This window comes from Salvelinus fontinalis, chromosome 10 (assembly GCF_029448725.1).
Source record: "Salvelinus fontinalis isolate EN_2023a chromosome 10, ASM2944872v1, whole genome shotgun sequence".
Taxonomy (NCBI): Eukaryota; Metazoa; Chordata; class Actinopteri; order Salmoniformes; family Salmonidae; genus Salvelinus; species Salvelinus fontinalis.
The window spans coordinates 11698655-11904190 of NC_074674.1; the positions used below are offsets into that span (position 1 = coordinate 11698655).

Below are 205536 nucleotides of genomic sequence, written 5' to 3' on the forward strand. Positions count from 1 at the left end.
CTGGACTTCCTGACGGTCCACCCCCAGGTGGTAAGGATAGGTAACAACACATCCGCCACGCTGATCCTCAACATGGGGGGCCCCTTAGGGGTGAGTGCTCAGTCCCCTCCTGTACTCCCTGTTCACTAATGACTGCACTGCCAGGCACGACTCCAACACCATCATTAAGTTTGCCGATGACACAACAGTGGTAGGCCTGATCACCTACAACGATGAGACAGCCTATAGGGAGGAGGTCAGAGACCTGACCTGGTGCAAGGACAACAACCTCTCCCTCAACGTGATCAAGACAAAGGAGATGATTGTAGACTACAGGAAAAGGAGGACCGAGCACGCCCCCATTCTAATCGACAGGGCTGTAGTGGAGCAGGTTCAGAGCTTCAAGTTCCTCAGCGTCCACATCACCAACAAACTAACATGGTCCAAGCACACCAAGACAGTCGTGAAGAGGGCACGACAAAACCTATTCCCCCTCAGGAGACTGAAAAGATTTGGCATAGGTTCTCAGATCCTCAAAATGTTTTACAGCTGCACCATTGAGAGCATCCTTACGGGTTGCATCACTGCCTGGTATGGCAACTGCTCGGCCTCGGACCGCAAGGCACTACAGAGGGTAGTGCGTGCGGCCCAGTACATCACCGGGGCCAAGCTTCCTGCCATCCAGGACCTCTATACAAGGCGGTGTCAGAGGAAGGCCCTAAAAATTGCCAAAGACAGCGGTGCCCCCACACATTGACTCTGTACCGGTACCCCCTGTATATAGCCTCCACATTGACTCTGTACCGGTATCCCCTGTATATAGCCTCCACATTGACTCTGTACCGGTACCCCCTGTATATAGCCTCCACATTCACTCTGTACCAGTACCCCCTGTATATAGCCTCCACATTGACTCTGTACCGGTACCCCCTGTATATAGCCTCCACATTGACTCTGTACCGGTACCCCCTGTATATAGCCTCCACATTGACTCTGTACCGGTATCCCCTGTATATAGCCTCCACATTGACTCTGTACCGGTACCCCCTGTATATAGCCTCCACATTCACTCTGTACCAGTACCCCCTGTATATAGCCTCCACATTGACTCTGTACCGGTACCCCCTGTATATAGCCTCCACATTGACTCTGTACCGGTACCCCCTGTATATAGCCTCCACATTGACTCTGTACCGGTACCCCCTGTATATAGCCTCCACATTGACTCTGTACCGGTACCCCCTGTATATAGCCCCACTATTGTTATTTTACTACTGCTCTTTAATAGTTATTTTTATCTATTACTTTTTTGTTGGTCTTTTCTTAAAACTACATTGTTGGTTAAGGGCTTGTAAGTAAGCATTCCACTGTAAGGTATACACCTGTTGTATTTGGCGCATGTGACAAATAAAATGTTATTTGATTTTGAAATTGTATGCCATCAAGGCCTTGAAGAAAGGAGACGTGACACGCGATGAAATGGCCAGGTGAGAGCGAACAGTGAGTGAATTTAGACATAACACAGGTTGAGGGAACTGGTTTTGAAAGATGCTAGCAGTTGCATTCCACCTGAAACATACTAGTATTGTTATTTGTAGTGTGTTTTTTATTTTTTTCATGTGTGTGTGTGTGTTTGTTCTGTCGTGTGTGTTTGTTCGTGTGCATTTCTGTGATTCTAGTTTGAGTCGATCAACTCCTCCCACCATCCCTTCCTGGTGAATACGCATGGCTGCTTCCAGACGGCGGACCATGTGTGCTTTGTGATGGAGTACTCCCCCGGGGGAGACCTCATGACCCACATACACATCAACATCTTCGCTGAGAGACAGAGCTCAGTAAGCCTTACACAACACACACAGGCTCCATTATGACAGCGTGAGAGCAAACTTAGCGTGAAGCATTGCAATTCCAGGCTTTAAGGCAACAAAATATGCAAATAATGCAAGGGTTGTGTATACTATCTACAGGCACCTTAAACATGTACCAGTGAGTGACTACAAATGGTTAATGGAGGCTTGTCTAATTCTCCTTCAAGCTTTAGAGTTGGTGATACATCAAAACTCACCATTATATGTGTGCCATTTTGTGCCCTGTTTAGGTTCTGCTGGGTGCCATTTTGTGCCCTGTTTAGGTTCTATTCCTCGTGCATGCTGCTGGGACTAGAGTTTCTGCACCAGAACAAGATAGTTTACCGGTAAGTAAGATATCTCAGTACTGCTTTCCAGCGCTCTGCCTTCGCACACCTAATAACCTGCCTGTCAGTCATTCTTTTTCTAATTTCATCCTGTCTCTTTTTTTCTCTTTCTCTCTCTCAGGGATCTGAAGCTAGACAGCCTGTTGATGGAAGCAGATGGCTATGTGAGGATAGCAGACTTTGGATTGTGCAAGAAAGGTACGGTACATTATGGTTATGGCTTCTGGGACATTGCCTTTGAGACCCACTGTCCCACCCACTCACTTGGTTTATTAAATGAACATTCAGTGTTATTAATCAAGGATTTATGTTGCTCTTTAATTTAAAGTTATTCACTTTTAGCCCTGGGCTAAGGAACGCCTCATTATTGAAAGTGGGACAACAGTGTCAAGCTTGCTGCACGAAGTAAGGTCTTGATACCAAAAGAGGGGCTTAGGTGATGGGCGTGGCAGGGGGTGCGGTCGGTCCGGCTGAATATGAGAACATTTTAGAGAATCCCATCTTGGCGTGTAGTTTTTAAGCTGATTTCCTGCAATTCTACATATTCTGCCATGGAGCTGAGAGAAAATATTGCAGTTTTATAGATTTTTTTGTGATTGTTAGTTCTCAATTATTTTATTGGACTTAGGCAACCCCCCCCAAAAAAAGCTTAGGTGGCCCACCCAAGGATTTCAATGGCAGAAAAATCCCTGGGTACACACTTCCATCTGTCTAAAAAGTTATATTTCCCCCTCCTGTGTGTGTATCTGCAGGTATGGGTCACGGAGATCTCACCTCCACATTTTGTGGCACACCAGAGTTCCTGGCCCCAGAGGTGCTGACGGACAACAACTACACCCGCTGTGTGGACTGGCGGGGCCTGGGTGTCCTCATCTACGAGATGCTGGTGGGAGAGGTTGGTAGCACAGAGATGAATAAAATAACCTATAGCAGAGATCTCAAACTGGTGGTGCGTGGGCCATATGTGTCCTGTCTTAGCTCTGTGGTGCATCGTCTCTTCTATGAGATGCTGGGAGGTCAGTAGAATAGAAATACCTAGAGGATGTCTCCAATTAGTAGGCTCACAAGGTCCACTCCTATGGTGAACCCATTACGTTTTATTCGTATGTTTGTTCTTGGTTGAATAAGGATTTTTGGTCTTGTATAAATTAAGATGTTTTCGGCTGGTATCATGATAGGAATGAGGTTGTTTGGACTTTCATGACAATGAAAACTCTCTCTCTTCTCATCTGTGGCAGTCTCCCTTCCCTGGTGACGATGAGGAGGAGGTGTTTGACAGCATAGTAAATGATGAAGTGCGCTATCCGAAGTTCCTGTCCCCAGAGTCTGTCTCCATCATCCAAAAGGTATGTGGGCAAAAAAGGTATGTGGGCCATCCTCTCGGTATACTGCCTTGTACAGAATACTGCCTTCTCCTTACACAGTCGGAATCAACAACAAGCTGCATTGCAAATACACAAAATGAAAACTGTGGGGAAAAAATATACAAAGATAGATAGTGGGATGAATACTGAGCCATACTTTCCTATTGTGCTGCAGCTACTACAGAAAAACCCTGAAAGGAGGCTGGGATCAGGAGACTGGACCCAACGAGGTCAAGAAACACAGCTTCTTCCAGGTAAAAACTTGCCTTATTTGTGGCCTGTGGGTAATTTTCATTTCACTTGAGCATGACCAAGATTTTTGTTGTAGCGCCTTTGCCAACTTTCCTACAATGTTGAAATGAAGGCAATCATCCAATGAAATGTATAATCATTTGATGTATACTTTCGTTCATCCCAGGGACTGGAAGGCTTTGCTTCACAAAAACGTGGTACCCCCGTTCTTCCCACGGATCAGTAACTTTGACGAGGAGTTCACAAAGCTCAAGCCAGTCCTCACCCCCCCACAGACACCCTACTTCCTCACTGCCAACCAACAGATCTCTGCCGACTGACTTATCCTCGCTGCCCTGACCTTAAACATGAGTATACAATGACGGCCAGATAGACGAACGGACGGACAGGATTAAAATCCAAAATGGTTGCTGCTCCACTGAAGCTGGTTCCTTTCCTTCACTGTGGCAAACAGCTACCTGTTGGCTGGATAAGTACTGACCAGATAGGCCACTGTGACGTCCTCTTGGGCATGTCATCTCTCCTCTGGGCCATTAATGTTCTGTGGGTGATGATGAGCACTCCACCTGAACCTCTACAGCCTATCAGAACTCGGAGCTCGGCCTGCCGATGATGAGACCCCAGTCAGTTACACTGAGCTGTAGAAAGGGGACTCCTCATCCATGGGAGTGTCAGCCACTCTATAAACGGTCTTCTGTTTCTCTCTGCCTTGTTCAAATCTGTATTTGTATGTCAGTGTCTGTATTTGTATGTTGGTGGTCAATATTGACTATTTTACTTTTGTCTTGTTTTTGTGTATTTGTCAACTCCATATTGATAGTATATCAACTAACATTGATATTGCCAAATTAATACTTGACATGCCACTGTTTTGTTACTGTGACAACACGAATTAGGTCATTTGCTGCACTTTCTTATTCATTTGTGAAACTAAGAGTGCTTTGAAACTAAGACGTAGGACGTAGACGGCGGACGTAAAGGTAATGGCGGACTGAGCGAAGTTATGTAGAGCACCTCAAGATAAAACATAATATTCGAAATATCTGCTAAATTAGACTAAAATATTAGCACTAAATAATCTGGTGGGGGATAACCTTCAATCTGGATAATAACACAAAACAAATCCTAAGACTAGAGACATTTATCGACAAATATTACGAAAACAAGCAACACCCAAACATGACGGAGAATAAGACAGGGGAACCGAATCAAAAACGAAAACGTGACTCCTCAACCGACACGGATGATCTAATATTCTCAACACCAGCAATGGTAAAGGTCGAAACCGATCTGTTAAAATCAATAAATGACAAACTGGGTATACTTGAATTAGTTAGTAAAGATATAAAAGACTTGAAGGCAAGCCTAGAGATGAGTGATGAAAAAGCTGCGACATTGGAGAAGGAAACACACGTGCTAAAAGTGACGGTCAATAAGATTGAAACCGAAATGAATGAATTTAAAAAGGAGAACAACGTTCTGAAAGAATGCTTACTGGACATACAAACTAGATCCATGAGAGAGAATTTGGTACTTACAGGTATCCAAGAGAAAGAAGGAGAGGTTCCTGAATCTGTAGTTAGGAGAGTTCCTTTTTGCAGCGCTTCAGATTCCACGCGAAGTTATCGATAAGATCCAACTTGAACGTGTACACCGCCTCGGACAGAGAGGGCAGAGGTACGAACGCCCAATCGTTGCCAAATGTGCTTAATTTAAAGATAAAATAATGGTTAAAAGCCTGGGTAAAAGACTTGCTGGGACCAAAATTGGCATGAATGATCAGTTTCCGAAAGAAATTGCAGAACGTTCTGTATCCAAGTTCTGTATCCAATTTTCAAAGAAAATAGATTAAAAGCGAAACGAGTAGCTCTCGTCGTGGATAAACTATATATTGATAACCAGTTGTTCAGAGACACAAAGATTACTCCATGGTTATTTTAAAAATTACAAAGTTCTCATAGATGAGGAAAATAAACACAATTCAAGCCCGGTTACTGATTGTAACAATACAATACAAAATATAGCTTTTCTATAAATCTTCACATATAACTAATTGAACACAAGCACTATTTCTACATAGTGAAGATAAAAACTAAGTAAACAGAAGGCACAGTATGTGTGGATGGTGTGGTGTGTGTTTATTTTTATTTGTTATGTTTGGAAAGTTGAGTGAGTGAGTAATGAAATAGTTGCATATCCCAGAGCCAGTGTATTGCTGTGGGCCGGGTATGAGAGGGCTTTCAATGTTGTTCAAATGATGGATATACTTTTATAATGAATTATACGTCTTATTTATTTATTGTCCTATCATGGGGAACTACATTTTTAAAATAAATTATATCTAATTATTTATTATCCTATTTTAATGGTACGGTCCATGGCCCTATACCCTAGACACCCACATGAATGGCCCAGATACTAAGGAGAAGTCCCTAACTGTTTTATGTGCATGCTGTAAACGGTCTGTATGCAGCCAAAATGAGGACAGGGACCATGAGCAGCACTGCCCCCTCAAGATTCTGAGCCTGCTTGGCAGGGTTGGTCCTGCAAAGCCAAAGCCCCCTAAAGGGAGAGCATAATAAACAAGGAAATTCTCAAAGCTGCTAATGAGAACCTTGACGACCTTGTACCTAGCCGGTGGGGATTCCGGTGGGGTGCCCCCACCCAGGCAGTGGCAGTGCTGGCAACACTAGCTGCAGTAACCCATGGGGAGGGGGTCACACTCGGACATTCAGAGAGGGGGTATATTATTGTGGCCCTGGTGGCACGAAACCAATCGGACTGCATGGAGATGCTTGGGAACATGTTCAAAATGGATGACCGTATTGTGGGTGTTTCAGGAAGAAGGTGTACATTTGACCTCCATCATCTAGGATGTGACAATGGTAAATAAATCTCTACATTTATGCTCATTTTTTGCGCGGTCTTGCAGGCCTTCTCATGCAGCTGCAACTGCAAGTACATTTGTAAATCATGACCCATCTTGAGTTGGGCTCTGGGATGGTGCAATTGTTGAGAGGGTGAGCTTATGGTTGTGTGGGGGTAAGGGCTGAATGTGTGTGGGTGTATGTGTGTATCCCACAACTGTTGCGAAGGAAGAAGTAAAAGATGTTAGGGACTATAGAGGATGATTCACAGCAATATGTAATAAAAATCGAGGTGAGGGCGATGGAAATGCATTTGGCAATGGATCTGCTTCGGTTCGGTGGATGGTGCTGTGTGCACTTTTTGAAGGATGGATCCCAGTCGGTCCGGGGCTGTGCGATGCGGGGGGTCGGGGGTGGTCTGCCGGGCATTGGGATGACAACCCAACTCGAGATGGGGGCTTTTGGCGGGTGGAATAGTGGGGACCAATTGGAGGTTTGCTTAGTGGAGATGCAAATGTCATGGTACAACTATATAGACACTCAATCATTATGTTACTTTTTAATAGGACGTTTACAAACATATATTTTGATAAAAAGAATTGAAAGGTGTGTCTCATTATGGTAAGTGGTGAAATAAGTATAGCCAGTTACAATTGTAATGGCTTAGCAGATAATAAGAAAAGACGATCAGTATTTACCTGGCTAAAAGAGAAGGATTATAATATCTACTGTTTACAGGAAACCAAAATTCAAAAGGGGTGATGGTTTTAATTAATAATAACTTTGATCCAAATGTGCAACTTGTCCAAACAGATCCTCAAGGTAGATGGATTATTTTAAATATGTTATTGGACAATAAACATATATGGCTTATTAACCTATACGGTCCGATTAATGATGATCCAAGCTTCTTTGACAATATATATTTATTTATTTTATTTATTTAACCGTTATTTTACCAGGTAAGTTGACTGAGAACACGTTCTCATTTGCAGCAACGACCTGGGGAATAGTTACAGGGGAGAGGAGGGGGATGAATGAGCCAATTGTAAACTGTAAACTGGGGATTATTAGGTGACCATGATGGTTTGAGGGCCAGATTGGGAATTTAGCCAGGACACCGGGGTTAACACCCCTACTCTTACGATAAGTGCCATGGGATCTTTAATGACCTCAGAGAGTCAGGACACCCGTTTAACGTCCCATCCGAAAGACGGCACCCTACACAGGGCAGTGTCCCCAATCACTGCCCTGGGGCATTGGGATATTTTTTAGACCAGAGGAAAGAGTGCTTCCTACTGGCCCTCCAACACCACTTCCAGCAGCATCTGGTCTCCCATCCTGGGACTGACCAGGACCAACCCTGCTTAGCTTCAGAAGCAAGCCAGTAGTGGTATGCAGGGTGGTATGCTGCTGGCATATATAAGAATGTATCAACTCTACAAGCAACACTAGACTCTATTATTATAGTGGGAGATTTTAATACGGTCTTAAATACCTCTATGGACCGGAAAGGAAATCACACTACAAACTATCACCCTCAGGCACTTAAGGAAATCAGGAATGTCATGGATGTATTGGAATTAGTGGATATATGGAGACTTAAATACCCTGACCTAGTGAGATATACATGGCGGAGGCTTAATCAAGCTAGTCGCCTTGACTACTTTCTTATATCATTCTCTCTGGCACCAAAAGTTAAAAAGTGTTTGATAGGGGACAGAATGCGGTCGGACCATCACATAATTGGCATATATATTACTCTTACAGAATTTCCACGTGGGCGAGGATATTGGAAATTTAATCAAAGCCTACTAGATGATAAATTGTTTAGAACTAGGACAGAAGAATTTATAACTGACTTTTTTAGACATAACATAGGTACAGCAGATCCCCATATTGTATGGGACACTTTTAAGTGTGCCTTTAGAGGCCATGCAATTCAGTACTCATCTATAAAACAAAAGCAATTTCGATCAAAAGAGTCCATATTAACAAAGGAAATTGAAGGACTAACAGTACAGTTAGATAACAATAAAAACGGTACCATAGAGGCACAGAATAAGTTAGAGGAAAAACAAAAAGAAATGGAGGAACTTATTCAAGAAAGATCCAGTGTAATATATTACAAAAATAAAGCGAACTGGATGGAATATGGGGAAAAATGCACCAAATTCTTTTTCAATCGTCAATATAGAAATGCTACCAAAAAAAACGTATTAAAACTTGTTACAAATGATGGAGTCACGCATGATTCACCAAATGATATTTTGAAAGAGGAAGTAAAGTACTTTAAGAATATATTTTCGTTTCAGGCTCCTCCATCTCCACTAACTGAAACTAATTGTATGGATTTTTTCCCTAATAATAATGTAAAATTAACATCTGTACAGAAAGACTCATGTGAAGGCCTAATTACAGAGGAGGAAGTACTTGATGCAATTGGGGCCTTTAAGGATGGGAAAACTCCAGGACTGGATGGCATACCAGTGGAAGTATACAAACATTTTTTTGATATACTCAAAGGACCATTATTAGCTTGTTTTAACCACTCCTATATAAATGATAGATTATCAGACACGCAACAAGAAGGTGTGATATCATTATTACTGAAACAGGACCCAAGTGGTATATATAAAGATCCAGTCCATTTAAAAAATTGGAGACCTCTTACACTTCAGTGTTGTGATGCAAAAATCCTAGCAAAATGCTTGGCGCATAGAATAAAAAAAGTTTTGTCAGATATTATTCATCCTAATCAGACAGGTTTTTTACATGGACGATACATTGGAGATAATATAAGGCAAGTACTGGAAACAATGGAACACTATGAAATATCGGGGACACCAGGCCTGGTTTTCATAGCTGATTTTGAAAAGGCTTTTGATAAAGTACGACTGGAGTTTATATATAAATGCCTAGAATATTTCAATTTTGGGGAATCTCTTATAAAATGGGTAAAAATTATGTATAGTAACCCTAGGTGTAAAATAGGTGTAAAATAGTAAATAATGGCTACATCTCCACCTTCCGGAGACACCTGAAACCCCACCTCTTTAAGGAATACCTAGGATAGGATAAAGCAATCCTCCTGACCCCCCCCCCCCCTTAAAAGATCTTGATGCACTATTGTAAAGTGGCTGTTCCACTGGATGTCATAAGGTGAATGCACCAATTTGTAAGTCGCTCTGGACAAGAGCGTCTGCTAAATGACTTAAATGTAAATGTAAATGTAATCTCAGAAAGTTTTAAACTATCTAGAGGAGGAAAACAAGGTTGTCCACTATCGGCATATCTATTTATTATTGCCATCGAAATGTTAGCTGTTAAAATTAGATCAAACATTAATATTAAGGGATTAGAAATCCAGGGCCTAAAAACTAAGGTGTCATTGTACGCTGATGATTCATGTTTTCTTTTAAAACCACAACTAGAAACTCTCCACGGCCTCTTAGAGGATCTAGATACATTTGCTATCCTCTCTGGATTAAAACCAAATTATGATAAATGTACCATATTACGTATTGGATCACTAAAAAATACACATTTTACATTGCCATGTAGTTTACCAATTAAATGGTCTGACGGTGATGTGGACATACTCGGTATACAAATCCCAAAAGAAAGAAATGATCTCACTCCAATAAATTTTTATAGAAAGTTAGCAAAAATAGATAAGATCTTGCTACCATGGAAAGGAAAATACCTGTCTATTTGTGGGAAAATCACCCTGATTAACTCTTTAATCATATCACAGTTTACCTATTTGCTTATGGTTTTGCCTACACCTAGTGACCTGCTTTTTAAATTATATGAACAAAAAATATTCAATTTTATTTGGAACGGCAAGCCAGATAAAATTAAAAGGGCCTATTTATATAACGAATATGAATTCGGAGGGCAGAAATTATTAAATATTAAAGCATTAGACCTCTCACTAAAGGCATCAGTCATACAAAAGTTATACTTAAATCCAAACTGGTTCTCTAGTAGATTGGTACGAATGTCTCATCCTATGTTCAAGAAGGGCCTTTTTCCCTTTATTCAGATTACACCTGCTCACTTTCGGTTGCTTGAAAAGGAAATCATTTCCAATATCTTTATTTTTTAAACAAGCCTTAGAAAGTTGGTTGCAATTTCAGTTTAATCCACCTGAAAGGACAGAACAAATAGTACAACAAATCTTGTGGTTAAATTCAAATATAGTAATTGATAAAAAAACTGTATTTATCGAAGAAATGTTTAAAAAAGGTATAATTTTTGTGAATGATATCATAAATAGGACTGGTGGAGTAATGTCACACATGCAGCTAACACAGACATATGGAAATGTCTGCTCTACCCAAAATTACAACCAATTAATTGCGGCATTACCACAAAAATGGAAGAGGCAGGTGGAAGGGGATAAAAGTAAGGAACTTGTATGTCGGTCTTATATTAAAGAACATAAATGGTTAAAGAAAAGTGTGATAAATAAAAACATATACCAATTTCATTTAAGGACCAAAAAACTTACAGCTGTGCCATATAAATTGCAAAATAGTTGGGAAGAGATTTTCGATGTACCCATTCCATGGCACATGGTTTATGAATTGATACGCAAAACAACGCCGGATTCAAAACTTCGAATTTTTCAATTTAAATTATTGTACAAAATTCTTGCAACTAATAGAATGTTATATATATATGGGGGATACAATCTTCCCAGCTCTGTAGATTCTGCTGTGAGGAGGCAGAGTCATTAGACCATTTATTTTGGTATTGTTCGCATGTAGCTCGTTTTTGGTCACAGGTCCAGGAATGGTTGAAGAATTGCAACATTTGCGTAGAACTAACGCTACAGATAGCAATACTGGGGGATTTGAAAAGCCATAGTCAATCAATCAATAATATAATTATTTTAGCAAAAATGTTTATTTTTAATTTACAATCCGTGGAAGCTATGAGAATAGGAAGATTCAAATCTTTTGTGAAGCATCACAGCACAGTTGAAAAATATATGGCAAATAAAAATCCGAAATGGATGATGTTGGAAGATAGATGGGAAAGGTTGAGTGGAGCTGAAGGGTGGGACTAATAACAAGATAAACAATGTAGGGCATACGGGATCTGTGAAATGTGTATAGGTGCGGAGCTATTGTGAAATAGCACAGTTACAAGTGGAAATCAAACTGGATGGACAACAGAAATAGAGGAAGGACTAAGAACAAACAAGAGAGAACTATTATAAAGTAGACTGTGTCTGTAAAATGTGTATAAGATGTATAAATTGAAGGTAAAAACAGAAATGTTTATCAGTTTACTCCAATTGGGGGATCGGTGGTAGGGTTTGCGGGGAATAATAATAAAGGTATACTCTTTAAAAAAGTATGTATGTCTATGTAGGTATGTGTATGTATATATGTGTATATGTATGCATACGTGAATGGATATATATATTTACCCCAAAAAATATGGGGGATTGGAAATGATGCAGACAATTACATTGGAAGCAACATTCTTTCCGCAATATTAAGCTGATCCACCCAACCCCCCCAAAAAAAAAAAAAAAAAAAAGTGCTTTGTTTCAAACATTGGCACCAGTGCAATAATGAGCTTTTAAATTAGTTCTAATCCAAAGGATATTGAACAGACCAGCGCTTCATAACACTACACTTCCAATCATAAAGAACCTTTGCTGTAAATTATGTTTTTACATTTATTGTAACCCTATTACGGTCTTGGATCTATCCAATTACTAACACAGATTATAGCTACTGATGTTTGTATATTTAGCCTGGGAATCCAAATTCCCATACACTAGCCTAGGAATACAGGAATTTCATCTTCATGGAGGAAACAGTCCCTGAAGATATTTTAAAACCCTTTGATGTGCATTGTGCTACTGTGTAATCAACGTATTCCACGGGTCCATCTTGGGCTGCTTTGGGCTACTTAAACATTTGAATGTAATGTTGAAACTGACATGTTCCTGAAGTACCTTTTCTAAAAGACTAGAAATTGTAAGTAAACTTTAAGAATTAGACAGTATGTAAGTTTTCCTAGGGAGTCCTTTTCATCCCATTCCAGTCATGAATATGTTGCCATCTATATATTGTATGTAATATGAATGTACATGCTTTGCTACTAAAATAAATATGCTGTGAAATACAATAGGGAAAAAATACTATTGTTTCTAGAGATGAGACATGCATCTTTTTCTTGACACAACATGAAGGAAATGTAAATTAAATATATCTACTGGACTCATGAAGCATTTTTCTGAAATAAACATTTCAATTTATTGATAGGTCTACTGCATTTCAAACAATTTCTTACAAAATTAAATATTGCATAAATGACTTTGTTCATAAACAGTTCACACTGAAATCAGCACTTACAAGACCAAACATAAATGTATATAAAATCACATCACTTATCTTTAAATTCTACTGGAAGAGCCAGAAAGATTTTCCGATACTATAAAAAGATGACAATATTACCATTATTGCTAATTTCTGTCATGTTTTTCTATGCTCTCCTATTGCACAGAGAATAAGCTAACGATTACGTTAGGGAACACACACAACATTGCACTCTTTTAAATAAGTTCTCTACGATTATTCCTAAAGTTACAAAAAACTAGATGTAAAAATCTCATGCAAACGTTTTACGTTCCAAAATGGACGTTCAAAAAGGTTGATTTGCATCAGGAGCGATAAACCTTGTTTACAAAAATAGTATGACATTCTGTCAATTGAAAAAGTGAGATGATAAATGATTTAAGTAAATGATTAAACAAGTATGGAGTTTCACCCAAGATCAGATCATTTTTCAAACCACCTCTGGTGATGGTGCAAATTGTGTGCTTCTCACATTTACTATACTTTGTAGTAATAGATAATACAATCGCAAATAAACGCAGTACTACCATTTTATAAGAGGTGCAATAATTTGTCGATGGATCATGGTACTACCAAAAATATATTGATATAACTGAATTACCATTTTAGTTACTTATTAATTTGCCAACACATGGCTGACCTTTGCTTTCATATTAACCCTGTTGCCAGGAAGCTTTGAGCTGTATTGCAGCCTTAAAACCTGACATGCCTTTTTGTACAGATTCAATAAAACGTAACTATTACAGTAAACCAGGCATTGAAAATGTGATATTCGTAACAATATTTCAATATGCAAAAATACTCAAATGGTTAAGAGGAATGTGCTTCTGGAAATCTAAGGCTGTGTAAAACACAGGTAGCCCAATTCTGATCTTTTGCCAATAATTGGTATTCTGCCCTATCAGATTATATCATTGGTCCATAATTGGGCAACAGATCAGAATTAGACTGCATGTGTAAACACAGCCTAAAGACTTGATTAACTGAGTCAATCAGCCACTTGGTGGCTACAGAGCCTCTGTCAATGCTGAGTCGATATTGGGGAAAATACACCAACAAGGAATCAAATCATGCTCTCAAGTATAGACAGTTTTACATCAACAACAGTATATGAAAGTACCTTTATCCTGTATATAACAACAGTTAGCTTATAGCTTGTTATAGCTTAGTAAACTCAGGGAATAGAAAAACAGGCCATACGTGAATTGCCTTTCTGTTAATCTATCTGTCAAGGAATTATGTGATATATTGATCTATTCTGTAAATGTCTTTCAACACATAAGAGTTCCCTTAGCTCAAATTCCTAATACTTCAGTGATATGTTTTACTCTTCACTCTTGGAAATTATTCTTTGGACAGAAGAAGGTATTGGAGTGGGTGGGAGTGTAGTGGTTGTCAAAGGCAATGGTAAGTTGGAAGGATAGGAAATAAACATAACACTAAGAATAGCACTACTATTCACAGGCTCACTGCAATGACCTTTCTTACCAAGATTGAATATCTGACCTATTTGTTTCAGTAAAACCTTTCCTGTCTTCCTGGCAAATATGTTTTTTTTTATTATGTCACTAGTCAACTGAAATAAATACCAGGTTTGCGCTAAATTCCATTGAAATCCACATATATACTAAACTTGCAAAGTTCAGTGACCAACTGAAGTAATGAGAGGAGTTCATAGTTCATTTGGATGTCTGTCTCATATAAAGATACTTCTAGAAAGGAGGATGTAAACACAATTGGAGGAATTCTAGGGAAGGAATGAAGTACTTGAGTAGACGGCGAGTTAGCTTGTTTGCTAATCAGATGGGGTCGTTGCCCTCTCTGAAGTACACTTGCTCCCACACTATGGCGTCCCCCTCGCAGAAGAAGCCCCAGAGGTTGCGCAGCGCACCGCGGTCAAACGGGTTCTCGTCGGCGCCGCAGTGCTTGAGGTAGGAGATGCGGTGGCGCGACATGAACTCCCAGGTGGTGGTGTTGAGGGAGACCAGGTAGAGGTGGGAGCCCAGGAGCAGGAGCACGGTGAGGGAGAGCACCGCCACCACCGCCGCTGTACCCAGCAGCACGCCATTGCCGCGCAGCCACAGCTGCCAGGTGGGTGCCGTGGTGAAGCCTGACCTGCGCCACAGAAAACAAGTGAGATTGGCCACACTTCTGAAACAACAGTGATAATACAGATGATTTTTGCTTCAATTTATCAAGATCTTCGATCCTGGTTGTGGTGCCCCACAGGGTGTGCAAATGTTTTTGTAAACCCTGCATTGCATACCCTGTGGGTCACCACAACAATGTATGAATGGGCTCTGCAGACCCATCTCCACTTACCAGGCCATGTGGAGGCCCCACAGCAGCACCAACAGCTGGACAGCCAGGTAGAGCACGAACCAGCGGTGGTTCCTCTCGCCCACGCAGTTCTCGATCCAGGGGCAGTGGTGGTCGTAGCGACGCACGCAGTGCTGACAGGTCTGACAGTGCTTGGATCTCATTGGCTGCTGCTTGGGCACATGAATGGGAAAGGGGGGAAGGAGGAGTTACAGAAAGCTCTTTCTGGTCATAAACTAGTCCACTGACCAGTACTCATATCATATGCCAGCAGCTTATCTTGCCATGACCATAATTGAGTGAGAGAATCTCTTAACAGTGTGAGAGCAGATGGTGTGTCTGTCAGCATCCTTGGATTACACCATCCCTCTTAATGTCACCTCAGGAATACATACACAGTAAATATACATGTAAACAGGTGTACAAGGCTCACTACTAGGCCCTTTACTGTTCACTATTTACATGAATAATGTTGGTTTGTCTCTGAATAATAATAACTGGGGCCTAAGTATATCTATGCAGAAGACACAGTTATTTATTCCTGTGCCCCCTCAGTGCAGCAGGCCATTAACAACCGTCAGCTTGGCTTTGATAAAATTCAAGAATCGCTCACCAATATTAAATTAGTGCTAAATGTAGGAGAACATCTGCACCTTGAAGGGATGCCAAATTGAACAAGTCCCTCATTATAAGTATTTAAGTATTTGGATTGATGATAAAGCTGTCTTTTAAAACACACATTGAAAAACTAACAAAGAAGCTGAGAATTACAATCAGTTTCCTTTATAGAAAGAAATGCTGCCTTACTTTTGAAAACAGGAGGAAAATTGTTCAAGCATCACTCCTGCCAGTACTTGACTATGGTGATGTAATCTACATGCATGCAGCAGCCTGTTTTAAAAAACCTTTAGAGTCAGCCTGCATTTTATCACTGGAGACAACTTTAGTACACATCATTGCCTTTTATGTAATTATGTCAGCTGGGAGTCTGTGACTACCAGAAGGGCCCAACATCAGCTACTATTTGTATATAAAGCAGCTCTCCAGAAACTCCCATACTACCTCACTTCTTAATTGGAAAGCAAGCCACCATCAGACTTGCTCTCAAGTTTCTAGAGGTTCCGCGGGTCTCCAGAGTCCAGGAAGATTGCTTTTAGTTATTGTGCCCCTAGCGCATATACATGTTATCTGTCGCTTTTGAATTTGATTTGTTGTAATGTGCAATTGTACATTTATAGTATTGTATTGCGACTGATCATGTTAATGTATTGGTCCCAGGGCACCCTTGTAAATGAGAAGCTGGTCTCAACGGTTTCCACTGGATAAATAAAGGTTAAAGACAAAAAAAAAATACTACAGTAGCCCACTCCATACCTGGAGCAGACAATGACCACAGCGCCGCTGTCGCAGAGACTTGGTTGTTGGTGGAATCATGTCCTGCGTCTCCTCAGTGATGCCAAGGGTGAACTAAAAACGCAGTACAAGTGCATAGTTGTTTAGCTGTAATGCATTTCCTGAGCATTGATATGCATTACTGTGTTCATATGTTGTGAAGTAAGCAAAACTTGGTTTGACGCACCTGTAAGTCACTACCGTCAGATAGGACAAAGCCAGGATCCATCAGTGAGACAGCAAAGTACAGCAACACCGACACAAGGACCAGCAAGACAAAGAGCACAGGTTGGATGAGCTCTCCCCTCTCCTCTTGCTTCCTCAGGTCTGCAAAACAAGAATAAATTAGCAATGTTTACTAACTAGTCGCTACTACTAAAATGTTGGATAATGAAATACGATCAAATAAATGGCCACCAAAAGGATAATAATGGAGCCTATGCATCCCATGACATTTTCACTTGCAAATAGCAATTGCTTTCTGTGACACTGCATGAAGTGCTCTAGGAATGACATACCAAGCTATACACGATCACGCAAAGGCTTACTAAGTCTATGCCAGCAGAGAGTAATAGGTCCTAAGATATGATAAGGCAGTTGTATTTATCTAAAAGTAATAAGACTATTCTTTCAAATCAATGTAACCAAAAGGTCGCAAGATCAAATCGCCGAGCTGACAAGGTAAAAATCTGTCGTTCTGCCCCTGAACATGGCCGTTAACCCACTGTTCCTAGGCCGTCATTGAATATAAGACTTTGTTCTTAACAGACTTGCCTAATTAAATAAAGGTAAAAATAAAAAAAATGAGTATATTACCCTAATTGGAGTATAGCCTTATCTTACACAGACTGTGGCTTATGAGATTAATCCAACTGTTTTGACCAATAAGGACCTTAGCTACTTTTATCAGCTACCTAATTGGCTGCTTTGTTGATCATGTTGGTGGCACTGGGATCAAAGACACTGGTAAATAACTAACCTAAGATTTATCATAATCTTTTCCAAAGGGAGCAAATAAAGCACAGCGGGCAAAACAAGCAAGGAGTTGGGCAGAGCCACGCACAAGCTAGCAAGATCCAATTGGCGCATTTTAGCATGTACTTAGGAAACAGATACTCTGAAAAGTGCGCTTGTGCAATAACTAATTTCGCTCTCGCACTCCTTCTACGCAACGCAAATTTGGCAAAGGGTTAAGTCTACAAAACTTAGCGCGCACTCTGTTCGTAACTGCCCTTTCCCACGTGGACAAAAGGAACACCTATGTGAGAATACTTTTCATTGACTACAGCTCAGCGTTCAACAGCATAGTGCCCTCAAAGCTCATCACTAAGCTAAGGACCCTGGGACTAAACACCTCCCTCTGCAACTGGATCCTGAACTTCCTGTCAGGCCGCCCCCTGGTGGTAAGGGTAGGTAACAACACATTCGCCACACTGATCCCCAACACGGGGGCCCCTCAGTGGTGCGTGCTCAGCCCCCTCCTGTACTCCCTGTTCACTCATGACTGCATGGCCAGGCACGACTCCAACACCATCATTAAGTTTGCTGATGACACACAGTGGTAGAAATTGTCAAAAAGACTCCAGTCACCCTAGTCATAGACTGTTCTCTCTACTACTACAAGGCAAGCGGTACCGGAGCACCAAGTCTAGGTCCAAAAGTCTTAACAGATTCCAACCCCAAGCCATAAGACTACCGAACAGCTTATCAAATGGCTACCCAGACTCCCCCCCCCCATGCATAGTCACTTTAACTCTACCTGCATGTACATATTACCTCGACTAATCGGTTCCCCCGCACATTGATTGACTCTACCGGTACCTTTAATTATTTGTTACATGTATTTCTTATTTATGCATTTTTTACTTAACACTTATTTTTCTTACAACTGATTTGTTGGTTAAGGGCTTGTTGTATTTGGCGCATGTGACAAATCACATTTGATTTGATTTAACAGATTCTAGTTTTGGGAACAGAAAACTGTACTGAAATCAAATTTCATTGATGAGAAAATATAGCAGATTGTCAGCCAAGTTTCATCTAGCTCCATCTTCTCCCACTTTCCTCCACGCAATGGCACTGGACTTCCTCACAAGACCATATTTGGTGATAAGTGGAAGTGTGGTTTGATGGTATGCATTACAGTGTAATAATGCATATGTCATCTATGCATTACAGCCGTGCAACGGTTACTGGCATCTGAAAATGAATTTAAATTAAGTTCACTTACCTGTATCATGTAGGAAGAGTATCAGTGTTATTACCCATGTCAGGATAACGTGCGCGGTTCTTACAATAAATCCTGACCCGAACACATTTTTGAACATCCTAGCATTTTTCAACACGGAGCAATAGACTGGTACCGGTATGCATCAGGTTACGAGAACTGGCCTACTATAGTTAGCTAACAAAAATGCATTTAGCTAACTAGCCTTTATCACCATCGTCCCACATAACCGTAGCTAACGGTCAGCGTTACTGTATCCAGTTATCTTGCCAACTAGCTCGAGGTTTCTCTCCAAATGGCGACTGGAATGGTCTAACATGAACTAAACTCCGAAATTAACATACCAAGCTTGCTGGTTAGACACATACAACCTTAAAACGAATGTGCTAGCTACATTTATTCCTAGTCACCAAAATAGCATTCAATCATTTTCGCTCTAATAATTATCATCAGAACGTCTCTGAAGGGCTGCAATATTATTGTCCAGGGTTGCTGGCGTTCCTTCGGATACGTTAATTCTATTGGTCATTGCATTCACGTGGTACATGTAATGTATGACATCATTGTGTACATATTTTTGCTGTGTTCATGTGCTCTCAGAATTTCAGAACACTGACCGGGAAAGTCGTTCAGCATTTATGGGCTATCTAAAATAGCTACAATGCTGTTTATTATAAAACTTCCAAAGTTTTATAATAAAACTCAGAAATATGAGTTGAACATACCAACAACAATAAAGTGTAACAGTAGGCTACTGTACTGGAAACTGAATCATGTTACCAGAGACGAAGCCACGCCATGGCAGGGCAAGGCTGGGCAGATGCCCCACCCAATCAGACTGGCTTAAAATATATATACAACAAATATATATATACACTGCTCAAAAAAATAAAGGGAACACTTAAACAACACCATGTAACTCCAAGTCAATCACACTTCTGTGAAATCAAACTGTCCACTTAGGAAGCAACACTGATTGACAATAAATTTCACATGCTGTTGTGCAAATGGAATAGACAAAAGGTGAAAATTATAGGCAATTAGCAAGACACCCCCAAAACAGGAGTGATTCTGCAGGTGGTGACTACAGACCACTTCTCAGTTCCTATGCTTCCTGGCTGATGTTTTGGTCACTTTTGAATGCTGGCGGTGCTTTCACTCTAGTGGTAGCATGAGACGGAGTCTACAACCCACACAAGTGGCTCAGGTAGTGCAGTTCATCCAGGATGGCACATCAATGCGAACTGTGGCAAAAATGTTTGCTGTGTCTGTCAGCGTAGTGTCCAGAGCATGGAGGCCCTACCAGGAGACAGGCCAGTACATCAGGAGACGTGGAGGAGGCCGTAGGAGGGCAACAACCCAGCAGCAGGACCGGTACCTCCGCCTTAGTGCAAGGAGGTGCACTGCCAGAGCCCTGCAAAATGACCTCCAGCAGGCCACAAATGTGCATGTGTCTGCTCAAACGGTCAGAAACAGACTCCATGAGGGTGGTATGAGGTCCCGACGTCCACAGGTGGGGGTTGTGCTTACAGCCCATCACCGTGCAGGACGTTTTGCATTTGCCAGAGAACACCAAGATTGGCAAATTCGCCACTGGCGCCCTGTGCTCTTCACAGATGAAAGCAGGTTCACACTGAGCACATGAGCACATGTGACAGACGTGACAGAGTCTGGAGACGCCGTGGAGAACGTTCTGCTGCCTGCAACATCCTCCAGCATGACCGGTTTGGCGATGGGTCAGTCATGGTGTGGGGTGGCATTTCTTTGTGGGGCCGCACAGCCCTCCATGTGCTCGCCAGAGGTAGCCTGACTGCCATTAGGTACCGAGATGAGATCCTCAGACCCCTTGTGAGACCATATGCTGACACATGCACATTTGTGGCCTGCTGGAGGTCATTTTGCAGGGCTCTGGCAGTGCACCTCCTTGCACTAAGGCGGAGGTACCGGTCCTGCTGCTGGGTTGTTGCCCTCCTACGGCCTCCTCCACGTCTCCCGATGTACTGGCCTGGCTCCTGGTAGCGCCTGCATGCTCTGGACACTACGCTGACAGACACAGCAAACCTTTTTGCCACAGTTCGCATTGATGTGCCATCCTGGATGAACTGCACTACCTGAGCCACTTGTGTGGGTTGTAGACTCCGTCTCATGCTACCACTAGAGTGAAAGCACCGCCAGCATTCAAAAGTGACCAAAACATCAGCCAGGAAGCATAGGAACTGAGAAGTGGTCTGTGGTCACCACCTGCAGAATCACTCCTGTTTTGGGGGGTGTCTTGCTAATTGCCTATAATTTCCACCTTTTGTCTATTCCATTTGCACAACAGCATGTGAAATTTATTGTCAATCAGTGTTGCTTCCTAAGTGGACAGTTTGATTTCACAGAAGTGTGATTGATTTGGAGTTACATTGTGTTGTTTAAGTGTTCCCTTTATTTTTTTGAGCAGTGTATTTGATTTGTCTCTTGACTAATCAAACATTTTGAAAAATGCAGTAGAAGGTTCCTGGGATCTAATTGGTTATATCACAATCATATGGTACCACTACCCTTAACCACACCGCTAACCTTATGCCTAATATACATTGAATTAAAATGGAACCATTTCCACTTACCATATTTGACCTTAGAACATCTTAAAATTCAAATGTATGCAAATGTCACTTAAATATGAAAAAATATGAATCATTGTTCATGTTTAGACAACATGTTTTCCTATATCATGAATAAATTCAAGTTACTGAGACTTTTTGCTATTAGTGGGGGACTTTTATTTAGAACATTTCCGAAATTCCGTGACACGGAAGTACTTTTCTCCCCCCAATGAAGAGACGTACTTTCCGGAGCAAAGTCAAATTTGCTGCAAATTGACCTCCCTAGCCTTCTCATCTGAAAGAACGGCCTCTTTACAAAATCATCATGCCGTTCATTGATTTAGAAAGTAATTTACCTGAGAGTACGTTTTCTGAGGATTTCTTGAAAAAACTATGCTCCAAAACAGCCGCTGTTCTAGGGAAACCCGAAGAGGTGAGTAGGCTACTGCATCAAGAATTTTACTGAGTGAAGTTAAGTTTAGCCTCACTCCATATGTCTGCCTTTGATACATTGCATTGTTTAGATTACTGTTAGCTAGCTGTAGCCTAGTTGTCGAACTCAAGCCTTGCCGTCTACAGTATTGAATGGGCTAGCTGTAGCCTTACTCACGAGAACTTAAGGCATTCTACCGTATCCCAAGGGTTCTCAGCTATAAGCACCGCTTACCAGTGGGACCATGTGAACTACAATCCCGACGCTCTGTTTTAACATTTGGAAACGTAAATAATAATTGCGTGCAATACTTTCCTCGAAACATGGAACTTGTCTTTCATATAAGCGAGAAAGAATCTTAAAAAAACACTTACTGTGTAGCAGGTTTGCACAGATCCATACGGCTGTGTGCATCGAGCTGATGAACAAGGATTCTGCTACACTTCTTCCATAGTTACACTTACACACAGCTGTTCGATCATGCAAGATAGCTTATTAGCACAGGTGGTCGCCTCTGTCTTGTCAGTCTTCCGTCAACAAGCGCTGTAAAATAGATGTCCGTGTGCGAACACTAACTCTATAAAGGTGTGCATTTGAACCTTTTATTTTTTTTTTGAAAGTTATTTCTCGCCTATATGTTCCTTATATTGCCAAAACCGTATCGCAAGCAATGCGTGTTAACTTTCAGCCTGAGCGTTGGCAATGTTGCCAACTCCTCAATAAAGAAAGTAGCTATTGGCTGTCCTAAATGACGTCATCGCCCAATTTGCATAATTAGCCATGTGCATGTAATTGTGATGGGCGCTGTAGGAGAGAGAAATAACGTCGTGGGAGAGACAAAAAGTGAGTAAAAACACCCTAAATATGTTTAGAACTACCAATGAACTTTCTTCTGTTGATTCTTGTTTTTTTTATGTCACAATTCCAACCCTCCTCCTTTATCCGGGCTTGGGACCTGCAAAAGTGACCCAAAAGAGACACTGGCGGAGTTACTTTGTTTTTTATTTTATTTTTCTAAATTTGGTTTGGTTTTTAACCATATGGTCCACTTAGGAGCCTACAACAAGTCACAGTAAAACATGAAAATTTTTAACCATAACATTTTTTTGTATACAATCTAAATGGACCAAAAAGAGACAATAGAAAAAACTGTCAATGGCAATGTGAGAAAATTATGGTAACTAGTCTGGCCCTAATTCAGGTTGTTGGCACACACCTTGATTATCTGTAATGGTTTCTCCCCACAGTTGGTCTCATAAATGGCCTTGTAGGCCTCCCTGCGCTTTGGAGACACTGAAAACCAGTTATAAGTCTCTCGTACCAAGTACTCCACACTACAGGGTATGGTGTCATTGGAAGCATGACTTACAGCAAGCTGCAGAGAGTGGCACACACAGCGAATAAGAACCAGATATTTGAGGCCATACTCCTCCTTCAGCACTTTATGGACCCCATTGTTAATCCCCGTCATAACAGAGGCATTGTCAGTCCCTATCCCCAGGAGTTTCTCTTTTTTAAAACAACACTTCTCGAGGAAAGCCACAACAGCACGGGCTATAGATTTGGCATCTCCTCCCTCCAACTCTTCAAGCCCCAGAAATGTTGATACAATTGTCTGCTTGGTGTCACTAAAGTACCTTATCACAACCCCCAGGTATTTGGAAACACTTACATCCGTGGACTCATCGAGGAGAAGGCTGAAACGCTGGTCACCCACATCTGCAACCAACTTTTTCAGAAAGTATGGTGCTAGAACACCATTAATAATTTCTGTGCACTTTGTCCTGTGCATTTTGAAGTGGGTAGCAGCAGTGGAGTCTGAAAAGCAGCTCTACATGCTTCTCCAATGTGATCACATGCCAGCATGGAACAGTGTTCAGCGATAGCTAATGCCATGGTGACCTCAGCCTTTTTTGCAGTCAATTTTTTTAAACCATAAATGGCAGCTTGTTTTGGGTGGAACTGTTATAAGGCTTTGCCTTTTGAGTATGTTTTTGAGTTGTCATTTTTTTACATCACTGTTTGGTGTAGAAATCAGCCTTACAATACAGGCAGTATGCCCGTGAATCATCTCCAATAAACGGCTTCAACCAGCCTTTGAATTCAGGGTTTGATTCCCACTCCTTTCTGTATTTTTGAGTGTACAGTTTAGACTGAGACATGATGAGCTAGCCAGCTAGATGTTTAGCTTATGTCACAGATAGGCACACACACAGTGGACAAGGTGAGTGACTGAGGCTGTGTGAGTCAAATGCAGTGATTTATTTTAGACAAAGAACATTTTACATTTACATGGGTGGGATCAGCCAGCGGCGGCTTCCCGCATGCGCGATTCAGTTGCAGTCTGGACGTGGAGGGGTGAACATCTCCTGCTCTGACTGCAGCTGGGAGGGACTGGTGGGGCCCACGGCAGCACCTGCTGCTCGTTGAGAAGAATAAGAACGATACGTGCTTTCACGTCAGAGTCTCCAAAAGTCTCCAATAACACCAGAAAAAGTTGCTAGATTTGTCGCTAGTCGATATTTTAGAAAATGTGTTGCTAGAGGGATCTGAATACTCGCTAAATATAGCGACAAAGTCCCTAAGTTGGCAACACTGAGCGTCGGGACTCTTAAATAATCACACCCCCTTGACATAACACATTGTATTGTGTTACAAGGTGGGATTCAAATTGTTTTAATTTAAGAAGAAAAAATATCTAAACGATATACTCGAATTCAAACATTCGTCAAATAATTATGAAAAATAACACTCATGTTTACATAAGTATTCATCCCCTGAGTCAATGTGACAAGTTAGAATCACCTTTTGAGTCTTTCTGGGTAAGTCTCTAAGAGCTCGCACATCTGGGTTTTACAATATTTGCACATTATTCTTTAAAAAATTCTTCAAGCCCTGTCAAGTTGGTTTTTCATCATTGCTCGACAGCCATTTTAAGTCTTGCCATAGATTTTCAAGCTGATTTAAGTCCAAACTGTAACTAGGCCACTCAGGAACATTCAAAGTCATCTTGGTAACCAACTGTATATTTGACCTTGTATTTTCGGTAATTGTCCTGCTGAAAGGTGGATGTCTCCCAGTGTCTGTTGGAAAGATGACTGAACCAAGTTTTCCTCTAGGATTTTGCCTGTGCTTAGCTCTTTTCCATTTATTTTTATCCTAAAAAACTCCCTAGTCCTTGCTGATGACAAGCATACCCATAACATGAAGCAGCCACCCGCATGCTTGAAAATATGAAGAGTGGTAGTCATTGTGTTGGATTTTCCCCAAACACGTGTTGTATTGAGGACATGAAGTTAATTTGTTTTCCCAATTTATTGTAGTTTTTCTTTAGTTCCTTTTAGTGCTGACACCAATTCGTCGATAGGCTGTTGGTCAACCAAGATATTTTGTTAATTGAGCAGTAGCATATATACTACATTAACAAAAGTATGTGGACATCTGCTCTTCAAACATCTCATTCTAAAATCATTGGCATTAATATGGAATTGGTCCCCCTATTTTCTGCTATAACAGCCTCTACTCTTCTGGGAAGGCTTTCCACTAATGTTGGAACATTGCTGCAGGGACTTGCTTCCATTCAGCCACGAGCATTAGTAAGGTCGGGCACTGATGTTGGGCGATTACGCCTGGCTCGCAGTTGGCGTTCCAATTCATCCCAAAGGTGTTCGATAGGGTTGAGGTCAGGGCTCTGTGCAGGCCAGTCAAGTTCTTCCACACTGATCTTGACAAACCATTTCTGTATGGACCTCGCTATGTGCACGGGGGCATTGTCATGCTGAAACAGGAAAAGATCCCCCCCCATGTTGCCACAAAGTTGTAAGCACAGAATCGTCTAGACCCGCCTTTCTTAAAGTATGGGACCCGTTAATGGTGGGTCGCGACGTGTCAGTGTACATTTTATAATTGTTTCATTAATTACTGGAATTGATTTGGCCATGTGCATCTGTGCTCTCTCTCTTTCTGCTTAACACAGAATTTCTCATTTGGATCCCATGATAAAAAAGTTAAGAACCCCTGGTCTAGACTGTCATGGTACCATGACAGTCAATGTGCCCGAACCATGAAAAACAGCTCAAGACCATTATTCCTCCTCCAACAAACTTTATAGTTGGCACTATGCATTCAGGCACATTGAAAGTCACTGAGCTCTTCAGTAAGGCCATTCTAATGACAATGTTTGTCTATAGGGATTGCATGGCTGTGTGCGCAATTTTTTTTTTTTTTTTTATTTTTTTTTTTACACCTGTCAGCAACAAGTGTGGCTGAAGTAGCAGAATCCACTCATTTGAAGGGGTGTCCACATACAAAAGTATATGTAAAATATACAGCACCAGTCAAAAGTTGACACCTACTCATTCCAGGGTTTTTCTTTATTTTTACTATTTTCTACATTGTTGTGTTACAAAAAATATATATAACTCACACACACACATACAGTTGAAGTCGGAAGTTTACATACACTTAGGTTGGAGTCATTAAAACACATTTTTCAACCACTCCACAAATTTCTTGTTAACAAACTATAGTTTGGGCATTTTGTTTAGGACATCTACTTTATGCATGACACAGGTAATTTTTCCAACAATTGTTTACTGACAGATTATTTCACTTATAATTCACTGTATCACAATTCCAGTGGGTCAGATGTTTTACACTAAGTTGACTGTGCCTTTAAACAGCTTGGAAAATTCCAGAAAATGATTTCATGGCATTAGAGGCTCCTGATAGGCTAATTGACATAATTTGAGTAAATTGGAGGTGTACCTGTGGATGTATTTCAAGGCCTACCTTCAAACCCAGTGCCTCTTTCCTTGACATCATGGGAAAATCAAAATAAATCAACCAAGACCTCAGCAAAAAAATTGTAGACCTCCACAAGTCTGGTTCATCCTTGGGAGCAATTTCCAAATGCCTGAAGGTACCACGTTTATCTGTACAAACAAGCAAGTTTAAACACCATGGGACCACGCAGCCGTCATACCGCTCAGGAAGGAGATGTGTTCGGTCTCCTAGAGATGAACATACTTTGGTGCGAAAAGTGCAAATCAATCCCAGAACAACAGCAAAGGACCTTGTGAAGATGCTGGAGGAAACGGGTACAAAAGTATCTATATCCACAGTAAAGCAAGTCCTATATCGACATAACCTGAAAGGCCGCTCAGCAAGGAAGAAGCTACTGCTCCAAAACCACCATAAAAAAGCGAGACTACGGTTTGAAACTGCACATGGGAACAAAGATCGTACTTTTTGGAGAAATGTCCTCTGGTCTGATGAAACAAGAATAGAACTGTTTGGCCATAATGACCATTGTTATGTTTGGAGGAAAAAGGGGGAGGCTTGCAAGCCGAAGAACACCATCTCAATCGTGAAGCACGGGGGTGGCAGCATCATGTTGTGGGGGTGCTTTGCTGCAGGAGGGACTGGTGCACTTCACAAAATAGATGGCATCATGAGGGAGTAAAATGATGTGGATATATTGAAGCAACATCTCAAGACATCAGTCAGGAAGTTAAAGCTTGGTTGCAAATGGGTCTTCCAAATGGACAATGACCCTAAGCATAGTTCCAAAGTTGTGGCAAAATGGCTTCAGGACAACAAAGTCAAGGTATTGGGGTGGCCATCACAAAGCCCTGACCTCAATCCTAACGAAAATGTGTGGCTAGAACTGAAAAGGCGTGTGCGAGCAAGGAGTTCTAGAAACCTGACTCAGATACACCAGCTCTGTCAGGAGGAATGGGCCAAAATATCACCCAACTTATTGTGGGAAGCTTGTGGAAGGCTACCTGAAATGTTTGACCCAAGTTAAACAATTTAAAAGGCAATGTTAACATACACTCAATTAGTAGTTGGTAACTTCTGACCCACTGGAAATGTGATGAAAGAAAAAAGCTTAAATAAGTAATTCTCTACTATTATTCTGACATTTCACATTCTTAAAATAAAGTGGTGGTCCTAACTGAACTAAGACTGGATTAAATGTCAGGAATTGTGAAAAACTGAGTTTTTAAATGTGTTTGGCTAAGGTGTATGTAAACTTCCGACTTCAACTGAATATTGTTCTTCAAAGTAGCCACCCTTAGCCTTGATGACAGTTTTTCACACGCTTGGCATTCTCTCAATCAGCTTCATGAGGTAGTCACCTGGAATGCATTTCAATTAACAGGTGTGCCTTGTTAAATTGTGGAATTTCCTTAATGCGTTTGAGCCAATCAGTTGTGTTACGACAAGGTAGGGTGGTATACAGAAGATAGCCCTATTTGGTTAAAGACCAAGTCTGTATTATGGAACAGCTCAAATAAGCAAAGAGAAATGACAGTCCATCATTACTTTCAGACATTAAGGTGAGTCTATCTGGAAAATTTCAAGAACTTTGAACGTTTCTTCAAGTGCAGTCGCAAAAACCATCAAGCGCTATGATTAATCTGGCTCTCATGAGGACCGCCATAGGAAAGGAAGACCCAGAGTTACCTCTGCTGCAGAGGATAAGTTCAGTAGAGTTACCAGCCTCAGAAATTGTAGCCCAAATAAATTCTTCAGAGTTCAGTCTTGGAGTTCCCACAAATGCTGAGCACTTGTTGGCTGCTTTTCCTCCACTCTGTGGTCTAACTGATGGCTTTATAGGCTATTTTTACATAGTTGGCAATAGAAGTAACTTTTTCGGTTTGTCATTTAGCTTTGGATAGAATTTTGATTAACCACAGGCTACTTCATTTCTTAAAGTCTTCGTATTACAGGCAACTGCAGGAGACTAACGGTAGAATCTGAGAAAGCCGGAGGAGGATTGTAGGGACAGGTTTTCTTGGTCTCTGGCTCTATTGATTCATTTGTGTCTTATTTCATCAGAAAAAGAAGAAACCCGCACACTGCTCTTGATAGTATCACTGCTCTTTAGTAAGCTTTACGTATCGGTCTCACAGCCTTTGTCAGAGAGTTTGTTTTATTTCATCAAACAGTGCACTCATTAAAGCATCAGACAAGCTCCATGATTTATATAGTTGATTTTATTCAAATACAGGGTGTGTGTATATGTGGAAAAATACACGTTTTAAAATTTCAACCAATTAATTGGTCGACTAAGATTTTTTTTTTTTGTCAGACAGCCCTAGTGCCTTATTGCAAACAGGATGCAAGTTTTGGAATATTTGTATTCTGTACAGGCTTTGTTCTTTTCACACTGTCATTTAGGTTAGTATTGTGGAGTAACTACAATGTTGTTGATCCATCCTCAGTTTTCTCCTATCACAGCCATTAAACTCTAACTGTTTTAAAGTCACCATTGGCCTCATGGTGAAATCTCCGAGCGGTTTCCTTCCTCTCCGGCAAGTGAGTTAGGAAGGACGCATGTATCTTTGTATGTGACTGGGTGTATTGATACACCATCCAACGTGTAATTAATAGCTTCACCGTGGCCTTCTTTGCGAGCCATTGGAAAAACTCCCTGGTCTTTGTGGTTGAAACTGTGTTTGAAATTCACTGCCCGACTGAGGGACCTTAGATAATTGTGGGGTACAGAGATAAGGTAGTCATTCAAAAATTATTTTTAACACTTACTGCACACAGTGCAAGTTATTATATGACTTGTTAAACACATTTTTACTCCTGTACTTATTTAGGCATGCCTTAACAAAGGGGTTGAATAGTTATTTTTTTTTTTTCACCTTTATTTAACCAGGTAGGCAAGTTGAGAACAAGTTCTCATTTACAATTGCGACCTGGCAATTGACTCAAGACATTTCAGTGTTCCATTTGGAAACATTTCTAAAAACATAACTCCACTTTGACATCATGGGGTATTGTGTGAAGGCCAGTGGCACAAAATCTCAACTTAATCCATTTTAATTTCAGGCTGTAACACCACACAATGTGGAAAAAGTCAAGGGTGTTAATACTTTCTGAAGGCACTGTAGTTGGCGACTATGAAGGTTTTAACTCCAGTGTCCATATTTAAATACTTAGATATAGCCTAGCTAGATAATTCTATTCAAAAATGGTGCTTGTGTGTATTTTATGTTGTCTGTTTCCCATGCAGAGAATGATGTTGGTGGTGAAACCAGGACTGCCAATGCTCATGGGTGGAACTTGTGCTCCTTGCGTGATACTGTCCGTGTCCGCCATCGATGTCACTGACACTGCTGAGAAGAACAAGAAACACAGTGCCAATATCTTCCCTTTCCTTACAGGAGAACTTGGACTTACTGAAGACCGGTTAGAAGCTGATTATGCTACAAATCATTCATTTATTTTTTAGCTTAGTACTATCCTCTACTGCAGAGCTTTGGCTCTGTTCTAATGACAGAAAAATATGTTTTATGCATAAGTTAAGAGGATTTTGCATTTCTGCATTGGTGCGGATAAAGGGCAGTATGTCATGATGCCTTATCTCAGATTGAAAGATGGAGTGTCTCTGTATGTCAGTTCCTGTACACTGCAAGTTCCTGTACCCAGCTTGCCTGCAGACTCTTTAGAGCCCAACTCAACTTTGACTCAAACAGATGAAAAATTGCAGTTATCTATTATGCCATGGTGTGTCTGGATTTATGGACAGTTCATATGTCTAGGTTATTATTACCATGAGGTATTGATTATAGCCTAACTACCTATGCCTGTAAGGGGTTGCACAGGAGATCTTGCAACACCATATAGCATTCAAAGTATGTATTGACTTTATATTGCATAAATAGAATATTGCATTTAGTAGATTTAAATTATAGCCACATGGCCTTCTGTATATGGTTTTCAATACACTAATCTAATTGTAGGTGAACTTGTATTCCACAGGGTCATGATCAGGTTCTACGCACTGGAGCCACATCAGGTTGGAAAGAAAGGAACTGTTATGAGTTACCTGTAGGAGGAACTTTCTGCGCCAGAATGACTTCACACATCTGTTCCACAACAGATACCATCGGAGAGAACAAACCCTGGCAGTAGGTTTCCACCACTCATTTGGACATGACATACCATATGACAAAGACCTGTATTGAATTGTATCACTTTGGTATTTGACCCCATGAATCCATGCCCTGGAAATGCATGAATTTATATTTACATAGGGCCACACATTTGACAAGCTAGATGATATAAGAATATATTCATGTTTGATTAGAGGAAATGTAAACCAATGGACCTTTATTCAAAGCTATTACTATGTAATTTCACCTATTCATTTCATATCTCAACCATCTGATAATGTGGTTGAGATTTTTTTCCTGCTATGTTTTGTTAGTAAGAACCACAATGACTAGCATAGATGATAGACTAGTATTAACAGTAAATCTTTTTTTTTATTTTTTATTTAAAGTACGTACTGTGCAATGGAATTCAGGTAAATGTCAATGGCAGCTGTGAAACACCATTCTATGCATTTGTTAAGAGTATAGAAGTAGATAAGGACATACGTGTTGCATTGGACTAACATGCACTCTGTATTTGTGAAGGACTGTGCTTAGTAAATGTACATATAATGTATTCCTTTCAATTTCAGTCCTGTTAATATATAAGTATCAAGTAAATGTTGTGAAGGCTTTGCTGTACAATTAGTCATACTAGAAGTAAAAGTACTTAAAATCCTGTGTCCCGCATGACTAAATTATTTACTGGATTTAATGTCTTGCCAATATTTCTTTACACTCAACAGGAAGAGTGGAAGGGTTTTAAAATAATACAAGGTGCAGTAAAATGTGACATTGAACAGCTAGATATTTAGGAAAAGTGGACTGTAAATATGTATATAGCGTTATTTTATTGTTGCTCTTATTTATTTAGTAAATATTTTCTTAAGTCTTATTCTTAACTCTGCATTGTTGGTTAAGGCCTTGTAAGTAAGCAATTCACGGTAAGGTCTACACCTGCGGTATTCGGCGCGTTTGAAAAATAAAATGTGATTTGATTTGATTTGGAGGAACCCGTTGCTACCGACAACGTGGAACAGAACTCCACCAAACGTCAGCCCTTTGCTCCATTCACAGACCAGCAAAGTTTTGAATGAGCCAATCACCTACCGGAACGCTAGTCTACCGGAAGAATGGTGTTTTGGAGGACGCTTTGCCCACTGTCTTTGCTTTACCTTTTGAATGAAATGGTAGCTAGCTACGTAAAATAAATGTCACGATATCCATAAACCACAATTTCGACGAATATTTGGATTGTCACATGGTGAGTTACTTCTGGTGTTCTTAAAGGTACTTAAACAATTGGTTATTTAGCTAATAAATGCGTACACATCGCAGTCTCCTTAGCGTAAACTCTGTTTAGCCAAAGCCCGTGGTTTAGCTTGCCATCTAACGTTAGCTAGTTACCACACATTACTGCATTTCTTTAGCTATTTATATCTGTCTAGCTTACTAGATAGGGGCTATCTTACTAACTACTTATATTTTGATTGGCAGTTACAAGCGCCTGCTCAACAAGTTGCAGCTTCAGTCTGACAAATTGGATTGTATTGGGAAGGAAGAGGTGGAACTGCAGTAACTTTAGCACACTGGCTTCAGTTTACGCTGAAGCCAAAATCAAACGAAAAGTGTTTATTTTTACGAGCGTGTACACGCTGGAATTAGAATGTACCGAACTGAATGAGAGAGAACAGACGGTCCGCGAGCGTCAACACCGCCATGTAACGTTACTTCAAATTAGAAAGCAAGTCTATTTCTCTCGCGTCAACGTTAAGTAATGCAGGCAGAGTGAGCGGATAAATGGTCAGAAAATGTACATTGTGCATTGTTATGTCTGGAATTGTGACATGTATATTTAAGAAGTGTATATTTAGTGTTGATAAGTTTAGCTGCCAGTCCCAATAATACATATTTTAAAGCAATAAATGTATGCCTATGTCGATATCGAACACAGGCATATGGCCTATGCAGGCTAGGGCAGGGAAACTCGAGGAACTCCGTTTAAGAGAGAATACTGTTATGTAGAAAGAACAAGACTATCTACATTCTTTATAAACTGCTAGGTTGTATTAGCTATAACTCTCCTCACCTTCTTGGGTCAACATAACAGGAGACGGGTACAGTGGCGGTCAGGGGCGTTTAAGATGAGGGAGAACAAAACATATTTTATGAGCTTGGCCTTATTTAGATTACAGCATATTGGATGACTGTCATTCATATCCCATTCACCCAGTTCAATGTAAAAGGTTTGGGCTACTACATGATACTGAAATGATCCCTTTACCCATCAAGGGGTTGCTACAACCTAGCCTATGAATGAAAGTTTACAACGTAGGTAAACAAAGGTTGAGAGAAACATTTGCGTTGACAGACAGTGACACATTCAATACTGCCTTGCACACTCTTGCCTTCATCTAACTGATCTAGGGTGTAATCATTAGTCCAACAGTTGCAAACGAGTTTCCATTGGACAAATTCAGGTATGTTTATCTCAGTTTCGTTCCATTTGCATTCATTTAAGAAATGTTTTTCAACAGAATCGGAAGGAATGAATACTCCCCTGATAACGCGTAAACACAGTGCACTTTCATAGAAGCCACATTGTGTTCCTTCTCTCATCTATGCGCTCTCCTCTCACCTTTTCCATTCACTTCTGGACTTCAATGCACAACACATCAGCTGCATTTGACCAGGCAAAAAAACCTTTCCAAGCCATATCATAACTGCTACAGACAGCCTACATTGTTGTCACCATATTAGCTAAAGTAACATCAATCAACATAGCTAATAGAACTAACAGGTTAGTAAACCTGCTACAATAATGCAGTAATGTTAGTGTACAGTCAGTAAGCAGTTTATCACTTAAACCAGGAGGCCCCGGTGGCAATTAGTCAAACCAAAAGCTTACCTTGAATTGGAATAGTTCCAGTGTTGTGTTGGATAGTCATAACCAGCTAGCTAACATAGCATCCCTCTGTTTGAATAGGCAAAACTAGCTAGCTGCATTTACTAGCTAAATAATTGAAACGGAAAGTTTAAAAAGAAGACAATCTCTCTTCATTTTGGAAGAGGTGAATTTGTTCAAAACTGTTCAACTATTGTCTTTCTCTCTCTTTGAGTCAACTACTCACCACATTTTATGTACTGCTGTGCTAGCTAGCTGTAGCTTATGCTTTCAGTACTAGATTCTAGACGTCGACTGATTATGATTTTTCAACGCCGATACCGATTATTGGAGGACCAAAAAAAGCTGATACCAATTAATCGGGCGATTTTCATATATATATATTGTATATATATATATATTTGTAATAATGACAATTACAATACTGAATGAACACTTTTATTTCAACATAATACATAAATAAAAATCTATTTAGTCTCAAATAAATAAACATGTTCAATTTGGTTTAAATAATGCAAGAACAGTGTTGGAGAAGAAAGTAAAAATGTGCCATGTAAAAAGGCTAACGTTTAAGTTCCTTGCTCAGAACATGAGAACATATGAAAGTTGGTGGTTCCTTTTAACATGAGTCTTCAATATTCCCAGTTAAGAAGTTTTAGGTTGTAGGCGTCAACTATTTCTCTCTATACCATTTGTATTTCATATACCTTTGACTATTGGATGTTCTTATAGGCACTTTAGTATTGCCAGCCTAATCTCGGGAGTTGATAGGCTTGAAGTCATAAACAGCGTTGTGCCTACAGCATTGCTAAGAGCTGCTGGCAAACGCAGTAAAATGCTGTTTGAATGAATGCTTACGAGCCTGCTCCTGCCTACCACCGCTCAGTCAGGCTGCTCTATCAAATATCAAATCATAGACTTAATTATAATAAATACACAGAAATACGAGCCTTTGGTCATTAATATGGTCAAATCCGGAAACCTTCATTTCGAAAACAAAACGTTTACTCTTTCAGTGAAATACGGAACCGTTTTCTTTTTTATCGAACGGGTGGCAACCCTAAGTCTAAATGTTGCTGTTACATTGCACAACCTTCAATGTTATGTCATAATTATGTAATATTCTGGCAAATTAATTGCGGTCTTTGTTAGGAAATGGTCTTCACACAGTTCGCAACGAGCCAGGTGGCCCAAACTGCTGCACATACCCTGACTTTGTTTGCACTGAACACAAGAGAAGTGGCACAATTTCCGTTGTTAATATTGCCTGCTAACATGCATTTATTTTAACTAAATATGCAGGTTTAAAAAAATATACTAATATACTAAAATATACTAATAATAAACGTTTAAACCCCCCAGTGGGTCAGACGTTTACATACGCTCAATTAGTATTTGGGAGCATTGCCTTTTAAATTGTTTAACTCAAACATTTCGGGTTGCCTTCCATAAGCTTTCCACAATAAGTTGGGTGAATTTTGGACCATTCCTACTGACAGCTGGTGTAACGGAGTCAGGCCTCCTTTCTCGCACACGCTTTTTCAGTTCTGCCCACAAATTTTCTATGGGATTGAGGTCAGGACTTTGTGATGGCCACTCCAATACCTTGACTTTGTTGTCCTGAACCCATTTTGCCACAACTTTGGAAGTATGCTTAGGGTCATTGTCCATTTTGCAAACAAGCTTTAACTTTCTGACTGATGTCTTGAGATGTTGCTTCAATATATCCACATAATTTTACACCCCCATGATGCCATCTATTTTATGAAGTGCACCAGTCCCTCCTGCAGCAAAGCACCCCCACAACATGATGCTGCCACCCCCGTGCTTCACGGTTGGGATGGTGTTCTTTGGCTTGCAAGCCTCCCCCGTTTTCCTCCAAACATAACGATGGCCATTATTTCTATTTATTTTATTTCACCAGGTAGGCTAGTTGAGAACAAGTTCTCATTTACAATTGCGACCTGGCCAAGATAAAGCAAAGCAGTTCGACACATACAACAACACAGAGTTACACATGGAGTAAAACAAACATACAGTCAATAATACAGTAGAAAAATAAGTCTATATACAATGTGAGCAAATGAGGTGAGATAATGGAGGTAAAGGCAAAACAAGGCCATGGTGGTGAAGTAAATACAATATAGCAAGTAAAACACTGGAATGATAGGATGTGCAGAAGATGAATGTGCAAGTTGAGATACTGGGGTGCAAAGGAGCAAGATAAATACAGTATGGGGATGAGGTAGATTGGATGCGCTATTTACAGATGAGCTATGTACAGGTGCAGTGATCTGTGAGCTGCTCTGGCAGCTGGTGCTTAAAGCTAGTGAGGGAGGTAAGAGTCTCCCGTTTCAGAGATTTTTGTAGTTCATTCCAGTCATTGGCAGCAGAGAACTGGAAGGAAAGGCGGCCAAAGGAGGAATTGGCTTTGGGGGTGACCAGAGAGACATACCTGCTGGAGCGAGTGCTACAGGTGGGTGCTGCTATGGTGACCAGAAAGCTAAGATAAGGCTGGGCTTTACCTAGCAGAGACTTGTAGATGACCTGGAGCCAGTGGGTGTGGCGATGAGTATGAAGCGAGGGCCAGCCAACGAGAATATACAGGTCGCAGTGGTGGGTAGTATATGGGGCTTTAGTGACAAAACGGATGGCACTGTGGTAGACTGCATCCAATTTGTTGAGTAGAGTGTTGGAGGCTATTTTGTAAATGACATCGTCAAGGATTAGTAGAATGGTCAGTTTTACGAGGGTATGTTTGGCAGCATGAGTGAATGATGCTTTGTTGCGAAATAGGAAATACATTTTGGATTGGAGATGTCTGGAAGGAGAGTTTTACAGTCTAACCAGACTAAGTATTTGTAGTTGTCCACATATTCTAAGTCAGAACCGTCCAGAGTAGTGATGCTGGATGGGCGGGCAGGTGCGGGCAGCGATCGGTTGAAGAGCATGCATTTAGTTTTACTTGCATTTAAGAGCAGTTGGAGGCCACGGAAGGAGAGTTGTTTGGCATTGAAGCTCGTTTGGAGGTTAGTTAACACAGTGTCCAACGAAGGGCCAGAGGTATACCAAATGGTGTCGTCTGCGTAGAGGTGGATCAAAGAATCACCAGCAGCGAGAGCGACATCATTGATGTATACAGAGAAGAGAGTTGGCCCGAGAATTGAACCCTGTGGCACCCCCATAGTGACTGCCAGAGGTCCGGACAACAGGCCCTCCGATTTGACATACTGAACTCTATCGGAGAAGTAGTTGGTGAACCAAGTGAGGCAATTGTTTGAGAAACCAAGGCTGTTGAGTCTGCCAATAAGAATGTTGTGATTGACAGAGTCGAAAGCATTAGCCAGGTCGATGAATACGGCTGCACAGTAATGTCCCTTATCGATGGCGGTTATGACATCGTTTAGGACCTTGAGCGTGGCTGAGGTGCATCCATGATCAGCTCTGAAACCAGATTGCATAGCGGAGAAGGTATGGTGAGATTCGAAATGGTCAGTAATCCGTTTGTTAACTTGGCTTTCAAAGACCTTAGAAAGGCAGGGTAGGATAGATATAGGTCTGTAGCAGTTTGGGTCTAGAGTGTCTCCCTCTTTGAAGATGGGGATGACCGCGGAAGCTTTCCAATCTATGGGAATCTCAGACGATACGAAAGAGAGGTTGAACAGGTTAGTGATAGGGGTTGCAATAATTTTGGCAGATCATTTTAGAAGGAGAGAGTCCAGATTGTCTAGCCCGGCTGATTTGTAGGGGTCCAGGTTTTGCCGCTCTTTCAGAACATCAGCTATCTGGATTTGGGTGAAGGAGAAGTGGGGGAGGTTTGGGCGAGTTGCTGTGGGGAGCGCAGGGCTGTTGACCGGGGTAGGGGTAGCCAGGTGGAAAGCATGGCCAGCCGTAGAAAAATGCTTATTGAAATTCTCAATTATTGTGGATTTATCGGTAGTGACAGTGTTTCCTAGCCTCAGTGCAGTGGGCAGCTGGGAGGAGGTGCTCTTATTCTCCATGGACTTTACAGTGTCCCAGAAGTTTTTGGAGTTTGTGCTACAGGATCCAAATTTCTTTTTGAAAAAGCTAGCCTTAACTTTCCTAACTGCCTGTGTATATTGGTTCCTAAATTCCCTAAAAAGTTGCATATCACGGCGGCTATTCGATGCTAGTGCAGAACGCCACAGGATGTTTTTGTGCTGGTCAAGGGCAGACAGGTCTGGAGTGAACCAAGGGCTATATCTATTCCTAGTTCTAAATTTTTTTGAATGGGGCGTGCTTATATAAGAGGGTGAGGAAGGCACTTTTAAAGAATAACCAGGCATCCTCTACTGATGAGATTTACATTTACATTTAAGTCATTTAGCAGACGCTCTTATCCAGAGCGACTTACAAATGAGGTCAATGTCATTCCAGGATACCCCGGCCAGGTCAATTTGAAAGGCCGTTTGGCAGAATTTCTTTAGGGAGCGTTTGACAGTGATGAGGGGTGGTCGTTTGACCGCAGACCCATTACGGATGCAGGCAATGAGGCAGTGATCGCTGAGATATTGGTTGAAAACAGCAGAGGTGTATTTGGAGGGCGGGTTAGTTAGGATAACATCTATGAGGGTGCCCGTGTTTACGGATTTGGGGTTGAACCTGGTAGGTTCATTGATAATTTGTGTGTTAAGCATGTCCCAGTTTAGGTCACCTAGCCGCACGAGCTCAGAAGATAAATGGGGAGCAATCAATTCACATATGGTGTCCAGGGCACAGCTGGGGGCAGAGGGTGGTCTATAGCAAGTGGCAACGGTGAGAGACTTGTTTCTCGAAAGGTGAATTTTTAGAAGTAGAAGCTCGAATTGTTTTGGTACAGACCTGGATAGTAAGACAGAACTCTTCAGGCTATCTCTGCAGTAGATTGCAACTCCGCCCCCTTTGGCAGTTCTTTCTTGGCGGAAAATGTTATATGTCAGCGTTTTTGGTGGTTTTCATAAGCCAGGATTCAGACACGGCTAAGACATCCGACCTCAGTATGGAGGTCCTGGATAGCAGGGAGCTCGGTTCTAGTGATGTAATTGGCCGTACAAACTACCCTCTGTAGCTTTTGGATGCCAAGCAGTTGCCATACCAAACAGTGATACAGCCATCGAAGATGCTGACAATGGTGCAGCTGTAGAACTTTTTGAGGATCTAAGGGCCCATGCCAAATACTTTCAGCCTCCTGAGGGGGTAGAGCTGTTGTCGTGCCCTCTTCAAGACTGTTGGTGTGTGTGGACCATGATTGATCCTTAGTGATATCCACCGATGAACTTGAAGCTCTCGACCCACTCCACTCCAGCCTCATCTATGTGAGTGGGGGTGTGCTCGGGCCCTACATTTTCTGTCGTCCACAATCAGCTCCTTTGTCTTGCTGACGTTGAAGGAGAGGTTGTTGTTCTTGCACCACACTTCCAGGTCTCTGACCTCCTCCCTATAGGCTGTCTCGTCGTCTCAGTTTCACCACGCTCGCCACTGGGTCTGTGGGTGTCACAGACACAGGGAATCTTACCTTTCAGTTGCTCCACCTCAACACTTAATGCCACTACAGTAATCACTCTTTACAAAGGCACTCTGCTCCGGAGAGCAAAGCAAGTTACAGGTCTTGTCCCGAGGCGTGTGACGTGAAGTGTCAACTCCCGCTGGGCGGAAGAAGAACAGAAAATCACAATTCCACTTCGAGCTACCTTGACCGATTTAACAGTACCCAAATTATATGGGTCAGCCAAAAGTAAGGGATCCACTTTCTATAAAAATGTCACTCCCACTGTGCCAGAATCATCCTTTGCATGATCATCAGGGCACGGTTCAGAGGTCTTCCCCACACGCAATTCACTCTCGTCAAGTTCAATTTCTGAGCCATCAGAGTATGGTTTGTACTTGGCGCCATTCTTCCTCAACACACATCTTCCCTCTGCTCTTCTCCTTCCTCGCCACTCTCCGTTCACCACACTAATTTTACCAGGTAAGTTGACTGAGAAGAACACATTCTCATTTACAGCAACGACCTGGGGAATAGTTACAGGGGAGAGAAATTAGCCAATTGGAAGCTGGGGATGATTAGGTGGACATGAAGATATGAGGCCCAGATTAGGAATTTAGCCAGGACACCGGGGTTAACAACCCTACAATAAGTGCCATGGGATATTTAGTGACCACCGTGAGTCAGGACACCCGTTTAATGTCTAATCCGAAAGATTGCACCCTACACAGGGCAATGTCCCCAATCACTGCATTGGGATATTTTTTTATTTGACCAGAGGAAGGAGTGCCTCCTACTGGCCCCCCACCACTTCCAGTAACATCTGGTCTCCTATCCAGGGACCAACCCTTTTTAACTTGAGAAGGTATGCTCCTGCCGTGCCTTCATTCGCTAAAAGTCGTTATATATTTTTTGCTACTGCTCTGACATATGATCCTAGTCAGGGGCAGACTGGGACCAGAAATAATCTCTGGTGTTTATTTATTTGTATTTTTTACCCCTTTCCCCAAATTTCCAATTGGTATCCAATTGGTAGTCGTTACAGTCTTGTCTCATCGCTGCAACTCCCGTATGGACTCGGAAGAGGCGAAGGTGGAGAGCCATGCGTCCTCCGAAACACAACCCAACCTAGCCGCACTGCTTCTTGACACAACGCACATCCAACCCGGAAGCCAGCCGCACCAATGTGTCGGAGGAAACACTGTACACCTGGCGACCTGGTCAGCATGCACTGCGCCCGGCCCGCCACAGGAGTCGCTAGTGCGCGATGAGACAAGGATATCCCTGCCGGCCAAACACTCCCTAACCCAGGCGACACTGAGCCAATTGTGCGTCACCCAGAATCTCTGGTGGCACAGCTAGCACTGCGATGCAGTGCCTTAGACCACTGCGCCACCTGTCTCTGGTATTTCTAACACATCAGCCCATTTTCTTCCTTAAGGCCCCCACACAGGCCCATTTTCCCACCGGCCCGCACTATTAGCCTAATAATTATAATTCTGCGCAAAATTAACAAGTTAGACAGGCCCATTAGGCAAACAATTTAACCAGCCAGTCCGCCCTTGATCTAGAAATTGTACATCACCCAGGTAAAATGATACACCAGCCATGTGTTGTCTACACTGTAAACAAGGACTGACTTGAATGATCACTACATATCAGCTGCCAGTTCACATCTGACAGTCAACCAACCTGTTTGTTGACACTTCCTCCGCCTTTCACGTCTATGTTTGTGTTGATGATCGAACCATGAAATCTGTCCCTGTCAAGTCCTGCTTTGCACCCTTTACTCTGTTCCTAACTGTGCATATGATTCAGACTCCCTTTGAAAAAGTCTCCTTTGATATAACTTTGGTCGAGTTTGTTTGACGGTGTGGTAGTGATGGGCAACAGTATAAAGGCTAATATGATAAGGGAGAAAAGGGGGCCTATATTGTGGCTTTTGCCTAGTTGACTCACTGCTGTTTTACAGAAAAAAGCAATGAGGACCCGGTCAATCTCACCGCCCCTACATGTGCATGTGAATGAGACTACGCCTGTGCACGTGCACGTGAAGAAGAGCAGGAGCCCTTCCAGGACACCACAGGTTGGAAAACCCTTTTCAGGGAAACACATTTGAAACGGTTAATTAAATGTTAATTACATTTCATATCAATGCAGTTCTGATTCAGGGTCTAAGGTGCTGAACTGATACAAAAAGAGCGGAGAATACCTTCCAAAGGTTTCTGAATGTGTACTCCTTTTTCTTATGCTATCTAATACTGTATACCCTGCTTGTGTGAAAACTGCTGGATTTACCTGCACATGAATGCAATGCATGTAGGCCTAAATGTGTCTCCCGTGAGTTTCATGCTGTCTGCTTTGCAGGGTAAGACCAAGGGTGATGGAGGGAACCTGCGACCTACTGCAAAGGTGAAGACACGGGTGCCATGGATACCGCCTGGGAAGGCCTCAGTGCGGGATGCCTCTTACAAATGGGAGGTCTGACATGCTATTCATTCCTTTTATCTCATCTCCACTAATGCAATGTATTCATACTGCACCTATTGAAGCAGTATCTTATGGAAGCACTCATATCAATACTTTCCTATTAACACTTTCATTAATATGGTATAAAATGGATCAAAAGAAGCCATATAGTCTGTGGTCACTGAACCTGTCCATGTCTTAGGGGCCGACTCATCGCCTGGAGATCACACCATTACCTGAGCCCGAGACCTCCCACTCTCCCCTGCGATTGGCCGACCTGTCGTCGTCAGAGGAGGAAGTGCTGCACGGACGAATCAACCAGTACGAGAGGAAGATTGACAGCCTGATGACTGAGGTCAGCTCGTTGAAGAGTGAGGTCTGTCCCTCCCATTTAATTATCCTTAGGACCGGTTCCACATGTTCCCATAGTCCCTCACCCATTGATAAATGTATTTCTCTTCTAAATGTGTGCGTTTGTGCGTGTGTGTATGTACATGCCTGTGTATGTGTGCAGGTGGAGCTGCGGAGGAAGGAGCAGCTGTTGGAGCGCCAGTCGGAGAAGCTGAGCGCCTCCCAGCGGGTCATCGAGGAACAGGAGGAGGAGCTAGCCGAGGTGTCCAAGGAGCTAGAGGTCACGGAGAGGGAAAACTCCCGCCTGCGCCACTCCATGGAGAAGATGTTGGAGGAGACAGACTGCACCAGCAGGTATGGCCCAGACAGACACACTTGAAGCCATAGTTCATTCAAATTGTATTTAATTGTCTTAGTCAGAAAGTAGAGAGGGCGACAGATACAGAGTGGCAGACAGAAAGGAAGGGCCTAGGTGGGATTCATAACCCCGTCGCCAGCAGGTAAGTGTAGTCAGCAGTCTGCAGCGCTACCACTAGACCAGACTCCAGTAAAACTTCTCATGACTGTAATGAGCCTTGATTCTCAGATGTCTTTAACCCAACAACAGTCCTAGCAGGCTATCACACTATGGCCTATTTGGTAGTTTTTCATCAAATCTGATTGTCAGAAGTTGCAAAATACAAGTTGTCAACAGGCCCCAGTGACTCACGCAAAATAATATAATTGTGCTACTTAATAATATACAGCGGTGCTAAATAAATGTGAAACTATAAAACATTATCTTTCCTGTACCCCTTAATCAAAATCTTCCGTCCCTTTGCCTCTCTCCTGTTGTGTCTGCCATAACCCCCCCTGTATGTACAGAGTGGAGAGGTCCATGGAGTCGATGCAGCTGGAGAAGGACACCCTGCTCAGGAAGCTGATGGAGGCAGAGATAGATGGGATGGCCGCTGCCAGGCAGGTGTCAGCCCTGAGAGAGACCGTCACCAAGATGAGGAGCTCCAGCACCAGTGTGAGTGTCAGCAGAGACATGGTTGGGGTCAATACCATTTCTATTCAGGGCATGGATTAAAATGCCAAATCACAGACCATTTACCAATTAACTTCCTGAGTTGACTGAATTGAACTGGAATTTACCCCAACCATGCAAAGATACCAATATAGGCTTTCAAAATACATATGGTAGGTGTAACCTCAAGGATATAGAGTAGGTGTTGATATCTGAAATGCTTTATTTTGATTGGAAAAGAGAATGTCGGGGTCTGAGTCTTCATTCCTGGCGCGTCAGAAGGAGCTGCTGCTCCAAAAACTGGAAACATTTGAGTCCACCAACCTCACTCTCCGCCACCTACTGAGGGAACAGCATGGACGTGAGGTACCGGTACACCCTCCATGCCAGTAGAGGGCAGACTTAACCTACAGCAGAGTAGAGCAACTCACTTTAATCCATAACACCGGCCTTGATTTGGGGCCACAACATGATTAGCGAAGTAAGCGAATTTCCTTATCTTGAACCCATAAGTTTCAAAAACTTCCAGCATGGTGAAAGTGCTGACATGATGAATAACCATGGCCGTTCGGAAGTAGGATGAGGCAGCAAGCCAATTAGAACTCACAATCTAATCATGTTGTGGGCCTGAAATACGGGCCTCTTATAGCTACACTTTTACCTGTTGTGGTGGTGGCAGTTTTTTTGTTATTTTTGAACAGATGGAATCCATGAGGATTTCAGAGCAGAAAGATGTACTTCTGAAGAGGCTGACGAACACAGACGCAGAAAACTCGGTGTGTTTCTTTAAATAAGCCACTGTCGGTCAACAAAATATTCGGTGAATCATGAATCCCCTAAATGTCCTCTTCAAAATGGTTTGTGCTTATTGGACGGCTGATGAATAGAAGAAGGTTGTACTGAAGTACATTTCTGTGTCATTCCTCACACAGCATCTTGTTTTGAAACTTCAAGAGAAAGAGAGGGAGGTTAATCAACTGACTACACTTATGGACACTGAGAAGGTGAACTATAGTATTTTACATCCCACACTCTAACAGCGTGTTCAACAAATGTATCATTATTTGAATGATTCAAATCATTTATTTGCTTTCTGTTGTTGTTCCAGGAGAATGCTAAGACCACAGGAGAGCTGTCTAAAGTACTGGAGTCTACTCGGGCCCATTTGCAGAGCCAGTTACGCAGCAAAGAAGCTGACAACAACCGCCTTGCTGTGCAAATCAAGGTAAAGTGACATGTTATATGGCTTCCATTTGGACACAATTCAACTTGCAGCTTAATGTCGCTATACTTATGTACTTTGCCTGTGCCTTATAGTAAAATAGTTATTAGATCATTCCTGCTATAAATATTATGACAAATATAGGTAAGGGGGAGCTACGGTTGAGGTGGCATGCATTGACACGTGTGGCCTTTTCGTGCCTTTCTTTTGCAAATGACTATGAAGTAAAATACTTATTTTCCTAAAACTTTTCAATACCGATCCTTAATATTAAGATGTGAGACATTCATTGTGTGACAATAAATAATTAGTTGCTTTATTACGCTCCAGCTGCTAGAATTTGTCCTTCCACAATTGAACTGTGGGAACATGGCGGCTGTCAACACCAGACAACAGAAAGAGCTGGCCGCTACTATACGAGAGATTGTTCATGAGGAGATTACTTCTGCCCTTGATTTACAATTAAAACCGGTAAATGAATAATTGACAGGGCTCGCTGCTAAAATGGATACATATTCAACCGAAGTGGAAAGTCTGGAGAAGACAGCCAATGCGACAGAGGTGTGACTCCATGGCCTGGAAACAGCACGAGCTAAGTTGGAAGGGATAATCAAACTCCTAAAAGATCAAACGGAATCACTGGAAAATCATTCCCGTAAATTCAATGTGTGAGTCATAGGACTTGAAACTGGTGTGGAAGTGGGAAATCCAACTTCCTCCATGAGCAATCTTTTGTATGAACTGTTTGGGCAGGAGAAGCTGGGTCCCATTCTGCTGATTAACTTTGCACACCGCCCGGGCCAACTCCCACAAACGCACACTACAGCTCTCGCTGTAGGATTGTACAGATCCACAGCTTTGAAGTCAAGTAGCGAATTGTTCGCCTTGCAGCGGAATCCGGGGGTGTAACCTATGCAGGGAATTGGATCAGCATCTACCTAGATCTGAGTGCCCAACTGCTAAAACAGAGGTAGACATACAACGAAGTGAGAACCCAGCTATGCAAGCTAAACCTGAGATGCGGCTTCATCCACCCGTAAAAACGAATCTTGATCTTCCAGAATACAACACATCCAGAATGCAACACATCCACTACCAAGGAAGCTCAAGACTTATTGCAGAAGCACATCAAACCAAACACACAAGGGGACAAGCTGACAGATGGAACCCCCATAACTGGCTCATTATTCAGGTATGCTATCAATAGCCTATGGCTATGATGCTGCCCTCAGCATGAGACAGTGAGGACACCCCTCATCTTTGGGTACAAGAAGCAATATTACTATTATTGCTGAGCATTGAACTTGTTATAATTATATTACCTATGGTCCAGGACATTTACACAGTGATGACAACATGCCAATTAAGGAATAATGGGCAATAATTGGATCCTACAGCTATCCTCTAATTAACAGTTAAGTGGGGGGAAGGGGGAACAATTTATAGAGAGGGTCTTTTGAATGGGGAAGGACCAATGGGGTTGGTTTCGCTGTGGGAACCTGCTTTTTATTTGGCATCCTTGGGCTTCAACAATAAAGATAACAATTACATTTTAGAAAAACAATGGCAACTAGCTATTCTCTCGTGAAATTTAAAAGGCCTTAATATTCCTGTCAAGCGTTCCAGCTGCCTAGATATTCTAGCAAGAAACCATATTGATATAAAGGACACACATAGAATAGAGAACCATTTGTACAAACTGGCAGATTTTTCATCAGCCCCAAACAAATCTAAGGGTGTAATCGTAATGATACATAAGAAACTCAATCACCATCTTTGGTAAAGGCGAAGACCAAGAAGGCAGAAACACTTTCCTTAAACGTATCCATAATGGAAAGAAAATTGCCATTATTAATGTTTATGCTCCAAATTCATATGATCGTAAGTAGGGATGCACGATATATCGGTGAACATATCGTAATCTGACGATATTAGCGAAAAATGCCAACATCGGCATTGGCCCGATGTCTAGTTTAACGCCGATGTCAATGCTTCCGTGCATACCTACATAACGCAGGTACATGACGTAATGATGCCACATAAAATATAGCGCTACACGTGCAACACAGCATTCCTAACCTAGCCCACAATGTCTGCTGTGTGGATCAAGCAGTCGATAAGTCGAGCAGTCATTTGAAAGAGTAACGAAATTTTAGCAAGACAACTCAAAGGCGAAATCCATTAACGCAAAGATAATGGAATTCATTGCCCTTGATAATCAACCGTTCTCTGTCGTGGGTGATGTTGGCTTTCGCCGACTGGTCGAGCACCGGTTAACATTACCAAGTGCGCTGTTTTTCAGAGTTGCACAGTAATAGCGTCACTGCTATTAGCTTCACGACTGACATGTGGACCAGCAATATCAGCCCCATGAGCATGCTGATTCTGATAGCACAGGGGGATGTCGTAGTGAGGAAAGTCGTATTGCGTGCTCATGAATGTGCTGGTTCTCATACCGCTGCTGCCATTTCAATGGCATTTGAGAACATGTTTGAAATTTGGAAACATGAACACACCAGCCAGCTCCATTCGAACAACTGACTCGAGAAATAAGCTCATCAACTGCGCCTGCAGCAGACGTGATACCCCTCTGTCATGGCATTGAAACACCTGCTCAACAAAACTGCCGACACAGGCTGTGAACAAGCGATTCGGTGGTATTCTCTCTTTACTGTTTCACCACCATGCTCAATGCTATGTACAAGGACCGCTACTTCGATGCAGACAAGAAACAGGGTTTACGTGAAATGTTAGACACAGCTGGACAAGATGGAAACGGACACAGTGACAGTGCGCACCGAGGAAGAGAGGCCACGGACAGACAGCTTGAACTTCACTGCTTGACATGTATGATGAAATCCTGGTTGAGAATGAACAAATTAACAACACAACCAGTAAGTGAAAGAAATAGGTTTTGATTATGTTTTACTGGTAATGGGGACATACGTAAATGCCAACAAAATAACTTTTGTGTGTGTGTGTAACCTTTATTTAACTTGGCAAGTCAGTTAAGTACAAATTCTTATTTACAATGACGGCCAAACCCAGACGACGCTGGGCCAATTGTGTGCCGCCCTATGGGACTCCCAATCAGGGCCGGATGTGATACAGCCTAGATTCGAACCAGGGACTGTATTGACGCCTCGTGCACTGAGATGCAGTGCCTTAGACCGCTGCGTCCATGTGTGTGTGTGTGTGTGGGTTAACTATTTAACTGTAGTAGAATGCTTAAAAAGCTGGATTTTTATTTTAAATCGGTAAAGGTTTTTTTGGCAAAGAAAATATTGGGTCAAAATGTCAAATTGGTGCATTACTAATCGTACGTTTTTTGATTCTCTGGACAGCATATTGTTAGAATTAACTGAATTCCAACTGGTTATTGGGACACACATGCAGGACAAATCTAATAAGACCAACTACAGTCCACAGGCTACCAAGACTGCAACATATTCTCCATGATTACAACCTCATTGATGCCTGGCAAGCTCATAACCCTAAAGCTAAAGAGTACACTTTCTATTAAAACGGGCACAAAACATTCTCCTGAATCGATTTCGTAGTATTATCTACTCTATTTTCTTTAATCAAGAAAAGAGAAATTTGACATATAAGCCTATCTGATCATCGTGCTTATTACTGCCAGATGCAAATGTCTGAATCTCAATATCCACAAGATGGCGCTTTGTTTCCTTACTACAAAATCCTACTTTATGTGAACGATTTGAAACTGAATTGAATTAATTCATAATGATTAACAAAAATGCAGTCGATGATGCCATCAAAGGTTTTATTCAAATCAATGCAACTGCATTTGCATCTGGGCTGAATAAATTACAATTAAAGAAGATATCAGAATTGGAAAATTTGTTAACAACATTAGAGCGCTCCCAACAAACACTGTTTTCAGACCAGGTAATGACTACTCTCTTCAAAGTCAAGATAGAACAAAATGTATTAATACGACAGAGAGCAGAATTTGCCATCCATCCAGTTGGACTCAACCATTACTTCCATGGTAATCGACCCAGTTGTCTACTGGCCAACAAGCTTCGCAGTAATGATCAATTAGTGACTATTGAATCTGAATCAGGTCATGAACCAAAGATTCTCCCGTTTCTATAAAGAATTGTACACCTCTGATTGTAAATCCACAGAAAGCCAGATTGAGTCCTTTTTAAACTCCTTCTCTTGCAACTGAGGAAGCCGGCTTGCTGGGAGCCCAAATCTCTCTCCATGAACTCAAAAGGTCATTGGATAACATGAAGAAAGGCTAATTAATTGGTTGTGACGGTATTCCTCCTGAGGTCTATTTAAAATGTTGGAACCAATTAGGGCCACTGTTACTTTAAATGATTAACACATCCATTCACAAAGGTCAATTTGGAAGGGATGCAAGTAAATACAGCACTGTTAACATTTTTATTTAAAAAAGGTAACAGATATTAAACAATTTTCTAAGATTCTGTCATACAGTCTCGAAACTTACTTAGGGTTGTTGGGTTGTATTGGAGTCTCAGTCTTAAATCATTTCCCACACACAGTCTGTGCCTGTATTTAGTTCTCATGCTAGTGAGGGCCGAGAATCCACTCTCACATAGGTACGTGGTTGCAAAGGGCATTAGTGTCTTAACAGCGCGATTTGTCAAGGCAGGATACTCTGAGCGCAGCCCAATCCAGAAATCTGATAGTGGCTTCTGATTTAAATTCAATTTTCACAGAACCGATAGTTGCAATTTCAATGAGTCTCTCTTGTTCAGATATTGGTAAGTGGACTGGAGGCAGGGCATGAAAGAGATAATGAATCCAGTTGTTTGTTTCATCCGTTTTTGGGAAAGTATCTGCGTAATTGCACACCCAACTCACTCCGGTGCTTTGCTGTATCACATTTGACATTGTTCGTAAGCTTGAGTTCATTTGCACACAAAAAAATCATACAATGGTGGAAAGACCTGTGTTGTCCTTGTTAATGCAGACCGAGAAGAGCTCCAACTTCTTAATCATAGCCTCAATTTTGTCCCGCACTTTGAATATAGTTGCAGAGTCCCTGTAAACTCTCTTTCCAGACTCATATCAAACATCTCCAATCCAAAATCAAATCTAGGATCGGCTTTCTATTTCGCAACAAAGCCTCCTTCACTCACGCCACCAAACTTACCCTAGTAAAACTGACTATCCTACCGATCCTCAACTTCGGCGATGTCATCTACAAAGTAGCTTCCAATACTCTACTCAGCAAATTGGATGCAGTTTATCACAGTGCCATCCGTTTTGTTACCAAAGCACCTTATACCACCCACCACTGCGACCTGTATGCTCTAGTCGGCTGGCCCTCGCTACATATTTGTCGCCAGGTCATCTACAAGTCTATGCTAGGTAAAGCTCTGCCTTATCTCAGCTCACTGGTCACGATAACAACACCCACCCGTAGCACGCGCTCCAGCAGGTATATCTCACTGGTCATCCCCAAAGCCAACACCTCCTTTTGCCGCCTTTCCTTCGAGTTCTCTGCTGCCAGTGACTGGAACGAATTGCAAAAATCGCTGAAGCTGGAGACTTACATTTCCCTCACTAACTTTAAACATCAGTTATTCTTAGCAGCTAACCGATCGCTGCAGCTGTACATAGTCCATCTGTAAATAGCCCACCCAATCTACCTACCTCATCCCCATATTGTTTTTATTTACTTTGCTGCTCTTTTGCACACCAGTAGCACTACTTACACACCATCATAAGCTCATCTATCACTCCAGTGTTAATCTCCTAAATTGTAATTACTTTGCTACTATGGCCTATTTATTGCCATACCTTCTCATGCCATTTGCACACACTATATTTAGACATTTTTTTCTCTTTCTATTGTGTTGATTGTACACGCTTGTTTATTCCATGTAACTCTGTGTTGTTTGTGTCGCACTGCTTTGTTTTATCTTGGCCAGGTCGCAGTTGTAAATGAGAACTTGTTCTCAACTAGCTTACCTGGTTAAATAAAAGTGGGAGAGAAAAACATTCCTAGATTCAGATCAGTCAGGCGAGAGAAAACATCACCCAGATAGGCCAGTCGTGTGAGAAACTCATCATCGTGCAAGCAGTCAGACAAGTAAAAATGATGGTCAGTAAAGGAAACTTTAAGCTTGTGTTAATACTTTGCACCTTGATAACCAGGGCACTTCTTTATGTTTTAAAAGCGTTACATGGTCGTTGCCCATATCATTGCATAGTGCAGAATTGGGTTGAGGTCGGGTGATTGTGGAGGCCAGGTCATCTGATGCAGCACTCCGTCACTCTCTTTCTTGTGTTGGGTCATTGTTCTGTTGATAAACAAATGATAGTCCCACTGAGCGCAAACCAAATGGGATGGCGTATCGCTGCAGAATGCTGTGGTAGCCATGCTGGTTAAGTGTGCCTTGAATTCTAAATAAATCCCCAACAGTGTCACCAGCAAAGCACTATCACAACTCGTCCTCCATGCTTCACGGTGGGAAACACTCATGCAGAGATAGTCCGTTCACCTACTCTTTGTAACAAAGTTGGCCCAAGCAAGTCTCTTCATCTTGGTGTCCTTTAGTAGTGGTTTCTTTGCAGCAATTCGATCATGAAAGCCTGATTCACGCAGTCTCTGAGCAGTTGATGTTGAGATGTGTCTGGTTACTTGAACTCTGTGAAGCATTTATTTGGGCTGCAATTTCTGAGGCTGGTAACTCTAATGAACTCATGTCCAAACTTTTGACTGGTACTGTAAGTATTCAGACCCTTTGCTATGAGTCTCAAAATTGAGCTCCGGTGCATCCTGTTTCATATGATGTAGGAGTGCCCTTCAGTTAAATGCTTCTGGGACAATTAATTTAGAAGTGCATGAATGTAAATATTCAATTCTTTGCATCTACTATGTTACTTAACGATGATAGCTCCTTGAATCTCACAATAAATCAGAGAGACGATTACTGCTGCCAGGTAGCACTGCCGCAAAAAAATATGTTGGCTCTTAGATGGCGATCATCTCACTCTCTCCCAATTCGCCAGTGAATACAGTTACTATTAGAAGTTATAACTTTAGAATTATCGATAGCGAGAATGAATGTCAAAAAAGAATTGAGGCCTGAAAAAGTACACTTGACTATGTAAAGAATAATCTCAGCTAAAGCCCAACACATACAAATAAACAATCTATAAAGCCCAAACATATAAACAAAATATACAGTATTTACCTATTTTCATTATTATATATATTTTTGCTTTCAGACCCAAGGGTAAGGGGTACTGGGGGGATGGGAAGGAGTTGAAAACATGGTTTCCAAGAGGGGGGCAGGAGGTAGGTGGTTGTAGGGAGACGTGGGGTTGGGGGAATGGGGAAGGAGATTGGTGGTGGAGGCTCACTTATTTTTTTTCTCTTTCTTTGCATACAAAATGTATTGTTAGTTTTAGGCTCTGCAAAAAAAAGATATTCCTGTTTGTTATCCACTCCTTTCTGATTGGTCCAGAACTTGGAGCGTGCGGCTAACCAGCAGCAGGGAGAGATGGATCACCTGCTGGAGCAGCTGCGGGGTCTGAAACTTCAGGCAGAGTCCAACAAAGAGGCCCTGAAGAGGGCTACGCGGGCCCAGAAACACCGGGCAGAGCGCAGTGAAGACACCGCCGGTCAGCTCAGAGCTCAGCTACTGGACATGGTAGGTGGAAGAAGGGAGATGGTCCCCTACCTCTTAGAACAGGTCTAGGACCAGTTCTGTCTAATCCTCGTTTCAACTCAAAAAGGACAAGAAAGAGAATTTTGACACCCAGCATCTCAGATTATTCTGAAATCTTTTCTATTGCTAGAAAGAGATAAGATTAGCATTCTTGCAACATTATTTTGTTGAAATATAATTTATCTCTGAGAAATTAAGATAATTGATTGCATCCAAATTGGCAATTTAATGTATAGGATTCATATAATATTCAATACATTTGCAGTGCATTTGGTATTCAGACCTCGACTTTTTCCACATTTTGTTATGTTACAGCCTTATTCTAAAATGGATTAAATTGTTTTTCATCAATCTACACACAATAACCCATAATGACAAAACAAAAACAGGTTTTATTACAACGTTTACATAAGTATTCGAACCCTTTATTCAACCCTGGTACCAGGTTTTGTCCAGATCTGATGCTTGACATTCAGGCCAAAGAGTGCAAACTTGTTTTCATCAGAAGAGAGAATCTTGTTTCTCATGGTCTGAGAGTCCTTTAGGTCGCTTTTGGCTAAATCCAAGCCGGCTGTCATGTGCCTTTTACTGAGGAGTGTCGTTGTTTGACCACTCTACCATAAAGGCCTGATTGGTGGAGTGCTACAGAGATGGTTGTCCATCTGGAAAGTTTCCCCATCTCCACAGAGGAACTCTGGACCTCTGTCAGAGTGACCATCGGGTTCTTGGTCACCTCCCTGACCAAGGCCCTTCTCCCCCGATTGCTGAGTTTGGCTGGTCGGCCAGCTCTAGGAAAAGTCTTGGTGGTTCCAAACTTCTTCCATTTAAGAATGAGGGAGGCCACTATGTTTTTGGGGACCTTCAATCAACCTCATGGCTTAGTTTTTGCTCTTAACATGCACTGTCAACTGTGGGACCTTATATAGACAGGTGGGTGCCTTTCCAAATCATGTCTAAGCAATTGAATTTACCACATGTGGACTCCAGTCAAGTTCTAGAAACATCTCAAGGGTGGTCAATGGAAACAGGATGCACCTGAGCTCAGTTTCAAGTATCATAGCAAAGGGTCTGAATACTTATGTAAATAAGGTATTTCTGTTTTAATTTTTTATACATTTGCAAAAAAAAATGTTTTCACGTATTTTGCTTTGTCATTATGTGGTATTGTGTGTAGATTGATGAGGAAAATTTTATTTGGATAAAGTTTAGAAATAGGCTGTAACGTAACAAAATGTGGAAAAAGGGAAGGGGTCTGAATACTTTCCGATTTTTTTATTTATTTATTTATTTTACCGTTATTTTACCAGGTAAGTTGACGGAGAACACGTTCTCATTTGCAGCAACGACCTGGGGAATAGTTACAGGGGAGAGGAGGGGGATGAATGAGCCAATTGTAAACTGGGGATTATTAGGTGACCATGATGGTTTGAGGGCCAGATTGGGAATTTAGCCAGGACACCGGGGTTAACACCCCTACTCTTACAATAAGTGCCATGGAATCTTTAATGACCTCAGAGAGTCAGGACACCCGTTTAACGTCCCATCCGAAAGACGGCACCCTACACAGGGCAGTGTCCCCAATCACTGCCCTGGGGCATTGGGATATTTTGGGATATTCTTTAGACCAGAGGAAAGAGTGCCTCCTACTGGCCCTCCAACACCACTTCCAGCAGCATCTGGTCTCCCATCCAGGGACTGACCAGGACCAACCCTGCTTAGCTTCAGAAGCAAGCTGTATAGTACTGTATAGTATCAGTTCTCTATGTTTGACATGTACTATGGCATTGCGGCTTGAAAATATTGATTCTTCATCCTTTGTATTGTATTGCCAGTGAATTTGGTGATGGTGTTTTCCTTGTTCAGAGAAATTAGTCATTGAAGTTGTTAGCTCCATACCTCATCCTGCATTCTGATATTACCAGGTTCTTCATTTTCAAATCATCTTAAATTATCAAAAAATGTATTGTTTAACTCAATGTTACTTGTGAATGATTTGGAAATGAAGCGCAAAAATGGTAATATAGGTACCATTGACTTGAATTGGATTTGCATGGGTTGCTGTCATCTTGTCCATAGACTATTTACAGAGTACTTTTGTAATTTGAGTGAATTATCCTTTTAACTGGTTTATTTAATTAAAATGTGTATATTTAACCAAGCAAGTCAGATAAGAAGAAATTCTCATTTACAATGACGGCCTAGGAACAGTGGGTTACTGCCTTGTTCAGGGGCAGAACGACAGATTTTTACCTTGTCAGCTCGGGGATTCGATCTAGCAACCTTTCGGTTACTGGCCCAACGCTGTAATCACTAGGCTACCTGCCGCCCCCGATCAACTCAAATGTAATTGGTCACATACACATATTTAGAAGATGTTATTGCGGTTGTAGCGAAATGCTTGTAATGCTTGGGGGAAGGTGGGGGATTATATATTTTTATCACTTAATGGCAGGAACAACACCATGAAGTGGTCAGAATCTGGTAATATCAGGATGTCGGCTGGGACATCAACTTGAATGACTAATTTCACTGAACAGAGGAAAGAAATCACTAAATGAACTGAGAATTCATTACATAGGATGAAGAAACAATACTCCAAACCGCAGCTCCATACTACTTGTCAGACATAGAGAACTGATACTGTATACTCGTTGTTAGGTTTGGATTGGCGTGGAGGTTCCGTGGGTGGCTTTTTACAATTTCTTTGGTCCAAAATTGGATGTTGGGTATTATATTTATTGAATGTTATCCTATATATTAATATGGCCAATTTGGATGCAAATCAATTAGCTTAATTTAGCTTGGATCAAATTATATTTAAACAAAATAATGTTGCAGGAATGCTAATCTTATCTGTTTTTACACTGAACAAAAATATAAATGCAACATGTAAAGTGTTGGTCCCATGTTTCATGAGCTGAAATAAAAGAGCCCATGTTCCAAAAGCTTATTTCTTTCAAATTTTGTGCACAATTTTATTTTTTACATCCCTGGTAGTGAGCATTTCTTTTTTGCCAAGATAATCCATCCACCTGACAGGTGTGGCATAGAAAGAAGCTGATTAAACAGCATGATCATTACACAGGAGCACCTTGTGCTGGGGACAATAAAAAGCCACTCTAAAATCTGCAGTTTTGTCACACAACACAATGCCACAGATGTCTCAAGTTTTGAGGGAGCGTGCAATTGACATGCTGACTGAAGAAATGCCCACCAGAGCTGTTGCCAGAGAATTTAATGTAAATCTTTCTTCCATAAGCCACCTCCAACGTCGTTTAGTGAATTTGGCAGTACGTGCAACCGGCCTCACTACCGCAGGCCACGTGTAACCACGCCAGCCCAGGCCCTCCACATCTAGCTTCTTCACCTGCGGGATCGTCTGAGACCAACCACCCGGACAGCTGATGAAACTGTGGGTTTGCACAACCAAAGAATTTCCGCTAAAACCGTCAGAAACCATCTCAGGGAAGCTCATCTGCGTGTTCATCGTCCTTACCAGAGTCTTGATCTGACTGCAGTTCGGTGTTGTAAATGACTTCACTGGGTAAATGCTCACCTTTGATGGCCACTGGCAGGCTGGAGAAGTGTGCTCTTCACGGATGAATTCCGGTTTCAACTGTACCGGGCAGATGGCAGACGTCGTGTGGGCGACGAACACAATTGCCATTTTTCAGTGGCAATTTAAATGCACAAAGATACTGTGACGAGATCCTGAGACCCATTGTCGTGCCATTCATCCGCCACCATTACCTCATGTGTCAGCATGATAATGCATAGCCCCATGTCACAAGGATCTGTACACAATTCCTGGAAACTGAAAATGTCCTTGTTCGTCAGTGGCCTGCATTCTCAGACATGTCACCCATTGAGCATGTTTGGGATGCTCTGGATTGAACAGCGTGTTCCAGTTCCCGCCAATGTCCAGCAACTTTGCACAGCCATTGAAGAGGAGTGGGACAACATTCCACAATCAACAGCCTGATCAACTCTATTCGAAGGAGATGTGTCGCGCTGCATGAGGCAAATGGTGGTCACACCAGATACTGTCTGGTTTTCTGATCCACACCCCTACCTTTTGTTTAAAGTATCTGTGACCAACAGATGCATATCTGTATGCCCAGTCATGTGAAATCCATAGATTAGGGACTAATGCATTTATTTAAATTGACTGATAACCTTATGAACTGTAACTCAGTAAACATTTTGAAATTGTTGCATTTATATTTTTGTTCAGTCTAACTACAGAAACAATTTCAGAACAATCTGAGATGGTGGTTGTCATGGCTTGCTGAAATGACATGGAACATCTCATCAATGCTTAGGAACAAGATGTTCCAATGAAGAACTTCTTGAATGCTTAGTCGAATTACGTTTGTTAGTAATGGGCTAGAACAATAGCCAGATGTACCATGTAGCTCACCAGGACCAGGTTTAAATACTTTTCACATCTATTGGATGATGTTGCTACCTACACAGGAGAACCAGATGGCTGAGGCCCTATCAGCAGCAGAAAATTGGCGTAGTCGCCACGCCCAGGAAATGAAGGACAAGACTCAGCTAGATATGGAGGTCTCAGTCCTCAACAGGTGAGAGAGTTGCTTCAGTTTTTCTCAGAATAATAGGGAACACAGCATCATGAGCAATCATGAATATGGTCAAGTTGTACATTTATGGTCTAACATAAAGCCCAGCTGACCTAAAAACCTTTATAATCCTGACCATACCCCGTGCGTGCAGCCGAGTGTCAGACCTGACAGAGAAACTCCGTGGGACAGAGGACAAGGCCCGGGCCGAGAGAGAGGGGCTCCTGGACCGCCTGCACAGCCTCACCACAGAGGGCACCCACGCCAAGCTAGAGAACCAGAGCCTCAAGGTCAGTGATGACAATGGACTAACTCTTGGAATTATTAGGCCAGTTTTCCCAGACAGATTAATTTTAGTTGGACAAAAAAAATCACTTTGAATGGATATTCTTCATTGAGCATACTTTTTAAACCATGCAGTAGGCTTAATCTGTGCCTGGGAAATAATCCAATTATGTGGTCTTTTGTCATTTACAAGAATTACGTCTGTACCCAGTACCAAATAGTAGGTGGTTCTGGTTCTAGTACCTTACAAAGATTTGAAAGTAATTCAATATACATAGATTTAGCCGACCAGATATTGGATTGCTTTATTGCATCATAACATGGACTTGTGGTCAGATTATTCTGGACACAGTTCTGTACTGTAGGCTGACAGGCATACGTTCCCCTCTTTCAGGTCATGTTGTCTGCAGTGGAGGAGAAGCTGACTCTGTCCCAGTCAGAGGTACAACAGGTCAAAGCCTCTGTGAAGCAATACGAGAGCCTAGTGGACAGCTACAAGACCCAGGTAAATACACACACACACACACACACACACAGGTATACACACACAGGTATGCACACACGCTGTACCCACATACAGACTCTTAAGGTGCGGAAAGCAAACATGCAATAATAGGCTAAATGAAAAGGAGAATTATAGTCCATAAATTACAATGTGTGTGTATGTTGTTCGTGCGTGCCTCATGTGTTTTCTGTGCTTCTGTGTAACGCTACCCACCACCCAGGTGGTGAAGACACGGGCGGAGGCAGACGAGTACTGTGCCAGGCTGGGACAAGCAGAGCGAGAGGCGCGGGAGGTCCGGGACCAGCTGGAGAGCGAAGTGGAGGTGGTGCGCAGGGAGCTGCTGGGCCGGCTGACGGAGCTGGAGCCTCTTCCTGAGGCACTGCGGCGCTCTGAGGTCCTACTGGAAGAAGCTCAGGACAGAGAACACGCCCAGGAGAGACGTAGCACTGAGCTGAGTACCGTCCTGGCTGACCTGCGCATGAAGGTGTGGGGGTTGGGGGGGGGAGTTTGTGTGGGGTGGAACGTGCTTGTGTGTGGTGGGGAGGGTGGTGTATGTGTGCTGTACACAATGTGATGATATGCACATCTTCCAAACTGTGGCTTTATCAGTTTAATAATATGATAATAATAGTATAATTGTTAATGTTTTGTGTCTAGGTGGAGCAGCAGGGCAGCCAGGTGGAGCTGCTGAGACAGAAAAGGTCTGTCCTGTTGGAGGAGAACAAACAGCTGCAGCACCGTGTGGAGAGTCTGGAGAGGTCAGACGGTCACGGCCAATCCAGAGCCAATATCATAACGCGCTGAACAGAGAGTGTGTGTGTGTGTGTGTACGTGCGTAGTATGATACATAATATATACCGACGCTTTTATCCAACTTTTACTACGTTGTTAGTTTGTGACCTGGCAGATACATGTGACCCCCTGTGTGTGTGTGTGTTTATGTATACCGTGTTTGTATGGTGTGTGTATATGTGTGAACATACCTGGGTTTGAGAGCCCATCCATCTTTCCCATCCCATCTCTCCCTTACAGGAAGCTAGAGGAGGCCACTTGTCAGAACAGAGACCTGGTGGGGGTGATCGCCAAGCGGGAGGAGACCATCCATGGCAATCAGCTCCGGCTGGAGGAGAAGTCCCGCGAGTGCACGCACCTGACCTGCCAGCTGGAGGAGGCCTTGGATGATGCCCGACGCCAGGTCTGTCTGGGGCACCTGGGCATAGGCTACTTGGGGAATAACTGGGTAGGGGAATAGGTGGTGGGAGGGAGCATTGCAGCTTGAGATCAATATGTGCATCAGATTATGTTCACTGGTGTTAGGTTCTAAATTAACCTATTAAAACTCACGGATGATTAGTAAAGCTTAAACCAAGTGTATTCCCCCATTGGGTCATACAGCTGCATAAGACAAATACATGGTTCCACAAGTGGTAGTATATATACACCCCAATTTGGGGTGGAATCTCCTCCTTCTCTCTAAACATTACATCTTTGTTGCTAGGCAGGAAATTAAGTGACGCGGGCAATAAACTGTTCCTTCTCCCTTAACATGACCTGACCTGACCTCGGCCCCCTTCCTCACTAAACCACTTCTCTCCACCCTTATCAGTGCCTGCCAAGATGTGATCGTCTTTCCTTCACTCAGTACATTCCAAGCTTAAATGCCTCCACCATATACATTCCTCCTACAGATACCCATTAACTCCTGGTTTAAAAACCAGACTATGGCACTCCTCATGTCTCTAGTATAACTGATGATCAACAATATTTAAAGTTTAGAAATCTGAACCAATCACTGGTCATTTAAAAGTCGCAAAAATGATTACTGTTTTTTGCATGGACATTGTAAAATTGAGATGCAAGTATTGAATTGAGTGATTTGGTTGTTTTACATTTTAGCATTGTGAATACTCACAGACCAACATTAGTTTACACTGACTTTGTAATTTTCTTCCCTGGGGTGCACAGCCATTTTGATTTGTGGTTATTGTAACAAGTCAGTTGCTCTGTCTGATGGAGTATCACGGTCCTGGTGTATAGGTGGTCCTCTGTAGCTCAGTTGGTAGAGCATGGCGCTTGCAACTCCTGGATAGTGGGATCAATTCCCTGGACCACCCATACATAAAATGTATGCACGCATGACTGTAAGTCACTTTGGATAAAAGTGTCTGCTAAATGGCATATATTATTATTATATTAGGTGTCCCAGACCCGGGAACGTGCGATCACCAAAGAGCGCTCCACCCAGTCCAAGGTGGTGGACCTGGAGACCCAGCTAAGCAGGACCACCACAGAACTCACCACCCTCCGCCGCAGCAAAGAGGAGGTGAGGGAGAGTGTTTTAGAAATACACATCTCTAGCGTCAACTCTGATTATAAATCTCTCATCATCTCTAAAACTATTGCGGTCAAAGACATAGTGAATCATAACAATACACATCTTGGCACACACACTTTAGAAATCAAAGAATATTTCATTTTAATAAGAGAATTGCTGTGGTGTGTGTCTATCTGTCTGCGTGTGTGCACCTCCGCCACCCTCAGGCGGAGCGGCGGTACCAGTCCCGTCTTCAGGATGTGAAGGATCGTCTGGAGCAGTCGGACAGCACCAACAGGAGTCTGCAGAACTACGTCCAGTTCCTCAAAGCCTCTTATGCCAACGTGTTCGGAGACTCCGCCCTCACCAGCACTCTGCGGGCCCCTTCTCCCATCTGAGGGGACTCTCCCCAAAGATTCTCTCAGAAAACACACACCTACAATTATGCACGCATGCGCACATACACACACACACACACAAATACACACACCCCATTTGAGGGAAGTCTTCCCTAAAGATTCTCTCTGATCACACACATCATTATCCAGGTCTATACTCAGTGCTCTTTTCATCTATATTCAATGTTGATTTTGTGGGTGTATATGTTCCAATTATACATTATATCAATATGGTTCCAATTATACAATATCAATAAGGTTACAATATAAGACATCAATAGTTTACACAGACTTTACTTCAGGCTTGTCTGCATTAATTACAGTTGTCCTATAGTTGTTCACGTCCTTCTGACTTCATTATGTTTTCAGTTCTACTGTTAATGATGTCTCGGCATACTGTATCATTCTGTACCTTACTGTACAACAGCATGTAGCCACCACCTAAAAAATGTAATCTACCAAAACATAGCTGTCCAACAGATCTGGGACTTATCATATTAGTGTTATCTTGTCTATTTTTCATCTTATCATATTACGGGAATTGTTCCAATGGTGCTATGATTGGTTAGCCTAGTCCCAGATCTGTTTGCGCTATCATGTCAACTCCTGTTTGGAATGACAAGGAGTGGCATGATGGCACAAACAGACTGGTACCCAGGCTACTGATTGGTGCTGTCTGCTAAACAAAGCCATATCAATGAATCCAATTATTTCGTTTGGGTTGTTTGCTGTTTATTTGTGTCAGTATTTGTCTAAAATGTGATACCCATGAGAAGAATCAACAGTGAAGGAGTTGTGCTCTTGTCAATAATTTAAATATTTCTGCTTTAATTATGAAATAGGAGATATATATTTGTAATGGCCATTTTATATACCTTGAATGTGTATTGAGTTGCAATAAAGCAATTTCATCAAGAATATGTCTTTCTTTCTGGTTATAGCCTACACTCTTGTAGTATCATCATCCACTTGAATATTGATAAAAAGGCAAAGAAATTGATCATTTATGAAATATTGTCCAAAAAAATCTGACTACTATTGTATAGAAGAGTACTTTGCATGGTATTTGTTATGCATGGAATTGAATAAATATTTTCAGTATGACAGACGCTTGTCATAAGACTGTGGACCTGTTCAACATCGACTGCATAGCAGTCAACTACAAATCACCTGGCATAAAATAACTACCCTTTTCTTGCCACACACTAGTCCCAACATCACATCCTCCAGTTTCAGACCCAAATCAAGTAGCTGAGGTCACACAGCATTTGGTTCTTCTGGATTGCCGAGATTACGGTAACTCCGATGTCTCTTATTAAGGATCATTTATTCTTGATCTGAAAATGTGATGCAATTGCGGAGCCTACGGGGGCATGCAGAGGCCAAATCAAGCCCTGAACAGTATCGCCGAGCGCCTCTCAAATTATGTCATAATGCGGAGGACTCGGTATGGCTCCGCATTGACATGATTGGTTGACGGTAGGTGGGGGCGGGAGGTCATGTATAAACACAAACTCACTTCCTTGACAACTCCCTTAACAACAGCTCTGCGTTGCTCCGCCAAGCGAAAGTAGTATAAATGCCCTGCCTTCTACAGAGGCAGTATCACTCTAAATGCTGCACGGCCAATGCCGTAGCTTTGTCTTTTCTCGCTTTGTTCTTGTACTTGTCACGTTGCTGTGTTATCGTGGATGCATTAAAAGGGGTTCTTCAAAGAATTTATAGGGGTTCCCCTGCAGTTTCAATTTGAAGAACCCCTAATGGATACTCCAGGAACCTTTGATTTTTTAGAGTGTGTTGGGGAACCTCTATAAGTTCTTCAAAGAACCCCCTTTAATGGTTCCTCAAATATCTTTTCGGGGTTAATCTTTAATTATTATTATTATAATTATTAATAATCAGCATAAAAATAACAACAACACAATATTTTTGTTGTCAGTGTTTATTAGTAGCAAATCAGAATTCAATGTAAGCTTTTTTACAGAATAGTGTAGGTTAACGGGAAGAATAAACCAAAACCACAATATACCTTGCTCGTATCAATATCAAACGGTATCGATATCATATCAAATGATCAATATTGGTGCCCACCACTACATTAAATGAATAACACATTTACAGTACCAGTCAAAAGTTTGGACACACCTACTCATTCAAGGGTTTTTCTTTATTTTTTTACTATTTTCTACATTGTAGAATAATAGTGAAGACATCAAAACTATGAAATAACACATGGAATCATTTAAGATTCTTCAAAGTAGACACCCTTTGCCTTAATGACAGCTTTGCAAACTCTTGGCATTCTCTCAACCAGCTTCATGAGGTAGTCACTTGGAATACATTTCAATTAACAGGTGTGCCTTGTTAAAAATGTATTTATGGAATTTCTTTCCTTCTTAATGCATTTGAGCTAATCAGTTGTGTTGTGACAAGGTGGGGGTTGTATACAGAAGATAGCCCTATTTGGTAAAAGACCAAGTCCATATTATGGCAAGAACAGCGCAAATAAACAAAAAGAAATGACAATCCATCATTACTTTAAGACAGTGGTCACCAACCTTTTCTGAGTTAAGATCAGTCAAAAAGCAAGCTGAGATCTACTGCTCAGATTTTTTTTTTTACATGAATTACCCTCACACAAACAGTTTTGTAGGAATGAGGTTTGGCCAGTACATTATCACAGCATATTGGCTATATGATTGGCCTGCCAATATTGTTAATCAGACCATATCATATTTCAAAACTCGAGCTTTGATAACTAAATAGATCAGTTGGTTTAGTACTTTGCGACACTGTGGAGAATGAATTTAAATAATTAGCATTTTTATTTTACTGGACTGATGGTACCTGCATCTGATGGTCAACGAGGTCAATTGACGACGTCAGTGATCTTCAGGTCGAAAAGTCGGAGCTCTAGAAGATGCCAGTTTCCGACTTGGAATTCCGAGTTGGATGACCGTTCAAAACAATTTTTCCCAACCGCCTCTCACGGTCCCTGCTCTCTCCTTCCTTTTCTCCGGTAAGACTGACCAGAGAGGGGACACCGTCTTCCACCTGACGGCGAAACTCGAGCATCTGCCTCATGCACAAATTCATGTTGTTCCTATGACCAGATAAAGTTAAATATTCCTTCATATTAAAATCGACACGACGAGCTGCTAATAATAATAAAAAACGCAGGGCTATCGATACTTGGCTACTCATTCATTGCAGCATCAGCCCGAGCAGAAGTAACGTTACGAAGAAGCACGTTTTGTAATAGTGTTGAATACAAACAGTGAGTGCTGAATATAAACATGAACTCACTCATAATAACAGCATCTATTTGCTGTATTCGTTGACAGTCACTCTGTGGTCATGGTTTTAAAAGTCATTCAATCTTACGTAGCCTATTAAACTTGGCTGTGGCCAGGGTCATCGAAGCTCTGTAGCCACGGTGATTTGAGCTATCCGATTGGGCAGCGCAGTAGGTGCTCTCGATTTAGTCACAGATTTGCCTTGTCTGCAGGGTAGGCGGAGTTTGTTTCATGAGAACACTTTGCTTACCCGGTGCGCAGGACTTTTGAATCAAGTGCACCTACCGGCAACAGCTCAACGCGATTTTAAAAAAGGAGCGTAAAGCTTTATCGTTCGTTGGCTTTTCTACAGAAATATTTGGTGATCGACTAGGAATGCCTTGACGATCGCGATCGACTGGTTGGCGACCACTGCTTTAAGACATGAAAGTCAGTCAATCCGGAAAATTTCAAGAACTTTAAAAGTGTCTTCAAGTGAGTCCCAAAAACCATGAAGCACTATGATGAAACTGGCTCTCATGAGGACCACAAAAGGAAAGGAAGACCCAGAGTTTCCTCTGCTGCAGAGGATAAGTTCATTACAGTTACCAGCCTCAGAAATTGCAGCCCAAATAAATGTTACAGAGTTCAAGTAACAGACACATCTCAACATCAACTGTTAAGACAAGACTGCGTGAATTAGGCCTGGTCAAATTGCTGCAAAGAAAGAAACCACTACTAAAGGACACCAATAATAAGAAGAGACTGGCTTGGGTCAAGAAACACGATTAATGGACATTAGACCGGTGGAAATCTGTACTTTGGTCCGATGAGTCCAAATTTTAGATTTTTGGTTCCAACCGCTGTGTCTTTGTGAGACACAGAGTAGGTGAACGGATGATCTCCGGATGTGTTGTTCCTACCGTGAAGCAGGAGTAGGTGTGATGGTGTGGGGGTGCTTTGCTGGTGACACTGTTGGTGAGTTATTTAGAATTCAAGGCACACTTAACCAGCATGGCCGCCACAGCATTCTGCAGTGATACGCCATCCCATTTGGTTTGCACTTAGTGGGACTATCATTTGTTTTTCAACAGGACAATGACCCAAACACACCTCCAGGCTGTGTAAGGGCTATTTGACCAAGGAGAGTCAAGAGTGTGCAAGAGTGTGCAAGAGTGTGCAAAGTGGTCATCAAGGCAAAGTGTGGCTACTTTGAAGAATCTAAATTCTGAAATACATTTTGATTTGTTTAACACTTTTTTGGTTACTACAGGATTCCATATGTGTTATTTCATAGTTTTGATGTCTTCACTATTATTCTACAATGTAGAAAATAGTAAAAATAAAGAAGAATCCTTGAATGAGTAGGTGTGTCCAAACCTTTGACTGGCGCTGTTTATTTAAATATAATTTAACTATTAAGCATATAGCCTAATTTCATCAATCTGCTGTATCATTCAAGCTTAAAACCTTAACTTCTTTCAACTAAGTAATTTCCTCTTTGATAACTCATGTCAAACATAGTCTTGCATGCCATTGTAATTTTAATTTTAACCCCTTTTCTCCCCAATTTTCGTGGTATCCAATCGCTAGTAATTACTATCTTGTCTCATCGCTACAACTACCGTACGGGCTCGGGAGAGACGAAGGTTCGAAAGCCATGCGTCCTCCGAGGCACAACCCAACCAAGCCGCACTGCTTCTTTAACACAGCGCGCCTCCAACCCGGAAGCCAGCCACAACAATGTGTAGGAGGAAACACCGTGCACCTGGCCCCCTTGGTTAGCGCGCACTGCGCCCAGCCCGCCACAGGAGTCGCTGGAGCGCGATGAGACAAGGAAATCCCTACCGGCCAAACCCTCCCTATCCCGGACGACGCTAGCCCAATTGTGCGTCGCCCCACGGACCTCCCGGTCGCGGCCGGCTGCGACAGAGCCTGGGGGCGAACCCAGAGACTCTGGTGGCGCAGTTAGCACTGCGATGCAGTGCCCTAGACCACTGCGCCACCCGGGAGGCGTAGAGAGCCTTTTTAAGTCTCTATTTGGTTTGGTCAGGGTGTGATTTGGGGTGGGCATTCTATGTTTTGTTTTCTAAGATTTTGTGTTTCTATGTTTTGGCCGGGTATGGTTCTCAATCAGGGACAGCTGTCTATCGTTGTCTCTGATTGGGAACCATACTTAGGTAGCCCTTTTTCCCTCCTTTCGTTGTGGGTAGTTGTCTTTGTTTGTGGCGCTATAGCCCTTAAGCTTCACGGTAGGTTGTTTTTCGTTTGTTGTTTTGTTGGTGACATTTTGAAATAAAAAGTCATGTACGCTTACCACGCTGCGCTTTGGTCCAGTTCTTCCTTCAACGACGACCGTGACAGTCGTGTCCCATGTATAAATCGTGTATATATCTTTTTTCTTCGCATGTATTTTTCTTAACCCCAACTTCAACATACTCTCCTGCAATTCGTCTCACCCAATGTGGTATGGATCTGCTATTTTATTTACTTTGAACCGGAACCTCCAACAGAAGCTAGCCAGCTAACAAGCTAGTAGTCAGCTAGCCACTGCTAGTGGTCATCTTTAGCCCGGACAACTCTCGCCAGTTTGCACAGCGCGACTCAAACCAGAGCAAATCGGCTGATTTTTCTCCATATCTCCGGATTCCTACCGCAACCTCAACCTTTTCACCTGGATCATTGCAGCTAGCTAGCTGCTATCCGAGTGGCCACTCCTGGCTAATGTCTCAGTGCCGAAGCAAGAACCAATTAGCCTGGAGCTAGCCTTTGCGAGGCCCATCTCCCGGCTACCCGAAGAGGTCCATCAGCCACTCCTTGGGCTACAATACCCATTTTGCCAATTGGACTGGACCCCCCACCGACCCATCATGACTGAACCACCGACGTAATTCGACCGAGGGTTTTTTCAACTGGCTCCTCCGTTGCAACGTCCCCTGAATGCCCATCTGCTAGCCTGCTGGCCGCGGCCCGCTAGCTGTCTAGAGCATTAGCTTAAGAGGCCCATCGCACAAATTCTTTGGCCACTATATCTATTTTTTTCAATTGGCCTGGACCCTTTCACCACACGGAGCACAGCTGATCCACAACGACTGGTCTGCCGACGTTACAGCACGAGGGGGCTACTACTGACCTCTTCCATCGCGACGTCCCTCTAAGGCCTTTCTGCTAGCTTTCTATCCCCGGCCCGCTAGCTGCCTGAATCACCGTGTCTCCGGCCCGCCTGAGCCACTCACTGGACCCCTATGATCACTCGGCCACGCATGCCTCTCCCTAATGTCAATATGCCTTGTCCATTGCTGTTTTGGTTAGTAATTATTGCCTTATTTCACTGTAGCGCATCTAGCCCTGCTAAATACGCCTTAGATAACCCTTTAGTTCCACCTCCCACACATGCAGTGACCTCACCTGGTTTAAATTATGTTTCTAGAGACAATATCTCTTTCATCGTCACTCAATGCATAGGTTTACTTCAACTGTATTCCCATCATACCGTACCTTTGTCTGTACATTATGCCTTGAATCTATTCTACCGTGCCCAGAAACCTGCTCCTTTTACTCTCTGTTCCGAACGTACTAGACGACCAGTTCTTATAGCCTTTAACCGTACCCTTATCCTACTCCTCCCCTGTTCCTCTGGTGATGTAGAGGTTAATCCAGGCCCTGTAGTGCCTAGCTCCACTCCCACTCGCCAGGCACTCTCATTTGTTGACTTCTGTAACCGTAAAAGTCTTGGTTTAATGCACGTTAACATTAGAAGCCCCCTCCCTAAGTTTGTTTTATTCACTGCCTTAGCACACTCTGCCAATCCGGATGTCCTAGCCGTGTCTGAATCCTGGCTTAGGAAGATCACCAAAAACCCAGAAATTTCCATCCCTAACTATAACATTTTCGGACAAGATAGAACTACCAAAGGGGGCGGAGTTGCAATCAACTGTAGAGATAGCCTGCAGAGTTCTGTATTACTATCCAGGTCTGTGCCCAAACAATTTGAGCTTCTACTTTTAAAAATCCACCTTTCCAGAAACAAGTCTCTCACCTTTACCGCTTGCTATAGACCACCTTCTGCCACCAGCTGTGCCCTGGACAGCATATGTGAATTGATTGCCCCCCGTCTATTTTCAGAGCTTGTGCTGTTAAGTGACCTAAACTGGGACATGCTTAACACCCCGGCTGTCCTACAATCTAAGCTAGATGCCCTCAATCTCACACAAATTATCAATGAACCTACCAGGTACAACCCCAAATCCGTAAACACTGGCACCCTCATAGATATCATCTTAACCAACCTGCCCTCCAAATACACCTCTGCTGTCTTCAACCAGGATCTCAGCGATCACTGCCTCATTGCCTGCGACCGTAATGGGTCTGCGGTCAAATGACCACCCCTCATCACTGTCAAACGCTCCCTAAAACACTTCAGCGAGCAGGCCTTTCTAATCGACAGGAAGGATATTGGCCTCATTCCGTCAGTAGAGGATGCCTGGTTATTCTTTAAAAGTGCTTTCCTCACAATTTTAAATAAGCATGCCCCATTCAAAAAATGTAATCCAGTAACAGATATAGCCCTTGGTTCACTCCAGACCTGACTGCCCTTGACCAGCACAAAAACATCCTGTGGCGTACTGCATTAGCATCGAATAGCCCCCGTGATATACAACTTTTTAGGGAAGTTAGGAACCAATATACACAGGCAGTTAGGAAAGCAATGGCTAGCTTTTTCAAACAGAAATTTGCATCCTGTAGCACAAGCTTCAAAAAGTTCTGGGATACTGTAAAGTCCATGAAGAATAAGAGCACCTCCTCCCAGCTGCCCACTGCACTGAGACTAGGAAACACTGTCACCACCGATAAATCCGCGATAATTGAGAATTTCAATAAGCAATTTTCTACGGCTGACCATGTTTTCCACCTGGCTACACCTACCCCGGTCAACAGCCCTGCACCCCCCACAGCAACTTGCCCAAGCTTCCCCCATTTCTCCTTCACCCATATCCAGATAGCTGATGTTCTGAAAGAACTGCAAAATCTGGACCCCTACAAATCAGCCTGGCTAGACAATCTGGACCCTCTCTTTCTAAAATTATCCGCCGAAATTGTTGCAACCCCTATTACTAGCCTGTTCATCCTCTCTTTCATATCGTCTGAGATCCCCAAAGAATGGAAAGATGCCGCGGTCATCCCCCTCTTCAAAGGGGGAGACACTCTAGACTCAAACTGCTACAGACCTATATCTATCCTACCCTGCCTTTCTAAGGTCTTTGAAAGTCAAGTTAACAAACAGATCACTGACCATTTCGAATCCCACCATACCTTCTCCGCGATGCAATCTGGTTTCCGAGGTGGTCATGGGTGCACCTCAGCCACGCTCAAGGTCCTAAACGATATCATAACCACCATCGACAAGAGACAATACTGTGCAGCTGTATTCATCGACCTGGCCAAGGCTTTCGACTCTGTCAATGACCACATTCTTATTGGCAGACTCAACAGCCTTGCTTTCTCAAATGACTGCCTCGCCTGGTTCACTAACTACTTCTCAGAGTTCAGTATGTCAAATCAGTTTGCCTGTTGTCCGGACCTCTGGCAGTCTCTATGGGGGAGCCACAGGGTTCAAATCTCGGGCCAACTCTTTTCTCTGTATACTTCAATGATGTCGCTCTTGCTGCTGGTGATTCTCTGATCCACCTCTACGCAGACGACACCATTCTGTACACTTCTGGTCCTTCTTTGGACACTGTGTTAACTAACCTCCAGGCGAGCTTCAATGCCATACAACTCTCCTTCCGTGGCGTCCAACTGCACTTAAATGCAAGTAAAACTAAATGCATGCTCTTCAACCGATCGCTGCCCGCACCTGCCCGCCCGTCTAGCATCACTACTCTGGGTGGTTCTGACTTAAAATATGTGGACAACTACAAATACCTAGGTGTCTGGTTAGACTGTAAACTCTCCTTCCAGACTCACATTAAGCATCTCCAATCCAAAATTAAATCTAGAATCGGCTTCCTATTTCGCAACAAAGCATCCTTCACTCATGCTGCCAAACATACCCTCGTAAAACTGATTATCCTGCCAATCCTTGACTTTGGCGATGTCATTTACAAAATAGCCACCAACACTCTACTCAGCAAATTGGATGCAGTCTATCACAGTGCCACCCGTTTTGTCACCAAAACCCCATATACTACCCACCACTGCGACCTGTATGCTCTCGTTGGTTGGCCCTCGCTTCATATTCGACGCCAAACCCACCAGGTCATCTGTAAGTCTTTGCTAGGTAAAGCCCCGCTTTATGGCCACCCCTCATAGCCTGTTTCCTCTCTAGGTTTCTTCCTAGGTTTTGGCCTTTCTAGGGAGTTTTTGCTAGCCACCGTGCTTCTACATCTGCATTGCTTGCTGTTTGGGGTTTTAGGCTGGGTTTCTGTACAGCACTTTGAGATATCAGCTGATGTAAGAAGGGCTATATAAATACATTTTATTTTATTTTATTTATCTCAGCGCACTGGTCACCATAGCAGCACCCACCCGTAGCACGCTCTCCAGCAGGTCTATTTCACTGGTCACCCCCAAAGCCAATTCCTCCTTCGGCCGCCTTTCCTTCCAGTTCTCTGCTGCCAATGAGCTGGAACGAACTGCAAAAATCACTAAAGCTGGAGACTCATATCTCCCTCACTAGCTTTAAGCACCAGCTGTCAGAGCAGCTCACAGATCACTGCACCTGTACATAGATCATCTGTAAATAGCCCATCCAACTACCTCATCCCCATACTGTTATTGCACCCCAGTATCTCTACTTGCACACTCATCTTCTGCACATCTATCACTCCAGTGTTTAATTGCTATATTTGTAATTATTTCACCACTATGGCCTTTACCTCCCTTATCCTACCTCATTTGCACACATTGTATATTTACTTTTTTCTTATATTGTATTATTGACTGTATGTTTGTTTATTCCATGTGCAACTCTGTGTTGTTGTTTGTGTCGCACTGCTTTGCTTTATCTTGGCCAGGTCGCAGTTGTAAATGAGAACTTGTTCTCAACTAGCCTACCTGGTTAAATAACGGTAAACTAAAAATAAAAAGACTGCATCAGAGAACAAGCACACATAAACACCACAACTGCTACCTGTTTTCTAAAAGGCAGAGGCTGTGGATCCAACTTTTCTGGACCCCTCTTCTCGGAGGTGCAAATAGGCCGACCCATGAGAACGTTTTTTAAATATCTACCACTTCTTTCTGAATGGACCCTCTCCCATTCGTCATGAGACAACGTAAACGCCCTAATTGCCTCATCTGACTAAACACACTTCAGTGTATCCTTGCGAATTTTGATGTCAACCTCTCCAGTTACATGCTGTTCATCTGATTCAGTTTTCATAGAGATTACGAATTCCTCGTCTGATAAACCTCTACACACAACTTTCTGTCTCTAAGTGGTAGTATTAATTCCCAATATCTTGGGTGTCTGAGATTTGATTGGGCTGCACCATCGACACTTCCTCCGACACATTGGTGCGGCTGGCTTCCGGGTTGGAGGCGCGCTGTGTTAAGAAGCAGTGCGGCTTGGTGGGTTGTGCTTCGGAGGACGCATGGCTTTCGACCTTCGTCTCTCCCGAGCCCGTACGGGAGTTGTAGCGATGAGACAAGATAGTAATTACTAGCGATTGGATACCACGAAAATTGGGGAGAAAAGGGGCTAACATTTTTTTTTTTAAAGAAGAATTTTTTTTTTTTGTACGTTTATCAAATTAAGTTGGCAGTCTGAAGGTCTTCTCTGAGCAGTTGACATTCCCTCATTTAAACACTCCACAGGCAATAGGTTTTGTACCTGAGCCTCATTTACATTCTCTGTTTGTACCATTTTGTTTCATTTAACCATGTTGTCACTAGCAGTAGAATGTACTGTATCAATGTGTCAAAGTCCTCTTTTAAGACTAAATCAGTTTTGCAATGGCTGTACTTGAACTCAACATAATTCTGCGTTGCATAGAAACATAGCATATTCTACATCCGTTTGACTATCTGGAGATAGGCCAACACAATGAAAGTGATACCATTTTGCACAGATATCACATGCTAGCATTGCTTGTTCAATGTTATTTGGTCATTTACAGAAAGGAAAGAGTGTTTCGGGTTTCTTGGGCTGTGTGACCCATTCCTCACCATTTACGTTTCACTGCATTTCCCCTACCCACTCTGTCTTTGATTGGTGAATTTGTTTACATTTGTTTATTGACTGTGTTGCACTGATTTAAGTTTGTGGTGTCATCCTCATCTCCCATCCCATTGCATATGGGTTGGGGGCTGGTTAACTCAACCTGTTCCTCAAGCTGATTAACAAGACTTTGAATGTTATCTCTATTCTTGTCCCTCATATTCATAAGATTTTGGACACTACGTTTAGTGACAATGGGTTTTCCAATTGGCCATTGCAAAGTTTTGTCAACTTCCTCCCAAAATTGGAAATAAAAATGTTCGTTATGCTGCATAACGGAATGTATTGTCATTAAAATAGCATGATTTATCCCCATTATTCCCGCCACTCCCATCCAATTTATGCTTCAGATTTGGTTGTTCAGCAGCATTATTTTTCATTTATCAGCGGTTGTGTGAAATTATTGTGTTCTATGCATTTATTAGTAGGTCAACACCACAGTTAACTCTATCACCACAGACAACTCCCACCATAGCACTAGGTCCACCCTTTACAAGTCCCTCCACCAACACCAGACCTCTGTGACCAACTCCCTTCCCTAATTGATTCTATTTTATTCCATTATATTGTTGTTAAATCATTACTATATAGGCTATAATGAAATAACACCATATATAGATTCTACAGACCGTAGTGAGTAATCCCAACCCCAACTTTTACTTCGACACCTGGAATAGTTTTCTCTCTGTAAACCAATATGTACACTGAGTATACAAAACATTAAGAACACCTGCTCTTTCCATGACATTGCTACACGGACTTGACCTTGTATCTTTATTGACCTTTTATTTCAGTATTTGCACTGTCTCTATGCACACTCACACACACACTGTCACTCCAACACACACTCACTCCATAAATTGCTCACTCACAAATAATATGCACACACATTTACACTGACTCTACACACCCACACACCCACGCACATGCAAGCTGCTGCTACTCTGTTTATCTTATATCCTGTTGCCTAGTCACCTTACCCCTATACATATCTACCTTCATCACTCCAGTATCCTTGCACATGTAGATATGGTATTGGAACGGACTTTTTCAATATTTGCTGTATATAGTATGCTTACTTACTGTAAATACTTTATTGTGTATTTCATATTTCTTATTCTTATTTCTCATTTTTTTCCTAGTAATACATTGTTATAGATTATTGCATTGTTGGGCTTTGAGTTTGCAAGAAAGGCATTTCACTGTACATGTGCATTTGACATAAAAAATGGAAACTTTAAATACAGACTAACCAGGTGAATCTAGTGAAAGCTATGATCCCTTATTGATGTCACTTGTTACATCCACTTCAATCAGTATAGATGAAGGGGAGGAGACAATTGAGACATAGTTTGTGTGCCATTCAGAAGGTGAAAGGGCAAGACAAAATATTTAAGAGCCTTTGAACAGGGTATGGCACCGGTTTGTGTCAAGAACTCCAATGCTGCTGGGTTTTTCACACTCAACAGTTTCCTGTGTGTATCAAGAATATGGCAAGGTATGGCAACTGCTTGGCATCCGACCGCAAAGTGCTACAGAGGGTAGTGCATGCGGCCCAGTACACGGTAAAGTCTACATTGGTTGTATTCAGTGCATGTCAAAATCAAATAAAATAACATTTTATTAGTCACATGCGCCGAATACAACAGGTGTAGACCTTAGTGAAATTCTTACTTACGAGCCCCTAATCGACAGTGCAGTTTCAAAATTACAGATAAGAATAAGAGATAAAAGTAACAAGTAATTAAAGAGGAGCAGAAAAAAAAAATATATATATATATACAGGGGCGTGCCGGTACAGAGTCAATGTGCGGGGGTACCGGTTAGTTGAGGTAGTAAACTCAGCTCTCACTGTCAACTGCGTTTATTTTCAGCAAACTTAACATGTGTAAATATTTGTATGAACATAAGATTCAACAACTGAGACATAAACTGAACAAGTTCCACAGACATGTGACTAACAGAAATGGAATAATGTGTCCCTGAACAAAGGGGGTCAAAATCAAAAGTAACAGTGAGTATCTGGTGTGGCCACCAGCTCCATTAAGTAATGCAGTGCATCTCCTCCTCATGGACTGCACCAGATTTGCCAGTTCTTGCTGTGAGATGTTACCCCACTCTTCCACCAAGGCACCTGCAAGTTTCCGGACAGTTCTGGGGGGAATGGCCCTAGCCCTCACCCTCCGATCCAACAGGTCCCAGACGGGCTCAATGGGATTGAGATCCGGGCTCTTCGCTGGCCATGGCAGAACACTGACATTCCTGTCTCGCAGGAAATCACACACAGAACAAGCAGTATGGCTGGTGGCATTGTCATGCTGGAGGGTCATGTCAGGATGAGCCTGCAGGAAGGGTACCACATGAGGGAGGAGGATGTCTCCCCTGTAACGCACAGCGTTGAGATTGCCTGCAATGACAAGAAGCTCAGTCTGATGATGCTGTGACACACCGTCCCAGACCATGACGGACCCTCCACCTCCAAATTGATCTCGCTCCAGAGTACAGGCCTCAGTGTAACGCTCATTCCTTCTACGAAAAATGTGAATCCGACCATCGTCCCTGGTGAGACAAAACCGTAACTCGTCAGTGAAGAGCACTTTTTGCCAGTCCTGTCTGGTCCAGCGATGGTGGGTTTGTGCCCATAGGAGACGTTGTTGCCAGTGATGTCTGGTGAGGACCTGCCTTACAACAGGCCTACAAGCACTCAGTCCAGCCTCTCTCAGCCTATTGTGGACAGTCTGAGCACTGATGTGTGCATTCCTGGTGTAATTCGGGCGGTTGTTGTTGCCATCCTGTACCTGTCCCGCAGGTGTGATGTTCGGATGTACCGATCCTGTGCAGGTGTTGTTACACATGGTCTGCCACTGCGAGGACGATCAGCTGTCCGTCCTGTCTCCCTGTAGCGCTGTCTTAGGCGTCTCACAGTACGGACATAGTATTTTATTGCCCTGGCCACATCTGCAGTCCTCATGCCTCCTTGCAGCATACCGAAGGCACGTTCTGGCAGATGAGCAGGGACCCTGTGCATCTTTCTTTTGGTATTTTTCAGAGTCAGTAGAAAGGCCTCTTTAGTGTCCTAAGTTTTCATACACTGTGACCTTAATTGCCTACCGTCTGTAAGCTGTTAGTGCCTAACGAGCCTTCCATAGGTTCATGTTCATTAATTGTTTATGGTTCATTGAACATGCATTGGAAGCAGTGTTTAAACCCTATACAATGAAGATCTATGAAGTTATTTGGATTTTTACTAATTATATTTGACATTTTCTATACGGCTCCCCTTTTCCCGAGGGAGCCGTATATCCTCCACAACCGGCTCGTCAGAGTCGTGAAAGAAGAAAAAAGATTCTGCTCGTCCGTGGTGAATCAAATCAAATTTGATTTCAATGGTCCATCACCCCAAGGACATCCAACCAACTTGAGACAGCTGTTGGAAGCATAGAGCAACTCAATATTATGAAGGTGTTTTTCATATAGAGTGTATTGTATTGCGGGCATATATTTTACCTTGGAACATGTTTTAAAACCCACATTTAATGTAAATGTAAATTAGATAAAATATAAATTAATTAATAAATTAAATAAATTAAGTAAATGTAAATTAAATATGAACAAATATGAATCATTGTTAATGTTTACACAATTTTCCATATCATGAATAAATACAGCTAATGATACTTCTACTATTACGTGGGAAACTTTTATTTTTTTAAACATTTTCGAAATTCCGTGATCTGTCTTAGTGTTGCTGACGAGACGATGGTTGAAAAAGCGCGACAGCTATTTCATTCCGGGAGGTTGGCCCCGTTTTCGATCCAGTTCTAGAAAGCTACCCAAGCTCACCGCACAGTAGAGGTAAGCGTGCTATTTAGAACAGTTATTTTGCACATGGTGGGTTTGAATAAAAACGGCTTTACTAACTTGCACTTTCTGCTTTTAAAGTAACTTGTGTAGGGTCTACTAGCTAGCATTTCGTCACTCACAGCTAGCCTCACCATCCCCCTGCTAACTAGCAAGCTACTTGCATCGTAGCTACTTGCATCGACAACATAACTGTCAGGGCACCGTCATCTCATCCCCGTTTGAAAACAAGCTTGCATATCTTATTGAGCCAAAACCTTATTATTGGAGGAGGCTAGTTAACTAGCTACATTCGCTGAGCCATAAACCATCTCTGGCTGTCTTTTTATTTTTTTTCATCAATGATTGCATCCAGGACTTATTTAATTATTTTTGCAAGTAGCAAGGCTAATATCTTATAGTCATTATTAAGAAGACAAGTTGGACGCCAGTTATCGATGAGCAGCACTTATTTTTTTAGGCTTAGGTATCAGTGTTATTAACCCCTGACTCATTGTAGCATCTCTGGCTAAGTCAACAAGCTTTCTTGCGCTGACATTGACAGCGTGAGGTCACACAACCACCCATTCAACAGCAAAATGTGCAGCTATTAAATCTTTATAAATCAATGGCACATTTTAATACATGGTAGTATATTCTGTCGACGCCAGCCATATGTTGTCGGCCATAGCCGAAGGACCCGCCCGGCATCACGGCAATATGATAGTGGGATCACAGACAGAACTGGTAAGAAGGGTTAGTTATTGAATCAATAGTACCCCTGAGGTGGTGTGGTATATGGCCAATAAACCACGGCTAAGGGCTTTTCTTAAGCACGAGGCAACGGTGAGTATATTGGCCATTTACCCCTCCAAGGTCCCGTATTGATATTATAAACTGGATACCAACTTAATTAGAGCACTAAAAATACATGTTTTGTCATACCCGTGATATACCACAACTGTCAGCCAATCAGCATTCAAGGCTCGAACCACCATTATAAACTGGGAGGGTTGAGCCCTGAATGCTGATTGGCTGACAGCCGTGGTATATCAGACCATATACCATGGGTATGCCAAACCATTTATTTTTACGGCACTAATTATGTTGGTAACCAGTTTATAATAGCAATAAGACACCTCGGGGTTTGTGATATATGGTCGATATACCACGGCTATGGGCTGTGTCCAGGCATTACGAGTTGCTTCGTGCATAAGAACAGCCTTTTGCCATCTTGGGCCTTATTGCTTAAATATATTTTGGTGGAATGCCATTGAACAAATTACCAGTGTGTTGTGAACAACATTAGCAACAATAGTGAACTGATGGTTCGCCTTCAAAATAAGGGTCCCCATTGAAACTGATGCTAATGGAAAACGTGCCACAATTGGACTAGATAATGTGTAGGGCTGACTCCATTTAGTCAACTGGTCGATTGTTTGGTCGATAGGCTGTTGGTCGGCCGAGATTTCTTTAGTTGAGCAGCCGTATTTATTTATTTTTCATGGTGTACAAGACACCTGTCTGTTTCGTGACAGTCTCAGTGGACTAATCCATTGCGTAGGCCACGGGGATGGCACAGTCCATCACTCTAAGACATGTGATACTGAAATTGTATATGGTTATATTACGGGAAAATAATTGTGCAACACTAATAAATCAAATATTATTTTATAACAAATGCACTTTCTCCCGCGTTGGATATGGTTGCTGTCCATGGTTCTGAAACAATCTTCGGTGCGCCGTAGAATTGGCGCCTTTCCCTATGTTGCAATGTGCATAATAGCAAAATTAACCAGCACATTGGGATTGAGAACAATGCGGCGGATGTCTTCTTCAATATAAGACGTTTTAGGTTGTAGTTATTATCGGAATTATAGGACTATTTCTCTCTATACCATTTGTATTTCATATACCTTTGACTATAGGATGTTCTTATAGGCACTTTAGTATTTCCAGCCTAATCTCGGGAGTTGATAGGCTTGAAGTCATAAACAGAGCTGCGCATCAAGCAATTGCTAAGAGCTGCTGGCAAACGCAGTAAAGTGCTGTTTGAATGAATGCTTACGAGCCTGCTGCTGCCTACCACCGCTCAGTCAGACTGCTCTATCAAATATCAAATACTAAATTATAATATAATAAACACAGAAATACGAGCCTTTGGTCATTAATATGGTCAAATCTGGAAACTATAATTTCGAAAACAAAACATTTATTCTTTCCGGGAAATACGGAAACGTTCCGTATTTTATAGAACGGGTGGCAACCCTAAGTCTAAATATTGCTGTTACATTGCACAACCTTCAATGTTATGTCATAATTATGTAAAATTCTGGCAAATTAGTTCACAGTTCACAACGAGCCAGGCGGTCCAAACTGTAGCATATTCCCTGACTCTGCTTGCACTGAACGCAAGAGAAGTGACACAATTACCCTAGTTAATATTGCCTGCTAACATGAATTTCTTTTAACTAAATATGCAGGTTGAAAAAATATATAATTCTGTGTATTGATTTAAAAAAAAATGCATTAATGTTTATGGTTAGGTGCATTTGTGCAAAGATTGTGCTTTTTCCGGCAATGCGCTTTTGTTAAATCATCATCCGTTTGGCAAAGTTGAAGTAGGATGTGATTCGATGATAAATTAACAGGCACCGCGTTGATTATATGGAACGCATGAAAAGCTAGTTAACTACACATGGTTGATGATATTAAAGGTACAACAAAAAAATATTGCTAGGTGACTATGTGAAGATTGATTGTTTTTTATAAGATAAATCGCAAGCTAGCATTAAACTTATCTTGGCTCCTTGCAGCCACAAGGTCCTTTTGACGCTGCGCTCGCATAACAGGTGGTCAGCCTGCCACGCAGTTTCCTCGTGGATTGCAATGTAATCGGCTATAATCGGCATCCAAAAAGGCGATTTAACGATTATGAAAACTTAAAGTCGGCCCTAAATAATCGGCCATGCCGATTGACGACCTCTAAGCCAAGCTCGAGTTATCAGTGTAGCCCTGTTATCGCCTGGACTTGTTTTTTTCTAGGCGTGGAGATATTTCAACATCCAGGCTTCCGTCATAGCTGTTCATTTATTGTAAAAAAATGAAGTATGACGGGGCAGTTAAAAAAAATAAAAAATACTCCCGTCTGAATCATCCTCTGGAATAATGGACATTCTGGGGTAATAATTACATAACCAACGTTCTCTAGTAATCCTAGTCCCATGCGAATAGAGCTTAGCCAAATTGTCAAACCTCAACTTAATTAGATCTATAATCCATAGCCTAACTGTTACATGTGCCTGGCTTTATAAATCATCCATATGTCTACAGAAACAAAACAGATCTTGCTTCTGTTGCCTGTTTGAGTGTTTGTTTAAAACCTCTTAAGGATCGGACCGTTTTTTTCAATTTTCGCCTAAAATGACATGCCCAAATCTAACTGCCTGTAGCTCAGGACCTGAAGCAAGGATATGCATATTCTTCATACCATTTGAAAGGAAATGGAAATGTGAAATTAATGTAGGAGAATATAAAACATTAAATCTGCTAAAAGATAATACAAAGAAGAAACATGCGTTTTTTTTGTTCTATCTTTGAAATGCAAGAGAAAGGCCACACTGTATTGTACAGTTTAGGCGCAATTTAGATTTTGACCATTAGATGGCAGCAGTGTATGTGCAAAGTTTTAGACTGATCCAATGAACCATTGTGTTTCTATTCAAAATGTTGTATCAAGTCTGCCCAAATGTGCCTAATTGGTTTATTAGTAGCCTACTGATTCCGTGAGCACCAAGCCTCATGCAACGGCAAAATGTCAGATAAAGCAATTTCACAGATTTGGCTGTTTTTAATCTTTGCTATGCTGTAATAAAGGCTTTACAATTGTTTTTCGTTAGAACAGACAGTTATTACTTATCATTAATTTAATGTTGTTTACACTGTTCCAAACAGGCAAAGCAGTAAAATAATATTGTAATCTAACAGCACCTGTTTGTCTCACACAGCCTAATATGCGCGCAGCTCTCGCTCCTATTCCCTCCTTTGTCTTGATCTCCTTCTTGTTATTATTATGATTATCGTTATAATAAGTGATGTCGTTATCATTAGGAGGCTTTGTATAGTATCCTTGTATAACCACCATCGAGCTGTAGGCCTAAGAGCACATCCTGTTTAGTCTTAATACCGTAACTTATTTGGGTTTATATTTGAATATATAGGCTACTGTATCAATCAAGCAGTCATGCATTCGTTCATGCCATCACACAGCATACGAGACATTCATGCTTTGAAATGTAATCAAGCATTTTAGTTGTCAAATTACATAAAAGGGAGCTTTGAACAATTAGCCTAAACAATAAATAAACTGCAATTCACGAACAGTTTTTAATCTGCTGTAATTTCTTTTAACGGGAAAAACCAATGAAAAAAAAAAAGCAGTTTAAACGTTAAGCAAAATTGTCAACTTGTCACATCCCTTACTGTATAGCATAACCTATGGATTGTGCACCCATGAAATGGGGCATCAGCCTACTCCGTGACACTCACAGAACACAACTGCGAATAGTTTACACAAATATTAGTGTCTTATAACGTGTACACAGAATCCATAGGTTAGGCTGTACATTGCAATATGAATGTTCAATACACAGGTTGACTGGTGAGCTTAATGTTGCAACTCTTTGCTTTATAAATGTGCAATAACCATAAACCACAATTTAAATAAGGAATTGGCAACTCGTTCTCATTCTGAGAAATAAGCTAGTCCACTTGATTTCAACGTGTGGACAGGCTGGCATGTTGTTCAAACAGTTGGAGACTAGAGTTGGGCAGTATCCAGATTTCCAGACAATCAACCTGGCATATACAGTATTAATAAAGAAATTGCAAAGACAGGCAATTCAGCTCATAAAAGTTATACATATATAGATAGAAGCTTCCGAATTTTATTTTGGATGAGTTTAGACATTTACAAGCGAATGTGAATCAGACACGTGCAAATGAACAAAGTTTTGACACATTCTGCTGAAGGAAGAACAGTACAGGCTCTGAAGCACGCTGTGTCTGTGGAGTCTGGAGTTGCTAGGGCAGGGTTCTCCAACCTTTTCTAGCATGAGAGCTATTTAAAAAAATAAAATAACATGTCGTGAGCTACTAATTTTTTCCCTAGCTTTCAAATAGGCACATTCTCTTCGCCTGCAACTCTTCCCCAGGTCCTTCGTGCACTACTTTCTCTTTTACACAAGGTTTCTGCCAATATACCTGGTAAAATAATGGTTAATAAACAACTCTAAGGGGAGCCTTATAAAATCAGATGTTTTTTCTCTCCAAAATTACATGTGTTTTTCAGTTAAGTATCACGGTATGCAAAAAAGTTATTTGACGGTATTTTGGGTTTTTGAATAAGAAATGTTCTAAATTTGCTTTATCCATTCTGTTGTATACTGTTCTATTCAACTTCAATGGGCAAACAATCTAGGCCTTATTTTTAACCAAATGTTGCAATTGCGATTTGACTTGCGATTTAGAGCAAAACACTTGGGTGATTTGTTGGAATCATGGAAATAGAATGATTATTCAATTTTTTTAGTTAGAATATGATAGTGGGCACTTTGAATACAGTGTTTGACATGACAACAAATTAAAAATGTCAGGGAGGAGTTATTGTGAGAGGGTAGGAAACGAGGCCGCATTAGCGGCTAACAAGATTTAGGCCCAACTTGCTAATAAAATACCAACTAGCTGTTTGCAGATGTAAGAAACACAAACTAATAGTGTAGTTATAGAACGCTAGTGGATTTATATTAAGAGGCAAAGTGAAAATCAACATTGTTGCATGTGCATTGTTGCATTTGGGCTCCCGAGTGGCGCAGCGGTCTAAGGCACTGCATCTCAGTGCTAGAGGCATCACTACAGACCCTGGTTTGATCCCGGGCTGTATCACAACTGGCCGTGATTGGGAGTCCCATAGGGCGGCGCACAATTGGCCCAGTGTCGTTAGGGTTTGGCCGGGGTAGGCTGTCATTGTAAAATAAGAATTTGTTCTTAACTGACTTGCATAGTTAAATTAAGGTTAAATAAATGAATAAAAACGTAGCTACAAAGCGCTACTTTTTAACCTGCTATTTTTTTTATGTCTCTGAAAACATTTGAATGACAGAGGTTGAGGAATAGACTTCGCAAAGAGCAAATTTAACACACCAGATTTTGCGGGCTTCACTAATGGGCTGTAACGTTAACGTAACCACAGAGTTGAATGCCACTTGCTTTACATTTGGGCATAGCATCCATTGTTTGAGCTGGCAAGCTTTTATCTACTCAACACTCCCCGTAGAAGCAGTAACACTTTAGTTCATAGTAGTTCTTTCCTCTCCGACTGGTGTAGTTGCATTGGGCGATCGTGTCCAGTCTTGCTATAGCGCCAAGGCAAAATAGGCTAATAGCCATGTAAAGAGCGCCCTCTTCAGACAAATAATGAAATGCCCCAAAAAATGTCAAATTCATTGAACACATTTTTTTCAGAGCGTTTTCCCCGCATCTTATATTGGTCCTTTTCGGTGGATTAAATGATGACGCAAATACATTCTTAAAAGGCTAATATCTGGCGAATTATTTTTTAAATGTATTTAGTTTTTTCAATTTATTTTTAGTATTTTTTTTATTTATTTTTTAACTATATATATTTTTAATATCGGTCAACTGATAAATCGGTTGGGCTTTAATGCACAGAAATTTGTATTTTCTAAGCCCATCGACCCACCACCACCCACTTCCCTTCATAGCTGTTGCACATTGCGTTTCTACTGATGGTTGACAGTTTGGGTGTGGCTCGACATCAAACTGCTCCAACCATAAGACTTTTAAACACCGACGTTCCTCCTGGCATGTCTGTGTTTTACATTATTGCTGGTGTGTGTGTTTATGTTTTGCATTCTTGATGGGATCAAAAACAAGGTTGAGGTCATCACTGGTGTCACCAGAGGGAAAGAGTAGGGCTGTTGCGGTGACTGTATTACCACCACGCCGGCAGTCATGAGTCATGACCTCAGTAAAACTCCACGTGACCGTTGAGTCATGGTAATCTCCTTTTATGCACTCTGGACATGCTTTGGTAGTACCCAACTTGCTAATGACCATCAGGCCCTTAATGGCCTGGTACTCACAGGACTCTATTGTCCCTCTAACCACTCTAACGTCAATGCAAATGAAATAGATAATTACATGAAACACTTATCATCGAAACAGTATCCTGCTTTTAAAACTCACCTCAATGTGATGCTCAATTTGAAGAAAGACGTTCAACAGCAGGTTGAAACTGAGTGTAAAACATGGTCATTGTGGATGTTTCAAAGCCTAACACAACGGAGAGCGATTTCTAAGGTGGTGATTAGTTCAAAACACCATACACATATTAGAGCTAATGCATATGCATAGGCTTATGAGCCTTACCCTGGGGGGGGGGGGGGATAAATGTAATTATGACTCTGCCTTGTACAATATAATCGTGGCCAAAAGTTTTGAGAATGACACAAATATTAATTTCCACAAAGTTTGCTGCTTCAGTGTCTTTAGATATTTTTGTCAGATGTTACTATGGAATTCTGAAATATAATTACAAGCATTTCATAAGTGTCAAAGGCTTTTATTGACAATTACATGACGTTGATGCAAAGAGTCAATCTTTGCAGTGTTGACCCTTCTTTTTCAAGACCTCTGCAATCCACCCTGGCATGCTGTCAATTAACTTCTGAGCAACATCCTGACTGATGGCAGCTCATTCTTGCATAATCAATGCTTGGAGTTTGTCATAATTTGTGTGTTTTTGTTTGTCCACCCGCCTCTTGAGGATTGACCACAAGTTCTCAATGGGATTAAGGTCTGGGGAGTTTCCTGGCCATGGACCCAAAATATCGATGTTTTGTTCCCAGAGCCACTTAGTTATCACTTTCACCTTATGGCAAGGGGCTCCATCATGCTGGAAAAGGCATTGTTCATCACCAAACTGTTCCTGGATGGTTGGGAGAAGTTGCTCTCAGGGGATGTGTTGGTACCATTCTTTATTCATGGCTGTGTTCTTAGGCAAAATTGTGAGTGAGCCCACTTCCTTGGCTGAGAAGCAACCCCACACATGAATGGTCTCAGGATGCTTTACTGTTGGCATGACACAGGACTGATGGTAGCGCTCACCTTGTCTTCTCCGGACAAGCTTTTTTCCGGATGCCCCAAACGATCGGAAAGGGGATTCATCAGAGAAAATGACTTTACCCCAGTCCTCAGCAGTCCAATTCCTGTACCTTTTGCAGAATATCAGTCTGTTCCTGATGTTTTTCCTGGAGAGAAGTGGCTTCTTTACTGCCCTTCTTGACACCAGGCCATCCTCCAGAAGTCTTCACCTCACTGTGCGTGCAGATGCACTCACACCTACCTGCTGCTATTCCTGAGCAAGCTCTGTACTGGTGGTTCTCCGATCCTGCAGCTGAATCAACTTTAGGAGATGGTCCTGGCGCTTGCTGGACTTTCTTGGGCGCCCTGAAGCCGCCTTCACAACAAATATCACCGCTCTCCTTGAAGTTCTTGATCCGATAAATGGTTGATTTAGGTGCAATCTTACTGGCAGCAATATCCTTGCCTGTGAAGCCCTTTTTGTGCAAAGCAATGATGACGGCATGTGTTTCCTTGCAGGTAACCATGATTGACAGAGGAAGAACAATAGTCTGATGCGTGAAAATATGATCACTTGATGAGAGAACAGCTGTGCAGCCTGAGGCGAGCTTTTATTACGACTTTTTCAACTCCTCAATAGCATATAGTCGCATCATTTAGCCCATTATATGTTTTGATTTCTAAGACATTCTAAGGTTTGTATCATTCACAACTAAAGTTGCCAAATAACTCTTAAATATAGTAAATGGGACCCGTTTCAAATGATACATATTATGCTCAGCGTAGCCACTTCATATGCGCACTAAGGTAAAAATATCCTTTCTATTTCATTCAGCAAAGTTTAGTTCTATTCTTCTAACTATGAAATGTATATAAAATAATGGCACAGGACTTATAAGCATATCTTGTCTGCTAAATGAACAAGCCTACAGCCTATGGCATGGAACATAGCTAGATAACATACGGTAGGCCAACACATTCTGTTATTCGGAAATACATTTTCTTCATATCATGTTTCTTTAGACCTGACATAAATAAATAATGGATGTCTTGTGATGTATATTACATTGATTTATTAGACTGTTAAATGTAGATGTTCCAAAGGTGCGCATCAGTGGCTTGTATGCATGGAGGCCTGGAGATGTTAATTAAAGGTCGACACACTGAGGAGTCTCCCTTTTCTGGTTGTCATGACAATGCTGTTACCCTGGCCTCTGTCCTGTCAGGCTGCTGGCTGACTGTCCTAACTCACCTTACACTTTGGGCATGCACACTCGACACAAAGCAAATAACGGACACTTTGTCATGTGACTGAATTTATATTCTTCTAATGCATCACAATTGTCTTTTATCATAATGTCAAGTTATGTTAATTGAATGATCTATTTTTGAATGATTTGAAAGTAACCCATTGATCTGACATGAAACTGTGGTGTATGCTCACTGTTGTGTACTTTAGCACAGACACCTGTCATGTCCCAGTTTATTAAAACAAAACTGAAGTTAACGTGTGTCACTGCTATGTGTGTGTGCGTGGTGTGCGCAGTGCTGTTTGTTTTCCTATCAGAAGGGTGTGCTGGGGTGTTCATCGAAGTTTCTAGAATGCTGAGAGTAGTCAGGGGGACTGTTTGAGAGAAAGGAGGCCATGAGGAGCGAGGGCGGGAGGGAGAGGGAAAGACGCAAGGGCTGGGCGTTATCTTGGCTTGCTCCCGACACGGCCGAGCCACTGCAGGGGCAATGCGTCTGTCTGCTCTGCAGAGAGCGGAAGAGTGAGTGAGAGAGAGAGAGAGAGAGAGAGAGAGAGAATAAGAGGCGGTCAGTTTCTCATTCTTCCTTTATCAGTTGAGATTTGTATCTGGAGCCTAGACCGCAGTGACTGCTGCTGGCTTCATGGCCACCATGGAAATCCAAGACCTAGGGCAACAGCGTCTGCCTAGGGAGACGATGGCCACCACCTCTCCTCAGGTACTGATAGGACATAGCAAAGACAGTTGGACAGAACAAGGCTCTGGATAAGGAGCCTAGAATACCTTGACTCGCTGATTATAACTAACGTTGGGTTTCAGTTTGCTGGTTAGCCTATGTCCTGTCATTTTGAGAGTTTCTAGTTGAGTAGCTGGATATGGTGGACTGTTAATCTAACTCTGGTTAGTTGATTGGTTTTAGTTTATTTTCATGGTAATTAGTCACTGAATTCCGGCATGCGTTTACTGCATGCGTTGTTTGTGTTTAAGAAAATGTTTTCTTGTCTTGAAGGACTGGGTTAATTTGGTAATTTGATTGGTTTTAACTGGACTCCGTGGTAATTGAATCACTGAATTCAGGCCTGTGTACTGCTTGCGTTGTGCGACTGGATTTGTGTGTGGTTGCGTTCATGAAACCGAGGGTTTGTGTTACTTGAACTGAGCTGGATTAAATGAATGTCACTGACCGTTATTTATGAAAAATAATACATGCAAGAGAATCAGGTTTGCATTTGGCATGGTAAACCTCCACAGATGTCAAATTTTTTGACACAGGCTTTCCAATGCGTCATTGACTGGATGACAGCCATTTTGATTTAGCCGTAATCCAGACATGATTGTTTTGGTAATGTTCCAGAGTAGGATTTGGGACTTGTATGACTGTTGTGTGATGATTTGTGAAAAAAAGATTAACAATAGAGCTCAATATTTTGTCATGTAGCCTAATCTCAGTCTTGTAGATAGTTTTAACAGTGGATGGTTGGTTTGCGAATGAACTCGAATCGCCCCTTGGGCATGCTGTCGATCGGCCAGGACTCCGAGGGAGCTGTAAGAGGTCAAGGTTCACTCAAGAGGGAAGGGAACTGAAGCATTGTTGGGCCCATATCCTTTTCCTTTCTGCTGCGCTGCTTTTCCTCTTTGCACCCGCAGCTGGAATGTGTATCGTTCTATATGATTTCAATCACTTTCTGACTGCACCCCTTTTGATTTGAATAACACCTTTCAAACATGTTTGCCCATAGTAAAAGTGGTCACGGAGTTACATTTCATGAAGCATTCAGGAGATAGAGGTGCTCAAAGTTGACCAATTTTGCGTACCCCACCCTTCCATGAGACTTCCAATGTGTTCATCACTGAGAAAGATAAACGGTTGAGTTTGATATCATTTGAAAGCTTACAAACATGGTTGTCAAACTATTCTATAATTTCTTGAAAAGTTCATGAAGAAATTGACATTAAGTTTTAATGTCTATCTAAAAATGCAGGGTGTCATTTAAATCATAGAAATATAATTCGTACAATGGACTTAACCCTTCAGAACCCTGCAATGTAGCTGGTTACACCATTTTGACGTTTACATTTAGTTGAATCGTCAACATGCAATTACTACCAGTAAAATGGCCGCCGGTCCACCCACCCTCGAATGTCAACTTGAATGGGTATGTCTATTCTATTATCTGTATTTCTATGATTCAATAGGTTTCCTATTTGACAGTTCCCTTTATAACAGTGGATATTCCCACTCAAGTCAACATTGTTTGTGTGGACCTCCAACCATCTTTTTGGTACCATTTTGAAAGTTGAAATTTCAACTTTATTCACATTTTGCTACAGTGGTGGAACAAACTTTCCCCTTAAAGTTAAAGTCAGGACAGCGGAGTCCCTGCCCATCTTTCGAAAACGTCTGAAACCTTACCGATTTGATTAACTTAAATAACTCTCACGGCGCCTCCAACGAAATAAAATGTACATATGATTGTGACGTTATCTCACCTAGCGATCTTAAGATAAATGCACTAATTGTAAGTCGCTCTGGATAACATTGCTGAATGACTAAAATGAAAATATTTATCAGCCAAAACATGACACCCTGTATTGAAGTATCCGGTGTCTCAACCAATGGCAGGCACAACACAAACACCTCAGATGATGTAAAATAGGGTCTAAGCAAAAAATATTTTTCAAGCAAACATCAGTTTGACAACCTTTTGTAAGCTTTCAAATTACATTTAAACTCAACCGTTTTATCTTTTTCAGTGATGAAGACATGGCTGTCTCGTGTTAGGCTGCGGTATGCAAAATGGGTTTACTTTGAGCACCTTGTTTTGGCATTCAGGTCCAAAAAGTCCCTTCTGACCACTTCTAACATGGGCAAACATGTATGCAAGGTTTCGTTCAAATTTAAGAGGGGTGCAGTTAATTGACTACATATGGAACGACCTATGTACCAAAGATGACACAGTATGAAGATGGGCAGAATCTGCTTCTCCGATCGAAATCCCTGATCACGCTTGTAGGTGATGTCATGGCAATGTTAGCTCATTCGCAGAAACATGTTATCAGATCTAACGACCGTGTCATGCTGAACTCCGCATTTGAAAGCCTTCAAATCAAAGGCACTCCTTTGACATAAAGTTGTTTTTGATGAAAACGTGTTGGTCACTTTCACAAGGTTGTAGTAATGACAGTTTCAGCTACTTAAGACATTGGTTCCAATTTTTAGTTAACTTTCTCAACATCTAAATACAAAACCTAAGGACACATTTTTCACTTCTCCCATTGGCTTGCAAAACCCCAAGTCTGCCGAGTCTGCTTTGCAAGCATTCCTGGAAGTCTCGCGATGTTGCACCTCTGGGTTTAGAAACTCTGCCTGTACTGTGGGAGCGCCCTACCGTTTCCTGTAAATTCTTCCGGCCAGCATCCTCCCAGTTTGGCATATGTTAGTGAGAAGCTATGTTTCCATGGGAACCAGGAAGGGGCTGTTATGTGACTTCATCGGTTTTCCACTGTCTCTCAGAATTCCCTTGGAATGAGACTGGGCCTTTAGGATAGAGTGCTCTACTACTCTACCGAATGGTGCTTTTCTGAGTTCATTTGGCAAGGGTTCTTGTGTTGGACTGTTTATTCTCAACGTTACACCCAAGCTTAACTTCATTCCTCATTCTGTAATCAAATCATTTGGACAAGTCAGGCCTACATTGTCAAGAATTAAGAAAAAAAAAGATTTTCCATAACCTGGACCTCAAGTGGAAATTCGAATATATAAGGTAGGGATGTCAAAGTGAAACTGTGAAAAAAAAAAATTCTCCTCGGTAGAATTCTTATTTGTTCTCCATCAAAATTAATACATTTATGCCAGGAAGCCAGCGAGGACTTCGCAGCGCTCAAATTCATTATCTAGGTCGTGGTACTATGCGTGGCAGTAATTCTAATGGAGCAAATCGATACACCTCGCCTCCCCTCCTTCTCATTCACTCACTTTTTTGCATTCTCTCTCCGTAGAGCGATTTCTCTCTGCATACTTGGGCAGCGATGGGAGCCACACAGGGCTCTAAAAATATCTCTGGCCTCCTCAAATGGAATCTGTGGCATGTCTCTTATGAGGAAGATCTGATTTTAAAATGTTGAGAGGGTGGGAATAGATACTGTATTGTCAAAGCATCGCTGCCGTGGTGGGAATATGAGACTCAAATTTTTTTTTTTTCTCCCCAATTTTGTGATATCCAATTAGTAGTTAGACTTGTCTAATCGCTGCAACTCTCGTACAGATTCGGGAGAGGAGAAGGTCGAGAGTCATGCATCATCCGAAACACTGCTTCTTGACACATTGCTCGCTTAACCCGGAAGCCAGCCGCACCAATGTCTCGGAGGAAACACCGTACATCCTAGCGACCGAAGTCAGTGTGCATGCGCCCGGCCCGCCACAAGGATTTGCTAGAGCGCGATGGGACAAGGACATCTCGGCCGGCCAAACCCTCCCCGGACCCGGACGATGCTGGGCCAATTGTGCGCCGCCTCATGGGTCTCCTGGCCGCGGCCGGCTGCGACAAAGTCTGGGATCAAACCCGGGTCTGTAGTGACGCCTCTAGCACTGCAATGCAGTGCCTTAGACCGCTGCGCCACTCGAGAGGCTCAGACATCTCTATAATACAGAGATAATAGCCAAACCTCATTTGGAGACTTGCTCCTTCCTTGTCTCCTGTCCTCCATTACTAGGAGAAAGATCATATCACTCTAGACCAGATATAGCCCATTCCACCATCTTGTCCTCACCCCAACCCCTTTTCAGCAAGCTGTTTAAGCCTGCCCGATCATATCTTTTATATAATATGCCTTCATAACATTAGCTATGTCTGAAAAGGTAGTGTGTGTGGTGGTTACTTCAGTGACGAAGAGCTATGGCAGACAGTAACTATGTGAAAATATTTGCTTTTGAGTTAATGTTATGAGGAATAGCAAAATAATAGGCTATTCGTTTAGGATAATGCTGATTCCCTTCATTCAGGCGCCGGAGTGAATGGCTGCCGTTTCACGGGCTCCTAACCAATTGTGCTATTTTTATATATTTTTTCCGTATTCTTTAACTTATTTTGTGTTTCTGCTACCGTCTCTTATGACTGAAAATAGCTTCTGGATATCAGAACAGCAATTACTCACCTCGAACTGGACAAAGCTTTCTTTCTTTAATAAGTCTGACGTGAAGGATATACTGTTGCTCCCGGACCAGGCACAAATCCCCGTCATTTGCATTAAGAAAAGACGGAGATACAGGGGCCGCAATGTGCAATCAGTGGAGAATAAACTGGATGAGCTCTGTTTGAGACTATCCTACCAACGGGACATTAAAAACTGTGTTTCACCGAGTCGTGGCTGAAGGACGACACGGATAATATGCAGTTGGTTGGGTTTTTCGTGTATCAGCAAGACAGAACGGCAACCTCCGTTAAAACTTATTCCACACACAGAGACGCATACAAAGCTCTCCCTAGCCCTCCATTTGGCATATCTGACCATAATTCTATCCTCCTGATTCCTGCTTACAAGCAAAAACTAAAGCAGGACGTACCAGTGACTCCCTCAATACGGAAGTGGTCAGATGACGCTGATGCTACGCTACAGAACTGTTTTGCTTGCACAGACTGGAATATGTTCCGGGATTCATCCAATTGCATTGAGGAGTATACCACCTCAGTCACCGGCTTCATCAAGAAGTACATTGACGACGATGTCCCCACGGTGACCATATGTACACATCCCAACTAGAAGCCATGGATTACAGGCAACATCTGCACTGAGCTAAAGGCTAGAGCTGCCTCTCAAGGAGTGGGGGACTAATCCGGACACTTATAAGAAATCCCGCTATGCCCTCAAATGAACCACCAAACAGGCAAAGCATCAATACAGGACTAAGATTGAATCCTACTACACCGGCTCTGATGCTCGTCGGATGTGGCAGGACTTGCAAACTATTACTGACTACAAAGGGAAACCCAGCCGCGAGCTGCTCAGTGACACGAGCCTACCAGACAGGGTAAATACCTTTTTTTTATGCTCGCTTCGAGGCAAGCAACACTAAAGCATGCATGAGAGCACCAGCTGTTCCGGATGACTGTGATCATGCTCTCCGTAGCCGATGTGAGCAAGACCTTTAAACAGGTCAACAAGGCAGCGGGGCCAGACGGATTACCAGGACGTGTACTCAGAGCATGCACGGACCAACTGGCAAGTGTCTTCACTGACATTTTCAACCTCTACCTGACCAAGTCTGTAATACCTACATGTTTCAAGCAGACCACCATAGTCCCTGTTCCCAAGAACGCCTAACCTGCTTAAATGACTACTGCCCCGAAGCACTCAGGTCGGTAGCCATAAAGTGCTTTGAAGGCTGTTCATGGCTCACAACACCATAATGCCGGAAACCCTAGACCCACTCCAATTCGCATACTGCCCCAACAGATCGACAGATGACTCAATTTCAATCGCACTCCACACTGCCCTTTCCCACCTGGATAAAAGGAACTCCTACGTGAGAATGCTGTTCATTGACTACAGCTCAGCGTTCAACACGATAGTGCCTACAAAGCTAATCACTAATCTAAGGACCCTGGGCCTAAACACCTCCCTCTGCACTGGATCCTGGACTTCCTGACGGGCTGCCCCCAGGTGGTAAGGGTAGGCAACAACACATCCACCACGCTGATCCTCAACATGGGGGCCCCTCAGGTGTGCGTGCTCAGTCCCCTCCTGTACTCCCTGTTCACCCATGACTGCGTGACCAAGCACGACTCCAACACCGTCAAGTTTGCTGACGACACAACGGTGGTAGGCCTGATCACCGTCAACGATAAGACGGCCTATAGGGAGGAGGTCAGAGACCTGGCAGTGTGGTGCCTGGACAACAACCTCTCCCTCAACGTGAGCAAAACGAAGGAGTTGATCGTGGACTACAGGAAAAGGAGGGCCGGACACGCTCCCATTCACATTGACGGGGCTGTAGTGGAGCGGGTCGAGAGTTTCAAGTTCCTTGGTGTCCAACAAACTATCATGGTCCAAACACACCAAGACAGTCATTTAGAGGGCACGAGGAGACGGAAAAGATTTGGCATGGGTCCCAAGATCCTCAAAGTGCTACAGCTGCACCATCGAGAGCATTCTGACTGGTTGCATCACCGCTTGGTATGGCAACTGTTTGGCATCCGACCGTAATGCGCTGTGTAGGGTAGTGTGTACATCCCAGTACATCACTGGGGCTAAGCTTCCTCCCAGTAAGATCTCTATACTAGGAGGTGTCAATGGAAGGCCAAAAAAATTGTCAAAGACTCCAGTCACCCAAGTCAGACTTTTCTCTCTGCTACCGCTCGGCAAGCGGTACCGGAGCGCCAAGTCTAGGTCCAAAAGGCTCCTTAACAGCTTCTACCCACCCCAAGTCATAAGACTGCTGGACAATTAATCAAATTGCCATCTGAAGTATTTGTATTGTTTTTACGCTGCTTCTCACTGTTAATATCTATGCATAGTCACTTTACCCCTACCTAAATGTACAAATTACCTCGACTAATCTGTACCCCTGCATATTTACTCGGTACCGGTACCCCCTGTATATAGCCTCGTTATTGTTATTTCATTGTAACTTTAAAAAAAACTTAATTTAGTAAATGTTTTCTTAACTCTATTTTCTTAACTGCATTGGGCTTGTAAGCATTTCACTCTAAGGTCTACCTACACCTGTTGTATTCAGCGCATGTGACAAATAAAATTTGATTTGCAATGAAAAACACAGCTAAATGACTGAAGGGGAGGACTGAGGAAACGAAGAGGCTTCTAGAGAACCTTGAAACGGCTAAGATTACATAACGCTTCAAGTGTGCCGGCCTGTGCTTGAGTACTGAGTACTTGAGTACTTGTTTTTCAAAAGAGGTCTTATGAACTTGGTACTGAAGTGGCAATTTAGCCTAGCTACCAGTGTCAGTATTTAACCCATACATCTCTCCTGGTATCTAGGCCTATAGTTAGCAAGACGATCCGTCCTTCATGTGGTCTAGTACTGTGTGTTTAGTGGCCTCACCACAACAGGATGTGGGTCCACCACCTCAATAAACAACCTCTCTATGTGTACAGTAGGCCAGTCCTAAACACTGTTAGTTTGAAGTCTTAACCACCATGGAGCCTTTTTAAAAGAAATTGCTGCTTGCACGGTTTAGAAATCAGGTGGTTGGACTTTGACTAACCTATCGCCATGCGGATGGAATTTGTGCAAGGCGTTTCTCATAGTCTCCTTCTCTTAACACTAAAATTGAAGGTGCTTGTTGGAGAGAGAGCAAGGGTTACATAAACAGTGAGCTTCTAGGAAGTCTTCCGCTCTGCTGTTTTAGTAGTGGTGTGTGGGAGGTGGTTGAGGGAGTGGAGGAGGGAAAGTGTCATAGAGAGGGTGGTGGTAGATGGAGGTGGTTGGTGTTGGTGTTATCTACCATTCGCACCATTTGGAATCGAGTGCTATCTGCTATTGCAGAAGCACTGTGCTAGAGGGCCTTCTGGCGGTCGAAGATTCAACCTGTACTATGAAATGGCCTCCTCCCTCCGCAAGTTAATTCATGTAAAATGATAAATACTACCAAATGTATTTTTGGTCTGTAATGTAACCATTTACTTGACACCTGGAACTGCACACAGATTCATTTGACTTTTAAGCCACTCGTCGAGAGGCCAAACTCTTTGCGGGTTGTGTGTTTTCAAGTTTACACCAAAGCAGCGAATTTGACAGGTATTGTTTTGCGTCACTCCTTCTACAATAACGTTGGCGCATTGTGTCAAAGAGCAGCACAGTCTCTCCCAGGAGAGGCCGGTGCCCCAAAGACACATGTTCCAAAGGCTGTTTTCTCATTGGTCCAGAGAGCTGTCCCTCAGCACAGTTAGCAGACTAGTCAAGAAGTGTGTGCATTTATACTCTCGGGCAGATATCAGAGCAGAACGGGTCGCGGTTAGCTAATTTCTGGGATGATTTAAGCCATCAGTGAATTGGGACTGGTGTTAGGGGATGTGGGGGGGGGGGATATTAACTAGTCGGTTGCTTTTTACAGAAAATGGGCCAGTGTAGAGAGGCTAGTAATAAGCTTAGTCAGACAGCCTGACTCCTGTTGTTTTTCACAATCTAGTCAGTTATTTCTGCCATTTCTATCTCTATGTAGCTGTATTTGTTTCGATGGCATTGGCCATGTACTCCCAAGAGCTATTCAGAACAATGACCAGTTTCCTATGTTAGCGCTGGTGGTGTCTCCTCCGTGGGTTAGCTTAATGGTGTGATGGAGGTTGTTTTGGGAGAAATGGAATCGGGCAACAAACTGGTCTGTTGCGTGTTGAGGAGAGCCAGCCAGCCCAGAAGCCCCTTTGTGGACCAGACCAGGCAGTTTTTCCTGGATCTGCTGAATGGAAAGCCACCATACTGCTGACACCACTAATCCTACTGTCAGATATGGACCATTTCACTCTTTCACCTTCCATCTATTTCTCATCACTCTTTATCTCGGTCTGAATGGGAGCTGTGCTGGCTGTGCTCTAACAGTGGGCCACTCATCTGGTCTAGCAGTCGTCCCCCGTCCCCATTTGAGTGATTGACTGTCAGTGATATTTTGTCTTTGTCTCTCTGGGTGTTCCCCTTTGCTCATGGTGTTCACTGACAGATCAATGTTCTGTCCCTCCTTAATGTGATATGTTGACAATAAACAGAATTCAGTGAAACGTGAATCGTAATTACTTTCATTGTCTTATTCATGTCTGTTGTGAGACACCATATCTGTATCTTTAATTATGGAAGCAGTTGAGAACAAGCTGGAAGTAAAATGGTTAAGACTATTTATTTTCAGAATGTCTTAAGCCAGTGTATGAAAGCGGTATGAGATGGTCTATTGGAACTGGGTGAGAGACTCATGCTCACACAGTCCTGACCTGAGATGAAGGGGGCTGTGAGTTTTCTAGCTATGGTGTTCAGCTGGCCTGGCCTCCCTCCACCATGGCCTGGTCAGGGTGTATCAGAGGTCACAGTGACCTGATAAGCCACAGTGTAGGTAACGCCGCCCTGAGAAAGACTCCAGATGTAGGGCTGGGGCGACATAGAATTAATTTGAATTTACAGTACCAGTCAAAAGTTTAGAGACACCTACTTATTCAAGGGTTTTCCTTAAATATTCAACATTTCTACATTGTAGAATAGTGATGACGTAAAAAAAGTGTTACCTGTTAGTGATCCCTTCGCGCGCCAATCCCTTTAGCGGGATCGATTTGACAACATCCAGTGAAATTGCAGAGCGCCAAATTCAAACTACAGAAATATCAATATTCAAGATTCACGAAAATATAAGTGTAATACATCAAAATAAAGCTTCACTTCTTGTTAATCCAGCCGCAGTGTCAGATTTCAAAAAGGCTTTATGGCGAAAGCAGACCATGCGATTATCTGACAACAGCGCCCCGCATACAAACACATGAAAATAATTTTCAACCAGGCAGGTGGCGACACAAGTCAGAAATAACGATATAATAAATGCCTTACCTTTGAAGATCTTCTGTTGGCACTCCAAAATGTCCCAGAAACATCACAAATGGTCCTTTTGTTCGATAATGTCCTTCTTTATATCCCCAAAATATCCGTTTATTTGGCACGTTTGATTCAGAAATAAACCGGTTCCAACTCGCCCAACATGACTACAAAGTATCTAATAAGTTACTTGTAAACTTGGTCCAAACATTTCAAACAACGTTCCTAATCCAACCTCGGGTATCCTAAAACAAAAATAATCGATACAATTTAAGACGGGGTAAACTGTTTCCAATACCGGATAAAAACAACGTGAAGCGCGTTCCAGTTCACGCGCACCAAACAGTAGAGTCCACATGGAGTGACACTTACAAAGAACAGCCATGCTTCTTCATTTCTCAAAAGAAAAACATCAACCAATTACTAACTACTGTTGATATCTAGTGGAAGCCATAGGAACTGCAACCAGGTTCCTATTAAATAGGGCTTCTTATAGAAAACCATTAGGAAATACTATGACCTCAATTTCTTTCCCCCCTGGATGGTTTGTCCTCGGGGTTTTGCCTGCCAATCAGTACTGTTATACTCGCAGACATTATTGTAACAGTTTTAGAAACTTCAGAGTGTTTTCTATCCAATGCTACCTTGCTATAATTATATGCATATCCTAGCTTCTGGGCCTGAGTAACAGGCAGTTTACTTTGGGCACGCTTTTCATCCGGACGTAAAAATACTGCCCCCTATCCCTAAGAAGTAATTTTTTTTTTTTTAAATCTAAATATATTTGAGATTCTTCAAAGTAGCCACTCTTTGCCTTTGACAGCTTTGCACACTCTTGGCATTCTCTCAACCAGCTTCATGACATAGTCACCTGAAATGCGTTTCAATTAACAGGTGTGCCTTCTTAAAAGTTAATTTGTAGATTTTTTTCCTTAATGCGTTTGATCCAATCAGTTGTGTTGTGACAAGGTAGGGTTGGTATACAGAAGATAGTCCTATTTGGTAAAAGACCAAGTCCATATTATGCAAAAAAAAAAGCTCAAAAAAGCAGAAATGACAGTCCATCATTACTTTAAGACATGAAGGTCAGTCAATCTGGAAAATGTCAAGAACGTCAAGAAGTTTCTTCAAGTGCAGTCACAAAAACCATCAAGCACTATGATGAAACTGGCTCTCATGAGGACCGCCACAGGAAAGGAAGACCCAGAGTTACTTCTGCTGCTGAGGATAAGTTCATTAGAGTTGCCAGCCTCAGAAATTGCAGCCCAAATAAATGCTTCGCAGGGATCAAGTAACAGACACATCTCAACGTCAACTGTTCAGAGGAGACTGCGTGAATCAGGCCTTCATGGTCGAATTGCTGCAAAGAAGCCACTACTAAAGGACATCAAGAAGAAGAGACTTCCTTGGGCCAAGAAACACGAGCAATGGACATTAGACCGGTGGAAATCTGTCCTTTGGTCCAAATGTAAGATTTTAGGTTCCAACCGCCGTGTCTTTGTGAGACGCAGAGAAGGTGAACGGATGATCTCCGCATGTGTGGTTCCCACTGAAGCATGGAGGAAGAGCTGTGGGGGTGCTTTGCTGGTGACACTGTCAGTGATTTATTTAGAATTCAAGGCGCACTTAACCAGCATGGCTACCACAGCATTCTGCAGTGATACGCCATCCCATCTGGTTTGGGCTTAGTAGGACTATCATTTATTTTTCAACAAGACAATGACCCAACACACCTCCAGGCTGTGTAAGGGCTATTTGACCAAGAAGGAGAGTGATGGAGTGCTGCATCAGATGATCTGGCCTCCACAATCACCTGACCTCAACCCAATTGAGATGGGTTGAATGAGTTGAACCGCATAGTGAAGGAATAGCAGATGCAAATGCTCAGCATATGTGGGAACTTCTTCAAGATTGTTGGAAAAGCCTTTCAGGTGACTGTCATGAAGCTGGTTGAGAGAATGCCAAGAGTGTGCAAAGCAAAGGGTAGCTACTTTAAATAACTATTTTGTTTACTACATGATTCCATGTGTTATTTCATTGTTTTGATGTCTTCGCTATTATTCTACAATGTAGAGAATAGTTTAAAAAAAAGAAGACCTTGAATTAGAAAGTGTGTCAACTTTTGACTGGTACTGTATATTTTTGCTTCTCATGCTTCTCGTTCTCATGGTTTGAGGCCTCACGTGCTAAAACAAAATGTTGTCTATTTAAAATATTCAGTGATGGAAAATGGTCCAACTTGCCATTTTGAATGCAATGTAGCTGATACAGTTCACTGTTACATCAGCCTCAAAGGCCTACATCGTTGGATGGTAATAATTTGTGGTGTTACACACACACACTCCTTTAAATAGCACCACATGTGTAGCCCACCCCCCACATTCCCATTAATGTGTGAGAGGAAGCATTTGGGGTGTGCCTGCCTTGCAGCGACTGAGTAACAGCCACCCAGAGTGTGGTCCTCTAACAGCCCCTCTGCTATCCAGGCTGGGGGACAAGAATACAGGGTGGGTGACACTGACCTTGTCTGTTGACCTCACCCTCCTCATCTCCCTACAGGCCTCCACTCTCCCCTGGTGTATGGTTGGATGGGTGGGGTTTGGGGTGTATAGGCAGGGTGTGAGAGGGGGTGAGGGCCACGGTGTGGGCTGACAGCCACAGTTCTATTGTGCATGGGGGCCTGGTTACTGTTTGTTCAGAGCTGTGTGAAATGTCTGCCTATTTCCCCTCCCCCCCATTACATTCTTGCCATCTTAGCTGCTTGACTGGAGAGGAGCTGGCTACTTCCCTGGGGCGTTTTTGTCACTTCATAGCATAGTTACCCTTGTCTGGTTCTCTTCCACAAAGTTACGTGGCATTTCCTCTAGATCCGTTCTTGTGTGGTGAGTAGCGATCCATTAAGTGCTGCACTGTGTTCAAATGCCCCCAGGGAAAGAGAAAAGAATGAGCTGCACTGTGTGATATTTGGAACTCCTTTTGGAAGTCCCCCACAGCTATTGTGTTTCTACGATCTCTTGTGTTTTTAAAAGCCTAAAGATGAGAGAAATCAGGCAAGTAGAAATACTCAATGTGGGCCTCCTGAGTGGCGTAGTGCTAGCTGTGCCACTAGAGATCCTGGTTCGGGTCCAGTCTCTGTTGCAGCCGGCCGCGACCGGGAGACCCATGGGGCGGCGCACAATTGGCCCAGCGTCGTCTGGGTTAGGGGAGGGTTTGCTGGCAGGGATGTTCTTGTCCCATCGCGCTCTAGCGACTCCTGTGGCGGGCCGGGCACAGTGCATGCTGACTTCGGTTGCCGGTGTTTCCTCTGACACATTGGTGCAGCTGGCTTCCGGGTTAAGCGGGCATTGTGTTAAGAAGCAGGCTGGGTTGAGTTTCTGAGGACGCACGGCTCTCGACCTTCGCCTCTCCTGAGTCCGTTCAGTAGTTGCAGAGATGGGACGACTGTAACTACCAATTGGATACCACAAAATTGGGGTGGAAAAGGGGGTAAATAAAATAACTAATACTCAATGTGATCATGCTAGCGTAACCATGGCAGGCTCAGTTGGACCATTTTATTTTTGTTCTATTCAAAGGGATGGACAAATGGTGGCAGCTATCTTAACATTCTCATCCACTCATCCCAATTGTAGGAACTATTAATGTTGACAACTAGAAAACAAAAGTTGCAGCTGAAACATTGTTGCAAATAGAAAGTAGTATTAATGATTAGCCTACAACGGAAATATAATTACTAGAACAGGCAAAGCCCATCAGTAATTCTATTTTATATGGATAACAATGGGCTACTCCTGTAATATTATAAAAAGTTCTAAATCCTAATTTCCCCCTGTATTTCTGTGTCATCAGAGAATGGATACCAGTGGTGGGAAAGTGCTGGAGTCTGCCGATGACATCCAGGAGCGTCGGCAGCAGGTGTTAGACCGCTACCGGCGCTTCAAGGAGCTGTCGGGTGTGCGCCGGCAGAAGCTGGAGGACTCCTACCGTTTCCAGTTCTTCCGCCGCGATGCCGATGAGCTGGAGAAGTGGATCCAGGAGAAGCTGCAGATCGCCTCCGATGAGAACTACAAGGACCCCACCAACCTCCAGGTCAGTGCTGATGGATAGGAAGCCAGTTGAGGCTAATAAAATAAATTATGACTTGGACTTGGGTGGAGCTGTAAACAGGGCATAGAAAAAAAGTGAATACTGAAGTTAAGATCCTGATTTGATTGACCTTTATGATGCACAAGCCACTTGTTGTGAATTTACTGGCTTTAAGGCTTGCCAGTGGCCATTCAAAACGAAACAGCGTGGCCATAAAACCACACACACAGAATTATCAGTACGTCATAAAACCCTCTTTGCTGTGACCCTTGGCCAGGTATGTCTGTCCTGTCCACTAGTCTTTGTGCCACGCTAACTTGCCTCCTCCCCCACAGGGCAAGCTCCAGAAACACCAGGCCTTCGAGGCGGAGGTGCAGGCCAACGCTGGGGCCATCATCAAGCTTGACGAGACTGGCAACCTCATGATCTCCGAGGGTCACTTTGCCTCTGAAACCATCCGCGTAAGACACACACATACACACAGTCCGCTGAGCTATATGCTTAACCAAGATGGAACTACACAATCTACCCTTTTTAACCCAATCATGTCTGGTTCAGTCCTTCACGCCCTACCGGACTTTCCAGAGACCCATAGTCTCAAGTTTCAATATGGCGGAGTATATAAAAGTAGGTGCTTGAGTGCTGTCGACCTCCTGGCTCTTCTGTTTCTCTCACTTTTAGGTTCCACTCCACTTCTGTCAGATCCATTGTTCTGTTCTGTTTGTTGTGTGGTTATGCGATATTTAAGAATACCTAATGAAAAGTGCATGATTTGTGTGACCTAAAAGGAACATTTTGTTCCATTGATAAGCACTTATCTTGGTCTCAAACTACAACCTCAGCAAGTACTGGGCCCATATTCATAAAGAGTGTAGGAGTGCTGATTTAGGATCAGTTTGAACTTTTGGATCATATTGAACAAGATCACTTTGACAGGGTGGCCTGATCCTAGGTCAGCACTCCTTCCGTGAGATGCGTTATGAACACAGGCCCTGATTTCCCATAATGTATAAGGCTATATTGACAGAGGGGACCTGATCCTAGATCAGCACGGCCTACTCTGAGAGGCTGATTATTGGTCTTGGATCAGCTTCCATTCCATGGTGCAAATTGTCTCCCTTTCTGCCCAAACAGACTCGTCTGGAGGAGCTGCACCGTCTTTGGGACCTGCTGCTGCAGAAGACCAAGGAGAAAGGTGTTCGTCTGCTGCAGGCCCAGAAGCTGGTGCAGTACCTGCGCGAGTGTGAGGATGCCCTGGACTGGATTTGTGACAAGGTCAGTGTCTCAACCTGTAGTCACACACACACACATATCTACTGGAGGCCATGGCCTAAACCATGTCTACAGGACCCTAATAGACAACATGGCCTTACCCTAAATCATGTCCAACAGGAGACCATTGCCATAGGACCCTAAAGACAACCTATCCTAAACATTAGCCTCCCTAAACCATGTGTACAGGATCCTACTAGATAACCTATCCTAATCCAAAGCCGTGTTTAACAGGAGGCCATGGCCACCTCGGAGGAGCTGGGCCAGGACTTGGAGCATGTGGAGGTGCTCCAGAAGAAGTTTGAGGAGTTCCAGACGGACCTGGCGGCTCACGAGGAGCGTGTGAACGAGGTGAACCAGCTAGCGGGCAAGCTGAGCCAGGAGTCTCACCCCGAGGCGGAGCTCATCGTCCGCAAGCAGGAGGAGGTGAACGCCGCCTGGCAGAGGCTCAAGGGCCTGGCGCAGCAGAGGCAGGGCAGGCTGTTTGGAGCCGCCGAGGTGCAGCGCTTCAACAGGTATGTCCAGGACTGACTGTTGTGTGAGTTTTTTGGAGTGTGGGTGTCTGTGATAGAGAAGCCACAAAAGACCTGAGAGAATCAAGAAATTTTGATTTCTGACTGGGTGTATGTGTTATGTGGCCTCCAGGGATGTGGACGAGACCATCAGCTGGATCAAGGAGAAGGAGCAGCTCATGGCGTCCGATGACTTTGGCCGGGACCTGGCCAGCGTTCAGGCCCTGCTGCGCAAGCACGAGGGCCTGGAGAGAGACCTGGCTGCCCTGGAGGACAAGGTCAACACTCTGGGGGGAGAGGCTGAACGTCTGCAGCAGACCCACCCCCAGAACGCTTCCCAGATCCACCTGAAGAGGGACGAGCTCATCACCAACTGGGAGCAGATCCGCACGCTGGCCGCTGAGCGCCACGCCCACCTCAACGACTCCTACAGGTTGGTACCACTCTGGCTGCCCTAACAGTGAACACTGTAGCTTTACTGTGTCAACACCGTAACGTTACTATGTCACTACCATACCGTTATTGTAACACCACTGTGCTCTACACAGCGACCACCCAACAATAGCATGGTCAAACAACTCCTATATCAGCCATTTGGGCCCTGTTTAGTTGAAAGTATGTAGAACCCTCTCTGACTGTCTGTGTGTTTGGCCCCCTGCAGGCTGCAGCGCTACACTGCAGACTTCCGTGACCTGACCAGCTGGGTGACGGAGATGAAGGCCCTGATCAATGCTGACGAGCTGGCCAATGACGTGGCCGGAGCCGAGGCTCTCCTCGACCGCCACCAGGAGCACAAGGTACAGAAACACACTGAAATTAATTAACTTTATTTTAGCAGTTGAAAAGTACATTTTCTTAGATCTTCAATCGGTGATGCTCGTTTTTCCTCCAGTGTTGCTGATGTTTACTGTGTGTGGTCCTTAGGGTGAGATTGATGCCCATGAGGACAGCTTCAAAGCCACGGACGAAGCCGGTCAGGCCCTGCTCAACACCGGACACTACGCCTTAGAGGAGGTCAAGGAGAAGGTAGGACTGGTCTTTCTGTCTCCCGTTGTTTCTGTCCTTGGTTTTGGCTTCATACTTTTAACATGGATTTCCACACAGATTCATTGATCCTCCTTTTACCTTGTTTATTTTTATGTGTAGCTGGGTGTCCTGACTGAAGAGAAGGAGTCTCTGCTGGAGCTGTGGGAGGTGCGCAGGCAGCAGTACGAGCAGTGCATGGACCTGCAGCTCTTCTACAGGGACACAGAGCAGGTCGACAACTGGATGAGCAAGCAAGAGGTATATCCATCGTCACACAATAATAATAAACAATATACTCACCCCCAAAAAATTCTCAAATGGTGGGGTGTGTGATCCTAATAAGTAAGTATGCTTTTTCGTGTATGTCCAGGCTTTCCTTCTGAACGAGGACCTTGGTGACTCTCTGGACAGCGTGGAGGCCTTGCTTAAGAAACACGAGGACTTTGAGAAGTCCCTCAGCGCCCAGGAGGAAAAGATCACTGTGAGTACCTGTCCTAGCCATAACCATAGATCTAGAATCTGCTTTCATTCCTCAAATCTTGAACTTAACCACTGACCTCTTTCTCTTTAGGCCCTGGATGAATTTGCCACCAAACTGATCCAGAACAACCACTATGCCAAGGAGGATGTTGCTACTCGTAGAGATGCTGTAAGTACAGACAGGAAACATTCTGCACATACACATGAATACGATAAGGACCGTAATGTGTCCTATGTTTGCAGCACTTTGAACTCTCTGTCTGTTTATATCATATTCTGGGTGTTAGGGATGACATTTTATACACATCTGTGTTCCCCCCTGTAGCTGCTGAGCCGCCGCAACGCCCTGCACGAGCGTGCTCAGTCACGCCGCGCCGCTCTGGAGGACTCGTTCCACCTGCAGCAGTTCTTCCGTGACTCGGACGAACTCAAGAGCTGGATCAATGAGAAGATGAAGACGGCCACCGACGAAGCCTACAAGGTACGGATGGAACCAATGTTTCTTAGCTAGCTACTTTAGCTAGCTACTTTACAGTGGTATACTTTAGCTAGCTACTTTTGTAATGGGGTTTCAGTGCTCAACATGGCTTTCTCCTAGACTGCTACGAGATCCCATTAGGATGCAGTACCACCGTGAACCACATAGATTCTTATTCACAGTACGCTGGCCAAATAGCAACACGTTCCTTACACCATCTCTCTGCTCTTTCTGTTGTCCCCAGGACCCGTCCAACCTGCAGGGCAAGGTCCAGAAGCACCAGGCCTTCGAGGCGGAGCTGTCAGCCAACCAGAGCCGCATCGATGCTCTGCAGAAGTCTGGCCAGGAGCTCCTAGACGGGAAGCACTACGCCGCCGACGAGGTGTCTGTACGCATGGACGAGGTCAGCTCCCAGTGGAAGAAGCTGCTGGAGGCCACCGAACTCAAAGGTGAGACGACGAGAGTGGAGGAGAGGTGAAGTTCGGATGAAGTGTGTGGCTATTATTATAGCGATCGCCATTTTGTGTTTCCCTCAAGTGGAAGTAGTACAAAATGGCGGCAATGCTAGTGAATAGACGCGGCAAAAAGGTCAATGGAATGCAGATCGTGGAGGATATATGAAGGACGCCAGATTGGTGCACATTCAACAAGTCTGATCTAACAAAGTGGTTATTCGTCAAATCCGTCGTGATTGATGCCTTGTAACACGCCCACAATGTGGTTACTAAAATCTGGTTTGGATATATTTGGCTGGTTTTTCTGCATAACATTTTAGAAGTAGTCACTTTTCAGGTTTAGAAGAAGTGACTGCTAAATGCTAACACTCGTTCGTGTAGCTGGTAGCGTAGGTAGCTAAGCTCTTAAGAGTGTTCGGCCAGTAACCGAACGTTTGCTGGTTCGAATCCCCGAGCTGGCAAGGTGGAAAAATCTGCCATTCTTCCCTTGAGCAAGGCAGTTAACCTCCATTAACAACTGCTCCCCGGGTGCCGGTGACGTGGATGTCGATTTAAGGCAGCCCCCCGCACCTCTCTGATTCAGAGCGGTTGGGTTAAATGCAGGAGACCCATTTTTGGTTGAATGCATTCAGTTGTGCAACTAGCTAGCTTAGAGAAATCGGTGGTGGTAAGTCGCTTTTAACTAATGCAGTTGATTGGTGACGATGACATGAACATGTATTGGGGTTGACATCCATACAAGCATTATACTCCGATTGTTACCTCATAGTGTGAAATACACATATTAACAATAGCCTATATGTAGGCTCATTTTTCTGTGGGGGCAATGAGGAGATTTGAGATCTTTCCCACACACATTTCCATGGCATTTACATTATTTTGGATGAGCTTCATTGACTTCTACCGCATCTATTGGAGAGTAACGTTTCAAAGTGAAGGTGCTTTTGTTATCTTGTAATTTGACTAGCTGTTAGTTACTAGACAAGGTAATTTTGGCGCCCCAAGATTTGAAACAAAACCTTTGAACCTTTTTTTAAGGAGGAAGGGTATTTCTATCTTAATTTCAACCACTCCTAAACTGCTCCTCACCATGCTTTCCTCTTCCCCAGGCATCAAGCTGCGCGAGGCCAACCAGCAGCAGCAGTTCAACAGAAACGTGGAGGACATTGAGCTGTGGCTGTATGAGGTCGAGGGCCACCTGGCGTCAGATGACTACGGCAAGGATCTGACCAGCGTCCAGAACCTGCAGAAGAAGCACGCCCTGCTGGAGGCTGACGTGGCTGCCCACCAGGTAAAGGGCTTGTTTGACATTGCAGTCGACAGTGCAGGCAACTGTTGACTGATCTAGACGTCGCCTTGCATCATATATAGCTACTTATTATAATTTCTGGGTCAGTAAGTCACAATTTACCCACGATGCACCACAGTTTTGATCTGCTCGAACGCGCTCAGTGACTTCCATATCACCACAAGATAACTGACTGAAAGCTACCAGGTAACTGGAGAACAACATCACCAGCAGCCTCCAGGTCAGATGTTTTCAGACCCAAAAAGTGAACTACTTAGACACTGTTGCATTTACCCACTGGGACTAGCTGCTAGACATTGTATCTCCTCATAAGAATCCCATCCATGCCTGGTGGTTTCAAGCGACAGCTGATCTGTGTGTCTTTTGATTGTCAGGCACAAATAAACTCAGATTCTATGCATGGGAGCTGCCACTCCAAGTAGCCTCCATAGCCTGGTTGCAGTGACATCATTATGGTCTATAATATTCAGGCATTCAAATAGTTGTGTTGACTTAAGCGGTCTGGCTGCGCACAAGGTAAGACTGGCTGACTGACTTAAGGCGTCGGCATGATTTGGTTCGGCTGACACCTAGGCGGACTGAACTAGTGTGCTCGCAAACTCCCTTAAAATTACCTTCCCTTTAAAAACGCGAAAAAGCGTCAATAGTACTGTTTCTTCGTCTTGAGACGCCACAGCGTCTCATTCATTGACGTTTTTGGAGAGAAGATCTTTGTCGCACAATTTTACACCTATGATGGGTATAGTATTTCTCAATTGAAAACGGTTGCATGAGAACGATTAGTCTATCGTTGAATGTCAACACGCTTCATTGAAGTATCCCTACTGTTGACCAATCACCGACGAAGGGATGTAGACTTCTGCTACATACTTCGGCATCCCTCAAGAAAAAAATGTAGTGTGCGAGAACAGCTGAGAAAACCCTTGCCGAAGACCAAAACGAACAAAAAAGTCACAATGTCGTCATACTATATGCATGAACTGTTTCAGATCCGAAGCCTTAACTGCCACCAGGTAGTTAGTTGGCTGACTGACTGACTTTCCCTCTCTCTCCAGGACCGCATCGACGGCATCACCATTCAGGCGCGTCAGTTCCAGGAAGCCGGTCACTTTGACGGCGACAACATCAAGCGCAAGCAGGAGGCGCTGGTGGCGCGCTACGATGCCCTCCGCGACCCCATGGCCGCCCGCAAGCAGAAGCTGTCAGACTCCCTGCGGTTGCAGCAGCTCTTCAGGGACGTGGAGGACGAGGAGACCTGGGTCCGGGAGAAGGAGCCAATCGCCGCCTCCACCAACCGGGGAAAAGACCTGATCGGCGTCCAGAACTTGCTGAAGAAGCACCAGGCCCTGCAGGCGGAGATCGCCGGCCATGAGCCCCGCATCAAGGCCGTCACCCAGAAAGGAGAGGCTATGGTGGAGGAAGGTGAGTTGTTTCGTAGAAACGTGAATAGGTCCTACTGTCACCTTTTTTCAACTGTTCACCTTTTCACTATCTAGCAGGTTTGGGTCAATTTCAATTCAGTTAATTATAGTTTACTTCCTGAATTGACTGAATTGAAATTAATTGTCCAAGCCCTTTCACCATGATGCCAATGGTGACTTTAAAACAGTTAGAGTTTAATGGCTGTGATAGGAGAAAACAGGATGGTTGAACATTGTAGTTACTCCACAATACTAACCGAATTGACAGAGTGAAAAGAAGGAAGCCTGTCCAAAAAAATGTGTCCTGTTTGCAACAAGGCACTAAAGTAATACAGCCAAACATTTGTTAGGTTTGTGGAAAATCCAATACAAAACATTACTGAGTACCACTGTTCATATTTTTAAGCATAGTGGTGGCAGTATAATGTTATGGGTATGCTTGTAATTGTTAAGGACTGAGGAGTTTTTCAGGATAAAAAAGAAACTGAACAGAACAAAGCACTGGCGAAATCCTGGAGGAGAACCTGGTTCAGTCTGCTTTCATGGAGACACTGGGAGAGGAATTTGCCTTTTAGCAGGACAAAACCCTAAAACACAATGGTAAATCTACACTGTTGCTTACCAAGAAGACAGTGAATGTTCCTGAGTGACCGAGTTACAGTTTTGACTTAAATCTGCTTGAAAATCTATGGCAAGCAGTGGCAATTTTAGCATGTAAATCTTGGTGGGGCAAACGTAAAAAAACATTTTTTAGATGCATGCCAGCAAAGCCACTAAACAATACATTAATTGCACTATAACGGTGACAAACGGTGCCCACAATATGTTAAGGCCTACATAAAGCTGTCCCAACAGCAGAGCTTTCTTTTCAGCACCATGCAGTGAATCCTTACCACTGCTACACCTGGCTATCAGCGAAGCCTTTCATTCAACCTCATTTATTGCCTTTAAAAAAAACATAGCTTATGCCTGACTTAAACAAATGTGGTTTCTACTGACAATTGAGATGTACAAGCTATGGCATAAGGGAACAATGAGCTGATAAGAGGGAGTCCCTAATTTTGATTAAGACATATTAATGAGTGTGCTAGGACAAACAGTCTATATAACTACAGTAGCAGTCAGAAGTTTGGACACACCTACTCATTAAAGGGTTTTTCTTTTCTTTTTACTATATATATAATAACCAAAAAAGTGTTAAACAAATCAAAATATATTTTAGATTCTTCAAATTAGCCACCCTTTGCATGGACAACAGCTTTGCTCACTCTTCGCATTCTCTCAATCAGCTTCCTGAGGTAGTCAACTGGAATGCCTTTCAATTAATATGGCTGCAAGCCCGGTGTCGGTACACATATGACAACAGCCAGTTCAAGTGCAGGACGCGAAATTCAAAAGATCTTTTTTTGAAATATTTAACTTTCACACATTAACAAGTCCAATACAGCAAATGAAAGATAAACATCTTGTGAATCCAGCCAACATGTCCGATTTTTAAAAATGTTTTACAGCGAAAACACCACGTATATTTATGTTAGCTCACCACTAAATACAAAAAAGCACAGACATTTTTCACAGCACAGGTAGCTTGCACAAAACCAACCAAACTAACCAAGAACCAACCAAACTAACCAAGAACCAACCAAACTAACCAAGAACCAACCAAACTAACCAAGAAACAACTTCATCAGATGACAGTCTTATAACATGTTATACAATAAATCTGTTTTGTTCGAAACATTTGCATATTTGAGGTATAAATCATAGTTTTACATTGCAGCTACAATCGGAAATAGCACCGAAGCAGCTAGAACAATTACAGAGACCAAATTAAAATACCGAAATACTCATCATAAAACATTTATGAAAAATACATGGTGTACAGCAAATGAAAGACAAACATCTTGTGAATCCAGCCAATATTTCCGATTCTTTAAGTGTTTTACAGCAAAAACACAATATAGCATTATATTAGCTTACTACAATAGCCAACCACACAACTACATTGATTCAAGGCAACAGTAGCGATAGCGACAAATCCAGCAAAAGATATTAATTATTTCACTAACCTTCATAAACTTCATCAGATGACAGTCCTATAACATCATATTACACAATACATATATGTTTTGTTCGAAAATGTGCATATTTAGAGCTGAAATCCGTGGTTATACATTGTGAAAACGTAGCAAATATTTTCCAGAATCTCTGGGTATATTTCTGACACTCACCTATTCTGACCAAATAACTAATCATAAATGTTACTAAAAAATACTTGTTGTACAGCAAATGATAGATACACTAGTTCTTAACCTGTTGAGGATGGGGGCGCTGTTGTGACTATTTATGCTAATCGTGTAATTTTTTAAACGGCTTCCCACAAAATTCTTGATCGTACAATATGCATATTATTATTATTATTATTGGATAGAAAACAGTCTATAGTTTCTATAGGAGTTGAAATTTTGTCTCTAAGTGGAACAGAGCCCATTCTACAGCAATTTCCCTGACATGAGTCAGATTTCAGAAATGTTGGCCCCTGATCTGGAGTCAGTTAAAAGGGCACTGTTATTGCTATGAGTATACGGACACTGCTTACGTCTTCCCCTGGATGCCTTTACGTGATGACGATTTGAATGGGGTCGATTGCGCGTTCACAGGCACTATAAATTAAAAAAACCTGTAGCTAGCAAGTCTTTTCTTGCTGCGTAATGCGCCTGGAGGACATCGACCCGCACTTGTTCCAAGCATTAGTGGAGGGAGTAATATTACTCTGGTCATGTTTCTACTCGTTATGGGAGTTAAAAACATCATAAGGTAGTTAATTTAAAGCGTTTTATAGCTATTTATATCCGTTTAGTGCGATTTTGGGACATTTATTTCTGAAACGCTGTGAATTGCTGGGCACGCTTCCAGTTCATCCCGAACGCAGTTGGCATTTCCACATGGCAAGAGGACAGCTTTCCACCAAAAGACGATTGGACCCAAGAAAGGATCCTTTGCCCAAGATACTGATGGAAGAACAGCTCAAAGTAGGACATTTTTATTATGATAAATCGTGTTTCTGTCGAAAAATGTTAGTGGCTTAGGACGCCATGTTTTTTGACGTAGCTTCGCTTGGCGCAAACTGTATTGAAAAGTAAGGATAATTTAAAAAATGTAATTCCGCGATTGTATTAAGAATTAAATTGTCTATCAATCCCTGTCCACCCTATATTTTTTAGTCACGTTTATGTGTATTTATGTATAAGAGTAGATCACTGTCTAATATGGCGCACGGACATTTTCTCACCAGCTGGGCTACATTTCACATTGTCTAACCATGATTTTGGTGGCTAAATATAAACATTTTCGATCAAACTCTATATGGATTGTGTAATATGTTACAGGAGTGTCATCTGAAGAATTCTGAGAAGGTTAGTGAAAAAATTAATATATTTTGGCGATGTTGACTTTTATCGCTCACTTTGGCTAGAATCAATGCTGGGCTGCTATGTGCTATGTGCTATGCTAATATAACGATTTATTGTGTTTTCGCTGTAAGACACTTAGAAAATCTGAAATATTGTCTGTATTCACAGGATCTGTGTCTTTCGATTAGTGTATGCTGTGTATTTTTACGAAATGTTTGATGATTAGTAAGTAGGTAAACACGTTGCTCTATGTAGTTTTTCTAGTCCATTTGTGACGGTGGGTGCAATTGTAACCTATGCCATCTACCTGAAATATGCACTTTTTTCTAACAAAACCTATCCCATACCATAAATATGTTATCAGACTGTCATCTGATGAGTCTTTTTCTTGGTTAGGGGCTATAAATATCTTAGTTTAGCCGAATTGGTGATAGCTACTGGTGTTGGTGGACAAATAAAAGATGGTGGATTATGCTAATGTGTTTTTAGGTAATAGATGTACATCTTTACATATTGTGTCTTCCCTGTAAAACATTTTAAAAATCGGACATGTTGGCTGGATTCACAAGATCTGTGTCTTTCATTAGCTGTATTGGACTTTAATGTGTGAAAGTTAAATATTTAAAAAAAATATTTTTTTTGAATTTCGCGGCACTGGTTTTTCAGTGGGGGTGGGGGGGGAGTGCCGCTAGCGGCACCCTCATCCTAGACAGGTTAAAGCAATCGCCGTGTTAGAATTCTAAAAATAACTTTAGTACGACATGCAGCTTACGTTATAGTGAGACAGCGCCAAAAATCAAGGCGGAAAACACAACAACACATTTTCGACAGAAATAGGAAATAACATCAAATGGGTCCTACTTTTGTTGAGCTTCCATCAGAATCTTGCACAAGGGGTCCTTCGTCCAGAACAATCGTTGTTTGGTTTGAGAATGTCCTTTTTCCCTCTCGAATTAGCAAGCAAAACTTGCCAAGTGGCGCGAAGCTGTCCACCGTGAACAAACGCAGAGAACTGAACACGCCAAAACTCCCGAAAAAATTTCAATAATCTGATTAAACTATATTGAAAAAACATACTTTACGATGATATTGTCACATTTATCAAATAAAATCAAAGCCGGAGATATTAGCCGTCTAAAACAAAAGCTTTTCAGAAGCCAATGCTGATGTACTTCCTGCGCCTTCCTGAACAAAGGAATTTGGGGTTCCAAGCTCTCTCTTTTGACCATAGAAATAGCTATACACTCCATTTCACCTCTCACAGCCTATTGACATCTAGTGGAAGGCGTATGAAGTGCATGTATACTAATAGATTTCAAGCAAATGATTAGGGAGGCCCTGGAACAGAGCTTCGATTTCAGATTTTTCACTTTCTGACAGGAAGTTTGCTGCAAAATGAGTTCTGTTTTACTCACAGATATAATTCAAACTGTTTTAGACACTTGAGAGTGTTTTCTATCCAATAGTAATAATAATATGCATATTGTACGAGCGAGAATTGAGTACGAGGCCGTTTGAAATGGGTACCTTTCATCCAAGCTACTCAATACTGCCCCTGCAGCCATAAAAAGTTAACAGTTGTGCCTTGTTAAACGTTAATTTGTGATATTTCTTTCCTTAATGCGTTTGAGCCAATCAATTGTGTTGTGACAAGGTAGGGGTGGTATACAGAAGATAGCCCTATTTGGTAAAATACTAAGTCCATATTATGGCAAGAAAAGCTCTAAAAAGCAGAAACGACAGTACATCAATACTTTAAGACATGAAGGTCAGTCAATCTGGAAAATGTCAAGAACGTCAAGAAGTTTTCAAGTGCAGTCGCAAAAAGCATCAAACGCTATGATGAAACTGGCTGTCATGAGGACTGCCACAGGAAAGGAAGACCCAGAGTTACCTCTGCTGCAGAGGATAAGTTCATTAGAGTTACCTGCCTCAGAAATTGCAGCCCAAATAAATGCTTCAGAGTTCAAGTAACAGACACATCTCAACATCAACTGTTCAGAGGAGACTGTGTGAATCAGGCCTTCATGGTTGAATTGCTGCAAAGAAACCACTACTAAAGGACAACAACAAGAAGAGACTTGCTTGGGCCAAGAAACACGAGCAGTAGACATTAGACGAGTGAAAATCTGTCCTTTTGGTCTGATGAGAACAAATTTTGAGATTTTTGGTTCCAACCGCTGTGTCTTTGTGAGACGCAGAGAAGGTGAACGTATTATCTCCGCCTGTGTGGCTCCCACCGTGAAGCATGGAGGAGGAGGTGTGGGGGTGCTTTGCTGGTGACACTGTTAGTGTTTTATTTAGAATTCAAGGCACACTTAACCAGCATGGCTATCACAGCATTCTTCAGCGATACGTCATCCCGTCTGGTTTGGGCTTAGTCCCACTATCATTTGTTTTTCAACATGACAATGACCTAACACTCCTCCAGGCTGTGTAAGGGCTATTTGACCAAGGAGAGTGATGGAGTGCTGCATCAGATGGCATGGCATCCACAATCACCTGACCTCAACCCAATTGAGATAGTTTGGGATGAGTTGGACCGCAGAGTGAAGGAAAAGTAGCCAACAAGTGCTCAGCATATGTGGTAACTCCTTCAAGACTGTTGGAAAAGCATTCCAGGTGAAGCTGGTTGAGCGAATGCCTAGAGTGTGCAACGCTGTCATCAAGGCAAAGGGTGGCTACTTTGAAGAACCTAAAATATATTTTGATTTATTTAACACTTTTTTGGTTACTACATGATCCCATATGTGTTATTTCAGATTGTTGATGTCTAAACTATTATTCTACAATGTAGGAAATAGTACAAATAAAGAAAAACCCTTGAATGAGTAGGTGTGTCCGAACTTTTGACTGGTACTGTATTTGTTTAGCACTTTTGAAATGTACAGCGACAGAATTCAGAACATGGGCCGTTCTTACAGTATTCTCCCGTTCAACTGTAGGATAAAAGGGGCCATATAACCAGACAATGAAAGCTCTTACAATATTCAATGATTTCTCTAAAACAGGCTATAGGCTACATGTGCACCACCAAGTCAGAACAGAAGTCTAAGTTTTGAGGGGGAAAGGGACAAAATCCTAATAGTGAGGCACATGGGCAACTAACAGCTTACTGCACAACGTACGCTTAGTATTACTTTCTTAGCTACAGTATACATATCTCCCTGGTATATTACATCATTTATGCTGCACCATACAATACATTTTTGGACTCCCCTTGTTGTGCTGTGCTCACTTGAACAGGAAGGTGGTGTGGTGGTCCTTCACATTTTGTCATCATGGTCTGGCATTCTGTGGATTTATGGTGCTTTCAAGACAACTGGGAACTCCGGGAAAAAAACAAGGTTGAATCATGACATCAGTGATCTTCAGGTCAGAGCTCTAGAAAGAGGCCCGAGTTCCCGAATTCTGAGTTGGATGAAACTTTTTTTTTTTCCAGTCGGAGCTCCGAGTTTCCAGTTGTTTTGAACACGGCAGAAGTCATGTTGGATTGACAGCACGGCCAATGTATTCAACCTTTCTGGCCTATGGTGTTGCATGTGAATGTTTATCCTTTTAAAGCTTGGAATAGATACCCTTAAACCCAGAATTGGACCACAGACCCACTCCGTTGAATAGCAGGCTAGTGATTGCTTTGCACTGCTTCCAGTTAGCCACTGATTCCTTCCAAACCACTCACTGTTGAATTTGCGATTTTCAACTTATTGTGTAATGTTTATGTATACTGGCTGATGAGCACCGATACGTTTTATGTAATATTACAGCGATTCAAAAGAATTTGCCAGAAGATTGCCAACTTGATTCATGATGACTGCGTGTCTAGCTTGCTAGCTAAGATTTTGAAAGTATGACGTTCACATGATCAGTCCAATCAAAGCTACGGTAGATATAACATGACTTGACGTCCATTTGATCTGTGGCCAATGACCTTAAGCCTTCCTGGATGGGCACTTCTTTAAAAAAAAATTTTTAAATACATTTTATCCCATTTTCTCCCCAATTTTTGTGGTATCCAATCGCTAGTAATTACAATCTTGTCTCATCGCTACAACTCCCGTACGGGCTCGGGAGAGACGAAGGTCGAAAGCCATGCGTTCTCCGAAGCACAACCCAACCAAGCCGCACTGCTTCTTAACACAGCCTCCAACCCGTAAGCCAGCCGCACCAATGTGTCGGAGGAAACACCGTGTACCTGGCCCCCTTGGTTAGCGCGCACTGCGCCCGGCCCGCCACAGGAGTCGCTGGAGCGCGATGAGACAAGGATATCCCTACCGGCCAAACCCTCCCTAACCCGGACGACGCTATGCCAATTGTGCGTCGCCCCACGGACCTCCCGGTCGCGGCCGGCTGCGACAGAGCCTGAGCGCGAACCCAGAGACTCTGGTGGCGCAGCTAGCACTGCGATGCAGTGCCCTAGACCAATGCGCCACCCGGGAGGCCCTGGATGGGCACTTCTAATGTAAATATATGGCAGGCAGCACCCAGGTGGCTTGAATTTTCAAGCTCTCCCAGTAGACTTTGTGGTGATGTAGTGTCCTCATGAGTGGCACAACTGGAGAACATGACCAATCCCTACACTCCGTATATTCCACTGGCTGCCCCACCACCACAGAAAGCCCTGAGCTAGGCTGAAACACTTGCATTTTGGAGCTGCCTTACTCAAGAAAGCAAAAAAGAGACCATGTTTGTATGCGTCTCTATTGACTCAAAGATGTATTTATTTATTATTATTTGTTTGCTAAACAGGTGGGGCTTAAAACAGGTGGGTTGCCACCAATGGCAAGACCTGGAAAGGGTTGTCTAACAATGATCAACAACCAATTTAACCGAGCTTGAAGAATTTTGAAAAGATTCATGGGCAAATGTTGTACAATCCAGGTGTGAAAAGCTCTTTTGGAAATGTACCCAGAAAGACTCACGGCTATAAACGCTGCCAAAGGTATTGACTCAGGGCTGTGAATACTTATCTAACAAAGATGTTTTATTTTTCATAAATGTTTTACAAATGTTAGTTGTTGACCAAAAAAATGACCAATCCATTTTAATCCCACTTTGTAACACAACAAAATGTGGAAAAGATCTAGGGGTGTGAATACTTTCTTAAGTCGCTGCAAATAAACAACCCCCCCCCTCTCCCTGTGGTCCTCACCAGGCCACTTTGCTGGGGAGGAGGTTAAGGTGAAGCTGGGGGAGCTGAACGGCCGCTGGGACACCCTTAAAGGCAAGGCCGGGCAGCGCAGGCAGGACCTGGAGGACTCACTGCAGGCACAGCAGTACTTCGCCGACGCCAACGAGGCAGAGTCCTGGATGAGGGAGAAAGAGCCCATCGTGAGCAGTCCCGACTACGGCAAGGATGAGGATTCGGCTGAGGCCCTGCTGAAGAAGCACGAAGCCCTGATGTCTGACCTGAGTGCTTATGGCAGCAGCATCCAGGCTTTGAAGGAGCAGGCCCAATCCTGCAGGGTAAGTCTCGAACCCACATTGCATCTTTAGTCTTATCGTGAAATGAATGTGCACCATTTTACAATATTTATAAATGCCTAAACTAGCTAGCTAACATTCTATGAACAATTCAACTATTTTCCCGTCTTTGCAAACATCTGAGAACCAGAGTACCAACAAATTAGTCATTTCTTTATTACTCCTGGTCTATTATAGACACAAATGGATATTTTCATGTTGCTATTGTCTAGATTGCATCTTTTTAAGACTTTTTTTCCTTTCCACCTGCAGCAACAAGTTGCGCCCACCGATGATGAGACTGGCAAGGAGCTGGTGCTGGCCCTCTATGACTACCAGGAGAAGAGCCCCCGTGAGGTCACCATGAAGAAGGGAGACATCCTCACCCTGCTCAACAGCACCAACAAGGTGTGTGTGTGTGTGTGTGCACACATTGTATAACAAAAGAAAGTTACCATCTTAGCGAGATGAACAAAAGCCTTGCTCCAAGCAGGGCCAGGTCCACAAATAACTGCTGCTAGCCCATACCCATGATCAGGCACCTGATGTAGAACGGAAATAATTTGATAGGTTTAAGCAAGATAGTATGAACTGAATGGGATGCATGTTCATCCCTTATGGGGGACAAAAATAACATGTTTGTCTTGTGTGTCTTCTCTCCTGACCTCTCTTGCCTGCTGAAGGACTGGTGGAAGGTGGAGGTGAATGACCGCCAGGGCTTTGTGCCCGCAGCCTACGTCAAGAAGCTAGACCCCACCCAGTCCTCCTCCAGGGAGAACCTGCTGGACGACCAGGGCAGCATCGGCCTCCGCCAGGACCAGATCGAGAACCAGTAAGGGCCTCCTTCTACCTAACCCACTTTCTACCTAACCCACTTCCAAATGACCATCCCTTTCCCACTGTAATTTCTGACTTCTGCTCTTACATGCCCCAGTACTCATCTTCAGTACACTCCTGTAGTTCTTTACCACCTTTTTACCTCTAACTTAGAACTTAACCTGTTAACCCGACTGGTTTGATTAACTGTTTTTTAAAAACAAATGTACGTTCCTATCTTAGCCTAGCTAATTAGCAATTAACCTCTTCAATGTCTCTCTCTCTCCCCCTCCCTCAAATTTTCAGTCTGTTTTTCTTAGTCTCCCTTTAGTCTCTTCCTTATCATAACAGTCCAGTGAGCCAGTAGCACTTCAACTTTTCTGTCACTAACGGCCTTGCCTTTGTCTCTCTCTCTGTCTGTTTCTCTCTATTTCCCTCCCTAACTGCTAATGCCTGCCTGCGCATGTCATGTTTGTGACTGAGTAGGCCGGGGGCAAAGGAGACGTGCAGTGTGTCTGTACGCATGAAGCAGGTGGAGGAACTGTGAGTAGGACCAGAGTGTCCCTCTAGGTGTCGTGTTTGTGAAGCCACCACGCATTCCCACGAGCAACGCAGCCATTGCCATTCCTGCCACTCCCTCAATCAGTACCCATTTCAATGTCGTGGTCCTTGTGACTGGTTCCAGTGCTCTCTCTCTCTCTCTCAACACAAAGGGGATTCTAAAATCTCCATCCTGTAATTTTAGGTACGGCACTCTCCTGGAGCTGGGCGAGAAGCGCAAGGACATGCTAGGAAAGAGCTGCAAGAAGTTCATGCTGTTCCGCGAGGCTAACGAACTGCAGCAGTGGATCAACGAGAAGGAGGGCGCCCTCACCAACGAGGAGGTGGGCTCCGACCTGGAGCAGGTGGAGGTGCTGCAGAAGAAGTTTGACGACTTCCAGAAGGTACGCCGCACACAACGTGGCTGCCGGGGAGTAGGAGAGGGCACTAGCTGACTTACTGTACGTCATCCTTTTAGGCATTAGTAGTGATGAGGGGAAAAATCGATACAGTAGAGTATCAGAATATATCGTCAAAAATATTATTGCAAGTATCGATTCTCTGCTAGATGGGTAATATCAGCTTGCGCTAGTCGGCTGTCAAAACTCTGGTATTTCTGTGGCTTGGCCTCAATCTTGGTGAGCCGACATGTTTTCATTATGACTGATCAAAACTCGTTTTGTCATGGCTCTTTCTTTCCCCTTTGTAGCAGTATCGAAATCGCAATAAATATAGAATTGTGATAAATCGTGATGCATACAGAATCACAATACATATCGTATCGGGACCTATAGTTGAAGTTCGGAAGAGTCATTAAAAGTCGTTTTTCAACCACTCCACAAATTTCTTGTTAACAAATTATAGTTTTGGCAAGTCGGTTAGGACATCTACTTTGAGCATGACACAATTTTTCCAACAATTGTTTACAGACAGATTGTCACTTATAATTCATTGTATCACAATTCCAGTGGGTCAGAAGTTTACATACACTAAGTTGACTGTGCCTTTAAACAGCTGACAGGCTAATTGACATCATTTGAGTCAATTGGAGGTGTACCTGTGGATGTATTTCAAGGCCTACCTTCAAACTCAGTGCCTCTTTGCTTGACATCATGGGAAAATCTAAATAAATCAGCAAAGACCTCAGAAAAAAATTTGTAAACCTCCACAAGACTGGTTCATCCTTAGGAGCAATTTCCAAACGCCTGAAGGTACCACGTTCATCTGTACAAACAATAGTATGCAACACCATGGGACCATGCAGCCGCCATACCGCCCAGGAAGGAGACACGTTCTGTCTCCTAGAGATGAACGTACTTTGGTGTGAAAAGTGCAATCAATCCCAGAACAACAGCAAATGCCCTCGTGAAGATGCTGGAGGAAACGGGTACAAAAGTATCTATATCCACAGTAAAACGAGTCCTATATCAAATCAAATGTATTTATATAGCCCTTAGATCAGCTGATAGCTCAGTGCTGTACAGAAACCCAGCCTAAATCCCCAAACGCAGGTGTAGAAGCACGGTGGCTAGGAAAAACTCCCTAGAAAGGCCAGAACCTAGGAAGAAACATAGGAACCACAACCTTTCTGGCTGTGCTTTGTGTAGATTATAACAGAACATGGCCAAGATATTCAAATGTTCATAGATGACCAGCATGGTCAAATAATAATAACCACAGTAGTTGTTGAGGGTGCAACATGTCAGCACCTCAAGAGTAAATGTCAGTTGGCTTTTCATAGCCGATCATTGAGAGTATCTCTACCGCTCCTGCTGTCTCTAGAGAGTTGAAAACAGCAGGTCTGGGACAGGTAGCACGTCCGGTGAACAGTTCAGGGTTCCATAGCCGCAAGCAGAACAGTTGAAACTGGAGCAGCAGCACGGCAAATAAGTCTTCAATAAAGACTTAGTTGAGACCGAGTCTGCGTCTCTCACATGGGTAGGCAGACCATTCCATAAAAATGGAGCTCTATAGGAGAAAGCCCTGCCTCCAACTTTTTGCTTCGAAATTCTAGGGACAATTAGGAGGCCTGCGTCTTGTGACCGTAGCGTACGTGTAGGTATGTACGGCAGGACCACATTGGAAAGATGGGTAGGAGCAAGCCCAACAAGCATCTCTGTTTTGTCTGAGTTTAAAAGTAGAACGTTTGCAGCCATCCACCTCCTTATGTTTGAAAAACATGCTTCCATTCCAGCGAGGGCAATTTTGTGCTTCACCATGTTTCATTGAAATACACAGCTGTGTGTCATCCGCATAGCAGTGAAAGTTAACATTGTTTTCGAATTACATCCCCAAAAGGTAAAATATATATATATATATATATATATATATATATATATATATATATATATATATATATATATATATATATATATATATATATATATATATATATATATATAGTGAAAACAATAGTGGTCCTAAAACGGAACCTTGAGGAACACCGAAATGTACAGTTGATTTGTCAGAGGACAAACCATCCACAGAGACAAACTGATATCTTTCCGACAGATAAGATCTAAACCAGGCCAGAACTTGTCCGTGTAGACCAATTTAAATTATAAGGTCATTTACCACCTTCACAAGTGCAGTCTCAGTGCTATGATGGGCTCTAAAACCAGACTGAAGCATTTCGTATACATTGTTTGTCTTCAGGAAGGCAGTGAGTTGCTGCAGCTTTTTCATTTTTTTTTTAGAGGAATGGGAGATTCGATATAGGCTGATAGTTTTTTTTATTTTCTGGGTCAAGGTTTTCTGGGTCAAGGTTTGGCTTATTCAAGAGAGGCTTTATTACTGCCACTTTTAGTGAGTTTGGTACACATTTGGTGGATAGAGAGCAGTTTTATTATGTTCAACATAGGAGGGTCAAGCACAGGAAGCAGCTCTTTCAGTAGTTTAGTTGGATTAGGGTCCAGTATGCAGCTTGAAGGTTTAGAGGCCATGATTATTTTCATCATTGTGTCAAGAGATATAGTACTAAAACACTTGAGTGTCTCCCTTGATCCTAGGTCCTGGCAGAGCTGTGCAGACTCAGGACAACTGAGCTTTGGAGGAATACGCAGATTTAAATAAGAGTCCGTAATTTGCTTTCAAATGATCATGGTCTTTTCCTCAAAGAAGTTGATGAATTTATCACTGCTGAAGTGAAAGCCATCCTCTCTTGAGGAATGCTGCTTTTTAGTTAACTTGGCGACAGTATCAAAAATAAATTTTGGATTGTTCTTATTTTCCTCAATTAAGTTGGAAAATAGGATGATCGAGCAGCAGTGAGGGCTCTTTGATACTGCTCGGTACTGTCTTTCCAAGCTAGTCGGAAGACTTCCAGTTTGGTGTGGCGCCATTTCCGTTCCAATTTTCTGGAAGCTTACTTCAGAGCTCGGGTATTTTCTCTATACCAGGGAGCTAGTTTCTTATGACAAATGTTTTTAGGGGTGCGACTGCATCTAGGGCATTGCGCAAGATAAATTTAGTTCCTCAGTTAGGTGGTTAAAACCTCTACCGCTTCTCTCTCCCGGATCCGGGATCCTCCTCATCAAAAAAGCTGACTAGCATAGCCTAGCCTAACGTGACAGGGATATGATATAATATAATTTTCATGAAATCACAAGTCCAATACAGCAAATGAAAGATAAACATCTTGTGAATCCAGCCATCATTTCCAATTTTTAAAATATTTTACAGCAAAAACACTATGTAGTTCTATTAGCTAACCACAATAGCAACAGACTCAACCGCATATTTTCACAATTTTTCTACCGCATAGGTAGCTATCACAAAACCGACCAAATAGAGATATAATTAGTCACTAACCAAGAAACAACTCCATCAGATGACAGTCTTATAACATGTTATAACATGAAAATGTAACATGAAAATTATAACATGAAAATGTGCATATTTAGAGCTGAAAACCGTGGTTATACATTGTGAATATGTAGCATCGATTCACCAGAATGTCCGGAGCTAGTTTGGACACTCACCTAATCTGATCAAAGAACTCATCATAAACTTTACTAAAAAATACATGTTGGACAGAAAATGAAAGATACACTGGTTCTTAATGCAACCGCCGTGTTAGATTTTTAAAAATAACTTTACCATAACAAACAGCTTACGTTATAGCGAGACAGTCCCGCCAAAACGGCGGATAATAGGACTCAACATTTTCCACAGAAATACGAAATGACATCATAAATCGTTCTTACTTTTGCTGAGCTTCCATTAGAATCTTGTACAAGGAGTCCTTGGTCAAGAATAAATCGTTGTTTGGTTTTAGAATGTCCTTCTCTCCTGTCGAATTCGCTCCACAAGGCTAGCCAATGTTGATGACGTTCCCAATTTCTCTTGACGCAGAGAACGGAAAACTCCAAGTCCCATTTAAACGTTAAATAAACTGATGAAAAAACCTACTTTATGATGTTTTTCTAATATGTATCAAATAAAAACAAAGCCGGAGATATTAGCCGTGTATACCGCACGCTTATCATAAGACAATATGGAGGTACTTCCCGCGCCTTGGTAGAGAAATTTGTAAGTCGCTCTGGATAAGAGCGTCTGCTAAATGACTTAAATGTAATGTACATGTAGAAAGGAAATTCTGGACACGTCATTCCAAGAGCTCTTGTTCGACCTCAGATCAAGCTAGACACCCCATTCCACCTTCCACTGCCTGTTGACATCTAGTGGAAGGCGTATGAAGTGCATGCATATCGATAAATATTAGGCAATTGAATAGGCAGGCCTTGGAACAGAGCATCGTTTTCAGATTTTTCACTTCCTGTCTGGAAGTTTGCTGCAAAATGAGTTCTGTTTTACTCACAGATATAATTCAAAAAGTTTTAGTTTTCTATCCAATAGTAGTAATAATATGCATTTTGTACGATCTAGAATAGAGTACGAGGCAGTTTAATTTGGGCACGATTTTTCCCCAAAGTGGAAACAGCGCCCCCATATTGACAAGAAGTTAACTGATTTTTGTCCCCTGACGTCCTTGGGTAGGTAGAGGGAGTCTGGAAGGGCATCAAGGAACCTTTGGGTTGTCTGAGAATTTATAGCATGACTTTTGATGATCCTTGGTTGGGGTCTGAGGAGATTATTTGTTGCGATTGCAAACGTAATAAAATGGTGGTCCAATAGTTCAGGATTATGAGGAAAAACATTAAGATCCACAACATTTATTCCATGGGACAAAACTAGGTCCAGAGTATGACTGACTGTGGTAGTGAGTATGTCCGGAGACATGTTGGTCAAAACCCACTGAGTCGATGATGGCTCCGAAAGCCTTTTGGAGTGGGTCTGTGGACTTTTCCATGTGAATATTAAAGTCACCAAAAATGTAAATATTATCTGCTATGACTACAAGGTCCGATAGGAATTCAGGGAACTCAGTGAGGAATGCTGTATATGGCCCAGGAGGCCTTTTAAACATTAGCTATAAAAAGGTATTGAGTAGGCTGCATAGATTTCATGACTAGAAGCTCAAAAGACAAAAATGTAATTTAAAAAATAAAATTGCAACACCTCTATATCGACATAACCTGAAAGGCTGCTCAGCAAGGAAGAAGCCACTGCTCCAAAACCGCCATAAAAAAGCCAGACTACGGTTTGCAACTGCACATGGGGACAAAGATTGTAATTTTTGGAGAAATGTCCTCTGGTCTGATGAAACAAAAATAGAACTGTTTGGCCATAATGACCATCGTTATGTTTGGAGGAAAAAGGGGGAGGCTTGCAAGCCGAAGAACACCATCTCACCATCTCTCCTGCTTTGCTGCAGGAAGGACTGGTGCACTTTAAAAAATAGATGGCATCATGAGGAGGGAAAATTATGCGGATATATTGAAGCAACATCTCGAGACATCAGTCAGGAAGTTAAAGCTTGGTGGCAAATGGGTCTTCCAAATGGACAATGACCCCAAGCATAATTACAAAGTTGTGGCAAAATGGCTTCAGGACAACAAAGTCATGGTATTGGAGTGGCCATCATAAAACCCTGACCTCAATCCCATAGAAAATTTGTGGGCAGAACTGAATAAGCGTGTGCGAGCAAGGAGGCCTACAAACCTGACTCAGTTACACCAGCTGTCAGGAGGAATGGGCCAAAATTCACCCAGGTTATTGTGGGAAGCTTGTTGAAGACTACCCAAAATGTTTGACCCAAGTTAAACAATTTAAAGGCAATGCTACCAACTTCTGAGTGTATGTAAACTTCTGACCCACTGGGAATGTGATGAAAGAAATAAAAGGTGAAATAAATCATTCTCAACTATTATTCTGACATTTCACATTCTCTTTAAATAAAGTGGTGTTCCTAACTGACCTAAGACAGGGAATTTTTACTCTGATTAAATGTCAGGAATTGTGAAACTGAGTTTAAATGTATTTGGCTAAGGTGTATGTAAACTTACGACTTCAACTGTAAGTATTGTGATATTATCCTATTTGAAAACTGATATGTAAATGTCGTAAGTATTCAGACCCTTTACTAAGTACTTTGAAGCACCTTTGGAAGCTTTTACAGCCTTGAGTCTTGGGTATTACCCTACAAGCTTGGCACACCTGTATTTGGGGAGTTTCTCCCATTCTTCTCTTCAGATCATCTTAAACTCAGATTGGGTGAAGATCATCGCTGCACAGTTATTTTCAGGTCTCTCCAGAGATGTTCAAGTCCAGGCTCTGGCTGGGCCACTCAAGGACATTCAGAGACTTGTCCGAAGCCATTCCTGCGTTGTCTTGGATGTGTGCTTAGGGTTGTTGTCCTGTTGGAAGGTGAACCTTCGCCCCCAGTCTAATGTCCTGAGCGCTCTGGAGCAGGTTTTCATCAAGGATCTCTCTGTACTTTACTCCGTTCATCTTTGCATCGATCCTGACTAGCCTCCCAGTCCCTGCCACTGAAAAACATCCCAACAGAATAAGGCTGTAACGTAACAAATTTGGAAAAATTCAAGGTGTCTGAATACTTTCTGAATGCACTGTACTATATTTTAGACAGTATGAGGGTATTTTCGCATAAGAATCCCATCCATGCCTGGTAGTTCCTAGCAACCGTTAGACTGCTGATCTGTGAGTATTTGTGCCGGTCAATCATTAAAACTAAAATGTTATGTATGAGAGCTGAATGCCGCTGGAGGAGATGGCTGACTTTTTATGGGCTCCTAACCAATTGTGCTATTGGTGTTTTTTCACATTATTTGTAACTTATTTTGTGCATACTGTTTCTGCCACTGTCTCTTATGACCGAAAAGAGCTTCTGGATATCAGTACCGTGATTACTCACCTCGATCTGGACGAAGATTTTTCTTTAACGAGTCGGACGCGAAAAATTTACTTTAGACACTGGACAAGGCCCACATCCCCATAATTGACATGAATAAGAGAGATATCGGGGATGTTGGTCGGGGTGCTTTGTAAGGATCCGATGGCGAGTCGGTAATCTGTTTCTACCATCAGTCCTATTAGCCAACGTGCAACCATTGGATATTAAAATGGATGCACTCCGATCAAGACTACCCAACCAACGGGACATTAAACTATAATATCTTACGTTTCACCGAGTCGTGGCTGAACGACGACATGGATAACATACAGCTATCTTGCCGATGCACGGAAAACTCAGCCAGAACAGCTGCCTCCGGTAAGACAAGGGGTGGCGGTTTGTGTCTATTTGTAAATAACAGCTGGTGCACAAAGTCTAATATTATACAGATCAACATTCACAAGGCCGCAGGGCCAGACGGATTACCAGGACGTGTACTCCGAGCATGCGCTGATCAAGTGTCTTCATTGACATTTTCAACCTGTCCCTGACCGAGTCTGTAATACCAACATGTTTCAAACCACCATAGTCTCCGTGCCCAAGAACATCAAGGTAACCTGCCTAAATGACTACTGACCCATAGCACTCACATCTGTAGCCATGAAGTGCTTTGAAAGGCTGGTCATGGCTCACTTCAACACAACTTCCCTTTCCCACCTTGTCAAAAGGAACACCTATGTGAGAATGCTATTTGTTGACTACAGCTCAGCGTTCAACACCATAGTTCCCTCAAAGCTCATCACTAAGCTAAGGACCCTGGGACTAAACACCTCCCTCTGCAACTGGTTCCTGGACTTCCTGACGGGCCGCCCCCAGGTGGTAAGGGTAGGCAACAACACATCTGTCACGCTGTTTCTCAACACGGGGGCCCCTCGGTGGTGCGTGCTCAGTCTCCTCCTGTACTCCGTTCACCCATGGCCAAGTACGACTTCAACACCAAGTTTCTGACGACACAACAGTGGTAGGCCTGATCACCTGGTGCCAGTATAACAACCTCCCCCTCAATGGGATCAAGACAAAGATGATCGTGTACTACAGGAAAAGGAGGACTGAGCACGCCCCCATTCTCATTGACGGGATTGTAGTGGAGCAGGTTGAGAGCATCAAGTTCCTTGGTGTCCACATCACCAACAAACTATCATGGTCCAAACACACCAAGACAATCTTGAAGAGGGCATGACTACGCCTATTCCCCCTCAGGAGACTGAAAAGATTTGGCATGGGTCCTGAGAGCCTCAAAGTTATACAGCTGCACCATCAAGAGCATCCTGACTGGTCGCATCACTGCCTGGTATGACAACTGCTCGACCTCCGACCGCAAGCTACTATAGAGGTACTGGGCCATACGCACTACCATCACTGGGGCCAAACTTCCTGCCATCCAAGACTTCTAAACCAGGTGATGCAAGAGGGGGGTACCAAAATTGTCAGACTCCAGCCACCCTAGTCAGACTGTTCTCTCTGCTACCGCACAGCAAGTGGTACCGGAACGCCAAGTCTAGGTCCAAGATTCTTCTAAACAGCTTCTACTCCCAAGCCATAAGACTCCTGAACAGCTAATCAAATGGCTTCTCAGACTATTTGCATTATGCTGCTGCTACTCTGTGTTTATTATCTATGCATAGTCACTTTACCTACATGTACACTACCTTTCACAAGTTTGGGGTCAATCTTCCCTGAGCCTGTTCACTGTTGATGTTGAGACTGGTGTTTTGCGAGTACTATTTAATGAAGCTGCCAGTTGAGAATTTGTGAGGCATCTCTTTCTCAAACTAGACACTAATGCACTTGTCCTCTTGCTCAGTTGTACACCGAGGCATCCCACTTTTTCTATTCTGGTTAGAGCTAGTTTGCGCTGTTCTGTGAAGGGAGTAGTACACAGCGCTGTACGAGATATTCAGTTTCTTGGAAATTTCTCACATGGAATAGCCTTCATTTCTCAGAACAATAATAGACTGACGAGTTTCAGAAGAAAGTTATTTGTTTCTGGGCCATTTTGAGCCTGTAATCGAACCAACAAATGCTGATGCCCCAGAGACTCAAATAAACTGGCCTTCCTCAGACTTTCAACTGTGCTAACATAATTGCAAAAGAGTTTTCTTATGATCAATTAGCCTTTTTAAAATGATAAACTTGGATTAGCTGTTTCCAGCTACAATAGTCATTTATAACATTAACAATGTCTATGCTGTATTTCTGATCAGTTTGATGTTATTTTAATGGACAAAAATGTTGCTTTTCTTTCAAAAACAAGGACATTCTAAGTGACCCCGAACTTTTGAACGGTAGTGTACATATTACCGAAATTACCTCGACTAGCCTGTGCCCCCGCACATTGACTCTGTACCGGTACCCCCTGTATTGAGCCTCGCTATTGTTATTTTATTGTAGCTCTTTAATTATTTGTTTTTGTTTATTTGAGTAAATACTTTCTTAACCAACAATGCAGTTTTAAGAAAAATAAGTGTTAAGGGCTTGCCAGTAAGCATTTCACTGTACACCTGTTGTATTTGGCGCACGTGACAAAATTTGATTTGACTCCAATTAGCTTCCATATTCCGGTTGCAGAGCCATTAATAACGTGTGCATACTAGAACACATGGGAATGTGACGTGCACTGCAGTCCTTCTTAGTTTATACCATACCCATCTCGACCAGTACCTTGGTGAATAAAATGTGTGTGAGTTGTGTAGTGACGGTCTTTCTTCTCCTTGCGTGTCCACCAGGACCTGAAGGCCAACGAGTCTCGTCTGAGGGACATCAACAAGGTGGCATCTGAGCTGGAGTCTGAGGGCCTAATGGCAGAGGAGGCACACATGGTCCAAGCTCAGGTAATGTAGCCCGCTAATGCAGAGATATTTCATTTGTCAAAGATGAAAGCCTATGAAGCAATTGTTATTGCGTGAGTATTTGTGTGGAATTATTTTACATTGTTTGAAATATAGCAAAGGTATTCACTTTCCAGGGATACCAGTGTAAAACATTTTTAGCAGAACTTTTCTTTTTTGTTCCAGGAACAAGTAATGGTGGGTTCCGTTCCTGGCAAGGTAAAGACGACTCCTGAGTTTCAATACATTTTGATTTCATTAACAGTATAATGTATCTAGAATGTTTATTTCTGTCACGTATGTAACCCAAATTCCCCTCTTTGTTCCAACAGGATGATACCGACTCCAAAAATGCTTCACCATGGAAGGTAAGAAAGTCTTGACCAATCAACATAGTCTCATGGATATCCAAACAAAGCATTTTGTCTTGTCGTCATTTAAACCTGAGCATGATTGAACTGCATTGGGGTTTTGACACTGTCAAAATATTTGAATCTTGGATTCATGCCCACTAGTTCAGCCCTGTTCATAGGACCTTGCATCAGTTAATGTAAGACGTACTTGTTAACAAACAAGAGATAAACAAATGAATGGAAGACCTGGCACTTACCACTCACCATTCAATATATTCTACTCTATATTTAGAAGTACTCTACTGTTCACTAGCTACTCTAGTGAACCTGTTTGCTTGTTTATAAGGTATTAGTTTCATTGGGTAAACAAAAATGTTAAAGGTAATTTTGACCTGTCTCATTACTGCTAAAACAGGTGAAGACCCATATCAGACACATGTTGACACACCCATAGATGGATTTAGCTAGAAGACGGTATTATATGCATATTTGTTGACGCAGCCTACACATAAACCCAATTATTAACTTTTGCCTTGAGCTGTAGTAACTTAGTCAGCGCTTAAGTTTCCGTCTCCACTGCATGTACGGTGATGGTGGTCATTTTGGTGGTTTTTGGCCTGCTGGTCTTCTATCGCCATGTTGATGTCTTTTGGGCAACAGTGTAAAGACATGGTCTGTCTTTACCCCCTGCTGTGCTAATATAGTTCCTCTCTTGACTGGTGTGGTGTTTTTGTCCCAATCCCCCTCCCTTCCTCCTCCCTTTTCCTGTCCTCCCTTTCTGCTCTTTTTTCACCTTTGATTGTAGAATGTACGCGTGGCTGTTCAAACGACAGCTAACTTTAATACTATCAAGGTAAGATTTTTAAAGACTAGCCCCCCCCCCCCAAATCCCGTCCTCCTCCTCCCTCGCATTTATGTCCTCCTGGCTTGTCTCATACCTGCATCGTGTTCGTTCTGGAGACTAACCCTTTCATCAACGTGGTCATCCTGTGGTTCCATTGTCTTGTCCATCATCGGTCTGGACTCTCTGTCTACAGTCCTTACGTTTTATTTTTGTTCTCATCATGTCGCCGATGTCATTGGATGGCCTTGTCCCTCATTCCTATTTTCATTTGTCTCATCCCGCTCTCCTTTAACCATTATTTGTTTTCGAAATGAAGGATGGCTGGTACAAAAGGCATTGAAATGTGCCTCAACACCATATTTTGTTACCCTAGTGTTTTGCCACTTCTTTCTCCATTGTTTCTCCATCCTGTGTATCGTCATTGACATTCATCCATCTCCCGGTCTGACTTTCCATGTTCCTCGTTACCAACCCCTTTTATCCAACCGCCTCCTTTTACACCAGTCTGTCTGTCAAACACACATGGAGCACAACCTTAATCAATGAGCACTTTACAGATTCACAATTTATATTCACAACTGATATCAGTTTAAGACCCTCATTGCTCAAGATTACCAGGATTGGGCTACATTCCACTGGACTCCATTGTAACTCAGTCAATTCAGAGAAGAGTTAATTTATTAGATGAATTTGTTTTGATTCATTGAGTTGAAATGGAATTTATCCCAACCTGGAAGGATATGCAACCAAGAGTCTATATATCAAATAATATCCTGAAAATAAGTCATTTATCAATTCATTAAAACATTTTAAATTTAAATCGGCTAAATTGGAACACTGGGTTCAAGAAACCTTGGCAAAGGCCTCATGGGAGTTAATTGTATCCCGGAGAAACTCTGTCTAGCTCTGTGATTGGGTGATAACGGTGGTGTGTTTGTAGGAGCTGAACAACCGCTGGAGGTCCCTGCAGCAGCTGGCTGAGGAGAGAAGCAACATGCTGGGGAGTGCCCATGAGGTGCAAAGGTTCCACAGGTACACAAAACACACATCCACAGAAGGCATATGAAGTGCACATACACACTATGTTCAAACAGATGCAGAAAAAACCTGCACATTAAAGTCTGCACACACACATCTGTGTTTAAGGTGACACATGTATTAGCCCATGTAAGTTCCTGATGAAGACCAAGAACACCTCAAAGAGAAAGTTGGTGGACATTAATATTTTAACACACTGAACAAAATGGCTGGTGTGAAATGAAAAACAAAATGGCTGCTTGTTTTCCTCAGGGATGCGGATGAGACCAAGGAGTGGATCGAGGAGAAGAACCAGGCCCTGAACACAGAAAACTACGGCCACGACCTAGCTAGCGTTCAGGCTCTGCAGCGCAAACATGAGGGCTTTGAGAGAGACCTGGCCGCCTTGGGAGACAAGGTGAGCGGAAACACACACACACACACACACGCACACACACACACACACTTTCAGTTGCCATTTAGATCAGCGGATGGTCAGTATTGATCAAAGTCTTGAAGATGAGGTGAGCAGAAACACACGTGCATGCATTTATCTACTGTGTCGATCGTCCTTCTTCAAGAAGATACTGCGTCTCAGTAAGAGCAGGACCATCCAAACACACAGGGACTGAAAAAAGGTTGAAGAATGTAATAACCCTTAGCGGATCTTTGCCTTCCTGTTCCAGGTGAAGTCTCTGGGGGAGACGGCGGAGCGTCTGATCCAGTCCCACCCGGAGGCTGTGGACGACATCCAGGAGAAGTGCACAGAGCTCAACACGGCCTGGAGCAGCCTAGTGGCGCGTGCCGACCAGCGCAAGGACAAGCTGGGCAACTCCCACGACCTGCAGCGCTTCCTCTCCGACTTCAGGGACCTGATGTCCTGGATTAACGGCATCCGAAGCTTGGTCTCCTCAGAGGAACTGGCCAAAGATGTGACCGGGGCTGAGGCCCTGCTGGAGAGACACCAGGTACTGGTATATGAGCACACATATATGCACACACAAGCACTTGTACCATCCATCCCCTGTATCTTGTGGACACACCAGGTGAACCCGATTCCACATATGGACACACACAAACATCTAGTCCATCCAATATACACCTGTAATCTTACCATCCTCTCTCCCTCTTTCCAGGAGCACCGTACTGAGATCGACGCCCGTGCGGGCACCTTCCAGGCCTTTGAGCAGTTTGGCCAGCAGCTGTTGGCACGCGGCCACTACGCCAGTCCGGAGATCCAGCAGAAGCTGGAGGCCCTGGACCACGAGAGGGCCGACCTGGAGAAGGCCTGGGTCCAGAGACGCATGATGCTCGACCAGTGCCTGGAGCTCCAGGTTGGAGACAAACATGCGCAGACACAGACACACATTCATTAACACTGTAGAACAAACTATGAAACGGTGCTTGCCTCCATACAGGGACACAGCACACACACCAAGCTCGCAAATTGGCAATGTTTGACCGTAATTGAACTATAACTTAATTTAAGTAAATGAAATTACCCAGCATAAAACTTTTTTTAAATGATGCAGTCTTAGAAACCCCCCTGTTTGCTTACCTTCTGGGGCACGAAAGGGTGGCAGATCATTCCTTAAGCCTTGCAAAACAAACACCTCGTTTCAGTGGCTTTTGGTTATTTACACTTAAGGACATGTTGGTGTGTCTACGTTAGTTTAGGTTCCTTTGCGCCAGACTTGACAGTGTGCCTTTGATGAACTAGGCCTAATCTAGTTTGTGTGCTGCCAACCCATGGAATAAAAGTGTAATAATTATACTACACACAACCTCGAGACGACGTCAATTACTAGCCTAGCCAGTATACAACTTATCCTAGTGAGTAATCTCTCTCCTCTCCTCCCTCAGCTGTTCAACCGTGACTGTGAGCAGGCTGAGAACTGGATGGCAGCGCGCGAGGCCTTCCTAGCCAGCGACGACAAGGGCGACTCCCTGGACAGCGTGGAGGCCCTCATCAAGAAACACGAGGACTTTGACAAGGCCATCAATGTGCAGGAGGAGAAGATCGCTGCCCTGCAGTCCTTTGCTGACCAGCTGGTCGGCGCTGACCACTACGCCAAGCCTGAGATCTTCAAACGTCGCAACGAAGTCCTGGACAGGTCACTCTAGCTTTCTCTTTAGATGACCATCTGTGCAACTTTGCATGTGCGTATCTGTTAGCGTTATTCCGTTACCATGGAATTGGCCACTGAGACTTTAAAATATATGGTTCGTTAAACTTTGAAATAATTGTTTTTGTTTGGCATACTTTTTAAAATCTCAGCGTAATTCCGTTACCATGGAATTGCCATAGTGTAACTGCCTGCCCTAGTGTAACTGTGCCTGCCTGCGTTTGTCCTCCCGGTCTGTAGGTGGCGCCGTCTGAAGGCCCAGATGATTGAGAAGCGTTCCAAGCTGGGCGAGTCCCAGACCCTGCAGCAGTTCAGCCGTGATGTGGATGAGATTGAGGCCTGGATCAGCGAGAAGCTGCAGACGGCCACCGACGAGTCCTACAAGGACCCCACCAACATCCAGGTACAGGATTGGCTAAGAATATCACAATGACAGGCTCCATCCTTGGAGTTTCAAGGCTGAACCATAGATATGGATTGTGGGCACACTTGCCACAAAAGACGGATAGCAATCGGTAGCGCCATGGAGGGCATTCAGCATGGGACGTACACCCTCTAACCATCTCTATGGGCTTCCCCTAAGCCCCCTAACCACTGATCTAGGCTCAGTTTACCCTACCCCATAACTATTAGTAGGATAACAAATATCTGATCCTCTGTCAGTGGTTAGGGGCAACTTTTTAAAATTCTTGTCAGATGAAATACTTTGACTTGATCAAAAGATCATGATCAAATAATGACTTGAAACACCCTTTTTTCAGAATTTCTGGTGACCCCACCCCAAATCTAACGGTTTAACCTTAAAATTGATAAATGTCGATTTTTACATTAACGAATAACCTTGAATTCATAATTAAAACCAATAAATACATTTACTCTAATTTTTTTTTTTTTTCAAATGATCTTTCTCAAACATTTGTATGTTGCCATAATTCTGTACTGTAATTAAAAAAAAAATAATAATTTAAATGTTGGCAACCCCACTGTAATTCCTCCACAACCTGGCCTATAAGGCATTTTATTTTGGTTTCAAAAGATGGTAAACCGATTTTGGGGGAGGGTGGGTGAGTTTTTTTAATATAAGTTAAATTACATCTAACTTGTCAGTGGTTTCAATACTGCAGTTTAATACTGTGTAAATGTATTGTTGCTCCCTGTTAATGACTACAATGCCCCCTTACCTGTACCTACTGAACCAACCCCCATGTGTGTCTATATGGGACTGAATCTCTCCTCTGTTTTTGTCTCGTTTATAGTTGTCCAAGCTGCTGGTAAGTTGAGTAGTGTGTCTGCTAAACTAACACCCAAAGTAGGTTTTCTGTCGCCTTGTCTGTTGTAGACACGTGTGTAGAATGCCATCCCGTATTTTACGTGTTCATCTGCACTTGCAAGTGCCCGCTTTTTTTTGTTGTTGTATGGGTTTCATACATGTCTTCATTTTACCCCATCTTGTGCCATCAATGCACATGTTTGTATATGACTGCAGTTGTTTCCATTTTAGCAAATGTCACTTCTTTTTGTTGCTGGTTGTGGCTTCTATATTTTTTTGTTTGTTTGTCTGCGGTTAGGTCATCTTCAAACTTGCTCCACATATTGTTGCTTAAAAGAAAATACAAAACATTGTCCTATACATCTTGCCAAATGTATTTAAACATGAGAGAGAGAGAGATTGATGTGCCTTGCCTTTTTGTAAGCTCGCCGCATTCATGGTTGTAACCAAAAACCACACTTTAGCCGCAAACAGTGACATCGAGGATAGCGCCGACACCTCGCATAAGTGTTTGTCTGCTCTCTACCTCTCTCAATCTCCGGTTATGTAAAAACAAAGTGTGGAATTAGTTTTTAAAAGACCCTCATCTGGTAGGTATCTTCAAAAACATATTTTGTCGCGGCCCCGTTGTGGATCCGTTCCATCTCCATTTTGTTTATCACCTTGGTGTGTCTTGTCCTGTAGAAGTCAGTCCGACACATTGTCTGTCCTCGTTTGGTGGTGTTTGAACTTTTTTTTTTTTTACCTTGTCAGAATTACATGGCCAGTATTGAATAGAGGAGAATCATAGCCAATTTTGAGTCCTTGAGAGACTTTTTACAACTGGAAAATGTAGCATTGGTTTCATCAACTGCATACACGTATCAACTGCGTTTTGGCCATTTGACGGTGGAAAGTTACTTTAGGACATCAGACATGACATTGACATTAATGCATGCTAATAGTTAACTAACGAGATAACCAGTCAAAACCACACAGTTTTTTGAACTGGCTATCTAGTTAGTCTGTTTTACCTGCTGAGCAATTTACTCTCTAGCGCGCTTTTTCTCTCCTGTGGCAACGGCCCACTGGCACACACCATTACTTTTTCATGATTTTCATTGCTGACCAAAAATGATCTGTAACTGGGCAAATAACTCACTAGCTATTATTATCAACAAATGTGCAAACGCAGCTAAGCTCGCTTTGATCTCAAAAACATATCTCGTGAATGCGTGATTGAAAGACTGCTCGTGCCTGTCAATGCAGGCCTACAATAATTATACTCCAATGCGATCTGCAGAGATTGGGAGGACAATGAGCAAAACATCGCATCCAGTTATGATCGGAGTAGCCTAATTGTTTGATATTGTGACTTTTTTAATTTATTTTTTCTGTATTTTTTTATACTTGTTCAAACTGAAATCTATAATCTGCTAGTCCAACATTTTATTTTACTTGCCCCAGGCAAGCGGACAAGCGTTAATGTCGAGCCCTGCATAACCAATAGCCCCAAATAGGAGATATTCACTCTCCAGTCACAAACATAAACATGTGTGAAAAAGGACTGACACTTATGAAGCATCTTGTAAAAAGTGCCATTCTAATATATACAGTGCCGTCGGAAAGTATTCAGACCCCTTGACTTTCTCCACATTGTTACTTTACAGCCTTATTATAAAATGAATTAAAAAATATATATATAATCCTCAGCAATCTACACACAATACCCCATAATGATGAAGTGAAATAGGTTTTTAGAAATGTTTGCAAATTTATTACAAATAAAATACAACAGGCCCTGTATTCAGACCCTCTGCTAACAGACTCAAAATTGAACTCAGGTGCATGTATCCTTGATGTTTCTGCAACTTGATTTGAGTCCACCTGTGGTAAATTCAATTGATTGGACATGATTTGGAAAGGCACACACCTGTCTATATAAGGTCCCACAGTTGTCAGAGCAAAAACCAATTCAAAGTAATTGTCCGTAGAGCTCTGAGACAGGATTGTGTCGAGGCACAGATCTGGGGAAGCGTACCAAAGCATTTCTGCAGCATCGAAGGTCCCCAAGAACACAGTGGCCTTAATCATTCTTAAATTGAAGAAGTTTGGAACCACCAAGACTCTTCCTAGAGCCGGCCAAACTGAGCGATCGGGGAGAAAGGCCTTGGTCAGGGAGGTGACCAAGAACCCGATGGTCACTCTGACATAGCTCTAGAGTTCCTCTGTGGAGATGAGAGAACCTTCCAGAAGGACAACCATTTCTGCAGCACGCTACCAATCAGGCCTTTATGGTAGAGTGGCCAGACGCAAGGACTGTGAGACTAGTCAGGATCGAGGCAAAGGTGAACGGAACAAAGTACAGAGAGATCCTTGATGAAAACCTGCTACGGAGCCCTCAGGACCTCAGACTGGGGCGAAAGTTAACATTCCAACAGGACAACAACCCTAAGCACACATCCAAGACAACGCATGACTGGCTCCGGGACAAGTCTCTGAATGTCCTTGAGTGGCCCGGCCAGAGCCCGGACTTGAACCCGATCGAACATCTCTGGAGAGACCTGAAAATAGCTGTGCAGTAACGCTCCCCATCCAACCTGACAGAACTTGAGAGGATCTGCAGAGAAAAATGGGAGAAACTCCCTAAATACAGGTGTGCCAAGCTTGTGGTGTCATACCCAAGAAGACTCAAGGTTGTAATTGCTGCCAAAGGTGCTTCATCAAAGTACTGAATAAAGGGTCTGAATACTTATGTAAATGTTTAAAATATATATTTTTTTTTAAATGAAAAAAGGTCAGCTATTTTTGTTTTGTCATTATGGGGTGTTGTGTGTAGATTGATGAGCGGGGGGGAAAAAACATTTGAATCCATTGTAGAATAAGGCTGTAACGTAACAGTGGTAAAAGTCAAGGTGTCTGAATACTTTCCAAATTCACTGTATACTTTGCCTCTTTATTTGAATGCACTTATTCTATAGAAGAGCATCTGCTAAATGACTAAATTGCCTTTTCAATTGTACATCAACCCTTACCAACACGTATCGAAGTAGCCTACCGGATTGTGTTTTCACACAATCCAAGGGAAGATGTCACCCATCCAGCACCAACCCACTGGCTCTCTATACGCCATGGTTCTCACTCCCTCGTTCTCCCTCGTCTCTTCCCTCCTTCCCCTGCCTGCGCTCACAGAGTAAGCACCAGAAGCACCAGGCCTTTGAGGCGGAGCTGCACGCCAACGCAGACCGCATCCGTGGGGTCATCGACACAGGAAACGCCCTCATCCAGAGAGGGGCCTGCGCCGGCAGTGAGGACGCAGTTCAGGTACCCACACAGTTTTTAAACATCTTACTTGTCCTATACACACACCTTTTATAATTGTAAGTATAAAAATGTTCTTTACATACAAAGCCACTTCAAGGACATAAGCCTTTGAGAAAAACACGGGGATCACATTGCAAACAAATGTTACATACATTATCTTTCTATGCCATTCAAGCAACGTGAACTGATTATTGCCTAGTTCAACATCTACTGTTTTTGTCAGTAGTCCAAAACTGGGTATCTAACCTGTGCATGTGTTCTTTAGTCGCGTCTCGGTGCCCTGGATGAGCAGTGGCAGTTCCTGGTGAACAAGTCAGCAGAGAAGAGCCAGAAGCTCAAGGAAGCCAACAAGCAGCAGAACTTCAACACTGGCATCAAGGACTTTGACTTCTGGCTATCTGAGGTAAAAACAAATGACAATAAAATTATTTAAAAATCTAGATGTAAAAATTAGATCACTTTCGTGAAAGGTTCCCATCCACCACACAATTCTCAGAAGTTAAAGATGCTGATATTTGGTTTATCATGAGAAATCATGTACTGAAAACCCTGATGTTTAATAGGATTTATCTGAGACCTGCACAGATAGTCAGTAAGATTAGAAAAGGAGAGGTTTGATTTGCTGAACAGACACCCAAAAAGACATCACCTCTGAGTTTGTTTCCAGCCATTTAGTTAATGTTAAACAGATTTTAAATGGGCTTAAAATAGTTGGATTTGACACGTTAACTCGTTCACCTACCTGTGCTATTGAAAAAATAAAAGATGCTGAGAAATCATTTTGGGGGAAATGCTCTCTGAAAACAAAGACGATGAACTACCGTTCATTAAATTATTTTTGTTTCCTCTTGTTTTTCTCTGCAGGTCGAGGCCCTTCTTGCGTCTGAGGACTATGGCAAAGACCTGGCCTCAGTCAACAACCTGCTGAAGAAACACCAGCTTCTGGAAGCCGACATCTCTGCTCATGAGGTAATGTATCCTATGTCCACATATCTCACTGTTGAACTACAGCCACCACCATCATGGGACTGAGCTTCTTCAGTTGGACCAGGGGAAGGCCTCGTCTGAAAATGGCTGAATGATAGTCTGGCCTCAGCTGGGGTCCTTGATGTACTTAATGTGAGAAATGCTATATGTGAAATCCGTTATCTATACACTTCCGTGTTAAATGATAACTGGCTGAAGGTGACACTGCCTCAGTTTGGTTCGACATTGAAACCTCTGGTCAAGTGTCGCCTATTGAACTTATCATTCTTACATAACGTCTGTCTTTTAATGTTTTTTGTACAAATCACTAACGATATCCACCAGTACGGGCTTGTGCTTTGCGTTGAATGTCTTTCCGTCTGTCTACAGGATCGCCTGAAGGACCTGAACGGCCAGGCCGACAGCCTGACGGCCAGCACAGCCTTCGACCCCACCCAGGTCAAGGACAAGCGCAACGCCGTCAACGGACGCTTCGCCAAGATCAAGAGCATGGCTGCCGGCCGCCGCGCCAAGCTCAACGAGTCTCACCGCCTGCACCAGTTCTTCAGGGACCTGGACGATGAGGAGTCTTGGATAAAGTAAGAGCGCCCCCTGGAGTTGTGGAGGAATGGATGCAAGACAATGTCTTGGAGGTGTTGAGACATTGAGGTAAATTACTAACACACTCGCTCTCTTTTTTTCTTTCTCTCTTCGTCTTTTTAATCTCCATTCAGAGAAAAGAAATTGCTAGTGAGTTCGGAAGACTATGGACGTGATTTGACAGGAGTGCAGAATCTGAGGAAGAAACACAAGAGGCTGGAGGCTGAGCTGGGGGCCCACGAGCCAGCCATCCAGTCTGTGCAGGACACTGGGAAGAAGCTGTCTGATGACAACACCATCGGCCAGGAGGAGATTGAGCAGAGGCTGGGCCAGTTTGAGGAGCACTGGACGGAGCTGAAGGACCTGGCTGCAGCAAGGTGAGACTGGACACACACACACAGGTACATTTTGATACACATACATTCTGATACTATCGCAATACTGGTATCGTCCCAGCACAATCTGATACAAACACAAATGAACATGCACACCACACACAGGTGAAACACCATTATCTTAGGCATTCATTGATGTTTGTTTTTTTGTACGTGTGATCAGGGGACAGCGGCTGGAGGAGTCGCTGGAATACCAGCAGTTTGTTGCGAATGTTGAAGAGGAGGAAGCCTGGATTAACGAGAAGCTGAATCTGGTGGGAAGCGAAGACTACGGGGATACCCTGGCCGCCGTGCAGGGCCTGTTGAAGAAGCATGAGGCGTTTGAGACTGACTTCACCGTGCACAGGGACAGAGTGAATGATGTGTGTTCCAACGGAGACGAGCTCATCAACAAGGTACGTCTCAGCCAGACACGGACCGTACAAATGATATGTTATGACTAAGAGACCAGGTACCAACTGAACGTGTTGACACTTTTATTTATTTTTTACAATTTACACTTTCACTAGACTGGCTGTTGTCCCAGACTGATTTTAAATGCATATTGTGTGTGTCTGTGTCCCTGTCCCTCAATTAGAACAACCACCACGTGGACAGCATCTCAGCCAAGATAACGTCCCTGCGGGGCAAGGTGTCTGAGCTGGAGAGGGCCGCTGCCATGAGGAAAGCCAAGCTGGACGAGAACTCTGCCTTCCTGCAGTTCAACTGGAAGGCCGACGTGGTGGAGTCCTGGATCGGTACGCGAGGGGGGGGGGGGTTCTCAACAATACTGTTGTGTTGAGTCTTTAAACTCATCAGTTTCTTGAGGGTGAACTAACTCGGAAGTTTTCACAAAAGATGAAAGGATGTGTGTTTGAGTGCATTATTCAATCTGTACGGTCTGGTTGTTTGTGCAGGTGAGAAGGAGAACAGCCTGAAGACTGATGACTACGGACGAGATCTCTCCTCTGTGCAGACGTTGCTCACTAAGCAGGTACGGTGTAGCAATGTGTATCTCCCAAATGAGTGATGCCACGGCCGCCATTTTCTGCCAGAAAGCTCACCACGCATCAGCTAGACACATTCTCCCGTGCCTCATGTTCCTTCTTCCCTCCGCGGGTCTACAGGAGACGTTTGACGCTGGTCTGCAGGCCTTCCAGCAGGAGGGCATAACCAACATCACGGCCCTCAAGGACCAGCTGCTGGCGGCCAAGCACGTCCAGTCCAAGGCCATTGAGGCCCGCCACGCCGCCCTCATGAAGCGCTGGAACCAGCTGCTAGACAACTCACAGGCTCGCAAGAAGAAGCTGCTGGAGGCCCAGGATCACTTCAGGAAGGTAGGATATCTTAATGACTACAATTCATAGATTTTTATCATTGGTGTTCATATTATGGTCCATCAAACCTCACTGAATCGAGCCCCCCCCCCCCCCAGGTGGAAGACCTGTTCCTGACCTTTGCCAAGAAGGCATCGGCCTTCAATAGCTGGTTTGAGAATGCAGAGGAGGACCTGACGGACCCGGTGCGCTGCAACTCGCTGGAGGAGATCCGGGCTCTGCGCGATGCCCACGAGGCCTTCCGCTCGTCGCTGAGCTCGGCGCAGGCCGACTTCAACCAGCTGGCTGAGCTGGACCGGCAGATTAAGAGTTACCAGGTGGTGTCCAACCCCTACACCTGGTTCACCATGGAGGCCCTGGAGGAGACCTGGAGAAACCTGCAGAAGATCATCAAGGTGATGAGGAGAGAGGGGTGGGAGGTAGCTTGGTCCCAGATCTGTTTGTGCTGTATCTCCAACAGGGTGGGAAATTAACACTTGTCAAATGTAGGTAGATTTTCAGTAGCCACTTTGGCGGGTGATCACATAGAGCATTTGGGAAACTTTTATTTTAATACAGGGGGGAATCTGCATTTTGTCTGGGAAGCACTTCATCCATCCATCCATCCATCTATATAGGAACGAGAGCTAGAGTTGCAGAAGGAGCAGAGGAGGCAGGAGGAGAACGACAAGCTGCGGCAGGAGTTTGCGCAGCATGCCAACGCATTCCACCAGTGGCTGCAGGAGACCAGGTAGGGTCTGGATCTGTTGTGCTAGGAAGGCAGTGCACTCGCTATTTGATATATTGGTATATTCTAGGAATAGGATGGGAGACTGTTAATATCATTCCATTTAAAAATCCAAATAAATGTACATGCATCACCTTACCCAATAAGAAATCAATGGAGCTACCTGGACTTTAAATGTGCATGCTGCTCCGAAATGTATGTCCTGTCTTTCTCTCCCACTGTTGTTCTCTGGCCATAGAGAACATGGTGCTATTCATCGGAGCGACGAGTGAACAGTTGCAGATAGATTTGTATGAAACTGACGTGATGCTCTACTCCACCAGAGACAGTTTTTTTGTCTATTGTACACAACACACTTCTGTCTGCAATGCTCTGAATGTTTTTCCTCACTGAATAGGCCACAGGCAAAGCATTATTTGTGTATTTTGGGTTGTGGGTAGATGGGGAGCACTGTTACGACTTCTACACAACCACACAAGTGATCTGTGAATGTTTCAAACTGAAAACGGATCGTACTGAGGATGTACCTGTGCTCACACTGTATTTCTGTGCAATCACGCAATGACCATTGTGCCCCTGCCTAGTGTTTCTAACCATTGTCTCTTTCTCTCTCCCCCCACACCCCTTTCCCACTTTTTCCCTCTCTTGCTGCTACCTCGCTGATGCTTGGGAATCACTTCGCTTATCAGGACATATCTTCTGGATGGGTTAATATCACATTTTATTGTCTCGTGTGTGTGTGTGTGTGTGGGGTCAAATCGATATAATGCGAAGATGATGAAATCAAGATCTGAAAGATGGGTAGATTGGAGTGATGGCGCTTTCCACAAATCAGGTTTGTTGATGAGCCACTGCAGGTTTGGTATCAAGTCGGTGGCAAAATGTTGCATCATACATGTTGTTTACATAGAACCACCAGGTAACTGTCACAACGTGAAGAAATTGAAGGTAAAACTGGACCACTTTCACTTTAGGGAATCTATATTTTGTGTATGCCTTGTCCTTTTTTGTCTAATGTTTTCGTCTTTGTATAATTTCCTTGTGTATGGTGCTCCCTTTTCTTATCTATTATTATTTACTCTCTTTTTGTATCCTCCTTCTCTGAATAGCATAGCTTATCGACGGGTTGTCCGTGTCTTTCAGTATGAAGTCAGTGATGATCTTTCCGGAAGGTCTTTTCCTTTCTCCTTTTTCTCCTATCATTACTTCCATCATGCACTCTGGATTGCGTGTCTTCATGCTCTTTTAAAACCCACCATTTGGGCTCGGTGTGCTCAGTTTCATCTCTACTAACTTGACTGCAATGTAGCTCGCTGAAACGAAGATCAACCTCATTGGTCTGCATACTCTTTTCAAGTCTGACTACATTGAGCACTGTTTTTAAAGGAGTGACTTTCACCATCTTTTGGGGATTTTTTATTTTATTTCACCAAATTCAGGGGTGGAAACGGCAAAACGTGTTGTTGGACACTGTACTTGAAACATTGTAATTTCTTTCTGAGCTGAATTTGTTACTTCATTCGCAACAGATTCAGAGTAAAATGTCATTTCCAGCCCTGTGCACTGTAGCCCTAACCTCCATGGTATAGATTACCACAGCTATCAGTTGGCTTCTTTGGCATGGATTGATTGGCTTTGTGCAAAGGCCAGTGTATTTTGGAATTTCTTGTAGTTTTTCTTTGTACTTTGAGTCATTTTCCCACCATTTGAGGTAAGTCCAGTGACGTTTCTAGGGAAATGGATGGCTTTGAACATTTTGAGTGTAAGGAAACGGTTGTTCTTTGTACTCCTGTTTTGTACTTCTGTTTCCCTACTTTTTTTAATTTACCAAATGTTTCCAGCCTTATGTTCTCTGAAATTTGAAGATGGTTTCATAAAAACATTTACTTTGCTTCTTTACAAAAGTCACCGGTTATTTGTTTCAATTAGTAAATTACAAGATTTGTTTGGAATCTCTTGAAACGCCACTGGTATATTCAAATGTAGGAATTTGATCTTATTATCAAAATGAGAATGAATCAATGAGTAGGAATGACGTTGGATCTGTGGTTAAGAATCCAAGGGTTCCTACCAGTGGTGGGAAAAGTACTCAATTGTCATACTTGAGTAAAAGTAAAGATACCTTTTTTATAGAAAATGACTCAACTGAAAGTCACCCAGTAAAATACGACTTGAGTAAAAGTAAAAGTGTTGTTTTAAATATACTTAAGTATCAGAAGTAAATTAAATTGTTAAATATACTTAAGTATCAAAAGTAAAAGTATAAACCATTTCAAATTCCTCATATTAAGCAATCCAGATGACACAAATGTAATTTTTTTGACGAATAGCCAGGGGCACACTCCAACACTCAGACATAATTTACAAACCAAGCATTTGTGTTTAGTGAGTCCGCCAGATCAGAGGCAGTAGGGATGACCAGGGATGGATGTTCTCTTGTGAATTGGACCATTTTCCTGTCAAAATGTAACAAGTACTTTTGGGTGTCAGGGGAAAATGTATGGAGAGAAAAGTACATTATTTTTTATTTTGGAATGTAGTAAAGTACAGATACCCAAAATAACTACTTAAGTAGTACTTTATTTTTACTTAAGTACTTTACACTACTGGTTACTACTACCAAATTGGTGCGTGTGCATTTGTCTGAATTTGTCTGAGACTGCGTGTGTGACTGACTGGATCACCTGATCTTGATGGCTATGGCATGTTGTTTATCCCAATATTTCATCAGCCTAGAATTCTCCTCTCCCCTGACACTTGTGTATATACATCTAGGTCCTGTATGGTAGAAGAGTCCGGAACCTTGGAATCACAGCTTGAGGCAACCAAGGTAAGAAAGAAACCCTTGTCATTTATGCTGTAGACAACCATTTTGGCTATTTCATTGCATAGCCTCACCTGTGTCACTCTCGCACTCTGTAGCGTAAGCACCAGGAGATCCGGGCCATGCGCAGCCAGCTGAAGAAGATAGAGGACTTGGGAGCGGCCATGGAGGAAGCATTGATCCTGGACAACAAGTACACAGAACACAGCACGGTGGGCCTGGCCCAGCAGTGGGACCAGCTAGACCAACTAGGCATGAGGATGCAGCACAACCTGGAGCAGCAGATCCAGGCTAGGTCAGAGAGAGGGAGACACACACAAAAACATTCTTACACACTACACTCCCATGTTGATAGCCCTTATAGATGTTCAATCAGTAAACCTATTTTGGCCCAAGCGTTCCTTCATTCCTAATCTGGTCATATCTGTTCACTGCAGGAACACCACTGGAGTGACAGAGGATGCCCTGAAGGAGTTCAGCATGATGTTCAAGTGAGTGGTGGCCATTTTCACTGTACCTTTTGGTCATACCAAGTAGCTTAGGTGAAGGAACAGGACAGTGTAGGGGGGGGGGGAAGCTTGCAAGGCTGAAATGCAAAGAAGCTCTCCCTTTGCGCTTAGTTAGGTGAATGAACTTAATAACCTCAACCATTTTCTCTTTCCCTTTGCTCCCCAGGCATTTTGACAAAGAGAAGTCTGGCCGTTTAAACCATCAGGAGTTCAAGTCGTGTCTGCGCTCGCTGGGTTACGACCTGCCAATGGTGGAAGAGGGAGAACCAGACCCCGAGTTTGAGTCCATCCTCGACACGGTCGATCCCAACAGGTCAGGAACCCGAGCTCTATGCAGATTCAGTCAACTTTACTTGGGGGTTTTCATCAAGCCAATCACTTGTTGGAATACTATTTGAAAAACAATTAACCTTTTACGGCTAGGGGTTCGACAACATCCGGTGAAATGGCAGAGCGCTAAATTCAACAACAAAAAAAAGAAATATTTAACTTTCATACATTCACAAGTGCAATACACCAAATTAAAGCTTAACTTCTTGTTAATCTAGCCACCGTGTCAGATTTCAAAAAGGCTTTACAGCGAAAGCAAACCATGCTATTATCTGAGGACACCACGCCATCAAACACATGACGGTCATAATTCAACCCGCCATGCGCTACACAAAACTCAGAAATAGCGATATAATTCATGCCTTACCTTTGAAGATCTTCTTCTGTTGGCACTCCAATATGTCCCATAAACATCATAAATGGTTATTTTGTTTGATAAATTCCGTCGTTATAGCTCCAAAATGTCCATTTATTTGGCGCGTTTGATTCAGAAAAACACCGGTTCCAACTCGCGCAACATGATTACAAAATATCTAAGTTACCTGTAATCTTGATCCAAACATTTCAAACAACTTTCCTAATACAACTTTAGGTATTTTTTTACATAAATAATCAATCAAATTTAAGACGGGATAAACTGTGTTCAATACCGGACGAAAACAAAGTGGAGCGAGCTTTCAGGTCGTGCGCCCCAACCACAACAGTACACTAGACTCGACCCTCGTTCTGAACAGCCGTACTTCTTCATTACTCAAAAGAAAAACATCAACCAATTTCTAAAGACTGTTGATATCCAGTGGAAGCTATAGGAACTGCAAGCAAGTGCCTTAGAAATCTAGATCCACATCAACAAACAAAATAATCCTGGATGGTTTGTGCTCGGGGTTTCGCCTGCCAAAAAAGTTCTGTTATACTCACAGACATAATTCTAACAGTTTTAGAAACTTTTGAGTGTTTTCTATCCAAATCTACAAATTATATGCATATCCTAGCTTCTGGGCCTGAGTAGCAGGCAGTTAATTTGGGCACGCTTTTCATCCAAAATTTCAAATGCTGCCCCCTATCCTAAAAAAGTTCAACCTTCCCAAGAATGTTACTTTATTATTACTCAGAATGGGTGTGTTAGTGGTTTTGATGTTTATATTTCTTTGATTCTTTGGGTTATGGCTTCCTTTCTTCAGCTGCTTTATTATGGCTAACTGGTTTTGTGTGTGTGTTCCAGGGATGGCAACGTGTCCTTGCAGGAGTACATGGCTTTCATGATCAGCCGCGAAACAGAGAACGTAAAGTCCAGCGAGGAGATTGAGAGCGCCTTCCGAGCCCTCAGCGTCGATGCCAAGCCCTACGTCACCAAGGAGGAGCTCTACCAGGTACTTATACGCCGACCTTCCTTACACCACATTCTGACTCACAGTGGCTATGGAAAAGAGGCTATTGAATAGGACCAGAATATTCATTATGAATATGAGCTGCAGCCATAAAAGTTGTGCATTTAGAAATGGCTCTTAAATAACTTAAAAGTACATAAAACTTCTGAGTGAAGAAATACCTGCCCATCTCCTAACTTACAATCTCTTCTTGTTGCTCCCCTTTTTTTTAGAACCTGAGCAAGGAACAGGCAGACTACTGCATCTCGCACATGAAGCCCTACCTAGACAGCAAGGGCCGGGAAATGCCCTCTGCCTTCGACTTTGTTGAATTCACCCGCTCGCTTTTCGTCAACTGATCCCTTGCCTGCCAGTAACCAATCGGGATGCGTTTGCCGCACACACACAAATACACGTCTGAAACGGCATGATTCTGTCACTAGAATACTCCATAGTTATAGCTCTCACTCTTTGTGCTTCGCTGCCTAGTGAATCTGTCTGCATTTGAATGTTTTAGTGCTTTCGCTGGATTTAATAACCCATAGACGGTCTGCTGTAACATCACAATAAGGACTGTTGTGTGCTTAATAAACGCTACTGGTTAGAACTGGAAACGTCTTCTCTGTACCTCTTTATTACAACATGAATTCACTTTTGTTTTAGTTCAGTGTAACAACCAATGGAGATCTGAATAACCAGTCTTCAGTACCTATGGAGTAATAAATAAATGCACATTTGATGTTTCACCATCTCAAAAGCATTTTAACTCATTTAACCAGGAAAAGCCCATTGAGACCGAGAGTCTCTTTTTCAAGGGAGACCTGGCCAAGAAGGCAGAAACAATCAAACATGATCCAGCCTAAAAAAAAAAACATTTACACTATTCCATCAAAAAAATGTATTCATTCAGTGGCACTAACATATCTAGTTGTAGACTATTCCATGCCTCTGGTGCACAAGACGAGAACGCAGTCTTGCCTAATACTGTAAATGTCCTGGGGAATATAAGCAACCAGCTAGCAGACCGGCTATGGTAACTGCTGGTGGTGAAGGAGACCAGACCACCGAGGGAGTTTACCCAAAAGGGTTTTGTAGATGAACGTGTACAAATGTAGCTTTCTGCGCATATAAAGTGAAGTCCAACCCACCACTTGGTACAAGGTGCAATGGTGGGTGAGTGACTTGGCATTTGTAATAAAGCGCAAGGATGCATGATAAACAGTCCAGTCTCTGTAAGACAGCCCACCTGCATATACAACAAGTCACCATATTCAATTAGAGAGAAAAGTGGCCCGAACAAGTTTCCTAGCCATAAGCGGGAAGCAGGCCTTATTACGAAAATAAAAACCCAAATTCAATTTAAGCTTCTTCACAAGATTATCCATATGAACTTTAAAGGACAACTTGTCATCCAACCGTACACCTAGGTATTTATAGGATGACACTTTTTCAATGGATACGCCATCAGATGTGACAATGCTAACCTTCTCTGGCTGAGTGCGAGCTCTGGTAAAGGTCATGAATTTTAATTTTTTACATTCAAGACCAGTTTGAGACCATAAAGGGAGGCCTGCAGTGACTGAAATGCAGTCTGGAGCTCTTCAACAGCCTGAACCAGAGAAGGAGAATATATGACTACCAGCTGTACATAGATGCAACTTTGACGGTTGTATCCCATTTCCCAGATCCATAATAAAAATTGAGAACACAGGAGCTAAAATGGAACCCTGGGGCACACCTCTATTAATCTCAAGAAAACTAGATTTACGATTGTCAGCATATACACATTGTGTTCTGTCAGAAAGAGATCTCCTAAGCCAATTTACTGACCCTTCACTGAGACCAATGTTACTGAGTCTAGCTAGCAACCATTCATGGTCAATTGAATCAAATGCATTTGATAAAAACAAATAGAGCAGCACAATGCTGCTTTTAAGATGCCATTTGCCTCCTAATCGAATGAATTCAGAGTAATTTAGCTTGTGCAGGACATCAGCGAGTTAAGTGCAACCCCCCGAAGCCGAGTGCAGTCTGTAGCAGCCGACTACAGGGACATCCTTATATACTGTGGTGAACCGTGGGGTGTTGGCTTGAGCGTGCAGAGATTGACACAGAGACAGGGAGGTTTTAGTCCGCAAAAACAACTTTACTAAGACAGAAAATGAACATAACAAATAAAATCACTTAGGTTTAGCTCGGTCCTTCTCCTCTGCTGTGGCTTGGTGTCGGTCTCTCCCTGTTCTCTCCCGCGGTGTGCCACCGTGCTCGTTTTATATGGCCTCCACGGGCACTTTCCTCTAATTACCTCCACTTAGTTGTCCGTGTCGGGGTGCCCAGCTCCCGTATTCCCAGCAGAGGGAGCCAACGTCGCCTCACGTACCTCCCCTCTATTACCATTTCCCGGGGTAGACCTCCTGGGATACCACAATACGTTCACTTTAACCAACAACTGCCCGAGTTACACCAGGAACGCACAATCCCTCCATCAGTGCTCAGACTGTCCGCAATAGGCTGGGAAGGCTGGACCGAGGGCTTGTAGGCCTGTTGTAAGGCAGGTCCTCACCAGACATCACCGGTAACAAAGTCACCTATGGGCACAAACACAGTCGCTGGACCAGACAGGACTGGCAAAAAGTGCTCTTCACTGACGAGTCGTGGTTTTGTCTCACCAGGGGTGATGGTCGGAATCACGTTTATCGTCAAAGGAAAGAGCGTTACACCGAGGCCTGTACTCTGAAACGGGATCGATTTGGAGGTGGAGGGTCACAGCATCATCGGACTTAGCTTGTTGTCATTGCAGGCAATCTCAGCGCTGTGCGTTACAGGGAAGACATCCTCCTCCCTCATGTGGTACCCTTCCTGCAGGCTCATCCTGACATGACCCTCCAGCATGACAATGCTACCAGCCATACTGCTTGTTCTGTGTGTGATTTCCTGCAAAACAGGAATGTCAGTGTTCTGCCATGGCCAGCAGAGCCTGGATCTCAATCCCATTGAGCACGTCTGGGACCTGTTGGATCGGACAGAAATGTCTGGGAACTTGCAGGTGCCTTGGTGGAAGAGTGGGGTAACATCTCATAGCAAGAACTGGCAAATCTGGTGCAGTCCATGAGGAGATGCACTGCAATACTTAATGTAGCTGGTGGCCACACCAGATACTGACTGTTACTTTTGATTTTGACACATTATTCAATTTCTGTTAGTCACGTCTGAGGAACTTGTTCAGTTTGTCTGTTGTTGAATCTTATGTTCATACAAATATTTACACGTTAAGTGTAAATAAACGGTTGACTGAGAGGTTTCTTTTTTTTGCTGAGTTTATGAACTGTAACCCAGCATAATTGTTGCATGTTGTGTTTATATTTTAATTCAGTACATATATCCTATATAAAGGGAGAGAAGCTTAGGGCTAACCCCAGAGATAGATATATGCCGGTGGCATGCTATGACTCCAACATGCATTTCTTTGTCAGATGGCTACTGCGTCTACTATACAGATATAGACGTACAGAAGGAGGGTAAATTTTCTATCCGAATATTTTGTACAAAGATAAGCATAATATTGTTAGATTATAGGAGTAACTCTGATAGGCTAGAAACAGTCTTCCTCACCTCAAGCTCAACTGTCGGAGTCAGTTGGAGCACTGGGGCACAATGCCTTCATATCATAGGCTGCATTAGCTAAAGCTTAATAATAGCCACACCATACCCTCACAAACTTTTCTAAACTTTATTAGGGTAATATAAAAAGTAAGTCAAGCCATTGTTTATAGGGAAAATACGAGCAGAAGAGCAAACCAGGGAAAAAACACAATACCCTCGTGTCCCCCCAGAAAACACACCCCCTCAAAGCAAAAAAATAAATAAAATAAGTTTAACCCTCTATTCTGGACCCCCCCAGTAAATATTTTTTAGTAGACAAAGATCCTTTTGAAAACGAATGATCCCCCATTCAAACCCATTATTAAAGGTACCCTTTAAAGTGGACAAACTGGCTGTCTCTTAACTATAAAATAATGCTTGAAATTGCATTTTCATTGTTAGAATGATCTTGAAAATATGATTATCAGTAGAAGGTTCTGGACAGTCAGTCACATAATACAACACATTAGTTGAGACAAGCTGCCCCTCTATGGAGAATATGTTGTTGGGTTAAAGTTCACCATGTTACAACTTGATGTTAGATGGTTCCTCACCCTGAAAATAGTCTGAGCCATGAAAAACTGAAATCCATAGCACAGTTCTTTAAACAGCCATTGCTAACTTCAGCAGCCGCTAGCAACACAAAAAAAATCTGTGGAAGTGATGGGGGCATGCTAAAAATGGCCAGATGACCTTTAACAAACCAAATCTGAAGTTGATTTAAAACGTTTTATTTTATACATGCTCACATGCCCCACACCACCTCCATACATTTTTTTGCTAGTGGTAGCTAATGTTAGATGAAGTTTGTAATGGCGTTTTAAAAGAAAACTGGGTGAGGAACCATCCAACATCAAGTTGTAATAGTGAACTTCCCATTTAAGGACCTGGCTCAAGGGCCCAAACGGTAGGTGAATGTCCTAAGTGAACCTAGTAGCCAGATCAATTACGCCTGGCCCAGGATTCAAACCGGTCAACTTTAAGCCACAGGTCCAACGTTCTTAGCCACTAGGCTACCTACCACCCAATTCTTTACCGATTAGCGTAAAGTTGATATTTTACTCCTACACAACACAAATTGTCGATAAGCTCAGACACTACCCTACGCATGAATGTATTACATTTATTTATAGTTACAAAGCAATTGGTACACTTAAATGTTAACATGAACAGTTTTCCAGTAGAAAAGGTGGAGAAGAACACCAGTGTAGATTCCATATGAGATTATACATGGTCTTTATTTTCTCTATAAATAACCTGTTAATTAGCCAAGCTCAAAATTACAAGAGGAAATTTTGTTTTGTTTTTATTAAAAATTTAATTTTTCAAACCGCATGGGTGTCTGTAAAACATTACAATGAAAAGTCAATCAACAAACCCAAATGTGTCAAATGCCCACTCGACCCACCAAACCCCATTTAACTGTCTACAATAACTGTCATACCAAGATATCGACCCCAAAACATTTACAACAGTTGACAGGAAGAAGCTGATGCTTTCCATTAGTACAACACATGACGAAACAAAAAAGCTGTCAACTCCAGGAGGCCCCCCAAACGCTGCATTAAAGAAAATGTATATATATTTTTAAAAAAGTGTCTAGAGATGCTATTATCACTGCACCATGACTCCTCTTTATTCAACTCACAACTTTAACAGAAACCTTATTTATATATCATACATATATAAATTGCTATTAGAAATTATTTGTCTATATGACGACGTGCAGAATGCCAGTACTTTTATTTTATTTGTCTTCGGAGACACGTGTAGTAGTTATGACAGAGATTGCCACTAGCTTTCTGATGTGGGCATGGCCTGGAAATTAACGCATCTATAGACATGGTATGGACAGGCGGACACTTGTAGAACAGGAGAGCACAAAATACAAAAATAAAATGAAAACAAATATTCTTGCTCCCAAGGGTTGAAGGATGATTGAAAGGATAGAACAGGGAAAGGTGTAGGTTGGAATGTTCCTTTCAACCTTAATCATCCTCGCCGTCATCCTGTAGGAGACACACATTTACTCGCATAACCTATAAATACTAACATTCCAAACAAGTGGCAGACACACCTTACATTACAAGTGGCAGTCTTCCACTACATAAACATTTATAAAAAAGGCAGGGACAGTTTTACAATTGTGGAAAAAATGTTTAAGGGGGTGACTGAAATCTACCATACCTCTCCATCCTCTTCATCATCTTCCTCGCCTTCATCCTCATCTCCTTCCTCATCGATGTCTTCCAAGCCCTCCTCGTCGTCATCATCGTCGTCGCCTTCCCCTTCCTCGTCATCCATGTCAGGGACCTGGTAGAGTTGAGAGATGATATGAGTTCCAAACACAGCACAAACTAACAACGGTGTAGGCATGAGCTGATCTTCAGTTTGGAATTGAGGTATCCAGTTGAGATGTCTAGGTGGCTGGATATGTTTGTCATTCATGTTCATTTGAACCCTATTTTATTATCTATGGTCATTCTATTCACTGCATTTCTGAAATGACCCTCAACACCATTTATATTCTAAAAAAAAATCTGATTTCACCTGTTACAGATCACCCTTTGGTCTAATTCCATGGCCCTAATGCAAATATATTTTGGATAACTAAGAAACACAGTGAATACTTTACCTGGCCTACCAGAGCAAGACTAGGTTGACACCATGGGAGTCAACAAAAAACTATAGACAATAGCATGGAATCATACCAGGTAATACTGTAACGGGTTGGGCCAGATGTCATCCTTGACGACCTCTCCTAGTTCGTCTGCCCCTGCGTCGGAGTGATCTGTGAACCAGGTAAAGAAGCTCTCTGGTTCTTCGTGTTGCCTCTTCTTACCCGCTTTGTTTGGCGTTTGGCTGGCACGCTTCGTCAAGTCCTGAGATCAAAGGAAAACACAAAATAAATCACAAGCAGCACCACCATACATTTTGCTTTGAGGTCCTGCAGCATGACATACAGCAATTGAAATGTACATTTTGTTTTATAGACCACTTGCTTTTTAGGTTGAAGATGTGTAAACATACCTTTCCAGCCTTCCATTTGATTTCAGTTGACTTTGAAGATGGGTCCCCACTTTCATTCAAGTGAAACTCTTTGGAGAGAATTTTGTTCTCAAAGTACGGGTTCTCATCGAAGTACTGAGAAATAAACCAAGAACCTGGTTAACTAATGCACTGTTCTGTTTATATAACATGCACAATTCCCACGAAGCTTAAAATACTCACAAAATCTATTCTGTAACCCGACTTGATGTCCTCAAACTCAGTCACCTCCACCCTGGTAAGGTAATGAAGTGCCTCCTCATCCTCCTCACCAAGAAGGGCTGAAACTGACAACACGAATACAACCATAGAAAGTTTGTCAATGGACAGCAGAAGTTTGTAAACCAACAGCTTAACCATCAGACTGCGATAATGATGGTTGGTGGGCAACAAAAATGTGTGTGCAGAATCCCACCATGTACAATAAGTCTTCATTCGTCAAGAACATGAAGTAGTAAAATAGTATAATATCTGCATTTACCTTGTGGATGGTTAACAAATGTTGTGACCCAGAAGTTGGGGATTTTTGCTATGAGTTCTGACCGCTTCTGGAAGAATGGCTGGCGTAATTTGTTGTACTTCTGCTCTACTTTTAAAATCTCCTCACTGGCCTGTTCGTTCAATCTAAAGGGGAGAAAATCATGCAAAAAAATATACTTAAGATTATAGTCATACGGTACAAGGGCAGTCTTGAAAATGTGTGAGGATAATGAACTCACCTGTCAATTTCATTCTGTACTTCGTCAATGTGTTCAATAGCTTCCTGTTGCTCTTTTTCTGAGGAGAGATGAAATTCCGTCTTAATTTGGTTCAAAGACAATGATTAAATTGGATGTGCAGAAAATATTGCTGGCTGTAAATAAACAGTGTAAACACGCAATCTGTATGGTACATAAAAACTTCAGCATGAGGTACCCATGAGATAAGTAGCTAAGCATTCCAACATATTTCGTAGTATCTTGGGCTATCAAGAAGTTAGCTCGCTAGCTAAGGTAGCCAAAGCACTGATGCAGCTTCCTGCAGTTTCTCAAGGCCGCGTGGTTTGAATGAAGGGGGCCGCACGCTTGGGACTGTTTTCGCCCCTCACCGACAGCCTGTTACATTCTAGCGGATGATACTATGATACTAGTATTTTACTAACGCAATATTTAGCTGTTATCTTTAATTCCGTGCCCGTCCTAATACTGCAAATTTCTTGATTTATTTCCATTCGTGTGTGCAAACCGCAATGGCGGAGCAACAATGAATGTTGGGCCTCACGAAAACAAACGTTATCTAGTCAGCGCAATTGTTAGTTTACTAACTGGCTAGTTCGTAAACAACTCACGTTAGATAACAAAAAAAACGTGTACAACAATGTAACATGTACAATGTAGTTAACCTTAACAAGTTAGTTACTTTAACTTGTAAGTAAACGCGCGAATCCCTCCCAAACATGCGTGGCACAATGAGCTTGTGCAAAGCACAACATGGCCTCCAACGTTGTAACGTTAGCATAACGGGCTAGTCAGTAAGCTAACGTTAGGTCGCAGATCCATTCTCACTAGTCCTGTGCGAGCAATCAAAATTATTTGGCTAAAACCTTCATCAAGAAGCATTTCGTTTCAGGCTAACTAAACGAGTGATAGCTAAAACAAATGAATACGCCATGGCTATTGCCAGATAAAAACAACTGAAAATGGCGTTGTAACATTACAGGAGGCCGCCATTTCTTACCGGAGGTCTCGTCCGCTCCATCATGATTCGAGTTCTCCTTTCTACCGACTTTCGCCGCCGAGGCTGACATGATTTTCGAACACCTTAGATGTTTGAGACAGAATATATATTCCCAGTTGTTCAGATGTCTCCTCGGGAAAGAGAAAAGTTACGTTCCACCTTCAATGGTGGAGAGTGCGAATAACGCGCGTGTCGTGAACAAGAGAGGCTTTGCTCATGCACACACACCCTTGCCAGAACGCGCCTTCCGAAAGTAGGGGGAAAAAACTCCGCCCCAGACAGAACGAGTAATCGCATAATTTCCACTCGAGGAAGTGTTTACCGGTTTCCACTAGTTACAACAGCCCAAATTGTCTAGATCATAAAAATGTATGAAAACAAAAATGTAGGGTTAGGTATAAGGTTAGAAGTGAGGTTAAGGTTAGACTACTAATAAACTGGGTTTATTACTGTAATTACCGGGCTAGATCACAAAGGAACAATTGTCCAGACAGAGGGTTGAGTGTACGAATTGACGGTTTATTAACCCAACTTTACACAGGCTACTGTTTGGCCGTTGCCCACGCCAAATGCATGAATGATAACCCACAAACCAGCCGTGACCTTCTATTGTGAAACCCAGACGTAAGAGGAAGAACAATGGCTAAATCTGATCTTAACTTCCAATAGCAGGTTGGTTGGCATGTCGGACCCCGTGAACACCCCGGGTACTGGTAAGTACAACATAACCAACTAATAACCTAACACATAACACACAGCTGTCTGTGCGGGTCGCTACATTACTATGTTGCTGGGTGTCCAACTTGCTGTAATTCAACTTGTGGACCTGGCCAGAGTGGAAGTGTTGTTAAGAAATCTCAGATGGCGGGTTTCTTCAAAAAACATCAACAAACTTTGATATATCAAGATGAGGACTCTGCTCTCAGATAAAGAGTATCCCACTTTTTACAAGCATGTTGAGGCCAGAGATAGCCAGACTAGTAAATTGGGCTACGGAACAGAAGTTGGGTATTGGAGAAAGGCCATTAGTGCGTGTTCTGCAACCAATATAGCGGAAGAATGCGTGGCAAGAGCGTGGTGAACGGATAGACGTGGTTATGGATAGCGTGGAAGAAGAAGAGCCGAGTGCAGAGGAAATATGTGTGCTGAGGAAAAATGACGCCAAGTATAAACTGTCCTTTCCTGTCTCTGATGGCTAAGAAATTGAACCCGACGAGAGTGATGATGAATTACCTGGGATGGCGGTGAAGAGTCCGAGCCTCACCCCGATGGTCATGCAAAGGACCAGTGGGAGTGACATTTTTGGAGAAAGTGGATCCCTGCCTTTTAGCTGACCCACATGTAGTCTCTGGCTGGGGCGGCAGGTAGCCTAGTGGTTAGAGCGTTGGGCCAGTAACCGAAAGGTTGCTAGATTGAATCCCTGAGCTGACAAGGTAAAAATCTGTCATTCTGCCCCTGAACAAGGCAGTTAATCCACTGTTTCTAGGCCGTCATTGTAAATAAGAATTTGTTCTTAACTGACTTGCCTAGCTAAATAATGGTAAAAATGCGGGTACTGTTAAATAGGTCGTAGCTTGAAGTGGACTTGTGAGGATTTCCTGTGTTACTTCTGCCTAGAGGGAGGGGGTTGCTCGTCACGACAAGTCCTGTGACGTGCTTTGCTCTACGGAGCAGGGCGCCTTCGAAAGGAGTGATTAATAGGGTGGCGTTGAGGTGACGCAAATGAAATTGAAGATTCCCTAAGAGGCCCACTGTTTGGTGATACCCAGACCCAGTGGCGAGCGTGGTAAAACTGAGCAGACACTGTCTGTCCTTTTGAGGTTTGAAGTGATTTTGTCTTTATCTGACAAAGTCATGTTGAGATACAGTGCATTCGGAAAGTATTCAGACCCCTTCCATTTTTCCACATTTTGTTACGTTACATCCTTATTCTAAAGTGGATGAAATAGTTTCCCCCTCTCACCAATCTACACACAATACCCATAATGACAAAGCAAAAACAGGTTTTTATAAATTTATATTATATATATATATTTATATATTTAATATTTAATATTGAAAAAATGCAAATATCACATTTACATAACTATTTAGACTCTTTACTCAGTACTTTGTTGAATCACCTTTGTTAGCTATTACAGCCTCAAGTCTTCTTTGGTATAACACTATAACACTATAACTATCACGACTTCCACCGAAGGTGGCTCCTCTCCCCGTTCGGGCGGCGCTCGGGGGTTGTCGTCACCGGTCTACTAGCTGCCACCGATCCCTTTTTCTTTTCTGTTAGTTTTGTCTTGATTGTGTTCACCTGTTGCTTATTTTGGTTCATTTACAGTCTATTTAAACTTCTAGTGCCCGCCAGCTTTTGTGCGGGCTTATCCTTACTGTCAGTGGTGAAGTTGTTTTTCGCCTGCGTATTTGTTTTATGTTCTTTTCCTGGTTTTTGGAGACATACGGGATTCATGGTCATTGCCTGATTGTTCGCGAGACCAAGCACAATAAAGGCATTCATTTGAAAGTATTGCTCTCTGCGCCTGACTCTACACCCACCACTCCTAGAAATCCGTGACAGAAGCCCGCACCAGAACATGGAGTCAGCAGGAGCAGCCGCACCCCCCTCCCCTCCATGAAAGAGCGTGTCCTCCATCACACAGCCATCCTACACCGGATTGGGACTGCGATGGATCAGATGATGGAGCGAATGGAGAGGAGCGGCCTCCCTACTTCGTCTCTAGCTCCTCTTCAGCCTGCGCTGCCTACTTCTCCGGCGTCGTCCGGACCCAGCGCTCTTCGGCTCGCGCTCCCGAGGGAGTACGATGGAACGGCTGCTGGGTGCAAGGGGTTCTTGCTCCAGCTAGAGCTTTACTTGGCTACTGTTCGCCCAACTCCCTCGGGAGAGGAGAGTGTGAGCGTCCTCGTCTCCTGCCTGATGGGCAGAGCCCTGCAGTGGGCAAATGCGGTCTGGGAGGGTCCAGATTCAGCGAGGGACCATTACCCTGAGTTCACCCGCCGTTTCCGGGCTGTGTTCGACCACCCACCGGAGGGTCGAGCGGCGGGTGAACGGCTGTTCCACCTTAGGCAGGAGACGAGGAGCGCGCAGGACTTCTCGCTGGAGTTTCGGACCCTGGCCGCTGGAGCGGGGTGGAACGACAGGGCCCTGAAGGACCACTACCGGTGTAGCCTCCGGGAGGACGTCCGCAGGGAGCTAGCTTGTCGGGACACCACCCTCACACTAGACGAACGGATTGACATGTCAATCCGGCTGGACAACCTGCTAGCTGCTTGCGGGCGTGCAGAGAGGGTTCTGTTTGTTCCACCCTCCAGCACTCCCGCTCCAACATCCATGGAGTTAGGGGGTGCTGCATCTATGGCGACCGGAGGAGGATCCTCCTCCTGCACCAGTTGTAGTCGGAGAGGGCACACTGCCGACCGGTGCTGGAGGAGCTCGTCTGGGAGTCGAGAGGGCAGGCATAGCACTGCTCCGACACCCCAGGTGAGTCAGCACCAGACTCACCCAGAGCTCCCTGTTGGTCATATGTTTGTACTAATCTCTTTTCCTGAGTTTTTCCCCCTCTTCCCAGCATAAGGTGCTAGTCGATTCAGGTGCAGCTGGGAGTTTTATGGACCACGGTTTCCGTTGGTGCAGATAGGCCAACCCTTCCCCGTGCACTCCCTAGATAGTCGACCGTTAGGGTTAGGGCTGGTCAGGGAGGCCACGGTTCCACTGGACATGGTACCGCAGGGAGGTCATAAGGAGCGGATTAGTCTCTTCCTCATTGATTCTCCTGCGTTTCCAGTGGTGCTGGGGATTCCCTGGTTGGCTATTCACAACCCCAAGATTTCATGGAAACAGGGGCCTCTAAAGGGGTGGTCAGAGGAGTGTTCAGGTAGGTGTATAGGAGTTTCCATCGGTGCAACGACGGTGGAGAGTCCAGAACAGGTTTCCACTGTGCGCATTCCCTCAGAATATGCCGATTTGGCTGTCGCTTCCTGTAAAAAGAAGGCGACCCAATTACCACCTCATCGACGAGGGGATTGTGCGATAAGCCTCCAGGTAAACGCAGCACTTCCCAGGAGTCACGTGTACCCGCTGTCACAGGAGGAGACGGTGGCTATGGAGACATATGTCACTGAATCTCTGGGACAGGGGTACATTCGGCCCTCCACGCAACCCGTCTCCTCGAGTTTCTTTTTTGTGAAGAAGAAGGAGGGAGGTCTGCGTCCTTGCATTGATTATAGAGGTCTAAATTCCATCACAGTGGGGTTTAGTTACCTGCTACCTCTCATCGCTACGGCGGTGGAATCATTTCACGGAGCACGCTTTTTCACAAAACTGGATCTCAGGAGCGTGTATAACTTGCTGCATATCCGGGAGAGAGATGAGTGGAAGACCGCGTTTAGTACCACATCTGGCCATTATGTGTACCTCGTCATGCCTTATGGGTTGAAGAATGCTCCAGCCGTCTTTCAATCCTTTGTAGACGAAATTCTCAGGGACCTGCACGGGCAGGGTGTGGTGGTTTATATCGATGACATACTTATTTATTCCGCCACACGCGCCACGCATGTGTCTCTGGTGCGCAGGGTACTTGGGCAACTGTTGGAGCATGACCTGTACGTCAAGGCTGAGAAATGTCTGTTCTCCAAACAAGCCGTCTCTTTCCTGGGGTATCGCCTTTCCACATCTGGGGTGGTGATGGAGTGTGACCACGTTGCAGCCGTGCGTAATTGGCCGACTCCGACCACGGTAAAGGAGGTGCAGCGGTTCTTATGGTTTGCCAATTACTACCGGAGGTTTATCCGGGGTTTTGGCCAGGTGGCTGCTCCCATTACTTCACTGCTGAAGGGGGGGGCGGTGCGTTTGCGGTGGTCAGCGGAGGCGAGCAGAGCGTTTAGTCGTCTGAAGGCGCTGTTTACCGATGCTCCCGTATTGGCTCATCCGGACCCCTCTTTGGCATTCATGGTGGATGTAGACACATCCGAGGCTGGGGTTGGAGCCTTGCTATCACAGCCCTCGGGCACGCCACCAAAGCTTCGCCCCTGCACTTTTTTTTCGAGGAAGCTCAGTCCGTCGGAGCGAAACTATGACGTGGGGGACCGGGAGTTGCTGGCTGTGGTAAAAGCTCTGAAGGTGTGGAGACATTGGCTTGAGGGGGATAAACATCCTTTTCTCATCTGGACTGACCACCGTAATCTGGAGTATATCCGGGCAGCGAGGAGACTGAATCCTCGCCAGGCAAGTTGGGCCATGTTTTTCACCAGATTTCGTTTTACCATCTCTTTTTGACCAGGTTCCCGTAACACTAAGGCCGACGCACTGTCCCATCTCTATGATACCGAGGAGCAGTCCATCGATCCTACTCCCATACTTCCGGCCTCATGTCTAGTGGCACCGGTGGTATAGGAGGTGGACGCAGACATCGAGCGGGCGTCACGGTTAGAACCCACGCCACCACAGTGTCCAGCGGGCCGGAAGTATGTGCCGCTTGGTGTTCGTGACAGATTGATCCGGTGGGCTCACGCTACCCTCCTCGGGTCATCCGGGAGTTGAGAGGACGGTGCGGGGCCTTAGGGGGAGGTACTGGTGGCGTGAGGTTTTATGTCTCCTCCTGTTTGGTGTGCGCTCAGAGTAAGGCTCCTAGACACCTGCCTAGAGGGAAGTTACAGCCCCTCCCCGTTCCACAACGGCCTTGGTCACATCTGTCGGTTGACTTCCTCACCGACCTTCCCCCGTCTCAGGGGAACACCACGATCCTGGTCGTTGTGGATCGGTTTTCGAAATCCTGCCGTCTCCTCCCGTTGCCCGGTCTCCCTACGGCCCTGCAGACTGCGGAGGCCCTTTTTACCCACGTCTTCCGGCACTACGGTTTAGATTTTTTGTAACATTATGCATTATGGACAAAGCTGCAAAAATGATTGATTTCTTATCATACACATAGTGTTTTACCATAGACATTTTATTTTGATGGTAAAATCTGAAAACCAGGGCCTCCCGGGTGGCGCAGTGGTCTAGGGCACTGCATCACAGCGCTAGCTGTGCCACCAGAGTCTCTGGGTTCGCGCCCAGGCTCTGTCGCAGCCGGCCGCGACCGGGAAGTCCGTGGGGCGACGCACAATTGGCCTAGCGTCGTCCGGGTTAGGGAGGGTTTGGCCGGTAGGGATATCCATGTCTCATCGCACTCCAGCGACTCCTGTGGCGGGCCGGGCGCACTGCGCGCTAACCAGGGGGGGCGGGTGCACGGTGTTTCCTCCGACACATTGGTGCGGCTGGCTTCCGGGTTGGAGGCGCACTGTGTTAAGAAGCAGTGCGGCTTGGTTGGGTTGTGTGGAGGACGCATGGCTTTCGACCTTCGTCTCTCCCGAGCCTGTACGGGAGTTGTAGCGATGAGACAAGATAGTAATTACTAGCGATTGGATACCACGAAAATTGGGGGAAAAAGGGGGTAAAAAAAATTAAAATAATAATAAACTGAAAACCGTAAGTCTTGATGTTTCTGCCGGGACAGCAACATTGCTGCCATGACGTTAATATCTCACAAGCTGTGATTTGTTGGTTCCCACAGTTCACACCTCAGGTTCCCACTTAGTAAATTCCTTTTATCCTCTAGGCCAAATATTATGAATATACTGACAGGATGCATGTCTCTACGCCCTAACAATGGGATATGTTGTCCACAAAGCAGCACGGCAGGCTGTCTAGCTCCCACCTATCTTTTCTTTGGATTGGTGGATACATCTCATTATTGTAATCATTTTTTGAATATTTGATGAGGGTTGTTGACGTCAACCGCCTATATTCAATAGATAGAGATGCTATGCTACTATCCTCATGCCATGATTATGCATAGCCATCTTGAGGCGACCCCGATATAAACTATTTTTCTCAAAGTTGCCAGGATGTCACATGTCCTACTCATATCAGCGCACTCCTAACAACTTAATTAAGCATTACAAAACTTCTATTTGACCAAATAAACCTCACATAGCAGATAAGCCATAAATGTTTTTGTTGATCAAATTCGACACTCTCATTGACCTCCATACAAAAACTCCTTGCTCAGCTAGGCTAGTGACAAGGGACACACTCTTGTCACGGGCGGGCGTAGATTTACTTCACGATGGGCGTAGATTTCAGAGTGTATATATGCGCACACAGCGTCGAGAAGGAGCCTAGCACTTGCTCAAGATTTTTATAACTAATCCATTAACTAGTTCATTGTTTATCTGTGGCCTAACTACAGTCATGGATGTTACCGTTTCATCAGGGAGCCACAAAGATGAAGTAATGTCTTCGCTGAATTCACGTTATGTTTGCTATTTCATGCAGCCATAGAATAGATAGAAGCTAAACCAATGATTTTGTATTCAAATTTGACATTGTTTAAAAATTCTGAGATATCAATTCACGCAAAGTAATGACAATGGGTGTGTTTTGCAATGAAGGTCTACAGTATTCTCAACAGCACTTTGTAAGGTAGCACCATGGTTTAGCCGGAGGACAGCTAGTTTCCGTCCTCCTCTGGGTACCTTGACTTTAATACAAAACTTAGGAGGCTCGCGGTTCTCACCCCCTTCCATAGACTTACACAGTAATTATGACAACTTCCGGACGACGTCCTCAAACGTATCAGAGCTCTTGCAGCATGAACTGACATGTTGTCTACCCAATCAAAGAATCAGAGAATTAATATTGTACTGAAAGCATAAGCTACAGGTAGCTAGCACTGCAGTGCATAAAATGTGGTGAGTAGCTGACTCAAAGAGAGAAAGACAATGGTTGAACAGTTTTGAACAAATATATTTCTTAAATAATGAAGGAGAAGCAAGCGAGAGAGAGAGAGTTAGCTATATTTAGTTGTATTTTTTCTTCATTCTTAGCTAGCGAATGCAGACAGGTAGTTTAGCCTACTCAAACATCCAGCTCAACAGAGAGGGATTCTATGTTAGCTAGCTGGCTATGGCTATCCAACACGGGAACTCTTCCTAGTAAAGGTAAGCTTTTGGTTTTATTAATTTATTGCCACCGGTGCCCGCCAGTGTAACTGCTAAACTGCTTGCTGTTAACTGTACACTATACTGGATGATTGTAGCGAGTTTACTAATGCGTTAGTTCTAGTAGTATGTTGACCATGACATTAACATGGTGACAACAATGTAGGCTGTGTGTAGCCGTTAGTGGTTATGATATGATAGTTTGGGTTGGAAAGTTTTTTTTGCCTGGTCACAGACAGCTGATCACAGACAGCTGGAAGTCCACAAGCTAAGGGAAAAGGTGAGAGGAGGAGAGCGCGTAGATACGAGAAGTAATTATACAACGATCAAAGGGATCATGCTGTTAGTATGTGACTGTTATGAAAGTGAACTGTGTTTTCGTGTGATCAGGGGTGTATTCATTCTGCCGATTCTGTTGAAAAACATTTCTTAACCTCATAATGTGTTTCAGCCTAGCTCAGTGCTTTCTGCAGTGGTGGGGCAGCCAGTGGAATATACGGAGCATAAGGATTGGTAATGTTCTTCAGTTGCGCCATGATTGGCTCAGTGTTCTGTCACTCATGGGTACACTAAGTCACCGCCAAATCTAAGGGTAGAGCTCGAAAATTCTGCCATAGAGTTACGTTAGAAGTGCCCATCCAAGAAGACTCAAGGTCATTGGCCACAGCTAAAATTATGTAGCAGTCATCATCATGAATCAAGTCGACAATCTACTGGCAAATCCTTTAATTCCTGGTCATCTGAAGATAAATAATGAAGAGAAATTATAGATGAAACGAATCGGTGCTCATCGGCCATTGGACATAAACATTACACAACAAGTTGGAAATCGCAAATTCAACAGTGAGTGGTTTGGAAGGATTCAGTGGCTAACTGCAAGCATTGCAAAGCAATCACTAGCCTGCTATTCAGTGGACTGGGTGTGTGGTCCCAAGTCTGGGTTTAAGGGTCTCTTTTCCAAGCTTTAAAGGATAAACATTCAACATTGGCCATGCTGTCAATCCAGCATGACTTCTGCCACGCTCAAAACAACTGGAAACTCAGAACTGGGAAATCTGATTTCAGTGAGTTCAAGAAAACTGGGAACTCGCGAAAAAACGAACGCCGACTGGGAAAATACGTTTTGAACGGTCATCCAACTCGGTATTGCAAGTCGGGAACTCGGGATTCTTTCTAGAGCTCTGACCTGAAGGTCACTGACGTCATCGTGATTCAACCTTTTTTTGTTGTTGTCTTGAAAGCACCATAAATACAGAGAATGCCAGACTAAGATGACAAAGTTTGATGACAAAATTTGCCTATGAAGGACAATTTCATATGATATGTTACAAATTATTATTCGTATATGTTACGAATTGCAATTCATACAATATGTTACAAAATGAAATTCGTACAATATGTTATGAATTTGCAAAACATACAATATGTTACGAATTTTCAAAACGTATGGTATGTTATGAATTCCAATGTGTGGCTAACGCTACAGTAGCTATGTTGCTACGAAGGCTAACGCTAACGTTAGCTAGGTGGCTAATGTTAGTTAGGCTAATGTTTAGGGTTAAAGTTCGGGTTCTGGTTCTGGTTAGGGGAAGGGTTAGCTAACATGCTATGTAGTTGTAAAGTAGCTAAAAAGTACATATTGTGAAGTATAGGGAGAGAGAGATGTTCACACACATACAGCTTGTAGCTAGGTCTACTACTGTACAACTCACATATCATACCATATCAATGTATTTAGGCATGATCATTGTTGTATTGGTCTGCATTTTTTTGTAGTACAGTCACTGAAAATTAGTGAGAAAGGGTAGGCTGGACTCGCTAGTTAATCTGATTTTGTTAATTTAAATGCAAATAATTGATCTCAGTGATAGACAGTATACAGGTATTTTGCATGCTGACGAACCAATGACATGGAAATGAGATTAAATCTAGTCATGATCATTTTCATATATTTCATTAAAGTAAACTTAGTAGTATTGGCCTGACAGAGGCATTGATGTTAGTGGCTGGCTAGTAAGCCAAACTTTACGTTACACATCAGTCACTGGGGAAAACTGGTCCAGCCGCTTGGTAGCTATCTATTGTTAGTTCAAATAAAGAAAAATGCTGTACTAATATGAATGTGCAGTTGTAAACTAACTATAGTGATCAAAAATATAAACGCAACTTTTCAGCAAGATTTTACTGAGTTACAGTTCATAAGGAAATCAGTCAATTGAAATAAATAAATTAGGCCCTAATCTATTTCACATGACTGTGAATATAGATATGCATCTGTTGGTCACAGATACCTTAAAAAAGGCATGCTCCCTCAAAACTGGAGACATCTGTGGCGTTGTGTTGTCAGACAAAACTGCACATTTTAGTGGCCTTTTATTGTACCCAGCACAAGGTGCACATGTGTAATGATCATGCTGTTTAATCAGCTTCTTGATATGCCACACTTGTCAGGTGGATGGATGATCTTGGCAAAGGAGAAATGCTCACTAACAGGGATGTAAACAAATTTGGGCACAACATTTGAGAGAAATAAGCTTTTTGTGAGTATGGAACATTTCTGGGATCTTTTATTTCAGCTCATGAAACATGGGACCAAACTTTACATGTTGCGTTCATATTTCTGTTCCGTGTATAAACCCACCACGTGGATGCGCACCCAGACAGTCCTTGCACTTTGAAACCCACGCTCATCGTGACGTATTTAATATTTTATTAGGATCCCGAATCAGCTGCTGCAGAGGCAGCGGGTACTCCACCTGGGGTCCAAACAGGAAACAATACAATAAATAAAACACATAATATACATAAATACACATACATACACTCGGGCTCCCGAGTGGCGCAGCGGTCTAAGGCACTGCATCTCAGTGCTAGAGGCATCACTACAGACGCTGGTTTGATTCCAGGCTGTATCACAACCGTGATTGGGAGTCCCATAGGGTGGCGCACAATTGCCCCAGCGTTGTCCGGGTTAGGGCTTGGCCGTCATTGTAAATAAGAATTTGTTCTTAACTGACTTGCCTAGTTAAATAAAGGGTCAATAAAAATACAAATACATAGCACTACATTTACATTACAATTTAGCCATCCAGAGCGACCCACGCCTAGTGCATTCATCTTAAGATAGCCAGGTGAGACAACCACATATCAAAGTTGTATTCCAACCACGTATCACATACATACTACAATGCAAAATGCACAAAAATATCTGTGCTTCTCTTCACTGTCTTCACTGGGTTGTAAGGTGTTATTTTATCTGGTTTTATTACTAGCTTGAGTTACCTAGGGTGGCAGAGAGTTCCATTAAGTCATGGCTCTATTTAATACTGTGTGTTTCCCAGCCTCTTTTCTGGACCTTTTGTGATACCGATGAGTGTCAGTTTGGTACCTTCAACACCTCGCACAAAGACAAATAGTGATGCAGTCAATCCCTCCTTTGACTTTGGTAACTGCCAATCCATGATAAGACAGAGGAAGTTAATCCATAAAACCTACGTTTTTTCAGCAATATGTTATGATCAATGATATCAAAGGCTGTATTAAAGTCTAACAAAACAGCTCCCACAATCTTCTTATTAATCTATTTACATTTTAGTCGTTTAGCAGACGCTCTTATCCAGAGCGACTTATAGTTAGTGCATTCATCTTAATATAGCTAGGTGGGACAACCATTTATCACAGTCATAGTAAGTACATTTTTCATCAATGATGTAGCTACCAGAAAAATGGGATTATGTAAGATACTCTTTGAAGAGGTAGGGTTTTAGATGTTTTCGGAGGATGGGCAGGGACTCTGCTGTCCTAGCTTCAGGGGGATGTTGGTTCCACCATTGGGGTGCCAGAACAGAGAAGAGCTTGGGAGCTGCCCTCCCGTAGGGGTGGGAGGGCCAAGAGACCAGAGGTGGCAGAACAGAGTGCTCTGGTTGGGGTGTAGGGTTTGAGTATAGTCTGAAGGTAGGGAGGGGCAGTTCCTCTTGCTGCTCCGTAAGCAAGTACCATGGTCTTGTAGTGGGTGCGAGCTTCGACAAGAAGCCAGTGGAGTGTGCGGAACAGCGTGGTGACATGGAAGAACTTGTGAAGGTTGAACACCAGGCGAGCTGCAGCATTCTGGATAAATTGCAGGGGTTTGATGACACAAGCTGGGAGCCCAGCCAACAGTGAGTTGCAGTAGTCCAAAAGGGAGATGACAAGTGCCTGGATTAGGACCTACGTTGTTTCCTGTGTGAGGTAGGGTCATACTCTACGGATGTTGTAGAGAATTAACCTGCAGGAGTGAGTCACTGCTTTGATGTTTGCAGAGAACGACAGGGTGTTTTCTATGGTCACGCCAAGGTTTTTTGCACTCTGGTGGACAACCGTGGCGTTGTCAACCGTGATGGAGAGGTCTTGGAGCGGGCAGGCCTTCCCCGGGAGGAAAAGTAGCTCTGTCTTGTCGAGGTTGAGCTTGAGGTGTTGAGCCTACATCCAAGCTGAGAAATCTGCCAGGGATGCAGAGATACGTGTCGCCACCTGGGTGCCAGAACAGGGAAGGAGAAAAGTAGTTGAGTGTCATCCGCATAGCAATGATAGGAGAGACCATGCGAGGATATGACGGAGCCAAGTCACTTGGTGTATAGAGAGAAGAGTAGAGGGCCTAGAACCGAGCCCTGGGGGACACCACTAGTGAGAGTACGTGGTGCAGACACAGATCCTCTCCACGTCACCTGGTAGGAATGGCCTGCCAAGTAGGATGCAATACCAAGAGTGTGCACAGACTGAGACTCCCAACCCTGAGAGGGTAGTGTGGGGGGGGGGGGTCTCTGATGGTTCACGAGGTCGAAGGCAGCAGATAGATCTAGGAGGATGAGATTTAGCTTTGGCAGTGCGGAGAGCCTCCGTGACACAGAGACGAGCCGTCTTGGTTGAGTGACATGTCTTGAAGCCTGACTTGTTGTTCTGAGAGTGATAGCGAGAGAGTTGGTCAGAGACAGCATGCTCAGTGTTTTGCAAAGAAAAGAAAGAAGGGATACCGGTCTGTAGTTTTTGACGTCAGAGGAGTCGAGTCATCAGTCAATCATCAGTCCTTTGTGTCAGTGCCGAGCATGTTGAGTGCCCTTCCTTATAAGCATGCTGAAAGTCTGTTGTTGATTTGTTTTCTGTAAAATAACATTGTATTTGGTTCTAACACAATTTTTCCCAAAAGTTTACTAAGCACCAATAACAGGCTGATTGTTGGTCTGCTGTTTGAACCATTAAAGCAGGTGTGCCCAACCTTCTTTGACGTGAGATCTACTTTTTCATTTGCCAGCCTGTTGATTTCAGGCAACATCTCACTGAATCTCCCTAAAAATGTACCTCGGCTCAGCCACCGCATACCGTGTGCAGCAGCAGGTCTGTGTGCTCCGCTTCAGTCTCTTCTAAGTGAGCACGAAATAGCCTCCACTGTAGGCTACTGTACTGTACCACTGTACCTCTTCCTTTGTTTAACAAAGGATCATTGGAATTTGTTAGCAAACTCCATAAAAGCTTGAAAAATATCTTTGCCCCTTGTATGTCCTTACAGTGGCAAAATGGCGAGTAGTTCCTCCATTGTACTCATGTTGTCAAATACCATTCTGATGAAAATGCATAACTGTGCCACATCTACCATATCTGTGGACTCGTCAAACTGGAGGGAATAACACTTGCAGTTGTCTATATCCTTTTTCAGTTGATCCTCGAGGTTCTCCGCTGTTCCCTCACATCTTCTTACCACCGTATTTCTGGACAACTGAATGTCATTGATGGCAGCCATAATTTCGGTCTTATTCTTAAACAGCCTCAATAAATGTTTCCTTGATCATCTCCCCATCTTTGAACAACTTTTTATGCTTAGCAAGAATGTGACTCACACAATAAGGTGCAACGGTTGCCGCATTCCCTTTGGTCACAGGTCTTGTGAAAATTGACTTCTGCGCTGCCAGTAAATTTTTTAGTTATTGTACTTTTCTTCTTTGTAATTCAGTCTTTGCTGGAAAATCTCTTTCCTGGGTTTTGTGTGTGGTTTTAAAATGTTGTTCTATGTTACTTTGGGATTGCGATGCTATTATGGCAGATGAGGCACACACATTTTGAGTTTGACACAAAAAAATAATTCTCCTCCCATTTCTAGTGGAAATTATACATTTTCTGTTTTTTTGTATCCTTCCCTTCACTCATTAATGCAGCTATTGACTACGCAACTTAAGAACAACTTAAGAACGTATCTGGCTACAAAGTTAGCTAGCTACCTGCCTGGCATCACCGTGACTTCGACTTGGAGTTGGCGGGCGGCATCTGACCGCACTAATTAGGCATACGTCAATAAGTGAGCAGGGACTGGTCATATTTGATGTAAATCACGTGACTATCAATCAAATTTCATTTATAAAACCCTTCTTACATCAGCTGATGTCACAAAGTGCTGTACAGAAACCCAGCCTAAAACCCCAAACAGCAAGCAATGCAGGTGTAGAAGCACGGTGGCTAGGAAAAACTCCCTAGAAAGGCCAAAACCTAGGAAGAGACCTAGAGAGGTACCAGGCTATGAGGGGTGGCCAGTCCTCTTCTGGCTGTGCCGGGTGGAGATTATAACAGAACATGGCCAAGATGTTCAAATGTTCATAGATGACCAGCAGGGTCAGCAACTAATAATAATCACAGTGGTTGTCGAGGATGCAACAGGTCAGCACCTCAAGAGTAAATGTCAGTTGGATTTTCATAGCCGATCATTCAGAGTATCTCTACCGCTCCTGTTGTCTCTAGAGAGTTGAAAACAGCAGGTCTGGGACAGGTAGCACGTTCGGTGAACAGGTCAGGGTTCCATAGCCGCAAGCAGAACAGTTGAAACTGGAGCAGCAGCACAGCCAGGTGGACTGGGGACAGCAAGGAGTCATCAGGCCATGTAGTCCTGAGGCATGGTCCTAGGGCTCAGGTCCTCCGAGAGAGAGAAAGAAAGAAAGAAAGAGAGGAGAGAAAGAAAGAGAGAATTAGAGAGAGCATACTTAAATTCACACAGGACACCGGATAAGACAGGGAAATACTCCAGATATAACAGACTGACCCTAGCACCCCGACACATAAACTACTGCAGCATAAATACTGGAGGCTGAGACAGGAGGGGTCGGGAGACACTGTGGCCCCATCCGACCATACCACCGGACAGGGCCAAACAGGCAGGATATACTCCCACCCACTTTGCACAGCCCCCACACCACTAGAAGGATATCTTCAACCACCAACTTACCATCCTGAGACAGGGCAGAGTATAGTCCACAAAGATCTCTGCCACGGCACAACCCAAGGGGGGGCGCCAATCCGGACAGGAAGATCACGTCAGTGACTCAACCCACTCAAGTGACGCACCCCTCTTAGGGACGGCATGGAAGAACACCAGTAAGCCAGTGACTCAGCCCCTGTAATATGGTTAGAGGCAGAGAATCCCAGTGGAGAGAGGGGAACCGGCCAGGCAGAGACAGCAAGGGCGGTTCGTTGCTCCAGTGCCTTTCCGTTCACCTTCACACTCCTGGGCCAGGCTACACTCAATCATAGGACCTACTGAAGAGATGAGTCTTCAATTAAGACTTGGTTGAGACCGAGTCTGCGTCTCTCACATGGGTAGGCAGACCATTTCATAAAAATGGAGCTCTATAGGAGAAAGCCCTGCCTCCAGCTGTTTGCTTAGAAATTCTAGGGACGGTAAGGAGGCCTGCGTCTTGTGACCGTAGCGTACATGTAGGTATGTACGGCAGGACCAAATCGGAAAGATAGGTAGGAGAAAGCCCATGTAATGCTTTGTAGGTTAGCAGTAAAACCTTAAAATCAGCCCGTGCCTTAACAGGAAATATAACTGACAGTTTTGGAGCAGTGGCTTCTTCCTTGCTGAGCGGCCTTTCAGGTTATGTCGATATTGGACTTGTTTTACTGTGGATATAGATACTTTTGTACCTGTTTCCTCCAGCGTCTTCACAAGGTCCTTTGCTGTTGTTCTGGGATCGATTTGCACTTTCGCACCAAAGTACGTTCATCTCTAGGAGACAGAACGCATCTCCTTCCTGAGCGGTATGACGGGACCACGTGGTCCCATGGTGTTTATACTTGCGTACTATTGTTTGTTCAGATGAACGTGGTACCTTCAGGCGTTTGGAAATTGCTCCCAAGGATAAACCAGAGTTGTGGAGGTCTACAATTTTTTTTTCTGATGTCAAGCAAAGAGGAACTGAGTTTGAAGGTAAGCCTTGAAATACATCCACAGGTACACCTCCAATTGACTCAAATTATGTAAATTAGCCTATCAGAAGCTTCTAAAGTAAATTTCCTAACCGACTTGCCAAAATTATAGTTTGTTAACAAGAAATTTGTGGAGTGGTTGAAAAACGAGTTTTAATGCCTCCAACCTAAGTGTATGTAAACTTCCGACTTCAACTGTGTATACAAATACAGCCAGCCTATTTATGCAAATAGGTCATATATCATTTTCTTTATTTGAACAAAACATTTAAAAAATACCTGATCAAATAAGAACATTTATATATGAGTGTATTCTAGGATTTTTTTTAATGTAATACCTGAATTCCCACCAAAATCCTTGAACTTATTTTGTACATGCCAGTAAAATGTTTTTAGGTGCTATAAGTCAATATCTGATGGATTATAAAAATTCGAAAAGTTTAGAGCATCTTCATCCATTGTTCAACTGTTGCATTCATTATGATTGTTTTTAAAACCTTTGAACAATTTTGATGACTGTTGCTATGTTTTGTACGTTGAATGTGGCAAAAAGTCCTGCAGGTCACGTCCTACATATTTCTTTGTATTCCTTTCGAAGTCGGGTAGGATGATCATTTGGCCAATATTAACTGTGGGTGGTTGGCATTGATAATGGACTGGGGCACGCATGCAGGAGTTGTAGAGAGTGACAGAACCTGTGAGGGTGACTTCAGGTTAGTTAGTGTAGCTAGGTCATAGACTATGACTAAGAAGCATTGGTTGTGAGGGACATAGAGGGACACACACATCCTTGGGCTTTGATGGGCAGTAAAAGGGTTGCAGAGGAGGTAGAGCTGATCAAGCATGGTGCACAGAGACCACTATCTAACAGTCAATCCCCAGCCACCATAAACGATCACATACAGCAAGTTTTACCATCCTAAGGTGCCTTTTGTTTGCCAAAATGGCATATGTCCTTATAGGGATGTATAAGCACAATTTCCCAGACCAATGCATGAGTCACCCCAGCTTGTCATGTGTGGTTGCATCCTCCCCATACACCATAATGTCACCAAGTCAACATACACTACATGACGAAAAGTATGTGGACACCTGCTTGTCGAACATCTCTTTTCAAAATCATGGGCATTAATATGGAATTGGTCCCCCCTTTGCTGCTATAACAGCTTCCACTCCGCTGGGAAGGCTTTCCACTAGATGTTGGAACATTGCTGTCGGGACTTGCTTCCATTCAGCAACAAAAGCATTAGTGAGGTCGGGCACTGATGTTGGGCAATTAGGCCTGGCTTGCAGTCGGCGTTCCAATTAATCCCAAAGGTGTTTGATGGGGTTGAGGTCAGGGCTCTGTGCAGGCCTGTCAAGTTCGGCCCCGGAACATTATTCTTCCTCCACCAAACTTTACAGTTGGCACTATACATTGGGGCAGGTACCGTTTTCCTGGCATCCGCCAAACCCAGCTTTGTTTGTTAGACTGCCAGATGGTGAAGCGTGATTCATCTCACCAGAGAACGCGTTTCCACGGCTTCAGAGTCAAATGACGGACGAGCTTTACACAACCCCAGCTGACGCTTGTGCATGGTGATCTTAGGCTTGTTTATGTTATACACCTGTCAGCAACGGGTGTGGCTGAAATATCCGAATCCACTCATTTTAATGGGTGTCCACATACTTTTGTATATATAGTGTATAAGGCAACTCCAGGGCAGACAGCCAGGATGGTGGACATGATTGTCTGGAAGAAGCAATGTGCCAGCTCAACTCAAATAGGATAAGAGTGCACCGGAACATCCCAATATGCATCACAAATACAGCGATCCAGCAGAAGGTCATATTGGATTCAGGCAGACGTATTGGACTAGCAATGAATCAAAGCTTACTTTGATAAGGAGGTGACTGAAGAGCCCAATCTTTAAGGCGCAAGTTATACCACAGTGGGGGCAAGTTGTAGAGCTAGAGAGAGGGTGAATTGGAATTCTTGGTGTTGCCAATCCAAGCAGTCTGCTGCTTTTTTATATATCCAGACAAAACTGTTCTAGTGTATATGGTGAGCACATTGGATTCCTCACATAGTTGAAGTACACAAAAATAGCCTTGAGTACAGGTCGTAAGTGCAGTACACACATCTGAAAAATGTATTTCACTTAAAGTGTGTACATAATACAGTTTATTAAACCACCATTTAATTGTACTGTGGCAGACATATTGGATTTGGAGTCAATTCTAGGGAGGAGGAGGGGTAAAGTAATTGCAACGGTAGAGGCTGAACATATAAAATCCACAGAGAAACCTTTGACTGGAAAAAATTACAGTTTTCAGTGTCTGAGCCCAGTTGCCTTAGAGCTGATTACAATGGCCACAACATAAATCAAAAACTTGTAACTGTATGCATTTTTGTCAGGCAGGACCATACAGCACTGAATGAGATCAAATTTGACTTGGAAAGTTATCTATGTGACAGCTACCAAAAAGTGAAGATATTTCTGCCTATTGTATCTGTGTGTTTACAGGTCTATATTTCCAAGATGCATGAAGATATCCTAATGCTGTTTGTGTATGTAAAGCAGACAACATGTATTCCACATTTTAGTAATATCAGACCGTGCAATTTTGGGTTACATGAGCTTACTGTATGTGGGCAACCTCCCTCCAGCCAGGCATTATTCTGTTTTCCATATAGCAAATTGCAAGAGCCACATCATCAAGAAAGATGTTACTGTATGTATTTCTGTCAGACATGACCATACTGCACTGAATGAGAGAACATTTGACTCTGTAAGTTGTCTGTTAAACACAAATATTAATAGATGATATATACTGTTTGAGTTAAGGGGGGGTCACAATATCTATTAACTTAACCACTTTTACAGTCAAATGGTTTTATACAACCATCCATTTCATATATGGGTGACCTTAGAGATACCTCCGGTAGGGGTATCTCAAGAACTAAAACCATTTGAGGATTGGCCATTATCATATTAGATAGCATCCCATGGCATATGATAAAAAAATAAACATTGTGGACAATATTGGTCCTATGAATTGTCATTTAAAAAAATTCACACTACTGTTCAAAAATTTATCAGAAATACAGTGTAGACATTGTTGTAAATGACTACAGAGATAAAATGTAGCATAGTCTTGTTTGATAAAATCTATTTTTATTTTCAAATGTAGGAACTGAGTTCTACAGTTTGAACCCCTGCGGTCTCTGGCTCCACACCCAACCCGCCCGGCCATCTAGATGTGTGAAAGTTAGTGTATAAGCTAATGTTCCATTATGTATGACATTCCTGGGAGTGTGTAAACTGAAATGTTTTACCATATCATTTTTGTATGTTTTCTATAGTTATGTCCTTGAAAATGTATCAATTGACCAATTCGGCACATTTTGACAGACTTTATACAAAATACTGTGCAGTATTGTAATGCTCCACTGGATCAATCTGAAACTTTATGCACACACTGCTGCCATCTAGTGGTCAAAACCCAAATGTCACCTAAACTGCAATATTGTATTATGGCCTTTCTCTTGCATTTCAAAGATGAAAAAACCCCACATTTATTTATATTATCTTCTACCAGATCTAATGTGTTATATTCTCCTACATTAATTTTACATTTCCACAATCTTCAAAGTGTTTACTTTCAAATGGTATCAAGAATATGCATATCCTTGCTTCAGGTCCATTTTAGGCAGAAATGGAAAAAAAGGGTCAGATCATAAAGAGTTTAATTGACAATATAGTGAATATATTTTTTCTACACGAAAGAGTAAAGCAGAGCACACAAGATTCATTACGCATTTCTCTTCTTTCAATATTCTCACTTGGATACCTACATGTTTAATTTCTCTCGTCTGAAGCACACATTCCAAGGGTCATTTTGAGGATGGACAAGCAAACTATTTAACCATCCTTTAGGTTGTTAAACGTGACAGACAATAAAAATGCTGAACAGAGGAATCCAGCAGAAAGTAAATAGCAGCTCTTTATTTCACAATCTCATATACATTACCAAAAAATAAAAATAAAAATCATACATTTCGTGACATATCAACAGTGAACAAACATAATTTCTTTCTTGTTACAGTGGAGAGTTGAATAGAGTTTATTTCATGACCGAGTGGCACATCTGATGTGTTTATCTGAAAACAATATCTTGTTTTGACTCCTAACATCCGTGATCAAACCAGTGATGTTATACCTGCAGGAAAAACAAGACATGGTCAATTGATTCATAAAATAACTATCTGCAAATCACATTCTAAAAACAGTCAGGGCTCGGAAAAGGATAAATACTAAAGAATATACACAAACGAGAAAACAAAGCATTACACAGAACAAAGCATGCACATCCATGTATTGTGTGGTGTGTTGAAATATGCATAGCCAAGTCAAGTAAATGTGCATAACCAAGCCTAAACTTCTAGATCTGATAAATATCAAAATGGCATTCCCAATAGCATAATAAAAATAGAACAAAAATGTAAATATCTTCTGGTTATACCACAGAATTCTAGATCACTCCCTTGAGCAGAAATTTTGTAGACATTCATGAGCTGTGTTTGAATACCCATACTAACATACTGTATACTTAATGAGTATATACACTACATACTATTAGTTCATTTTAGTATACTGTAAAGGAACAGTATGCTTTAAGTTGAGCGCACTAGCTCTTTGCCTGTCTTCCGGAAGTTGATGCTGTTGCTATGCAACCTCTTGCTAGCATAACAAATAACTGGTTAGACATTTTAAGACGTTGGGTGTGTTCTTAAATTCAATCTGGAGTGCCAGAGTGTGCTCGTAAATTCAGAGCGTTTCGCTCTCGGAGCGCACACTGGACGTTCGGGCCGAGGAGTAGGGTTGATTTGAGCGTTCTGACCTTACAACGGCAGTCAAGCACCCAAGCTAACGTTGACTAGCTTGCTAGCTACTTCCAGACACAAATGAGACCACTCTGACCATTTTACTTGCCCTAGCAGAGCTGGTTAGGCTGTTTTCATGCTATCCAGAGCGTTGGTGACTAACTGCTGCTGGCAACAAGTTAATTCAGCTTTTTTGACGACATTTACTGATACCGGCCATATTCAATGGGTGTTGAGCGCTCGTAAATTCATTATTCTGCGCTCTGGTACTCAGACGAGAGTGCTCTTAAATCGGAGTAGATAGCCAGAGCGAATTTATGAAAGCACCCGAATGTCCAGCTAAGCTAAGAATGACGAGAATAATCAAGTCAATAAGCGTTGGGTGGTTCGTTAGATAGCCTATTGTTAATATCCTGGCAAGTTTGATGTATAAGTAGCTAGCTAACAACATACCAGTACATACTGCTGTAATGATACGCTGTGTGGTTCGTAAGGACAGCGTAGCTAACAAATTGTCAGCCAATAACGTGTAACTTATTTGAAAAGTCATTACTTTATTACATTGCTCAACATTTTCTTAACATTTGTCAATTAGTTAAAGGAATGAATTTGTATCTGCTCTAGTTGTACTTCGACTGCATATTTTCCGCCATTTCCTTCAAATCTGTAAAAGATGTGAAGCCACTCCCATTTCCTGAAGAATTGCATTTTGGGCCCTAAAGTACAGAAATAGTGTCCTCTGCGTGTATACATCATATTTTGGCGAATTTAGTACGACATCCGGGAACTTTTGGCATACTAACTATATCCATACTATGACCAATAAGCATACTATATACTCAATTCCCGTCACAAATAGTACGAGTATTCAAACACAGCTATGGTCTATTTATTCTACATCACTAATTTAACCCAGTGATACAATTGGGTGTTCATAACTACCAATCATTAATGAGTACCTTACCATGTGAGCCTTTGCACTGTTTGAGCGCCTCATTGAAGCCCTCGCACAAGCTGAGGTCTGCCTGAGTGGTGGCGCAGTTCAGGAACTGTCGCACCTCAAACATGCATGGGCCCGGCTGGGAGGAGGCAGGTCGAGCGGCCTCCTGTAATGGCACAGACACACGCACTTGTCAAATATACTGTAGACATCTGCACTACTGTAAACAAGGATTGATTTGACTTCAGTGTGACAGTCATTATCTCCATGCTAGCTCAGATACATTATGCAACATTCCCACCTGTCCTTTATATCTTTGACATAACAAATCAAATTTTATGTCCTATGCGCCAAACACAACAGGTGTAGACCTTACAATGAAGTGTTCACTTACAAGCCCTTAACCAACAATGCAGTTAAGAAAAAAAGTGTTAAAGTATTTTCTAAAATAAACTGAAGTTAAAAAAAATAAAGAAATAAAAATGAAGAAAAATAACTAAGAATTAAGGAGCAACAATAAAATAACAATAGCGAGGCTATATACAGGGGGTACCGGTACAGAGTCAATGTGCGGGGGCACCAGTTAGTCGAGGTAATTGAGATATGTACATCTAGGTAGAAGTAAAGTGACTATGCATGGCTAATAAACGGAGAGTAGCAGCAGCGTAAAAATGGGGGTGGGGACAATGCAAATAGTCCGGGTAGCCATTTCATTAACTGTTCAGGAGTCTTATGGCTTTGGGTTAGAAGCTGTTTAGAAAGCTTTTGGACCTAGACTTGGTGCTCCGGTACCGCTTGCCGTGCGGTAGCAGAGAGAACAGTCTATGACTAGGGTGGCTGGAGTCCTTTTTGGGCCTTTCTCCGACACCGCCTGGTATAGAGGTCCTGGATGGCCGGAAGCTTGGCCCCAGTGATGTACTGGGTCGTATGCACTACCCTCTGTAGTGCCTTGTGTCACAGAGGCCGAGCAGTTGCCATACCAGGCGGTGATGCAACCAGTCAGGATGCTCTCGATGGTGCAGCTGTAGAATTTTTTGAGGATCTGAGGACCCATGCCAAATCTTTTCAGTCTCCTGAGGAGGAATAGGCATTGTCGTGCCCTCTTCGACTGCCTTGTTGTGTTTGGACCATGATAGTTTGTTGGTGATGTGGACGCCAAAGAACTTGAAGCTCTCAACCTGCTCCACTACAACCCCGTTGATGAGAATGGGGGCATTCTCAGCCCTCCTTTTTCTGTAGTCCACAATCATCTCCTTTGTCTTGATCACGTTGAGGGAGAGGTTGATATCCTGGTAGTAAAGGAGTGCAATTTCTTGATAGAAGATTTCAAAGTTGCATAATGTTGCTCGTTTACTGACGAATGTCTGGTTTGGCCATTCCAAGTACCGTGCTGTATACTTTCATGGAAATTCATGGCAAATTTAAATTATCGATACATTTCTGCATAATGCACCTTTTGATTTAGTTCTGCAGAGATTTCATAGAACAGTATCGACAAGCTATCTTTTATGTTCCTTGTTTACTGCATCTAGCGCATTCCATTGCTATGGCTAGGCTACATGATCTTCTGCTTTCAAAACCTCAATGGCATGCTTACATGATATAATACTAAGTGATCAAATTCGTCAACCATAATTGTATAAATACCAGAACTAATCTTGTTGGAGTAATGCCACTTTTCAGACATCCCATGGGCCAGACAATCCTTTAATAGAACTCTTTCTAGCTGTTGTAATACTGTCAGCGCTAGATTAAATTGCCTCAGTCATCGTGCAGAGTCAATGTCTGACATCAAGGAGTATAATGTGACACTTCTTAGTGAGTGAATGGGTCGCTTGCATGACCTCACTTAGCTGAAGGGAGGAGTTTGGGCTTTCTAGGGCAGGTCTAGTTCCATTTTCAGAAAAGCTATCAAGAAATCAAACTGTGATATATCAAACTGTGACGTCACATCTGTAAATACCCCAAATCCCTGCCTCTCTGTTTTGGGCACATAACAGAGAGAGTTCTCTTTTTCAAATGGCACAATACTGAGTGTCAAACAATGTCGTTAGGTCCAATTCTGTTTCCTAAAATGTAAATTTGAACGCTGAGAAGTCAAACCCCTTAGGGCAGTAGCTTATCTCTCCAGTGCTGCCAAAGTCAGAGACATCCTCTGCTGTCCAACAATCCACACCAATTTAGTACTGTCAGAAGAACCTATCTTTCTTTGGCTGTTGTTCTTTTCAGACAAGACACTCATTGTCAGGTGAATCGAATTTAGGTAGGAGTTCAGGTAGGCTTTGCCAGTACAACGGCCCAACATAAATCACCTTGTCCACTGTTCTGGTGAATGGAATAACCTATGGTGAAAACCTATCAATCCCTATCACCTGTCAATGTTCTTGAAGAAGAGGAAGCCATTTAGAAGTATTGGAAAATGGCCTATTTCCATTCACAGGCTCTCACTGGGCCCCCTGCCCTGCTCACCTGGTATGTGCTGGCGGCGGGCGTGGCTGATTCAGCGCTGCTGCCACCACTGAAGGCGCCTGTGAGGGCACTGCCCATGACGTGGCCCATGGCAGAGCCCACTGCAACCCCTGCTGCGGTGGTGGCCATCTGGGCCATGAGGCCGGGCCCTTGGGGCGCGGCAGGAGCGGCGAGGGCTGACGGGGGTGGAGCGGTCGGGGCATGATGGGCCGGGGATGAGCTGGAAATATAAAAGAGCACACAATGAAGAGAACATGGCCTCTAAAATGGAACATCAACATACCCAAGGGGGAGGGGGGTCAGACTGATGTAACATAATTTTGCTCTGACATCACTTGCACTGACTACAATTGTTATTTTGTTAAATCAGACAGCCTTGCATTACCTGATACATTATCTATATCAGGGGTTCCCAAACTTTTTCACCCGGGGCCCCCCTTCAGCATTGGGGAACATCCTACGCCCCCCCCCCCCCCCCACCCCACACGCATAACATGTCTATTTCTATGGGGAAAGCACTGTTCATGACACAAACTGTTCACACCCCTCTTGTTGGTGGAGAAATGTATTGCAGGTTTAAAGCTTATTTCCTGCAATTCTACACATTTTGTCATGGGGTGCAAAGAAAATGTTGCAGTTTTAAAGCAAATTTTCTTGCAAATCTATACATTTTGCAATGTCAAATTTAAAAACTAAAAAAAACTAAACAAAAATGTTTAGCTAACATGGGCTAGTTGATCTGGAAATCTCGGACAAGTTATAAATAGCTCTAAGATATGCAATGACTAACATGACAAAAATAACTGATGACGCACTACCCAATTTAAAAATTGCACCTTGTGCATTCTACTATGACAACTTTCAAGAGTACGTTTAAAACCTGGGAACCACTGATCTACATGATCAACACCAGACTCTTCATCAACCATCTTCCTGACCACCACCTTCCTCTGATCTAGCCATGAATTGTCCCTCTCCATCTTCAGAGGATGCATGCATTCAAAGACTTGGCCTCTATTGGTTAGTAAACAGCTGATCTCTAAATCTTATACCTCCACATAGATTATCACCAAGAACGAATATGCGCAGGAAAACAGTCTGACTGACAATAAGAAACAGCAATTATTTAAATTGATGGCATAATTTGTTCTTTGGTTTATGCAAACTTTTCTAGCAAATGCTGACCTTCTACCCACTGCCCTTGGGGTCAAGAACTGAAAAATGACCCACAAATTTAGCTAAGGACCTTTGTGATGCAGACAACTATTAGGAAAAGTGTCAGTCATATGGCAGTAGTTTTAGGGCTGCGTTTCTAAAACAGCCGTGTGTCATTCAATTACAATTATGCATATGAGCACTATAACCAGTTAACTGCTATGCAAACGAGGCTGTTAACATTTTAATAAACCGGCATCTGACCTAGTTGCATAATCGTTCAAAACACATTACCTAGTTGGTGGTGCCGAAGAACGACTGGCACTGCGACTTCCTCTAGCCATTTTCTATGCAGATAATATGTTCTTTACAACTTCAAACTGTTTCTGCCAGGATAGTCTTATCCTCTTCTGAAGCCTCTTGTGACGCAAATAGATCGTATGACAGCACGCACACGTGCCAATGACCTTGTGTGGATTGCGCATGCGCAAACATACCTGTAAATTCTCACTCATGCGTAGAGGCGATTACCTATTTACTGAAGTTCAGTACGTTTTTTTTATCACATAACAAACAAAATATGTAGTTTGTTCGAGAACGGTAAACAGATTATGAAAATGTTTTACTAGACATTTCTCTGACTAATACGATGGCAAGCATGACAATCTTTCAGTGACGTTCCAGTGTCCCCAAATATCTGTTGGACTGCCAATGGTCAACATTGTATTCCGTAACAAATAAAGTATCTTGCTACATGTAACATTTCAACAGATAAATTGTAGAAAAATATGACAATGTTCTACCAATATCTGTCGGTCACTCGCTGATGTATTGCCTTTGGCCACTTGATGGCGGTGAAAGTCCATCAGAAAATAAGTCAACCCTCAGCAATTTATCGAACTATGGTTAGAATGAAGATTACATTTCAAAGTTTTTCTGTTATATAATGACTCCCATCAGTTGTTAATTATCATTTATTTTTATATAGACAACTAATTAACTAAACAATTAAACAAATCTGTGAGTTCTGTAAAACCTTAATTGAAAGGAATATCATCATCATGCAGAGGCAGTCGAGTCAACAATCAGCACGTGGTGGCAAGAATACTTCAACTGCACAACTTTAATATGTCCTGACATGTTCCCCAACTTTGCGACTACTAAATATGTTTTTTACTTTCAGAACTACTGACTAAAAAGTTTACAAAAGTACTGGAGAACTTGTCTTGTTTATAGAAACCCATAGAATTATATTGTAACATTTTGTATAATGTATAATGTATAGTATCCCTCGATCATGTGTAGTACTTACTATATAATTTTGTAGTTTAATGTAGAATACCAGAGTAAATAGAACCTTATTATCCCAAAAAAACACTGAAGTAAATACTACAGTAATGTCCGCAAAAACACAACACTTTTTTAACTATAATAAATACTACAGTATTTCATTTGCATATACCTCCCCTCCCCCATATCAAAATTTGTGCCACCATTAAGTGTGAAACCTACAGGTAACTGCCAAAATAAAAGAAAGACCACCATAACTGGCAGCTTCATTAAATAGTAGCCGCAAAACACCAGTCTCAACGTCAACAGTGAAGAGGCGACTCTGGGATGCTAGCCTTCTAGGCAGAGTTGCAAAGTTCCATATTTCAGACTGGCCCCCCAAAAATTAAAGATTAAGATGGGCAAAAGAACACTGGACAGAGGAACTCTGCCTAGAAGGCCAGCATCTCGGTGTTGCCTCTTTCCTGTTGACGTTGAGACTGGTGTTTTGCGGCTACTATTTAATGACGTCCCTCTAGCGGGACAACTTACGGTGAAACTGGAGGGCGCGCAATTCAAATAAATAATCATACAAATTATGGATATTAAACATTTAGGTACATACAAGTGTCTTATACCGGTTGAAAGCTTAAATTCTTGTTAATCTAACTGCGCTGTCCGATTTACAGTTGCCATTACAGCGAAACCATGCCATGCGATTGTTTGAGGACGGCGCCCCACATCACAATATTTTTCCACCGGCACAGGTTTCATAAATTCACAAATAGCGATTAAATATTCACTTACTTTTTGAAAATCTTCCTCTGATTTGTCATCCAAAGGGTCCCAGCTATAACATGTAGTCTCGTTTTGTTAGATAAAATCCTTCTTTATATCCCAAAAAGTCAATTTAGTTGGCACCATCGATTTGAGTAATCCACTCGTTCAACATGCAGAGAAAGGAATCCCAAAATCTACCGCTAAACTTTGTTTCAACATGTCAAAATACATTTCTATTTACTCCTCAGATACCCTAAAATGTAGTTAAACTATAATATTTCTTACAGAAAGACATATGTTCAATAGGAAACCGATTTTAGCAGGTGCGTCTTGTCTTCATCACACGCCCAAACACGAATTTCCAAGACTGTGTCCTTGTACTAAAACTCATATTTCTTATTTGTTTTGGAAGTTACAAGCCTGACCTTGAACATAGACTGCTGACACCCTGCGGAAGCCATAGGAATTGCATCCTGGGAGCTAGACTTCCGAATGCACCTATACTTTCCATTGTAAGAGCACGGCCTCAAAAACAAAATTCTGGTTGGTTTTTCTTTTGATTTTCTCCTACCATATCTATTCTGTTATAGTCTCCTACATTATTTTAACATTTCTACAAACTTCAAAGTGTTTTCTTTCCAATGGTACCAATTATATGCATATCCTGGCATGAGCAACAGGCAGTTTACTTTGGGAATGTCATTTAGGTGGAAATTGAGAAAAAAGGAGCCCTAAGAAGTTATTGAAGCTGCCAGTTATATCGGTCTTTCCTATATTTTGGCTGTTACCTGTAGGGTTCTCACTTAATGGTGGCACAAATGGTGATATGGGGGAGGGGAGGTATATGCAAATTAAATACTGTAGTATTTCTTATAGTTTAAAAAGTGTTGTGTTTAATCAGAACAACAATTTTCAGCTGTGCTAACATAATTGCAAAAGGGGTTTCTAATGATCAATTAGCCTTTTAAAATGATAAACTTGATTAGCTAACACAATGTGCCATTGGAACACAGGAGTGATAACGGGCCTCTGTACCCCTATGTAGATATTCCATTAAAAATCAGACGATTCCAGCTACAATAGTCATTTACAACATTAACAATATCTGCACTGTATTTCTGATCAATTTGATGTTATTTTAATGGACAAAATTTTTAGCTTTCCTTTCAAAAACAAGGACATTTCTAAGTGACCCCAAACTTTTGAACGGTAGTGTATTCATATAGAAACTGGGTGGTTCCAGCCCTGAATGCTGATTGGCTGACAGCCGTGGTATATGAGACCGCATACCATGGGTATGACAAAACAGAGAGATCCTTGATGAAAACCTGCTCCAGAGCGCTCCGGACCTCAGACTGGGGGCGAAGGTTCACCTTCCAACAGTACAACGACCCTGAACACATAGTCAAGACAACGCATGAGTGGTTTCAGAACAAATCTCTGAATGTCCTTGATGGGCCCAGCCAGAGCCTGGACTTGAAACCTATCGAACACCTCTGGAGAGACCTGAAAATAGCTGTGCAGCGACGCACCCCATCCAACCTGACAGAGATTGAGAGGATCCGCAGAGAAGAATGGAAGAAACTCCCCAAATCTCCAACACCACTTCCAGCAGCATCTGGTCTCCCATCCAGGGACTGACCAGGACCAACCCTGCTTAGCTTCAGAAGCAAGCCAGCAGTGGTAATGTTTTGGTCCTTAAATTAAACTGGTATACTTTTTTATTTATCACAATTTTTTTTTGTTAGCTGCATGTGTGACAACTACACCAGTCCTATGTATGATATAATTTACAAAGATTATACCTTTTTTAACCTCTTTCAGCTAGGGGGCACTAATTTTATGTTTGGAAAAATAACATTCCCAAGGTAAACGGACTATTTCTCAGGCCCAGATGCTAGAATATGCATATAATTGACAGATTAGGATAGAAAACACTCTAAAGTTTCCAAAACGGTCACAATATTGTCTGTGAGTATAACAGAACTGATTTTGCAGGCGAAAACATGAGGAAATCCAACCCGGAAGTGCCTTTTATTTTGAAAAATCCCTGTTCCATCGCTTGCCCATCCTTGCCCATGGTGTTTATACTTGTGTACTATAGTTTGTACAGATGAACATGGTACCTTCAGGCGTTTGGAAATTGCTCCCAAGGATGAACCAGAGTTGTGGAGGTCTACACTTTTTTTTCTGAGGTCTTGGTTGATTTCTTTTGATATTCCCATGATGTCAAGCAAAGAGGCACTGACTTTGAAGGTAGGCCTTGAAATAAATCCACAGGTACACCTCCAATTGACTCAAATGATGTCAATTAGCCTATCAGAGACTTCTAAAGCCATGACATACTTTTCTGGAATTGTCCAAGCTGTTTAAAGGCACAGTCAACTTAGTGTATGTAAACTTCTGAACCACTGGAATTGTGATACAGTGAGGTATAAGTGAAATAATCTGTCTGTAAACAATTGTTGGAAAAATTACTTGTGTCATGCACAAAGTAGATGTCCTAACCGACTTGCCAAAACTATAGTTTGTTAACAAGAATTTTGTGGAGTGGTTGAAAAACAAGTTTTAATGACTCCAACCTAAGTGTATGTAAACTTCTGACTTCAACTGCACATTCAAATTGGAACTGACCGCGTTTTAACTACTTTGCAGATATGAAACAAACAGACAGTCATAATATCAGTCAAAATATCAAATTCCCACATTATGCTAAAATATCAACTTCATAAGAGGTTTTAAAAATAGGTTATATTTGACTCAAAATTACATGATGTAGAGTAATGTCACGACTTCCGCCGAAGTCGGTTCCTCTCCTTGTTCGGTCGGCGGTCGACGTCACCGGTCTTCTAGCCATTGCCGATCCACCTTTCATTTTCCATTTGTTTTGTCTTCTTTTCCCACACAACTGGTTTACATTGCCCTCATTACTTGTCATGTATTTAACCCTCTGTTCCCCCCATGTCTGTGTGTGTAATTGTTTATTGTCAGGTTGGCACTCTTCCGGCTGTTATGCGCCGGGTTATATTTTACACCCATGGTTTTGACACCCTGTACTTTGTACTTTGTTATTTTTGAACTATGTGCTGCCTCACTTGTTCTGAGGGCATTTGTTTTTGTGTCACGGTTACGTTCTATTCATATATTGCCTCAGTAAAGTGCCTTGTCCACTCATCTCTGCTCTCCTGCACCTGACTTCCAATGCACCAGCTACACCCACACCTTGACAAGTAAGTAATTGTCAGCAAAATAGATGGATGCTGTTCAATGCATGATTCATAGAAATCACAAACAGGCTACATTTCTAAGGTAGTCCAACAAATATTGCCTGCCCCGGTCTGCTAACTGCTAGCCCCTGCTAACTGCTGGCATGCCATCCCCGGTCTGCTAACTGCTAGCTTGTTTAGCCCCGGCCTACTAACTGTTAGCTTGTTAGCATCGGTCTGCTAACTGTCTGAATCGCCGTGTCCCCAGTCAGCCCAACCACTCACTGGACCCATATGTTCACTTGGCTACTCATGCCTCTCTCTAATAGCAATATGCCTTGTCCATTACTGTCCTGGTTAGTGATTACTGTCTTATTTCACTGTAGAGCCTCTAGCCCTGCTCAATATGCCTTAACCGACCATGTTGTTCCACCTCTTACATATGCAATGACATCACCTGGTTTAAACGTATCTAGAGACTATATCTCTCTCATCATTACTCAATGCCTAGGTTTACCTCCAATGTACTCACATCCTACCTTACCTTTGTCTGTACACTATGCCTTGAATCTATGCTATCGTGCCCAGAAACCTGCTCCTTTTACTCTCTGTTCTGAACATGCTAGACGGTCAGTTCATATAGCATTTAGCCGTACCCTTATCCTACTTCTCCTCTGTTCCTCTGGTGATGTAGAGGTTAATCCAGGTCCTGCAGTGCCTAGCTCCACTCCTACTCCTCAGGTGCTCTCATTTGTTGACTTCTGAAACCGTAAAAGCCTTGGTTTCATGCATGTTAACATTAGAAGTTTGTTTTACTCACTGCTTTAGCACACTCAGCCAACCCTGATGTCCTAGCCATGTCTGAATCCGGGCTTAGGAAAACCACCAAAAACCCTGAAATCTCCATCGCTAACTATAACATTTTCCGCCAAGATAGAACTGCCAAAGGGGGCGGTGTTGCAATCTACTGCAAAGATAGCCTGCAGAGTACTGTATTACTATCCAAGTCTGTAACCAAACAATTCGAGCTTCTACTTCTAAAAATTCACCTTTCCAGAAACAAGTCTCTCACTGTTGCCGCTTGCTATAGACCTCCCTCTGCCCCCAGCTGTGCCCTCGATACCATATGTGAATTGATTGCCCCCCATCTATCTTCTGAGCTCATGCTACTAGGTGACCTGAACTGGGACATGCTTAACACCCCGGCCATCCTACAATCTAAGCTTGATGCCCTCAATCTCACACAAATTATCAATGAACCTACCAGGTACAACTCCAAATCCATAAACACGGGCACCCTCATAGATGTCATCCTAACTAACTCTCCCTCCAAATACACCTCTGCTGTTTTCAATCAAAATCTCAGCGATCACTGCCTCATTGCCTGCATCCGTAATGGGTCTGCGACCAAACGACCACCCCTCATCACTGTCAAACGCTCCATAAAACACTTCTGCCAGCAGGCCTTTCTAATTGACCTGGCCGGGGTATCCTGGAATGACATTGACCTCATCCCGTCTGTAGATGATGCCTGGCTATTCTTTAAAAGTGCCTTCCTCACCATCTTAAATAAGCATGCCCCATTAAAAAAATGTAGAACTAGGAATAGATATAGCCCTTGGTTCACTCCAGACCTGTCTGCTCTTGACCAGCACAAAAACATCTTGTGGGGTTCTGCATTGGCATCGAATAGCCCCTGTGATATGCAACTTTTCAGGGAAGTTAGGAACAAATATACACAGGCAGTTAGGAAAGCTAAGGCTAGCTTTTTCAAACAGAAATTTGCATCCTGTAGTACTAACTCAAAAAAGTTCTGGGACACTGTAAAGTCCATGGAGAATAAGAGCACCTGCTCCCAGCTGCCCACTGCACTGAGGCTAGGAAACACTGTCACCAACGATAAATCCACTATAATTGAGAATTTCAATAAGCATTTCTCTACGGCTAGCCATGCTTTCCACCTGGCTACCTCTACCCCGGTCAACTGCCCGGCACCCTCCACAGCAAACCGCGAAAGCCCCCACTATTTCTCCTTCACCAAAATCCAGATAGCTGATGTTCTGAAAGAACTGCAAAATCTGGACCCCTACAAATCAGCCAGGCTAGACAATCTGGACCCTCTCTTTCTAAAATTATCTGCCAAAATTGTTGCAACCCCTATTACTAGCCTGTTCAACCTCTCTTTCGTATCGGCTGAGATCCCCAAAGATTGGAAAGCTGCCGCGGTCATCCCCCTCTTCAAAGGGGGTGACACTCTAGACCCAAACTGCTACAGACCTATATCTGTCCTACCGTGTCTTTCTAAGGTCTTCGAAAGCCAAGTTATCAAACAGATTACCGACCATTTCGAATCCTACCATACCTTCTCCGCTATGCAATCTGGTTTCAGAGCTGGTCATGGGTGCACCTCATCCACCCTCAAGGTCCTAAACGACATCATAACCGCCATCGATAAGAGACATTATTTTGCAACCGTATTCATCGACCTGGCCAAGGCTTTCGACTCTGTCAATCACCACATTCTTATTGGCAGACTCAACAGCCTTGGTTTCTCAAATTATTGCCTCGCCTGGTTTACCAACTACTTATCTGATAGTTCAGTGTGTCAAATCGGAGGGCCTGTTGTCCGGACCTCTGGCAGGCTCTATGGGGGTGCCACAGGGTTCAATCCTCGGGCCGACTCTCTTCTCTGTATACATCAATGATGTCGCTCTTGCTGCTGGTGATACACCTCTACGCAGACGACACCATTTTGTATACTTCTGGCCTCTCTTTGGACATTGTGTTACCTCCAGACGAGCTTCAATGCCATACAACTCTCCTTCCGTGGCCTCCAACTGCTCTCTTTGTCTTATGCCTTGTGACCAAGTTACTCAGAAGCAAAGATGATTGGAAACAATACAGGTCTATTCTTTTCCTCAGGTTAATCTCTATCCCATGTTCATGACTACATGCTGTGGGGAGTGAACTTGGAAGAGAGGAAACCATCCTTTCTCAGAAGCACAACATTGGTAGAATAGAAATGTCTTACTATTGTTAAGCATCTAATTGTGAACTATTAATATTAAACAAATCAGGTAAATACATTTTTTCTCTCACATTCCCCTCTTAAGATACCCAGTTTCTTATATAAAAATGTAAGGGTACAAGCATTACATGATTATTGTTAACTTCTTCGGGATCGTGTCCTATCCAAGGGACGGTTGAGTTAACATAGGCTAGTGCGATTGGTATGATGTTGTAAGTAACAAGACAATTTCCCAGGACATAGACATATCTGATATTGGCAGAAAGCTTAAATTCTTGTGAACTGCATGTTCAATTTACAGTAGCTATTACAGTGAAATAATACCATGCTATTGTTTTGGAAAGTTACTAATAAACAAATTAGGCACATTTGGGCATTCATGATGCAACATTTTGAACAGAAATGCAATGGTTCATTGGATCAGTCTAAAACTTTGCACATACACTGCTGCCATCTAGTGGCCAAAATCTAAATTGCACCTGGGCTAGAATGATACATTATGGCCTTTCTCTTGCATTTCAAAAATGATGGTACAAAAACAATATTTAAAAAAGTGTTATTTTTTCTTTGTATTATCTTATACCAAATCTAATGTGATATATTATCTTACATTCCTTTTATATTTCTGCAAACTTCAAAGTGTTTCCTTTCAAATGGTATCAAGAATATGCATATTCTTGCTTCAGGGCATGAGCTACAGGCAGTTAGATTTGGGTATGTCATTTTAGGTGAAAATGGTGGGGGGGGGGGGGGGGGGGGGGGTGAATCCTTTTAACTTCTTATGGCTGCGGGGCAGTATTGAGTAGCTTGGATGAAAAGGTGCCCAGAGTAAACTGCCTGCTCCTGAGTCCCAGTTGCTAATATATGCATATTATTAGTATATTTGGATAGAAAACACTCTGAAGTTTCTAAAACTGTTTGAATGATGTCTGAGTATAACCAAACTCATATGGGAGGCGGCAACCTGAGAAAAAATCCAACCAGGAAGTGGGAAATCTGAGGTTAGTCGATTTTCAACTCAGCCCCTATCGAATACACAGTGGGATATGGGTCATTTTGCACTTCCTAAGGCTTCCACTAGATGTCAACAGTATTTAGAACCTTGTCTGATGCTTCTACTGTGGAGTGGGGCCGAATGAGAGGGGATTGAGTAAGGTCTACCATGACCTGAACATGCGCTGACCATGTGAGAGCGAGCGAGCTATTTGGACAGAAATGATGGACATTACCGAACAAATCAAACATTTATTGTGGAACTGGGACTCCTGGGAGTGCATTCTGATGAAGATCATCAAAGGTAAGTGAATATTTATAACGTTATTTCTGACTTCTGTTGACTGCACAATATGGCGGATATATTTTGTCTTGATTGGGCTTTGAGCGCCGACCTCAGATTATTGCATGGTTTGCTTTTTCCGTAAAGCTTTTTTGAAATCTGACACAGCGGTTACATTAAGGAGAAGTGGATCTAAAATTCCATGTATAACACTTGATCTTTGATCGTTTATTATGAGTATTTATGAGAATTGATGTGGCTCTCTGCAAAATCACTGGATGTTTTTGGAACTACTGAACAACGCGCCAATGTAAACTGAGATTTTTGGATATAAATATGAACTTTACCGAACAAAACATACATGTATTGTGTAACATGTAGTCCTATGAGTGTCATCTGATGAAGATCAAAGGTTAGTGATTCATTTTATCTCTATTTCTGCTTTTTGTGACTCCTGTCTTTGGCTGGAAAAATGGCTGTGTTTTTCTGTGATTTGGCGGTGACCTAACATAATCGTTTGTGGTGCTTTCGCTGTAAAGCCTTTTTGAAATCGGACACTTTGGTGGGATTAACAACAAGATTACCTTTAAAATGGTATACGATACTTGTATGTTTGAGGAATTTTAATTATGAGATTTCTGGTTTTTGAATTTGGCGCCCTGCACTTCCACTGGCTGTTGTCATATTGGTCCCGATATCGGGACTGCAGCCATAAGAAGTTGCTGTTTGAAAAGACTGCCTGAAATTTCTGCCTGTTTTGGAGGGATGGAGTTTTAGCCTGCTTGGTGACATCACCAAGCAGTTCATAGACCAATAAGAAAGAGGGTCCCATACCTCTCTACCAATAACAACTCGTTTTCAGTTTCCCCCTCCCGACTCAGACCACTCTCAGACAGCCCTAGCAAAGTTCTTGCTTGAGAAATTGCGCTTTGCTAAAAAGCAATTTTGTTTATTTTTGACCATTTAAAATTGTTTTCAATCACAGTAAGGTACTGTACTTCATTGTTACACAGAAATGATTTAATATTGAGATAAAAATGGCTGCATTGGACATTTTATAGGCTACCCTAAAAACTGGAAAAAGTATCTTTGCAAGTAAACAACTTGAGTTATAAAAACAAATCTCCATCAAAGTAATCTATAAATCAAGGGTAATAAATATGTTATTAAAACATGTCTCCAACCGATCAAACTCTACAGCCTGGTCTCATAGACTAAACATAACATAGTAAATGTAAATCTGGGACAATCAAATGAGTATGAATAGTTACGTTTGTTATGATTACTTAAAGACAGAAGGTTACTTAAGGCAAAATCAAAAGGATGATGGTTTGTCGGGGTGTATAATGAAAACATCTAGCAGCCCAAAGTTTGCATATTCAAATCTCCTCAAAAACAACTTCAACATCTTACTTCCTACTTTTTAGCTACTTTGCAACTACTTCGCATGTTAGCTAATCCTTCCCCTAACCCTCTAACCTAACATTAACCCTAACTCCTAGCCTAGCTAATGTTAGTCAGCTAAAGTTAGCCACCTAGCCAACGTTAGCAACATCAAATTGAAATTTGTAACATATTGTACATTTTGCAAATTCGTAAAATATTATACAAATGGTAGTCTCAAATGAATACATACCATGCGAAACCTGACATATCATACTAAATGGAGTGTCTCGGATTTACGTACAGAATAATATGAAATGCTCCGAGACCAGGTTGAACTCTAGTGGTCTGTTAGCCTAGAGACAACATTAGCACACGCTTAAGGAATTTTAAAAGGTGCTTGAGGACATGGATGCAGCTGGCAAGGGGTTAAATCACGTGGGCGCCTGTGAATTTATCACTTAGGCCCATAAAACATGTAATTTGAAGAAAGAGAACAAAGAAATGAGGGAGTATAAAATCCCCCTGCGAGACACTTCTCCGTCCTTCATTTCTTCTGCCCTTGCTATCCCCCAAAGTGTGCTCCAGCCCAGTCAAACTGCGAGTCTGCTCCGAATCAAAAGATGATGCTGCTTCCTTGGGTTTACTGTAGCGTCTTGGCATATCACCTCTTGCTCTGCATTCATTCTATGCCAGTACTGGAGAGGAGAGCCAGCAACAGGTATAAACCAGTGGCGGTAAGTGAATTACGATATAAATGCAGATGATATGGAATTCTTTACATTTTGCTGAGCTGTCGCGTTTTATGAGTCGATATTATGAAGTCTGTATGTGGGTCCAGAATCACTCTGTGTGTGTTTTGAGAGGGAGAGAGAGAAAAGGAGAGGGAGAGAGAGAGCACATGCATAAGTGCACAATGCACACACCATTTTCTTGTGAAGGTCTTTAGTAAATCAGTAACTTTGTTGTGCAATTTACAGGTATTCATGGCAAATTATTTTTTTCAAATTATTTGTAGCTATAGGCTACATGTCAATCAACTGGTACTGAAATACGCTAGTATGCAAAGGCCATGCATGTGCTCTTAAAACATGGGTTTCTTACACTGCTTGATTTAGATATTAAGGAGAACAGGTGTGTGTGTGTGTGTGTGTGTGTGTGTGTGTGGGAAGCTGAGGGTGACCTTGGTGGAATGTTGACAGAGATTGTATGCCAATGTATGAATAATTAAGGATGCAACCTATTTTCCCAGTGATTTGTAACAGACCATTAGTGACACACTAATGACATGGTAACAAACTGGGTCAAGCCTTTACACCAATTGGTGGATAGACATGACAAAGGAGAAGCCCTAGACACAATACTTGCCTCTCAGATTTCACATTGGAGCTGGGCTTTGTGTACAGTTAATGACAACATGAAGTGGCCCTTCGCTGAGAGAGAGATAACATAAGGACTCTTGAGTTATTTATACAGAAGGAGTGTGGGAGTGGTTTGGAATGCTTCAGGCCAATCAGGTGGAAAAATACTTAGGTCTGAACTCTGAAGAGAAATGCTTTTCTTATTCCATTTAATTTAATGCTTGCCTATTGTAGGAGGTGACTATGTACACTGAGTTTACAAAATATTAGGAACACTCTTTCCTGCTCTTTCCATGACGTAGACTGACCAGGTGAATCCAGGTGAAAGCTATGATACCTTATTGATGTCACTTGTTAAATCCACTTCAATCAGTGTAGATGAAGAGTAGGTACCAGGCACACTGGTTTGAGTGTGTGATACACGTTTCCCGTGTATCACACACTCAAACCAGTGTGCCTGGTACCTACTGCCATACCCTGTTCAAAGGCACTTAAATATTTGGTCTTGCCCATTCACCCTCTGAATGGCACACATACACAATCCATGTCTCCATTGTCTCAAGGCTTAAAAATCCTTCTTTAACCTGTCACCTCCCCTTCATCTACACTGATTGAAGTGGATTTAACAAGTGACATCAATAAGGGATCATAGCTTTCACCTGGATTCACCTGGTCAGTCTACGTCATGGAAAGAGCAGGAAAGAGTGTTCCTAATATTTTGTAAACTCAGTGTTTACTAAAACGCTGCTGGGATTTTCAAGCTCAACAGTTTCCCGTGTATCAAGAATGGTCCACCACCCAAAGGACATCCAGTCAACTTCACACAACTGTGGGAAGCATTGGAGTCATCATGGGCCAGCATCCTTATGGAATGTTTCTGACACCTTGTAGAGTCCATGTTCTGACAAATTGAGGCTGTTCTGAGGGCAAAAGGGGGTGCAACTCAATATTAGGAAGCAGTTCCTAAAGTTTTGTACACTCAGTGTATGTGACAAGATTGCGCTACTAAGCGCAAGATTTAGACAAGGTGCATTTCACCCAATGATAGACAGAGAGCTGCTTCCTGTAGAAAAAAGTGGTATGTGGGGGAAGAAGTCGAACCTGAATAGAACACTGCTACTTATGGGGCAAGAATTAAGAGTGTCTCAGCATGAGCCCAACATGAGGGTAGGCCTCCAGCAGTATGACATGAATTATGTTGTAGCCAATTGGAGAACAAGTCACTTCTCCTATTTCTTACATGCTGGCCAGACCGCACGCACGCGTGTTGATTTTGTCCACCCACACAAGATGCGATTAGGACACGCAGGTTGAAATATCGCAACAAACTCCGAACCAACTATATTAATTTGGGGACAGGTCAAAAAGCATTAACCATTTATGGCAATTTAGCTAGCTAGCTTGTTGTTGCTAGCTAATTTGTCCTGGGATATAAACATTGGGTTGTTATTTTACCTGAAATGCACAAGCTCCTCTACTCGACAATGAATCCACAGATAAAAGGGTAAACCGAGTTTGTTTCTAGTAATCTTTCCTCCTTCAGGCTTCTTCTTCTTCTTTCAACTTAATACGGCGTTTGGCAACCAACGGTATCAACGGTATTACCACTACCGGTTGGAGTGTGGACCTCAGTTCATCTTTCAATCACCTACGTGGGTATATGCTCCTAATAGCCAATGAGGAGATGCGAGAGGGGAGTTCTATTTTAGCGCCTGGCTATGCAGACGTGTGCGAGCAGTGTGGGTGCAATTATTGAATAACATGTATGCGTACATTTATTTTACAACGCTTGCGCACGCGACGTGAGCAGTGTGGTCAAATCCCCCCCCAAAATGTAGTAACATTTTATTTGTCACACAGCAGATGTTATTGCGGGTGTAGCAAAATGCTTGTGTTTCTAGCTCTAACACTGCAGTAATATCTAACCGTAATATTGAACGATTTCACAACAATACACACATCTAAAGGAATGGAATTAAGAATATATAAATATTGGGCGAGCAATGTCAGAGTTAGATACAGTAGAATACTGTATACTCCTTTGTTTTGTTGATGTTGGGTGAGAGGTTATTTTCCTGGCACCACACTTCCAGGGCCCTCACCCTGGAAGTGTGAGGGCCCTGGAAGTGTGGTGCCAGGAAAATAGGCTGTCTCGTCATTGTTGGTAATCAGGCTGAGAATTCGTAGGCGATCGAATAAACCCCCACTTCATTCCATTCTGCTAGCAAACGTGCAATCTTTGGAGAATAAAATTGATTTACGTGCAAGATTAAACTACAGGACATTAAACTACCAACAGGACATTCAAAACTGTAATATCTTATGCTTCAAGGAGTCGTGGCCGAACGACAACACTATCAACATACAGCTGGCTGGTTATACGCTGTACCTGCAGGATAGAACAGCGGCGTCTAGTAAGACAAGGGGCGGCGGACTATATATTTTTGTAAATAACAGCTGGTGCACGATATCTATGGAAGACTCGAGCTATTGCTCTCCTGAGGTAGAGTATCTCATGATAAGCTGTAGACCACACTATCTACCTAGAGAGTTTTCCTCTGTATTTTTTGTAGCTGTTTTACATACCACCACAGTCAGAGGCTGGTCTAAGACAGCATTGAATGAGCTGTATTCCGCCATAAGCAAACAAGAAAACGCTCACACAGAGGCGGCGCTCCCAGTAGCCAGGGACTTTAATGCAGGGAAACTTGAATCCGTGTTACTAAATTTCTATCAGCGTGTTAAATGTGCAACCAGAGAGAAAAAAACTCTGGACCACCTTTACTTCACATACAGAGACGCATGCAAACCTCTCCCTCACCCTCAATTTGGCAAATCTGACCATAATTCTATCCTCCTGATTCCTATGTACAAGCAAAGATTAAAGCCGGAAGCACCAGTGACTAGATCAATAAAAAAGTGGTCAGATGAAGCAGATATTAAGCTAGAGGACTGTTTTGCTAGCACAGACCGGAATATGTTCCGGGATTCTTCCGATGGCATTGAGGAGCACACCACATCAGTCATTGGCCACATCAATAAGTGCATCGATGACGTCGTCCCCACAGTGACCGCTGCCGCTTTCAAGGAGCGGGACTCTAACCCGGAAGCTTATAAGAAATCCCGCTATGCCCTCCAACAAACCATCAAACAGACAAAGCATCAATACAGGACTAAGATTGAATCGTACTACACCGGCTCTGACGCTCGTCGGATGTGGCAGGGCTTGCAAACCATTACAGACTACAAAGGGAAGCACAGCTGAGAGCTGCCCAGTGACACGAGCATACCAGACGAGGTAAACTACTTCTATGCTTGCTTCGAGGCAAATAACACTGAAACATTCATGAGAGCACCAGCTGTTCCGGCCGACTGTGTGATCACGCTATCCGCAGCACTTCCGTTGCTCCTGAAAGCCATAGTCTGCTCACGTAAATTAATAGAGATCCTGGTCATGGTGCTACAGTATGTTGTTACATAATCAAATTGAGGACAATCAGCAATCTGTTGTATCCTGGATTCACACCTTTCCAGTACTCCTCACATTGGAATACAAAAGAAGCCATCCACCCATGATGGGTTATTAGCAGGACAATAGACAATAGAATAGGCAAAGGTCAAAAACCAGGAGGACGAGGAAAGAGAGGCTGAGAAACGAAAGGAGCTGACAGGAAAAACGCTGGTTAGCTTGAACGAACAAGATGAACTGGCAACAAACAGACAGAGAACACAGGTATAAATACACAGGGGATAATAGGGAAGATGGGCGACACCTGGAGTGGGGTGGAGACAAGCACAAGGACAGGTGACACAGATCAGGGCGTGACACTTTTAAACATTCCCAGAAGGCATGGATTATTATAACCTACATCAGGACTAAAACCTATGGGTTTAACCTTCTAAATTAATGATTATATTGAAGACAGAAGCCGCCTTTTAACGAGTTCCAAGAGCCGATCTGTTATCCAATGATTACTATTATTAACCCTGCGTTATAATTATATAAAAGCCCTTTAGATATTCTCTGTAAGGTTTCACATTTCTCAATCAATATCACAGACCAGATTTGCCCTAACAAAAAAATGCCACATAGATATTAATTTTGAATCCTCCAATCCTCTAAATTGAATTAGATCTACGTGGATATTTTATTGATCTGCAAGTATTTTCATTTAGAAGCCGTCCTCTTGAGTTCAGAGAGCCGTGTCATACCAATTATTATTGGATTATTCACCATGGCAATCACTTGTTAGTACAACATTGAAAATGATGTTTGTTTCTATTTTTTTTATCGAATTCAATAATATATTTGTTCCACTGTAGATGCTGTGTTTTTATTTTTATTTATAGTGTTGTAGCCTACTGTACCTGTTCATTTTCCTGGGCTTCGCGTTCGGCGTAACACAGACGAATAGCACTGTCCGTGACCATAATCCCCAAGTCTAACAGTATTTTACCGACATGTTTAATTATTCAAGGCTCCTTTCTCTTCTCTGTGCTGGAGTTCTTTTAAGAATACAAAATAAGCCATCCACACTTGATGGGCTATCAGCAGGACAATAGACTCTTACCGAGTCTGTCAAGTCTGCTCCCGCTATTCCCTCCCCCTGGCGCTTGAGGGCGCCAGGTTGCCCTGCATCACGCACTCCTGCCGTCCATCACGCACACCTGCCTTCCCTCGTCACACGCATCAGCGTTATTAGACTCACCTGGACTCACTTATCACCTGTTCATTTCCTCCCCTATATTTGTCAGTTCCCCAGCTCTGTTCACCACTGCTGCATTGTGATGTTTTTGTCTTTAGTATTAGTTTGCTGACGCTGTTCCTGTCTCATTCCATGTCCGTCTTTATTAAATGTTTTACTCCCCGTACCTGCTTCGTCTCTCCAGCGTCAACTCGTGTGACAGAGTCCACCAAATGCATTGTTTTCTAGCCCCGTCTGGATGGATTCATAACAAATTACAATGGGAATAAATATCATTGAATGACAGAAACATTGGAATAAAGTCGGCTAATGATGGCAACAAATTGTTGTTTACTGGAACACCCAAAGTCATCCAAATGTTATAATAGGATTTGTACTAATAACTTACCTGCTTGTGGTCAACTATTTCAGCACCGTTTCACGCTGCTCCGAGACAAGCATGGGGACTGGTCTTGATAAATCAATGAGATTTTTATTTTCACTGAATCTCCGTTTGGGTATTGGTTAGCCTACAATTAGGGTGTTGAAATGTTGGGATTATTTTGCTCTTCACTCGGTCACTTAGTAGCCTACTCCCACCGATCACGTTGTACATCGCCATATTTTCCTAACGGAAACCCTGAGGGTTTAGTTTCTTGGAATAGAAACACCATTATATTAATCAAATTAAGTAAGCTAAATTTAAAATCAATCCCATATTCTATGTTCTTAAAAAAGGTTTTACATTTTCTAGTACAGCCAATATTAAAAACAGTCAAATGATTCTCAAAGATGCCCTCTGGTGGTAAAACTAGCACTAACTAGCATTAATGGCAACAATGGCTTACACTTAAATAACGTGCCATAGAATTCTGCAGCAGCCCGCAAGCTGTGCTGCAGTACTATGCACATGTTAAAGGAAGAACCACTGTAATGGTGCAACACATGTCTCTGGACAGGGTTGATCTTTATGCATGGAGGTTTACATACGTTGTCTTTTTATAGTAATGTAATGTTGTATTGTAAATAACCTTTGACATCGTTATCTTGTGACGTTGATGTTGTCTCCTCTATTTTAATGCTATGCTAGCTTCCACCTCAACTCTGCCTGAGAAATACCAGTTTGCGTTCTTCTCCACTGCACATGTTGGGAAATGGCTCAACTCATGCTCTTTGTTTTATTCCGGATGATTTGTAATAGTGGAAGTGGCCTTGCTCATGCATACAGAAAGCTGTGTGCCTTCACGCATCAGTTTGGACATCTTCCACACCAGTGGAGGATGGTGGGAGGAGCTATATGAGGATGGGCTCATTGTAATGGCTGGAATGGAATACCTGGAACGGTATCAAACATATGGTGTTACGAATTCCTTTGGCCCGGCAGTCTAGGGGGGATGGTAACGAGACCCGTAACATAACTCATTCAAAGTATAATAGTGAAAAGAAAAAAAACAGACAACTAAATTACCGTAAAACACTCATGGTTTATTTGTAAACACACGGTAATGGGGAGCGGGAAAAGGGGCTGAGCTGGACCCAAGGAAATAAATAATAAGCATTCAAAAAACACCCCTAAGCTAGTCTACCTGCTTCAACAACAGCTAGCTAACCAAAAATACAGAGGGTGGTCCGCCCAGTTCTAACTAGTGTATTTAGACAAAGTATTCCTACGGGTAGTGTATGCCCATGGGCAACCTGTCTTGGTACCCCCTTTCCCACCATCAAACAAACAGTCAAACACCATAACAAAACCAATACTCACAGGATAATGGACAAAGTGAAATGTAGTTGCAAACACAAGAGATCTACAGAGAGATTGCGCTCCTGAGAGAACAACTGAATGGGGTTTTAAACCAAGGGAAAGGGGTTGTGATTGGGTAATAGAAACAGGAGGTGTGTCTTCTGATTGATGACTGATTGGGGAATGATGATTGCCACCTGTGAGGGGAGAAGGAGAGAAAAGAAATACACACACACAGGATACATACACACAGGATACCTGTATCCGTAATATATGGAAACCACATGTATGACTCTGTTCCATTTATTCCATTCCAGGTATTATAATGAGCCTGTCCTCCTATAGATCCTCCCACCAGCCTGTACTGTTCCACACTTTATTCGTAGTGATTTGTCTGAAAATGCTCAAAATATTATATGATATAATAAAATCGAAAAGGATTGCATTATATTTGAGGGATCAGATTCTTATTTAGTAGGCCAATAGGCCTAAACAGTTTTGCCAAAGGAACAAAAATGTGACATGCTGGGAGAACGAGCGTGTTTGGTTTCGTACAAATCCTCAATCAGTTATATTCCAGAAACTGAGTCTCTTTCATTCATTGAGGGTTGATAGACCGATATACTATGATACCGATGGCGACCGATGCCAGATACGATAAAACAGGCTAAACCAATGAAAGAAAGAATGTAGCTGTAGTAAATTGCAGTATTGATGATGGAGTTAGTAGTGCTGCAGTTAGTAGTGATCAAACCATGGTCCATTGATGTCTGCTTCTGTGTTATGAGTTAAAAACCTATACTTGAGTTCCTCAGACTAATATTGGCTTTAAAATCGGTCCTAGACCTTTCAGTAAAGTTTATATTTTTTATTATTATTATTTTATAATATATTAAATAGAAACTTTACTGAAAGGTAAAGGGACTGACTTGGGTAAATGATTCTAGATAGACCATCAGTCTTGGACAAAAGGAATACGACCGAAAATGGAGATATCACGTTGCAGCCACTGTCTTAAAGAAACTCTCATGGAGTTAATTCTACTATCAATGTTTAAAGATTCTCTATCTGAAATGTTTTTAGTGATAACAATTCCTAAATATTTGGAGGCAATGTTGACGGAGTCACAGCAATGAATTGTCATTTGTCAAGGTTGAGAGTCAACCCAAAGGCCATAGAACATCTTTTGATTCTGTCAATATCAAAGGGAATAGCCACTCTATTCTTTAGGAAAATGGCAGTATCATCAAAAAATACGGATGCCTTTTACTTCTTGCGACTACAGGGGGTGCTGTTCCGAATTAGCATTTTGTCGTCTCCAAATTAAACTGCCTAGTACTCAATTCTTGCTCGTACAATATGCATATTATTAATTCTATTGGATAGAAAACACTTTCTAGTTTCATACAACGTTGGAATTATGTCTGTGGGTGACCCAGAACTCTTTCTACAGCGAAATCCATGACAGACAGTGAAAGGTCTGAGAGCGAAGCTCTGGTTTCAGATCAGTTTTTAAGGTCTCTGTGTATCCTATGGAACGACACGAACTGCACCCGCCTTCCCCTGGATGTCAGTAACCAATGAGAAGTGGAATGGGCCTTCTAGGTAGCTCTCAGAGGTTATAAAAGACCAAGGAGTGAGAGTAGCCCCCCTTTCGACGCTCGCCCTTACGCAGGAAGGGACCTCCGGATGCCATTTTCACAGGCTCGGTTATCAACGTGAAATGTATCCGTCTGTAATTTAATTCGATATAGGACTTAGAAACATCATAAGGTAGTTAATTTAAACCGTTTTATGGCAATTTATATCCGTTTAGTGCGTTTCTATGTGAAGCACCGGGCACATTTCGGGGTCCCGGTCGAACGTTAGCGGGCATTTAGACGGACAAAGGACATCTTTCGACCAAAAGAAGATTAGACCCAAGAAAGAATACATTGCCCAAGAATCTGATGGAAAATCACCTCATAGTAAGTAATATTTAATATGATAAATCGTTGTTCTGTCGAAATATTTTAAACGCATATTTCGCCATTTTGTTTTCTATCCCTTCGCTTGGCGAACCCTGTATTGCACAGTAAGGATAATTTTAGAAATGTAAATCAGCGATTGCATTAAGAACTAATTTGTCTTTCGATTCCTGTCAACCCTGTATTTTTTAGTCAAGTATATGATTAGCTATTGATTAAACTAGATCACTCTGAAAGATGGCGACCGACCTTTCCATGCTGGTTTTGCTACCATCTTCATTGTATAACCACGTTTTTTTATGGCTAAATATGCACATTTTCGAACAAACAATATATGTATGTTGTAATATGATGTTACAGGAGTGTCAACGGAAGAATTCTGAAAAGGTTAGTGAAAAAATTAATATCTTTTGGCGATGATTACGTTATCGCTATTTGGCTTGAATTGATGCTCTGGTATTGTTTGCATATGTGGTATGCTAACTTATCGATTTATTGTGTTTTCGCTGTAAAACGCTTAGAAAATCTGAAATATTGTCTGAAATCACAAGATCTGTGTCTTTCCATTGCTATGCTTTGTCTATTTTTATGAAATGTTTTATGATGAGTAAATTGGTCATACACGTTGCTCTCTCTAGTAATTCTAGTCCAGTTGTGACTGTGGGTACAATTGTAAACTGTGATTTCTACCTGAAATATGCACATTTTTCTAACAAAACCTATCCTATACCATAAATATGTTATCAGACTGTCATCTGAGGAGGTTTTTTCTTGGTTAGTGGCTATCAATATCTTAGTTTAGCCGAATTGGTGATAGCTACTGGTGGAGAGAGAAAATGGTGGACAAAGGAAAAATGGTGTATTTTGCTAACGTGGTTAGCTAATAGATTTACATATTGTGTCTTCCCTGTATAACATTTTAAAAAACAGAAATGATGGGGTTATTCACAAGATCTGTATCTTTCATCTGGTGTCTTGGACTTGTGATTTAATGATATTTAGATGCTACTATTTAATTGTGACGCTATGCTAGCTATGCTAATCAGTGTGGGGGGGGTGGGGGGTGATCCCGGATCCGGGATTGATACTCGTGAAAGGTTAAATTCTCAGATTTGTTATGAAATACGGCTAATAAATCTGTGGATAAAATAAATAAAATAGGGGACATTTGACAACCCTGTCTAATTCCTCTAGCAATAGAGAAACAAGAGGATGTTCCATTATTCATAGCCACCAAACTGCTTGATCATTATACAAATCTCCCCTAACCAAAAGTAGAGATAGTTCTAAATAAAAAGTTGTGCTCTAAAGTGTCAAAACAATATAAAGCCATCTTCTATGAACTCACTAATCTAAAAGATCTAATACCAATCGTATACGGTTATGAATACTCCTTCCTTTAATGGCTGATTGAGTTTCACCGATTATAGCATCAAGGCCTTTTTTCAGCCTATTAGCATAGACACGGGCTAGTAACTTAGTCAGTTGCCAACAGCATGATTGGTCTCCAACTGCCCAAGTAAAGAGTTTGTCTTTGGTTTGGGTATAAGAACTATTAGTCCCTGTCTCAAAGAAGGAGGTCAGAGAGCATTAGCAATACCCTCTTTGTAGACCCAAAGCAGTCACTCTCTAATATCAGGCCAAAAATGTTGATAGAATTCAGGAGTCAGGCCATCTGGTCCAGGAGATTTACCTATAGGCATTTGCTTAATGGGCTAGTAACTTTAAAAAACTCAGTAGTATCACAGAGTTTCTTAAACATTTCTTCTATAGGCTTAACAGAGTTATTAACTGAATCAAAAAAGGAATCCAAGTCTCCTTCCGAAAGATGAGACTGATACAGTGTACTATAGAAAGAATGTATATCCTTATTAAACATTTCAGGATCATCAGATATGTCATTAACATAAATGGATGAAATACTATTCCTAGTCTGCCTACTTGTCTCCAAATTAAAGAAATACGATGTATTTTTTTCCCCTTTTTCAATCCATTTGGACTTTGAGTGGATGAATGCACCATGTGCTTTATCGTTGTATATGTCATCCAGTTCACTTTGGTCTTTAGCAAGGTCTGTCATTTAAATCAAGTTTATTGCTCAGCCTGTTAATATCACCAATAATAGCCATCTGCTTGGAGAATATTTTTTAAGCTAACATTTTACTTGTAGTGATGGCATGACATCGAATTCTGAATTTAATCATTTCTCATTTGTTAGTAGCAGATTCGTGACAGGTCTCTCTGATAAGATCTTTAGACTATAAACAAAAATACAAATTCTTTAAAAGAAAATAGTTACATTTACAGTATGCTTTAGAACATTTGTCAGTATCAAAACAAAAAGAAAGAATGATGAAACAATGGTCTGTCAGAGGTACTGAGGAAATATTACATTCACTGACAAGATGAGGAAGATACAACCAATAATAAATTCTAGATTTTAATTGTCTGTTGCTAGTTGTAGTGTTAAACCAAGAAAATTGTTTTAAAGCTGGATTCTGAGAATGCCAAATATCGGAAAGTTGAAAGTTGGAGCAGAAATTAAGAATTAAGTTATAAAAACAATAGGCTGAATGCCTTGTGGGATACCTATCTATCCAGTCATCAGGAGCAACATTATAATCAACTCCAACTAATGTTCTGTTGAATATTTATTTTTCAGCTCAGTTAAGACTTTGCTAATAGACGTTAGAAGATTGTTTCTTGAACGTATATTATAACCATAAATATTTACCAATATGTAACATGACCCTTTATATTAGAAAACAATAGTTATACAGTGACCCTCATCATCACACCTGAGGGCTGTGAGACACGGGCTTAATTCTAGACACATGGAATGTAGGATGAATACGAAGGGTACTGGGCAACAGAAGGCGGACAGCAGAGGGGTTAATGATCTTGGAGTTGGGGAAAGGGCCGATAAACCGGGGGGGCATTTTGCGAGACGATACCGGGGAGCCGGGGTCCAATGGCCAGGCAGCGCAGGGTAGTTTCGTGGTCCTGGTTGGCTCGCTCCGACTGGCCGTTGAACTGGGGGTGGAACCCGGAGGACAGGCTGGCCGATGACCCAATGAGGGTGCAGAACGCCTTCCAGAACTGGGACGGGAACTGAGGACCACGGTCAGAGACCATGTCCACGGCCAGTCCATGAATCTGGAAGACGTGCTGCACCATGAGCTGGGCCGTCTCTTTGGCAGAGGGTGGTTTGGTGAGAGGAATGAAGTGGGCGGCTTTGGAAAACTTATCCACCACGGTCAGGATGGCCGTGTTGCCATCAGACGGGGGAAGACCCGTGACAAAGTCCAGGGAGATGTGAGACCAGGGACGGTGGGGGACAGGCAGAGGTTGGAAGAGACCAGTCGGAGCTTGCCGAGGAGTCTTGTTATGTGCACACACCGTGCAAGCGGCAATGAATGCGGACATGTCAGGGATCATAGTAGGCCACCAAAAGCACTGTCGCACAAAGGCCAGGGTCCGACGGGCGCCTGGGTGGCAGGCAAGCCTGAAGGAGTGGGCCCACTCTAGGACTGCAGAGCGGACGGAGTCTGGAACGAACATCCGGTTATGAGGGGCTCCCCCTGGGTTTTGGCTGGGAACGCTGCGCCTCACGGACCTGCTTCCCTATTCCCCACCTGGGTGCCGTTTCCAGGCATGAAGTGGGAAAGATGGTCTCGGGTACCGGGGTAGTAGTCGTGGGGCTATAGCCGCAGGATAATGCATCCGGCTTAACATTCTTGGATCCCGGACGGTATGAGAGGCAGAAGATGAATCGTGTGAACAGCAGGGCCTATCTGGCTTGCCTGGAGATGAAGAGCTTGGCAGTGCGGAAATACTCCAGGTTCTTGTGGTTAGTCCACACGATGAATGGATGTTCCGCCCCCTCCAGCCAGTGCCTCCATTCCTTCAACGCCATCTTCACTGCGAGAAGCTCACAATTCCTCACGTCGTAGTTCCTTTACGTGGTGTTGAGGTGATGGGAGAAGAAGGCGCAGGGATGTAGCTTGAGGTCAAGGGCAGAACACTGGGACAGGACAACCCCCACGCCGACATCCGAAGCATCGGCCTCTACCACGAACTGACGAGATTGGTCAGGATGAACCAGGATGGGAGCTGTGGTGAAGCAATGTTTGAGGTCCCAGAACGCCCGGTCAGCAGCTGGAGATGACGCGAACGGAATCTTGGGCGAGGTGAGTGCTGACAGGGGGGGAAGCCAGGGTGCTGTAACCCCAGATAAAGCGGCAATAGAAGTTGGCAACCCCAGGAAACATTGCAGCTGCACCCTGGATGTAGGCTGAGGCCAATCCATCACTGCTCTCACCTTCCCGGGATCCATCTGGACACTCCCAGCAGAGATGATGTAACCCAGAAAGGGGATGGTGGAGCGCTGGAACTCGCACTTCTCCGCCTTCACAAACAGCTGATTCTCCAGGAGGCATTGAAGGACCTGCCGGACGTGGAGCACGTGTTCTTGAGGGGAGCGGGAGAAGACAAGGATGTCATCAATGTAGACTAAGACAAACCAGTTCAACACGTCACTGAGAACATCATTCACCAGAGCCTGGAACACAGCAGGGGCATTGGTGAGGCCAAAAGGCATAACCAGATACTCGTAGTGGCCACTGGCTGGGTTGAAGGCTGTCTTCCACTCGTCCCCCTCTCGTATCCACACCAGGTGGTAGGCGTTCCGTAAATACAGTTTGGAAAACAGTGGCCCCCTGGAGCGGCTCGATGGCCGAGGAGATGAGTGGTAGCGGGTAACGGTTCTTAACCGTAATGTCATTGAGTCCCCGGTAGTCAATGCACGGCACAGGATCTTGTCCTTTTTCTCCACGAAGAAGAACCCTGCACCGGCGGGGGAGGAAGAGGGATGGATAAATCTAGCAGCTAGGGATTCCCCAATGTAGGTATCCATAGCCTTGGTCTCCGGTCCCGACAGAGAGTACAGTCGTGGTGCTAGGGAGAAGGTCAATCCCGAAGTCATAGGGTTGGTGCGGCAGAAGTGACGTGGCCCAGGCCTTGCTGAAGTCCTGGTACTCTGCAGGAATGGCAGAGAGTTCCGGGGCTTACTTCCGGGGCTTACTTCAGGCAACGGGCGTGGCAGAATGGGCTCCAGCCCATGATGGCACCAGTAGACCAGTTAATGAGGGGATTATGTCGTTGGAGCCAGGAAAATCCCAATACCACGGGAATCAGAGGGGACTTGATGAGCAGGAACTGGATATTTGCCAATCTTGGTGTTCTCTGGCAAATGCCAAACATCCTGCACGGTGTTGGGCTGTAAGCACAACCCCCACCTGTGGACGTCGGGCAATCATACCACCCTCATGGAGTCTGTTTCTGACCGTTTGAGAAGACACATGCACATTTGTGGCCTGCTGGAGGTCATTTTGCAGGGCTCTGGCAGTGCTCCTCCTTGCACAAAGGCGGAGGTAGCGGTCCTGCTGCTGGGTTGTTGCCCTCCTACGGCCTCCTCCACGTCTCCTCATGTACTGGCCTGTCTCCTGGTAGCGCCTCCATGCTCTGGACACTACGCTGACAGACACAGCAAACCTTCTTGCCACAGCTCGCATTGATGTGCCATCCTGGATGAGCTGCACTACCTGATCCACTTGTGTGGGTTGTAGACTCCGTCTCATGCTATCACTAGAGTGAGAGCACTGCCAGCATTCAAAAGTGACCAAAACATCAGCCAGGAAGCATAGGAACTGAGAAGTGGTCTGTGGTCACCACCTGCAGAATCACTCCTTTATTGGGGGTGTCTTGCTAATTGCCTATAATTTCCACCTTTTGTCTATTCCATTTGCACAACAGCATGTGAAATGCTGATCAGCTGATTCAATCCATACATGATGATTTGTGAAAAACTTTTGTTTCCACAACTAATGACTGGGAGAGAAACTACGGCGACATCATCGACAGGTTGTCACGACTGGACAGAGACATAATAAACTGGCTGTTATCAGAGTTGCGCAGGTTCCGAGTGACACCAATCACATTATTCGTTCAGTAGAAGAGAAACCTGGTGTATGTCATTATTGCGGGATTTC

At 42.9% G+C, this 205536-nt stretch overlaps 7 protein-coding genes across 14 annotated transcripts; 4 read left to right on the forward strand and 3 right to left on the reverse strand.

The window, feature by feature from the left end:
- Positions 1 to 1801: 1801 nt before the first annotated feature.
- Positions 1802 to 6153, forward strand: LOC129863211 (serine/threonine-protein kinase N1-like). The gene is made up of 7 exons (XM_055935127.1): positions 1802 to 1965; positions 2078 to 2173; positions 2295 to 2371; positions 2926 to 3068; positions 3412 to 3519; positions 3713 to 3791; positions 3956 to 6153. The coding sequence occupies exons 1-7, from the start codon at positions 1910 to 1912 to the stop codon at positions 4126 to 4128; spliced, it is 732 nt and encodes a 243-aa protein (XP_055791102.1). The 5' UTR covers positions 1802 to 1909; the 3' UTR covers positions 4129 to 6153.
- Positions 6154 to 12910: 6757 nt separating this feature from the next.
- On the reverse strand, positions 12911 to 22698 carry LOC129863620 (palmitoyltransferase ZDHHC12-B). 2 transcript variants are annotated; one of them, XM_055935735.1, is made up of 5 exons: positions 22373 to 22698; positions 16938 to 17077; positions 16733 to 16825; positions 15362 to 15528; positions 12911 to 15154 (listed from the first exon to the last, which is right to left on the reverse strand). In XM_055935735.1, exons 1-5 carry the CDS (start codon positions 22410 to 22412, stop codon positions 14839 to 14841), a joined length of 756 nt encoding a protein of 251 aa, XP_055791710.1. In that variant the 5' UTR covers positions 22413 to 22698; the 3' UTR covers positions 12911 to 14838. The 2 variants fall into 2 exon arrangements, with proteins under 2 accessions (XP_055791710.1, XP_055791709.1); XM_055935734.1 differs by lacking the exon at positions 22373 to 22698 and adding an exon at positions 18981 to 19494.
- LOC129863621 (D-dopachrome decarboxylase-A-like) lies at positions 21780 to 31571 on the forward strand. The gene is made up of 3 exons (XM_055935736.1): positions 21780 to 21998; positions 30031 to 30206; positions 30780 to 31571. The coding sequence occupies exons 1-3, from the start codon at positions 21891 to 21893 to the stop codon at positions 30850 to 30852; spliced, it is 357 nt and encodes a 118-aa protein (XP_055791711.1). The 5' UTR covers positions 21780 to 21890; the 3' UTR covers positions 30853 to 31571.
- A 439-nt stretch (positions 31572 to 32010) lies between these two features.
- LOC129863622 (outer dense fiber protein 2-like) lies at positions 32011 to 61018 on the forward strand. Of its 2 annotated transcripts, none has more exons than XM_055935737.1 (19): positions 32011 to 32156; positions 41255 to 41368; positions 41650 to 41763; positions 41954 to 42127; positions 42266 to 42456; positions 42967 to 43114; positions 43352 to 43477; positions 43813 to 43887; positions 44044 to 44115; positions 44220 to 44336; positions 51812 to 51997; positions 56492 to 56601; positions 56753 to 56888; positions 57278 to 57388; positions 57609 to 57872; positions 58046 to 58146; positions 58421 to 58583; positions 59586 to 59711; positions 59930 to 61018. In XM_055935737.1, exons 1-19 carry the CDS (start codon positions 32154 to 32156, stop codon positions 60098 to 60100), a joined length of 2502 nt encoding a protein of 833 aa, XP_055791712.1. In that variant the 5' UTR covers positions 32011 to 32153; the 3' UTR covers positions 60101 to 61018. The 2 variants fall into 2 exon arrangements, with proteins under 2 accessions (XP_055791712.1, XP_055791713.1); XM_055935738.1 differs by having other exon boundaries at positions 41954 to 42106.
- A 14324-nt stretch (positions 61019 to 75342) lies between these two features.
- On the forward strand, positions 75343 to 145349 carry LOC129863624 (spectrin alpha chain, non-erythrocytic 1-like). 5 transcript variants are annotated; one of them, XM_055935743.1, is made up of 49 exons: positions 75343 to 75451; positions 99224 to 99463; positions 99796 to 99921; positions 100595 to 100735; positions 100967 to 101247; positions 101378 to 101677; positions 101906 to 102041; positions 102169 to 102270; positions 102391 to 102528; positions 102641 to 102751; positions 102842 to 102919; positions 103076 to 103231; positions 103473 to 103677; positions 104793 to 104974; positions 106048 to 106414; positions 114982 to 115292; positions 115563 to 115697; positions 115973 to 116121; positions 116592 to 116648; positions 116851 to 117049; positions 126687 to 126791; positions 126975 to 127007; positions 127121 to 127156; positions 127947 to 127994; positions 128926 to 129017; positions 129276 to 129420; positions 129689 to 129970; positions 130139 to 130336; positions 130866 to 131116; positions 131369 to 131531; positions 132385 to 132399; positions 135570 to 135701; positions 135967 to 136104; positions 136566 to 136670; positions 137058 to 137266; positions 137402 to 137644; positions 137826 to 138057; positions 138240 to 138399; positions 138559 to 138635; positions 138769 to 138978; positions 139077 to 139373; positions 139596 to 139708; positions 140395 to 140412; positions 142481 to 142535; positions 142628 to 142824; positions 142967 to 143020; positions 143205 to 143351; positions 144591 to 144738; positions 144969 to 145349. In XM_055935743.1, the coding sequence occupies exons 2-49, from the start codon at positions 99227 to 99229 to the stop codon at positions 145092 to 145094; spliced, it is 7440 nt and encodes a 2479-aa protein (XP_055791718.1). In that variant the 5' UTR covers positions 75343 to 75451; positions 99224 to 99226; the 3' UTR covers positions 145095 to 145349. The 5 variants fall into 5 exon arrangements, with proteins under 5 accessions (XP_055791718.1, XP_055791715.1, XP_055791719.1 ...); XM_055935739.1 differs by lacking the exon at positions 75343 to 75451 and adding an exon at positions 85359 to 85564; XM_055935740.1 differs by lacking the exons at positions 75343 to 75451; positions 132385 to 132399 and adding an exon at positions 85358 to 85564.
- A 4137-nt stretch (positions 145350 to 149486) lies between these two features.
- On the reverse strand, positions 149487 to 154432 carry LOC129863625 (protein SET). 2 transcript variants are annotated; one of them, XM_055935746.1, is made up of 8 exons: positions 154375 to 154432; positions 152145 to 152202; positions 151907 to 152049; positions 151609 to 151712; positions 151408 to 151521; positions 151089 to 151259; positions 150565 to 150690; positions 149487 to 150386 (listed from the first exon to the last, which is right to left on the reverse strand). In XM_055935746.1, exons 1-8 carry the CDS (start codon positions 154415 to 154417, stop codon positions 150366 to 150368), a joined length of 780 nt encoding a protein of 259 aa, XP_055791721.1. In that variant the 5' UTR covers positions 154418 to 154432; the 3' UTR covers positions 149487 to 150365. The 2 variants fall into 2 exon arrangements, with proteins under 2 accessions (XP_055791721.1, XP_055791720.1); XM_055935745.1 differs by lacking the exon at positions 154375 to 154432 and adding an exon at positions 153142 to 153377.
- An 18640-nt stretch (positions 154433 to 173072) lies between these two features.
- Positions 173073 to 179253, reverse strand: LOC129863626 (coiled-coil-helix-coiled-coil-helix domain-containing protein 10, mitochondrial-like). The gene is made up of 4 exons (XM_055935747.1): positions 179085 to 179253; positions 177636 to 177855; positions 175191 to 175332; positions 173073 to 173562 (listed from the first exon to the last, which is right to left on the reverse strand). Exons 1-4 carry the CDS (start codon positions 179132 to 179134, stop codon positions 173543 to 173545), a joined length of 432 nt encoding a protein of 143 aa, XP_055791722.1. The 5' UTR covers positions 179135 to 179253; the 3' UTR covers positions 173073 to 173542.
- Positions 179254 to 205536: the final 26283 nt, after the last annotated feature.

What these genes read in the sequence shown, in the direction of transcription:
- LOC129863620 (XM_055935734.1), bottom strand. Translation starts at nt 19,077, where the DNA reads ATGTTCAAAAATGTGTTCGGGTCAGGATTTATTGTAAGAACCGCGCAC. An exon ending in ACTCTTCCTACATGATACAG is followed by an intron (nt 17,078 to 18,980) that starts GTAAGTGAACTT and finishes CTTGTTTTGCAG; the next exon opens with ACCTGAGGAAGCAAGAGGAG. An exon ending in CTGACGGTAGTGACTTACAG is followed by an intron (nt 16,826 to 16,937) that starts GTGCGTCAAACC and finishes CTGCGTTTTTAG; the next exon opens with TTCACCCTTGGCATCACTGA.
- LOC129863624 (XM_055935739.1), top strand. Translation starts at nt 85,490, where the DNA reads ATGGCCACCATGGAAATCCAAGACCTAGGGCAACAGCGTCTGCCTAGG. An exon ending in CCCTGCTGGAGAGACACCAG is followed by an intron (nt 129,971 to 130,138) that starts GTACTGGTATAT and finishes CCCTCTTTCCAG; the next exon opens with GAGCACCGTACTGAGATCGA. An exon ending in AGACGTTGCTCACTAAGCAG is followed by an intron (nt 138,636 to 138,768) that starts GTACGGTGTAGC and finishes GCGGGTCTACAG; the next exon opens with GAGACGTTTGACGCTGGTCT.
- LOC129863626 (XM_055935747.1), bottom strand. Translation starts at nt 179,134, where the DNA reads ATGGCTAGAGGAAGTCGCAGTGCCAGTCGTTCTTCGGCACCACCAACT. An exon ending in TCTTCGGCACCACCAACTAG is followed by an intron (nt 177,856 to 179,084) that starts GTAATGTGTTTT and finishes TTATATTTCCAG; the next exon opens with CTCATCCCCGGCCCATCATG. An exon ending in ACAGTGCAAAGGCTCACATG is followed by an intron (nt 173,563 to 175,190) that starts GTAAGGTACTCA and finishes TTTTTCCTGCAG; the next exon opens with GTATAACATCACTGGTTTGA.
- LOC129863622 (XM_055935737.1), top strand. An exon ending in TGAGGAGCTCCAGCACCAGT is followed by an intron (nt 43,115 to 43,351) that starts GTGAGTGTCAGC and finishes TGATTGGAAAAG; the next exon opens with AGAATGTCGGGGTCTGAGTC. An exon ending in GAGCTCAGCTACTGGACATG is followed by an intron (nt 51,998 to 56,491) that starts GTAGGTGGAAGA and finishes CTACCTACACAG; the next exon opens with GAGAACCAGATGGCTGAGGC.
- LOC129863625 (XM_055935745.1), bottom strand. Translation starts at nt 153,211, where the DNA reads ATGTCAGCCTCGGCGGCGAAAGTCGGTAGAAAGGAGAACTCGAATCAT. An exon ending in TGGAGCGGACGAGACCTCCG is followed by an intron (nt 152,203 to 153,141) that starts GTAAGAAATGGC and finishes ATCTCTCCTCAG; the next exon opens with AAAAAGAGCAACAGGAAGCT. An exon ending in TCAAATGGAAGGCTGGAAAG is followed by an intron (nt 151,260 to 151,407) that starts GTATGTTTACAC and finishes CTTTGATCTCAG; the next exon opens with GACTTGACGAAGCGTGCCAG.
- LOC129863211 (XM_055935127.1), top strand. Translation starts at nt 1,910, where the DNA reads ATGCAAATAATGCAAGGGTTGTGTATACTATCTACAGGCACCTTAAAC. An exon ending in CAGAACAAGATAGTTTACCG is followed by an intron (nt 2,174 to 2,294) that starts GTAAGTAAGATA and finishes TCTCTCTCTCAG; the next exon opens with GGATCTGAAGCTAGACAGCC. An exon ending in CTGTCTCCATCATCCAAAAG is followed by an intron (nt 3,520 to 3,712) that starts GTATGTGGGCAA and finishes ATTGTGCTGCAG; the next exon opens with CTACTACAGAAAAACCCTGA.
- LOC129863621 (XM_055935736.1), top strand. Translation starts at nt 21,891, where the DNA reads ATGCCGTTCATTGATTTAGAAAGTAATTTACCTGAGAGTACGTTTTCT. An exon ending in TTCTAGGGAAACCCGAAGAG is followed by an intron (nt 21,999 to 30,030) that starts GTGAGTAGGCTA and finishes TTTCCCATGCAG; the next exon opens with AGAATGATGTTGGTGGTGAA. An exon ending in CTTGGACTTACTGAAGACCG is followed by an intron (nt 30,207 to 30,779) that starts GTTAGAAGCTGA and finishes TGTATTCCACAG; the next exon opens with GGTCATGATCAGGTTCTACG.